The sequence below is a fragment of the Hypomesus transpacificus genome, chromosome 22 (assembly GCF_021917145.1).
Source record: "Hypomesus transpacificus isolate Combined female chromosome 22, fHypTra1, whole genome shotgun sequence".
NCBI lineage: Eukaryota > Metazoa > Chordata > Actinopteri > Osmeriformes > Osmeridae > Hypomesus > Hypomesus transpacificus.
The window spans coordinates 9960964-10242067 of NC_061081.1; the positions used below are offsets into that span (position 1 = coordinate 9960964).

Consider the following 281104-nt stretch of genomic DNA (forward strand, 5'->3'; position numbering starts at 1 on the left):
CAATTTATAATGCACTTTATTTTAGCTAAAATCTTAAAGTGCAACAGGTTAAAAACAAGAAAGGGCAAAAAAAATAATGTCGACCAAAAAAGGAAAAAAAAATACAATAAAAGAGTCAATCAACCAAAGGCTCTGTTAAAAAGGTGGGTTTTGAGGCCACATCTAAAGCATCCACAGTCGGTGGTGTCCTCAGGTGATCAGGGAGAGCATTCCACAGACTGGGAGCGGCTGAGCAGTAAGTCCGAACTCCCATGATACGCAGCTTAGTCCTTGGTGGTTTCAGGAGATGTTTTTCAGCAGATGACAGATGATGTTAGTAACAGACAATGCTGAATGCACAAGCACATTCTCTCACGTTTAGTATGCACATATGGAGTGAACACATACCCGTTCAGAGCCTATTTTAGATGGTGATGTACAAATGTAATGATTGTGGCTGCAAGAGTCAAGACCTTCCAATTGGTTTTGAGAAATCTATACCAATTCTAACTGTGGAGACATTGGTACAGCCGGCTCCTTGGAAGACATTGATACAGAGACACATATTTGTGTATCTGGACCCTGAATCCATAAATAAAAGATGTGTTTGATGGCCTTCTTCAAAACAGAAAATTACACAAAATAGAGGGCAAACCAACGTCATTAAAACACAAAAAGGCACAATATAAGAAAGGGCCAAAGTGGCATGCTTGAAAATTCTCTATCTAGAAAGGTGCGTATAGGTTTCTGAAATGTTAGTAGTAGAATCATTATTATCATTATTATTTTTGTTGCTGTACAGCTTAATTCTTATGAATATGTTTGTAAATAGCTTCATGGTGACTGGTGCTTTCTTAGGTAACCATTTGTTATCTTGATCAAAGAGTTGCCACATTCATGGCATTGACTCATTGACATGGCTATCAGTCAATCAGGAAATAACGTTTTCCAATTGTGTTTTTCAAAATGTTGTCTAGTGAGTTTTCGTTCAGGGTTGGGCATAATAAAATGTTTCCTTTTCATAAATGCCCTTAAATGATTGTTGCCACTGCAGTTCTCTTCTCTAGAACAATTCTGTATGTTGCTGTCTATAGGTACAGGTCTGTGCAAGTAGAATAAGCTACACTGTGAACCTATTACACTTTGAAGCTTGATTAAGAGGTGAGTGGATCTGCTTTTCTATATGAGATTAGTTTAAACCTTTTAATAACTGGACTATTTGTTAATTTGCAAAAGTGATGTCAAAGGGACACGTTGCAACTGTCGAAATTGGAAATATATATACAGTACTGTGCATAAGTCTTGGGCACCCAAGATTTTTTACACAAATAATGTCTTATACTGTATTTCTTCAATGAAATGCTACAACTTTTCTTGAATTACATGTTTCAATGAGGGTGGTGTGTACACGAAGGCAGCTTTTATTATTAATATTTCATTTGTAAATTAAGAACAATACAGGAATTGCGCAAAGCAGTTTATTAATTAGTAGGCGACATCTCTGGTGTCTCGTCGGTGAAGAGGCAGATGAGGATACTTATAGTGATGCAGAAAGTTTTGTACCGTACCTATTTGTAGTAAAAATACATTAGAATTATAGTAAGTCTAAATGTATTGTTGCTACATCTTTTCGTTTAAGTGTATCAGATTTGAATGCAACATTTAATCAAAGAAATATATGTAATATATTTTTTTTATTTGTGCAGCAGTATAAAAGTGCTAAACCTTTTGTTAAGTTTTTTATTTCTTAAAGCATTTTTCTTTAACTTTATTTTAATTTTATTGTGCCTAAGACTTTTGCACAGTACTGTACATATATGTATTCAAAAGTTATAAGACATGTAATATGGCACTTTTTGACAAGATTTCAGTCTGCTGATAATTGATTCATGAATGAATTATTCTATTTATGACAATCAGAACAAGACAATAAAGGGTGCCAACATCAAAAAAAGGGATGCTGTACAATTTTATAGCCTACTTTTTATATCAATGTGAGAGCTCCATTTATAAGTGAATTTATCTCATTGTATTTGAACCCCGAATTTACAGAATAAAAACCTTCAGGGGTGTCCATAAACAGGACCATGCATTTGAAGATTTTGATGGTGGTCTTGTGCTTTTTTGCTGGTGAGTTTTTCCAGCCTCTTACTGCTCTTCTGACACAGTTTGTCTTAAAATAGCATGATGCAAAAATATTAATATGCCAATTTATTTGTGATTTATTGAAGTGCCAATATAGCCTGTTAAAACTTTTCCTGATTTTCAAACATCAAAACTTCACTAAGATTCCATGTGACTAAATATGTCAATAATGTTACTTTAAACAAGTTCTGCATGTAGGCTAAAGTAGCGTTCCCCAACCACTGGTCTGGTACTGGTCCGAGGGTCATTTGGTAGGTACCGGGCATTAAAGACATTTTAGCAAAACCGTGTTGTCCACTTTCTATCAAAAGTAATTAGGTGGTAAGAAAGAAAGTGTCTTCTGTAAGTTGTGAGAAGTTGTGCACTAAGAAATTTCAAATTATATGTAATGGCAAATTAAAAGTTTGAAATCAAGCCAGGGAGTAATACCAATGCCTTTGATGATATTTGTGATCTACAATATGGTATCCTGATATGTGTATGGTAATGTCTTTGATATACTTGTCAGTCTATTTCTATGTCTTTGAAATATACTGTTTCAAAAAGGTTGTGTGTTTATTTGTTAAAATGTTTTCAATAATTTAATATTTTTCAGTGATAACAACATCGATAACTGAGGCAACAATAACCACAGATGCACTTACAACAACAGCTGCTCCCACTACAACCACAACTGAACCTACAACTACCACGGAGGCTCCAACAACCACCACAGTTGCCCCTATAACTACCACGGAGGCTCCAACAACAACAACAGCTGCACCTACAACTACAACAGTTGCTCCCACTACAACCACAGCTGAACCTACAACTACCACAGAGGCTCCAACAACAACCACAGCTTCTCCCACTACAACCACAGCTGCTCCCATTACAACCACAGCTCCCCCAAAAACTCCCACAGAGGCTCCAACAACAACCACAGCTGAACCTACAACTACAACAGCTTCTCCATTAACAACCACAGCTGCTCCCACTATAACCACAGCTGCACCTACAACTACAACAGAGGCTCCAACAACAACCACAGCTGCTCCCACTACAACCACAGCTGAACCTACAACTACCACAGAGGCTCCAACAACAACCACAGCTGCTCCCACTACAACCAAAGCTGAACCTACAACTACCACAGAGGCTCCAACAACAATCACAGCATCTCCCATTACAACCACAGCTGAACCTACAACTACCACAGCTGCTCCCACTACAACCACAGCCGCCCCAACAACTGCCACAGAGGCTCCAACAACAACCACAGCTCCACCTACAACTACAACAGCTGCGCCTACAACTGCAACAGCTGCTCCCACTATAACCACAGCTGCTCCCACTACAACCACAGCTGAACCTACAACTACCACAGAGGCTCAAACAACAACCACAGCTGCTCCCACTGCAACCACAGCTGAACCTACAACTACCACAGAGGCTCAAATGACGACCACAGCTAACCCAACAACAACCACAGCTACAACTACAACAGAGGCTCCAACAACAACCACAGCTGCTCCTACTATAACCACAGCTGCTCCAACTACAACCACAGCTGAACCTACAACTACCACAGAGGCTCAAACAACAACAACAGCTGCTCCCACTACAGCCACAACTGAACCTACAACTACCACGGAGGCTCCAACAACAACCACAGTTGCCCCTATAACTACCACGGAGGCTCCAACAACAACAACAGCTGCACCTACAACTACAACAGTTGCTCCCACTACAACCACAGCTGAACCTACAACTACCACAGAGGCTCCAACAACAACCACAGTTTCTCCCACTACAACCACAGCTGCTCCCATTACAACCACAGCTGCCCCAACAACTCCCACAGAGGCTCCAACAACAACCACAGCTGCACCTACAACTACAACAGAGGCTCCAACAACAACCACAGCTGCTCCCACTATAACCACAGCTGCACCTACAACTACAACAGAGGCTCCAACAACAACCACAGCTGCTCCCACTACAACCACAGCTGAACCTACAACTACCACAGAGGCTCCAACAACAACCACAGCTGCTCCCACTACAACCAAAGCTGAACCTACATCTACCACAGAGGCTCCAACAACAATCACAGCGTCTCCCATTACAACCACAGCTGAACCTACAACTACCACAGCTGCTCCCACTACAACCACAGCCGCCCCAACAACTGCCACAGAGGCTCCAACAACAACCACAGCTGCTCCCACTACAACCAAAGCTGAACCTACATCTACCACAGAGGCTCCAACAACAATCACAGCGTCTCCCATTACAACCACAGCTGAACCTACAACTACAACAGCTGCTCCCACTACAACCACAGCTGCTCCCACTACAACCACAGCTGAACCTACAACTACCACAGAGGCTCAAACAACAACCACAGCTGCTCCCACTACAACAACAGCTGAACCTACAACTACCACAGAGGCTCAAACGACGACCCCAGCTAACCCAACAACAACCACAGCTGAACCTGCAACTACAACAGAGGCTCCAACAACAACCGGAGCTGCTCCCACTACAACAACAGCTGCCCCAACAACTACTACAACTTCTCCCACAACAACCACAGCTGCACCTACAACTACAACAGCTGCGCCTACAACTGCAACAGCTGCTCCCACTATAACCACAGCTGCTCCCACTACAACCACAGCTGAACCTACAACTACCACAGAGGCTCAAACAACAACCACAGCTGCTCCCACTGCAACCACAGCTGAACCTACAACTACCACAGAGGCTCAAACAACGACCACAGCTAACCCAACAACAACCACAGCTACAACTACAACAGAGGCTCCAACAACAACCACAGCTGCTCTTACTATAACCACAGCTGCTCCCACTACAACCACAGCTGAACCTACAACTACCACAGAGGCTCAAACAACAACAACAGCTGCTCCCACTACAGCCACAACTGAACCTACAACTACCACGGAGGCTCCAACAACAACCACAATTGCCCCTATAACTACCACGGAGGCTCCCACTACAACAACAGCTGCACCTACAACTACAAAAGGCGCTCCCACTACAACCACAGCTGAACCTACAACTACCACAGAGGCTCCAACAACAACCACAGCTGCTCCCACTACAACCACAGCTGAACCTACAACTACAACAGAGGCTCCAACAACAACCACAGCTGCTCCCACTACAACCACAGCTGAACCTACAACTACCACAGAGGCTGAAACGATGACCACAGCTTCTCCCACTACAACAACAGCTGAACCTACAACTACCACAGAGGCTCAAACGACGACCACAGCTAACCCAACAACAACCACAGCTGAACCTGCAACTACAACAGAGGCTCCAACAACAACCGGAGCTGCTCCCACTACAACAACAGCTGCCCCAACAACTACTACAACTTCTCCCACTACAACCACAGCTGCACCTACAACCACAACAGAGGCTCCAACAACAACAACGGCTGCTCCCAGTACAACCACATCTGCCCTTACGACTACCACAGAGGCTCCAACAACAACCACTGCTTCTCCTACTACAACCACAGCTTCCCTTACAACGACCACAGATGCTCCAACAGTAGCTCCAACAGCAGCCCCTACTGCTCCTCCAACCACAACCACAGCCGACCATAACCACAACTCTTCCAACAACAACCACACCACCACCAGTTGTGTTGATTCTCATATTTACCTCACCAGAACCCTTTACTGCTGCCCTGGAAAATAATTCCTCCCCTCAGTTTAAGCAACTAGAAACTAAGACCAAAGAAACGGTAAGAAAAAAAAAAAAGGGAAAAAGACGGAATCACCAGGCAGATGTGTTAGAGGTAGCAGATAAAAATAACAGCAGGTTTATTAACGTGTCTTATTTAGATGTGTTGGAACAAAAATACGTGTCTGCACAGTGTTAACAGTGCAGGACATTTTTTACGAATATGTACTTTGTTATTTCCTTCTTCCAAAGTTCCAAAGAAATAATGATTTTCAAATTGTGATTCCTGCTGTCCCATGATACATTATTGATCCTTTTTGTTTTTTCAGCTCGAGCCCATTTATAAAAAAAGATTCCCAAACTTCCTTCAACTGAAAGTTCTTGGTTTCAGGTAATTTAAATGAGTATGAATTATCTAGCCTATTGTTTGATGGACCAATGTTCTGTGGTTCATTAACATAATTGTATATGTTTAATTGTAGATCAAGAACAAACGGTTCTGGCATGTAATCAGTGTTTTACATAAATGTGTCATATTTTTCAAGAAGTGGCTTAATTTTTTGTTTAAGTCTTGTGATGCCGTTTATCCAGCTATCTCACTGTCTATGCAATACTTGTTTTGCAGGAGAGGTTCCACCATAACAGATACAGAACTTCAGTTCAACGTGACACTAAATGTAACTGCACCTGCTGTTGAGACTATAGCTTCAACTCTCAAGACTGCCATTGAAAACGGGACTGTGTCACTCAACATTTCTGTTAGCTCCATCAATGTTACAGGTGCGTCTTTTCATCACATTCATGACATACTTTGTAGAAAGAGGTCCACAGCTACAGTGTAATATTATAAATTGAAAGTACATGAGATGTCTATTCAAGAGAGTGTTGAAGATGAGACTCCATGTAAAGAAAAACAGGATTGCAGCCATGTGTCTAATTTAGTGTGTGTTTTGTTTTGTAATGTGACAATGCCTTTGTTTTTCAGTACAAGAATTCACGACCACTGTCTCCCCATCCACAATAACCACCTCTACTAGTACAACCACCACAGCTTCTCCAATGACAACAACAGCTTCTCCAACAACTGCCACAGCTACAGCTCCTACAGCTGCTCCTACAGCTGCTCCTACAGCTGCCCCAACAGCTGATCCTACAGCATCCCCAACAGCATCCCCAACAGCTGCTCCTACAGCATCCCCAACAGCTTCCCCAACAGCAGCTCCAACAGCAGCTCCTACAGCATCCCCAACAGCATCCCCAACAGCTGCTCCAACAGCATCCCGAACAGTATCCCCAACAACAGCTCCAACAGCATCCCCAACAGCATCCCCAACAGCATCCCCAACAGCTGCTCCTACAGCATCCCCAACAGCATCCCCAACAGCTGCTCCAACAGCATCCCCAACAGCATCCCCAACAGCAGCTCCAACAGCATCCCCAACAGCATCCCCGACAGCTGCTCCTACAGCATTCCCAACAGCATCCCCAACAGCATCCCCAACAGCTGCTCCTACAGCATCCCCAACAGCTGCTCCAACAGCATCCCCAACAGCTGCTCCTACAGCATCCCCAACAGCATTCCCAACAGCATCCCCAACAGCATCCCCAACAGCTGCTCCAACAGCATCCCCAACAGCTGCTTCTACAGCATCCCCAACAGCATCCCCAACAGCATCCCCAACAGCTGCTCCTACAGCATCTCCAACAGCAACTCCAACAGCAGCTCCAACAGCTGCTCCAACAGCCACTCCAACAGCAGCCCCAACTGCACCTCCGACAACTGCTTCAACCAACCCACCATCGTCAAGTGAGGGCAGTCTGGGTCTAACATTCAGTCTGAACCAGAATTTCAATGCAGATCTGTCTAATTCATCATCTGCAGCATTCCAGAAACTTGCTACCACTGTGATAACTGAGGTACAACTCAACCTTATTACACAAATCAATATACATATAAAATACATGACACATGTTAAGATCAACCACTGTAACAGCTAAGGTACAAATTTAATGTAACATTTATTTTTTTCTGAAATAATGAAAATTAGCAACTTTAAGACCACTTGCAGTCTGAAATACTGTAAATTAAATGTTACATTTGTATTCACTGTGTTAACCATATGTGTCTGTATGCAGATAAACAACATTTACAAGAAGAAATTTGCAAGGTTTCTCCGTGCCATCATCAACAGATTCAGGTAAGCAATCATTTCCATCATTTATCATGTGTTACTGTAATGTGTGAAGTTCAAGGAACCTCTGAGATTAATCCAGTCAATTTTCTTGTCCAATATAGGAGTGGATCCGTTGTTGTTGATATGACACTCGTGTTCCAGAATGAGTTGTCAGTTCCCTCTGCAAATGAAGCAGAATCAACTCTGAATACAGCTCTCACCGCTAACTCCACTTCCCTAAACATTATTCCAGACAGTGTCAGTGCTCGTAAGTATTAACAAGGCATAGGTATCACCCGATAATGGACGATGCGGAGGCGTGAACCGTCCGACGCGCAGCGGAGTTATCCCGCTTATACCATGGCCACTTGCCAACATTTTTTTTTTTTACAAACATTACTTTATGTTTTCAGGTGTTTTGCAATCTATTATAGAAATCTAACGTTTTTTTTATTTTTTTACTTTAGCCAACTATGATATTTCTAGCTAGTCCACTCAGCTCATAGAACCAACACCGGCTTTCCTTTGGCTGAGCTAGTAGCCCGAAAGCTAACGTTATGCTAGCAAGATTCAAAGGCAATAACATTGTGTACGGTTGACAAACAGTAAATATAATTTTACAGTGTGTTGACAAGAATATTTGCTAGCTAACCAGCCATGTCACTGTCCCAAAATCAATATCAAGATTTTCACGAACAAAGTAGCTAACTAGGCTTCAGAATGACCGCAGCCTGTATAGCGAATTGAATAGACCATTTTTCACCCTACGTCACACAATTGTCAAGTAGGCTCAACTGAGCATGTTGGTTGCAAAAGACGAACTTCTCCCCGGTCTATTACACTTTGAGTGTCGATCAGGTCATCATATATCTGGCTACTGGATTGCAGGGCTGGATATTAACTTTTTGAGGCTCTTTGCCTTTGGACAAATACATTTACGTTTCACTTATCTATGCACAAAAGTCACTTGACCCCGATACCCTTAAATAGCCTGACAAAGTGATCGGGCAAAACTAGCCTGGTTAACGGAGGTCGCTTTCTCAGTCAATTGACGAATGAAACAGGCTTGGTTAAAGAAATCCGAGATGCTGGCTCGTATCTACATTAGGCAGTCCTCCCTGACGTTTCTGGTGTAGAATGGAATGAAATACAACATTGTGCACACTGCCAGTGAGCGAGTCTGACTGAGGCTAACGTCAAAACAGTGTAACGGGGACGCAGTCTCACTCAGATTGCCAGTTTTAAACAAATCACAAAAATTATCGGACCAGCTGTCTAAAAGCAGAATTCCCATATCTCTTAAGCTGCCCTGCTCGACTTTTTAGATGTAGAATTGACTGTAAAACTGTAAAATTATGAACTTTGTGACATGACGTGAAGACATGGCTGCCGCCCGACTATGCGGTCTACCGGGCGACATTCTCACTCAAATGTCAAGACCTTCGTGACCCAAATCAAAATTCTGATGCGACAAATCAATAGGTAATCGCTTTCTCTCTTAAAGGCTGTCCTCCTCAAGCTTTTTGTTTTTTTAAATCTAACTATTTGTATTATCCGTGTGGTCCTTTTGCCATTTAAAATGCTATCCCTTCCCGTTTTTCTGCAACCAAATTGCGTGCGCATCCTGAATGTTTACAAACAAATAATTGGTCTAAAGCAAATGGATGTGAGATGACCGCATCAAAGTTGACATATTCTCCAAACAGTAATTATAATTTGACAGTATGTTTAACCACAAGACTAGCCAGCTATCGAGCCATGTCATTGTCCCCAAATAAAATCAAGATTTTTAAGAAGAAAATAATCGGCGGGTACTGTGTGTTGGCCGCAGCCTGTCTGAAGTACTAGATTGACTAGTGAGGTGAATAGTGAATAGCCTAGTTTGTGAGATGCACGATTACTTGACAATGACACAGTAATTCAGAAAAGTAAGGTTTTTCAAATAAGTTGAAAGAGATATTGAAAGTCATTCATTGTTGTAATGACATGTTAGCTTGTTACAGTCTTTAAAAATTGTAAATGGAGGCTTGTAAATGGAGGACTGCGTCCCTGTTGTTATGGTTACTTATTTCAGACACTTTGTAGCCAGTGCAATAATTTAGAACGGTGAAAGGACAGTTTTGCTGCAATTACTTAGTAGGTGTCCGTATATCACCTGATAATGGACACCCCTGCAGCCAATCAGAATCGAGTATTCACCCAGACCAAGGTATAAATTAACAGAAATGATTACATATTTATTTATAATTGTTCTTTTCCTACAGGAGGCACAACTACAACAGCAGCTCCAACCGCAGCCCCAACAGCATCCCCAACAGCATCCCCAACAGCTGCTTCAACAGCAGCTCCAACAGCATCCCCAACAGCTGCTCCTACAGCATCCCTAACAGTATCCCCAACAGTATCCCCAACAGCATCCCCAACAGCAGCTCCAACAGCATCCCCAACAGCAGCTCCAACAGCATCCCCAACAGCATCCCCAACAGCAGCTCCAACAGCATCCCCAACAGCATCCCCAACAGCAGCTCCAACAGCATCCCCAACAGCATCCCCAACAGCAGCCCCAACTGCACCTCCGACAACTGCTTCAACCAACCCACCATCGTCAAGTGAGGGCAGTCTGGGTCTAACATTCAGTCTGAACCAGAATTTCAATGCAGATCTGTCTAATTCATCATCTGCAGCATTCCAGAAACTTGCTACCACTGTGATAACTGAGGTACAACTCAACCTTATTACACAAATCAATATACATATAAAATACATGACACATGTTAAGATCAACCACTGTAACAGCTAAGGTACAAATTTAATGTAACATCAATTTTTTTCTGAAATAATGAAAATTAGCAACTTTAAGACCACTTGCAGTCTGAAATACTGTAAATTAAATGTTACATTTGTATTCACTGTGTTAACCATATGTGTCTGTATGCAGATAAACAACATTTACAAGAAGAAATTTGCAAGGTTTCTCCGTGCCATCATCAACAGATTCAGGTAAGCAATCATTTCCATCATTTATCATGTGTTACTGTAATGTGTGAAGTTCAAGGAACCTCTGAGATTAATCCAGTCAATGTTCTTGTCCAATATAGGAGTGGATCCGTTGTTGTTGATATGACACTCGTGTTCCAGAATGAGTCGTCAGTTCCCTCTGCAAATGAAGCAGAATCAACTCTGAATACAACCATCACCGCTAACTCCACTTCCCTAAACATTATTCCTGGCAGTGTCAGTGCTCGTAAGTATTAACAAGGCGTAGGTATCACCTGATAATGGACGATGCGGAGGCGTGAACCGTCCGACGCGCAGCAGAGTTATCCCGCTTATACCATGGTCACTTGCCAACGATTTGTTTTTACAAACACTACTTTATGTTTTCAGGTGTTTTGCAATCTATTATAGAAATCTAACGTTTTTTTTATTTTTTTACTTTAGCCAACTATGATATTTCTAGCTAGTCCACTCAGCTCATAGAACCAACACCGGCTTTCCTTTGGCTGAGCTAGTAGCCCGAAAGCTAACGTTATGCTAGCAAGATTCAAAGGCAATAACATTGTGTACGGTTGACAAACAGTAAATATAATTTTACAGTGTGTTGACAAGAATATTTGCTAGCTAACCAGCCATGTCACTGTCCCAAAATCAATATCAAGATTTTCACGAACAAAGTAGCTAACTAGGCTTCAGAATGACCGCAGCCTGTATAGCGAATTGAATAGACCATTTTTCACCCTACGTCACACAATTGTCAAGTAGGCTCAACTGAGCATGTTGGTTGCAAAAGACGAACTTCTCCCCGGTCTATTACACTTTGAGTGTCGATCAGGTCATCATATATCTGGCTACTGGATTGCAGGGCTGGATATTAACTTTTTGAGGCTCTTTGCCTTTGGACAAATACATTTACGTTTCACTTATCTATGCACAAAAGTCACTTGACCCCGATACCCTTAAATAGCCTGACAAAGTGATCGGGCAAAACTAGCCTGGTTAACGGAGGTCGCTTTCTCAGTCAATTGACGAATGAAACAGGCTTGGTTAAAGAAATCCGAGATGCTGGCTCGTATCTACATTAGGCAGTCCTCCCTGACGTTTCTGGTGTAGAATGGAATGAAATACAACATTGTGCACACTGCCAGTGAGCGAGTCTGACTGAGGCTAACGTCAAAACAGTGTAACGGGGACGCAGTCTCACTCAGATTGCCAGTTTTAAACAAATCACAAAAATTATCGGACCAGCTGTCTAAAAGCAGAATTCCCATATCTCTTAAGCTGCCCTGCTCGACTTTTTAGATGTAGAATTGACTGTAAAACTGTAAAATTATGAACTTTGTGACATGACGTGAAGACATGGCTGCCGCCCGACTATGCGGTCTACCGGGCGACATTCTCACTCAAATGTCAAGACCTTCGTGACCCAAATCAAAATTCTGATGCGACAAATCAATAGGTAATCGCTTTCTCTCTTAAAGGCTGTCCTCCTCAAGCTTTTTGTTTTTTTAAATCTAACTATTTGTATTATCCGTGTGGTCCTTTTGCCATTTAAAATGCTATCCCTTCCCGTTTTTCTGCAACCAAATTGCGTGCGCATCCTGAATGTTTACAAACAAATAATTGGTCTAAAGCAAATGGATGTGAGATGACCGCATCAAAGTTGACATATTCTCCAAACAGTAATTATAATTTGACAGTATGTTTAACCACAAGACTAGCCAGCTATCGAGCCATGTCATTGTCCCCAAATAAAATCAAGATTTTTAAGAAGAAAATAATCGGCGGCTACTGTGTGTTGGCCGCAGCCTGTCTGAAGTACTAGATTGACTAGTGAGGTGAATAGTGAATAGCCTAGTTTGTGAGATGCACGATTACTTGACAATGACACAGTAATTCAGAAAAGTAAGGTTTTTCAAATAAGTTGAAAGAGATATTGAAAGTCATTCATTGTTGTAATGACATGTTAGCTTGTTACAGTCTTTAAAAATTGTAAATGGAGGCTTGTAAATGGAGGACTGCGTCCCTGTTGTTATGGTTACTTATTTCAGACACTTTGTAGCCAGTGCAATAATTTAGAACGGTGAAAGGACAGTTTTGCTGCAATTACTTAGTAGGTGTCCGTATATCACCTGATAATGGACACCCCTGCAGCCAATCAGAATCGAGTATTCACCCAGACCAAGGTATAAATTAACAGAAATGATTACATATTTATTTATAATTGTTCTTTTCCTACAGGAGGCACAACTACAACAGCAGCTCCAACCGCAGCCCCAACAGCATCCCCAACAGCATCCCCAACAGCTGCTTCAACAGCAGCTCCAACAGCATCCCCAACAGCTGCTCCTACAGCATCCCTAACAGTATCCCCAACAGTATCCCCAACAGCATCCCCAACAGCAGCTCCAACAGCATCCCCAACAGCAGCTCCAACAGCATCCCCAACAGCATCCCCAACAGCAGCTCCAACAGCATCCCCAACAGCATCCCCAACAGCAGCTCCAACAGCATCCCCAACAGCATCCCCAACAGCAGCCCCAACTGCACCTCCGACAACTGCTTCAACCAACCCACCATCGTCAAGTGAGGGCAGTCTGGGTCTAACATTCAGTCTGAACCAGAATTTCAATGCAGATCTGTCTAATTCATCATCTGCAGCATTCCAGAAACTTGCTACCACTGTGATAACTGAGGTACAACTCAACCTTATTACACAAATCAATATACATATAAAATACATGACACATGTTAAGATCAACCACTGTAACAGCTAAGGTACAAATTTAATGTAACATCAATTTTTTTCTGAAATAATGAAAATTAGCAACTTTAAGACCACTTGCAGTCTGAAATACTGTAAATTAAATGTTACATTTGTATTCACTGTGTTAACCATATGTGTCTGTATGCAGATAAACAACATTTACAAGAAGAAATTTGCAAGGTTTCTCCGTGCCATCATCAACAGATTCAGGTAAGCAATCATTTCCATCATTTATCATGTGTTACTGTAATGTGTGAAGTTCAAGGAACCTCTGAGATTAATCCAGTCAATGTTCTTGTCCAATATAGGAGTGGATCCGTTGTTGTTGATATGACACTCGTGTTCCAGAATGAGTCGTCAGTTCCCTCTGCAAATGAAGCAGAATCAACTCTGAATACAACCATCACCGCTAACTCCACTTCCCTAAACATTATTCCTGGCAGTGTCAGTGCTCGTAAGTATTAACAAGGCGTAGGTATCACCTGATAATGGACGATGCGGAGGCGTGAACCGTCCGACGCGCAGCAGAGTTATCCCGCTTATACCATGGTCACTTGCCAACGATTTGTTTTTACAAACACTACTTTATGTTTTCAGGTTTTTTACAATATATTATCGAAATCTAACGTTTTTTTATTTTTTTTTATTTAGCCAACTCTAATATTTCTAGCTAGTCCGCTCAGCTCATAGAACCATCACCGGCTTTCCTTTGGCTGAGCTAGTGGCCCGAAAGCTAACGTTATGCTAGCAAGATTCAAAGGCAATAACATTGTATACGGTTGACAAACAGTAAATATAATTTTACAGTGTGTTTGACAAGAATATTTGCTAGCTAACTAGCCATGTCACTGTCCCAAAATCAATATCAAGATTTTCATGAACAAAGTAGCAAAGTAGGCTACAGAATGGCCGCAATCTGTATAGCGAGTTGAATAGACCAATTTCCACCCTACGTCACACAATTGTCAAGTAGGCTCAACTGCGCATGTCGGTTGCAAAAGACGAACTTCTCCCCGGTCTATTACACTTTGAGTGTCGATCAGGTCATCATATATCTGGCCACTGGATTGCAGGGCTGGATATTAACTTTTTGAGGCTCTTGGCCTTTGGACAAATACATTTACGTTTCACTTGTCTATGCACAAAAGTCACTTGACCCCGATACCCTTAAACAGCCTGACAAAGTGATCGGGCAAAACTAGCCTGGTTAACGGAGGTCGCTTTCTCAGTCAATTGACGAATGAAACAGGCTCGGTTAAAGAAATCCGAGATGCTGGCTCGTATCTACATTAGGCAGTCCTCCCTGACGTTTCTGGTGTAGAATGGAATGAAATACAACATTGTGCACACTGCCAGTGAGCGAGTCTGACTGAGGCTAACGTCAAAACAGTGTAACGGGGACGCAGTCTCACTCAGATTGCCAGTTCTAAACAAATCACAAAAATTATCGGACAAGCTGTCTAAAAGCAGAATTCCCATATCTCTTAAGCTGCCCTGCTCGACTTTTTAGATGTAGAATTGACTGTAAATATGTAAAATTATGAACTTTGTGACATGACGTGAAGACATGGCTGCCGCCCGACTATGCGGTCTACCGGGCGACATTCTCACTCAAATGTCAAGACCTTCGTGACCCAAATCAAAATTCTGATGCGACAAATCAATGGGTAATCGCTTTCTCTCTTAAAGGCTGTCCTCCTCGAGCTTTTTGGTCTTTTTAAATCTAACTATTTGTATTATCCGTGTGGTCCTTTTGCCATTTAAAATGCTATCCTTTCCCGTTTTTTTGCAACCAAATTGCGCGCTCATCCTGAATGTTAACAAACAAATAATTGGTCTATAGCAAATGGATGTGAGATGACCGCATCAAAGTTGACATATTCTCCAAACAGTAATTATAATTTGACAGTATGTTTAACCACAAGACTAGCCAGCTATCGAGCCATGACATTGTCCCCAAATAAAATCAAGATTTTTAGAAGGAAATAATCGGCGGCTACTGTGTGTTGGCCGCAGCCTGTCTGAAGTACTAGATTGACTAGCGAGGTGAATAGTGAATAGCCTAGTTTGTGAGATGCACGATTACTTGACAATGACACAGTAAATTCAGAAAAGTAACGTTTTTCAAATAAGTTGAAAGAAATATTGAAAGTCATTCATTGTTGTAATAACATGTTAGCTTGTTACAGTCTTTCAAAATTGTAAATGGAGGCTTGTAAATGGAGGACTGCGTCCCTGTTGTTATGGTTACTTATTTCAGACACTTTGTAGCCAGTGCAATAATTTAGAACGGTGAAAGGACAGTTTTGCTGCAATTACTTAGTAGGTGTTCGTATATCACCTGATAATGGACAACCCTGCAGCCAATCAGAATCGAGTATTCACCCAGACCATGGTATAAATTAACAATAATGATTACATATTTATTTAAAATTGTTCTTTTCCTACAGGAGGCACAACTACAACAGCAGCTCCAACAGCAGCCCCAACAGCATCCCCAACAGCATCCCCAACAGCTGCTCCAACAGCAGCTCCAACAGCATCCCCAACAGCATCCCCAACAGCTGCTCCAACAGCAGCTCCAACAGCATCCCCAACAGCTCCAACTGCAGCTCGTAAGTATTAACAAAGTGGTGGTGTCAATATTGATAGGATGGATCGTCTGGAGAAGGCAGGCCGGAAGGAATCACGACAAAGGAAAGGAGTTGACTTGGTTTATTAGTCGAGCTGCCCGGATCAAACAATCATTTCAAGACAAACTGATGGCATGAGTGAAAACTCTCTCTCTCAGCCATGCTTAAATACATGAGTTGGACAGTACAGATATAAAATGCACAGAATTGCTTCCTTAACGGGTCTTCAGTGGTCAGTGCACTGATACACTAGAACGTTCAGCAGGTGAAGTGGTCGTTAACCACATAAGCCCTATTTGGACATGATTTTCCCCACTGTCTCCCCACTGTCTGGAATGCGTGCGTGCCATGTCTATATTCTGCTCAGTGGGGGGCCTCACTGCATGACCTCTTGACCTTACAGAGTCTCAGGCTGCACATGTACACAGAAAATCAGCCTTACACATATACATGTCCCACCCACTTTAATGACAAGTTTAGATAGTGGTTCCAATGATTTTGTTGAAAAAGTGGGTGGGATGTCACACACACACTTTTTACTAAGAACATTATATTAAATGGCTGAATCCACATATTTTTTTGTTTTTAAGCTGTCCCCACCCACATTTGACAGCAAATCTAAATGTCTGACCAGGACCATATTCCAACTTATGTCGTCTCATTATTGAAAGATAGACACATTCAAGGTTGCATTTGCAATAGGTTTTTTTCATTTTCACTTAATTCTATGTTTATTTCCCTTGTCAATACAGAAACAACCACAACCCCTACTTCAGGAGGTCCTCCCAGACACACAACCTTCTCCATGGCTGCCATGACGCTGATTCTGCTGCAAGTGGTACAGATGTTGGCTGGCTTATAGTCTGCACCACTGCTGCCTTTTAAGAAAGTGGAGCCATATCTGCCACTCACCAAGTAGAACAAGGCTGAACTAATGAACTATTCACACACCTTAAGTGGTAGTAAAATATTTTAAAATTTGTATTACTGAAGGAAACATGAATGCTGTATTTTGTACATTATGTCCTTTACACATCATGAATTTTGCCAATGTTATGTGGTAAAGTGGAAGTGTATTTTAAAATTATAAAAAATATTACTTTTATGTCAAATACATCTTTAACTAATTTAATACCCATATTTGTTTTCTCACAAAAGTTATGACTTATGTACAATCCAATAGGCAAATAAAGTTTAATGTGATTTATTAATCCTTTTTCTTTAGTCTTTTAACACCATGTGAAAGCATGACAGAAACAGTCAGGGTTGTTTTGAGGCATGTATGTTTTTCAGTGTTTGAGAAAAGATTTAGAGAGGGGACAGACAATATGACAGAAAAGAGTGGATGAGAGAGTGAAAACAGAAAGAAGACAGAAAATGACATCTTTCCAACTTGCTCGAAAGAACGTCGGAGCCCCCCCAATCGCGAATCTTGAATATTTAGGATCAGAAATCCTAATGTGGGGGGGAACCCCAAGGACAAACACCACACACTATACGAGCAAAACAGTTAGGCTAAATCTAGAATTTTTTTTGTCTTTGTGTCTGTGGTCTCTCAAATTTTGAAAATCATATAAGAATGAAAACACATTTTAGTGTGTAGGCTACTTAGCATATGTCTTCAATTTGGTTGTAAGGGCAGAAAGCATATTCAGTCAACATGCTACTCCCTATTCGAGTGAATGGACCTCCATTCTAAGATCACATAAAAGTGCGCAAATAGGCTATATAGGCACATTAACAACATTGATTAAATTAATGACATAGAATAAATACTGGCCTATCGTGCGGCATGCGGGTGCTCATATATAAACTTGTTGAAAAAAGCAAATATTCTAATAAATAAAGATGGCTAATATTTGAGGGCTAAAAACAAGGGCAGCTATGCAGAATTACAATTAGAAAAGCACCTAACTCTTTGCAAATTCCTGCAGATATACAAAAATGCAGGTCTTCATATCATACATTTTACATGGTGCCACAGTCTTTTGCGTTTCTACTACATTTGAGAGCTCATTCTCCACTCGCATTCACAAGAGGCCTTATCGCTCATGACAACAATAATACAAGTGATAAAAGTAATAGATCTAAAACATATAACAAACCAGACTAGCCGCACTCTATCTGCGGTCTCTCGAATCCGTCTTAGATCCGAGCTGCACTTGCAGTTTCTACACATATAACAACCCAGACGAGTGTAAAACAGTGTATAACTAAATATATTTCTTTAATAATGTGCATATATCATCATATTTCAAAAGCTGGAAATACAGCCGTTAAGCTCCGCGCAATAGGCCTACACTCAACCTTGTTAGGTATCACTGGCACAGTTGATGGCAGCAGCAAGTGCTGCCACTCACACTGTTTTTTTATTGGTGATCCACCGGCCACCAAATAATGTGGTTTTCGGGCCTCCACCTCGCCTTCAAGTGACGGTGTCTGAGATGATAATTTCGGGTGTGCACCAAAAAGTTTCTCGTACACACCATAATCTTTTTTTCTTCCCATGTCCCTTTAGGGTCTCGGTAGACCAGCACCTGTTGTATTTAAATATAAGTTGGAGAAGTTTGAGTAGAGGCGTATAATTTAGGGCCGTTCCCTAGTGAAACGTAATTACATATAGCCATGTCAAAAAACTGTATTTGCGCTCAATTAATTTGAGAAAAAAGGCTGCACGCTCTCATGAATGGATGTCCCTTGCAAAGCATAAATCACACCTACGCCCTTTGGGTGGAGTTTAAATTCAAGTTTAATATAAAAGCAAAGACATTTGTCAAATAACACCAGACCTTGCTGTGCGATGCTGTGCAATTATTTTGCTATTGTTAACATTTATCATAGAAACATTAGCTTGTGACAGTTTATGTGAAGCGATGTGAAACTTTCCAGTTTTTCTCATTACATAAAACAAACTAATGTCATATTTTGGGGAAATTACTAGTTGTGTGCAGAATGTATTTAAGTATAATCTAATATGAGTCAATACATGTTCAGCTGCAACAAGATGTATATCTTTTATTTGAACCAACAAAGCAATAAAATCATGTCTTAATGATAATACAGCTGGAACATGAATTCTGGTTTGGTTCTAAGGATACTAATCCAGACAGGATTCATTGGGCTCCTTGCCTTGTTGGCTCAAATAATGAATAAGTTGAATGAATACTATGAATAAATTTACATTTACATTTACATTTATTCATTTAGCAGACGCTTTTGTCCAAAGCGACTTCCAAGAGAGAGCTTCACAAAGTGCATAGGTCACTGATAATAACAACAAGATAGCCCCACAGCATTGCGGGTAGTCAAAAACAAGAAGTACATATTGTGGACAACCAAAAAATAGTGCTAAAGGGAAGAAACCATAAGAGCATGTAGTTAAACAAGTTAAAATTACACAACATTGATCTCTAAGTGCAGGTGTACCTGTAGGAAAGCAATACAAATAGGATTAACTAAAAAAAAGAAGAATACAACAGTTTAAATCAGCTACCACTAACCAACAAGAGCAACAGTCTAAGCAAGAGTCATTGTGAACCTTGAGGAAACTAGCGTTGGATTCAGCAAACCATTCCTAAGTACCATTGTACTCCCGGAACAAGTGCGTCTTGAGCCTTCTCTTGAAGGTGGAGAGACAGTCCGTGTCTCTGATGGAGGTGGGGAGTTGATTCCACCATTGGGGTGCCAGGCAGGAGAAGAGCTTGTGCTGGGACCGGGCGGTCATGAGAGGTGGGACCACCAGGCGGTTGTCTGAAGAAGACCGTAGGTGGCGGGTGGGGGTGTAAGGCTGCAGGAGAGACTTGATGTAGTCGGGCGCAGTTCCATTCACTGCTCGGAAGGTCAGTACCAGGGTCTTGAATCTGATGCGGGCCGTTATGGGTAGCCAGTGGAGGGAGATGAGGAGCGGGGTAACGTGGGAGCGTCTGGGTAGATTGTAGACCAGACGGGCCGCTGCGTTCTGAATTCTCTGAAGAGGGCGGGTTGCGCATGATGGGAGACCGGCGAGCAGCGAGTTGCAGTAGTCCAACTTGGAGAGGACAAGTGCTTGGACAAGCAGCTGGGTGGAGTGCTCAGACAGGTATCTCCTGATCTTCCGGATGTTGTAGAGGGTGAATCTACACGACCGGGAGACCGCAGCAATGTGGGCCGTGAGGGAGAGCTCGTTGTCCATGGTCACCCCAAGGTTCCTGGCAGAGGATGAGGGGGTCACCGTCGCAGATCCCAGGGTGATTGAGAAGTCATGGGAGATGGAGGGTTTGGCCGGGATGATGAGAAGTTCTGTTTTGGCAAGGTTCAGCTGGAGATGGTGCTCAGTCATCCAGGCGGAGATGTCTGCGAGGCAGGCCTCAATCCTAGCTGAGATCCCCGGATCGGTCGGAGGGAATGACAGGTACAGCTGCGTGTCGTCAGCGTAGCAGTGGTAGGAGAAGCCATGGGAGGTGATGATTGGTCCAAGTGAGGTGGTGTACAGAGAGAAGAGGAGGGGACCAAGGACGGAGCCCTGTGGGACACCAGTGGAGAGCTGGCGTGGGCCTGACAGTTTGCCTCCCCAGGAGACCTGGTAGGATCTTCCCGACAGGTAGGATGAGATCCACTGGAGTGCAGTGCCAGTGATGCCCATCTCAGAAAGTCTGGAGAGCAGGATCTGGTGGTTAACCGTATCAAACGCCGCAGAAAGGTCCAGCAGAATGATGACGGATGACCTGGAAGCCGCTCTGGCAGACTGGAGGGCAGTGGTGACTGAACTGGAGGGCAGTGGTGACTGAAAAATGAATAGGACTAGCCCCACATGATACATTAAGAAAATAATATAGCAACTTTTGTTGATATAGTAAACCCTTAAAAAACATCTGAAGGACAATGGATATACATTATAGTTGCCCGTGACTAAATATGTGTGACCCTCTGTGCCAGAACATGACATACTTAAATTTAGTTTTTTACGGTTTACATTACAGTCTGGTATAGTTTGACATGATGACAAATATAAACGTTTTTTTGGGGCTGAGCTTGATTGCATGCTTAAGTGGTACTGCCAAATTATTGAATGCATGTCTCCTGCCTGAACCAGCTTCGCCTATTTGTTTCTAACACGGCCAATTGGCTTCTGCAAATGTCTAAAAAGCATGTGTTTGTTAACTTAGACTAAACAAAATACACACAGGCTAGTCATACTTATTTATATAGACTTTCAATAAGTCATACAGGCCTTGTCGCTTTCAAAGTGTTATACGTAGGTCAGATAGTTTCCCTCGTGCTGTTGATTTTTCCACCTTCTGGAAGGCTAGGAAATGCCATTTTCTATCTCTCTTTTCTGTTTTCTTTCTGTTTTCACTCTCTCATCCACTCTTTTCTGTCATAATGTCTGTCCCCTCTCTAAATCTTGTCTCAAACAACTAAAAAAACGAACATGCATGCCTCAAAACAACCCTGACTGTTTCTGTCATGCTTTCACGTGTTTCACAGGTGTAAAAAAGACTAAAGAAAAAGGATTAATAAATCACATAAAACTTTATTTGGCTTATTGAATTGTACTTAAGTTATAACGTAAAACATAAATATGAGTGATAAATTAGTTAAAGATGTAATTGACATAAAAGTAAAGATAAGCTTAATAATTTTAAAATACACTTCCACTTTACCACATAACATTGGCAAAATTCATCATGTAAGATGTGTAAAGGACATAATGTAGATTACAAAATACAGTGTTCTTGTTTCATTCAGTAATATACATTTTTTAATATTGTACCACCACTTAAGGGCTGTGGACAGTTCATTAGTTCAGCCTTGTTCTACTTGGTGAGTGGCAGATATGGCTCCACTATCTAAAAAGGCAGCAGTGGTGCAGACTATAAGCCAGCCAACATCTGTACCACTTGCAGCAGAATCAGTGTCATGGCAGCAATGGAGAAGGTTGTGTGTCTGGGAGGACCTCCTGAAGTAGGGGTTGTGGTTGTGGTTGTGGTTGTTTCTGTATTGACAAGTGAGATAAACAGAATGCAGGGAAAATGAAGAAAACCTATTACAAATGCAACCTTGAATGTGTCTATCTTTCAATAATGAGAAGACAAAATTGGAATATGGTCCTAGTCAGACATTAAGATTTGTTTTCAAATGTGGGTGGGGACAGCTTTTTTTTAAATAACTGTGGATTCAGCCGTTTCATATAATGTTCTTAGTAAAAAGTGTGTGTCTTGACGTCCCCACCCACCTTTTCAACAAAATCAATGGAACCACTATCTTAACCGGTCATTAAAGTGGGTGGGACATGTACAGTGAAACTTTTGCCTTGTTGATACTTACGAGCACTGACACTGCCTGAAATAATGTTTAGGGAGGTGGAGCTGGTGGTGAGAGCTGTATTCAGAGTTGATTCCGTTTCTTTTGCAGAGGGAACTGAAGACTTATTCTGGAACACGAGTGTCATATCAACGACTACGGATCCACTCCTATATTGGACAAGAAAATGGACTGGATTAATCTTAGAGATTCCTTGAGCTTCAAACCTTACAGTAACACATGATGAATGATGGAAATGATTGCTTACCTGAATTTGTTGATGATGGCACGGAGAAACCTTGCAAATTTCTTCTTGTAAATTTTGTTTATCTGCATACAGACACATATGGTTAACACAGTGAATACAAATGTAACATTTCATTTACACTATTTCAGATTGCAAATGGTCTTAAAGTTGCAACTTTTCATTATTTCAGAAATAATGGATGTTACATAGAAGTTGTACATTAGCTAATACAGTGTACACCTTAAATTGTCTCATGATTCTTATATGTATATTGATATGTGTAATAATGTTTAGTTGTACCTCAGAGATCACAGTGGCAGCAAGATTCTGGAATGCTGCAGAGGATGAATCAGACAGATCTGCATTGAAAGTCTGGTTCAGACTGAATGTTAGACCCAGACTGCCCTCACTTGACGATGGTGGGTTGGTTGAAGCAGTTGTCGGAGCTCCCGTTGGGGCAGCTGTAGGAGCTGCTGTTGGAGCAGCTGTTGGGGCTGCTGTTGGAGCAGCTGTTGGGGCCGCTGTTGGAGCTGCTGTTGGAGCAGCTGTTGGGGCTGCTGTTGGAGCAGCTGTTGGAGCAGCTGTTGGGGCTGCTGTTGGAGCAGCTGTAGGGGCTGCTGTTGGAGCTGCTGTAGGGGCTGCTGTTGGAGCTCCCGTTGGAGCTGCTGTTGGAGCAGCTGTTGGAGCAGCTGTTGGAGCTGCTGTTGGAGCAGCTGTTGGAGCTTCTGTTGGAGCAGCTGTTGGAGCTTTTGTTGGAGCAGCTGTTGGAGCTGCTGTTGGAGCGGCTGTTGGAGCAGCTGTAGGGGCTGCTGTTGGAGCTGCTGTAGGGGCTGCTGTTGGAGCAGCTGTTGGAGCTGCTGTTGGAGCAGCTGTTGGAGCAGCTGTTGGAGCTGCTGTTGGAGCAGCTGTTGGAGCTTCTGTTGGAGCAGCTGTTGGAGCTTTTGTTGGAGCAGCTGTTGGAGCTGCTGTTGGAGCGGCTGTTGGAGCTGCTGTAGGGGCTGCTGTTGGAGCGGCTGTTGGAGCTGCTGTTGGAGCGGCTGTTGGAGCTGCTGTTGGAGCGGCTGTTGGAGCATCTGTTGGAGCTGCTGTAGGGGCTGCTGTTGGAGTTGCTGTTGGGGATGCTGTTGGGGATGCTGTTGGGGATGCTGTTGGAGCAGCTGTTGGAGCTGCTGTTGGAGCGGCTGTTGGAGCTGCTGTTGGAGCAGCTGTTGGAGCAGCTGTTGGAGCAGCTGTTGGGGCTACTGTAGGAGCAGCTGTTGTAGTTGTTGTTGTGGCTGCTGTAGGGAAAGAACAATTATAAATAATTACGTAAGCATTATTGTGAATATAATGACCATATTCATTAGATGTTTTCTCATATACAATATACTATACTCAGTACTGAACAACATTTATGGAGTCAACAGTGAAGGCTGAAGTATTGGGCCGTTTTGCTCAATGGCCCACATGCACATTTGGAATTAGCCCGTTCAAAAGCAATACCAAATCAATTTTGATATCTTTGCATTGCGATGAACAACAACATCATCAACCAGTCATTAAAGTGGGTGGGACATGTATATTGAAACCTACGCCTTGTTAATACTTACGAGCACTGACAGTGCCTGGAATAATGTTTAGGGAGGTGGAGCTGGTGGTGAGAGCTGTATTCAGAGTTGATTCCGTTTCGTTTGCAGAGGGAACTGAAGACTCGTTCTGGAACACGAGTGTCATATCAACAACTATGGATCCACTCCTATATTGGACAAGAAAATGGACTGGATTAATATGAGAGGTTTCTTAAACTCCACACATTACAGTAACAAATGATGAATGATGGAAATGATTGCTTACCTGAATTTGTTGATGATGGCCCGGAGAAACCTTGCAAATTTCTTCTTGTATATTTTGTTTATCTGCATACAGACACATATGGTAAGATGTAACATTTCATTTACAGTATTTCAGACTGCAAGTGGTCTTAAAGTTGCTACTTTTCATACTTTCAGAAAACATGGATGTTACATTAAATGTGTACCTTAGCTGTTACAGTGGCTGATCTTAACATGTCTCATGTATTTTATATGTATATTGATATGTGTAATAATGTTGAGTTGTACCTCAGTTATCACAGTGGTAGCAAGTTTCTGGAATGCTGCAGATGATGAATTAGACAGATCTGCATTGAAATTCTGGTTCAGACTGAATGTTAGACCCAGACTGCCCTCACTTGACAATGGTGGGTTGGTTGAAGCAGTTGTCGGAGGTGCAGTTGGGGCTGCTGTTGGGGCTGCTGTTGGAGTTGCTGTTGGAGCTGCTGTTGGAGTTGCTGTTGGGGATGCTGTTGGGGATGCTGTTGGAGCTGCTGTTGGGGATGCTGTTGGAGCTGCTGTTGGGGATGCTGTTGGAGCAGCTGTTGGGGATGCTGTTGGGGATGCTGTTAGAGCAGCTGTTGGGGACTGGCTTGAAGGTTCAGTGACAGGGGACGAAGTTACATTGAGCAAAGGTAATGTGGTAGATGCATTCATTGGAGGTGATGTCTTATTCAAAGATGGTGATGTAGCTGAGATGTTGGCTGGAGGTGAGTTTGTATTGAGTGAAGGTGATGTGGCAGATACATTTGATGGAGGCGACATTGTGTTCGAAGATAGTGATGTTTCTGAGATGTTGGCTATAGGTGAGGTTATATTGAGTGAAGGTGATGTGGCAGATACATTTGATGGAGGTGACGTTGTATTAAAAAATGGTGAAGTAGCTGAGATGTTGGCCGGAAGTGAGGTTGTAATGAATGACGGTGATGTGGCAGATACATTTGATGGAGGTGACATTGTATTCAAAGATGGTGATGTAGCTGAGATGTTGGCCGGAAATGAGGTTGTAATGAGTGAAGGTGATGTGGCAGATACATTTGATGGAGGTGACTTTGTATTCAAAGATGGTGAAGTAGCTGAAATGTTGGCCGGAAGTGAGGTTGTAATGAGTGAAGGTGATGTGGCAGATACATTTGATGGAGGTGACATTGTATTCAAAGATGGTGAAGTAGCTGAGATGTTGGCCGGAAGTGAGGTTATATTGAGGGAAGGTGATGTGGCAGATACATTTGATGGAGGCGACATTGTATGCAAAGATGGTAATGTAACTGAGATGTTGGCCGGAGTTGAGGTTATATTGAGTGAAGGTGATGTGGCAAATACATTTGATGGAGGTGACATTGTATTCAAAGATGGTGAAGTAGCTGAGATGTTGGCCGGAAGTGAGGTTATATTGAGGGAAGGTGATGTGGCAGATACATTTGATGGAGGCGACATTGTATGCAAAGATGGTAATGTAACTGAGATGTTGGCCGGAGTTGAGGTTATATTGAGTGAAGGTGATGTGGCAAATACATTTGATGGAGGTGACATTGTATTCAAAGATGGTGAAGTAGCTGAGATATTTGGCGCAGATGAGGTTATATTGAGTGAAGCAGATATGGCAGATACATTTGATGGAGGCGGCATTGTATATAAAGATGGTGATGTAGCTGAGATGTTGGCCGGAAGTGAGGTTGTAATGAGTGAAGGTGATGTGGCAGATACATTTGATGGAGGTGACTTTGTATTCAAAGATGGTGAAGTAGCTGAGATGTTGGCCGGAAGTGAGGTTGTAATGAGTGAAGGTGATGTGGCAGATACATTTGATGGAGGTGACATTGTATTCAAAGATGGTGAAGTAGCTGAGATGTTGGCCGGAAGTGAGGTTATATTGAATAAAGCTGTCATGGCAGATACATTTGATGGAGGTGATGTTGTATTCAAAGGTGGTGATGTAGCTGACCCGTTGAATTGAGGTGAGGTAGCAGTGGCAGATGATGTAACAGAGCCAGTGGTCAGCCCCACAGTTACAGTTGTTAAATCTTGTGTAGTAGAGAAAAGCCCTGTCAGAAATGTTTTACACTCAATTAATGACATTATCACATTGTTTTGTCATAGATTAATTAAGAAATATAAGTTCTTATTTCAACATTGAGAGATGAACTCATTACTTACATCTCTATGACGTTGTTATATAATTGCAAAATGTATATGATAGTTAACTGAAATATACATATATATTTTTTAATCACAATCTTACTTGTCACCACAATTGAGGATGTGTTCACTGGGAGAGAGAAGTTGGAGCTGTTGCTGGACACGGCCTCCAGCATAGTGGTAGCCACATCAGTTGGCTCAGGGACTGAACTGATGTTGTTAAACACCAGCACAGTATTTACCACAACTGATCCTTTTCTGTAAAATAATGATATATGACAAGGAATTAAGTATTGAATAGGCCTATCTCGGTTTCCAGAAATGTAAATATAAGTGTATATTCTTGAAGAATCACTGAATTCATAGTATTTTCATTTTTTTTACAAAGAGAACATTTACAAACCTGAAGCCTTTAATCTCAGTGCGATTAAATTTGGATCCATATTTGTTTTTGTAGACATTATTAAGCTGTGTAAGATAATAACATATCACATGAAGATATTACTTTACGTCTTTCCAAACTCTTAAAAGAGTAAAGTTTAAGATATACATTGACAACATTTTGCCTACATACACAAAATATTATTTTTACCCTTCTCCAGAAAGACAAAATTCCTACAAAACTGCTACAACTGATATTCCCGTTTACATGTGATTGTGCAGACTGCAATCAACGTACAGCACCCCCGTGACATACATCCAATGGCAATGCCCTTTAAATGACATTTTTGCCAAAAACGTGTTGGTTAAAAAACATATTTGTATTTAAAAGTAGATGTGTTTTTCCTTCTGACTAGAAATGTGAGATTTTCTTTTGGGCATGTACAGTATCTCTATCCCAGCTTTGCAAACTGTTGGCTAATTGTTTTGTGTACAACACAAAGAGCTGACCGCACGCAGGCAAGAGGCTGTGTGACGCAAACTGTGGTAAAAAACAAGCAGAACTGGTTCATGCAGGGGACGCGAGACCTAGTGCGTTACTACCAACTCGTAATATCACGCAGTTGGGGCACACTTTCTTAGTAGGGCGGGCTATTTGGTCAGGATATCGTTGCACTCCGCATTGCTTAGTTTGACACAGAATGCTCTGTTTAATCTGCTGCCTCCGCCTCCCCGGCCTCCACCCTTGGTTCTGTGTTCCTTTCGTAGGTGGGAATGCGTCGCTGCTCTCTGCTCGGATGTTGAGACGGTGTCTCCGTTGGGTGTAGCAGGGAGCCACGGCGAGCAGAACCATTATGCCAAATTCAAGTATTACAATCACGTATTGTACCGTGTGAAATACAGCATCAAGTAAATACTATACTGAGTCCTCCTGCCTGAACCCCAACTAAGATTAATAGTCCGACGCAGTAATCACTGTATGTCCAAGGAATACTCCTTAAACCTGGATAATATTGGCATATCTCAAATCTAAATTGGGAAATGCTACATTTTAAAATACTGCCTTATTTGGAATATCCAAATATAATTTTCTCTTCGCATGTCTGGAATATCGTGGTATTCTGAATAATAGTGGAATATAAGTGTGTATGTAAGCATATTTCCTGTAACAATAGCACCCTGATAAACCAGACTGAACAATGACTAAGTTTACATACAAAAAATATTTTGGCTTTTACTCTTATTTCCCAAAAAACAATATTCCTTCTCTGTTTGCATGACTAAGGAAAATTATATTACACTAATTTTCCCATTTGTATGCAGCCGTACATACTCTGATTAAGCAGTGGGTTTATGTACCATGCACTAAGCTGACGGCTAGCACTTTCTGAATGCATGGTATACATATCCGAAGAATGCTCCTAAAACCTGCAAGATATCTGCAAATCCCACATCTTTATCAGAAAGAGCTACTTTCAGAATGTCCAAATTCTGAATATGCGGTTTATATGATCTTATCGAACTTGAAATGTTGTCATATTTGGAATGACAGTGGAATATCAGTGTGCATGTTAATATACTCTCAGATCCATGTCCAATTTAACAATAAACCTAATTAAAACATTAACTCACCACAGTGGTCACTTGATTTGCCAACAATTGGAACTGTGAAGAGGACGTATTCAACAGGTCCTCTGAGAATAGTTGCTCCAGTTTGAACTCTAACTTGACTTCTGGAACTGCTGGGGCTGCTGTTGTGGTTGTGGTTGGTGCAGCGGTGGCTGCTGGAGTGAATGTCATGGGGCTTGAAGGTGCAGTGACAGGAGAGGAGGTTACACTGAGCAGCGGTGATATGGAAGAAAGATTTGTTGTTGAGATGTTGGCCGGAGGTGAGGTTGCATTGAGTGGAGGTGAAGTGGCAAATGCATTCGACGGGGATGATGTTATATTCAAAGATGGTGATGTAGCTGAGATATTGGCCGGAGGTGAGGTTATATTGAGTGGAGGTGATGTGGCAGATGCATTCGTTGGAGGTGATGTTGAATTCAAAGATGGTGATGTAGCTGAGATGTTGGCCGGAGGTGAGGTTGTATTGAGTGAAGGTGATGTGGCAGATACATTTGATGGAGACAACATTGTATTCAAAGATGGTGATGAAGCTGAGATGTTGGCCAGAGTTGAGATTGTATTGCGTGAAGGTGATGTGGCAGATACATTAGATGGAGGTGAAGTTGTATTCAAAGACGGTGAAGTAGCTGACATGTTGAATTGAGGCGAGACGGTGTGAAGAAGGGATGATGTGGCAGATAAATTAGGTGGAGAAGATGTTGCATTCAAAGCAGTGACAGATGATGATGTCACCGAACCAGTGATAGGTGCAACAGTTAATGTTGTTGTCGGGGCTGGTGTTGTCGAGACAACCCCTGTTAGGAAAACAAAATGTTTTAGACACAATAAATTACAGTCTCACATTGTCACGTCATAAAAAAGAATGCAGAAATATAAATACTCATTGGAGCATTTTGACATAAATTCTTTACCTTCAGCACTTCTCTACGTTGTTAATCTACAAAAGCAAATGTACTATGTTTACTGGAAATAAAAATTTTATCCAATCTTACTTGTCACCGTAATTGAAGATGTGTTCACTGGGAGGGAGAAGTTGGAGCTGTTGCTGGACACGGCCTCCACCATAGTGGTAGCCACATCAGTTGGCTCAGGGACTGAACTGATGTTGTTAAACACCAGCACAGTATCTACCACAACTGACCCTTGTCTGTGAAAACATAACATATGACAATTAACATAGTACCATTATCCGAAATTGTCTAATTGTCTAATACAACAGTTTGTTGAATGTAAATTATTATTATTTTAAGAAAATGCACATTTACACACCTGAAGCCTTTAATTTCAGTGCGATTGAAGCTGGATCCATATTTGTTTTTGTAGACATTGTTGAGCTGTGTGACATAAAAGAAAAAAATCACATTGAGATCTTACCAGGCAACTTATAAAACTCTTCAAGCGGAAACAGTTTTAAACATATTGCAATGATAGCGTCCCAATCAAAAAAACATTACACTGAGTCCATGCCCAATTTTATGATTAAACTAAATATAACGTTAACTCACTGCAGTGGTTACTTGATTTGCCAACAATTGGAACTTTGGAGAGGATGTATTCTTCAGGTCCTCTGAAAATTGTTGCTCCAGTTTGAACTCTAATTTGACTTCTGGAACTGGTGGGGCTGCTGTTGTGGTTGTGGTTGGTGCAGCGGTGGATGCTGAAGTGAATGTCATGGGGCTTGAAGGCGCAAAGACAGGAGAGGAAGTTACACTCGGCAGAGGTGATGTGGGAGAAATATTTGTTGTTGAGATATTGGCCGGAGGTGAGGTTATATTGAGGAAAGGTGATGTGACAGATACTTTTGATGGAGGTGACGCTGTATTCAAAGGTGGTGATACAGCTGAGATGTTGGCCGGAGGTGACGTTATATTGAGTGAAGGTGATGTGGCAGATACATTTGATGGTGGTGACGCTGTATTCAAAGGTGGTGATGTAGCTGAGATGTTGGCCGGAGTCGAGGTTGTATTGAGGGAAGGTGATGTGGCAGATACATTTGATGGAGGCGACATTGTGTTCAAAGATGGTGATATAGCTGAGATGTTGGCCGGAGGTGAAGTTATATTGAGGGAAAGTGATGTGGCAGATACATTTGATGGAGGCAACATTGTATGCAAAGATGGTGATGTAACTGAGATGTTGGCTGGAGGTGAGGTTATATTGAGTAAAGGGGATGTGACAGATACATTTGATGGAGGTGACGCTGTATTCAAAGGTGGTGATACAGCTGAGATGTTGGCCGGAGGTGACGTTATATTGAGTGAAGGTGATATGGCAGATACATTGGATGGAGGCGATGCTGTATTCAAAGGTGGAGATGTAGCTGAGATGTTGGCTGAAGGTGAGGTTATATTGAGCGAAGTTGATATGACAGATACATTTGATGGAGGTGACGCTGTATTCAAAGGTGGTGATACAGCTGAGATGCTGGCCGGAGGTGAAGTTATATTGAGGGAAGGTGATGTGGCAGATACATTTGATAGAGGCAACATTGTATGCAAAGATGGTGATGTAACTGAGATGTTGGCTGGAGGTGAGGTTATATTGAGTGAAGGTGATGTGACAGATACTTTTGATGGAGGTGACGCTGTATTCAAAGGTGCTGATACAGCTGAGATGTTGGCCGGAGGTGACGTTATATTGAGTGAAGGTGATGTGGCAGATACATTTGATGGTGGTGACGCTGTATTCAAAGGTGGTGATGTAGCTGAGGTGTTGGCCGGAGTTGAGGTTATATTGAGGGAAGGTGATGTGGCAGATACATTTGATGGAGGCGACATTGTGTTCAAAGATGGTGATATAGCTGAGATGTTGGCCGGAGGTGAAGTTATATTGAGGGAAAGTGATGTGGCAGATACATTTGATGGAGGCAACATTGTATGCAAAGATGGTGATGTAACTGAGATGTTGGCTGGAGGTGAGGTTATATTGAGTGAAGGTGATGTGACAGATACTTTTGATGGAGGTGACGCTGTATTCAAAGGTGGTGATGTAGCTGAGATGTTGGCCGGAGTCGAGGTTATATCGAGGGAAGGTGATGTGGCAGATACATTTGATGGAGGCGACATTGTGTTCAAAGATGGTGATATAGCTGAGATGTTGGCCGGAGGTGAAGTTATATTGAGGGAAAGTGATGTGGAAGATACATTTGATGGAGGCAACATTGTATGCAAAGATGGTGATGTAACTGAGATGTTGGCTGGAGGTGAGGTTATATTGAGTGAAGGTGATGTGACAGATACTTTTGATGGAGGTGACGCTGTATTCAAAGGTGGTGATACAGCTGAGATGTTGGCCGGAGGTGACGTTATATTGATTGAAGGTGATGTGGCAGATACATTTGATTGTGGCGAGGCTGTATTCAAAAGTGGTGATGTAGCTGAGATGTTGGCCGGAGTCGAGGTTATATTGAGGGAAGGTGATGTGGCAGATACATTTGATGGAGGAAACATTGTGTTCAAAGATGGTGATATAGCTGAGATGTTGGCCGGAGGTGAAGTTATATTGAGGGAAAGTGATGTGGCAGATACATTTGATGGAGGCAACATTGTATGCAAAGATGGTGATGTAACTGAGATGTTGGCTGGAGGTGAGGTTATATTGAGTGAAGGTGATGTGACAGATACTTTTGATGGAGGTGACGCTGTATTCAAAGGTGGTGATACAGCTGAGATGTTGGCCGGAGGTGACGTTATATTGAGTGAAGGTGATGTGGCAGATACATTTGATGGTGGTGACGCTGTATTCAAAGGTGGTGATGTAGCTGAGATGTTGGCCGGAGTCGAGGTTGTATTGAGGGAAGGTGATGTGGCAGATACATTTGATGGAGGCGACATTGTGTTCAAAGATGGTGATATAGCTGAGATGTTGGCCGGAGGTGAAGTTATATTGAGGGAAAGTGATGTGGCAGATACATTTGATGGAGGCAACATTGTATGCAAAGATGGTGATGTAACTGAGATGTTGGCTAGAGGTGAGGTTATATTGAGTAAAGGGGATGTGACAGATACATTTGATGGAGGTGACGCTGTATTCAAAGGTGGTGATACAGCTGAGATGTTGGCCGGAGGTGACGTTATATTGAGTGAAGGTGATATGGCAGATACATTGGATGGAGGCGATGCTGTATTCAAAGGTGGAGATGTAGCTGAGATGTTGGCTGAAGGTGAGGTTATATTGAGCGAAGTTGATATGACAGATACATTTGATGGAGGCAACGCTGTATTCAAAGATGGTGATATAGCTGAGATGTTGGCCGGAGGCGAAGTTATATTGAGTGAAGGTGTTGTGACAGATATATCTGATGGAGGTGACGTCGCATTCAAAGATGGTGAAGTAGCTGACCCGTTGAACGGAGGTGAAGTAGCAGTGACAGATGATGTCACATTTCCAGTGGTCAGCACCATAGTTGCAGTTCTTGAATCTTGTGTTGTGGAGACAACCCCTGTCAGAAAACAAATGTTTTACACTCAATTAATGACATCCTCAAATTGATCTGTATTCAGACTTGGATTTTGGTTGCAGTGTTGTTGTAGTCATATTTAAAGTGGGAAGGCATCCTCCCTTGATTGCATTAAAATCTGTTTATGTTGATCTATTGAATTTTACTATTGAGCATAACAGAGTTTTCTAACCCTTTGTTTTCAAGTATTTGATGTTATTGATGTTCCTGGTGCCTGTGCTATCTTTGCAGCATTAAAAGTTGTACTAAACTCTGAATGCCTTGTTATCATGTTTGATGAAACAGAGGTTGCATTTAATTCTGGTTGTTGTGTTGAAGATGAGATTGTGGTGAAATTGTGGTGGAGTTAGGCAATCGGGCTATTAATCAGAAGGTTGCCGGTTCAATTCCCAGCTGTGCCAAATTATGTTGTTTCCTTGGGCAAGGCTTTTCACCTTACTTGCCTCGGTGGGGAATGTCCTTGTACTTACTGTAAGTCACTCTGGATAAGAGCGTCTGCTAAATGACTAAATGTAAATGTATTTGAAGCAAAGGCTGTGTGGAAATCTGGTTGTATTGTGTTTTATGAAGAGATTGTGTTAATATCCAGCTGCTGATAAGAAATCATATTATATTGACATGTCTGATGTTATATTTCCAGTTTAATGTGTTACATTGATTGTTATTTGTTCATATGGTTTTGCAGCAGCGGTCAGAATTGTAGTAGTATTCTGATCAGATGAAGTAACAAGAGTCTTATTTGTTTTGGGATGTTGCTATGTTAAAATGGTGGCTACAATATGGGTGTAGAGATTGATTCATCTAATGCCGTTTAAGCTGGCGATTAAGCTTGTTATTTAGTTTTGTAGTAACATTTTAAGAAACCATCGATAAGAGATCCACGATACACAGATGAGAGAACTTTGCCTAAAGAAGCTTGCCTGTAAATCTATACACAACTTGTAATACTGTATGAGTTTATTTTGTCACAAAAACTATTACCTAGGCGTACTGCCATACCATGTATTATATACACTTGGGACATTTATTTGATCTACTAGATAGACGTACATACATATGTCATACATACACATGAAAAAATATATCTGGATGTCAATGATGAAATTGTGTTATGTTGGGGAATTCATACACCAATTACCTGTTGTTGTGGGATTTGGTGCTGACGTTCTTGCTAGCGCTTTAAAGAGAGAAGTCAAGATTTAGGGCATTTTAAATACAGCCACAATGTATGCTTTATATCTTGATACCTTGATTAGTGCTTTGATTGCAAAAAAGTGCATTACAAATGTAATGTGCATTAAAAATGTAAAACTATTATTATTATTATTACTACAGATACAAACACAAATACATACCAAAATACATGCTTAGACACAACCACTCACAAATACACAAACAGACAGACCTGTTAGCAGGACAAGGATAATGAGTGGTTCCATCCTTTCCGCCAAGTTCACTCTGGTCTCTGTTGACAAACATCATCAGCCCAATTCATGTTTTAAAAATCAACACCTTGGTTAACCTGGATTTCAAACCACAGTGATAGTTTTAGGTTTGTATTTGTGACACCTTAACCTGACTGATCTATACCCCTTTAGTATCACTCCCCCGGTATGGATGGCAAAGGACAGTCAAACAAGATGCAAGTGGTTTTAATTTCCCACAAACAGAAATGCAACTATTATAGGACAGTATTTGTCTCTCGTTCTCAAAGCTGGCCAAACTGGAAGCAGCACCTCTGAAGCCTAAACCAGAATGACGCACATTTAATTCCTTTTCAGTTTTTACCCTCATCATCAGATATGTGTTTTACACTTCCATACCTTTCAACACATATTACTCCTTATTCTTCTTCCAAGTGCTCTTCATCCTTCTTTCTTGGATTTGCCCAATTAGGGTGACGCTATGCTCCACCAACCAAACTATAAAACTTTGCTAATACACCTTTTTTTTTTACATAACCAACGGCAGAAACATTGGAAATACAACTGGTGGGGAGATATTTATATTGTACGTTTTTTTGTTGTGGTTTTACTTTTGTTGTTCTTGTTGTTGGTCCATTTTGAGCTAGATAAAGCCAGACTTTGGGATTCGTGTGATTTTAGCCAGGTGGTCAGAGGTTGTATTGGGAGGTGACTTTGGGCAATGTCACAGTATCTATTGCTCTATCTTTTCTTTCTTCACACTGGCCCGTACTAAGAATCATTCATAAAATTAATACAGTTAACACAGGAAAAATGTGCCCATCCATTAAACCATAATATTTGGTTTAATGAGATGAGTCGTAGGTTGCTCTTTTGTGCCAAATCCTTCATTCAATCTAATGCTACCATATATGATAGCCCAAAATAAAATAATACTTGAGATGGAGACAGATTCTCAACAATAGATATATGCTACTGTCTCTTTGTCCGCCAAATGTGAATTTCAATTAGAAACTATGCTGCATTGAAACCCACACATCTGTCATTACAGAGAGATATCACCATGGTCTATGGTACCTTTTCTGCATCGTCATGCATTTTACATTGAGCATTATCAATTAGACATATTCCTTCCACTGGTGTCTCTTTCACTTAAGATTTATCTGTTCCAGTCAAGTCTCATAAGCAATGCATTCATACAGAGCTCATCTTTAGAGATGTGTACATTGTGTACCTTTCTATTTAACCGGCTCTGATTCTGCAGACATCACACAGAAAATACATAAAAACCAGTTGAGGTTGAAGTACTTGTATGGCATGTACTCTGAGCTCACCAAACCTGCTTTGAAACTGATAAGTCACTACAATGATGACTTTTTGTAATGGATAACACCAGTTAATTCTAACAATGCCCTAAGAAACTTGATTGTGGCTTTTTTTCACATTCTAACCTACAAACTAAACATTTCTGATGGGTAAATATGTTCAGCAAGGCATTGATATTGAATTTGACAACAAAATTATACAATGTAATTGTATTTTTCCCCCAAATATTTGCTTTTATACGTAAGATGTCGATTTGCTCAATAAAAGTTGTTTGCATTGAAATCATTTCTAACTTTGAAGCTTAATTCAATTCCCAGCATACTGTATGTTATAGTATAAAGCTAAAATGTGATATAGTCTTAAATAAAAAAGAAGTTCGGAGCTGATTGCAATTCTTAATATAACACTATTAAATAATGGTTGCTATGTCAAATTGTGAGAAAATAAATGGTAGAAAAGCAAAAAGAAATGGCAGGAGAGCTTTATGTCATTGCACACTCAATGTAACCTATAAACCAACACACCTGATTCTTGGCACATTCTCTAAATCATTTCACAATTGAAATACCTCATTCTTTAATCTGTTTGATCTGCAAATTGTTGAGTTAGCATTTATCAATTTAGATAAATCCATTAATTCATGTCAAGGTGGGTTATTCTCACATCCACCAATATTTGATTAAACCACCCCTTCAGTTAATTTTTCTTTCTGCAATCACAGATATGTGTCAAAAATGGTTATTCCTAGATAATAATTATTATTATCCAGTTATAACACACATACTGGTACAAACTGGAAAGTCCTGTTTAGCACAATGTGGAAAGGCTAAATGATTTTCCGAATTTTCAAATGAAAATGTTAAAATAAACATTTTTTTATATTGTACAGGTTTCAACAAATTGTAATCTAATTGAAATTCCTTATAATATTGTTTCTTACCTGAGAATAAAGTCTGTGTATATGTTTTTAGTATCAGCATCCAGTGACAAAATTGATGCACAATAAAAGTGTTCTGAGGTCTACTCTTCAGTCTCAGATAATCTGAAGTAAGAGAAATGTTCTGGGCCAGGAGCTTTTGAATGGCATGAAAGAATAGCATGTTTGGTTTCATCCAGGTAGGGTCATTTTCCTAACCCGTTAAACTTGTTCCTTTGAACATTACTAGAACATTCATGTGTCTCTTTGTTGTAATACTCCAGCAATCACATGTGCAAGGGAGCAGAGGAGGAGGAGGGGGTGACAAAGGTGTGTTCAGAATCAGAATTAGAAAGGGTTTTATTTGCCACGAAAGTTCGCACAGACACAGAATTTACTTTGGGAGGAAAGTGCATACATTCAACATAAATAGGAATCTTAAATCTTAAATAAGTGGTGTACAAGTCTAACTATACCCAAGGTACAAAGTCCAACTAATACTTAAGGATGTAAATGTTTTTGAATAAAATAAAATATTACATAGCTATAATATACCATATAAAAATACAAAAATACAAATAGGGTAACATAGGTTTGAAGGATGTGATGGATACAGTTATAGGAGAGTGGCATGATCACAGAGCAGACACAAGGAGAAAGTATCCTAGCAATCTCAGACTTGGATCATGGTTGGTTTTAGTTGATCTCAGACCCAGTTTTTGTCAGTTAAACTAAACCCATGCAGTCCTGCTTCTGTAGAAAGAATCACTTAATATTTTCGTACTGTCCTTGAGAGGGCAGAATGCATGCAGACTGCATGCAAAAAGCCTCAAGACGCACTTGTTCCGGGAGTGCAGCGGCACTTAGAAATGCTTGATTGGACTTGATGTTAGTTTCCTCCAGGATCACAATGACTCTTAATGAGAGACTTGTTGCTCTTGTAGGTTAGTTATAACGAAGTTAACTCTTGTACTCTTATACTCGCTGTGAAATATTTTACTGTTGATTGTTCTTCTACAGGTACAGTCTTGCACTTTTTGGGGTTCATGTTGTTTTAATTTGTAACTTGTATGACTGCATGCTCTTATGGGTCTTCCCTTTTGGCACTTGTTTAGTTTTTCACAATGTATGCTTCATGTTTTGGCTGCTTGCAATGTTTGGGACTACCTCGTTTTTATGATCAGTGACCTATGCTCTTTTGTAAAGCTCTCTCTTGGAAGTCGCTTTGGATAAAAGCGTCTGCTAAATGCATAAATGTAAATTTAGTCACTTTCATCAGCTGTCTAGCATCAACTACTTGGTGCATTGTGTCACAGTGTACTAAATAAACTGAATTTAAAAAGCAATAATTATTTATAAATAATGTGGCACATTGTTAGTAAGGAAGTAAGGAAGGAATAGTAGTAAGGAATGCAAACCAACAGTCTCCCATTGTCTCACATTCTCACCAGCCCTTTCCATTTATCAATAGAAGACATGGTAAAGAATGTTCTTTTGACAAACGTCTTAAAGCCTAGGTTTTCACAGTAGGCTTTAGCTTCAAATAACACAACTGATCCCTGAGATAAATTAAGTGTAGCTATAAAAAACACAATGTTGTTTTGACACAGTGTGGGCTGGATGATTTCCTAGCAGCAAACGTCGGGGCACGAGAAACAAAGATGAAACATTTCTTTGTAATTGTACAAAGTGTGAAACTATTTAGGAATGACAGTGAGACACATCTATGACGACACCCCTGGGTAAAGCTATTTCAGCCTGGGGACTTTGTTTCAAGTCACATCATCAGCTTACAAAAGACAACGCAATCAACTGCAGATGCAATTGAACCTCATTGGGTTTTCCCTATAGGCAACTGCATGCATTCACAGGCCAGTATACACATCCTAACACATCATGAGATGCCTTCATACTGTGCCACTTTTCACCATCCCCAGGTCCTCCATACAATTTTTCTGTATTCTTCCCACAGGACAGGGGTGTAGGTGTATTTTCAAATGTGGGCAGGGCAGCTTATTTTTATAATTGAGGATGCGGTCTTTAAATGGGATTTTTATTAATAAAAAGTGGGTGGGACATAACCCACGCATTTATAATGAAATTTACGCCCCTGCCATAGGATGACACAAACTTTGTGTGTGACTTGCGAGCTGTGTTTGAAATTCTGAGAAACAATGCGCAATAAAATTGTTAAATGTTTTTAAAAGACGTATTTATTAACAGGAGGAACAATTGACCACAGACACAACCATCCTTGACACACAAATACACACGTAATAATCTGCAGGTCAGAACAAACATGGAGAGCATCTAAAGTCAACGCCTGTCTCCCATATTTGACACTATAGACAATAACACAAAATCATCTGGCCATGTATCAGATGAAGAGTCTGCGTGTCCCGAATAGCAGTAGCTCAACGGCTTCTGAAGACCAACCCCACTTCACTGACAATGTTTATGTGAAAGCTAATATTGGATTTGCTTTACCAACCATCTCTGAAAGGGAGGGTATTCCTAGATGAATTGATCAATGTTCCTTACATTTTTTTCTTCAATCTGAGTTGAACTGTACACCTACAGTTGAACCTACAACTAGATGTTTTAACTGTCTGCATGTGGGGTAAATGGTGGAACAATTCCTGGACCCAGAAAAACATTTCTCAACTATTCTGTGCATGTAGTCAAAGTATTCTGACACGTTCACTTTCAGCACAACAATGACCCTAAACATACAGCCAAGACACCACAGACAACTCAAATCTTAAGAAATTGTTTTATACCCTTGCCCTGATGGTTCAGAGGTTGCATTACAATTTCTTGTTGTCCATCATTTTGACATGCAGCATCTTACAAATGTTGACATAATCTATTATTCCGGTCATTTAAAATGTATTATGATAAGACATAGGCATAGGCTACTACCGTAAATAGCATTATATTTTTATTCATTCATTTTCATTAATCAAACAAATAATTATTTTGCAGAACAAGCTCATGGAGTGTGCAAAAGATGAATAGGGACATCGACAATGCTGTCACTTTTCAACACCACACAAAGCAGATTAAATAAACTTAAATGCAATGGCAGAGACCACTAAAAACACTGTGGCCATTGTGCGATAACAGGTCATTATGAACGATACAATTTTAGAAAATGTGATCATTACAATTAAAATATAAATAAACTATTTGCAAGAAATTAACAGCATTTTACTCAACTGACTCAATTCCTAAAGTGTTTTCTTTAAGAATGAAATTCTGGCTAGCTAACAGAAGGACATAAATTAATGTGTTTACTAATGCAAAAACTCAAAATAACTAACCGCCATTTTAATGATCAGTTGCATCATGGGCATGGGGTCTGCACTACCTATAATTTCAGGCAACTCTGTGTGTGTGTATCTGCCACTGATTCAAGTTAGAGACATTTTAATCACTGGCTTCATCACAGTTACATGATCTGTAACATGAGGATTCAGGCCTGGTTCTTGGTCGGTTGTGGGTGTCGAAACAAACCGCATCAGGTATAGTAGGACAAGAACACTATTCCTACACTTTAGCCTCCTCAGAAGATGGCTAACAGCCAGCCTATAGGGTAGCCAACATCTGTACCACTAGTAGTAGACTCAGCATTATGGCAGCCATTGATACATTTTTGTGTCTGGGAGGACTTGCTGAAAAAGCGGTGTCAGTTGTATTTGTTTCTGAAATGTCAAACAAGATACAAGATATTTCAGTGTGAGTTTTCTCAATTCAAGTAACAGTTGTCACAATTTAAGATATTTTTCTAGCCTTTTAGAAACATAATTTAAAAAGCCACTAACTCTTAAATTGTTTTAAAGATTTAGTGGCTCCTTAAGATGGATTTCAGTAAATCTGACGTTTGGGATGTCCTTTTTTGTATATAATTTAAGAACATACGCATAAACCTACTCAATCTCAGAAATTCTGTAACAGGTTAAGTTATGCTAATTTGGATACTTCATTCAACATTGAAAACGAGATTAAGAATTTAAATGTTACGTAAATCCTAATGCGATTCAGAAGATAGACAACTATTTGGGACATTTTGCTAACTTCTTTAAATGAATTAATCCAATGGGAATTGTAATGTGCCAATCACAAAATTAATTACAAAGCAGTTCAGGTTTACCCATGTTGTTTTGTTTAATACTTACGAGCACTGATACTCCCACCAACAATGTTTAGGGAAGTTGAATTGTCAGCATGCGCTGCACTCAGAGTCAATTCCACGTTGTTTGCAGTGGGAACTGAAGACTTGTTCTTGAACACGAGAGTCATATCAACAACTACAGATCCACTCCTGTATTCGAAAAGAAAGGGGACTGGATGAATATCACAGATTCACAGTTTTCAGTTAGTGAGTAATGAAAGGCTTTGCTTACGTGAATTTCTGGACGATGGCACGGAGAAAAGAAGCAAATTTCTTCCTGCATATTTTGTTTATCTGCATGGAGACATGATGGAGATAAACACGGTGGATACAATGTAACAATTTAAGGGTCATGTAATGTGTTTTGAAAAATAATTGTGAGCCTAACACTGGAAATTAATGTTTGGAACAATACATGCTGATGATAAAATAAGAGGCATACCTCAGATGTCACAGTGGCAGCAAGATTCTTGTATGCTGCCGACGATGAGTTGGATAAATCTAAATTAAACATCTGATTCAGACTGAATTTAAGACCCAAACTGCCCTCACTTGATGATGGTGGGTTTATTGAAGCAGTGGTACTAATTGATCCTGTGGTAGCAGAAGTTGTTACCACAGTAGGAACGGTTGGAGATGCTGTTGGAACTATTGATGGAGTAGCTGTTGATCCTACTGTTGGTGCAACCGTTGGAGCAGCTGTTGGAGCTGCTGTTGGTGCAGCTGTTGGAGCAGCTGTTGGTGTTGCTGTTGGAGCAGCTGTAGGTGTTGCTGTTGGAGCAGCTGTTGGTGTTGCTGTTGGTGCGGCTGTTTGAGGAGCTGTTGGTGCTGCTGTTGGTCCTACTGTTGCTGCAGCTGTTGGTGTTACTGTTGGTGCAGCTGTTGGTGTTGCTGTTTGTGCAGCTATTGGTGTTGCTGTTGATGTAGCTGTTGGAGGAGCGGTTGGTGCTGCTGTTGGAGTAACAGCTGGTCCTACTGTTGGGGATGCTGTTTGAACTACTGATGGAGTTGTAGTTGGAGCTGCTGTTGGATCTATTGTTGAAGCGGCTACTGTAGCAGCTGTTGCAGCACTGGGTGGTGGTAGTGTTGGCGGAGCTGGTGGAGTAGTGGTTGGCACAGCAGTTGTTGCTACTGTTTCTGCAACCACAGAAAAATACAAACAGAATTGTGTTTAATTATGTCTTGGAATTAATTCAACAACTTATTTTCACAAACTCAAACTAATTATTCACACATGACTGGTATTAAGTGGAAAAGAATAAGTCTTTTATCAAGGTGGTCTTACTTATCGGGAATTATTTGTTACTATGTAGAACTATTTCATTAATATGATTGACCTTCTCCTTAACCAAAGCTAAATTCATGAGAAAGCTCATTAAAAAATAAATGTTTCAAAAATAATTTTATGTCTACAATGGTTGTTGGCGTATGTGAAAAGTTTCCTTTGTTTTCTGATTATTTTGTAACTCTTCCTAATGGTAAAGTCCTCAGATATGAGAAATGTACGGTGGCCCTGAAGTGCAAATGACACCCCCTAATATGAGTACTTCCCCCAAATGAAAATACTCCCCCCCAATATGAGTCAACTCCCCCCAAATCGAATGACTTGTTCACCTCCCCCCAATACAAAAACGCGCTCCCCCAAATGGAAAACGACATTACATTAACTCAAAAACACATTACATTAACTCTGAACGGAAAGGGTAGGTACTACACTTTAGCGCTGATTGGATGCAGTAGGCTAACTGACAAGAAATAAGAAATTGATTTCTTATTACATACTTGTCACCACAATTGAAGATGTGTTCACTGGAAGGGAGAAGTTGGAGCTGTTGCTGGACACGGCCTCCACCATAGTGGTAGCCACATCAGTGGACTCAGGGACTGAACTGATGTTGTTAAACACCAGCACAGAATCTACCACAACTGATCCTTTCCTGGAAAAATTCACATACAACAATAAAACAATTAAAAACAATACAATTAGATGATCTTAACAATCTATTAATGAATGGTTTGGATTGAAAACACTTTAGTTTCAAACCTGAAGCTTTTAACCTTGGTGCGTTTGAACCTGGATCCATACGTTTTTTGAAAAATATAGTCGAGCTGTAAGAAGTCCAAATACATCCCCTTATTATATTGAATTGATAACTATTCAAACTCTTCAAGATGACATATAGTTTGAGACACAAAAAGCAATGGTAATCTCATCCACCAGCTTAAACCTTGAGCCAATTTATAATAAGTGATTTAAGATGAAATAGTGTCTCATTGATCCATTCTTTTCTTTTCTATCGTGATTTAAGATTTTTTGATAAATGTATATTCAATTCATGTCTTTCATGCAACCGTTGATACATTAACAATTGGTAAAACACCATGTTAGTTAAAAAAATATTAAATAAATTAAGTACAACTTACCCCTGAAGTTACTTCATTTTCCAGAAATAGGAATTGTGGGGAGGATGTATTCATCAAGTCTTCTGTGAATATTTTGTCAAGTTTGAACTCCAATTTCACTTCTGGCATAACTTCTGTTGTGGCAGTGGTTAGTGCAGCAGTGGTTGAAGCTGTTGTGGTTGGTGGTGCTGTTGGTAGAGTGGTTAGTAATGCTGTTGATGGTGCTGTTGGAGTAGTGGATGCGTCAGTGTTTGGTGTAGCAGTTGTTCTTGCAATTGTTGGAGCAGTGGATGGGTCATTGGTTGGTGTAGAAGTTTTTGGTGCATCTGTTGTTGCAGTGGTTGGTGGTGCCGTTAGTGCGGTGGTCTGTTGACCTGTTGGTGGAGCTGTTAGTGCAGTGTTTGGTGCAGCAACTGGAATAGTGGATGGGTCAGCAGTTGGTGTAGCGGTTGTTGGTGAACCTGTCGCTGCAGTGGTTGGTGGTGCTGTTGGTAGAGTGGACGGTGGTGCTGTTAGTGCAGTTGTTGGTACACTTATTGGAGCAGTGGTTGGTGGTGCTGTTGGTGGTGCTGTTGGAGTAGTGGATGGGTCAGTGTTTGGAGTATCTGTTGTTGCAGTGGGTTTTTGAGCTGTTGGTGCAGTGGTTTGTTGAGCTGTTGGTGGTGCTGTCGGTGCAGTGGTTTGTTGAGCTGTTAGTGGTGCTGTTGGTGCAGTGGTTGGTGCAGCAACTGGATTAGTGGATGGGTCAGCGGTTGGTGCGGCTGTTGGTGCAGTGGTTGGTTGAGCTGTTGGTGATGCTGTTGGTGCAGTGGTTGGTTGAGCTGTTGGTGGTGCTGTTGGTGCAGTGGTTGGTGCAGCTACTGGAGTAGATGGGTCATTAGTTGGTGTAGTAGTGGTTGGTGCTGCTGTTGTTACAGCAAAACCTGGAGTAGTGGATTGGTCAGTGTTTGGAGTATCTGTTGTTGCAGTGGTTTGTTGAGCTGTTGGTGGGGCTGTCGGTGCAGTGGTTGGTGCAGCGACTGGAGTAGTGGATGGGTCAGCGGTTGGTGCGGCTGTTGGTGCAGTGGTTGGTTGAGCTGTTGGTGGGGCTGTTGGTGCAGTGGTTGGTGCAGTGGTTGGTTGAGCTGTTGGTGGTGCTGTTGATGCAGTGGTTGGTGCAGCTGTTGGTGCATTGGTTGGTTGAGCTGTTGGTGGCGCTGTAGGTGCAGTGGTTGGTGCAGCTACTGGAGTAGATGGGTCATTGGTTGGTGTAGCAGTGGTTGGTGCTGCTGTTGCTACAGCAAAACCTGGAAGATTAGCATTTTTATGTTATAGACTTAATTGACTACACGTAAGAAATCAACAGATTCTGAGATTATGCATGGTACTGTATTGGAAAAGCATGGTTAAATCTAGGATGTGATCCAAAACAATGTTGAAAGCATCTTATGTTGAATAAATTAACATTCTCTGGCAGCAGCTCTGGAGGACATTCCTGCAGTCCACATACCCATGTAACACTCTCCTTTAAAACTAGTTGTGAACACATTTTTGAGTGGCCTTTTATTGTCTAACAGAAGGTGCACTTATGTAATGATAGCCCACACCTTACCTTGGCAATGCAACATGCTCAGAAACAGAAATGTCAACAAATTTGACAACATAATAATTACCCATAGTTATGTTAGATGGTAATTCTGTGGTATTTGTTGCTGATGTTCCTGCAAGTCCTAAAAAACGAAATATGTGAAGGTTTAGGGCATTTTAAGTATATCTATAATCTTTACACCAATATAACACCATGCTTCAAACACACACAAAACACATACACAAATAGTGTGTGTGTATTTCTTACATGCGTACACACACAGCCACACACATAGAAACAGACCTGCTAACAGGAAAAGGATGAAGACTGGTTCCATCCTGTCCACTCTGGTCTCTGTGTAGATATCATTAGCACAATACATTTTCTTAAAAGCATCAACTTGCACACAGTTGAATTATGCCTGGGCTTTAAGACTGGGCTTTTGTGTAAACATACAATTATTTTTACAAATATATTATAGAGATGTTATATAAGCTCCTTAAGTAGTATAATTCAGCGTTTATACTATTGGTTATAAATGTAATCAACACAACATGGGTAAACAGGAGGATGGTTCCTAACGCAGTGCGTGTCGTTTATTTTTGTAGCTGGAAAAGCCAAAGCAAAAGTATCAAAGGGCAAGGAAAAATAAATCAGTCAATCAGGCTGAATAAGGCTGATTATTACGGCCGATATGTACCAAGAGCAAAGGTACAGGCAAAAAAACTCTTGAACCATATTATGATTGTTTAATCATCCCAGGATGAGTAACAAATTGAAAAGAGTTCAAACTAGAGTAAAACTATCTAGTCTTGTCAACTGCTATCAGTTATCAAATTTATTTAAAAAGAGCTTGACTGTTGATGCTACATTCAAATAAAAAAACTGCTTTTGACTGAAGGTTAGCTGTCTCCTTTAAACACTTGTATTACTTACCAGAGAATGTAGCCCTCAGATGATTTGAAGTATCTGCCTCCAATGATGAGTGGGTGCTCACTAACCACATGTAGTCTACTTCTTGAGTTCTGAGGTGAAATGAATTAAAAGCTGCTTTTTATGACAGAGATGTAAAAGAATGACAGCTTTGGAACTGGTCTGCCGTCTTTTATCTCGCAAAACTGGTTACCCAAAGGTACCCTTTTTAAATAAATTACAATTCATGCCATGCAGTCCTAATTTAAAGGACAATTGGGTGAGATGGCAGGGGGCAGTGGTTCGGGGGTGATTCAGGAGTGTTGGGCTAGGTATCTGCAGGCTAGGTGTTGTAATTCAGATCATGGGAATACGACACACAAGCTTCCATTGACTCCAATCTGTCCATCTTTGACGCAGTGTCTCAACACTTAATTGAAACCGACACCATCTTGCCATAAAATGCATAGTGGAGACCACTTTTTTGTTTGGTTTGACACAATTTACTTGTGATGAGGCTGAGGGGGTAAAATGCCAAACTCTACGCAAGGGAATGTCATATATGTATGTGTAAACAGGGGTCTACCTATCTCCCAATCTGAGAGGATCTCGCAGAGCATGTCAATGTGTTGGCTATAGGTAGAACAGCTCCTCCTCTGACCACACTGTATAACCCTGTGCTTCCTCCCAGGGATTCCGAGGCCCAGTCTCTCCCGGGCGTTACGAGTGCAACTCCGACCCCGAGAACGACAATATCAAAAAGGTACGATGGATGCCTTTCTGCCTACTCTAATGAGTAGATCGGATCCAGAGCCTGAGTTTACCTTTACTCAGAGACTGAGCATTCACACCTTGATATGCATGTCTTGCACACACGTTTTCCAATCTCCAGGCTACTAATGACCTCTGTCTCTCTCTCTCTCTCTCTCTCTCTCTCTCTCTCTCTCTCTCTCTCTCGCTCTCTCTTTCTCACACACACACCTTATAGACCGCTCATGTGATGTCTCTTCAGTATTACAGTGGTTTGTTCTGTATATGTCTTATAAGATACAATCTTAACCTTAACCCTAACCTGTCTTACAGCAATTAGATTACACTGACAACACACACCAGTACTTTTAACTGATCCAAACCACTGCTCGACAGTAAAACATAGGTGGAGCTGTGATTGTATGTTATTCAGCATCTGTTAATTCTGGTCTAGTGAAATGAACAGTGCTGGCAACGTTTCAATGACTTACTGTTAAAGGAACTCCAACCTGTTCTCTCTCTGGGACACCACGCCTCTATGTCTCTCTTTCCTCATCGTTTTATCTTTATCTCCATTGTTCCTGCTCGCCACCACCTTCTGAATCTGTGGGCCATATCACAGGTGGAGGAGAGAGAAGAGCGCGCTCTACTGGGCCTTAAACAATACTTGCAATGGGATGCTGCTGAACCAGGTCAGATCTGATGATTGATAGGCTCAGCCCGCAATCTGGGCTATGGAGGGAATGTGACTCGTAAGGCAGGGGGTTTCATACAATGAGTCAGACAGTCAGGTGCTCTGAATTTCCCATGGACTTCAGGCATGTTACAGGGCTACTACACCCATTCCACAATGTACTCCTTACTCTTATACATGCAGTGGTTGGAAGGTAGGATGTCAATATTTTGCAAAGTGTTTTGCTTGCTAAAATACAAAACCACAGACATGACAGGAAGTTGTTATGTTATCCCTTGTTGAACCATACCAACTCAAATCAAATGTATTTGTATAGCCATTTTTACAAGCAATACCACAGGAACTCGCTGTTCGACATTCAAATCAATACATAATTAGACCACATAATATTCTGTATGTAATATTCAGTAATTCAGATATGTTAAAAGCAGTTCCTTTTCAATGTCAGTTTGTCAACCAAATTCATAACTACCAAGTGAAGAACCATTCAGTTTAAATGACCTGAAAGGTATTTCTGCTGTACAACCAGTAACGTGTTTTATAAAGTCTCTTACGTCTCAATGTAAAATTAATCGTTTTTTTGTGCATTAGGGTTGTATTAGGGTTAGGGTAAGGGTTAGGGTTAGGCGCTTCTAAAAACATTAGGTGTGTTCAACTTCATGCAACACCGGCGTCGCCTGCAACTGCCTGCAGCCGGGCTGACTTGAAGCAGCCAATGGCATTCTCAGCTTCAAGAGAGCCGGCGCTGCATTTAGCATTTAGTCTAAACTGCCCAAAGGCATGTGCTTCTACCAGTTCTAAACACCCCGTGACTGTTGTGCTGAAGGGCATCCTGTTAATCCACTTCGCAAGCAGGAAGGGGAGGTTCAACCACGGAAATTCACATCATTCCTTTAACTGTACAACCCCACCACTCTAACCCGTAGGCTTCTACCTGTGAGCATTCAGAAGGAGCGTGATCAGACAGCATCAGCCAATCGCAAATCCCAATGCACATGAACTGCATGCGTAAAAGGTCAACATTCTTTGACAACAAAAGAGGCTAAAAAAAGGAGACAAAAAAAAAAATTCTCACTGATGTAGGCTCTACCTATAAAAATAGGTTGTTTGATTTGATAACGTGTTGTGCTTATGGTATAGTTTGTTTGAGGGGAAAAACATCAAGTTTATTTGACTTCCTTTTTTCAGTATGCAGATACCACATACATACAAGATAAAAGACTGTGAAGAACACAAACTTCTTATTGTTTTAATTTATTTAGTTCAGTCTTCTGAATACTACACCATTATTGTTCAGCACAAGCAGGACAATAAGTCTTGCAACAGTGTAGATGTCTTTACTCAGAAAATCCCAGTATTATATAACAAGCGATTACATGTGAGGCTAATTGAAGCATTAAGAAGACAGATAATACAGGATTAAATGATTAAATGTCTAGACCTTTCTATCTGGACAATGCAAAAGTCTCACCCAGCTCTAAAGGCACACCTCCACATGCACTTGCCATTGTCCTGGATCGTCACTGTGAACCAACCACATCCATTTAAATAAAGAATTACTGAATGACGTCATGGAGCACAGATATAATTAGTGTTTTGAGATCAGTGATGTTGATGAACATCTTTTGTGCCAAATTTAGACTAGATATGACTCATGTACTTTTTACACAATGAGTTATTACGCATGTCTGAATTGTTGTTTTTTCAGTCAGGTCTATGATCTTTCGACCAAATCAGGACTTGAGAATAGAAGTACACCTTGAGAACACATGTTACATTAACTTCCAATCTAGTGGTGCATCAAGGGCATTCAGCGATGAATTTAGAAGGTCAGTGACCTTAAGTCATGGCTAGACTAAGCACACAACCCAAGCACACAACACAGCCCAGGACAAGGCAATGAAGAAAAGTTTGTTTCAGTGAGGAGTTGTGGGTGGTTGGAGAACGAGGCCAATGCAGGCATATAGGGCATGGCAGGCAGGATGAAGAGGCAGAATTGGGTGGTAGGGCAGCAAAAGTGGGCGGGGAAGGTAGGTTGTGTGGGCATGTTAAAGACATTGCTTTGATTACTTAAATAGTTTGGTATAATCTGATTCCGCAAAGGTTATGAGTTTTCTGAACTTATGGGGTTACAGTGTACCATTTTCCAATGATAGATGTTGCCTCATCTCATTAGCTAAGAGTATGAACTTTTATTATATTTAAAAAATATAATTAAAGATGTGTCTGTCTACAAAAACACTACAGGGCAGACAGATACTCATTGGCTTTGGCTCATTTTCTGTGAAGAACATTCTAAATATCTAATTTGTGTGTGCAGGTGTACAGCCGTGGCCAACAGTATTGGGAGCGACATACATTTCGTGTTTGCAAAGCTTGCAGGGCCTTGGCATAAAATGACTGCTAACATAATTTCAGTAAGTCATATCAGCACAAGGGATAGTGTGAACTAGTTTGAGCCAGGTGAAATCACTCTATCATTCTGATTAGATTTTAGGAGCAGATTGACTGCTGTAAAAGAGGGGACTATTTGTATATATTTAAAGTTTTCGCCCCCCCAAAAAATATGAAATGTGCCTTATTGTATTCCAGTATTTTATAAAACATGTGAAAAAATGTTCTCAAATACTGAACCAGCAAACTTTGCAAAACATAACATATGTCATTGCCAAAACGTATGGCCACGACTGTACACAAGTAAAACAAAATAGTTGTCTGGCTCCCTTCACTGTTTTTCTTTTTTATACCTGATGTTTCAACACACACCAAAACAAACGTTATTTCCTGCTTGTCTGTTTTTTCATTCTCCTTATCCTTTATAGAATGTGAATCTACAAAATGACTTGTGGGAACCTGCTGTTATTGCAAGGTATTATTTTGATATATTCTTTCGAAAATTAACTATTTTCCCACACCCCACCCCATCCAAGTGCAAATTGGGTGTTTGTTTACAGTTTGTTATGGCCAAGTGTTTTAAAATCCCAATAATGTTGTGGGCCCATCAGACCCACAAAATTGGTCCAGTAACAAAAATCTGAACACCCCGCAAGGGTTAAAAGGCAAACAAACAAAATGCTGCACTAATGAGATGGGACTCGTTGACAGGCAACATCTAACCCAGGATGTTGATACGAGGTTGGTTGTGTCAGGTGTGTCATTTTGGTTATGTCCTGCAGAGGTGTCCAACGATGGTGAACATTTCCAACCAGTGGCAAAGTTTTGCAGCAGATTCATGACTATGTTGGAATGTTTCAAATGAAAGAAAACTAGGGTTCATCAAAGTTCTTGATTTATTGACAAATTTGGCAGCTTGCAAAACCGTTCAACATGTAGCTTAGTAAGCTAATAAAAGAGTACAGTACAACTCCCAGGCCAGAAGACTATTCATTGCTGCACTCTGGTGTTCAGGAGTAGCAACAGCTCCTATCACTACATCACCTTTTCTTTAGACGTAAGCTACAGTAGTGTCCATACGTTTTGGCAGTGACAAATGTTATGTTTTGCAAAGTTTGCTGGTTCAGTATTTGAGGAAATTGTTTTCACATGTTTCTATAGAATACTGGAATACAATAAGGCACATTTCATATTTTTGGGGCGAAAATGTTCAATATATGCAAATAGTCCCCTCTTTTACAGCAGTCAATCTGCTCTTAAAATCCAATCAGAATGATAAAGTGATTTAACTTGGCTAAAACTATTTCACACTTTCCCCTGTGCTGATATGACTTACTGAAATTATGTTATCAGTCATTTTATGCCAAGGCCCTGCAAGCTTTGCAAACACAAAATGTATGTCGCTCACAATACTTTTGGCCACGGCTGTACACAAACCATTTTCCTACTTTATCAACTTTAAACAGCAATACAGCATTCTTGTCCAACACAAACAACCTGATTTTTCTTATTTTGTTAACAGTATAAGCAAACATGTTCCTTTTGCAAAAGAAAAACGTATATATTCCATTTCAACGCAAGTGTTCACCTTTAATTGGAAATCCACTGCTTTAAAGGTTTGTTCAGCCTGTGTGGATTGCCTTAGCACAGGTAGGCCCTACATGCATCTGCTAAGATTTCTCCTCATTCCTTTTACAAATTGGTCAAAGCAGCTTTGTGAATATGTTTTATGGGGACAACTCTTAGCTAAGAACTTTAATTGATATTTAGTATAACTCGTTTTTTGCCTTTGGAGTATTAACAGCTCCTATCACTACATCTGACTACATTGGGGTAGAAAAAAAAGTTCTCTAACTTCAAGTCAATGCTGCCTTCTAGCGGTGAAAGTGAGTAAAGCAATAGCATAACGTCAGGCTCTGATAACGTTCAGAATTATAAACAGGCGTATGAACAAAGCTCATGCGCAGTTTAGCTGATATCTAAGTATTTGGGATGGACCTATACGTGTTCAGTAAGGTCAAGAAATAGACCATCAGATAAAATGGACTCCATGTATGTGAGCAATTTTGAGCAGTATGTTGCTCATGATCACAACCCCACGTTCATTTTAGTTTAAAGGAGACGCAACAAAGCACTCAAAATGGTAGCGGCGATGCTCGTACTAAGAAGTGGATTTGCTGCAGCTTTAAGAACGTATATTTTGTGTCTGGTTCTCTAAGATATATTGGTTTCATGTGAAGCATTTCAATAACTAAGTAAATATATTTAATGTCGAGACGAATATGAGAATAAATATGAGACGAAGATAGCGCATTGCTATGGCACAGTGTGGGATTACGGCTTCATGTAGGGAACAAATTCTTACGAAAAATTCCAAAATAAACAGGTTTTCTTCTTAATTGTGTGTAAAGTGGTAAAGTCGTTCCAGGACAAAACTATTCACAAAGGCACTCACGGCCATGGAGCCGGAAAGTGACTCAGCCGGCTGCAGAGTTAAAGGTGAAGAGCCGGAGGATGGAAAGGCCACGAAGCAATCCCCGGTCAAGAGTGGAATTGTCCCTGCACGCAGGATACGAGAGCGTGGAGTTGGTCGCAAAAGGACGGGTGCTTCAGCTTCGCCAGACACCAACGGGGATTCTGCTGTCAGTCAGAGTCAAATCTCAGGAAGAGTGCTACGAGACCGGTCCACGAGGACAATCCCTGCTTGGTTGCGAAGCGACCAGAGTGATGACGGAGAGGATGTCATCCCAGACGTGTCTGCAAACCGGCGGAGGAAAGTTCCACGAAAAAAGAACTCCTCAACAGAAATTGTCTGGGATGGCAGTGGTCAGCCTCAACAGTAAGTTGCCAATGTGAAACAATGATCGTGTTTAGATTTAGATCTAAAGTTAAATTTGTCCAGCTACCCACTATCATATCTCTCTCTCCTCCATGGACCTGTCTAGCTCTAGCTGCAGTGAGCCGAAGGAAGTAACGGATGATCCCGGTAAATAGCCTCATACATCTCGCCATGAACCTCATGCTTGAACCACCATACCTTTTCTACTGCACAACTGTAGTCGTACATAATGTGTGTATTTTCACCCGATATGGCCCATTACCAGTTCAATGTAACGGTCGGTCCTCATGTAATAAAATATTTAAATGTTTTGACAGCCCCACTCTCCCGCCGTTCCCAAGCACGGACTAAAGTCCCACTTGCCTGCTCAGTCAGGAGCTCTAGAGGGTTGTTTAAGAGTGAGCCAGGTGAAGACCATGCTGATGGTATGTAAATTGATAAATTACTCTTTCATAAACTATTCATACAATTACACCAGAAGTGCCCAAGTGACATGTTTCTATTTCCTTCATGTTTTATAGTTGAAGAGGAAGCCATGGTTACTGCAGAGAGAGGTTCTGGAAAGTGAGTATGCTCATGTGTGCTTCACGTTCCAGGGTGTTTTTACATGTTTCACGCTCCTGTCTCTCGGCTTCTCCCGACAGGGAGAAAAAAGAGGAGGCCAGTGAGGATGAAAGTAATCTCTTAGAGGATCCTTCTTTCCAAGATGACCTCAGTGATCTGAACTATCAGCCTCAGTCTCAAAGGTATCCCAGATTACATACTGTATGTGGGGGGGGGGGGGGGGGAGTCACCACCGTAATTGCCAGAAATTGGTGGAAATTGAACAAATGTATTTTACAGACATGCAGAGAATCAAGAGTTCAGCAGTGATGAAGATGTCCCTTTTGCCGACGACCTGAATGACCAGAGCTATAACCCTAGGTCTGACAGGTAACCTGTGCTGTCAAACTGTGCATATGTCTGTGTATGTTTATCTGTGCATGCAATTGTGTGTGACTTACTTAGGGTTACTCTCATAGGGAAGCACCTAAACTGAGGGGCAGACCTCCAGCCAGGAAAAGGGAGAAGAAAGAGAAAGAGCAGGAAAAAGAAAAGGAGCTGGACATAAAGAAAGAGGGTGGAGAGAGCGTTCAGGACGTGAAGTCAGAGAGTGAGCTTGGAGAGGTGACGCAGGAGCCTAGGAAGTGAGTACAACATGGAAAGAGTAAATCAAAGGCTTTGGAACATCATTAAATACCTGTTCAGTTTGTTGACCCAAACAATAGTCATATTTTTTGATGTAAATTTGCATTAAATATATTCTTTACATTCTATTGATATTTATATAAAGGTATTCTGTATATTCTATTGATATTTATATATTTTCAATGTCCTTGAGGAGGGGCAGACGAAGGAAAGACGACAAAACACCTCGTCTCCCTAAAAGAAGGTGATGATGACAATTTTATAAAACTTTCAACACACCCTTTCATAGAGTACCATCATAATAAGCATTTGATTGACAGTCCTCTCCCATCCCCCCATACAGGAAGAAGCCACCAGTGCAGTATGTGCGCTGTGAAATGGAGGGCTGTGGCACTGTCCTAGCACACCCCCGCTACCTACAGGTCTGCTATAGCCACCATGGTCACTTTGACAACAACAGAATGCAACGGCCAATGGTATTCCTAATTTAATAACTGTCCTACTCTCTTTCATTCCACACTATATGGTCATCCAGCACCATATAAAATACCAGCACCTGCTGAAGAAGAAGTATGTGTGTCCGCACCCCACTTGTGGAAGGCTTTTCAGACTGCAGAAGCAGCTTCTTCGTCATGCCAAGCACCACACAGGTGCACAGTACAAACACACAGGTGCACAGCACCAACACACAGGTGCACAGCACAAACACACAGATACACAGCACAAACACACAGACACACACACAGGTAACTTATGGAAGCATCTTTTATTTTCTTTTGGGTTAATAGTGTAATGAATTTAACTGAAAAGCAATTAGAAGACTTTCATTTCAGAGTTTCATTATGCCGGTTTTGTAACATGGATGACATCTGCTGGACTGTTGAAGTTACTGTAGCCCCACAGTTAAACCTCAAGTGCATATATGATACATAACTGTTTCTAGCAAAATTTTATTGTTACCCAATCATACACCGACCAACATGTCTGTAAGGAATTTGTTGATGTATTACAGACCAGAGAGACTACATCTGTGAGTTCTGTGCCCGCGCCTTCAAGAGTTCTCACAACCTGGCTGTACACAGAATGATCCACACAGGAGAGAAGCCCCTTCAGTAAGTCCCTCTTCTTGTCATTTCGTCCTCTATCCTATCATTCACCTACATATCAGTGTTACCTATTCGTTTAACCCTTTCTCATCCTCAGTTTATATTTCATGCATTAATCAATTCTAATGAGATGAAGCACTAGGTTTAGATTCTTTTTTTTAAATTATCATTGAGTACAGAGCCAATGAAATGCAGTTAGCATATAATAGATAATTAGATATTACTATATGAAGTGCATATAGTTATCTCATAATTTCATATTTATGAATCTCATAAAGTGAGATGTAAAGTGTGAAGTGGAATTTCACTCCATTCATGCATACATTCTGGAATTTGTTCCTCAAATTCGTGTATCCAAAGTTCTCCTTTCCCCTCTCCTCCTCTTCCTACTTTGTTTCTCCTCCTGGGTTCCATTAGGTGCGAGATTTGCGGTTTCACCTGCCGCCAGAAGGCATCCCTCAACTGGCACATGAAGAAGCATGATGCTGACTCCTCTTACCAGTTCTCCTGTTCCATCTGCAGCAAGAAGTTTGAGAAGAAGGACAGCGTGGTGGCTCACAAGGCCAAAAGCCATCCGGAGGTCCTGATCGCTGAGGCCTTGGCGGCCAACGCTGGCGCTCTCATTACCACACCCACCTCCCTGCTGGAGGCCCAGGGAAACCCCGTACAAAGTAAGCAAGTACAGGTGGTGCAGGTTGCTCAGTTGAGTATGTTGGAGACAGTCAACCAGCAGAGTGGGGAGGCAGGGCCAGTTAACCAGCTGGTTGGGGAGGAGGGACCAGCCTATGAGCAGGTGGGGCAGATGAGCCACCAGGTTGTAGTGTTAGGACAAGATCAGAACCTCCACACAATGCAGGTGCCGGTGACTCTAGCCCTGTCTGCCGCTGGCCCCCCTTCACCCACGGCCAACCCCCAAAAAACCCAACTGCAGTTCCAGATGCCCCTTCAGTTCGTGCAGACGGCCACAGCTCAACGGTTGCAACAGCAACCGCAAATCCAACAACTGACCCTACATCCCAGCTCCGTGGTCACCCAGCACCAGGCCCAGGTCCAGCACCTGCCGCTTCAATCCTATCAGCAGCAGCCGCAGGAGGGTCAAACCCCAATTCTCCACATGACTTTTGAACCTATATCCCAGTTGCAGACCCACATCCAACAGAGCCCTTGTCTAGTGTCCCCTCAGCATCTCCACACCCTTCCAACTGTTCCCCAGACCTCTGCCTCTAGCCCCACACTTCTGCCCCAAGACCCAGATTCTACCAATGGAGAAAGCTACATCCTGGACGGCCCCACACTCTCCTCTTCCTCTACTTTTTCCGTAAACACCCTTCATCCAGTGAACACAATGGGTGAGATAGGCAAGGCCTGGGAACAGAACGGAGAAGGGCTGGTCTTGGCTAATTGCACAGAAAAACAAATGGGACATACACTTATTTAGTATAGCCGTGGTTACAAAGGGGAAAGATAGCTTTTTCCCCTAACCTAGCTGTGACCCTTTAAACGTGTGATGCATTTACAATAATCACAAATAGGCCTACAGGAATTGTTATGTACTCTTCGTTTTTGTAGCATTTTAGGGTGATATATAAAGTATATCAGGGAAAATGTGTATAAGTTATGAGTTGCCTTTGTACATAAAGTGATGGAGTTTGCCAATCTATATCCATTGACCCTTTGTGTGTGCACATGTGATGTTACTACAATAACTGTATATTTTCTGGCTGTAAAACACACACTGGAAACATTAGAGGCATTTATTTACCATTTATAAATGATTACATTACATATCAACCAGTCTTTTTATAAAGGATCCACACTGAGAATTTCCTTAGACATCAAACAGCGAAAGGTATGTAAACAGGTATGAAAGTTGTATATTTAACAGTGGTCAATATTATCCATTAAAGGAAGAGTTCAACCCAAAATCTAAATGTTATATTTTTCTTCTTGCCTACAGTTCTATTTATAATTCTAGATTGTTCATAAATCTAGATGGTTTTAGTGTGAGTTACAGAGTTTTGGAGATACCAGCCAGTGCTGCCACAGAGGTGTCTGCCTTCTCTCAGTATAAATGAAATAGATTGGACTTGTCTTGTGGTGCTCAAAGCACCAAAATAAAAATACCTTTGAAAAACTCAACAGCAATGTTTCTTTCTATAAATTGTGACTCAGTAACTTCATAACAAGGTCTGGGGATTATCTTGAGTCACTGAGTTATGATTTCTAGAAAGAGAAAACAAGCCCAATCTAGTTCCATATTATTTGGAGGAAGGCATACAGCTTTAACCCTGTAAGACCCAACCCTACAATTTCAACATCACCTTTAGCTCTCCAAAAAATACATTTGCAAATGGAACGTCTACATTTACATAACCAATGGGTCCTATTGTCTTGCCTTGCAATGCTATTGGATACATTTAGTCTTTCAAAAAAGAAATGAGCATTTAAAGAGCTAAAGTTGATGTAATTTTACAACAAATGGTCTTACAGGGCTAAGGCTGATATCTCCAAAATCTAAATGGATGGATAGCACTTTAGGTAAGAGGGAAAATATGCATATTTGATTCAGAGGTAAACTCTAATTTGAACTAATTTAACAAACGGTATCAGTGGTTATAGATGTATCTGTCACAATGTGGAATGGCACTGGTGAGTGGTAACTTATTTTTTACAAACACACAAATAACATAAAACTGTATTGCTGACAATAATCCTGAGTTGTCTTGAGTTAATCCTGCCCCTCAGGACAAATTGACCCGTTCTCTTTCCTTCTGCATAGCGTAATTTTTCATAGCTCGTTTTGGAGGGACCAGGGTGTTACTCAGTCCTACCCTTCTTTTCCTCCCCTGCTGCCCCTCAGTCTCCTTGTCTCCCCCCTGGTTGTGGAGAGGCTGTTGCCCTGCTCTGTTTGAGTCAGGCTCTGCATCATCCACACTGGGTGGGTCATAGTCGCCGGGAATGATGGAGCTCTGAAGGTCGCTGTCATGAGCAAACTTGCATTTGATCCCAAACCTACACCTGCCGTCTTTCCTGTAGGCCACGCACATCTTCTTACCAGCAATCTGGGAGGGCCTGGCCTGCAGGGTGAGGGGCACATGCTTTTGCAGTGCGTGGAGCTTCTGGTCAGCCTGCGCCTTGAAGGGGTTGGCGAACACACTGCTCCGCGTCGAGGCGCCGAGAGGAGGAGGGGGCAGTTTAGGAGCAAGGAAGCTGGGGGAGGGGATTGGGACATGGGAGGAGATAGGTGGCTGTGTAACCAGGGAGGACACACTTGGCGGCTCAGGACGTAGCTCTTCCTCTGGGTGTAACTCATCGTCTGACTCGCTGGAGGCTGACCCTGTCTCCAGGAGGAAGTTGCGATGCTTTTGGACACCTTCTTTGAGTTCATCAGTGGGCCTACTCGAGGGTGGAAGAGTTTGAACATGCAGGTTAGGGATATACTACCGTTTTCAGTATATGAATGCATGAGGACAGGAGGTCACTGGCTAGGTCTACTTCATGTTATTATTTAAATACGATCTGCCACAGTGGGGAAGTAGGGCCTATGGTTTGCATGCACCTATTCGGATAGCCTTCTACTATTACTTTAGTTGAATTGGGTTAATTAAACAATAAATAACGTAGATAGTTTATTCTAGCTACCTACCTGGTAAATTTGTGTTCATCGTCCCCTGAATCTCCATCGCTCTCGGAGTTTGAGGACACTCCGTAGCCGACAAGTGAATTCATGTCCACTGCTGGCCAACACCGTTGTTGTGTCAGTTCCTCTCTATGTTCAGTCAGACAGACGCAGAATTATTATGTTTGACAATGGTCGTGACTCTGCATAGATATATTTTAAGAATCAATAATTAATAACTAGTGGCTAATGTATAACCTGCTACACCTGCTAGCTGTAAACACTAGCTACCAAAAACCAGGCTGATTGGCTGGCCAGGCTTCTGGGATTGTTTTTCTGAAAGATGCAGTGCCCTCTACTGTGCCGGCGGTATATTTCACGTGGAGCATAATGTGTTCAGAATCAAACAAATAGGTTTCCTACGAGCTCAAGAACGTCTGACATTTTAATGTATTGAATCAATTTGAATTAAATAGGTTTTGCATGTGTCTTTAAGATGGATTTGGGACCACACTTTACAGCTGTTTTACATGTTTACATGTAAGCCGGTAACTTAGTCGGTCAGTCTTTACGCACTTGTCATATATTTGTAAAGAAACCCCTTTTAAAGCTTTCGTTGTTTTTAACTGATAGCAGGCGTCGGAAGCCTGCTGTCTATCTAGCCTGACAATGTAAATCCGATCCGGACATTGCTTTAGTTTGATAAAAACGTTAAGGACGTGCTCCCTTAGGCAACTATATTAAGCGTTTACAAAATGTTATTGTCACGTCCCCTTTCGAGGCCATTCTAGCAGGATAACACGGGATATCCACACATACGGCTAATTAACTTAATCCTACTCCCATTGTGGATGTGAGTGTCATTGCCAGTAGGCCTAATTCGCAAACCCATGAATGAATAATCCACCTTCTGGTTTACCTCCCCTCCTCTCCCCGCCCGCTGTCCCGATAAATTCCACAAGCCTGGCATCAGTTTCCAGGAGGAAGAGGAGGAGTGACTAACTGTAAGTAACGTTAGATCTGAAAGTTTAGACGTTTAAGTCTAGGAGGTAGGCTGATGTCTAATGAATGGACTGGTTTAGCGAGAGGACGGAAGTACACGATTCTTTGCTGAATATGAGACCAAATTTAAAGTAAACTGGGTCAGGACCAATTTGCATCTTGTTTGAGCCTGTTGATGTGAAATTCCTTTAATCGGTGTCGATGGCTGGGATGCGAACGAGAAGCGGTAGGACATTTTCGGGACCGTCCCGGACAACGTTAGCGAGGGTCGACGCTATTGCCCTGGAATTGCACCATGAATGCACCCTTTTACTTGGACTCTATGTAAGTATATATCTGTCTGTCAATATGGACTCGTAGTTTGTGCAGGCTTAGGTCATAAATAATGCTGTCGCTTGTGTTGAACAAGGAAGTGGAAATACTTATTTTCTAATTAAGATAATTAGAATTTTATTATTATTAAACTTTATTACAGGCTCTAGGCCCAATAGCAAGACATACACCATAAAAAATAAAAAAACTGAACAAATACATAAACACATACAAACACATACAAATAGATGAGAGACACACACACACAGAGAGAGAGAGAGAGAGAGAGAGAGGGGGGAGGAAGGGAGGGGGAGAGAGGGATGGAAGGAGGGGGGGAGAAAGAGAGAGAGAGAAAGAAAGAAACTTGGAAACACATTTAAATGTTGTTCTACATGCGCTGACTTTGTTTGTGTGTGCAAATGTGTTTTAACAATCTGTGTGGAAATGTATGCAGGAGTGCATATGCAGTGAACTCAAAAGGAATGACTGAGGTGGGCGGTGTTCTGACGCAGTCTTTGGTGTTCGGGCATGTCCTTTTCTATTTCATGTGCCTCTCATTGCGTTCGAGAGCACAAGTTTCTTTCATAAGCTATGATAGTTAACACCACCCAGTTCCCAACATACACATACACAATGTCCTTGAACGTCCATCCGCCTGCTATTAATTGCTTGAAGCTATGGAACAGTTGTTGCATGGATTGGTCTAACTGAGAAAAGGACACACACATGTCAATGGAGTGCTAAGTAGGCCGACTGTTCAATTCTTATTCTAGTATTTTATTGTGGCATAGTCTAATAAAATTTCCTAAAAAAGCAGTTCTGGAGACAGTCTGCATTGTGCTGGTTTCCAGCACAATAACTTTTGTCATGCAACAAAAAAATGCACAGTTCATCGTAGCTTTAGTGTACACATGTTTCCACTGCTCTGTGTTATACTGTAATAGTTCTTCCACACCGGTTCCAAATAATTTACACAGAGGTCAGAACATTGGCACGTTGGTATAAAATCATCATAGTGGAGAGTTGCGGTCACGCTTGAGTCTCATTCCACCCCTGTTAGTACTCGTGGTCATTCCAAAATGGAAACATTTTGTGTTGGCCTCACTCCAAATGACAAGCTAAAATCCTAGTTAAAACCTAAGTTAACTAAGAAATGATCAAATATATTTTTAATAAACAAACAATTCTAAACACACGAGGCAGATGAATTATCCTATTCCCATCTCACCTTTCCCTATAGAGGAAAAAGGAGAGCTTCTCACCAGAGCTTACAGTGGGCAATGGCCGCCCAATGTTGTCCATGCCACCGCCCTCGTCCCAGCTCTCAACCAGAGACCAGCTGTGGTGCCTCTACTCTGCCCTCCTACAGTGCCGAGGACTCCTGGTGCGTGCCGTTACCCAGGAGGAGGAGGAGTTTGGCGGTGGGGAGGGGGGCGAGTATGAGAGCCAGAGGAAGACAGTGAGAGACCGCCTGGGTCACCTGTTAGACAGCATGCGCCATCTTCTGGAGGAGTTGGAGGGCGCGCCAGCCATAACCTCCAACACTGAGATCATCGAGGTAGACTCACCATTTTGTGTTTTTATTTGCGTGAGGAAGTGCTTATGAATGTAGTGACGTTCCTTGTTGGTGGATGCAAAATGCAGATATTTTCAGGTGGGTCAGAAATGATATAATTGTTTTTAGTCAGGTGGGCTGAAGGAGGATACAATGTCAATGCTTCTCGCTGTCTCTCCCTCCCACCCTTTTCCCTCAATCTTGCCGTTTCTCTCTCTCTATCTATCTCTATCTCTCTCTCTCTCTCTGTCCTTCACTTTTTCTTGTCTAGTTTCTTTTTTAAACTCGACATCTCTGGCTCTCTCAGCAGATCGACGGGCCGGCTAGCGGTGGTACGTTTGAGCTAAAACTCTGGATCTACCGCATCTTCAGCGAGGTGGAGCACTGGAGCAGAATGACCACAGCCACCTTACGCACCATCCCCTTGGTCATGTCTACGGCAGGAGGGAGAAGAGCTGGGAAAAGAATGAGGCGGGGAAAACCAAAATGAGACAGAGGGAAAAGTGGGGTGAAGAAGCACGTCAAAGAGGTTAGAGAGGGTCGTAGGATGGGAGGGAGGAGTTATGAGAGAGGGAAGAAGGTGGAGGACATATGAAAAGTTAGATATAGAGAACAAGAGAGTGGAAAGTGATCAATGCAGGAGATGGATAGGATAGGATATGGTAAGTAATCAGTCATAAGCTGTACTAATTACAGCAAGTGTGAAAATGTGCTCTTACATAGATTTTGTTTAAATACATTTGTCTTGAGTACCCAGGATACAAACATTATCACAACATGTATTTTAAAGGCTGTGGAAATCATTTTAAATGGTTTGAAACCTGAGTGGAGATTTTATTTCTAGACAGTTATTCTGATAGAGATGTTTAAACCCTGAATATCAGGGGTGCTTCTCATTTCAATTATTAACTTGAGTTAACTCCCTTCCACATTCTGGGTGTTTGTTTTATTGTACAAAAAGTATGGAATATTGCCCTCTAGTGGCTGTCTAGCATGTTGTGTTCACGTCGATCAATAAAAAGGAAATACAGAGAAGAAAGGAAAGGAATTGTCGGACTACATAAAATGCATACAAGACAGCATCATAAACAATATTGAGTTATTTGGGTATATTATGAGTGTACCTCAGTAAAGAGCATCTTTCATATTTCTAAAGAACAAAACAATGTTATTAGTTGGTTTAACTTTGGGGCACCATCATTTACATGCTTAATCATTGATCTCTTGATTGAACTTTTCATTATTGTTCAAGCTTACCACTAATTATGCCTGCACGTCATGCACTGTTAACAGAAGAATTACAAAGTAAAATGGCCGTATAATGGATTTATTTATTTGTTTGATTGCTGGATTTATTGGTTGTCACATTTTTTTTTTTTACTTAAAAACATTGAAATGCACTGTACAGTGGCTTTCTCCATCATGTGAATGTTTGAATGAATGTATTTTATGTCCAAATAGATGTGCACATCACATACAGTGGGGACATGAAAACAGAGTCACACAGGAAACCTAGGATGTGTAACATACCTAGATATTATCTCAAAATGATTGCGGACCTAGAAGCATTCTTCCTATCCCAATGCCAGGGACTTTACATATTACCTTTCAACTTGCAAGAAAAAGATCACAGTGCTTTTATTTGAAAGAGCAGCTATGCCTAAGATCCATTAGGATCCAACTCCACACCAACATGTTTGCCCTTCTCTCCTTGTACTGTCATACTGTACACAGTCTTCAGATTTCCTAAGATTACAATTTATTTAACACAAGGGGACTGACTATAAATCCCTAATGTCATATATTTCTTACTCATAGACTGCGCTCAGCACATTCCCAATTGTCTTTCACAGGATATTTCCTCACTGAATATCTCTCCTTCCTTTTTCTTGATGACATTATTTTAAAAAGCTGGTTTTGATGATTTAGTCTATGTGTTGATACAACATGTTGATACTGCATGAAGAATTGTCAATAAAATAGCTCAGCGGGCTAATGCAGTCTAGCTGTTTGGTTTTCAGTCATCAGTGGCAAAAATACATTTTTGATGAACATGATATATTTCCCCTCACGATACACTCCTTAGTTTTCTTGTGTGTACATGTAATCAGGATCCATAATGAGTAGAAAAAAAAGTGTCCTCAGTTTGACTGAAGAATCAAACCCAGAATGTGACATTGAATAGATCAAGCAATGTCAGTTAGACCCTGGCTTTGTTAAAATGCTTCCAAACTAATGTATCTACGTATATTTTGCTGAAACTATGATATGGTTTGAGAAAACATTTATTAGTGTATTTATCGTGGATGTATGTATTTTAGGACAGAGGATAAAATAAATGTATATAGGTTGGTCTCTTGGATTTTGTGTGGTTGCTAAGGGATTGGGTCATCTGAGATGGATGTGATAAGTTATGTGTTGTGGTGTTTTGTTTCCATAAAATACTTTTGGAGCACGAATGAAAGATTCAGAGTTATAGTTTGATTGTGTGAGTGTGTGTGCTTATGTTTAACTGTAAAGGAAAGACAGGATGTGTGTTTGAATGAAAGGGGTGGGGTGTGTGTTTTAGGGGTGTATGGTTGTGTGTGTGTGTGTGTGCAGTGCAAGTGTGTGTCTTTACAACTGTGTGATGTGTGTCTTTGAGTATGTGTGTGCGTGAGTGTGTGTGTATCTAGATGTGAGTGTCTCTTAGTGTATATGTGTTTGTGTGTGTGTGTGTGTGTGTGGTTGTTAGAAAAGGAGTGGCAGCCAGGATGCCTGTGGAAGAGGGGGAGGGGTGTGTGTGAGTGTGTGTGTGTGAGAAAGAGAGAGAGAGAGTGCAAACGAGCAAGAGAGAAAATGTGTGTATGTGTGTGAGAGAGTTGTGTGTATGTGGGTCTGTGTGTGCGTGAGGAAGAGAAAGAGGGAGAGAAAAAGCAAGCAGGAAAATGTGCGTGTGTGTGCATGCGCATGAGTGAGAGAGAAAAAGAGGAGCGAGCAGCAGAGAATGTGTGTACGTGTGTCTGCTGTGTGTGTGTGTGTGTGTGTGTATGAGGGAGGGAGGGAGGGAGAGAGGGAGGGAGAGAAAGAGAGAGAGAGGGAAGAAGAGAGTGAGAGCAAGCAAGAGAGAATGTGTGTGTGTGAGTGAGTGAGAGGACATGTGTGTGAGAAAGAGAGGGGGAGGGGTGTGTGAGAGAGCTGTGTGTGTGAAAGGCGAGAGGGGAATGTGTGTGTGTATGTGTGCGTGCTTGCGTAGGAGGGAGAGTGTGTGAGTGTGTGTGTGTGTCTGACAGAGATAGAGGGGGAGGGGTGTGTGTGTGTGTGTGAGAGAGAGAGAGAGAGAGAGAGAGAGAGAGAGAGAGAGAGAGAGAGAGAGAGAGAGAGAAGCTAGGAGCAAGCTCTGCAAATGGTGTGTGTGTGCTTTTGTGTGCGTGTGCCTGTAAGTGCATGTCTGTGAGCTTGTGGAAGTGTGTATTTGAGTGTGTGTGTTTGTGTGTGACTGACTGTGTGTGTGTGTGTTTGTGTGCGCAATCCCGCTTGTTTTTTTTTAATTCTATGTGTTACTGTACAGCACAGCACAGTACAGTTTAACAGATTACTGTGAGTATTTGCCAAATCATGCACATGTGTGTATGTTAACAGGAGGTGATGCAGGAAGCCTGAGGGGTCTAGCACAGGACAAGAGTGATCCTTCACTTTTTGTCCTAAAACACCTTGAGCTTGCACACTGAATTGTATTCCATTTGTTGCACATGATAACCTATGCAGCTAGTTTATTTGGTTATTTGGTGTACGATAAATATATTTTCGAAAAATCACATTCACTTTTTTTTGTGTGGTAATTGCAAGTGTAGTGCATGGCTGGTGGAATGAGCTACTGTTAATGTAAATAACAGTACATTTGATAGGGGGCAGTATTGAGTAGGTCTGCACCTCAATCAACCCAAAATTCTGAATTACACAATTATTTTTAAACTATCACCACCGAGAATAAATTTAATAAGACCTGGAAGTCTTACGTGTTTCTATTACGAACATTTAGAGTTAACCTTTTTCTATGTTGCCAAGCAAACTCTAAACTCTTAGAAATGAGCAGCAACATTTTTTTCCCTTGTAAATGGTGGATGCATCCATTTTTTACCTGGGGGTGAATCTTTCTAAAGGCACGACCTAAAAATGTAATTTCCTTAATGTTGAAGGCCACATAACACAAAAATATAACAAAAACTACATTTTTTATGTTCATGTTATTAGAATATAAAACAATTGTGATAAATATCGTTTGTACCAGGTACGATCTAAAACAACTGTCACCCCCAGCCTGCAATGTAATGGTATTGGCTAGAATAACCTTCGCTTGAGCTAGTTGTGAGAGTAGAGAGCGAGAGAGAGAAAGGTACGGAGAAGATCATCAGTTGCTAGCGTTAACATGGCGGAGACCGTACGCTCGCTCTTCGACTACCGGGAGCCACCGACCCTAGACAGCGACGGAGAGGGCAGCAAACCAGCGCCACCGCAACGGGGGTGAGGGAGTTAGTCAGCCATATCTTCTATACTGACGAAATATAAACATTAAGATCTTTCTCTTGAAGTCAGACAGTCACTGACAGCAAGTGAGCGAGAGGGTGTGTGTGCGCGCGCCAGTGTGTGAGGATGTTTTTACTGAAAGCAGCTGAAGTTAAACTGTGCAATATCATAAGTTTGATATTGACTAAAAGTCGTTCATGTGGAATGATATCAATGAGAAAGTAGTACAATTCTCAAAATTTAGCAAAATTGTTACTCCCCTCACTAAAATCAGGTTGAAAAAGGTGTGTGTGCGCGCGTGCGTGCCGTTGGTGGTTGTCTGTGTATGTGCGCGCGCCTGTGTGTCCGCTACTATAGGAGCTAACATTAACAAACTGATGTGCTTGAGAACGATTCGAGTTAATTTGTCTAACTATCTAACGCTAACTAGTATACTAGGCTGAAACCGACGTTACTTTTATGTAGCTATAAGCGAGTTACCTGCTAGTTAGGTAGCCAGCGATCTACCTAAGCTGGGCGTTAATTAGGCTACAGATGGTTAAACACACCCTCTGTTTAGCATATACTGTCGGTATATGTATTTTCCAATTAATTCAAATTTTCAATAAGATGATCTGTTCAGCTGATTACATACTACCAGAGACTCTCTCCTTGTGTGTGCGCGCACGTGCACGTGTGAGCGAGCGTGCGCGTGTTTGGTTGTGTGCGAGTGAGAGAGAGGCTGACACACACAGGGAGGGGAGAGAGCGTGAGAGAGAAAGGAACAACCAGAGTGTGTGTGTGTGTAGGGGGAGGGAGGAGAGTGTATGTGAGAGAGGGAGGGGGAGGAGTGTGTGTGTGTGTGAGAGAGAGAGAGAGAGAGAGAGAGAGAGAGAGAGAGAGAGAGAGAGAGAGAGAGAGAGAGAGAGAGCGAGTGGGGGAAGGAGAGGGATTGTGTGTGTGTGTGTGTGTGAAATGGTAAGGGAGGGGGAGAGTGTGTGCGTGACAGAGACAGACACAGTATGTGTGTGTATGAGAGTGTGAGGGAGGGGGTGTGTGTGGTGTGGAGACTGTGTGACAAAGAGAGCAGGAGTAAGTGTGTGTACGTGTGCATGTGTGTTTGCGAAAGAGAAGGTGTGTATGTGTAATGGGAGGAGTTGTGTGAGTGTGACTGTGTGTGTGTGTGTGTAATTTAGAGAGGGTGTGTATTCGAGTGTGAGCTGTGTGTCAGAGGGAGAGAGAAGGGAATAAAGGTGTGCTTTTCAGAGATGGTGTGTGTGTGCACATGTTAATGTGTGTGTGTGTGACAGTTTTTAGAAGTGTGTCAGAGTGTGTATATGTGTGTGTTTGTGTGCAAGTTGTATGTATGGTTGATAGAGAGAATAGGGAATAAATGTGTTTTTCAGTGTATGAGATACAGAGAAAGAGCTGTTGGAGACTGTGAAGGACATGTGTGTACGTGAGAGTGAACATATTTGTGTAATAAAGGGGGAGGTGTGCGTGTGTGCGACTACGCCTGAGTGAGTGAGTGAGTGTGTGTGTGAGAGAGTGAGTGTGTATGTGTACGCCTGAATTAGTGTGTGTGTGTGTATGCATGAATGTGTGTGTGTGCATGCCTGAGTGTGTTTGTGAGAGTGTGTGAGATAGAGATAGAGGGGAAGTGTGTTTGAGAGGCTCAGAGAAGGGGAGGGGAGGGGAGAGTGTGTTTGTGCATACGTGTGTGTTGCTGAGTGGGGGAAGGAGTGTGTTTGTTTGTGTGTGTGTGTGTGAGGGAGGGAGGGGAGAGGGAGGGAGGGAGGGAGGGAGGGAGGGAGGGAGGGAGGGAGGGAGGGAGGTGAGTGAGTGAGTGAGTGAGTGAGTGAGGAGGAGAGCTGTGTGTGTGTCTGTGAATGTGTGAGAAAGAGAGAGAGTAGTGTATTTATGTATAACCAAAAGCTGTGTGGGTTTGTGTGTGTAGAAAGAATAAAGAATGTATTTTTTGTGTGTTGAAGAGAAAGACAATGTTTTGTAAATCATATTTTGTTAGTGTTGTCTCAAAAGTAGTACGATGAGTGTAGGCCCTGGATGGTAACTACCCATTTTGGGGTTTCAGTTTGTGTATGTCAAAAAGAGATTATTGAGTTTTACTGTGATTTAGAAGAACACAGGATTTGAAACCAAGTGTGTGCGTCTGTCTTTAAGAAATGGAAGGATAGAGTGTGTTTCTGACGAAGAGAAGGAGAGGGTGTGTGTAGTACAGACACAGAGAGTGTGTGTGTATGTTTAAGAGGGAGAGAGCAAAAGAAGAGGGAGGGTGTGTGTGTGTGTGTGAGAGAGTGTATGAGGGAAAGAGAAGGGGAGGGTGTCGTGCCGGAGAAAGGGTGAGGAAGTGTGTGTGAGTGCGTGCGTGCGTGCAAGCAAGCTTTTGAAACAGAGAAGGGAGAGTAAATGAGTGTGTGTCTTGGAAACAGAAAAAGAAGGCTTGGTAGTGCATATGCTGTGTGTGTGTGTGTGTGTGTTTGTTCTGGAGGCAGAGGGAGAAGGGGAGGGTGTGTGTGTTCTGCAGGCAGAAAAAGGGAGGGGTGTGTGTTGAGGGGGAGACAGACACAAGGTTTGTGTGTGTGTGCATGAATGTGTGTGTATGTGACAGACAAGGGCAGTGTGTTTGCGTGTGTGTGTCAGAGACAGAGGAAAGGAGAGTGTTTATGCATCTACTTTGTTTATGAAAGAGGAAAGGACAGTGTGTGTGTGTGTTTGTGTGTTTGTTTGTGCGTGCGTGTGTGTGGGTGGGTATGTTATATGTGAGAGGGGGAGGGGGGAAGACTGTGTGTCTGTTTTATTATTGAGATTGTGTGTGTGTGTGTGTGTGTGTGTCTGTGTGAGGGAGAGAGAGAATGTTCTGCATGAAGGAGGGAGTGTATGAGAGGCAGATTGCGTGCATGCATCATGTGTGCCTTATGGAGATGTGTAAGAGAGGTTATATGTATATTATTCAAACGTAGGACCGTGTATGAGAGAGGGATGGTATATATGCTATGGAGAGTGAGTGAGTGTGTATGTGTGTCTTTGTGTGCGTGTGTGTGAGAGAGAGAAAGAGAGAGAGAGGGAGTGGTATTGAAGGAGAACATCAGTCTGGGAGAGAGTATAGTGCAGATTGTGTGTGTGTGTGTGAGTGTGTGAGAGAGAGAGAGAGAGAGAGAGAGAGAGAGAGAGAGAGAGGAGAGAGAGAGAGAGAGAGAGAGGAGGGAGGGAGAGAGAGAGATAGAAAGAGAGAGAGAGAGGAGGAGAGAGAGAGGTATTGAAGGAGAAGAGCGATCTGGAAGAGAGAATAGTGCAGATTGTGTGTGTGTGGAGAGAGAGAGAAGGGAAGAGAAGGAACATGAGACTGTGGGTTTGGTTATTTGAGAGAGAAGGGTAGAGCACAGTAGAGGGAGAGAGAGAGAGAGAGAGAGAGAGTGTGTGTGTGCTTGAGCAGGCTTGTATGTGTGTGTGTGTGTGTGTGTGTGTGTGTGTGTGCGCGCATGTGAGCTTTAGCAAGAGGGGGAGGGGTGTGTGTGTGTGTGTGCGTGCATGTGAGCTTGGCTGAAGAGAGGATATTTGTGTGTAGTGTGTGTCTGTCTGTTTGCGTGCCTGCCTGTGTGTGTGTGTGCGCCTGACTGTGTGCGTGCTTTTGAGAAGAAGGAGGGGTGTGTTAATGTGTGCCTGTGTGTGTGTCTGTCTGTGTGTGTACGCATGTATGGTGTGTGTAAGTGTGTGTGAGCACATTTGGGCCAGGTTGGGGGAGGGTTGTGTGTGTGTGTGTATGCACGCGCACACACACGTGAGCTTTCAGAACACGGGTGTGTGTACAGTACATGTGGGTCTTGAGTGAGGACTTGTTTGTGTATTTCTGTGTGTATGTGGGTTTGAGTGGGGAATGGAAAGGGGGCTGTGTGTGTGTGTGTGTGTGTGTGTGTGTGTGCTTGTTGGAGACAGAGGGGTGATGAGAATACATTGAAGAAGGGAATTAAGTTGAATATGAAAATGTCCTACATTTTGAGATGTAGTAGGCTAATATGAAAGTCCTTTAAACTACACACACACACATACAAATGTGCCTGTTATTATAGACTATCACTTTACCTGTTGTCACAAACAGAACATTTCATCAAATGTGTTTAACAGGTGTAAATGTTTGGAACATCTTTAGGCATTGAACTGTCAAACTAAAAAAAAAAAAACTTAATTAGTCTACAACTTAATTAGTCTACAGTAATACCAACATGTTTCATAATAAAAGAAACTACTTCGGTTGGAACAATTCTGTTTAGATAATGAAGTATTCAGAACACATATGTATACATACACAAACACATGGATAAAGAGTTGGATCAATACAAAGACTGTCAGTCTGGCTGATATCTCTTATTTCTCCTTCTCGCTTCTTTTGCACACACACACACCATATCATGAACACTTTACAAATCAAAATCTTCCTAATGGCCTAGGCCTACTTCTTTTTTAATATATATTTGTTGCCTTTTTTCAGCTTTATTGGACAGCGACGGTTAGTGATAAACAGGAAATTTAGCGGAGAGAGAGAGAAGGAAAGACATGCAGAAATGGCCTGATCTTGAATTGAACTCAGGCTGTTGTGCTTGGGCCTCTGCTAGTATGCAACGCACCCTACCCAGTGACCCACCAGTTGAGCCAACTGTCCTTAACCATTGGTCCGGCTGCAATTCTGCCATTCGTTACAGAAGGGTTTGAGGCTAAGAAAGATTATCTCAGATCAGCTTCTGAGGTAGTCCTTTGCCTCTACAAGTGCCTTTTGGAAAAAAACAGAACCTAAGTACAGATTTGGGATCAGCGAGAGCAGCTGATCTTAGAACAGAGTCTGAGGAGCAAAGAGGAGGACGTTCCCGGAAACTCCTAGAATAGAATCAGTAGTAGAATAGAATCAATAGATGGATGATTGTCGTGGGTGGGGGGGGCAGGGGGGGAGGAGAAAACTATGCCAGGACTCTATTGATTCTATCTATCGCTCAACAGCTTATTGATCACAGCCACTTGATTGATGTGGAGTTCAGTAGATTGATTTGATAATAATGTGTGTGTGTATTCTAAATAAGTGGTGTTTTCATGTAAAACATTGAGACAGAATGTGTCCTTGATACCGTGCGTGTGTAACACAGACGCGGCTGTGGAAGAAAAAGAAAAGGGACACCTGTTAAAGTCTTCGTCACTGACAATGTGGAGGAGAACGTGCCTGAACACAGCTATGGCCCAGGTGTGTATATGTGTGCACGTGTTTGTGTGTGTGGCACCAATGTTACATTTATTTAATGCTTGTGACTGTGTAACCGTGTGTGTGTGCCAGTTGGTGGGTGGTGGGAGTGTCTGTGTATGAGGAGGGAGGAGGGGGGGTACGTGTGTGTGTGTGTACATGTGAGTGTAAGCATGTCACTGTAGTATGATGTTCACCAGTGTGTGTGTTGGGAGGGGGGTGATGACCTTGGTGTGTGCGTGCATACTTGTGTGTGTAATCCTTTCCTACCTCACTTCCTCTCAGGTGATCGTAAGGAAGCAGCAGAGAACAAGCGACCTACCCTGGATGGACCATTCTACACCACTGACCCTGCACACAACTGGTAAGTGTGTGTGTGTGTGTGTGTGTGTGTATGTAAATACTTTTTGTATTGATTATCTGTGCAGTGTGTAGTGTTGGCAGTGTGTGTACGCAGAGTGTAGTGTGTATTGTTCTGTGTGTGTGTGTGTGTTTGTTTTCTCAGTGCATTGTGTGTGTGTGTTTGTGTGTGCTCAGTGCAGTGTGCAATGTTGGGAGTGTGTGTTTGTTCAGTGTGTATGTGTGTGCTCAAGGCTGTGTGTGTGTGTGTGTGTGCTCAGGGCTGTGTGTAAAGGTGGGAGTGTTCTGGATTAGGATGATCAGGAATCACCTTCAGGAGTGTGCATGCCCTCATTTTGTGTGTGTCTGCTTGTGTGTTTTTGCACTGTGTAGAAGGTTTCTTATTTCTTTCTTCCTCTCCCAGTGGTTCGTCAGAGCAGGGCGAGGAGGGTGGAGCTGGGGTGGCAAGGGGAGGGGCTGGGGGGTCGGTGTACCCCCCCCCCCCTAACTGCCGTATCCGAGAGGTGCACTGTGGCAGCCAGGTGCGTCTGGTGGTCATCGCCATCAGAGACATCACTAAGGGAGAGGAGATCACCGTGGACTACAGCCTGACTGAGTGGGGAGACAACACCATGGTAAGCACACACACACACACATGCAATCACAAACAAGCACATGCACACACCACACACAGTCAGCCCCTCCCCCCTTACACACACACGGCACAGCTCATCTAATCAGAATGTAAGTAATTACCAAGTTACCATGGTAATGGCTGAGATCCTATTATCATGCAGTAGATCAGAGGTAGCTCTAACCAGGACCGTTCTGGAAACCTTCTAGACTAACACCAACAAGCTGAACTTCTCAGACAATCTACAAGATCGCTGACGATCACTGATGGTCCATGTTTCACTTTCAAATCACGTTCAACATATGTTCTTAAAACTTTTGGGCCAAATATGTTTGTATGTATTTATTTTATACCAATGAGTGAGAGTCACAGCGGACCACACTGTATAACCCTGTGCTTCCTCTCTCCCAGGGATTCCGTGGCCCAGTCTCTCCCGGGCGTTACGAGTGCAACTCCGACCCCGAGAACGACAATATCAAAAAGGTACGATGGATGCCTTTCTGCCTACTCTAATGAGTAGATCGGATCCAGAGCCTGAGGTTACCTTTACTCAGAGACTGAGCATTCACACCTTTATATGCACGTCTTGCACACACGTTCTCCAATCTCCAGGCTCCTAATCACTCTCTCTCTCTCTCTCTCTCTCTCTCTCTCTCTCTCTCTCCTCTCTCTCTCTCTCTCTCTCTCTCTCTCTCTCTCTCTCTCTCTCTCTCTCTCTCTCTCTCTCTCTCTCTCTCTCTCTCTCTCTCTCTCTCTCTCTCTCTCTCTCTCTCTCTCTCTCTCTCTCTCTCTCTCTCTCTCTCTCTCTCTCTCTCTCTCTCTCTCTCTCTCAGGAGGAGGAGTCTATCTCTCCCTCCACCCAGCAGGACTACCTCACCCCCTCCTGGTCCCTCTCTCCCTCCTCCTCCCCCGTCTCCCACTCTGATGCCAGCGACTCAGACCCTGAGAACGAAGCCGGTGAGGAAGGAGCGCCCCGGGGCCCGCGCCATCCGGCGCTGCAAGAAACCCCACACTCCCTCCAAGAGAAAGACACCACACCGGACGCACCCGGGAGCAGGGCGTGGACCCCTGCTGGTTCACCAGCCCCTGCCCTCCTCCCCCCTTCCACACTCCCCCCTCCTCCTCCAGCACCAGACCTCTCTTCAAGGCCCCGGCTCCGCTAGCAACCAGCACCATGGCCAACATCGGCCTGGGTCTGGCTCAGGGCGTGGCCGGGAGCGCTGGTGGCCCAGCCCGGCAGAGCTGCGACTACTGTGGGCGCCACTTCCGCTCTCTGGGGCGCCATCTCGACAAGCACCACGCCCACCAGCCCGACGTGTGCGCCGCACTGGTCGAGCGCCACAGGCACATGCCCCACCTGACTCGCGGCCCTCAGTCTGGGCCCGTCCCGTCTTCATCCACTGTGACGCAGAACACTCGCCCGGTGCACGGAGGCGTCCAGGATCTCGCCCCCGTCGCCCCCCGCGCCCACCACAGCCGCCGCCGCCCAATCTCCCGCCTCCGTCGGCAAGAACGGCTCCGCCCCTCCGGTGTTGAGCCCGACCCGCGGGAGAAGCGCCGTTCCGGTGTCCGTGTTGAAGAGGAGCCCTCCACCGGTGGCCATGACCCCGGCCAGAAAGGGAGGACTGCGGTCTAAGAGGGAGCGAGAGGAGGGGGACGAGGAGGAACAAGAGGAGGGCGAAGTGGAGGTGGTGAAGGTGACCCGGCCTAAAGAGGAAGGGGACGTGCAGTTGGCGTGTCCTCATTCCCAAAGCGAGGCCAACAAAGGGATGGAGACGCTGCCAAAGGAGGGAGGACGAGGAAGAAGAGGAGGAAGAGGAACAGAACGGAGTGATGGAAATAGAAGACGACAGTGGAACCGAGGACAAGGAAAAGGACCTTCTGAGGTAAGTCGAGTCCAGCAGAGTGTCCTCGGCCGATAAATAATCCTTTTCGATTGTCTGACGGTACCTTAAAATGAACATAAGATGACTTATCTTTCCCCTCCACTCCCTCACTCTCTCTCTCCCCTTCCTTCCTTCCCTCCAGCAGCTCAGGCCGCCTCCACATGCTGCCTCTCCTCTCCTCCCTCTCCTCCCTTGTTCTCTACCTCCGCCGGCTTCAGCACTCTGCCTTCCTGTCGCTGTCCCGCCAGCTGCAGTCCGCTGAGGCCTGGCGCCTACTGTGCCACTCCAGCCTGGCTCTGCTCATCCTCTACAACCGCCGGCGTGAGTGTGAGGTCTCCAAGCTCGCCATCGCCGAGTACCGCGTCCGCGTCACCCCCCAGTGTCCCGTGCCGGTCCCCCCCGGTGCCCCGCCCGCCCTCACCCCCCTGGAGGCCTCCCTGTCCCCCTTCGAACGCCTTGTCCTTCCCCATCTCCCCCGTGTGGGGGTGCAGGGCAAGCGTGGCCGCGTTCAGCCCCTCATCTTGCCCCCGCATTGCGAGCCCTGCCTGGAGCTCCTCCTGCAGACGCGCCACGACGTGGGCGTGGACCCGCAAAACCCTTACGTCTTTGCCCGCCCCTACCACTCCCCGGCCACGCCCCTCCGCGGCACCGACCTGCTGAGGAGCCTGGCCCGCTCCAGCGGCACGCGCAACCCCCGGGCGCTGACCCAGACCCGGGTTCGACGGCAAGTGGCAATCCTGACGCAGCTACTGCTACTGGGGGAGGGGGAGGAGCCAGGCCAGCCAGGCGGGAGCGCAGTGGAGCGGCTGGAGCACTTCCTGGAGAGGGAGTATCACGTGACGCAGAGCTGCGGCGGGATTGGCCAGGATCCGGGGCTGATGGGGAGAGTGGGGAGGGTCGTGCTGTGTGGAGAGAGGGATGGAGTGCTCTTCAGAGGGATGAGTCTACACCACATCTGTCTGGAGCTGGACGGTGAGGCAGGGGGGAGGAAAGGGGGACAGAATTTTTAAAAGAGATGGCAAGTAAACAAAATGAGCTATAAAGCTGTCATGGAATGATCTAAATGATCTTGTTTCAAAGAATGATCTACAGGTGTATTATTCTATTACAAAATCACCATAAGGAAGTATGGTAGAGGTGTAAGGGTTAATATGTAGTGACTGGTGATAATACAAATACATTAAACAAATATGAAGTTGGAAAAATGCTGTTGGATCTATGTTGTTGCAAAAAATTACATGTGTGCCCCTTCTTTTCTTGTCCGCTCGCTATCTTCTCCTCTCCATGGTGTCCTCGGTCCAGTAATGTCTGGAAACTCTGCAGACTCATACTCAGAGGGCGAGTCTGAAGGCGACCCGGGCAAGGAAAAGGGCGAGGTGACCCCGGCCACCCAGACACCCGCCCCAACGCCCACGCTCCTGTATGTCCGGAGGGGAAAAGCCAACAGCAGGACACCGCGGCCCAAGAAGATGAAAGGCACACCCCCGTCCGCCTCGCCTCTATCCCCGTCGCTCGCCGGTCGCAGAAGAGGCTCCGGTCAGCCGCGCTCAGGTTTGTGTCTGCTTGTCGGAGTCGTGTCAACTAAACCATGTGTGTGCTGGTACGCTCAGTGTCATCTCGCAGATCCTGTTGTATCCTCCAGTCCCACGGGTTGTGACAAGTTCGCCTTCGTCGCTCTTCCCACAGGTAAGCGCGGCGTCCTCAAGCGCCCGTGGTCGGAGGCGGAGCGCGCCGCCGTGGAGGAGCACCTGACGCGGAACATCGCCGAGCTGCGTGTGCCGGCCAAGGCGGACTGCGAGCGCTGCCTGCAGTCCTGCCCCCTGCTGGTGACCAACCGCCGTGACTGGCGCGCCATCAAGTTCTACTGCCACAACCGCATCCAGCTGCTGAAGAAGAACCAACGTCGCGATAGCGACCCACCTCCACTCATTGTCTGCTGAGAAGGGAGGCTGAAGGACGTCTGACGTAGCACACTACTACTCGCGGTCCAGATGACCGCCGATCCTTGTAGTCACACACATTTTGGACAGTCCTCTGTCTGCAGAAGGGGAACCTGTCTATTCTGTAGTGCATTATCTGAAGGAGATTTCAAAGGAGCTCCGATGACACACTATGTTTCACTGTTTTGAGGTCTTAAATTCTACCATTTCTTTTAGGATGGAGTGTGGTGAGTGCACTACAGAACAGGCGCACTAAATTTGTGTAGGGTGTCATTTGCGATTCACATTGAGACGAGAGATTGGCAGGGTTTGGCTACGCTTTAGTTTGTACAGGCCTGTACTAGTTTCACCTCTAACAGAATGACCCTGTTGCAACTGTGCCATTCAGATTTTTGGAGTTGTCTTTACCTAGAACTTATTGGGTAGTCTGCAATTGCTCAGTTAGTCTGTAGCCTTTACTCTGAGAAGATTCCCTTTTCCTTACCAAAATGGCACTAGATGTGACCCACCTAGATACCAATAACGGGGTTGTTTGAATTTAACCATATTAACTTCCGTATTTCTACGTTGGAAGTTGCAACACTTGTCAGTGAAGTAAAGTTTGATTCCTCAAAGCCATGATTAGTCCTAAAACATGTGAAGATTAGACTAAATCATGTTGCATATTTGGTTACTATACCTTCCCCTTCTCCTCTAAACAGGTACATCAGAGAAGCTGAGAGGGCATTAACCCAAAGAACTAGCATTTTGTTTTTGGCATCGGTCCACTTATTTTCCCTGTGCATTTATGCACGTTTTATTTTTCTTCAAGCTGTTAAAAAAAAAAAAAAGGTGCTTAAGTTATCAAGCTATTATCTCAATTTGAGGGCGATACATTTCCCTGACTTCCCTCGGTTGGGTTGTCTTTTGAGGCATTATTTGGAAGTAAACTGAATGACTCGGCCGGAAAGTTGTTTATTTTATTTGTATTATACCCCTCTCCCATGCAGTGTTTTTGTGTTGTTCGTGTTAATTGTTCGTCTTTTCAAAGACTAGTTTTGTCCGGTTCCTGTCCAGTTCCTGTCCGGCCTTTATGCGTGTCAATAGTTTTGCAGTAGGCCTAATGCTAGATTCTGGATGCTTTTGTCACTCAATTACAAGTGCCCAGAAATCTTTGTCAACTACTGAACTACAAAAAAACTACAAAACACCATGTCGAACAGATACTTGAAGTTATTTAAACCGTTCACATCATCCATTGTTAGTTGATGCTCCAATTCCAGCCAGTTACGTTGTACAGAAAAAAAAGTTATATATAATTTTGTTAATTGGCTTGTTTGTCCTACTTGTAACTTTTTCCCCATTTGAGTGTATATTGTACATAGGCCTGTGGTTTGTAAATATTCACAGTAACACAAAGAAAAAAGCTACACACAGTGTATGATATTCCTTGGTTTTCGTGTCATGTTTTTTTTTTTTAATAAGTCTTATAAAAAGTTGCAGCTGTTTAGTCTTTTGTGATTATTTCTAGCATTGATATTAAACTTAAGACACAAAATCTATTACCACGGCGTGGCGCTCCACAGTTCCCCACTTTGACAAGGAGATGACGCAGTTACATGTGCAACAGGTGTGTCGCAGGCTCGCAGCTTAAAAAACAGGTACACTAAAAACAATGCTAACAAAGTGCTATAGCAGATTCTATAGAAGACCGGTGCTACGACTATATGCACATTTCATATACATTTCAAATAGATGTGAGGGAGTGTAGTTCATATAGATAATATACAATTTCCGACAACAACAACAACAGCCTATTAAATTGTGCGGTAAACCACCTCAAATGTAACAATGTGCGCAGTATTGCACATTCAAGCAAATACTCGTTGTACATGAAGTTTCGTTTCATGTCCTTTGCCTACGTGTTACGTGGCACCTATGTCTTATTGTGCCAATTCACGTATGGATGTATGATCGCGTTATTCTGTACGGTCAGACCTTTGGCAGATCAGAAACAGGACATTACGTAAATCAGTAAAAAGGTGTGTTCATGTCACGCTGCTGTATATCTATTCATCTACTTGTCCAGGAGATGGCACCAAAAATGACTTGTGGCGTCGGTTCAAAGCTATAACACTTCAACCTAGCCTACCTGCTTAAAAAACAAGCATGTGTAACATTCATCATCCGATGAAGTTAAAAAGAAGTTATTTGATTTGCTAATGCATAGTAAAGGCAACACGGCAAAACGAAATTCGACCTTAGGGTACTGTTTATAAAGTTCCACTAGAGGGCAGCAAGACCCTTCATACCCAAAGTTGAGCAAGACCCCATAAAGTCCCGAAAGTAGTTTTGTGCGCATAAGTAAATAACTTGTTTCCAAAAGAAAAATTATTTGAGAGCACAAGATACAAAATCAAATGTAGAGACTTTAGGGGCCAGGTGACATGGACATTCTGGGGTGAAAACTATTTGATAAGGTGAGTTTGCTCCATTTTATGGTGACCGTGCATCTGATGCCAAAGACGCATGATTTTATAGTAGCCTAGGCGTGCATTTTCTTTTGCGCACAAGATAACTTGTGCATACGAAGAAAAATGAAACTTTCTAGACCCTTAATACCCCAAGGGACAAGGTTGTTTTTCTCATCTTAAAAGATGATTCCATGTAATATATAAACACTGCATATGCATGCAAGACAGCAAATTAGTAAATGCCCTGATATGATACCAAAAAATAATTGCAATTTCAATTTGCAGTTTACTTCATCAAACCATTTCTTTGAGTTTCTCATTCAGAGTATCAAATACTATACACAGGTAATCTGACAGAACTAAAATGATACCACCAAGACCTGCATTAGAGAGCTGAAATGAGGATTGGGGCTGGACATGAATGGATTGTTTGGACATGAAACGAGCAGTAATAGAGAAATAATATGGATTCATGAAACGAGAGGATAGGGTTGTGTTTGTTTTACAGTAGCCTATGTGGCTGCTCAAAGAAGCGGCCACTCAGCTCCCATGACAACCAATACAGTTGGATTATGAACTTCATCTGCAAAACCTGTTGGCGTCTGTATGAGTTCTTCTGTTCTACGTGTATCCAGTAGGGAGAGTAAAGCCTTGCCACTGCTCCAGGGGGTTGCTGTGAATCACGTCACCACTTTATGATGCAGGCTAATGATATTTTAGATTGAGGAGAAAATGCTTTTGAAAGTCTTCAGATAAGTGGGATGTACACTCTAAACTACACTTGCATTGCCATTGTAGATATTTACCATGGAATGGGAACCAATGTTTTTGTTGATATTGTTCTAGTGTGGTTTATTCTGAGTCACATTGAGATTAATTTGCAATAAGACATGTACACATTCAAAATGTCCACGGAAGCAAGCAAGGGTAAGAGGTAGGGGAGTTCAGCGCGGAGGCAACACGCCAATAGAGTCTTCCACCATCTCAAACAGGAAGTGATGCGGTCCGCTCCGCCTGGCAACCTCGCTCGCCGTCTCTCCTCCGCTGCTGACAATCCACGGCTGCAGATGGCGCTGCGAGAGCAGGAGCTCAAGCGTGTGGGCGGAGTCTGCAGGTGATCGGCTGGTGTGGGAGGCGGCCAGGTGCAGTGGTGTGAGCCCGCCATTGGTCTGGCTGTTAAGCTCTGCCCCTCTATGCAAAAGAAGGGTTGCCACGGCTACGCGAGCCCAGCGACAAGCACTATGGAGTGCCGTCCATCCATCGACCGTGCGGAGGTCAATGTCCGCTCCCGCCACCAGTAGTGTGGGCACCATGGCAACATGACCTCCATACGACGCACGGTGTAACGGGGTGTACCCATCTGTGTCTCTGCAGTGCACCAGTAAAGGGTCCTCTGACAGCAACCTCTGGACCGTCGTCAGCTGACAGACAGAGAAAGAGAGAGGAGCAGGAGTAAGAAGGACAATTGTTTCATTTTGTTTTAGTTCAATAGCAGGATTTCACCTTGTTGAATAGAACTGATAAAAGGATGTAATGAGAAGAGCATCTCACTACATCACAGATTAACTTCAGTAAAGCACTGTAAGGTTTAGAGTAATAACAAGAACTGATCATTCTCAGTGTTTCCCCTAGGATTTTTTTTAGCAGTGGGGGCAGGTCAGGTCTAACACCCCCCCCCCGGCCTAAAATTAGACGGCCTAAAATTTTGTACAGCTCTAATTCTGATACCGTGGCGGCAGAAATTTAACCGTGGCGGGCCGCGGTTTGAGGAAATATATCCTAATAAAAGGGTTACATTATTATCATGGTAAGACTTAAAACATAAATATGTATATTACAAAATAATATATAATAATCTGTGGCAAAAGTGCCTACGGTAAGTCCACACTTACAAAACAATAACTCAAGACCCATTATTAACAGTTATCTGAATTGAATTTCCTTCAGGATTCATAGAGAATAGAATCATAAAAAACCTGATATGTCTTGAATAATCTCCCATCTGACTGTGTGTTAAACTAGACTGAAGCAGATTTGTGGTCTAATTGACTAGATGAATCGATTTCTAGCACTTAAGGCGTCTGTGTGTGTTTATATGCAAACAATCATGACCAGTGGGCTGTGAACAGGTGTCTTTTGTGCGTGTGAACTACTGAACTCACACGGTCATTTTCCGCCGCCCATAGTATGAAATCCTGTGGTCTCCCCTTCAGCCTCTCCTCTCTCTGGGTGTACCACTCCTCATTGTGCTCCCCCTCTTCTTCCTCCTCCTCATCTTCCTCCTCCCCCTCCTTTCCTGGCCACAGGCTATGGCCTCCACGGGGAATTAGGTGCCCATGCGTCTTCAAAAGCTCCAGCTGGTTGAAACCATCTGGGAACTCCATTGTCCTGCAAGTTGACTAATTGTCCATTTTCATAATGGCAGAATGAGTGAGTGTTGATACATCAAAACTTCACCTGCCTGTGAAGATGGCTTTTCCTTCAGCTAGTACCCCATTGGTGTTTCTATGACACATTAAGGACTCATTTAAGAAGCCTTACCATGTGTTAAGAGTCCTTAATGTGGTCATGTATACACCATTGGGGTATTAGCTGAAATAAAAGTAATCTTTACAAGAAGAAACTGAAGAAACTGTCCTGAGTACGTTAATTATTGTATTTGCTTATTCATACTCGCCACAAAAGCTTAATAATTATTTTGAGTGAGATCAGTAATGCAGCTTCATCGCAACAGTATGATCAACAAGACCCATGTGAGTACAAAATAGCCCGATATGAACTCAGAAAAACCATCAAGCCGGCAAAGAGACAGTACAGAGAGAAAGTGGAGTATTAGTTATTACACAGGATCCACCACCAGAGACATGTGGAAGACCATCACAGATTATAAAGGAAAGAGCCATCAAGCAGAGGTCTCTGTTTCTCTTGCAGAAGAGCTGAACACCTTTTATGCTTGATTTGAGTCTCACACCAGGTCAGAGGTACTGCTGGAGCAAGACAGCTGCCCTCTCCAGGTATCTGTGACTGATGTGTGCAAGTCATTCAGGAGAGTGAATGTGCTTAAAGCTCCGGGACCTGACAACATCCCTGGCCGTGTTCTCAAGGCCTGTGCTCCTGAACTGGCAGAGGTGTTCACTGACATCTTTAACCTCTCCCTGTCCCAGTCTGTCGTCCCCAATAGCTTCAAGAGGGCCACCATCATCCCAGTCCCTAAGAAACCATCAGTGAGCTGTCTCAATGATTACGGCCCCGTCGCAATGATTACGGCCCTGTCAAACTCACTGCTGTTGTGATGAAATGCTTCGAGAGGTTAGTCAAAGACCACATTACATCCTGCCTGTCACATGCATTGGACCCACTCCAGTTGTGCATACAGGCCTACAGATGATGCTGTAGCTTTGGCACTGCTCTCTGTCACCTGGATCAGAACAACACGTACGTGCGGATGCTCTTCATCGGCTTCAGCTCCGCCTTCGACACCATAGTACCAATCAGCCTCATCATGAAACTACAGAACCTGAACATCAGTCCCTCCATGTGCAGCTGGATATTGAACTTCCTGACAGACAGACCACAGGCAGTACGGCTGGGTAACATCACCTCAACCAGTCTAACACTCAGCACTGGTGCCCCACAGGGTTGTGTGTTAAGCCCACTGTTGTACTCCCTGTTCACCTATGATTGTGCAGCCACTAACAGCTCCAACACCATCATTAAGTTGGCTGATGACACCACCATTATCGGTTGCATCAAGAATGGTGATGAGTCTGCCTACAGAGCAGAGGTGGCAACAATGACATCTTGGTGTCAGGATAACAGCCTGCTGCTTAATGTAGCAAAACCCAGGGAGTTGATAGTGGACTACAGGCGGATGCAGGGAGAACATGCACCCATTCACATCAGGGGCACAGCAGTGGAGAGTCAAAAGTTTCAGATTTCTTGGTATCAACATTAACGAAGATCTGAGCTGGACACACCATATTGGTGTGGTTACAAGGACAGCGAAACAGAGGCTCTTTTTTCTGCGGCAACTGCAGACATGTGGCATGAACTGCACTGTACTGACCAATTTCAAACACACCGCTGCACCATAGAGAGCATACTGACTGGTGGCATTACAACATGGTTTGGCAACAGCACTGCCCAGGACAGGAAGACGCTACAAAGAATGGTCAAACCTGCACAGCGTATTACAAGGACTGCATTACCATCCATTCAGGACCTTTACAGCCAGCGCTGCAGGAGGAAGGCCAAGCGGATCATTTCTGACCCTTGTCATCCCTGCCACAGTCTTTTCTCCCTCCTGCCTTCTGGAAGGCGATACAAGAGCATAAGGTCCTGTCCTAGCAGACACAGGGTTAGTTTTTACCCAAACGCCATCAGGATGCTGAACTGTCCTTGAAATATATTTTTGCACTACAATTGTTCTTATTTTTTCTACCCTTTTCTCCATTCTCCAGTATTATTTGTTTTTATTCTCTAAATTGAACAGACATTGAGCACAAATAATTTCATTACTGATAAATGCGGTTTATGACTATATGATAATAAACTTGAACAGGCTTAACAAGCTAAACAATACATAGCCCAGAGTAGCTAGTCCAGCTAACTAACACATTATTTTATAAAAAAAATAAAAAAAAATCAATACATGTGATTTGTTGTTTAGGACTGGTATTATGTCCCTACAGTACTGGTTTTCAAACAGCAGCAGTTGTTAAGTAACGCTAGCATTTAAAAATCACCAGTAAAATGTTTGTGATTGTGTGAAAGAGGTGGGCACCAACTCCTGCTGCTGTTAGGTAAACACAATATACAGAAACCAGTTTGTTTGAAAACCAGTCGTGACATAACACCGGCTCGCTGGTGGACGATTTTAAATTGACTGTACAAGCACTGACATTTTAAGTTAAGCAGCAAGCAACCTCAACACAACAGTCTGCAAAATAAGTGGGGCATCAAAATCTTACCTGGCTAGCTAGCTCTAGTTACAGTAGTTGCCTCGTGTGGTTTGGTATCTATTACTGTAGTACTGTATAAAGCTGGATAGCAGTCAAATACATGGTTATTCCACAGTTATCTACACATCTACAATACGTTGATGGTACATATATTTTTCAGAAACACGAGACGCGAACTGCCAAGAACAAGCTTCTTCTTCTTTAGTTGTTGAGGGAGATTGCAACCAATATTTAAGAGGTGCATCATCGCCACCTACTGTTCGAGAGTGTGACGAGGTTATTCGTTTTAGTGGTGGTTAAATAAGTGCATATTTATTATTTATACATATGCTGGTCTACAACATACACTTGTTGCTGCTCACTTACAAAATACTAAAGTGAAAGTGTCGATTGAGATGGTTCTCTTCTTATTTTCATTGGTGCAAGAAGGTGTATGGTGTTGTGGTTAACATGTTGGTCTTTGTGGCCTTGCTGAGAGCAAACACACCTAATAAACAATAATATGTCTTCAGTAACCATGACAACCTCGCTGGGATGTACCTAGTAGTCATGACAACTCCTTTTTAAGTGGCATGTGAGTCGTGACACTGAAAATATATATATTTTAAAATAGTTCTAGAGCATGGCTCACAGCACTTTGAAATGATTGTAACGCAAGTAGGTCATGCCCGGAACATCTTGCTACAACAACGGACAAAAACTAAATTGAATTTGAACTTGGAAGAGAATCTAGGCCTATGCATGCTTCTCCAAATTCCTTCAGGGTGTAAACCTGTGTCATTTTCATGGTGACACCAATGGGGTCAAAGTCCACTGAGCAGCCAAGTCATGAAAAGCTGTATTGTTGGAGAAAATGTCAAATATGTTATGGTTCCTTGGTGTTCCAATGTTACGCCTGGGCCCATTCTTAACCTGTCAGCTCAGTGAGTTTTATTGATCTCTAGAAAGCTCCCAATTGTCTTTTTGTGACACTTTCATTTGAGGTGTTTAAGGGGTGGATTGTCTTAATAACTATACTGTATCATTTATATTTGTCAGTTCTTTATTTCAACAATGTAAGTCAGTCATATTCCATTGTCTTTCAAAAACTCCAGATGCATTTACATTTACATTTACATTTATTCATTTAGCAGACGCTTTTATCCAAAGCGACTTCCAAGAGAGAGCTTCACAAAGTGCATAGGTCACTGATAATAACAACAAGATAGCCCCACAGCATTGCGGGTAGTCAAAAACAAGAAGTACATATTGTGAACAACCAAAAAATAGTGCTAAGGGAAGAAACCATAAGAGCATGTAGTTAAACAAGTTAAAATTACACAACATTAATCTCTAAGTGCAGGTGTACCTGTAGGAAAGCAATCAAAATAGGATTAACTAAAAAAAAAAGAATACAACAGTTTAAATCAGCTACCACTAACCAACAAGAGCAACAGTCTAAGCAAGAGTCATTGTGAACCTTGAGGAAACTAGCGTTGGATTCAGCAAACCATTCCTAAGTACCATTGTACTCCCGGAACAAAGATGCAACAAAACAACAACACTGTAGGCTATAGACTACATGACATTCATCACACGGCACAAAAGATAGGACCAAAAATGTCAACTCTATCTTGGTTGTGACAGGCACCTCAATAATGGCAACCAACAAATAAAAACCTGAACATTTCTTTGTCTATATTGTTGTGTTAAGCACTACAACGCAGCAATGGCATTTGTTGAAAAGGTTCACTTTTAAAATATCTACTCTGCTTCCAATTACATTTGACATTTTTATTTTCAGTTTCATAGGTAGGCAATATTGAATATGCTCTTCTGATCAACTTGCTGCTACCAAAGCGGTTAATAATAATGATAATTATGAATGTTCTATATAGTCAAGGTCTTTATGGTCAAGGCAATCTCAGGGCTACAGGTTTAAAAAAAAAAAAAATCAAGCCCTATAACTAGTGATAAATAATCTGTCAGTCTCTGGCATTCTCTGGGTCTTTCTTAAGTGGATCAAAACAAATGTACCCACAGAGAAAATGGCAAGTGACTCATCTTACCTCAACCTTCTCAGCAAACATTCAAGAAAAGCACACCGACCCACATGAACACACATAAACACACACACAAATTTGATTAAAATGTTCTGTGATACATAATGTGACCTTTTATATGGTGTTTCATTGGTGATTAAGGATCCTTCATTTACATCTCAAAACAACAAGTCACATTCCATGCAGGTGTCTGCACCCAATCAAGGTTTTTGAAACCCATATAATTATAAATCATATGGGGAACATAAAGAGCTGCTCATGTCAAAATACTTGTGTATATGAATAAACATGTAATCTTTATTATTCTGTGTAGGATACTTGCGTAGTGTTTAATTGTGGGTGGTGCAAGGTTGAATGTCTGCTATATGTACGGTAGACACATGTCGCCTCTATTTCTGGTTTGCAGATATTTCTTGTTCCTTACACTTATTGTAACGAAAGTACAATTAATATAAATTTAGATTTATTCAGTTTCAACTTCTACACAATGACGATTATTATTCAAATTCGAACTGCTTATGTTCCGCCGAAACATGAGGTTTGTTGTTTTTTTAAAGGGCTTATAGCTCAATTATTTTTCCAGTTTCAGAAGGGTCCCCGGAGTGGCTCCCTGATCTACTACGCTAAAGGACTGGACTTTTAAGTTTATTAAAGGGTAGGCAATATTGTTGAGCACTTTTTACCATATTAGATTTTGTTTTGTTCACATCCTGATAGCAACCAAAGGTTAATGAAATAAATCCGATATCTGTGGGCGTTGCAGGACTGTAGTAAACACCAACACCATCATTAAGGTTGGACCGACACTAATGATTGGATGGCATTCAGACCGAAGTAGTGATTAAACTACTTCTTTGTCTGTCTACTAGGCAAAGAATGTAAGCGCAGATTTCAATGACGCACCGTGTTTGACAGAGTGCCTTCTGTCCAGTGTTGCCGAAGGGGTGTTGGGGTGCAAGTTAACATGATTTGCGGCTGTCATCAGCACTGGAGAAGTGACTAAAGTGACGTCAAGTGGCAAGAGAACGCCATTTGCTAAGAAATTGAAGATTGAACCCATATGCAACTATAAATAATAATTCAGAGAGATAAAGAAGCATACGTTTCCTCCCCCCCCCCTGTTGTATTGTTCACGCATTCCATGTAAAAAGTCCGGCTAGCATAATAAAAAAATGTAGGCTACTAGGCTATGGCAACTCGAGCTTCACTGTGTCCGTAGAACGTTCTTGTTGTTTGTTGATCTCGCGAATCTCGCAGCGCTCCTCTTCTGAAATGCTGTGGAGGACAGAACAAAACCTAATCGGAGCCCGCGCCGCAGATGCGCCCGGTGTAATATGTGTATTATGTGGCGTCAAACATCAGCGCCAGGTGTAATAGTGTATTTTGTGGCGTCAGACATCAGATAGGACGCGCAGGGTGGAGGGGAGTGCATAGTCGTTTAAAACACAGACCGGATTGCTTTTTTTTCCCTTCGCCTAGCATTGTTGCAGATGCGTACAAGGAGGTATCCGTTCAGACGTCCCATGTTTATCATCACAATTTCTCCTACCACCGCTGACATGAGAAGTTTGTGCCTTTGGCTATCCCTCGCCTATTTGGCTGCCACATGCCTTAACGGGGCAGGGGCGCACGAGCTCAACAACTCCGCACTTAACAGGGGTATTTCATCGGACACCGAACTGCTAAACATATCAGGTCAGAAGGTGCTTAACCGTTCCAGTTTTTTTACGCTATACTTAGATGACGGGACCCTCGCAGACTGGCGCTCCATGGCTGGAAAGAAGCGCTACGGAGGAGAGTCGCAGAACGGGAAAGTGAAAGCTTTGCTGGTTTTCGCTTACTCTTTTATAATTGTCATTTCACTTTTCGGGAATACTCTTGTATGCCATGTGGTTTTCAAGAACAAACGCATGCACTCCGCTACTAGCCTATTCATTGTTAACCTGGCAGTTGCAGACATTCTCATCACGCTTCTCAACACACCGTTTACCCTGGTAAGAACAGAAGACCTGTTTCTCAAAACACATATGCCTACACCAAAAATGTGTAGAATTTGTATTCCAGATCTCGTACTCTCGTACGCATTATGTCGGTTAAAGTTAGTCTTCTTAAAAATGGTTTGGCAGCACTCTATCCACAAGTTTGTACACATTCACACGCTACACACAGCAGCAATTTAGTAGGATAGTAGTGCTTATAATTTCTTGTTGCTCTTTTCCGCAGGTTCGGTTCGTTAACAGCAGTTGGGTGTTTGGAAAAGGCATGTGCCACATCAGCCGCTTCGTGCAATATTGCTCCCTGCACGTGTCCACGCTGACTCTCACCGCTATTGCGCTTGACAGGAGACAGGTAAATGTACGGGTTGGTTCAGTTAAAGCTGTAAATGTAAACCTCATGGTTTAATATAAAATTGTCTTTAATACTGGCTGAAAATACAGAAATGAAAGGAAAAAAAACGCAAGATGAAAGATGAAATTAATTTTAAAAATGTATGTTTGACACAAAAGACGGTGTGGAAGCTGAACTGCATCATCTAACAAAGCTAAGTGCTTAAATACAATGCGGTAGAATACGTTTGAACGTTGTGAAGCAATCGAAGAAATAGTTGAATTTCAAGAGGCAGTGTGGAAACTGAACTGCATCAACAAACCTAAGAGCTTAAATAGCCTACAATGCGGGAGAAGCTGAAAGCTGAACTGTTAAACAGAAAAAGAAGTAGGTTAGCTAGTCGTAACAAGAATATTAGGCTATAGGCCTATAGTTCAGCTGAAATTATAGTTGGGATAGTAATATCAGTAGCATATGTAGGCCTAGCCTATCATTGAGTGCTTTTAGTTGCCAGTTAATGATAAAGTTGAATAAAGATGAAGCAGCATTCCAAAAATAATATATACGTGAGAGAACAAAGGTTGTGCCCTTTTCCGAAGCACACCCAAATATTTATTCTAAAACTGGTTGTTCCCATCCTTGATTGTGATTGGCTTTATCGCGTTCCATGCCGTTGTAAAATTCAGCATACAGGTTGTCCTCATAACATTCTTTAAAATTCCATATTACTGCGCATCGACATTTATCCCACCGTGAAGAACGGCAAAGGTGTCCATCTGGCTGTTGCGTGGCAACGATTTATGCAGGAACTATTTTGTTTCTAATTTTTTTAATTTATGAAACCATATCAAATATTTGTAGTAACAGTTTTAGAAAAGCAATAAGCCCCTAACAACTCCCTTACCTGTTCTAAAATCAGCGCAAAACACGGCCTCTTGGGGCTTATTGCTTAAATAATATTATATATCTGTCTTAAAATGTAGGCAGGGGCGCCGGCAGGAATTTTGGGCCCCATGGAATAAATAAATAATAAATTGGGATCATTTCTATTAGTTTTTCAATTTTTGGGGGGCCCCTGGCCCTTGGAATTGTCCTAACTTTCCCCCCCTATACGGTGCCCCTGAATGTAGGCCTACGCATACGTAAGGTACAATACCAACAGAAATCGTGGGTCTGTTAAAAATTGTAAAGGGAATAAGCCCGTTGAAATTGACCATCTTAGAATATTTCTTTTCCCTTATGATTAGTAACAGTATAGACTGTAAGTACGGTTCATGGAACACTTGCAATTGTGGAGAATGTAGGCTAAACAATGAAAGCTTGTCAATACAAACGTGGTCACACATTTAGCCTAATTTGAATAGTCTTAAACCCCCACTGGTCAAAGCTGACGTAGTGATGTGTATTTTTCTAGGTGATCCTGCACCCTCTCAGGCCCCGCATGTCTCCAGCTCATGGGGGCGTTTGTGTGGCTCTCATCTGGATTTTGGCCGTCTGCTTCTCCATGCCTCACGCCATCTACCAGAAACTCCTGACCTTTGTGTATAGGTACACACAGCTCACCTTTCTACACACCCTACAGTACCTCTCCCCCTCAGTTACACTCTTTCTCTCTCTCTCTCTCTCTATCTCACTCACACGATCAATCATTCTGTTTTAAATTCCTTTTTTGTCAATCCTTCACACTCCAGAACCTCTGTTTTTTAAAAATTGTCTTTCTTTGGCTCCCTGTATGTTTCACTGTTACACTCTTTATCTAGAGCCTGCACTCTTACTGAAAATTCAGCTTTTTGAGTTGAGTTGGGTGATTCTTTTAATGGTGTCTAAGGTTGGTAGGTGGCCCATTTTGTTGCCACCACCTACTGTTGTTGTTGTGATTGTTGCTTACCTCCCTTTGCCCTCAAAGCACCACTTACCTTGTTGTTTATAAGATACCAAATTGTATTCACTCTCACACCTTGCTACCTACTTTTCCTTCTCCCAATCATACCCCTGACAATGGCCACTGCCCCCTGCTTGCCTCCTACATTTCTTGTTTCCATTACATCCCACTGCTTAGCAAGGAGAAAGAACAGAGCCTGTGTGTGCCAGACTTCCCAGAGCCCTCAGATGTCTACTGGCAGTGTATCGACCTGCTTACCTTCATCCTCCTCTACGTCCTCCCCCTTTTAATCATCACTGCCGCCTACTCCACCGTGGCCCGCCGCCTGTGGCGCCGCAATGCCATTGGGGACACCACCACATCCCAGTATGCCGCCCAGAGACGAAAACGCCGCCGCACACTGGCCATGCTGTTGGTGGTGGTGGGCGTGTTTGCCATCTGCTGGTTCCCCCTCAACTGTTACGTTGTGCTCCTGTCCAGCCAGGCCATTCGCTCATCCAACGCCTTGTACTTTTGCTTTCATTGGTTGGCTATGAGCTCCACGTGTTACAATCCATTCATTTACTGCTGCCTGAACCCAGCCTTCCGCAAGGAACTGAGGCTGTTACTGGGCATGTGCAGGTGGAGACTGAGGGTCAGAGAGGTGGGAGTGGGACCAGAGCTGGGGGCTCTGCCTTCCTGCACGCCATGTCATAGGGCCGCGTGGCCGGAGAGCCATGCATCTTTACAACCCAACCAAGCCTCGTCCCAGAGAAGCCATACATCCCAACAGAACCACATCCCTTCCCGACAGAGCCATGCGTCCGCTAATAAACCAAATGCCCTCAAAGATAGGTACCTCCTTTTCTGCAAAAGCCATGTACAAACAGGTAAAACAGACATTCATTCAGTGGAACCAATAGTGGCTGTCAGCTAATGGCACAACAAATCACAAAAGTCATGGTTTGGAAACATACCATATACAGTAGTTCTGAGTCACGGATGGGATAATATTTTGGTTAGCAAGAAAAGATTTGATATACAGTATATAGTTTTGTTTTCAATTCAAGGATGCGGGAGGCTTTTCAAGTTCTTCCCCTCCTACACGGTAATGGCTGTCATTATGCTTGTTTCTTCTTAGCTTTTTGTTATGCAAGCATCCCAGATTGAGTTTCAGCGTGCCTCGTTCACGTAAATCCATAAAAAGCAACTGGTTGCACACTGATCGCAACTATTGCAAATTCGAACTTGTCAATCAAATCAATCCAGGTGGCCATACCCATCTGCCAGAGCAAATAAAACATGAGCTGGAAGATTTGTCTGGTTATAGATTTGTCAGGCTATATTGATTGTAGAATTGAACCAGGAACCTCTTTGACTCTAATATTAATGGGGATCCACATACCAGGTGGCGATCAAGCTCATTTTGTGAAATCCTCATCTTTTCTTTTAAAGGGAGCTGCTGCAGGTGCTTCTTTGAGAAGGCTCTGGGTGCCTTCATATGAAGGCTGAAGCTGTTAGGCCTCGGGATGAGCGGATTGGTAACAGATACTCATTATGTGAGGATGAGGGTGGATGTAGGGAGCTTTTAAGTAGTGTCAGTCTGGATAGTTTCAAAGAACGTAATATAAATGGGGAGATAATGAGACATCTACCACTAGAAGAGAGGCATGTCGAAGCACATATGCTAGTTGTGAATCAACTCCTGAGTGCCAGTAATAATGATAGAGAGAGAAGGCCTTCAAATGGGAGCATCTATTAGTGCTGATTTAAATCAGGCACAGTGGAAACATTGTTTTTCAGAGTCGGTTAGAAGGTGTTACTCTTCGGTTGCATCAATCAACTTTATATTCCAGGATCTTTTTATATATGTGGTCTTTTGGATGTTTGAGTGATAATGACAGATAATGTGTTGCTGGTGGTACAGTATATGTTGCATATTGGTTTTCCTTTCAAAATGTGTAATGAAGCGAAGAGTTGTTCTTCATATATGTTGAGGTAGATCTAATTCCAAAAGTTGTTTTTGTCTGTTTCTGCTACTTAAATGCATGGGAGAGGGTAGTACATAAGTGTTTTTTAAAGATTTTTTGTGATTTGTGATTGTGAGGTGATTATACATGATGTTAGTTACAGGGCTCTTTTATTACTGTGAAGTGGATTGGATTTGGATATTACCAACAGCTATCAGAACTGAACTTTCGACGCCAGTGTCAAGAACCTTGTTTATTAATTAGTGAGGAGTCAGATGGCAGAGCGGTTAGGGAACCGGGCTAGTAATCTGAAGGTTGCTAGATCGATTTCCAGCTGTGCCAAATGAAGTTGTGTCCTTGGGCAAGGCACTTCACCCTACTTGCCTCGGGGGGAATGTCCCTGTACTTACGTAAGTCGCTCTGGATAAGAGCGTCTGCTAAAAGAGTCAATGTAAATGTCATTGTTATCAAAATTGTTGACAAAATTGTGCCAATTGTGCTTGTGGTTGAGATGACATCTGAGACTGGTTTTCTGGTTCAGTTTATTTTATCCTGCTGAACCTTACAGCAGGTTGGCTTAGATTGTGCAGCCACCTGTGAAATAGGGCTATTGCAGTGTCATGGATTAGAGAAATAAGATCAGAACGGGAACTCTCACTCACTTTCTGCTGTGCCTGGAGATCATTGCCTTAACTCATGCACTTTCCATTGAATACACTTCTACATTCTGAAATGTAATGTTGTAAATGGTTTGCACAGTATGTGTTAGGTAATGTGTTGACTACTGTTTTGTTTTGGTTGGTACGTGAGCACAGTCCACATTTGTCCATTAAGTGTATTCATTTTAGGTCAAGTTCCTATTCAGATGTGGTTGTTTCAGAATTCTTATTTATTTTGGCTAATTGTTAATGGGTTCTTTCATGGCTATTGAACACACCAATGGTCATGAGTTATGGATCATGTGTGTTCATAGGCAATTTTACTGCAGGTGCATTTGGATCCCCTACTATTGGGATGAAAACATACATTTTCAAATTAATGTAAAAACCTGATGAAATGTTTTTAAAACATTTTTAAGTGATGTCAAAGTGGTATTTTCTATCATGGCTTGTTGTACTATAATGATTCATTTTACATTTTCAGATCTAGTATTAATTTTGAGCATGTTGTTGTAAGCAAAAAAAACAACCAGTACCCTTTGCACCCAGTTTTAAAACCTAGAATCGCCTACGTGTATGTTTGTGCTCAAATGCTAATACCTGTGCTGTTTATTTGTGAGCTTGTATTGTGGCAGCTGTTTGCAAAATTAAGAATTTTCAGAAGGCATTTCAGATGTTGTTGCTTTCCAACTCCAATCAAGAGAGTTAAGAAAACGACACAGTGGTGCTTCCCACACCTACAGTCCGGTGTCCCGTGTATTCTGTTTTGTGGTTGTCAAGGGCATGATATATTGTACTACAGTAGCGATGACTGAATTTAAACTATTTTTGGTGAACAAGAGAAAATGCATTCTTGTTTTTTGAGTCGTTTTATATTCCATGTGACAGACTTGAAACACTCAGTCACTTGATGAATATTAATTAAACATTAAGAAATAACATTTAGAATGATTTTCTTTTGTGTGGTTACATTTTTAACTGTCACTTACCCATTGTATTATGCCTTTCAGCAATTGATTTCAAGAGAGACAGAGAAAGAGAAAGGCTCTTTCTCTGTGAGAGTAATTGGAGTATTGAGCTCCAAAGCGGGAATCACATCAAAAATCAAAAACATTTTCCACAGGAGAAGCTGTGCCATAGAAGTGCTTTCACACCTATACTCCAGGGGAATGGCTTCTCTGGCACCCAGAGAGGTTGACCTCCTAGATCTGACAGTTGACCATTGCAACAGCCCCCAACCCCATAGTATAATAGGAAGTTGCTGTGCTTGAAATTCAAAATACATAAATTGTATTTATTAATTTAGCAGACAGTTTTATCCAATGTGATGCACAAATAGGGGACATTGTAAGTGCAGTAGATAATCAAGGACTAGAAGGGTATAGTTCTAAATGGAAAACACACACACACTCCAACATGCACCTTCCACCAATCCCACCTCTTTCTTCACCACCCCTCTCTCCTGCACTGTCATTACCATGGTTACACTCACAAACACATAGACACACGGTCTTCAGGGTCGCTATCCTTTGCTACCTTCTCCCTACTTGTGCATTCCAATCCAAAGTTGTTTTCTTTCTTTTTTCGCTTGCTTTATCTTGTCTGATATCCACGCTGCATATTCATTCATCATTATTACATATTCATCGAAACAATGACCACTTTTTAGATGAGTCAGAGAACATTGCACACTTTTCAGCACATTATTCAGCGTATAATTTTTTTAAATCTAATGTTTTCAAAGAGCAATTGCCTGCGCCGTGTCATTTATAAATGTATTCATGAGCGTCTTTGTCTCTGCCAGCATACACCTGAAACCGTAAGCAAATAGTTGCTTGTACGTTTAGTGATTTTAATTTCAGATTATTTGCATTTCAGATTTCAAAAGCCGCACAGAAGGCACTAATGGCACTATTTGGCACTATTTGGCACTATTTGGCACTATTTGGCACTATTTGGTACTATTTGCTTTGATCTTATTCCCAAAAATATTAATATGTACTTACTAAATACCCAGGCACAAAAAGGCTACAGTGAACATTCATGCTCAACCTTTACTGTAATTCCTCCGTGGTTGGAGCTGGATCTGTACACGTGCAGGTACAGAGCCATACATTATGAATGACACATGATAGAGGAATGTAAGAGTGAGAGCCTGTATGTAGCAGAACAGTGAGAACAAGAAAGGGAGCCTGATCGAGGAAACTAGCATCTGAAATAGATTATATACTCTCCATGTTAAGGACAGAGCAAGCCAGATGCTGTACCTGACAATAGGAGAAGAGTAGTACTATATCCTATCATTCATCATCCCTATGAAACTCAGCATAATGCCTCATCACCTAAACCTGAGCTGGCATCTAGCTAAACATAGCTGACATTGCTAACATTGTTTGGCCCTTGGCTACAACTTCACACTGCATTTTTTTGCATTATTCTGTGGGTATGCTTTCCAGAGAATTCATGAATGTGAATTTTAACTGCATCTCAGAGGGTTTTGTGACAATTATGTGTTCCACACAAGAAAAACCCTTCCACCTTCGGTATGCACTTCACAACAACTGCTGTTCAGCACTATTGTCAAACAATACAACAACCTTATTGTTCACATTTAACAGGACACACAAGGATATTAATAAAAACGATGGTACATTTGTCAAAACACTGAATTTTTGTGAACGCGTTTCCTATATAAATACAATGATTACTGAATAGGTTACAGTGTAAAAGTAAGGGAACTGACACTGTGGGAGTACTTCTTATAGAATAACCTCATCATATCAGAATATAAATCATACATTAATGACCCAGCACTGCCAGGTGAAGAGCAGTTTGTTTCAGCAACAATCTTTTCACACACACATAGACCAGTTTGATCCTCAGTCCTTTGATTCCTCATTACAACCTATGGAGCTGTCTGTAGTACAACAGAAGCTAAAATAGCTTGCTAGAGAACAGTTACTAATGCTGGAAAGTTAGTGGCATCGGCACGTATTTTGTAATAAAACAACGTTTGAGCTTCATTTTCCACTATCTCTCCCTACTAGAAATTGGAAGACTGATATTTACTGAAGGACCAAGGACGGGATATAAAGCCATGGATGAAAAGTCACCAAAAGTGTGAAAATCAGATTTTTCAACTACATTATAGAAGGATAGTGTGTTTGTTACAATTGAGGATTAGTCATCTGTAGTACTAACAGAGACTGTTGCTTTAGGATGAGTATTGACCTGGAAACCATTCCCTTTGCAATAAGAGAGAAGCCAGAAGCCATTTCGAGGTGTTAGATAAAAATAATAAATTAACTAGTTCAGTGTGTAAAACCTCCTGAGACCTGTTAACATTATATCCTAGTCGTGTTACCTTTCACATCAATATCTGTTTGGGTAGGTTCTGCTGCTGGCTGCATAGTCTTTGCAGTGAATGTAGGGACTGAGACCAATAATATTGGATAGACTTAAGCCGTAGATAAGGCTGGTATATATTTACATTTAGTCATTTGATTTAATATGATATATACAGTGTATTGGATTCAACCCTGTACACCAATGTTTATTGCTTTCACCATACTTCCCTATATATGTTACTAAAAAACCCTGCCATACCCTAAAGATTTCAGTCACCCAAAACCCATCCAAATAACAGTATTTGTAGAACCAAACAGCTACACAAAGTTACTGTACATTGGAGCTTGAAGCACATAGGCTGTCTCAGCTCAAATGTTTCAGTAATATGTGGATACATGTCTCATATACTTGATCGCAAATGATGAAAACCTTATAAATATAGTCTGAATGAATGTATTTTAAATGTTCAGTCTAAATGTTTGTTACTGCATGTTCCGTCTCTTAACCAATGACAATTAGTGAAATGACGCTAGAATGAATATTCATCAAAAGTGCCACGCCTCTTAATCTAACACGCAGGCGTAGTACATGAGTGGGAGCTTTTCGTCCTGAAAAGGATTTCAAATCTTTCCGTAGCAAGGTGAGATTAATTAAAACACTGTTTCTGACTTTCTTTGCTCTTTTTGTAAATAAGGACGTGATGTTAAGATGGGTAGAACGTATATTGAGACTCGGGTTGCTGTTTAGTCATGCTTTGTGCTGTCTATTGTAGCTTATTTGCTAGCTAATTTTAACGATAGCTAGCTACTGTATACAGTCTAGTTTTACTAGCCAGCTAGAGCTAGCTTGCTAACAGTGTGAACAAGCTAGCCAGTTTTTTTTGCTAGTGCTATAGTAATGCGATGATGTATATCAATAAGTTGCCACAAAGCCAGTCGTTGTTTTTGGATGGTTCTAGTCATTAACTCTGGCCACTTTTCTCTAAGAATGTTGTTGGTCGACGTATGTCGACCTAGTTAGCTTAAACATGGTGGACCAGGTGAGAAGATCCTGTCAGAATCAGATCATGTCTTGTCGGGGTCAGATCCCACACGTGCACATCCTATTACCGCCGCGGCATACAGATCCAAATCGGACAAACAAATATAAGACGGTAGCTACATATCCTAATTACATCACTGGCCGCTGACTAGGCGTCTTAACTGTCGGTTTCTAAAGTTGAAGCCGACTTGGCCATTTGTCTTTAACGTCGTGAGACTGAGCTTGATTCCTGTCTGAATCATAGCCTGCATGAGAAGTTATACGTAACATGGGCCACAAAAGTGCATTGCCTAGTTTCATCTTAACATCTTGTGCTTTTTCAGAGCATAGACTGCAGTGCTTTCCAGTCAACAGGCTTTTTTGTGTGTGATTTCTAGTCTACCATATTGGTGGCAGGCTCACTGCTAAGACCATGTAGGCTTGTTTGTGCTAAACTCTTCTCTGTGTGACTTTGTGTTGTAGCTCTCAGGAGCTCGAGCCCTTCAGTAAAGCTGTATAAACACCGGGTCGACGGGACGGACGGCAGCGGAGCGACGTACGGGGAGCTGCGCAGTGACATCACAATGAGCTACAAACCGATCGCCCCCGCTCCGTCTGGCTCCAACCACACCCCACCGGGTCAGTCGTCTGCAAGGCATCCTGCAGCCTCTGTGTTGTGAATTGATGGAGACCCATGTCGGATCCTTGGCTTGTGATGTGCAGATAAACCTCTGGGCTTATACAGTACCCTGCCTAACCATGACTGCCCAGCTCTCTACAGTCTAGACACACCAAGTGGCTACCAGCCACCGTTTCAACCTTTGACCTTAACCAAAGTACTACCACGCTCCCGAAGGGCTGGAAGATGTTGGTGAGGATGGTAATTTGACCTAGTAGTGCATCTGTCTTTTCCCTCCACAGGCTCCAGTGTGCCCTCCCCGTCCCTACCCTCCTCATCTAACTTCCGGCCGGCCTTCAGTGATTTTGGACCACCTTCCATGGGCTTTGTTCAGGTGCACCCTCTTAAGAGATCTTGTACATTGTCGATTGAGAGAATCTTTACTTTGTTGCTTCTCATGCTACGGTATCGGCGCACTTTCAAAATCTTTTTAAACTCTTATAACTTCACTGCCCTTTGCTTTCTATCACTGTAATGTCTGTAAAGGCTAAAACAGCCAACCTCCACACTATGTTTGACCCTCCTTTGTGGACACACAGCCTGTGAAGGTGTCCCAGGGCTCTACATACAGTGAGCTGCTGTCCGTCATTGAGGAGATGAGCCGTGAAATCCGACCCACCTATGCTGGGAGTAAGAGCGCCATGGAGAGGCTAAAGAGAGGTACTGTGCCATGATGAATCAATACAAAACGCAACAACTCCAAATTTTCCTCCAAAGTGAATAGATGTTGATTTTACAAATGATTTCAAGTTAGGCAAATCTGATATCTTTTTTCCCCCCACACTTTTGCTGCAGCCTATTGTAGGTATCTCTTGTTCTTGTCTTCCCTCCAGGAATTATCCATGCTCGTGCGCTGGTGAGAGACTGTCTGGCAGAGACAGAGAGAAGTGCACGTACATAACCCCTTCACTGGATCCCACTATCCCTCTTTCTATTGACCTCATTATGAGCCTCCTGTTCCTGTGACCCAAAGTCTTTGTTGCATAACCTGAAGCGTTAATCCTCCATTCCCTTATGTTCTCTCTCTAGGATTCCTTCTTAATGTTCTGGAAAAAAAGGAATTGAGGACAGGGACTCATCTCTGTCAAATTTACAACAATCTACTGTACCCTTAATTTCTCTTATTTTACTCTCCTTACCCCCCCACACAAGGTTGTTTTGATAAAGATTTTAATCTGTACTTCATAATCACTAATTCCAGTGCATTTAAGGGGTTTCATAAGGAGTTGGGATTTCTATATACAAGCTGGTAACAGGCGCAGACGGGTAATGTTTTATGTGAAAACGAGAGAAACTACGAAACATCATTTGCTGGTTATGTCTTTTCATTATGGCATGGTAGCCATAGATTTGTGAAATTATTTTTTTCTAAGCTGCTATACTGACACCACTGTACAACCAAAGTCCAATTCAATGCCGCTATCTGTTGAGCTCTAAAGCAAAACATATTGACAATACCCCAGATTCATTACCCTACTGTTTCCACCCAGGGGACACTTTACCTCCCTGTACCTCGTCAGTTTCTTAGTATGGCAAATTTTGTAAACCCGATTTTTGCAGTTTATTGAATCTTCATTACAATAATATAAAAAACAAGTTTTTAAATGAAACCTGTTTGTGTCGTCTTCGTTATCAGTAATTATTGCATTTCTAATGGGGAAAGTGGCCCACAGCATAGGGGAGGATCGGCTGTTAACTGATCTTTGCCTTACCGTCCCCTATAGGTAAAGGATTTGTACCCATGCAACAAGCCTTACCCCACCTGAAAGTTCATGCAATAGCTAGCATCTATCCAACTCAATTGTGTTCGTATTTAACATGAGAAGAACTACATACTGTATATGTGTAGGTGGATTCAAACCCATGATGCAGGTGTACTTACCACATGTACAGTCATAACTGGAGACAAAGAAATGTACCGACAGGAGAATATCTTTATTTGGCTGCTCAGTCACAATACACCAGCAAGAGAGAAAGAAAATACATGGAAAAAATGAAACCCTGCTGTTGTCCTTACATAAAACGTATGAAGACATTATACCTATAGTAGACCTATAAGACAATGAGCTCAGGTTAACATGTAAAATATATTGGTTTGTCAGTCATAGGATGTGTAAATATAGGGTGCTACCAGAAACTTAACTGTTCACCTGGAACTTTGGAGTTCAATCAACGTTCATTCTCAAGTCTTTATCCCTAACATCTGCAAGGCCTGGCTGATTGCTACAATCTCTACTATAACTTAACTGATCTAATCCTCTAGAGTCTAGTATGTAGCTTTCAGCTATCCAAACCTTTCAGTTGTGTCAAGACAAAGAGGCTTTTGCATCCAACCTGGAACTGGTTATTTTCATGTCCTCTATGACAGCTAATCATCTGTTTGTTTGCAAACAGATGGTCTGTGCCCCTTTAATATTATTAGGTTGGCGAAAATCATTTCAGTATGGTATTTAGCCATACCGTATAAAACTCCCAAGGACATTTTATTGGTGTGAGAGTTAGGGCTTGTTTCTGGATCTGGCACAGGACCATCTGACTATGCACACACTGCTTCAATATCCCCCTGGTTCAAGTGACATTCAACACCTATCAGGGCTTTGATTTCACAAAGTGCAGTCTTTAACCACAAAGCAAGCTGCTGGTGGAAGAGGCCAAAATATAGAGCAGAAATAATATGGTATATACTAATATAGACAATATATCAAACAAACATGGATTGGAAATGAAATGTCAGACAGTTATAATGTCAAGATAATACGGATAAAAATAGAAATTAGAGTAACATTTAGATAACTATATGTAGCACGAGGAGGGTTTAAAAAAAAAAAAGTGTGTGTGTGTGGGGGGGGGGGGGGGATGGAGATTACAAAGGTGTCCATACATATCTATGATGTTAAATGATTGTCTCTGACGATATGTTATTTCCCAGTCTCACAAGCTGGATTGAACAACCCTTTGTTTTTTACCGTGCTTAAGACGAGCGTGCATGTGACATGTAGGATGCAACGTTGAGAATAAGATGGGTTCTGATTTTTGATAATCAGTGATGTGTGTACATGTGTTTTGTGGGGGTCTACGTATGTGAGCTAGTGTGTGTTTGTGTGTCTGACACCTGGACAAAACTGTTTCAAGGAAAGTGGCTTTGGTGTGTGCATTCAACTAAACCAGAGTCAGTAATTTGTCCACGATTGCGCCCCCCCCATTTAATTTCACAGTCAGAAATGTTGTCCCGTTCAACCCTGACAAATAAAGAACAAAAGATTATTTTCAAAACCCTGCATTCACACAGGAAATACAAATGCAATCCAGACATATGCCTTTAACACAAATAATGAATGCATGGGACGTACTATATTCCCAGCTATATTCTCCAGCTGGCCTTATAGCATAGGATAGGACACTAACTTCAACAAGAAAACAGGCTTTAGAACTCAGTTTCCTTTCATTTCTGTGTATGGTTTTTCAGATCATGCTTCTTCACTGGAGCATAATAGCTAATGAAGTCTGAACCGACTCCTTTGAGCATACTAGCTAATTACTGAGGCGTCTGTGCCTCTGTACAGTTTGACACATACCGTGGTGGCGGTGACTGGCTGTTGTTCTCTGGCGGCGTCGCTGAACAAGCTCTTGTAACGACCCTTCTCCTCCTTCTCCTTGGTGCGGATGCGCTCGTCCATGGCCCGCAGCTCTTTGGCCACCGAAGGCCCAAGCGACGGGTCCAGCTGCAAAACTTTGGCAAAGTCAGCGCGAGCCTCTGCCTCATTCCACACGGCAGCGTGGGCTTTGGCACGCTTGAAGTAGGCTTTCACATTGTCTAGCAGAGGGGAGGGGGTCATAAAACACTGAACTGTTACATTTGACACATTTTCTCTACAAAGTGGAGTGAGTGAGTTTCAGAAATGTTGCCAACTGAACCACCTTAGGAAGAACAGAACACTGAATACACGGGATATTCTGATTTGACAAAATATGACAAAAAATACCGCCATGTAAATACTAACAAAAACATGCTATGGGGCCGTCAGGATGAACCTTGTTGTGTTCGGCCCATGACTCACTCTCGTATTTGAAGAGCAGAGAGGAGCAGTGATCCAGGACCTCGTAGTACTGGCCCTGCTGGAGCTTGCACTGACAGTAGTTCAGCAGCAAAGGCGTGATCATCTGATCCAACTTGATCCACGTCTCGTCCCCTGGACGTTCCTGATTGGACGAAAGGGAAGGGATAGGTTACTACAGGTGATGTAATCAAATGTAGAATACCAGTGAATCAACAGGTGGTACTGATTAGTGTTAGTACACAATATAACAGTAAACATATGCATAACATAATGCCTGTACATATATGAATACATGCATTTTGTAAAAATTGTTACTATAAAAGATGACGCTTAGAACGGAATGAACCCAGCAAAATATGTACAAATCGGCACAGGAGGACACCTTCATCTGTAGATTCTTAAGGCAGGCGATGGCGTTGTGGTACTTCTCTGCGGCAGCCTTCACATCACCGTTCTTGAAGAGGGCATTGCCCTCCTCGTGGATCTTCGGCACCACTGCCAACTTCTCCTCGTCGCTCATCGCCCAAGTGTCAAGGCGGAACGAGCCTGGGGGCAGCACCTGGAGGACCGGTGGGTGGATGGGGGGTTAAGAGTTTCAAGGGTTTTTTACCAAGTCAACTGGAGTTCTTAGTCCTTTCTTTTTACTCATTTAGCAGACGCTCTTATCCAGAGCGACTTACAGTAAGTACAGGGACATTCCCCCGAGGCAAGTAGGGTGAAGTGCCTTGCCCAAGGACACAATGTCATTTGGCTCAGCCGGGAATCGAACGGGCGACCTTCAGATTACTAGCCCGATTCCCTCACCGCTCAGCCACCTGACTTTCCCTCTCTTAGTTTTGAATCACCTATGAGGTGGTTCTATGTGGGGTTAGAGTTCCAATCACTTTGACATGAAACCTGTGTAGTTATCCAGCATGGGCAAGATTTAACCAAGGTCTGATTCCCGGCCGTGCCAAAATGACGTTGTGTCCTTGGGCAAGGCACTTCACCTTACTGGCCTCGGGGGAATGTACTTACTGTAAGTCGCTCTGGATAAAAGTGTCTGCTAAATAACTAAATGTCAATGTAACCAGGCTATTACAAGAGATTAGGATGAGCATTTCCCTGGGATTCAAACTCTTAACACAACAATGTCCCCTTTGCCTGCATTAATCAGTCAATGTTATGAGTCATGATGGTAATATGTGGAATAAGCTATTCATAAAGCTTAATAATACAAACATATTAAATCCTCTGAGGGTCCTTTATGCCAAACTGGATGTGACCCAGTTTTCGACCTCCATACCCAGACGGACATCCTCACCTCTAAGAGTTCCAGGGTAAAGACCAGGGGCTGGGGGTGGGCCTGCAGCTGGTCCAGATCCTGGTGGCCAAGAGAGTGGTGAGAGTGGATCTGGGCAATGCCACAGCAGTGCCTCTGGCCCTCAAGGGGGTCCTTTCCAGCACTGATGTTCCTCAGGGACTGGGACACCAATGGGTACAGGGCTGTGTGCTGAGGGACGGACGGAGGAATGGTGAGAGAAACGGAGGGGACGAACGGAGGTAGAGAGAAAATAGAGAGGGAGGTAGAAATACAGAGAGGGAAGAAAGGAGGTGAGGAGAAAGACGTAGGAGGTAAAAAGATGGGAAAAAAGAAAGGCCGACTGTGAAAACATTGTCATGAGTTGAAGGAATAATTATATTGTGCCATTTTATAGACAAATTAACCAGTTCTATGACATGCTCAGGTTGATTGTAATTTTGCTAACTGCAATAACCAATGCAGCGCTGACCACACCCACCTTGGTTTCGCAGGTGAACTCAGCGACCTCACCCTCTCTCATGGTGGCAACTATTTTCTCCCACACGGCCAGCTTGAACTTCTTGCCTAGGATGAGCTCCATGGGCTTGCTTCGTCCACCCATGTTTCTAGAATCATCCAGAACCGTGCCATCACACAGGCTGCTACGGTAGTGGAATAAGACCTGGTCAAACAAACAAGTCTGTTAAATGTATTTTGATTCATTGTGCGTCATACGGATGGAGCAGAGTATTTGTGTCCTCGTCCTCCTGCAAAATTATGCGACCACTCATCCCACAATTTAGTGTGCTTGTGGTTTATAATCACAATTATAAAAAGCAATGGGTGTACATGTGAGGAGTGTTGAAGTAGAGAAATAAGTTCCTTCGTTTTCTTTGCAGTCCTGTTGTGATAATCCAACAACAAAAATGTGTTTAAATATCTGTGATTTTGGGATGGGATAAAGGCCATCACTGTAACATTAGCTGAGGATGATTTTTAAACAGCACCTTCAATATCAGGTTATATCCAATTGCAAAGCCCGAAAACAGAAGCGCAAGGATAGACAGACCAATCGTTTCTCTTAAAAACACGAGCATCCGGTCCCGCCTACTCCTTGGTAAAGAATCAACTAAACTAAAGAAATAATTTGGCTGCATACATATTAGCCTAACGAACAAACGCTTTTACTTGCAAAAGGCCATAAAATTCGCTCCTAACGACCAAGTTTCATTTTACATAGTAGTGAAAATTAAAATGGTACGGACAATCTTGTAAGTCACAGCTCGATAGCTAGTGTGCTAGCTATGTCAGCTAGACTATGCTAGCTAGCGCGTTAATTACGAGCTTCGCCTTAAAATTGTATCTCGCATAGCTGGAAATATAATTCAGCAACAGTTGATCTTGAAAAAAACTTGCCTTTGTTCCATCGGTGAATGTTGATAGCTCCCCTTTCCCGGGACTGGTCACTTTTTTCTGAATCCCCTCTGCGATTAGATTTAGTGCCAGTTCCTCCATCCTTGCTACACCAGTGTTAAAAAAAAAAATTGCGAGCTAGGGCAATGCAAACCGAATGCCTTCGCTTCGGGAAAGATCGAGAGAAATCGGACCTCTGACAGACGTCATTGGTGACGACCTTGAGCAAAGAGCCATGTGATGTTGTTTATTGCCCTCTGCATATCAGCAAAGTTCATAGAAATCCTCAGTTTTTTATGAAACTCCTATATAAGTTAAAGTAAGAATAGCCCCAGAATTTTTTTTTTTTTTAAAAAGCAAACAAGATTTATTGTGTTTCACAGTCATAATTCAGTCACAAAACATTTACACAGGCAAGACAAAATCGCTCTCCTTCTCCCACACAATATGGGTATGTGCTGGAAGCATTTCATTGAGGCACAAAGTGGTTTGACGGTTAGTAGTGGTCAGTGAAAAAATTACATTAAAAATACATCCATGGGAAAAATTATTTTCTATTACATAAATGACTGAAGTAAAATTGCAATATTGGTAGCAAAACACAAAAACAATGTAGTGAGAAGGTTCATTTTTCAAAGTATGGCAGATAGAACAACTTGAAGCCTCTTCGTCCCCGAACTGCACATGTTATATAAATCACATGGTACACTAGAAAAGGTAGAAAACACTAGGATTACTTTTTTGTCCATTCCAAGTATAGTAAGGATGCAGGTGCATCATGTTTGTGCACACTGAAAAATAACTCAAACCTGAAACTGCTGTCTGAAAGGTTTAGGACAGAGAAAGACATAAGTGATTAATCAATAGCAAATTCAGTTAGATAACAAACAGATACACCTACCGCCAGGAATGAAGAGAAGGAAGCCAGGGACGAAAAAAATAGCACTTGAGACCCCTGAGAAAGCAAGTCAAAGGTTACTGAGTTAGACCCCAAAATAATGAAGCACACAGGGTGGTGTCAGCCAAGACCTGTTTGCAGATCTGAAAACTTTAAATAGAAATAAGTTTGATGACAACAATTCATCATTGCATTTCTTAAGGCATAATACAAAAGTATGTGACGTTGCTAATGCTTATACATATTGTTTCCAGTTTCCAGTGTGCCAGACAAGACAAACACATGTCAACCTTACCTGCATGTGGATTTAACTGTATTACAACACCTGTGAAAATGAGAGCTGGAAGAGAAAAACAACGCACAAAACAAGCCAGTGAAGTTATTTTCTGTGTATCTCCGGATGAAACTGATAAATTATAACAATATTACAGCAGCAGACAATGCAAAAGCAAAGGCTACTGCGATGAGAGCAATAAATTGCTCTGGATAAGTGAACCACAGAGTAGGGCATAATGGTAGTCTTAAAAGAAAACCTCAATTTTTAACCAAATGCGTACAAATGTCTACACTTTGTCGTTTTTTTTGTACAGGACTACTGAAAGTGTCTGTCGTACCAACTCCAGTGATGAGGAGGAGGAATGAGGCGAGGACCACTCTCCTGTTCTTCTTCACCAGCGGGTGAGATGTCCACCTGAAGTGTCAAACCAAAACTCATCATTAATTCAGTCATGTGGAGCGGTGTGTGTAATCAGCTAGTCCTTGTGTTCACTGTCCAATTAGTTCATGTAGGACCGGAACTGTGTGTATTCACCCGCAGCAGTGGGCAGAGAGATGAGTGACAGAACTCAAAGTGCTGAAGGACCACTGTGAGCTGCAGTAAGACAACGTTGCAGGATCGCTGGAGAAGAGAACAATTGTTTAGCGTTGTCAGTACTGATTATTATGATAATGCTCTCATATCCGATAAACAATACTCTCAGTTTTAATGTTCGAAGACCTACCTTATTTTAAAAAAGTTATTGAAGGAGGAATTGATATTACTGCCCAAGCCATCTTCATTTTCCAGATTCTGGAGAAAATTGTAAGGAGACTCTAGTTAGTGTTAGTCTGCCCAAATCAAGTTCAGAGTACCCATGATTCAGGTATGTTCTCACACAAAATGATCTAAATGGTGGATCTGTCACTGTCAACTGCATTATGAATGTGTAAGAAAAACACAAGTTTACCTGGTACTTCAGATTGCTGTGGTCAGGAGAACCAGTTGCAACTGGGGAGGGGTGACTCTGGGACTTGACAAAGGATAGTGTGCCAAATTTCATATCTCCATCCTTTTCCTTCTCTGACCCCTTCCATCCCTCTGCCTCACCTTCCGATACCACTCCATCCTCCTCTCCTTCCAGTACAAAAGCGTCATCGATGCTAAACTGCGCTGTCATACCGATTGTCTCTCTCAAATCTTGGGTGCTGTCTGGTTGGAACACACTGGGGAGATGAAGGTGATTGACCACATCGAGGCAAAACTGACGGTCAAACAACGGTTGAACAAACAATTCCTAGAAAAGTGGAACAAACACAATAAATTTAGTCACGATAACAATACGCTTTACTATAGTTAATAGCTGTCCCCTTTTAAGATAAGTTACCGAATCGCGATCAAACGTACAGTCAACAGTGACGTTGCTTAGTTGAGCCCATGATTAAATCCTGAAGTAAACATTGAATGCTACTTTATTTAGTCTAGCTATTTCTTGGTTTGGATTTCACAATTTTGTGGACAAACTAAAACAAACTTATTTGGTCAGATGGCATGCTATAGCTATCACTGTTATTGTTAGAGTAGCCATCCCAACGGGCATTGTTTTCCTTCTTTTCAGTCAGAGAATTACTAGCATAGACCTAGCCCTAGCACGCTATAGTAGCGCGTTAGCATTAACGAAATTGTGTAGTAGTATCATTTTTTATCAGATTTTAACTTACTTTCTTTGATGGGAATGTTCTTGTCAGATGGATTCAGCTCCACGTTGACATGTGTGTATTCATATTTTATTAACAGGTTTCAGTTCAAATAAGCTTAACAAATCTCTGCATACCGACTGCAAAAACTTTTCTTTCACTTCTGATCCTCCCTCACATCCGGTGCTCGACTGCTCATGACTGATCACTCCCAGCGGATACTTTCATCCAATCAATGTCCTAGTATCGTAACAGCGATAGTCCAAAACAGATCAGCATATCCATAGAGATTGCTTGGGTCCGAACCATTTTGAATGGTCCATACTGTTAGGGCCAGGGTACATGCAGTTTTTTTTCTCTCGGTAGCATACAGTTACATGCAGAAACCAGACACAGGTCATTATTTAGTTTTTATTAAAAACGAAAACTACAGTAACATTTTGCTCATTGTCTTGTTTTCCGTTCTTCCTGACAAAACAAATGTAGCCGAGCCTACCACTCAATCTTTCGTTTTCTTTAGTTTGTGGGCCTTCTCAGCCCGGGTGCTTCTGAATGCCTACTGTGCCTTAGGGTTTTCCCGGAGTCATTAGGTGTGTCTACAGTAGACTATATAAAGATGGAAGACACGTCTCCACTTCCTCCCCACATCCCGGATACGGATGCTGCCATCTTGCGCCATTAGGCCTACATCATTTGGAGCCAGAGTAGGCCTATATGCGCAGTAGTGATCGGGTGGTGGAGCCGGCATCAAAGTCCCGCCTATATACACCTGCCCGACCAAATCACAAGCACATGCCCCCTGAACTTTTAGCATAGCCTGCCCCAATACTAATAGGATAAAATCAAATGCTTCTGTACTCTTTGTTAATAATCTGACACAGTGTTTCTGAACCCTGGTCCTGGGGACCCACTGCCCTGGATGTTTCAGATGTTTCCCTACTCCAATACACCTGATTCAAAGAATGGGTCTTTATCAGGCTTCTGCAGCAGTATTGCAAAACAACAATCTCACCAGAAGTCGGTATTGGCTCTCTGAAATGTCGCTAAATGTCGCTAGATTACGTGTTGACATCATATATTACGTCAACCTTTAGATCTGTAGATGTAAATTTACAGATTTAATAGCCTACTTCTGTAAACATTGGGAACATTAAGAAAGGCAAACGTGACATCATTCACAAATCTGTAAATTTTTTGTTTGCAGCTGCTCAACAACAAAAACAGATAGTGTAGTCAAAGTAGTGGTAAATCTCTAGTTGCTAGATAAGATTTTTTTTACATATTGTTTTGTTAGGTTTTTCTCAGTTCAGGTCATTCTTCGTTGTTTTGTGAATGATTCAGTATTATTCAATTTTTAAACTCTAACTTAATTATACATATATGGTTGACAAGTATAGTAACTCATATGCTGTGTAGGCTACGACTAACAGTATTCTAGGTTAAGATGATTTATTAATCTTTGAAGCGTAGGCTACAGTGCCAACACAATACTAGCCAATCAGAAGCAAGGAGGCTCTGGAGGACCGCCCAACCATTGAAAATTAAATGAGTGGTGGTGAAAATTAAATGAGTGGTGGTAAATATGTTTTGTCAGTAAGAACGGCAAACCAGAAATCAAGTTACATTTGTTTTAGTTTATAGGCCAAAATAAATAAATAAAATAAAAAAAATACGGTTCTGTTTTCTGCCAGTGACAATTGTAGCCTACCAAAAAACAATCGGATTCACGTACCCTTACCAATAACTTCCCCATAATTCAATTTTATTAATTTCTGGGTCTTAAATGAGAGAAAGAAAAAGAATAAGGGGCCATAACGAACTTATTGCCAATTGTCCAACCATGACGTGATTTTCAGTAAATCAGCCTGCCTACTCAGAGCAAATACACACATCTCTAAACCAACAATCTGAGATTAATCATTGTTGTGATGAAAGTCCAAAAACAAACAGAAACGTTGAAGCAGACAGATGGACTGATGCAAGCTCAAGCCCTTGGACACAATACGGGTTACTACAGAGAAAAACAGTCCCTCCTGTTGCTTTTGGATGAGTTTCTAGGGTGAGTAGACTTGTATTCATGATCAAACTTTAACTTCAGTAGACTTGAGACATAGTGGTGCCAGATAAAAGCATTAAAGTGATATGTTATAGTTGAATGCATTGGTTTGTTTATAGTGTAATGTTGTCTCTCTCTCTCTCTCTCTCTCTCTCTCTCTCTCTCTCTCTCTCTCTCTCTCTCTCTCTCTCTCTCTCTCTCTCTCTCTCTCTCTCTCTCTCTCTCTCTCTCTCTCTCTCTCTATAGATGAGGTATTCAGCCCTAATACTGTGCTTCCCTCTCTTGCTTGTGTTAAAGGTAATGTTTTAATGTTAAATACTGTACATATCTCTATGCGTTTTGAGTTTACCATAAGTGCACATTTTACAATTGCCATTTCTTGTCAGGGCCTGTCTACCCCTTCTCACATAATTTTCTTGTTTGCTTGTTGCTTTATTCAGGCCTCCGCTTCTTCTTTGCGAGTTGTGCCAGGGTCAACCCTTACTCTCCCCTGTCTCCCTTTCCAAAGTAGCTCCAATGAAGCTACAATCACCTGGAAGTTCAACGGCATTCAGGTACAGGATCCTTTAGTTGTCATTGGCAGCAGGCTGAAGATCGACCCTGTCCGCGCTTCTAGCCAGGGAGAATACGAATGTGTGCTGTTTCGGAATAACACAGAGCAGACGCGCAAATACACAATCAGTGTCGACGGTAAGAGCTTTTCTGTACTGCTCTGCTGTTTGTGACACACTGCATGAATGTACACAAGCCTCCCCCAAACCAAACAACCAAGTAAACAAAGGGACAAGCCACGGGAGCTTGTCGTGCTCAAGCTCTGTCTGAGCTGTTGTCTTTGTGTCCCTCCAGCCTTCAGCAGCTATGCCCTCAAGCATAAGGAGGGGTCCATCATCGTACTGCCTTGTGAACGGCCACAGGGTGCTCAGCCCGAGAACTACGTACTTTGGTTCAAAGAAACATCTGAGGGCCAGAGGAGGAAACTGAGCCCTGCGGAGAGTGCGGACCAGGAGCAACTGAAACTGAGCGGACGACTGGAGTGGCTTTATGCAGATCCCCAGGACGAAGATCAAAGCATCCAGGTTCACCAGGTCACCATAGAAGACTCTGGAACGTACCATTGCGAGTCGGAGGAGGGAGAGAAGTTCAGCTCCATTGAACTGGTTGTGGAAGGTGATATTGGTTCTTTTTTTTCTTTCCTTAACATCCCCATGTTCTGTGTGAGTTTTTCTAAAATGTTCTCTGCTCCCCCTTGGAGGAAGCAATAATCTGACTTAACTTTGTTAAAAGTGGAAAGCTTGATTTAATGTATTTTCTCTGTATTTGAACATGACCCCAGTCTGCTCTGTTTCTCCAAACTAATGTAGCTGCACCCATAGTAGAGCCATACTCCTGCAGCGGCTTCACAACACCATGGGAACCGTGCCTGGATGAGGACAACCGGTCATGGGCGGCCATTTTGGAAGAGTCCCTGACTGAGTTCTCCATGAAAATTTATAGCCATCTCAGACACTCTCAGCCCTCTGAAAACATGCTGTTCTCACCAATTAGTATCAGTGCAGTGCTCAGCCACCTACTGTTAGGTAAGAGACCATGGGGTGTTCCTCAGGGCTACCTTAAACATTCTACAGACTGCATAAATGCTTGGAATACCGGTGTCAAACACACAAGCACAGTTCCACAATCCAGCTCTGTCTGTATCCCTTTCCTTGGCCTCTTCCTTTTTTTTCCCTCCCTCCCTCCCTCCCTCCCTCCCTCCCTCCCTCCCTCCCTCCCTCCCTCCCTCCCTCCCTCCCTCCCTCCCTCCCTCCCTCCCTCCCTCCCTCCCTCCCTCCCTCCCTCCCTCTCTTTCTGCCTGCCTCCTTCCCTCTCTTTCTGCCTGCCTGCCTGCCCTACTCTCTGTACTTCTACCAGGAGCCCGGAAAGAGACACGTGAACTCCTAGAGGCGGCCCTGAGCCTGCCCCACAACTTCACTTGTGTCCACTCTCAGATGAAAAAGTTAAAGCAGAGACTTCAGGACAACATGAAAATGGCATCACAGATCTACTACCACACTAGTACGACCACCATCGTCTTACACAAAGGGCCATGAATGCAATGTGTTGCATAGCTTCTGAATCACTGAGTAACAGTAACTCATATTTTGTCTTCTCCATGCCTCTATCTTATCAACAGACATTCCACTGAGTGAGTCCTTTGCCAACCAATCACTACAGTACTACGATGCCGAGGCTGTCAAACTGACCAATAGCAGTAAGGAGAACGTGGAGACGATCAACCATTGGGTGGCAGAGCAAACAAATAATAAAATAAACCATCTAGTTGACTCGGTTCCAGAGGACTCTCAATTGGTGCTGCTCAACGCAGTATATTTCAATGGTCAGAAACCTCTACTTATGTGTATATTTGTGTCTGTCTGTTTGTCAGACTGTCCAAAGACATTTCTCAATGTTTCAGGTCGGTGGAAGGTAAAGTTTGACAGTGAAAAGTCCAGAGCACCATTTGAAAAACTAGATAATGAAATTGTCATGGTGCCTGTCCTCTACAGCTCTAAATACCCCCTCGCTATGGAATATGTCTCAGTAGTGAAATCACAGGTAACCACACCTGGCATACGCACACACACATGCATGTACCGCACACACACACCCACACACCCACAATCAATAGCGTTTGTTCAGGATGCACATCAGTGTTACTAAAACTGTAAATACATTTCAGAGGAAATTTCAGAGGACCAAGATAATGACACACTTTAAACATGAAGTACTATAGACAAGACAAGACAACTGACTGTAATGCTGCTGCATAAAGACAGAAATACACGCATGTCTTCCTTACCAGGTGGCAGTGTTCCCTCTATCGGGTCAGACCAGTCTCTTCATCCTGCTCCCTCCCTCTGGTACCCTCTCAGACCTCCAATTGGTGGAGGGGAAGATGACTGTCATGGCTTTGCGTAAAATGGTGGAACAGATGAAGTCGTCGTCTCCCCAGCCAACAGAGGTCACCCTTCCTAAACTCAACCTGGACGTCCTCACACAAATTAATCCATTATTAGGGAAACTGGGTAAAATATCTAGATCTAACTGTTGCATTGACTTTATGTCCACAAAATGACCTTTGTTTTTATCTACACCACTGTCCCTGCGTGACAACCACCTCCTTCCCTAACTCCTGTCCTCCTTCAGGACTGTCAACTCTCTTCGAGGGCGCTCACCTGTGCGGCATTTACCCGGACCAGCCTCTAGTGCTGACGGATGCCCGCCACCGGGCCTTCCTGGCCTTGACGGAGGCCGGTGTGGAGGCGGGCGCAGCCACCTCGCTCTCCTTTTCTCGCTCCTTCTCTACCTTCTCTGCCCTGCGGCCCTTCCTGCTGGTGCTCTGGAGCGAGCGGGCAAACCAGCCGCTCTTCCTGGGCCGTGTCACCCAGCCGTGAGGGGGGCGGGGAGTGAGAGGGAGGTGGGAAAGAGAGAGAGGGAGAAAGAGGTGGAGAATAGAAGGAAGGAAGGGACACGTGAGAGAGAGGGAGCATCGAGGCGGGAAAGAGTGAAGGGGGAGGTGGGAAAGCGAATGACAGAGAGAGAGAGAAACAGAGAGAAAGAGAGAGAGAGAGAGAAAGAGAGAGAGAGGGAGATGTGAGGAAGAGGGGAGGGAAGGAAGCTAAGTGAAGCAAAATTAGCCAGAAGAGTCAAACGACAGGGAGAGAGGAATGTGATACAGGTGGGGAAGAGAGATGGAACAACACAGAGAGAAAAACAAGTGAACACAAATCAAATAAAGAACCATCACGGTACCTATCCAGTCTAGTGTGTGTATGTGCGCTTTCAAATGCACAAGACAAGGCCTTTTTTATTCAAACGGAACTGTATCCCATGAAACAAAACACAAAGCGCCACTGAAATAATGTCAGTTTAATTAGTGAAGTAGTTACACAAACCCACCACACGATGGCTGCAACGCCACATGTTTCCATATAGACAGTTCAGTTAAGTACATAAGGATGCCACAGTAGTGAATCCACCACCTCATCCACTCAGTTTAATCTACCCACCCTTCGTTTCTCAGTCTTCCATACCAACAGGCTTAAAAGGAAGACAAATGTCAATAAGTGTGACAATAAAGGTTTTAAAGCGATGGCTGAATGAGTAAAGCACACCAATTTGACAAAAACATCCTGAACTATCCCAAACAAACAATACAGAGCAGTAGCATCAGCAACAAAGGCAATGATTGTTGTCGATATCTTTAACATGCAGGTCTTATGCAGATTGTAAAAGGTACGCCTATTATCCATTAGTTTCAGTCCCAAATTATCACATCCAAATCATGTCAGTGGAGTTTCTGTCATGAAATCGCTCTTCCTAGGCTTCTGCTAAGATAACTGTGTAAATAAGGTTTGCTGGAACAACTGAGAAAAGAGACAAAAATTGAGCGAATCTGGTTGTAAACAAGCCCAGAGATCACCAGGCCTGGAAAGAAAGAAAGAGCAATCAGTGTTCGTCATTAAAAAATCATTACAGCAGACACAAGCAGTACAATCTCAGGGTGCCGTTCCAAAGGTAGGCAGAGAGGAAGAATGTCTACAGTATTACAAAACCCATGGATGCATCTTTGTAACATGAACAATGTGTGTATGTCAGTGTCCTGTCCAAGATGATCCCTTTGTCCTCTCTGTTGGGGTAGAGAAAGGGGGTCTTTCTGCGCAGATGTGCATAGAGAAATGCAGAGCACCCCCTGCCATGCCACCCCCACCTTCACAACAGTCACTGACAGCACCGGGGGAAACATGATTACTCTTGCAGGTAAGAGTTCAGACTGCAAGTGGCTGACGTCAATAACTGATTGTTTTGTCTTGTTCTGTTTTAATCTTTTTTTCTGAGACTGAATCTGACAAATATCTTCTCTGAGAGCAAAAGTCTCTGAATTGAATTAAAATACTGTTTTTTTTCTGTCCATTGTGGCACATTCACACTGTTGTCCAAGTAGTAAAATGGACAGATAAGTCAAAGACAGGAAACAGGAAAAACATCTGGAGGCCATTGACTGACTGGAAGTGTGCTTTTGTGGACCAGAATTAAGCTTAAAAGGCCTAAACTGAAGCCAGGGCCCAGGGTCAGAATAAAATGGGGCAATAGGTCAATGAGAGCTGGGTTGCTGACCCTGGGCTCATGGGTACTACCTTACATCTATGGTCATCCTCTTTCGAAGGCTTGCTAGGATTAACATGACCATATTAGGGGTGTCCGTTTAGAGACTTATTGACATGCACACAAATGCCCATATATTTCTTTACACACCCACAGACACAAACTATGTATCCATACTATGTATCAATACATTGGTATGATTCTGCCTTCTGTTCAGTCTGTGATTCTCCACCAAACCACTGGGAACGCCCCAGGATGGGCCGAGTTTCTGACCATAATCCATTATGACAGAGTTCCCTTTCCCCACAGGGAGAAATCCATACCAGAGAAGGGGGTTTCTGCTGTCAAATCTCTACATGTCTGGCAACCCTGGTATTAAACTCTGTGGGCCGTCCTTCATCTCAGAGAAACAGATAGTCCCTGTGGTCTCATGCTCACTGCATCCAAAACACTTTCTCCGTTCAGTGGACCTTAACATCTCAGATAGATGGAAGTATGTTGTCTTACTCCAAGTGAAGCTAGGTAGAGTTTCCGCCATTTTTGTTACACCTAGTCAGCCTTCATAGATTAGCTAGGGGTTTTAAATGTATAAGGACCTGTCATGACTTGCAGGACCACAGTGTGTGCAGATTTCTGTTTGATACTAGACCAAATACATCCAATGAAACATGATCATCATTAGAGCCTCTTGATTAGTTGACTCCTTGAATCACAGGATGGAAAAGAAAAAAGTGTTTCTTTGTCTCCTCTTAAACTGTAATACTGTAATTTGCTGTTGCACATGGAGAAGGTAGGCTTGGTTTGTGACTGGTCTTGAGTTTGCGTCTGAAGCTGTCAGTCAGGAAGAAGTTGGAGTCAGAAGATGGAGATCAGAGGTCGGGTGTGTGACAGTCACCACTGGACATGGGAAGTGTCACTGTGTGGAACATTCATGTGAGTCTCTCTTTTTCATCCTTAGTCTTTCATGTTGGGGTGTTTGTCCTCATGATGGAGTGGTGGATGTTGGACACATTGGGAGAGTGGACATGACACTGATATCCAGAGACACACACACACTCTCTCTCGCTCTCAATCTCACCCTCGCACACATACACAATAATACACACTTCCGAAAATGTATAGGTGCACAAATATTTGCACACACACACTACAAACTCAAATATTATCTTTGACACCAAGCCACTCACTGTCAATTACAGATTTGGGACAGTTACTTACAGACAGTTAAGGTAGACACCATCAAATGGACCCTTTTGTGCTTCACCGTATATTGTGTAGGATTGCATCAGATAAACATGAAAACTAGATTTCTTTTTACAACTTGATCACCCGAGTCATCCTCAGTAGTCAGTGTTTGTTTTGACCTTTCTACTGTAACCTTCTAACATTACAGTTGCTTATAAACATACTCTGGTACAGGTGAGGCTTCTACGCTGTTCATGAGTAACAACGGATGACAGAATGCAGGTAATGGGGTTAAAGCACAATTTGTGAGCACTTTCACAATCAACACTTTTAATGAGGGATATTGTTTTTCACAAACTGTTTTACCTTTAAGAAAAACGGTGTTGTGACATTATTATAATAATGTTATTATTATGATCATTTTTGTTATTATTATTCATATAATAATTATTATGCATAACTTGGTCATTGTCATAATCTCCTACCATTGATTATTGATAATTATGATATTATAATTACTGTCTTAATTATTGCATGTTTTAGATCACATCCTTTTATTACTGCATTAGTTGATTATTACTCATTCATTAATAAAGGTATAAGTGTGTGTGTTAGTCACTACTGGGGGCTCCTTGCTGTGTGAGCGTGTGCCAGTACTCCACTTTCTTTCCTGCGTGTTTGAGGCACTCAAACCAGTGCCGAAGTTTCTCTCCTTTGGCATTGATGCCCAATTCAACTCCACCTAAGAGAGAAAGACAGACAGAAAGAAAGAAAGATCCACAATACAAGCCTTCATTCACTGCTGAGTCATCAAGATGAATTCTCCTTCAAAATACCAACCATGACAATGGACTCTCATTCCGGAAGAAAGGGACAGAGAAATGAAAAACACAAAAAATAGAAGAAAAAGAAGCAAAATGGACGAAATTAAATGACAAAAAATAAAATATAATGAAAAGAGAGAGAGGAAAATATACTGTTTTCACAGTACGGTAAACAGATAGCAGTTCTCTTGTTTGTAGTGGTACAAGCATCACAGCGTGAAACCATAAACTGTATTTTACAGACAAAAGCGTTTTCCCTAGCGTGCTTGTGAGCCTCTGTGAGGAATGTTTTAGTTTGTCGGTGGACGTTTTCTTCTGTTTGTGGATCATGGGCTCCTTTGTCAAGCTCTCATGCACACGTAAATACAAACGTTATCTTTTGGAATCTAAATTACAGACTGACACATAATTGAATGCGTACCATTATATTAACATGGTTTATGGTAACGGACGTTAATTATGCCAAGCACACACAGATGCATTTGCAGTTTGTTTGCCAAGCTCACCTTCCTCTTCCCACACACACAGAAATCAATAGCATGTTTCGTGTGCCCAGGAGTGCGATCCGTGACAAACGGGTGGTAAGTGTGCAAACCATCGGACAAGAGAGAAAGACAGACAAAGGAGGTGAGGCAAACTGATGGATAGGTTGACACGGATGACGCAAGGCATGATGCGCTCACACACACACTCTTTGTGGTAAATACAGCCACCCACACAAACACATCATCCATACACACAGCACACACACAAACCTTTAACAGGCTATGCTGACCACCCCCCCCCCCACACCTCCTCTCTGTCCTCCCTCTCTTCCCCCCTCCTTCCTCTTCCTCCTGTTTGTTCTAAATGAGAGACCTTGTCCAGTCATCAATATCACTCCCACAGATTAGTGGTGACGACTGCAGTCTGTCTCTGTCCTCTCGGTATCTCTCAAATCCTCCCTCTTTTTGTTTTCTTGTCGTACGTCGCTCTCTTCCGTGTCTCTGCACCTCCCACCTTGGACACATCATCCCCTCTACAGTACATCTGACCCTTTAGGCTATCAGCCCTTTCTCTCTTATCCCCTCATCCCTTATCTCTCTATTCCTTCACATGTTCTCCTCTTTTCTATTTGTTTTCCTCCGTCTCCCTTCTCACTCCGTCTCTCTCTCTCTCTCTCTCTCTCTCTCTCTCTCTCTCTCTCTCTCTCTCTCGCTTCTTTTATTTTCACAACTGTCTCTCTTCCATTCCATTGTCCCTGTCACTTGTCATCATTGACAAGTGTGCCTCTCTCACGCTCTCCGTCATCCACTCTGCCTTTCCCCCCCTCTACTTTTCTCCACACCCAACTCTCTCTCCATCACTCTCTCTCTCTTCTCCATATCGTTAGTTTCTCAGCTGTAACATAACTAGGTCGTGTTCTTTTTGCCCCATAAGGATAGTGGTCATGAAAGAGAAGTTAGTCTGGGCTGTGTATTGGACCAATAGCTCTCCTTCTTCTCTGCAGTGGGCAATAACTCATTCTTGAGCATTATTTCAATGTTGGACCAACACACACACGTACACGCACACGCACACACACACACACACACACACACACAGAAATAAAACACTCTGATCTCAAGGCCTTGGAGCTCTCAAGATGGTGATCCATTCTCTCTATCAGTTCTGTCTCCCTCCCTTGTGCTCCACCGTTCTGTGTGTGTGTGTGTATGAGAGCCTGCCACAGCAGTTTATCTGTGGTAAAAAGCTGCATCTATCTAGAGTGTCAACAGGATGACGGATGGCGATGGAAAAAAAAACTGCTACCCTTTTCCCTTTTAAAGGCACTCTGCTTCTCCCTCCCACACGTTCCCTCTCTCACTTCTTCACCTACTTCCGCCCAACACTAATTCTCCCTCTCCTTCCACGCACTCCTCTCTGGCTCCTCTCATCTTTTCATGCATGCTCCCGCTCTCGCTCCCCCTCTCGCTCCCCCTCTCGCTCCCCCTCTCGCTCCCCTCGCTCCCCGTCTCGCTCCCCCTCACGCTCCCCCTCTCGCTCCCCCTCTCGCTCCCCCTCTCGCTCCCGCTCTCGCTCCCCCTCTCGCTCCCCCTCTCGCTCCCCCTCTCGCTCCTCTTGAATCACCCTCTATTCTCTGCCTCTCAGTACTCCTCCTCTCCTCCTTTCACTCGCTCCCTCACCTATGAAGTCGTTGCTCATTCCCAGGTCGTAGTCCCACACAGAAATCTCCAGTGTTTTCTTTGCCAGCTGGTCATGTGGAACTTCATATGCAAACTCCTGAAAAGGTGGAGAGAGAGACAAGAGAGGTATGCATTCAAGCTGACTCAGCTATATGGCTGAAAGAAAAAATATTCATGTGTATGCACACACGTGAAGACTTGAGCTTGTGAATGCATCCAAACACACGGAGACAGGAGTTGTTGAAAGTAAAGGAAAGGTTTTTGAATTGAATACATTTGTGTTTATAACATTCAACACAGTATTTCTAACTCTCTAATGATTGCAGTTACGTAAAATGACAAGTAGGATGTAATTAGGGGCTATGGATTTAGCTATTGAGCGGGTTGCCAGGTTAGTTGATTAAGAGGCTCTTCCAGATGTAGGCACGGGGGAGAGAAGTACCTCATTGAATTCAGGATTCAGAGTCTTCTTCTTGACTGTGGTTTTGTACTTGGACTTCTTCCCCATATCAGGCTGTAGTACACTGAGAGAGAGAAACAGAAAGAGAGAGAAGACGATATAAAGAGAGAAAGAGGAAAAGAGAAATTGAGGCCGAAGGGGTCAGAAGGAAAAAGTAGAAATGTAGAAAGGGTGAGTTGGAAGGAGGAGAAGAGAGGTGGAGCAAGACAGACAGGGATGTTATAACAAGACAGATGACACAGCATGGCTGTTCCAGTATGTTCTCCCTCCGACTGAATGACAACTTTCACAACCAAAGCGAAAAATCGGGCCCTCTGTCATTCACCAGGACATGAATCTGAAAATCGTGCAATGGGGGGGATGAGGGGGGCAACGACGACACACAACAGGACTGGTTAGCTCAATTCTACCCTTATTGTGAAACAAAGAATAACAGAGGCTATGGGAAGAGTCACATAAAATGCTGTTTTGAAAGTGGTGATGCGGGGGGGCGCACAGATATTTGAAAACGCGCACGTCCCAGCCAACAGCCGACAGAAGGCATCCCCCGAGGGCTGTGAGGGAGCTCATCACCATCAGCATAAATTCAAGTCAAGATGTTTTCCATCGTTGAGAGATTTCTCTGCAACCTAGGCCGCCCACCCCTGACTACGTAACTCATCGACACATGAGTAAAGAGTTTATGCCAAGGTTATGCATGCAACGAGGTTAGTGTCCAACAACACAGTATGGTGGTGGATGGGGAGAGATAGTGAGAGAGGTGGAGAGAGAGAGACAGAAAGAAAGAAACTCACACTGATCTGAAAGGAAATGATACGACATGAGATGACTATCCCATGACGAAAAAACGAGTAATGAGGTCATGGATTTATGAAAATGGGTGAATGGGAGAGAAAGCTAGGGTGAAGCTAGAGAGAAACAGAGAACAAAAGAGGGATGACGGGAAAGAGAAACAGTTACAGCCGAAAAGAAGCGAAGAGAAATAGACCTAAAAACAAACCACGTTGTGTATGTTTGTGAATTCACAAAAGTACACAAACTCTCTCTCTCTCTCTCTCTCTCTCTCTCTCTCTCTCTCTCTCTCTCTCTCTCTCTCTCTAACACACACACACACACACACACACAAACACACACGCACATAAAGATGACAGCCTGCTTAGTCAGCGGTGAAAAACAGACACTCCAGTTCTCACAAAGCTCTCTCTTGGATGTTTCTCTCCAGCCTGTAGTCCAAGAGCATTTTCATGCCTCAATATCGCAGTCCGTCTGTCTGCTACAGAGGGGGAGCTAGTCATCCATGGAGAATTAAACAAATGGGGTCTAAACGGTGATGAAAAAGCGAATTGATGTCAGCAAACCGCAACGAGGAGGAGGTGGCAGATCATTTTTGACCTATTGTGGAGTGTTTTTTTCTCAAGGCCAAATGTAATGGCACGGACATCATCTCATTATCCCCACAGTAACAGGACAGTGTGGGCCTTTGTAAAATAAGAGTGTAAGTGCCTATTTGCACACTAGAGGTCTGTTTGAATAGCATGAAATGCTTCAAACATATATATTTTTACTCATTTCAATTGGTCATTCAATACACCAGCAAAGCTGAAGTGAGTTGTCAGAGCCTGAGGAATGCGGATTCAGTTCATATGCAGACCTGCGTTATGCTACAAATGTAACTGGCTCTGGGCAGATCGCTCCACTTGGTTATTCAGTCCTCTGGTGAAATAGCTCCGGTCAGACATGGGTCGTATCTCACGTCAGACATGTGAGCGTATGTGCTTGGTGTTCTAAGAAGAATCTCTGCAGTATCTCATCAAACTGCAGACAGGTATCTGGCCTCCAGTCCACACAGTGAAATATAACATAATCTTCAGCTATCAGAATAAACTACACACACACACACTCTTGCCTTGTAGTGGTGGCCTGTTTCTTCAGTGAAACCCAGGTGCGCAAGTATGCTGCAGTGTACAAGTAAGAAACAAAGCTTGCCATCACTAACTAGGGGGGGTGCGACCAGAAAATTGCACTCAGGCATCCATAACCTTTTAGTCTAAAAAAGTTTTAAAAAACGCTCGCGCAAACACAAACAAAAACACACACACCACGTGAAAGTGAGTGTGGGCATCCAGAAGTAACATTTGTTACACTACCCACACAGTGTGAAACAGCGTGACAGGTGGGAATAGGTGCTCGATCGGATGAGAAAATGATTGCTAGCAAGTACTAGGCACTGTATTGATCCTGCGGGCTCAGTTCAGCAAACCTGGCTTCCTGTTCTGGAAAATTCCATGGACCCTTACCGGTCTTTGTCACACAAGTTTGAACTACCTGCCATGTTGATAATGAAATGTGAGTTTGGTTGGTTATCTCTAACACCTAGGTAAGACTGCCACACATGACATAGATGGAGGCTCCATAGAAACAGATGACTTTATCCAGTGTAGTTTTACAGGGAACTTTACTGAATATTATTCTAAATGTACTGGAATTATTCTGGTCATTTGGTTCAAATCTTCTTTGGATTCTAGATGGGGTTTTAGAATCTCAAGTGGAAAACTGTCTGATTCTTTGGACTGACATGTCAAGTCTAGTCGGTTGCATAGCTCTCTTTGTGGAAGTGGGAAATCAAACAAACGGCAGACACAAACACCTACTCCCAGCAGCCACAACATTGCGCCTCTGACACACCTCAGAGTGTTAAAAGAGGCAGGCAGAGAGAGAGAGATAGAGAAATGCAGATGAAATTCAAGCTTAAAAAGAAAAGAAAAAAAGCTTCTAGTACGTCACCCGGTCACACTCATCATCCAGTGCTTGTCACAAGGAAAGGCAAAAAGAAACAGAGACAAAAAGAGATAGACTCCATAGAAAAGAGGGATACAAAAAGAAAAAAAAACAGACAACCTCTTAGGTGCACAACTAGCATGCCATAAGCTCTATCTCACCATACATCAAAATGGGCTGATAAGGGGCTCAGAGCTAGGTTTAAATAACAGCTACAAATCAATACTTTGGAGAAAAGGAGAGAGAGATGGAGAGATTAAAAGGTAAGAAAAGAGAAACAGTGAAAGAAAAACACCTCCAAGGTCTGCCAGGAAAGTCTGGTCTCTTCATTTGCGTCCCGACAACAGGAAGTCAATACATTTAAGTCACATCACCTCCTGTGCTGTCACAGTGTGTCTCCTGGTCTCGTTACAGTATGTTCTCTCACAGTTTTTCATGCCCTCAGGAGGTGAACTGCCACCCAAAAAACTGGCTCAGGTGCACCCATGCCTTTACTCACATTTTGACAAAGGGGTCAGAGTAGCCGTTGGAGTCCATGGCGGCAAGGTGGGCGCAGCGCACGATGCCCACAAGCAGGCTGTTTTTCTCTGTGCTGTAGCACAGTGACACCAGAATACGGCCACGCTGGGGGGTGAGGGGATGGGGGAATTGGCAAGATGAAGTGGGTGGGATTGGAAAGGATGGGTGGGTGGGTGGGGAGGTGGTGCAAAATGATGGACACACATAATTAACCCTAACCCAACTTTATTGCACAAATAATTTGTACCATGCCTTGGATGTCATTACTTTAACAACCTACAGTAGATGTATGTATGGAAGCTAATTGCAAGGCCATCATTAAAGCAAAGTCCAGAGTTCAGAAGGCCTTATCGACTCAACACCATCCATATGACTGTCGACTGTGGGCAAACAAAGTGTTGATATGAATACTACAGTCTCAAGGCTCACCTCCTCTTCTGCTACAGGGGCTCCCTGCTCTACGGCTTGGTTGTTACTCTCCTTGTTCTGAGAGAGAGAGATAAAGAGATTGATACACCGAGGGACAGAGAGAGGAACGATATTGACAGAGCAAAAGACACAGTGAGAGAGAGAGGAGAGAGAAGGGTAGAGTGAGAGAGAGGATGGTTTACATCAATATACACACAATCTGACCGCATGTATCTAGCATGTATCTAGCCAATGGCTATAACATTTACACACAATATGATACAGAAAATGAAATTAATCTAGGCCACAAGCAATTACTCGCTCATGCATTATGAGATCCATGCCATATTGTTGGTACACCAACACAAACACCCACTTGCACTCGGGCACACACAAACACACACACACACACATACACACAAACACACACACACACACAGAAACACTGACACACACACACCACCTACCTGTGCAATTCTCTCCAAGCCCATGTTATACCTCTTGCTTTCTCCCTCCTTCAATTTCTTCAGAGGCACTCGCACCTCACCGATAAACTCGTTGCGGCCGAGACGGTCCATGTCACACACGCAGAGCCTGAGCACACACACACACACACACACACACAGGGGGGAGAGGCACCGTGAAGTCAGCTTTGGTTAAGCCTTGGGTCTATAAATTCTCTGCCAGCCAAGTGTGTGTGTGTCTGTTTGGGTCAGAAAACTTTCCATGTCATGGCTCTGTGAGATATCTGAGTGTGTGTAAGTCCATATTTCCTCAGGGGTTCTAATCACCGTCCACCATCTGCAGCAGCGTGCCATCGTCCCAAATTCAAGAAGTAAACACTGTCACTCATAAAACACATCTATGTACCCTGAGCTGTGAATACCTGTATACTGCAGCGTCAGTAAAGCACATTTCAAAGTTACCCCCATGATCTTGTGATAAGGTGGTTTCCAGAACAAACTCTCTCCATATAAAAATAAATGAACAGTAGGAGGACCTCCGTAGTATCTGGTCTCTCATGAGCTCCTTGGCTCGGACTTTGAATAGCTTTCCCCTGTGGGACTGTGTGGGGGTGGAGGTGACACTCTGTCACAACACACTCTCTCTTTTTTCTCTCCTTCTCTCTTCCTCTGCTGTCTTCCTTTTCACAAACACACCAGCTCCAGACAGTTAGTCATACCGTCTGTGTGTGTGTTAGTCAGAGAGAGAAAGACTGTGTATGTGTGTGAAAGAGATAGCTAATATGTGCCTGTGTTTGAGTCTTTGTGTGTGCACTGTGCACTGTTCCCAGAATGCCGTGTGTCAAACTGACATGTGCACGGGTGATGAAGAAGAATATCACACCTTGCACTGTCAATCTCACCCCCCCACTCACCCACATGTGCTATCCATATGGCACACACCCTCCACCTTAACCCAATTAGTTAAATCTATCTTAGTCACATGCACTGCACTGACAGACCAATTCTTGTGTATTTGGGTGAAAGCTAGCTGAATTACCATCAGTGTATTCCATACCCATCCATCCAAGGTGACTCAGATAACATAGGGAGTTTAAAATAAACACACTGTAATATATTAATTAAGATTTATGTGATCATTTTTCCCCATCAATATTAACATCTAAATTATAACACATCTAAATATAGCTTGGCTCTTAAATCTCTTGGATTACTTATCACTGAGGAAAGTCCATTAAAGAATTTGATGGAGAGATAGAGGGAGGGATGTAAGACAGGAAGGAAAAGAGGAGGTAAAGAGTACAGAGAACTACCACGGGACGTGGTGGCGATGGCGGCTGCTGATTTTGTCGAAAACGTCTCGTCCGGCTTGTTTCTCAGCCAGATAGGGTAGACCACTTTCTCTGATTGACAGTGTGAAAGTAACACCAGTGATAGAGTCTGGATAGTTCTTTTTGCACGAAACGATCCACAATAAGGCCACAATATGTTCTCAGACATCCTGAAGTATATCTTCTTTGAGGTATTTCCATCTGTGAGACATTTCCCTTGGGCAGGGTTCTATATATAATTCTCAATGCACTATGCTTGCAAGTATAGTGGAAGGACCTTCTCTCTACAAAAATGGACTCAGTCCCTATGAGATATACCTCAGATGGCAGCAATATTCTGAAAACAATCACAGTTTTTTCACAGATCACAAAATAAGATGTTTGTTTTAATCTGCTTTCTGACTGAAAGGATTGGGATTCAAAGCTTTCAAAAGAAAAAAGACCCCAGAGCAGTGGGGCGGACCCATCGTGAATGTGTAATAGTCTGAAGTGTCACATTCATACACAAAAACACAAATAAACTGGTAGTGGATAGTGGCGATTATTTTTACAGCATGTTGAGGCTGCAACTTTATGCCAAATTTCCATCAAATTTGCCCCCAACTGAGACACATCTGTGTGGGTGTATAAATGTGTGAATATTTCAAACAGCCTACTGCAACTGTACAACCACCAGTACTGGTCAAATTATTCTGATTACTGATGAAAGACGGCAAAAAAAGAGGCTTTACTGAAGGTTGTTCAAGTCTTACCTTCTAATCAAAAACGGATAACCTGGCCATCCTTCAGACAACATATTTGAAACTCCCACTACCTTATACTCTCTAATTAAGTATCAATGTTGACCAGCATCCATGGGATCGGAGCCCACCATATGGTTCACAAATTCAGTTTGCAGCATATTCGATCATGTTCCACACACATGCACACACACACACACACACACGCACGCACACACACACACGCACACAAATTCTCTGCTTATCTGCCTCACTGCACTACTCATTTTCCCCAGAGTGTAAAACCTGCTGTTTAACCACCGTCCAATTCTTCAGCTCCAGAGGCTCAAGGCTGCTCCTTGGAGAGAGGCTGAATCTGAGCAACACCTGCCCACTTGGAGGTGGGCTTTTTGAGGGCCAGACCCCCCCCCCCCCCCCCCTCCATCCCCATTCCTCAGGTCATGTGTGGTGGATATTTTAGGTTAAATGTGTTTTAATAGTGTTAAAATGTTAAAGCTCCTTTGTTCATTGATAAAGGACAGCCAGTGACTAGCTTTATCTTGTAGTAAATGAAGTCTGATTGTCTTAAGGTATTTATGAACTGAGGGGAAGTTCTGGAAAGGGTTGATTGATGAAGCTGCTTTGAACTCTTGGCCATAGAGATTCTTCCTGTGTCACTGTTTGTATTTAATTCATTATTGTTTGAAGATGACCACACAAAGGACAGTTGACTATTTGACTGGCCAACTCATGTAGCTTTACTATCTCTTGATCTAGAGAGAAATGGAACATCAAAGAACTTTGGGAAACCAGGTCTTGAGGCTCTATTGTTTCAACTGTCACTGAATAGTGTTAGCCAATCACAGAGACAGCTACATTGATTGATTGACCGTATAGCATGACCATATGTATGAGTTTATATAAGGCAGTGAGTATGTGATGTTCTTCACCACTCTCTCGAACGACTCTATTATAGGTGTTCTTCGTTACGACTGGTCATAGAGTACTCTGTTTGCGAATGTACTGTACGGAATAAATCAATTGTATTACGCCGGCATCTTGACTATTCAAACTACACAGTACCGTCAGAAATTTCCTTCACACATGTCCCACTGGTGTGATGAAGCTAGGCACAGAAGGGGCCTGGCTGGGGGGCTAAGCATTACCACAGGGTGCCCTTCCAGTGTCCGTTTCCCCACACTATCCACTTGTCTCTGTCCCTCTCCCCTTCTCTCCTGTCTCCCTCTTTCCTTCTCCTTTCTCTTTCCCCCTCTCCTCTCTCCCCCCTTCTCTCTCTCTCTCTCTCTCTCTCTCTCTTTCTCTCTCTCTCACACACACATTTCTCACTCACTTCATCCCCATCTCTGTGATTCCAAGCTTTTATATTTAATCGCGTAGAATACCCGGTACATTCTTTTTTCTCCCTCCTTCCCTTTCCATCCACCATATCCCTCCCTCCTGTCCACTACATTTTGGCAACTGTTGTTCTGTTACTCCCTCCTACTTGTCACTCTGTATCATTCACTCTTTCCTCCTCCTGTGTCTCTTTTTCTCAATCTCTCCATCTGAAGCTCTCTTCCAGAGCCCCCATGCGGGCGTGTAATGAGGGTGTGTGTGTGTGTGTGTCTGTTGACGTGTTTGGGTTGGAAGGATGTGGGCGGGTGCGTGCGTGTTTGTGAGCAGGTGGTGCTGGTGTGTATGGAGGGGGGAGGTGGGGGACACACATGGCTTTGCTGTCCAGCAGCTGACCTTGACAAGAAAGCTCGAGGACACACACCTGTCTGTCTGTCTTTGTGCCTCCAGCATGGGTTGTGTGATAACTTTGTGACCAGGGATGTGTGTGTATGTACGTGTGTTCCTGCATTTATTCTAATCCTGTCCACATGTGCCCTACTGTACTATCTTCTGCAAAACATACACACACATACACAAACTCTCCCACATGCTCAAACCAAGGTTAAGACTGCAGCCGAGTTTTGGCCACAGTGAGCCATGCTTGACCTCAATCACTTCAGTACCCATATTTAGAGCTCTTTGTGAATGAGCGGGTGGAGACTCTCAAACAAAGCCAAAACCTGAGCAGTTAATGCATCAAACGCTAATGGAACACTTGGCCATTGTTCCTGGCCTGAATAATGAATAGGCCAAGAGGGCCTTCTGGGAATTGTAGGCAGCTGTTTCAGCAAGGGCCCTTGGGGACTTTAAATCGGATCCCTTGGATAACAAGCAGGCAAATAATTATTTTTGGGAATTGTAGGCAGTTTGGCCGTGCGTGTGGGAGTTGTAGTTTTTTACCTGAGTGTTTTAGTGGTCATGTCGGCAGCTGTGATGCCATGGTACATGAGGGTCTCGCTCCACACAGGGTTCAGGGTGTTCTTCAAGGTCTTTGTCCTCAGCTTATTGGCCTAGAGGAGACAAGCAACGGGGGACAATGTGAGGAATGAGAGAAAGTGATGGAGGGAAAGCACCAGAACAGAGAGAGAAAGAGACAGTGTAACAGTGTATAGAGGAGAGCCGATGAGAATGAGGAAAGAAGGAAAGCTGTAGATCAGGTAGAGAATTGAATGAGAAAAAGAGTTGGAGAGAGGGGACACAGGGGGGAGTGTAAGAAAGAGAGTGTGAACAGATTGGGGGGGGGAAAGAGAGAGAGAAGTAGAGAGGAGAAACTTCATTTATCTCTTCCCTCAGGAAATGCAGGCATCTGCTCACCGACTTTGTAGAGGAGGATGAGAGGACAAGAGGCTTCCCCCGACTCACCTGCCCGTCTGTCTCAAACAACCTGTCGCCAGCGTGCCCAAAACAAGCCCCACTACGCTAGCGCAGCACATCGGTCAATTAGCCTGCGCTAACAGAATTAGCATGAGAAATCAAAGCATTCCAAAACAGAAATGCCTGACACTCGCTTCCCTACAGTGTGTCATCTTCTCCTCAATGAATGACTGAGGAGGAGTTAGCACTCACTCGCTGACTTGCTCCCACAGAGCTACCTATCAGGATGTCAATCCTGTAGCTTTTAGTTTTAGTTTTTGCATAGAGCTTTTATTTTCTCCCTCATTCAACTAGCATATTTTTTCTCTTTGAAGCTGAAAACCAGGCATGCATTCACAGTTTTTATCCCCAATACACACACACAGAAACACACGCACACACACACACAGCTGAGCGAGCAGGAGTGTATACTCTCAGGGCTCTGTGTAGCACAAGCCGAAATTCAGAGTCCGCGGGCATTTGTCAACACCCTGGTGCTCCGTAGCTAATTACCTCTCTCTCTCTCTCACTCCCTCCGTCTCTCTCTCTCTCTCTCTCTCTCTCTCTCTCTCTCTCTTGTCCCTGGCCCACTCTCACTCCCTCTTCTTCGCCTTACCTCACATATACACCCTTCCTTTCTCGCTTTTTCTCTGCCCTCCTGTCCGTCTACCCTCTGTTCTCAAACCTAAATCATTGCCGACATTCAAACATCCATACTCTCTCTTTCTTTCCCGCTCTCTCTTTATTCTCCAATAATTACATATCCTCCGCCCCCTAATATTTTATCAGTAGCCCTCTCTCTCCCTTTATCCTCCTCTTCCACCTCCCCTCCCCCCCACCCTCCCCCCCACCCTCCCGTACATGGCTTTTCTCGAATGGACCTCTCTCTCTTTCACACTTTCTCTCTCCCAGGATCCCAGTGCTGGTAAGGAATGCGTGTATGTGAGTCAGAAATCTCATTCTCCATGCACTATGCATTAGGATGAGTGACGGCATAGACAGCGAACAGATGAGAACACCAAGTCAAAATACCAGAACACTGAGACACCGGCAGACGCTTGCTGATTGGCTGTGCTCTGTGTGTGTGAGCGAGCGAGCATGTGGGGAGGATGGTACGTGTGTGTACATGCGTAACTGTGAGTGAACCATGTGTGCATCTGTAATTACCAATGAGTCTGCCGCTGTGTGTCTGTGAGTTATTGTGGGCAAACGTGCGTTCATAAGAGGCTTTGTGACAACGGTGTATGCGTACGCCACACGGTGAGTGAGAAGACGTGTCTAAGAGCAGGTGTGGGTCTGTCCTTGCTAGTCACGCTCTCGCTGCAGTGCTTGAGTGTGTTTTACGTCACATTCATGCATTTTGTGGACTATTATATAAATACCTGTGTGTGTGTGTGTGCCTCGTGCCTCCCAGTCACATGCTCCCACTCCTGGGTACACCGGACCCGTGTGGTCGATATTTGCCAAACAGACGTTTGTGGCTACTTGTGTGCAAGCTGACGTTATATCCCCCCACCCCTCTCTTTCTCCCCCCCAACCCCTCGTCTCCCCCCCCCCCCCCCCCATCCACACTCGTCTGTTGACGTGAGCCGTGTAACAATCCTTGCTGTTTCCATGACAACCACCTGCTGCTGTCCTCCCCTCATCTCCCCCCCATCCCTCTGCTCCCTTTCGACACTGTGTTGGTATCCCAAGGTCATATTGGGTCACACGAATAAAGAGAGATAGTGACAGAGATAGGAGCGTAAGGCAATAGAAAAAAAGAGCGAGAGGTAACAAAAGAAGGCAACAGAAAGGGGGATGTGGGGAGTGGAGTGGGGGAGTAAATGGGTGGTGGGATAGGGAGAAGGGGTGGTGTGGTGGTCAAAATGTTTCTATAGTGTTTTTCAGCGCTGGGCCCACAGCCTAATTTTTCCCATGTTGATGTGTCCTGTCTGAATCTGTTCCTGCATCATTTCGCATCATCTTCGGTTGAAAATGGCTGACAAAATGTCTCCCACCTGAGGAGAAAATAAGTAAATGTGCATATTCTTCCTGCCAAGTTCTAAAACTCCTTAGTGTCTGTCTGAAATAGCTTACCATCAAGCTGCATGGAACGACTCGCTACCATGCAGAGCCCCTATAGCACATTGGCCAATTTCAATTCCAAAAATCGAGTACAACATCAGAAAATCACAGGGAAGATGTGGTCAACGGGATACACTTGAGGCAATACAGTCATGTGTCTTGCTTCTTTCACTTTGTGCTGTTTGGGAGATGGGTTTTAAGAAAATAAATGGGCAGTTGGAAGTGGAAATGGAAGCTTTGGCCGGGGCGTGGAACCCTCGGGGCCCTACAGTGAGTGTGTAGCGTTGACGGATGTTGGGATGGGGTTGCCATAGTGACCTTGCTAGCCCCCGGCAGGAGATGTAGCTTGACGTATGGATCTGCCAGTCCGTTGGAGTCCATGGCCTTCAGTCCCTGTGGAGACACAAACAAACAAGACCAGGTTAAAAGTTGAGCGTTCATAATTCATCATAGTACATACATGACACAGAGAACATCATGTTCTTTATCTAACAAAACATGTCCAATGTTTCTTTCGATAGCACAGGAGAACACTCACACCCAACCTTAGCGTCACTCAAAAGCCTATTGCACACTGGTGCAGCTGAACACTCACTGGTTGTGTTTACCATGCGCCACATTCTAAAATTAGCTTGCTAGCTAGCTCATGTTGCGTTAATACTTTACACGTTATATCGCCAAGGGGATAGAGTGAGTGTCGCTGCAATGTGAGAGGTTCAAGCGGTTTCCTCTTTGCCCCTCTTTTGTTTTCGAGGCTTGGCTCTGAGTTTTGGGTTCTACTTAAGCCTGCCTCCGTGGGTAAGACAGGGCGGAGGGCATTCAACGTGAGCCAAAGGCTGGCTGAGTGGATGAGGCTTAAGCTTGCACTTTGATTCCTCTCTCTCTCTGCGTTGGGGGATATGTTTGTAGCTCAGTCTGGTATTGTACTGAATGGGCGAAATGTCAAGCTTCAGATTAGCTCGTTTTAGCATCGATGGAAAAAAATTGACTATTTTAAACACATGTTTTTTTTATAGTCTGTGCGTTACATTGTGAGGCCCAAACTAAGGAGCGAAACAAGTTTTAAACAGTCTTAAAAGATTAACTTAAAAATGTAGTTTAAAAATCTAATAGCATGATATCCATAAACTGGCCTTCTCAAGACTAATTCATACCAAGGGTAACAAGAGTGGTGCTTACCTTTGCTTTGTGGATGGTGCAGTGTAGACAGTTGTTTTCTTGATCAAAAAGCAAGTTAAATTCCAGTGTGCCCAAGTAAGCTGAAAACACAACGATCGATTTCTGTCAATATGGCTCTGAGCACACAAACCTGATTTCACTAAAGCCAACACACGCATGAATGAACACAAGTACAGGGATTTCCAAATCCGCACCAACGCACACAAACACACCCACACACATGTGGTATCAGCCTTAAGTTGCATACAGGGCTACGTGTCTTTTAGACACTCACTTCAAAAACATTCCATTTATGAATTGATCTGTCGTGTTTCATCATTCGGGGAAAATGAACAGAAACTTATAGGCTGAATTACATGATTCTAGGACACTCACATAAATCACAAGGGCGCTGTTTCAGAGACTGAGGTTGTGACTAAAGCACTGGAAAGACGCTCGACTCAGTATGACAAGGCAAATGCAGGCAGCATGGAGGAGAGATGTACACAGAAACTCGCACTGACACAAACAAGAAAAACAACCTCTGAACTCTCAAATCGGGAGGGGGAGTTTTAAATTGGGCCAAATTGCTCAATGACTTGTCCTTCACATCAGGGTTTAAATTACAGGGGGGTTTGGGGGGTTTGACCCCCTTAATTAAGACTTGGACCCCCCCAAAAGAGGTGAAAACCACAGGTCGGGGGGGTCGATACAGTTATATATCGTTCTTACCTGTAATCGTAACCCCGCCGATTGTCATTGTATAATTCGCACTCTGCTTCACATGCTCTATGCATACTACATGTTACTACAAACTCTAATGTTCGTGGAACACAAAATTACACAAAACCGCCACAAAGATGGCACACTCATGTACGCTACCCCTCTCCCTTGACTCACTGTCTTCATCGTCCGAGTCTTGCCTCTCGCCCTCATCCTCTTCCCTCTTCTCCCTGTCCCTGTCTCCTCCAACTCCTCCAAACTCAACCATCCCATTGTTGTCCTCCTTCAAGATCTTCTTCTCGCGTGGCGGGGGCGGCGTGCAAGGGTAGTCGTGGAAACGGGGGAAGAAATCCGAGATCTGGGGTATGGGCATGATGGGCCCTGGGCACACGTTGATGGCAAAGTGCTCCTGCATAGAGATCTTGACGGGCGAGGGAGGGGGCGGGTTGGCATGGTGAGGGGCGGGGGGGGAGGAGGAGGAGGAAGAAGGGGGCACTACCAGGTGAGAAGAGGAGGAGGCAGGGGGCTGGTGGTTGTTGTTGTTGATGGGGGGGTGAGTGGGGGGGGCAAAGTGCGAGTGCGGTGGCGGGGCCTTGGAGACGCTCATATGGACCGCTGGGTGGAACTAGGGATGGAAGGAAGGAGAAAAAACAGAGTGAGAGACAAAGGAGGGGGATGGATTGATGGGAAAAAAGAAGAACAGAGGGGTGAGATCATAAGCCAAACGACAGACCCTTCCAAACACTTCCATTTTTATTAAAGTCAAGTAACATGTGTTGGATTGTTTTGACCTAAAATCATCCGTAGCGGGAGATGTGGACAAATTCCAATTACATGATTCAAAAAACCTGAATGGAACCATGAAGATATACTTTTCTCAATAGTTCAAATGGAATTTGAGAGTTTTATCAGTCTAGCTCATCCTTTGGGATGCAATGGAAGTCAACTCATTGTTCGTTATGGTTCATTTTGACGTGGTTTGGAACCGAAGCCTCCTGTCTCCAAGCCCCCCACGTTAAGCTTCAACAAAGAAATAGACCCACGACATCAAAGCACTTAATGAATATTCATTATCAGCAGAATATTGTTTCAAAGTATTAACCCTATATCCCTTTTTACTATACACACTCCTCCACTAATCCTCCTTTTATCACTCTCTCTGCCCCCCCCATCTCTCATCTTCAAAACCCTTGAGCAATATTTACATAACGCCACTCAAAATCCTATACCACACTTCCTAGTAATGGGTACAGATACTGCAGACAGTCATACTGTAAGAGTTTGCAAATGATAATTTTTTCAAACATCTTTATATAATGACTTGTAACAGAAACTGTCTAGTACATCACACAAATTGGTTGGCAAATATTATAAATCACACGTACACACTAACACACACCAGCACACAAACATCTGAGACACTTCTGAGGAGTTTCAAAGCAAGACAACGTCTACCCTCAATCAGCAGCCCAATGTGCTTTAGTACCAGTCATCAATGCAGAGCAATGATTCAATAGTAAAGACAGTCATTTACTCAGAGCCACTCTCTCTCTCTCTCTCTCTCTCTCTCTCTCTCTCTCTCTCTCTCTCTCTCTCTCTCTCTCTCTCTTTCTCTCTCTCTGTCTCTCTCTCTGTCTCTCTCTCCATATATATATATATATATATATATATATATATGTACATCCTTGTCTCTGGTCTGTTTCCTTCGACACACACACACGCATGCTCTAGTGTGATTCCATACACTCAGACACTCTCACTCGCCAGATGGACACAAAGATACAAACCATCTTACATCCAGGATCTTCTTAGAACACACACACAGACACATATGTACACACACACACACATGGACAAGCAAACACAATCTCATTGATTGAAAAACATTGTCCGCACAAACTCACTGGCTTGTCTGCACGTGCGCACTTACACATACAGCCCACAGGTACGTCGCAGACGGTCTCACTCACAGCACTTTGTGAACACACACACATATGTACGTACACGTACCCAGTGACAGTCTTCATCTGTTCCAGCGCTCCATCGTGTCTGTTCTTTCGTTCTCTGTCTTTTACACACTGTGGAGAGAGCAGAGCTGCTCCAAGTCAATATATCCTCCCCTCTTCTCTCTCTCCCTCCCTCCCTCCCTCTCTCTCTGTGGCTCCCTCACTCTGCTCCTCAGACCCTCCCTCCCTCTCTGTTAGTTGTGACGCTTCTGCTTAAATTCTCCCCTCCTCTCTCTTTCTGTCTCTCTTTCTCCCTCGCGCACTCTCTCTTTCTCTTTCTCTCGCTCTCTCTCTCTCTCTCCCTTGCGCTCTCTCTTCGTCGCTTGTTTCACGCACAGAGCTTATAGTTCTGTCACTCACTTTCTCTGCAGTGAGGACGTTCATCCACAGAGTAAAGCGGGTGAGAGAGAAAGAGAGAGAAATCAAAACCACTACGTAAGAGTGAGAGAAAGACGAAGCAAAAAAAAACTTGCGACAGGGAGAGGGAGAAGGAGAGAAATAGTGAGAGAGAAAGGAAGAAGAGAGAGAGTGAGAAGGGGAGATACACAGAACGAAACAGAGAACTGGTCTTTGCTGGTACAATTTGGCCTACTAAATCCAACCCAATCAGACAGCCGGATGAGCAAAACGTAGAGAAATATGACAGAAGCTTCGAAACCAAGCTAGAGAGACCCTGATAGAAAGAGAGACAGAAGAACAGAAAGACTGCATGGGGAATGCTCTGTGGGAAATTTGAAGAAAGAAAGGGAATAAGAAATGGCAGAGGAATTAGAGAGAAACGTAAAGTCACACATGGAATAAACTTCAAACGCTTTAAGGTAAAAAGAAGAAATGCTCAAAAAAGGAAAAAGAGAAGCATATGGGAAACTAAAGAGTACACATTCCGTGTAAAAGCTGAAGGCAAAATCTTTTGATTTCCATGAGTAGACATGGAAGACTATGACAGTTTACTGTAATGAAGAATTGCTCTGTTACATAACAACCTTTACACCTTTTGTACAGTACCTCTCTATAATTGGCTCCTTTTTGACAGTTAAAATGCATATAATTCAAATCTCGAAAAATGAAAGCATGGCCACTTGATCAGAGAAAATAAGCCTTTGTGATCTTGCTTAAGCCAAATCTACCAAGATGCTAACAGCCTCTCACAAAAAGAGAAAAGGACAGGGGGAAATAGGGAGGAAAATTAATGAATACAGAGAGACAGCAAAAAATACTGGTTTCATTACATCTACTGCGTCAGTAATGTTCATGTGTGACAGTAGCTGGACGAGAAGCAGCTCTCAGCCTCTGGCCATGGTTCTGTCACAGAGTGGGTCAGCTGGCCATCATACAGAGACGGTCCTGACCAACCACAGCGCTACCAGATACAGCCCCAGCCAGTCAGTCATGTGAAAGCAAACCCGTGAGACGAACGCCGCAAGCTCATTTGTCCTTTGGCAGTCTCCACATGTCACTGTCAGGGGTGAATGGCCAGAGGATGTGACGATCTCATTATGTTGTTGTTTTTCTAGAACGCTCTTTCAATCACTGTTGGAGGCAATTAATGATCTATTCATTGGTCTGTTCATGTATGAGATTAAATGTACTTCTCTCCATCAATCTTCATACTATAGATGCATAAAAGGTGTTTTCTAATTGGTTTGGATGGAAACAATTATTTCATTTTTGTCTATCAGAGAGCGAGATGGTGTTGCTTCTATCCAAAAGTGTCAGACTTGTATGAATGTCAGCAGAGATTGGGTTGCTGTTTTGACATAGTCCTTTGTCATCTTCACGGCTGATTACTAGGGCCTTCAAAACAGGATAAGAGCGACAGCTAGCCTCCACTGCATGCATGACTTCCAATAGGTCACACTGCCATATTCTCCTCCAACAATTCAATCCAACAGTTTCAAGAAAATGTTTCAAGACGGACAAAGATGCCCTTTCTCCAGCAAAAAAAATCCCAAATGTTAGTTTCTGAGCTTTGAGGAGATTTTTTGGGTCAAAACAACCTAACGCTTTCCCACTGATACATAAGTGGAAATGGAACAGACAGAACAGAATGACACCAGCATCAGTTTCACAGTGACCCTGGATGCACAAGGATTACTTGGAATCTCACCACTGAATCCATCCCAAACTGAAATGTAATCAATTTAGCCTGAAGAATGAAGTGTGGACAATAGAGCCAGGGCTATTGATCACTGTGTGGGTACCAGGGTGAGTTGGCAGATTGATATCTGGGACAGTGATTTGTGTTGGTGGTTGGCATCCCTTAGCTGACTAACAGATGATGAACAGGAGTTGGAAGCAGAGGGCAATGGAGAATTGGGGTATCTTTACGTTGCAGAGCAAATCCTGGAAGGAGGGAACAAGAGAGAAAGAGAGAGAGAGAGAGAGAGAGAGAGAGGGAGAGAGAGAGAGAGAGAGAGAGAGAGAGAGAAAGAAAGAAAGAAAGAAAGAAAGAAAGAAAGAAAGAAAGAAAGAAAGAAAGAAAGAAAGAAAGAAAGAAAGAAAGAAAGAAAGAAAAAAAAGAGGGAGTGGGGGCTGACAGAAGAGAAGTGGTATGTGTAAGATACAGACAAACAAAAAGAGAGAGAGAGAGTATTTGAGAGAGAAAGAGAGAAATATGCTATTTGGGAGAAAAAAAGAGAGATAGTTTTGAGTAAGGTAATTTTTACACTTCCTCACGCTGCATGTTGAGATGATCTCCTCTCTCTTATTACAAGAGCACAAAGCTTCAGTGGTCCTCTATTAAGAATTCAGTCAGAGTCTTCTCGAGATAAACTTTACCCATTAACACAGCATAGCCCATAACACCCAGAACACATCAACTGCACGTGTTTGTGTGGAATGTGCGAGAGAGATTGAATCAACGTTCATTTTTAGATGGACCTAGTGAATTTGAGTGTCCTAGTCGCGCCCTTGCAAATGCACTGCGTCTTATCTTGTGCAAGTGTAAGCTTCTCTGCGACACGCACGGCCGGATCTGTGTGTCGGCGCTTTCAGGCTGGAAGTGAAATGTCATGGTGTACTCAAGGTGGCATTCTCTGGGCCTTGAGGCACAACTGTGAATGTTGTTTATTTTATTAACTTGCAGCTTTCTTTTAAAATGTCTAAAGTTGTGATTGGGCTTCCTGTGGTCAATAGGAGTTGGTCTAGGAAAATGTATTCAACATAAAGTATCTCTCTCCATTTACCTCAAAAATAACTTGAATCTGTTTTTACACACTACAGAGTGGGCCTTCGCACAATAACTGTCTGACCATCGTCCGTCCACATAACATTTAGGGGGGCATTGTAGTAAAAAGGTAGTCATGTTTACATAATTGCACAGATTGCTCAAATAAGATGTCTTTGACATTCGGCCCCATGTTTACATGGGCCACTGTTGAGTAGTAATTAGATGGAAATGTTCCGAGTAGCTTCATTTGCATAATCTTGGATATTTATAAACTATTTCTGGTGACAGCCAACTTCATATCATACACTCTGACATGATACTTATCAGTTTCAACAAGGTAATCAGGTCATTGAGTTGTTCTGGAAAATATTCAACAAAAACTTGCCTTCCTTTTAGCTCAAAAGTACCGTAACTGTAATTTGTTTTTATACACTACAGTAGAGTAGTAGATTTAGTTAATATGACGGCGCTAAATTAATTTCCCACTGGCCCAAAATTCCAATCGACTTCATTTTAAATCTATCTATTTAAAATTAAGACTGGCTGATTGATCACATTTTGTGGAAATGTAATGATACCTTTGCACACTACCTGTGAACAGAATCTCATTGGACATCACTGGACAATAACATGTAGGCCTAAAGACCAATGTTTACAGATTACTTTTTGGGGTAAAAATACAGGCCTTAGCCACTTTTGATAATCCAGACCATCAATTGTCTTATGTTTTTGGCATCATAACATGTTTCTCCCGGCCAATGAGTAGCCGTTAGGTGGAATTGTGGTCATATGAAATGGTTTAATTTGAACACTCGCAACCATATACGCATCAACGAATCTCAAAGGCCAAAATATGAAAGCCTATTGACAAAATATTCAACTACAATGTTTTTACTCTATCATCTATCTTGATTTAGGGGTCTGATTGTGTTATGGCTAGATATCTGTCAAGATTTTATGTAATTATATTATGGGCAAATGTACTATTTTATGTAAGTGGGGTATGTGTATTAAGTCTTTAAATGTGAGCGAGCGCACGCAATTAATAATGATATTCAATATTTCTTATAATTGTGCTTGGAACATTCAATCTGTCATGCACTTTAATTATATTTTATATTTATATTATTTGTATGTTCAATAGAAGCCCACTTATTCAAATACATAGGTAATATACTGTATACATAGGCTATACATCCCTCTATATATTTCTCTTGTCTTCTGTCCTTCCTCAATTCAACATTTGTCTTCTTTTTTCATTCCTATTCACTGTTCATCTTTTTTTCCTCCTCTCTCCGACACATGGCCTGACAGACAGATTCTATTACCCTACCACCATCTCGTTCTGAAGTCTGACAGGCAGAGAAACAAGTGCCACTGTGCCCCACCCTCTCTTTCTGTCATGGTGTGAGTTCTAGTTCTGTGTTCCATTTCTTGACAGCAACAAAAGTCAACGGTACACAAAAAACTAAAACAAACACTACAGGTAAAATCAAATACTGCAATACAGAACGACAGAGCCATCCCCTGTGGCTAATTTGAAATATATATTTTTGCTATAGTGTTGTTTTTTTTTGCTTCTACGACTGTTTTGATGTTTATGAAAACGGTGTTGTCCTGAAACCATTCCCTGCGGCACATCATGACAGCTTCACCAAAGTTCTACATTCATGCGTGTTCATGACATTCAGTGAGATGAAACATCTGAATGATGAAGTGCCCCCATAACAAGTTAGGTTAGGGGATCCCTGAGATTGTGAAGAGAACCGGGGGAGGCCCATCCCCTGTTCTTAGTCCTCCCCCATCCTCACCTCATCTCTCCTGGGATAAAGAGTCCCGGGTGGGGGGTGGGGATTTGAACACTCGCTTGTGCTGCCGACCTCACAGCCAACTCAGCTCAGCATCAACGGTGCTCTGATATTTGCAACTGACCCATTTATGCTCTCCCTCTCCCTTTCTACCCCACCTTTATTTTTGCAGTGCCTTTGATAAATGATTGCATTGCTTTTCAGGACAAATGACAGGCCAATGATTAATAGTGTGCACTCTTTCACTCTCCCTCCATAGCATCTTCTGCCCCCTCCTACTCTCCCCCCCTTTCTGGGTCTCGGAGCTATTCTAGCCACACCTATGTTAGCCCCATCAGCATATTCCCATAAATAAACGAAAGAATGTGGGGAGAGTGAGGTGGAGGAGTGGAGGGGAAGTGTGGCCCAAAGGCAGGGCAGTGGACATGTGCAGGATGGAGGGAGAGGAGCCAACTGCTCCAGAACAGGAGTGTGAAGGTGACTGCGGGGATGGAGATAGAAATAGAGGGGGTTAGAAGGGGGAGAAGAGAGATGTGGGGAAAAGATATGATGAGGCGAGTGGAACTGAGAGACAGCGCGGAAGAGACACACCAAGATAGGAACAGAGAATACTCTAGAGACAGAAACAAAGGTGGACTGACCAACAACAACAAAACTAGTAAGATTACTGGAATACAAGAATGAAAAATAAGCACAAGAGACGATCTTCAGGGTATGAATTCAAGATGGTATAAATTATCACAGAAATAAAGAATAAAAAACAGCAACAACAAAATAAATGGAAACATGGGTCTGGCAGTAAGAAATGAAAGCAGGCCTTTGGGGATAGAGGGATGGGACAAAGAAGAAGGAGGGGTATGAGATAAAGAAAGAAGCAGATGTGATGACACGGGATGTGGTGATGTGTCAGGTCACTGCCCCATGGCAGACTGGTATGCTGCAGTTAATGAGGCAACAATGCCAGGTAATGACTTCCCCAGTATGGCTCCATCAGTCAACAATAAGCCCACGCATCATTACCCATAAGACCCCTCAACTCTGGTGAGGCGTGCACACGTCACACTGCAAATCAATAACAAGATCTAGATTTGAGGCGTCTTCATACACATACACACACACACACACACAAAACTACTCAACACAATCTTCACTTTCTCATCCATCTAATTATCAATATTGGGGGTAAGTATCAATACATAAACATGTACACCATTCTTAGGCTAATATGTTACTCCCACACAAACCTAAAATCCATAATAACACAACCAAGCCTTTTACAATCTTATAAACAAATTAACTTATCCACTCCTCTCTCCTAAACCAAAGCCTCTGGGCAGAGGGTAGGAGCTAGAACTGCTCCTACCCTGATTTCCACTAGAGTCAACTTTTTCACTGCAGCAGAACGTAATCCCGTGGGGAGCTGACTGGTGTGCAAGGCATGACAACATTATAGCTCGCCTGTTTCTTTATTTTTTGTATTTTTCTGAAAGGGAACTTACTTCCTACTTTGTTTCAAACAGTGAATCGCTGGATCAGGCCTTAAATGGGACACACTAAGCATATTGGAGCGTGGCGAAACTTTGATGGAAACAGGGAAAATCTACCTGTGGAGTCTATCTCTCTAAATCACACACATATATATATAGAGAGAGAGTAAGGAGTTATTCCATACAAATTACATCCAATGCATTAACCCAAAACAGGCAATTATCTAATTAATTAGGGGTTTGTGGGCTTGCATGTACTTCACAACAACAGGGTATCTAAATAGCTATACATACCCCAGGTGTGCTGCAGAATAAGGAAGGCTATGGGGACATCTCTATAATCTCATAAAATATACCAGAGTAACCCAGGTCTGGGGAGTGACATTTGAATGAACTTGATGGAATATCACCAGGAGTAGCCAACATTCTTGAAGCAATGAAGCATTGAAGACACAGAGATGGCAGATTCTGACTGGCTTCCACTTAATTGAGAACGACTTCAACAAAGACTTGTCTGAAGGCCAGTTTATACCAGAGCAGTGTAGTATGAACTAGCCTTCATTCAGTACAAGCAAGCAAGAAAGGTAAAAATTCGAACAGTGACCTGCTGGTGAACTCTAAAACCACATAAAGGAGCTGAATTGTGTCTGGTGACATTTAAATGGTTTCCATGTTGACATTTAAGAGGACTCTACATAGATAGAACAAAACTGTAGCTGCAAAGAAAAAGCATGTGACTTTCAAGAGAAGCAAGAGAAAATTAGAAGAAGGACGATTCAAGGTCGCAAGGTCAAATGACCACTCCTGACTTCGACAGGACCAACATAGCGTCCCTGCACACCTTGTTCACCAAGACGCTATCGCTGACTCAGTCACACACACCATACTGTAATCCAGCCATGCTTAATAAGATTATCATCCCAGTTATAGTATAATCCCAATGTGTGCTGTGTTAAGGACGGCTATAATTCATATCTACCAACACACACACACTGACGGAAGAGGAGCAAAGTCTGGATTTTACCCCAAGAAGGGAATTACATTATCCTTTCTTTCATTGTCTTCTCGTTTCCTTTTGACATAACAAAGGTAGGTTGTGGGTGGGAAGGCATTCTTCTGAAATATTTTCTAGAAACTTCCAGGCTCTGGGTTGACGTAACATTACATTTAAGAACATAGTCAAATACAGCTCCTATGAACAAAGGAAGAAATAAACAAGTATTAGTAATCATCCCTGTGCCATGCATGTAAAGTACTACCAGAGGTCTGGATTGATTGACGGTCTGTGTTAGTAGAGATTAGAATTGATTAATGACTAAGTCAGTCAATAAGAGTTAATACCCCTGAATGTAGCCCACCTAGATAGATGGAGTGTCAGAACTGAACAAGTCAGTAAGCAGGCACACCAAAATGTAATTATTGTGTAAGAGTGTGTGTGGGGGAGGGGTTTGAAACCTTTGCCTGCCAAACTCAGCGCGGCATCGTAAAATACTGTCCTAAAACATTTGACCTTGAAGCCAGCAGTGTTAACTGTAGCCAGCCATCTTTTCCTCACAGTAAACCTCACATGACATCTTAAGACACTGCCTAGTCTAGCAACAAGAGGAAACCACTGCATAAGAATGCAGCATTTCCCATTCTCTATTACCGTCATTCATTGCTTCCTCACTTCCACCAACGATTCGTCTAGAACAAAAACACGAACAGCTTCCCTGAAATTTAGAAATAGATAACTCTACTTGAAGTTTTTGAACCTTTACTTTGAGAGCCAGATGGGCTGTGTTTACCCATGATGCAATCATTTAGTCATCAATCATTTATCATGCTTTTGAGATCATTTACAATCAACAACGACATACACACACACGCACCCTATTTCAGACAGAAAACTGAACAGGGACACTGAATGAGATTCACAATACAATATTGATTGTGTGTAAATTACACAACAGGGGACAAGCCAGGGAAGGATGTCAAACAGCCAAGAGAAAGCTGCGAAGATGACCAAGCAGAGAAAACAAGACATGCGTGGACGCAGTCACACACCCACACGCTGATAATTGAGGGGACAAGCTCATCTCAGGGGTGTGACACAAAATCGCTAGAGGGTGATCAGTCGATGGGGATGTGTATGCGAGGAAGAAGGTGCAGGGGTGGAGTTGTGTCACACAGTGGATCTCAGATCAGACATGCAGGGTTGGGGAGACCCTGTGGAGTGGACGAGGGACTGCTGGTTCAAAGAGGAATGACAATGAAAGGAGGAGCAGTCCAAGACGTTTGGACAGGCAGCGTGACAGAGCCTCAGACTACATCCTCCCATTCTTTGGGAAGTGTAGTGTGGTGTGTTTGTGCATGACATGGTGTGTGTGTTGGGAGTCAGGTGGCTGAGCGGTTGGGGAATCGGGCTAGTAATCAGAAGGTCGCTGGTTCGATTCCTGGCCGTGTCAAATGACGTTGTGTCCTTGGTCAAGGCACTCCACCCTACTGGCCTCTGTACTTTCTGTAAGTCGCTCTGGATAAGAGTGTCTGTTAAATGTGTGTGTGTCTACATATTTGTGTCGCTGAGTATAAAAGGTGAGGATTGTGGGTGGGGCTGAAGGAGAAAGAGAATGTTGAAGTGTGATTCAAAGATAAGGCCACATACAGGTTTGGTTCCCCTTTTGGCGCTTCAAAATCGTTTGCTGAAAATGTTCCAAGAAGTCTTTTTATGGCATCCCCCGCCAGATCCATCATCATCGTCATCATCAACATCATCACAGTTAGCTTTGTTTGTTTTAGTCCTCTTCTGGACCCTAGTTCCATTCCTTCAATTAGCGTGATTAGGAACTGAAATTGCTCGTGTCTGCGTGGTGATTGACAGCAATTGGCCACTTAGGGAGCTGTGTTGGAGAACCATGCTGTCTCTTAATGGCTCACGTCGAAGAACGTGTGTGTGTGTGTGTGTGGCTTGTTTGTTTACCCTGATGGGAACTCTGTTTATTGAAGAGGAAAGTAATTCTTGAAGCAAACTATAGCTTGTGTTATCTGTGAGAGTACCATTATAAAAAATCATAAATTAGCAGTTTGTGTGTGTGTGTTGTTATTGTATTCCACTTCAAAAGTGTGTGTTAATAATTAAGTTCAGCCTGAACATAAATATAAGAACCGCTAATTATTTGTGACAGAGAACTATTGTTACCTGAAGCCCAATATGTCCTTGCGGTACTCAATCTCATTCAAGCAGACAACTAAAACACCTCCCAAACACCCACTTTATGTCCTCCATCAGTGAATGTGTGCTAGAAGAGGAAGGAGAAAGAAAGATGAGCGAAGCCCTTTGTACCTTCGTATCGTCCTTGCCCAGCAATCAGAACACATCACATGCAAGGCGGCTGTCAGACGGCCTTGCCCGTGCAATCTCTCTTTTGTGCCGGGCCTTTTTTCACGAGCCCGGACACGTCGATGGGGGTAGGGAGGGGGTGGGCGGGAGGGTAAGCGAGGAGAAATTGTCTCATTTGTTGAGAAGCTTTGGATTGTTGATTGTAATTTATAGGCGATCTGGTCTTCTTGTCTGATCCGATTACCCTGCTGAGGCATGTAGTGTACTCCACCCCCCCCACCCACCCTACGGCGCACATCGCCCCGTGTTTGTAAATGCCACACTACAAACATGGTGCTTGAGCGGAGGTCTCTCCATTGTAGTGCGGATGACGGGGGACGGATGGAGGGGGTGGTGGTGGGGGGTTCTAGTTTGTCGTGCGTGTGCGGGGGGGGGGGGGGGGGTCTGTCTATGGCCACGGCTGTCTGTTTTCCTGCTCTGCGATTGTCCTCAACGCCATGACAGGTCATTAAACTGCCTCTCTAACTCCATAAGCTCCATAAGTCGAGCTCCTCCACATCTATCTCTGGTATCATCCTTTCCCCGCCTTCTCCCTCCCTCTCCTTCTCTCTCTCTCTCCCTCCCTTCATCTTTTTGATGGTCTTCTTGGATACTTATTATCTGTCTTGTTCTCTTGCTTTCCCCTCTCAATCATTGTCTTGTCGATGCTCTACATGAATACTTGTCATCTTCTTCTCATCCCTGGCCCCCACACCCTCATACCCCTGCTTTCTCTCCCTTGCAGCAGCATGTCTCAGAAAGGGACGAAGGGAGGACAAGACAACAGGCCGCCCTCTGCTGGAGGGTGAGTGCAGCTCGCTGTCAGAAGTGATTGGGACCAAACCAGTGCTATCAATTTCTGTGACCACAAGCTTCTAACCTGTCCAATTGATATGATGTTGGCTGTAATGTGGAATCACAGCGCAAGCCCATCTGAAGCAACATCTGCTTTCTCTGCATTTCTCCAATTTGTCTCTCTGGCTTACTCTAGATACTAACCCTGATCCTAGCCAGTCTTCCCAGACCATAGATCTAATAGAACTTACAATCCTGTCTCATTCAATCAGATCTCCACCAGGTTTCTTGGGATAGATCTATTAAGAATTTCATGGAAATTGTCTCTGTAATTTAAGTTGGGTTTTCGGACCTTAGGGAAATCATATGTACACAATGCCAATTATGGACTTTGATAAACAATTAACTTCAAACTCCTGTGGGGTCCATTAGTTCAAAATTCCAGACAGTTTGTTGGGCTCGTAAGAGTTTCCAGGAGAAATAACCCCTGGTCCTGCAGTTATGTTGCTGATGATTCCTCACAGCTCGTGATTTAGATAGTGATGTTGGTACACAGAAAGGATGACCGAAGCATTAAACCTTTCAACACCCCTCTCCAATACACACACACGCACACACCACAATTGACCACTCACACCCCCTCTCTTTTCATACACACACACACACACCACCCCTCCACAGCACACCCTCCCAGCCCTCCTCGGCTCACGGTACCCCGCTCCGCTCGTCGATGCGGAGGTCCCATGGGGAGTCCCAGAAGGGAGGAGTCATGCTGGGAGCGGACGACCCTCAGTCGCACAGGAAGAGTCGGACCAGCAGCCAAAGCTCCGTGTCAGCCGCCTACGTGCTCTACCTCAACAAGCTGTTTGGACAGGTGGGTCATGTCATCATTCAGAGTCAGCAACCGTCAAGTTAAAGCAAGTGTCTTTCTGTCCCATGGTGACCCGGTGTTTGTTTTTGACAACCACAGTCAGGAATGTTCAACAGACATACACTCTGGGAATCGATATACTGAAAATCATTATTGCCGATGTTAATGAGAGAGGGTCGGACCACACTGAGCATATCCAATAATGTTCACACATTAGCCTTGTCTACCGTACCTGCTTTGCTCAGAGTCCAGTTCGCCATTGGTTGTTTGGGGGGAAACTTTGGGAACGATTGTTGGCACCTAGCCTCATGTGGTGTGCACTGGGTGGCCCCTGCTGAAAAGAAAGTGCAGGGGAAGTGACCCACCACAAGTGCTCCTTTATCTGCATTAAGCGGACTAGTGACACGTAGCCTATCGCATCTGTGGCTCTTTGTCCACAATGTCAGTGTCCACTGTAATCCTGATTAACACGGTCATGGTTTCTACAATGCTTAATTATGTTTAGTACAAGAAACCAGCTACTAAGCCTAAATGAACCGAGGATGGTTATTCAGCATGTTTCTTCTGTAAAAGCCGTATAACGTGGGATCGATCGCTTCACGGAATACGTAGCTTCATATTGACTTAGAAATGCTCACAACGGTAAACAATTATGAATTCACCCAGTAAATGTACTGATGTGCCAATGAACTGTAGAATCTCTAAAAGGAATGAGAGTGAATCTTGGACCATACATATCTGCTTTTACATACATACATAATTTACATACATACCTAATGCATACTGAATTTCCTTTGCAAAACAAAGTATCTGTAGAACTTATCAGAAAATGCACATTCACACACTGACAGTAGTCAGATGGCACCCTGACAACGTGACAAAGCTCAAGCTTTGTCGGCAGTATAACACGTGCTGCCCATCACTGGACTCAAACTTGGCACCACCGACTCCGCAAGTGCAACCACTACGAGCTACACCAGTGAAAAGACTGGGGAGACTGGGGTTAGTCTGAATTAGTTCAGCCTGTCTTGGAGCACAGACAGAGAGGGAAGGTTACCACCCTACGCATTCGTACTTCATACACAAGTATTAATAACCCTGTTAGCAAAGCCCGCTGTCACCCCTTATTAGAGCTCGTGGAGATAGAGAGACAGACAAGAGCAGAGGAGGGTAGAGGAGTGGACGGAGGAATGGATGGATGTCTTGAGGGGATTTGATTGGAGTGTGTGCGTGCGTGTGTGTATAGAGAAATAATAAACAACACATTTTGGGCACTGTGTGTGCGCTTGTTGCATCCATAAAGCGTTTGTATGGAATATTGATGCATATTTCTCATGTATTTATATGTGTCATGGTCATAAAACCATTTGCCCACTCACCCATGCGAAAACAGTAAGAATTAAATTAACTGTTAATTGGCTTTTGTATTGACTGATTATTTGAGTCTGGGACTTGGCATACCATCTAATCCTTTCTAAATGAATACATCAAATTAATGTGCTGTCCTTGGTTTCCAAACGTGTCTTTATGTACGTGTGCATTAACATGCAGCCTACATTGGAATTGGCTGCACTGAACTTTGCTAGAAACAGCCATTGTGTATTGGTTCAGTTTTTCTATGGTAGGCCTGCAAGTTCCATTGTAAGACCAATCATGCACAACATTAACAGAAGATCGTTGTAAAGGTCAAAGTCATAATGAGGTTAGCATTTGTGCTAATGTATTCTTTTGATGTGTTTAAGTGTGCACCAAACACACGTCATGCCTTCACAAGCACTAGTGGGCTCTCGGGTGACCTTGGGTTGAAAAAAGGACAACCTCGAAGCTCTGAATATATTTTCTCGACATGCAATACACAAAACATCACATATACCAGTATTCATTTCATTAGTGTTTCTGAAACATTTTATTTCTCAGTGTTGAAGGTATCTATGTTGGCATATATGGTAGAACGGTATACAGACTGAGGCTAGCATACATAGCATGTTAGCATGTTTAATACTCTAGTCCAGTAGTCTGCAAGATTCTGCTATCTGCAAGGCTCTAGTTAGGAACCCGTGGTGTTGCATGTTCCCTGTCCATCATACAGGGCTGTAGCCAGAAGCAGTTAGCTTTCTGTGTATATGCAAACTAAGATACGGCAGATACTGTTGTGGCAGAATAACAATCTCATTTGAATTGCCACTGTTACTATGGGCAATTCTGAGGGAATTTGAGTCTTATCTGACATCTGGCATTTCTTTATTAAGCAGTCTCTGTTAGATGGTAAATGGACTGCATGTATGTATAACAGATTTAAAGCGCTTTGCAGTGGTCTCTCATTCACCCATTCACACACACCGAAAGCAACACAAACGCCATGCCCATCGAGATCATCTTGGGGTTCAGAGTCTTGCTCAAGGACACTTTGCCTAGCCTGGAGGAGTCGGGGATCAAACCACCAACCTTGCGATTAGTGGACGACCTCTCTACCCCCTGAGTCACGACTGCCTGACTTTTTATCCAAAAATGAGCCAAGACCAAATCTAAGTGAGGCTGCTCTTTGAACATCATGATCATGTTATCAGAGCAGCAGAAGACCCAGTTGAACTTACGTTGCTCTTATAGTAGCATAATATCAATATTATTGACTATCAGGCTGCATACTAACATTTTGGAAAAGCAAATACTGGTCTAATGTCGGCCATGAATTGTACTTTAACACAAATGTTTTTTCTTTCCATCTATCAGAGAATATTTTCTACAGCCTGTGTGTAGTAGAAAGTAATACTATAACCAGGATTTTGTACATGGTCAGTAGATGCCAAGGGGGCTCATTAGTGGGAACCAGACTCTGGTTCTGTATTCCAATGGGTAGTGACATTCTCCAACAAGGGCCAGTGTGGTGAGCATGCAGGCTCCAATGTGTGCTGTGTGGTAGCTGGTTAGCTTGGGGATGTGGTGGTTAGCCTTTAGCATTTGGTGACCTCCCTCTCTCTCTCTGTATGTCTGAGGGTGCAATAACATGTAGCATCACCACCTACCAAAGTCACCCTGAACTTGTGTGTCAGCCTGGCTGTGGGGGAGGGGTGTGTGTTGTGTCATAGGCTGTCCTAGAAAGAGCAGATTGCATATGTAGTTGTGTGAATCGTTATTCTCGAATATGATTCTGTGAGAGTGTGGTATGTGTGAACACTGTGCATGTGACTTGTCATCAGATGTTGTGTGTGCGGGTGTGTGTGCATGTCGGTGCATGTGTGTGTCATTGCAGAAGGATTAGAAAGGCATGTCGCAGAAGAAATCCCATTAGGTTTTCCTGTCAGCGCGCTGCAGTGTTGATATGATATGGATGTTATTCTAATACACTGGTTTGAAAAAAAACAGATTATCTGGGGAGTTTTGCTCAGGAGAGTACTTTGCTTTAATGGAGCGCTCATTTACACGGCATCTTCAGATGCTCTCTCTCTTAATCTGTCTCACTATCTCCCTCCTGTTTCTGACTCTGTTCCCTCTATAGGACAGGGAGCTGATGCCAGAGGAACTGGATGGTAAGCCTTTGTCTGTGAAATTAGCAATGCCGCAGCAAAAACAAAAATGACAGTTGCGCACAGTAGCGTATCACCCCCAACAATGTAAATCCCTCCTAAACGTTCTTATCCTGATGACGCACATAGGCTGAAGTCTACCATGTTAGCTTCTGATGACTTCCTTCAGAGTTTGTTTCCAGTGTACTTTTCTGGTATTAATTGACAGCCTGCGGCAGTTTTACAACGCTGACTGCTGTAAATGAATGATAATGGTACTGCTCACTCACAGCTACTCTAGGTTCTGTTCAACTTGGCCTGCCAGGTGGCTGCCTTTGGCATAGTTGGGACTGTGCCATCAGTTCCATTAAAATAAGTATGCCAAATAAAGCGTCTCTAAAATAATTAGACAGAAGCGAAAACGTTATCAACAGACCACTTGATGTGGAATTAGCACCTACGGATTCTCTCTGTGTCTGTGTGTGTCTGTGTGTGTCACAGAGCTGCATGTGGCCTTTAAAGAGTTTGACTACGACGGGGACGGCTACCTGCACTACAAAGACGTGGCAGACTGCATGAGGACCATGGGGTACATGCCTACAGAGATGGAGCTCATCGAGATCGTCCAGCAAATCAAGATGAAATGTTAGTGTGTGTTCGAGACCAGAGGACAAGAGCGTGTGCGCGTGTGTGTTTGACTCACGGTTCCTTCGGCAGTCTGTTCTAGTGTGTCTAAGGCTGTTCGAGTCCTACTGGTCTTTAGACAGTAGTGTGTGTATGTGTATATACAGGCTAAGGTCTTTATTCTTGCCCATTTCTCCTACATCCCAAAACGGATTGTTCACTTACAATCTAATCAACCCATGATGACATGTGCCCTTGTTTGGAGATGATCAATGTTATACGTGTTACCTGTGAGAGGTCTTAATGTTTTGGCTCCATGCAAATACAGTATATGTGTGTGTGTATGGCTCACTTCTCTCCCTGTGGTCAGTTCCTGCATGTGTGATTGATGGCCCATTAGGAAATGTGTGTGTGTGTGTGTGTGTGGGGGGGGGTGTTGGGGTGAATGTGTGTATGTGCATGCCAATGTTCGTGCGTGACTGAGAGAGACTAATGTCTCCCTTTGAAGTTTGGGCGTCAAAGTTCATATGTTATGATTAATGTCCCTCAGGTGGAGGGGCGTGTGCGCGTGTGTGTGTGGATGTGCAAATGACTACAGGCATGACTGAACAGCCTTTCTGAAAATGTAGGTGACCAACGCCTATCTGTTATCGGATGACCTTCATTCAGTGGTGGCAGACGTTTATGTGTGTGTGTGCTTGCCTGTGTGTGCCCTTCTCTCTGCATGCGTGTGTGCCTCCCTGCGTGTGTGTATGCCTGTGTGTGTGTATTTGCCTACTGTGTGTATGTCTGTAATACCTGTGTTTGTGGTCTCTTGCCTCTGTGTAGGGGGGGGTCATGTGGACTTTGATGATTTCTGTGAGCTCATGGGTCCCAGGATGCTGGCAGAGACGGCTCACATGGTTGGCCTCAGAGAGCTGCGCTGCGCCTTCAAACAGGTGAAGCCCCCACCAGAGCGAGCGTGCAGTGAACTTACACCTCATGAATAGTATAGTCAGCACTTAGTATGCTTGGAAGTACCCTTTATAGTATGCACATGGAAGTGAGGTTGTGAGTACTTGCCGCTTTTATGTGTTATTGCGAAAGTGGCCTTTGATGTTATCAGCACCGTGAGCTCTCTGTTCTCTTTCCCCCCTGCCACGCACACACACACACCTCGCCTTGTCTTTTTGACCAGTTTGACTTTGATGGTGACGGGCGCATCACCCTGGAGGAGCTGAAGGAGGCCATGAAGGCCCTGTTGGGAGAGAAGCTGAAGAAGGGAGAGCTGGAGGAGATCCTGGAAGACATCGACCTCAACAAGGATGGAACCATTGACTTTGATGGTGAGGGCTGGGCAGTGTGTGTTTGTGCGCGTGTGTCTGTGTGGGGGTGGTGTGTTGGTTGGATGACGGTGGATTGGGGGTGACGGTGTTTGGTGATGGACGGGGGGGATGGCTAGGTGATGGTCTGTGTACGTGGGGAGGGGATGTGTGTGGGTGGGGTGAGACATGAGTAACAGAAGGTAGGAGTGGAAAGGTGTATGTGACTGGGAGAGGGGGCTTGGGAGTGAGTACCTCTATGGAGAAGAGAGGGGTGTGTGGAAGTAGAGAGGGGGGCGTAATAGATGAGATTAGGACAGTCAAGGTGGCTGGGGGCCCCCAATCCAATCCAATCCTATCAGTAGTGCATTAAGACAATCGATACACACACGTTGTCTCGTCACACCGCACGCACACACACACACACGTTTGCAAAGCTCAAGGACTTTGTAGTACACACACGTAAGTACACAGAAGCAAACCTGCCACGCATGTGGGGTCACATGCTCAAGGACCTTTCCCTCTCTCACACACAAGGACACGTGTGCACACAGGTGGATTTACAACCCTGCGTGCGTCAAAACTAATGTGGGCAGTGTCCCATGATGACCTGTCCCGTGTCAGTGGGTAAACCTATGGCAGGGGTCTCCAAGCCTGCTCCTAGAGAGCTACCTGCCTGTAGGTTTTCGCTCCACTAATCTAGCACACCTGAATCTGATAAATGGCAGGTTGATCAGGTAATGCTGGGTGCACACCACAAGATAATAGTGCTGATTTTGGGCTGATTTCCCCCTTCCGACAATCCTAGGTAATGTCCCGACAATCCTAATTATGTGCCGATTATCTACAGATTATCTTATCAGATTTTCCCTTGGTGTGAGGTGTTAAGAGTGACCGAACTCGAGCTGCCCCGATTGCGAATCGTAAATATTCAACACGTATGGAGCTACCAATACTGTGACAACCACACACCCGAAAGGGCCAAATGTATCAAACTATGTGTAAATGAATCCATAAAAGAATGTGTATGGAGAAAGTGAGAAACTACGGTACCTAAAGTAAAGTTGCTGTACATGTTTTTTTTTTTTATGAACACCGTGTACCTGAACGATCTGCACGTTTGTCTTTGCAGATATTTACTTACATCATTTTACCTTACACGTGTCAAGGCCCCAACCATGCCTCCAGTGTTTCCCTTGTCTCATGTTTCCTGTTTTCCCTTGTCAGTCTGTGTCGAGGTCAGGGGTATCCAACCCTTAGCTCCAACACTAATCTAGCACACCTGATTCTAATAATTAGCTGGTTGATCGGGTAACAATCAGGTCAAATGAGTGGTTGGAGAAAAAAACCAACAGGCAGGTAGCTCTCTAGGAACAGGGTTGGAGACCCCTGGTCTAGGTGTTGGACATGGTTCCTGGTTCTGGTGTTCCAGTCCTTGTCTTGTCTCTCTCCCCTCGTTCCCTCCACACGTCTCTTTGTAATCACTCAGTTATATGTCTATTGTCTTTCTTCCTCTTGTGTATTTATGGTTGCCTCCGTCGCCAGTCTTTGTCAGTTTATTCTCTATGGTGTTTGTGCCTTTATGTGTTCCTGTTTTATTTTTAGCAGTTATTTTCTTTTTTTCAAGAAGTCAAGAGGAACTATAATTTAAATGTATTCATTAATGGCAGACACTTAACCCTAAAAGATACTACTGCTAATAATCCATAAACCTTTGAATGCAAGTACAAAATAGATACCATCCATCCCCTTCACAAACTACCAAATTAAATTGTACCCCCTCACTGTAAATGGCATAATCTAGACTTCCACCAATCAAGTCCTGTCTTTTATTATTACCTTGATTTTAACACGAGTAAAAATATCACACTGGGCTCTCTGTGGGTATGCATTTTTTTATGAGAACTCAATATTAATGCTGTAATTCACAAAGTTTCCCTGTGTGATATGTAGTGGATCCCCTGTCCACCATACATCCACAAGCACTGACAAGCGTGGTGATGTGCCTGTCTTTGTCTCCCTCTGCAGAGTTTGTCATGATGCTGTCAGCACGATGAACTGAAAACGTCCAACACTCACAGGAAGCAGAATGGCTGATCTTCAGAAATGGGCATACATGTCTGGTCAACATCCTGCTCTATTGTGCATAACTGTTGTATAGAACAATGAATGTTGCATATTTTAATCTCAATCTCTTTAAATAGCAAGATTTTTTTTTCACACAAGAAAATGGTTAAGTAATATTAGAGGGCGAAAGGTGAGTTATGAAACCAGTGTTAGGTATTATTGATGAATCAGTATCGCCCCCATGTGGTAGAACAGCTACTTTACAGCTCTGAGCTCAGGAGTGGCTTGATGAAATAAGACCTTTAGTTTCCAATAGGTTTATTGATATATATATGATCCCGACACAATAAACACCTGAGCCACAATGAAAAAGAAGTGCATTTATTATTGAAAATTGATAACTTAGACAATCGAGCAAAAAAAGCAGTCAAAAAACAACAACCTTGTTTTGTATTTTTACAAATAAAGAAATGACAAATTTACATAAACAGAGCCATGACTTGATATACATTTTACATATGAAATTATTTGAGCCATTGTGCAACTGAAGGAAAAATTAGAACTATAACAAAGTAATAACTGTGTGGCGACAGGAATGGTAACCAAGCCGACGCATAATGCCGTTAAAGCAAAATGCTTAAATGGTATATAAGGCAAAATTAGTCTGCAAATTCAAGCAGGCAGGATCCTTCAACAGTCATTCTTCCTCTCCACAAAGAAAGACAGCTTCTTTCAAGGAGGAAAAATAAAGGAGGATCTATAAACTTTTCTATGATGGATGCAGATCAAAGTACTATATGGATGCAGTTATGTCATTTACCATTTGTCAAAATATTGCAAATTCCCGTTTGTTTGATTTACACATACATACACAAGTCAAAAATATATAGATATATCAGTCCTTACAAATGACAGTGAACATTGGTTGAAGTGGGAAGCTGGAAATTTGGGCTGAGAAGACAAGTTGGACTCTTGAAACTGGAAACTAAACCCAGCAAAACATATAACAGGGTCTAAGCTATCAATATTCTTCACTTCTGGAACAACAACAACAACAAAAATACTGTTACAAGTTTTGGAAGTTTTGAGTTTATGCAGTTTAAACAGCAGGAAAATAATTTGAGTGCATGTTGCCAGACTATTGTTACAATTAAGTGATAAAGTCAAACAAAACAGCAGACAGGCTGCACTTTCTTGGAAGAAACAGTTGACAATTTTAACAACCTAAATGATGTTAATACGGGCTGATTTCTATTAATTAAACAGTGGTGTCCTCCACCAAACTACACTTCAGTAGTGGTTAGAAGCTTGTGCGTGCGAGACAACGATAGACAGAGAAAAGAGGCTCGGCAGAGGAGGACAAACACTTTCAGTGTTGTTGGAAGCCAAGACCATTTGTCATTGCACTTGGTTTATACACATATCACAAAACCTTGGCTCACAGGCCCCATTCTGCATCCCAGTCACAGCCAGTCCCCACAACCTCCACTAAACCTCTTATCTGTTTGAAATAGTTTCAGCATTTTGGATTTGTTCTCCACGGAAGCATACACGATACGAGCTGGTGTGTGGGCGATACTGTTATCTTCTTGCTGGTGTCCCTGCCGTGATCATGGAGATGGTCGTGACATTGTCACGCTAACAACCTGTTGGTGAGATATCATGGGGACATGTCCAGAGCAGCTGGATGCCAGGGTGGGAGTTTAAGGGCAGGTAGAGTATAGACGAGAGAACATTTTGTCTGGGTAGAATCCAGAGGTCTGCGGGAAGGTTGACGGGCAGGTTGAGGCGGGAGAGTCAGAGGTCAGCCAGAAGCTCTACTCGTTGGGGATGCTCTGCAGGTAGGTGAGGATGTGCTGGATCTTGACCAGGCGGTCTCTCAGCGTGGTCATGGAGAGAACAGAGAGCTGGTAGCGAGGGTCAATAGGCAGCACGGCCAGGAGCCACCAACAGCAGGCAGGGCCGTTTGGTGTCGCCTGCGAGGAGGATGAGAAGAAAGGAGGGAAGGTTGGCCTCATGTCATCTAGACTTCACACAGCACACTCAGGCCAGGCCGAAACCGCACCAGCTTGAACGCAGTAATGAGGAGGGGTAAAAGGCAAGATAGAAGGTTGGCTTAATAATGAGAACACAGTTGCTGTTTGTCAGGAGCAGAAGAGCAGTACAGTCCTGACTCAGTTCATTCAGTACTTGAGGCACGTAACAGTATTACTTCCTGTGAGATAAATCTCTCTAAGCATAGCCAATTAGGTCAGACAGCTCACCAATAGCTTAAAAGCTATTTGTCTATTTTTATTAAACACTGCAATTATTATTATATATATTATTAATAATAATAATCAATATTAACTATTAGCATTACTTTAATTGAGAGTTGTTGTGTGACAGAACTTTATTGTTAGGTAAATAATTCCAATGTTGATGACACAAGCCCTTAATTCAGTCAATTATACAACACACCCTATGTTAAATGTCTAAGAAAAGATACTTTGAGACAGAACTGGTATTGTGCTGTACTAGTGTGCGAGTGTGTGTGTGTGTAATCACCTCATTGCACACTTGTGACGCAACACCCTCTGAAGGATTATATAAGCGTCACCCACAATGCTCTCTGCCCTACATTGCCCCTCTCAGCTACACTGTTCTAGAGCAATGGAACTAAGATTTAATCCCCCACACCTGATTAACACTTCCTGTATTGAGGGGTTGGGAGATGCACGTCAGTAAATGCATGCAGTGGAAACTACAACCAGCCCAGAAACTATACCTAGCACTACAATCCAGGAACTACACCTAGCCCCCTGGCACCAAGACCCACGAAAACCCCTCTCATCCACATAGAGAGGGAATACTCTGAGAAAGGGGAGTGGGCCAGCGTGCAACAGGGGATTCAGATGACCCACCTGGATGTCAGGTTCTCTCTCTGGCATGGGCCCAAAGTGCTGCAGGATCTGGTTCCGGAAGCGGTTCTTGAGGTTCTGGAACCAGGAGCGGGCCTGTTCATACACAGAGTCATGCAGCTCCTGCAGCTTGGACAGCTCCTCAGCATCGTCCACCTGATTGGTCAGAGCAATCCATCCATCAACCGACAAGCTAGATAACTTTCTGTTTACTATAAAGTCATCATATTTTTGTATATATTTCTTCAATTAATGAACACACACTATCGTACTTCTGTGTTCAAATAACACAGTAACTTCCAATTGATGCCACTAGGAAGAGTAAATACTAAGACACTTTTATAAGGTCACATTCATACAGATCTTACCTTGGTGTCCTCGAGGTACTGAATGTCAGCGATGCTGTAGCCATCCTTCAGGCTCCGGGACAAAACCCGGAACCGCTTGCCACCAATGGTATCCACTACCGAGCGCCCATCAGGCAGGAAGTGCACGCTACGGATGATCAGCATGCAGCCGTAGTCCACAAACCTGAAATTATGAGATTTTTGTCACTACTTGTTTTTCTGTTCAGGATATCCATTCCTACACCCCAAAACGAGTGTTTTTAACGTTCCTTATTGGTTGGTTAGATTGTGATATTTTTTGGTGGGTGATATTTGTATCAATTTTTGCATGCTTTAGCTGTAACTGGCTACAGACAAAATGTGCTTTCCCCCAATTTATGTAGACACATTAATGTATTTATTTAGCCATTTAGTTCCATGAGGCCCAAGCTACAAGAGACTGCACGGTTATGTCCTCATAATAAAAGTCATTTGGGAACAGAGCAAATACAAGCTCTTACATCCCAAGGGGCTATTACTGTGCATAACTGTTCCAATCTTTGCTCAACTCTGATTTCTTCCAGTTTATTCAGCTTGTTAGAAAAGTTGCGGCTTTTGAGTCTGAAATCCTGTTAGCATAGCATGTTCATCCTCCCAATGTCGTCTCTCAGTCTCTTATCTCTGTTCAGCAGAGACCAGCTTTTTAATGATTTTTCCAGGGTGAAGATACAACAAGAGAGTGAGAGTATGTGTGTGTGTGTATGAGTATGCGGAGGGAGTCAGGAGTTGATTCCCTGCCGTGCCACATGATCTTGTGTCCTTAGGCAAGGCACTTAAACCTACTTGCCTCAAGGGGAATGTCCCTGTACTTACTGTAAGTCGCTCTGGATAAGACCGTCTGCTAAATGACTAAATGTGTGTGTGTGTGTGTCTTATATCTACCCTTTCTGGGCGTCATTGATGCACATCCCAAACTGGCGTGTGCCTGTGTCCATGCAGCGACGAATCATGAGTCGATAGCGTGGCTCAAAGACGTGCAGAGGGCAAGGCACAGTGGGGTAGGCCATGGTACACACAAAGACGGGGACATTCTTAGTCAGACTGGACAGAAGGGGGAGAAAGAGAGGAGAGTGAGAAAGGTTTCACAGGTCCAGACTAGCGATTCTTTGATCCTGTACAGTTCTGAGTAAACTTAAACCTGAGAGGGAGAAAGAGAGACAGTGAGAGAAAGAGAGAAAGAAGAGATGGAGAGAGAAAAGAGATAGAGACAGGAGATAGAGGCAGCCAGACGGAGGAGAGAAAGAGAGGGAGAAAGAGAAGAGACTGACTCAGAGAGCTCCCGGGTCTCCTCCAGGTGGATTTTCTGTCTCTCGGAGTGCTCCTCCCTCAGGTACTGCTGGATCAGCTCATCCAGAACACTGGTCACATTGTACTTCCTGGTTGCCAGGTACTGGAGGTAGAGACAAAGTGGGAAAGAAGGAGTGGGTGGAGATGGAGGTGGAGGTATAAGAAAAGCAGGAGTGGGAGGAGTGGTTGGGGGAAGGAGGAGAGGTCACACCAGCTACGTCAATAAGACAGGTCTTCCCCCAAATTAAGGGGCTTAGAGCTAACCTTGCAATACAGCTCCACCAGCACAAGTAAGCTACGCCTTCTTTGTTGAGGGGGGGGGGGGGCCTACCTCTTTCAGGCTCTCTTTGCAGAGGGGGCACTGGGGTGTGTGGTCCAGGCAGCGCTCCAGACAGTTCTTACAGAAGGTGTGTCCGCAGGGTGTGGTGACAGGCTCATAGAACAGCCTGGCCAGGAAACAAATGACTTGTGAGAAAAAAGGTCCCTCAAAATAAATCCAGCTCTGGTTGATCTATCAGGACCCTGTGACCTGACGCGGATGTGCCTCTGTACCTCATGCAGAGGGAACACTCCAAGTCGTTGGTGTCCAGTAAGTCTCGGGGGAGGGTCCTCGGGCTGCGGGGGGTGGCAGCAGCAATGGGGTGCCCTGTGACTACGCCCGGCACTGTGCAGCAAAAGGGGGAGGAGTCAGGAAGAGGAGGAAAATCTTCATACACTAAGGCTCAACACACATACAATTAGCAAAGTACCAGTGCTAGCTAAGATCGCATTCTTCAGATACTAGTGCCGCTACTGAAGCTGGTAAAAGACTACTGTTAAAATGACTTTCTTGTTACTTAGTATTGCAATTTCAACAATGGAATAGCATGAGACACAACAGACTAGAATAGACCAGACTGAATATTCCGGATGGTGACCGACCTTGTTTTTTGTGCTTGCTGCGTCCGTGGGACATCACCCAGGGGGTTGAGTCTGAGGTGGACAGCTTTCTCTTCAGCAGCAGCGCCCCCTTCTCCTGGTCCCCCAGCTGGGGGGCGGAGCACACCCGCTTCAGCCCCTCCCCGCCACCCGGCCCGTGGCCTCGCAGCGAGTGGGCGCGGCTTAGTCCTGGGCGCTCCAGGCTCTCGGAGCGACCCGGCTTCTGAACAAGACGTAGGAACAAGGACGGAGAGAAGCACGGGGGGCGGGAGAGAGAGAGGTCAAGGGAATAAAGAGTGTTTCAAACTGGAGGACATTCGACAAGACATCTTTGTTACATCAATGAACTTTGCTGTGTGGCCACACCATCTGAGCACATTGGTTATGGACCATCTTCAGGTGCCTTACCTCCTGTGCATCACAGTCGGAGTGGGCCGAGGTGGCCCGGCCCTGGTGGGGGTGGTGCTGGTGTTGACCTGGGGGCTGGTGTTGATGTTGGGACTGTGCATCGGCCACCGGTGTTTTACTGCGCAAGTGAGGCGAGGTGTTGGAGGCAGTCTCCCTCAGGCCCACCTTGACGTTCTCCCCACCCGGAGACAGCAGGCCCAACAGTATCTGCGGAAAGCACCAGGTTAACCATCCAGCACTGAAAGTGGACGCAGAGGCTCCCCAAAACGGCACACTCAGGAGTCGTTCAGAGCCACGATGGCAGTCAGGAGCATGTACAAACAAAACCTGTGCTAAACCCTCTTACAAAACACCCAAACAGTAAATCAAATAGCACAAGAACACACATGCAAATCTCTGAGAATAAGGGACTTTCTGGGAATTCAAAAAGTGACTTAACTCTGCAAAGGTTAAAAGTGAGTTGTGTCAGCGTGCTATAGACGGTAGCCTGACAAAGGCAAATATAGGCTTGGACTGTCATTGTGGATGCAGTTGGGGAAGACAGTCTACTGACCAATTGCCAGTCAACTAGATGTCCTCACTTCACCTCAGAGAGAAGAAACTGGAAAGCCTTCTGCAGAAACAACAGCCCGTTCCAAGTTTTTAAATGCTTCTGCTCTGGTGGAGTCACTTGGCCCTTTGGTAATTGCGGTATCTTTATCCCTATTTAGCAGTGTATTTCTCTAGGGCTCACATTTTGCCTACACCCCCTTTCTGTATTCTCTCTCCCTCTCCTCCCCCCCCCCCCCTCTCTCTCTCTCTCTCTCTCTGTGTCTTTCTCTATTCATGTCTGCCTCTCTCCTTTTCTCTCACTCTCTCCAATGGTGCTAAACATCCAGTTATATTATAACCCGGAGAACCCCGGTCAATGAGAGACAGGCCGTTCTCCATTTGCAGAGCTTGGACCCACCCAGGGCAACAGAAAGAAGAGGAACGTGGATGGGAGAAGCGGAGCTGAACCAGACCTTCAGAATTAGTTATGTTGTTATACAAGAACAGGGTTGGCAAGGAGAACATAGGCCACAAATTAGAGTCATGTGGAAACGCTGTCACAAACATACCATTATACATACTAACTGAACCCGTCAAATATGCACGCACACACACACACACTATCGAAGTGTCTGCTGTCTAAAGACCACAATCCTATCGTACAAGAGTAAAAACACCCCACAACAACTAACACAACACAGGAGCTGTCATATTGTCTCAGACAGTCCACCATTGTCATTGATAGGACAGTTGTAGGCCTGCACAAGGCCATCCTGGACTTCAGATTGAGTCTAATGTCATTTTTTTGAGCACAGTCACACAGGGTAACCCACAGGAAGACACTTATGTTATATGCTTACGGATAGTGTGAAATGTTTAATGTGTTTTCAGAGCTCCAATGTCTCTCAGTCTACAGGTGTAATGAAAAAAATCCACTTTAAACATACCAGGAAATGAATTTGACTTGGTGTGACATGGGATCCCAAATCAATAATTGGATTACAGCAAGTTGGGCATCATTCCATTTCTACCATGCACACATAAGGGGCTTGATTCCATTAAGGTGCTGCTTGGGTCTAGAACCAGCAGAGCATAACAACTGTGGAATGCAGACATGATGTTCCCTTCAAGGACTTTGAGCATGTGCCGAGGCGAGGCACGATGTGGAATCAGAACACAGAGAACCTCAGAGGCCTGAAGGCTTGATACAAACTACTGGGTCTACTCATGGGGGATACAAATATGTCACAGTGCTACTTTTAACTATAGTATAATAACTAATTACATGTCCAGTACACTCGAAGCCACACATTTGAGACCAAATAAAAAATGACCTTGTGAGCTAGTATCTCTTACCAGTTCCACCTCCCTCTTGGCCCTGGGGAATCCCTCATCCAGGGCCAGGCAGTGGAGGAAGACCTGGAGGGACTCATCCACCTGGTCCATCTGCTGGAGCACCTTGGCCTTCTGATAATAGCCCTGGAGAAGGGACGGATGGAGAGAGATGGAAACAGGAAGCGGTAAAGAGAGAGAGATAAACACACATGGAGAACATTATACAAAATCGCAAGAGAGAGGAACAGAGAGATAGGTGAAGGTACACCAACCCAGTCCTGAACAACATGCATCCTTACAGATCCGACCAACATAGTCTACCACACCTGGGTTGACCATGACGATTGTCAAACAAAAGGGAACACGTTCTCAGTTTGCATCAACTCATGATGATTTGAAATGTTTTTGACATCATTCAATTTGGTTGTGGAATAATACATTTATGTTCTGTTGCGGTCTTCTTAACTGAATAAATGAGAAGATGAGTGAGCTATGTGGGGAGGGACTCCATTGTTTTGGACCCCATCCCACACCTACTACACTTACAACTTCAACTTGTGAACTCCTCCCCCTCTCCTACCTTAATGCCAGCCATGGCCTTAATCACTCGGCCGAGGTGGCGAGTAACACCCTCCTACGCTGGTGCACCATGCTACTTTCAAACTCGCTTAGCTGACCTCTTTATGACCTCAGACTAAAATAGAAGAATGGCTCTGAAAGTTTCAATAATAACAGAATCAGTGACTGAGCCTGGCCTGAGTTCAGTTTAATACTTCAGTCGTGTTTCATTTTGAGTTTATCGTTTGTGATTTTCATCATAGGTTTCAAGCATATTGTTATTGTGAGGGCGCACTTTGTGAGTATACCAATGGTTGCTGATTTATATTTGATTTGTATCTGTGGATATGGGTTTCACCTGGCCATGATGAGTGAAGTTTGTTGAGCATCATTTATTTTGTATTTTTTAAACAAAGTAACGGGGTTTCACTAAATCACTGTTCCACAATGCGCACATGCACACACTCAAGGTCCATGGAAAAGTCTAGTGTACTGGTGGTTGAGCCTACCTGTGCAGAGTTGGCGGTGTCAAGACAAAGGTCAGTGTCCTCCAGAGCCTGGTGGTACTGTTTCAACCCTGAGTAGGCCTCAGCCCGCAACCACCTCGCCACCACATCCCCCGGGTCTGGGAAAACCGAGGCAGAGGAGGGAGAGAGGGAGCAAGAGAGAGGGGGAAGAGAGAGAGAGGGTGAGAAAGAGAAACTAGATTAGACAATTCAACTAACTGTCAGTTAAGTCTTTGTACCACTCCCCTCCACATCAACAAGGCCCTACTGACACTAATACACTCCTTTTTATCACCTGTTTTCATTCTTCTATTGTTAACTTGGCACTTTTGAATGTTTGCTTATTAACGTATGCTTATTGTTACAAGGAAAATTCCTTGCAGGTGTAAACTTGCAAATTTGTGTAAGGTGTAAGTTTGTTTCTGATTTTGATACACAGACAACCTTAAAGATAGGTCAAATTCCTTTTTCTGTGTTCCTGTACAGTTAGGAATACTTTTTACTATAATACTAATTTTACTGTAGTGAATTATTGGACTGTTTATTGAGTGTTAGCCACAGCTAGCCTACTGAGCTGGCTCGCATGCTACAAGTTAGACTTGAATGTGCTTTTATTATCCGGAGACATTTTACAAATTGTTCTATTTGTTTTTCCTTTTAACAGGAAACAAATTTACAAAACGTTAGTGTCATGACCTGCCTTATGCAACTTCATTTCTGTGCGCATGCCCCAGTTTCGAGATTTCGTAATGTGGTCGCACGTTGGTTATGTGACAGAGGATAGGCGGGGTTTATGTCAGACACCTGATTATCAAATACCAAAAATGTTGGTCAGTAGAACTCCATCCCCCCTTCCCCCGTCCTCCCCGTTTATACTTAACACATCGGAAACGAATGCAACTTGCACGAATGCAAGTTTATTAAATCATCGTTTTTTTGTCAAGTTCGCAAACAACCATTGTAGACAGTCAAGGATGCGCAAACGCGCATGAATCCTCCCCCCCCCCCCAACTTACCATCTTGTATCACAGTCGTAGCAAGTGACACTGCCTTCTCGAAGTCTTTTCTTCTACAAAAGTCTTCAATTTCATTTATAGCTTTAGATCTTTTCAGGTCGTTGGGGAACCACTTATCCAATAGTCCGGATAGAATCACATTTATCTTGACGTTACCAGGCCTGCCTCTGACGGTCTCGCTACAAAGCTTGCATTTAGACAGAAGGTCGTGTTGTAAACATCTTTTGCAATATGAATGTCCACAGCCTATTGTCACAGGTTCACCTAAAAAACTGTGACAACTTGGACAATCAAATATCCCCCGGGTGTAGTCGGGCCCGTCTTTCCTCCGTTCCGAAATAGTTTCATTCTCCTCTATCTTTTTCTTGAAGTTGCGCAGGATACAATCCACTAAAGTATCTAACTGTCCCGGACGTACAGCACCACACCTCAAGGCCATTGAGAACACATCAATGGCTTCTTTAAGACGATTTTCCGATGCCAGAGTATCGGCTTTCTGTAAAATAAGTGTGTAATGAACATTGTCCTCCTTGTTCCAGTCGTGTTCTTGATCAGGTTCTATAAAGAATCGTCCTTTATCTTCAAGAGCATCCTCTGGAGCAGGCTGTTGTAACGACATTATCGCTAGGTATATTCAACAAATGCCTGCTATTTCAATTTAGTTCTAAGAATTGGTTTACACATCACTACACATGCCGAGTATCCGGCTACTGGCATGACAAATTATACGTAGAACACCCATTTGTTATATAAAAACGGTATCACGTGATCATCAGTAGCGTGTGGTGATTGGTTAGAATCCCTGGGTTACGAAACGTGTGTTGTAAGTTTCATAACAAGTCTATGAAGAGCATATACAAATTTGTGTCGTTAGATGGAAAGGTAAAGCACTTTTCATAACCGTTATGGTCAGCCATGACACCATATTCGAGGACAAATGGGTTTATCTGTTGACACATTTTGTTTTAAAACATTTCGGAGTCGAAGTGGCCCATGTTCGGTGTTACAAAAGGGTGGCAAAACCAGTTACATAATTTTCGATTGGAAAGATTACTAAGGCAAGGTTCTTTGGATTTGGTACCCATGAAGATTTTATAGATTATAAACAAGTCTGGAAAACATCCATGAAGCATCATACCGCACTCACAACACTTGTAGTATGTGACTTAGGCCAAATAGGACTGTTTAACCTCTATAGGGCAATGGTTCCCACCCTGGTCCTCAGGGGGGGGCATGCCTGTCCTGCATGTTATAGATGTTTCCCTGCTTGAAACATCTAAAACATGCAGGACAGGGGTGCCCTGAGGACCAGGGTTGGGAACCACTTCTCTAGGGAACAGTCGAGGAAACAGTACCAATATCCAATGTGACAAAACGGCAAATAGCAGACGCACACAAGTTAGCATGGGGACTGACAAGTTCCATTCAACATTCAGTTTTCGCTAACCCCTAACCCAAACCATTATTTAACTCTAACCCTAACACAAACTCTAACCAAAACCCTACAAATAAATAAACATGATTGGAAATAGATTTGAACTTTTGGGAACAAAGATCATCTTCCTTGTTTTACTCTTGGGGACTTCCGATCCCCCACAATTTAAACGGCCACGGACACATACACACATGCAAACCTTGATAACTTACTGTACAGGGTATGACAGGGTATTATCTTGTGTATACAGTTGTATAAGACTTAAGACCTAGCACTGAGTCATGTAATGCACCTTAACGACTTATTTTCTCTCAACCCTCTTGAAGTTTTTGGCAATCTCAACCAGAAGCACAAGTAGGCTACTGTATATAACCTCAAACAAAAACGATGCACTACGTCACCTTACACTACTTTTCATTACTAAATTAGTGGTTAATTAGGCTAACAGCTCAGCTAGACAGAACATTTCTCTGTACAGAGAAAAAAGCATAATTAGATGCATGAGTCTGCTTATTTCAGACTGTATGGGGTATGGGTGGATTGGTACACCATAAGAGGATGTTGACAGGAAGAGATTGGAACAACATAAAAACATGCCAATTACAGAAATCCAGCCCATGTGGACTTTGGAGTCATTGACAAGCCGTACTGACTGTACATACAGCATATATTCTTCACCAACATTTTTTGACAAAACCTCTTGCCGCCTTTAAGAAACTGCATGACAGATTTGTAGAACAGTGTAGTCTACTGGAGTTGAGGAGTTGCGATCAATCCTGAATCCACTATTCTACGATTTCGGAAACAAGTTTGGATCACACTCTCATAACGAGTCTGTAAAATATTTATCCAGCTTTTAAACATTGCATGACATTTTTTTACTCTTGAAGTGAAGAATTCTCTTTGTGATATATCATGGCTATGGCATGACATATTTCACCATAATCAACAACTTTGTGACATGCTTTCGCTGCATTGAAACTGTGTGAAGTGTCTGTTTCTAGAGAAGGCAGCAGGGGGTCAGGGCTTGGTGTTAGTGCCTAGGTAATAAGCACACTGCCCTTGGACTGGTAGGATGCATGGCCAGACCTCTCGGTATGGAAGGTTTTGTTGGCTACAGAGATTGTCCCTGTTTGACTCTACCCTTATCTTATTTGGATGGCCTTTTCACAAAAACAAATATTTCAGGATACAGAGAGGGCTAGTGTGTGTCTGTGTGTGTTTGTGCGTGTGTGTCTGTGTGTCTATGTGTGTGTATATCTGTGTGTCTGCGTGCGTGTGTGAGGGGGAGGCAAATATACAATCCACAGATTAATTGGTAAACAGAGTAAACAGATTAACTTGTTTACCATCTTAAATGGCTCTTTATGCCTGTGACAACTGTATCAAATCCACACAGCATGATTTCTTTGCATGTTTTTATGATGTGAATGGTCTGGGAGGGTTGCATAGAATGAACAGACCAACAAGACTTCTTCTGCTCTGACCTACAGTAACCCTGGCAGAGAGTCCAGCCAACAGTGACATCTGGGTCCCAGCAACAGTAAAGCAGCACGTACTAACCTTCACCTCGCCTCTGAAAACAAATGACCCTACACAGCAGTGAGATCTTCACAGAAGAACAACTCCGCCATCTGCTGGACATAAAGAATGCATACAACCCTGGAGATTCTTCAACACGCCCTCTGCTGGCCAAAAAAAGGAACATAACAAACATCACTTGGAACAATGAGCCACATTAGAGGCTGCATTGAAAATCCCAAAGAAATATCAGAACCCAAATCTAAATTTGAAACAGAATTCTGTGAATATGTTTTTTTAAACATCAAAGAGTATATCCCTTTGATTTCAGAACTATTTAAAACCAATTGTGAAAATGTGTTTAGACCCTTTCCAAGTGTTCACATGATAAACAGTAGTAACTGGAGAGGCTATTTAGGACTTTTGAAGCCAGATTCACAATGTCGATAACCTTTTCTTAACCCCTACCCAGAAGTGTCTCTGTATGTGTCTCCCATAACTCCAACTATAGCAGCAAAAGGGAACCTTCCATCTAATCATAATGTATAAATGCTTCCATCTGCTGTCGTATTGAGTAAGTACAGTGTAGGAGAGACAAAATCACACAGGGGGCATTTAAGGAAAGGTATGAAAATACCACTTCTTGTGGCGATTTGGGGTGAAGGCCCGACCTCTAGTGGTGGTTTGGTGTGTACACACAGTGTGAATTAGAACACACACACACTGTCTCTGAACATTTTGTTCGTTTATCAATGTGGGAACCCTCCTCCTCTCCATTCTCAAAGGGTTCTGGTGGAATGCGGCCCTGATGTGGACTTTAGGTCAGCCTTATCTGGTACTGGAGGTGTTTAGGTTCCCAGAAGGAACACAAATGCGGGAACACACAAACACACATTCCAAAACACAAATTCATATTCAGGCCCATGCGTATTGCTCCCCCCCCCCCCCCCCAATCCCTGCACACGAATGTGCAAAAATAAATACAATGTGTGGAGTGCGGCTTGTCTGGGTTGTTATATGTGTGGAAACTGCACGAGGCAGCTCGGATCCAAGACGGATTCGAGAGACCGCAGATAGTCTGGGCTGCGGCTAGTCTGGTTTGTTATATGTTTGAGATCTATTACTTTTATCACTTGTATTATTGTTTTTGTTGATTTTATGTAAAGCACCTTGAGCTGCAATTCCTGTATGAAATGTACTATATAAATAAAGTCTTACTTACTTACCCTTTATTTCAGTTCTGCGCTGCGATTATCTCATATGGAAATTGTTTGTTTAAAGACAGTGGTAGTAAAACCTACGTACAAATACCTGAGTTTGAGTGTTATGTGTATTAAAGCCTGTGTGTGTGTTTGTGCTATGCATTAGAATCAGAATGGAATCAGAATCATAAATCCCATACTGATTCTATTTCTGATTATGTGTTTCAAAGCCTGTGTGTGTGTGTGTGTTTGTGCTATGCAACAGAGCTTACAGTAAATGTGCAGCCAGTTAGGGTGGGACATAGAATGCAGTGTGAGGACCCATTTCTGTGTGCCTGCATGTGTGTCTGTGCGTGTACTGTGGGAACGATTCCCTTGACCCCCAGGTGGCCCCTGCTGGCCCTCAACCCCTCCCCGCTCTGTTTCTCTCAGGGGGCTGGGGGTCCTCCAGTCCTCCTTCTGCCCCCCATGAACCTGCTACCCCCCCCCCCCCCCAGCTCCCCATCGCTCTCGCAAGCCAGCTGTGGCACAATGAGCTCCTTTGTCTGCTGCTGAGCACGGCCCTTATGTAAGAGGACCATGAGATCATCATCTACCCAGCCTCTCAGTGCCCACCTCTATCCCTCTCGTTCTGGAGAGAGAAAGAGAGAGAGGGGGGGGGGTGAGAGTGAGAGAGAGAGAAAAAAATAGAGATAGTAAAAAGAGCCCACAATTTTCATTTTTAAATTAGCTCAACATTTTCAATATTACCATGTTAAAAATGATCAACATAGTGTGTAGTTTTAATACATTTAATAGTGCACTTGAATGTGATTTGAATATGTACAGGAATAATATTAATAATAAAAAAGATAAAACATTTGTTCTTTTTTGTAACTTAGGTGTAACATATCCAATAAAATCACAACATGGTACAAAACAAAACTTACTGGAGGTATAAATACTGTTTATCGGGTTTAAATTAAAACATCATTGTCATGCGTTGTTTGGCATCATATCATAAATGGACACACCCAAAGTGTGACCTCATGGCTTAGCAAATTAGTCATTCACAATTAGCAGAAGAATAATGTTCCATTATTTGGAAGGAATATGTGAGCAAAGATCACGATTAAGTATCTCAACTTCATTTAAGGCAACACTGACAGACATACACACAGAGAAAGAAGTTTACACAAAAGATTAACTTTCCTTCTTCCAAGTGACACATACCTTCTCTTTTCCCTCACTGTGTCCTCTTTACAGTAAAACCTGTAAAATCGCCCCCTTTATAAAAGGACACTCTTCTCTTTCTTATTTATTCTCTACTCCCTCCCCCCCCCCCCACCTCATTAGTGTGGTAGACAACACAAGCTGTCATATTATCCTCAGATTAATGTTTGAGTGATTTGTGATTCAGGTGTTCACGTGGTGGCCATGTGTTTTCTACATATATCCACCTCCTCCAACACCTTTTTTATCTTAAAAGCTAAACCTATGGTCAATCAAATCAAATCTTGGTCACCATTTCAGTTAAACGTTACTATTATAATGGCTTTTCCCTTGACATGGTGTTCCCGACACCACCAACCATATCTGCCCCCCCACCCACACTCTCCTATCCATCTCTAACATCTCTCTCAATCCACCAACTAGCAAGTCTGGTCTCACTGTCACCTCTCGCTCACGTATTGCAAAAATACATTCTCACAATTATTTATTGATTAGGCAGTTCTTTCATGAACTGTCTTTCTGTTTATCAAAATATTTTATTCATCCCTCCGCATAACTGTAACAGAAAAACACACATGCACGTACACATGCAAGCACACACACAAAACTCAAGACGCACAGACACAACAGAATTTTCTATGTACACAGTATATTGCAACTGGAAGCCAGTGCATGGAGTATGTCTAATTAATCAATCATTCATGGACATGTGGACCGTGGACACACACACACACAAATACACACGCAAATACACACGCACACAAAGTAATATTCTCGCTTCTCAGAAGCAGTAGCACCCCTTGCAAATTGTTCTATTCATCCCAGTGGCATCATTTCCTTTGACTGTGATGTCACATTGTCCTTCCCCAGTTACCAAAAAAGGCAACTGGCACAGGAACAATGGGATGGCTCCAAATAAGGTCTCGTTAGTGAAGGAAAGTCTGTTCAGAAGTCGATTTGTCCAAGGTTTAGGCTTGTCGATCATTGTGTATATAGAAAATCAATATTTTTTATTTATTTAATCTATAAGGGAGTTTGGCTCCCCACCCTCAAATCCGTCTAGTCAGTGTTGGACGGAGTCTGTTCTAAAGAGAAGTCTGGGTGGAGACCACAGAGTCTCTGAGTGTCCACCTGGGCTGGATTCAGATCTCGACTTTGTGTCCTTGGACGCTTGTTCTCGTCTTATTTCTCAATCTGGTTGGTGAAGGACTCTCGAATCCTCACAACCTCTGCAGCACACAGGTGTCCATATAGCTTATTATACCATTCTGGGAAACGGCCCCTGAAAACAGAAACCGAAGAGCATGTCTTAGCGCCATTTTATTACCCTCGTATAATGTGTAAGTATGTAAGTTAGATGGAAATCATCTGTGTTTATGTAAATATCCCACCAAGACAAATCTGTGTCGGACTACACTCTTTTAAATACTGAATTCAAGATTTATTCTTCTCCTTTCATCGCTTTCAGAGTTTTATTGTTGTTGTGAACTATCCCTTTATCTATATGAAATCTTCAACAAAAGCTTGTTGTGCATCTGTCTAGGATGCTGGTTAGTGTACCTGAAGTCGGTCCTGGAGATGTGGGTGAGGCGGGACTTGTTGGTACCGCAAGGCTCGATATAGTAGCGTGAGCTAAGCACGTTGGTTCGCACACCCAGCAGCGCTGCTCCCTGGTGTTCGACAGATGTACACAGCAACGCACACGCGCCCTTCGGTAGGTCTGTCACCCATGACCTGATGGACAGGAGAGGAGAGTTGGATGAGGATGAAGAGCCGGTAGAAACCTCATCATGAACCAACTAAGCAACATCCCAACACACACTCTTCCCCCCCCCACCCAATTTCTCTCTTTCTCTCTCAAATACTCTCTCTCTCTGTTTTTGTTTGTCTGTATCTTACACATACCACTTCTCTTCTGTCAGCCCCCACTCCCTCTTCTTTCTTTCTTTCTTTCTTTCTTTCTTTCTTTCTTTCTTTCTTTCTTTCTTTCTTTCTTTCTTTCTTTCTTTCTTTCTTTCTTTCTTTCTCTCTCTCTCTCTCTCTCTCTCTCTCTCTCTCTCTCTCTCTCTCTCTCTCTCTCTCTCTCTCTCTCTCTCTCTCTCTCACTCTCTCTAATTCCAATCTTTCCTCCTTTTTCTCGTCCCTCTCTCCTTCTCTTACCTGAGCACCAGGTGGTCTCGGGGCAGATGAGGGGCCATGCTGTTCCTGACGTACTGGTAGATCTCAGTCCGGTGGTCCAGAGTCTCGACCACCCTGCTCTCCAGCAGGTCCTCGTCCCAGCGGGCCTGCTCCCTCAGGACCCGTGTCAGCACTTCCTCAGGCCCCGCAGGCACCTCCACGGACACCTTCCACAGACGCAGCGGTGAGCCGTCATGGACCTGGAGAGAGGGGAGCACAGAGAGCTGGAGTGTATTTGGAAACTAAGGGGAGAGAGTTGTCAGGAGGACAGTTATCTTGACTGTGGCTGTCAGATACAGAATAACAATTTTTCAAGTCAAGTATGTGTGTTATTCTGTTTGGGCAACATAATACAACATCTAGTGTTGTCATATCCCAGAGGCCTGGCCTCTCCTTATCGGCCCCATCAGTCAGCTGTTTGCTGATCGCAGGCCTTGTGACTGGGATGGGAGGCTGAGGAAGAGATAACCTCTACCTGGGCCTCACACCTGAGAGAATGCATAGATAGAGCCGTGTTGGTGTGTGTGTGTTGGTAAAGACTGTGTCTATTCGTTGAGAAAGAGCTGATTGTGTGTGCGTGTTTCAAAATACTGCGTTTTTGTGTATTGGGAAAGATCTGCTTGTGTGTGTGTGTGTTCATGTCAAGATGATGTCATTCTGGGCCGGGGTCCAGTGCAGGGGGGAGAGGGAGACTAAGGGCCAGGCTACTTTCACACGGATGTGTTTCTACACAGGAAACACCCACTTGTGCTTTTCCATAAGTGTAAGAAGAAAAAAGAGGGAAATGGAAAATAGAGTAGTTTTTTTTCTAACTCGAGAGTCTTTTTTAAACCTTTCTTTAAACAGTGCATGCTTAACACCCAAGTAAATAAAATGTGTAATTTTCTTGTCTGAAGCAGCAACACTCCTTTAGAAACCATCAGAAGGCCAAGGCACCACGAACACAACACCACCACAAGACAACACTAGAACGCTCTGTCTTACCTTCCTATAGGCCAGCTCAGCGTGCTCAGAGGTGGAGCAGCTGTCGTAACCTTTGAACTTGTCCTTGGCCTCTTTCAGCATGGCGTCCAGGCTGTCCCTGAGGTAGGTCTGGTATCCAGGGGCTCCGCCCATGGGTCCTTCCACTGCACCCCCTGCCCCACCCCCTAACTCCTCCAGCTTGAGGGGCACCAGGGCCTGCTCCATGTACGAGTTCCTGCAACGGTTCATCTCCTCCGGGATCTGTGGGAGAGAAGGAGGGAGGCTCGGGTTAGGGTTAGCGTGAGGATTATCAACGCTAGCGCTATCTATGGTTAGCATGAGGTAGATGGGTTAGTATTAACATGAGGAACATTGACATACTCTGTTTTTAATGGTTATTATCAGGCCTATGAGGTTAGCGTTATATATGTATGTGCAATATTATTTAACTATAGCCCCATATCCTAAGCAAAAGCTTCAATTTAACTTTGGTCTGTCAAGGTTAGTCGATTTCGGGTGACCTTTCCCTTAGAAACCCAAAAAATCTAGTTCAGATAACAAAGAAGATAACATGCTACCAGAAATAACCAGGTGCAGTATCTTATCTATGTGGCCTCAGCTATCCTGATAGGAACCCAGCCTCTGCAGATTATAGATTTAAAAACTCAGCAGTTTGACATCAGGCTCAGACAGACAGAAAGTAATATGGAAGCTTTTAGCATCTCTGTTCTCTTCTCTTTTCCCGTCAAGAGTCTTCGCAATCAGTATATAAAGCTCTCATCTTATTAGGCCATCATCACCATCATCATCATCACCCTAATCATCATTATCATAATCCCTCTCATCTTCATCCACATGATCTTCCATGATCTTCGTCATTATCATCATCTTCATCATCATCGCCCATCCCCAACCACTCAAAGTCCAGAATAAACACAATCATCGGAGGCCATCAGGAGAGGATAATGTTATTTCCATGTTCCAGGCCTACATCTGAAAGAGCTTGATAATTGAATAAGGCATGTGGCTCGCTAGCTCAACTTGCAAGCTCAATGTCCCATGTGACATAATGAAACACGCACAGTGCAGTTCGTTTTCTATGGCTCCACAAAAACAGTTGCTCTAACTTATCTGTAGCCAACTGGCACCAATCATTCTGCTATCCACCCTACATCCTCACTTTGCTATTCTACAATCACAAACCTCCTCGCTGGACCTTGGGACTTTGACTGGCTCACCGACCCCCAGAGTGGGCTCCAAAGCATTGTGGGTATTGCAGTGCAACACAGGGGCTTTACTGTGTTTTACCTTCCCAGAAGGCCACTTGCATAACTACTGCTCACAGATTCCACAGGACGCAGGGTAAACAGAAATATGGAGTAATACCAGGTCAGGTCAAATAGAGAGGCGTATGAAAAGTGTATGCGCTCATGTGTGTTATGTAACCGTAACATTGTTTCAAAAACACTCAAGGTTGAAAAAAACAAACAGGTCATGGATTAAGCTGTTTCGTAACCAAGTTAAAACACGTCTCACAGGACAAACACACCACAGTGTGACATTGCTGCAGGACTTAGAGCCAGCTGAAGTCAAGACTGTTGGGTCCTCCAAACACCTGACCTGCTCTGACCAATTCATGAAACAGTCTGGCGTAAAATCAACAAGCAACGGGTACGGAACAAGCCTGTTTCCAGTAAAGCGTTGTCTTCACAATCACAAAGTAGGCCATAGAGAGGTCAAACAGGAAAAAATTGGTGGGTCGGAAACTAGGACCCTGCACTGACCCGGAAAAGCTTCCTGCACTCCTGGATCATGTGGGCCAAACCGTGGGTGGCGGCCAGGTTCTCGTTCAGGTCCCTCTGATCAGGCTTCCCCAGGGTCTGCTTCCTGTTCATCACCCTACACACACACACTTTTGTTACACACAACCACACAAATCCACACCACCCGAGCACACACACACAGACGCACACACCTACCCCACCTACCAACACACACCGACACACCCACCACACACACAAATGGCAACCCTCAAACCCCCAGTACCACTGCTCACCTGGGGGAGGAGCTCTCCTTGCGGCGCAGTGTGTTGAGGTGGAAGAGTGAGGGCGCCAGGCACACGGCCAGGTTGGTGGGCGTCATCTGGTTCTCGGCCACGGCTGCTGTGACGTCGCTGAGCAGACACAGGAGGGTGTGCAGCGCCTCGCGACTCTCGTCCGGGAGGAGCAGCACGGCCGACCTCGCCGCCTGCAAACGCAGCTCCTTGGGCATGTCTGTGTGGAGGGGGGGGGGGTAGAAAGAATGAAAACAATTTGATTAGCTTTTCGATAGATGGACTAGATTATGCACGGCTAAACAGATGATTATCATGGCTTGGTGAACATGGGAGACATGTCCAACCATTCAGCTTGTTTGTAAGACCACTTACATACACTGCACCTTTATCTATGTCCATCGGTTAAGCCTCAGGTCATTTTACACATTTCGATGTGGTTTGAAGAGATTGCACGCTAAAAAGTTAGTTATGTAAGTGTGTTTGTGTGCGTGTGTGTCCATGAATGTTCGAAAACAAAGGTACAACACAGCCAAGGACAAACTGTCAGTTGGAGCTAAAGACAGTGAGTCATATACAAAGTCCCTGACAATACTATGCCTGTTTGTGTTCTTGTGTGTGTGTGTGTGTGTGTGTATATATGATATATTCCACACACTACATCATTCACCAACTATTTCCTGCTCTCTTTTTGTTTGTTGTTCTTACACATTTCCCAATCTCTCCCTCTGAGGTATTGGTGGTGAACATGCATCTACACATCCACAGGTGTGTGCTTATGGGTGTTCCTCTATCTCCACCTTTTATTGGTAAGTGTATAATGCATGTTGATGGATGTGCAAGGAAATGGGCTGGTGTGTGTGTTTGTGTGTATGTGCCTACTGGTGTGTGAGTGTGTGTGCACACTTACATTGGTAGATCTGGAGGAAGGTCTCAGACAGTTTGCTGGTCAGCAGAGGTTCCGGAAGGTCCCGGAAGTACTGCTTCAACATGTCCGCCACATCGTATGCCGATTGTCCCTCATAGTTGACACCGCCCCCATCGGCGCCACACGCCTCGTTCATCTGACGAAGTGCCTGGATACGAGATTTGACCCCTGATTTCCTGAACAGACCCACCTGAGAGAGAGAGAGATAGAATAGGGGGAGAAAGAAACAGAAGAGAGAGGAAAAAGAGTGATAAAGAGTGAGAGAGAGAGGGAAAGGGAGTAAGAAAGGGAGAGAAGGAGAGAAACAGAGATGGAAAGAGAGGCAAAGAGAGAGAGAGAGAGAGAGAGAGAGCGGGGGGAGAGGCCATGAGAGTGTGTACACCAGTTTCATAAGTCTTAAACACACACCCATGGGGCTAGGACAGTGATGTAATGCAGATGGTGTCTGCTAGCCTGTCAGATGCTTCAGGTTTTTACAAGACTCATGTAAACAAAAGATAAGATAAAACGTCATTATCCATTTCTGAAAATGTATCTTTGGCTTCACCAGGTTCCATGAGCAATAAATTAAAAGACATCAAAGAACATATCAAAATGCATAACACAACTATCAGGCACACAAAGACTAATGGAAAATGAATTGAAAACACACCGAAGCAAGATGAACACATCTTAGAGTAATGGCGTTTACAATACTCCCGCAAAAAACAAGCGAGCACTTTTTCTGTCAGCGTGGTTACATCACAAGAGATCCTATTCTCTGCATTATTTCCAAGAGGACCCCGTGATGCCCTGAAGAATGCCTGAGGAGAAATACTGGCCTGTGCTTATCAATGGCCTTTTATGGGGATGTTTCAAAATGGCATCCTTGGGAAAGCGAACGGAGATGAGGGGAGGGGAGGGAGAGGCCTGACCGAAGAGAAAAGCCTTCCCATCAGCCTTTTAATCACTACTGGACAGAGATGTGTTGTCCAGTAGAGGAGCCAACGTCATCCCTCATTCCCTTCCTTCCCTTCATTTCTATCGCCGTCTTTCTCGTCCTTTCCTCTTCTCTTTTTTCAGCTTTATTGAGACAGTTGGAGAGACAGTTGGAGCTTTATTGAGACAGTTGTTGAGACAGTTGGAGAGAGAGACAGTGGAAGGCGTACTAACCCGGGGTGGCCTCCTTTGACATTTCTACTTATCTTTCTTCCTCTCCCTATAGTCAGGTGGCTGAGCGGTTAAGGAATCGGACTAGTAATCAGAAGGTTGCCGGACCGATTCCCAGCCTTCCCAAATGACGTTATGTCCTTGGGCAAGGCACTTCACCCTACTTGCCTCGGGGGAATGTCCCCGTACTTACTGTAAGTCGCTCTGGATAAGAGTGTCTACTAAATGTAAACGTAATATACCACACCTTGCCACCTCCCTTGTCTCTCTCATTTTGGAGAACCTTGACCTGTCTGAACACCTAAACACAGGATGTGTGTCCTCTTCAGTTGTGATGTGTGTGTATGAATATGTGTGTGTGTCTAGGCAGCTGAGGGTGGAACCCACACTACTCAGCCTTACATACTAGCACAAGAGGAAAAAAAACATGCAGGAATATTCTGAGCCCAGCCCTAAGCTGAGTGTGTGTGTGTTCTGTTACACAGTGCCAGGTGTTTGTGCGTGTGTGTTTGTGCATGTGTGGGCGTGTGTATGTATTTGTACAGTAGATATGTGTGTGTATACGTGTGTGTAAGTGTGCGTCTGTATATGTGTGTGTGTGTGTGTGTGAGGGGTACCTGGTCCAGACACTGGTTGCGCAGGTAACGCATGGCTTGCTGGATGCTCTGAGGTAAAGGCTGGCCCGTGCGTTGGACGTTGATGAGCAGCGGCACACCGAACACATTCCTGTCTTTGTAGTCGCGCACTTTGATACGCTTCATAAACTTGGGCACAACCCTGTAACATACACACACACACACACCGACATGCAGGAGCAAGTTAGCACGTAGACACACATGCGAACACTTAATGCCTCTCTTGGATAGCTCATCAAGTTAAAAACAGTCCAATCAAACACAAGGAGTGTAGCCCACTTACTAGAATAAACACGTCTAGACTTCATACGCAATTTACTACCAATACCTTCCATTTGCATACCCACACACACACACACACACGCACACAAACACAAACTTGTGTGTGTGAGATCCCCAGCAGGCTGTTTTGCAATAAAGAGCTAAGGAGGTGTATTGGACTATGACCTGCTCACTGTCACCATGGCAACAGAGCTGTCGCGACAATGTAAACGCACACTTAAGTAAACAGGGACAGAACAGACAATGCACCAGCCACTCTACAGGACAAACATCCTGGGCCTGACACAACTAACAACAGCAGCACTCTCCTTGGGTGGCAAAAAAAGAAGCATTTTTGACGTAGGCTACAAGCATTTCCGGTAATCATGAGTTAAAAATCTTTACATTTTCTGTAAAGAAAATATTAAAATAGGTTCAAAAAGATTGACTAGGTTTTCATGGGTGTTGATTCATAATCAAACACCAGAAATATAACATATTTTAAACATGTTATTTTCTGGTCGTTACTAGATATTTTATCAGTCAATCTAGACTTGCGAAGACTTTTCCGGTTATGTGTCAATGGCACTGTAAATATGATCTAGCTAACACCTCTTGCTGTAGATTGTGGCACCTCGCTAGATAAAGTGTTGAAACCTGTGGCTTTGGCCCCTCGCCCACTCCAATATAATTTGTCAAGACTCAGTTACAGCTGAATGTGGCACTATGAAAGGTAAACTGACCAAAACGAAGAAGAAAAGTCAAAGAGGCCTGTCTCCAGGTTAAGGACCGAAGGATAAACAAGATTAGAGACAATAGAAGTGAGGGGGGAGGGAGGCATGCAAGGGTGTGTGTGTCTGCGTGTGTGTGTCGTAATGCAGTACACATCCGCTCTTTGTATTTGCGTCTGTCCCCCTCACCAACCAATGTCACTCTGTGTGCCAGAGACACACACACACACATCCAGGGGTCATATAATGGCTTTACAAATGCGCCCAGTGTTTTATGTGAGTGTGTGCATTTATCTCAGAGCCAAATGCAGGCAGCGTCCCAATCTCAACCAGGTAATTGTCCGAGGTGCGGCCCGAGTCCCAAGTCTTCGTCCTGACACCCATGTGCGTGAAAAACTACTGATTGTGCTGTTGAGGGAGGAGCGCACACACTTGTTCCTGGCAATTAGCAGCGTGGGAAAAGAATGTGAAACCCTAGCCGATCTTAAAACATAAAATAGTGGAACGGCCTGGAGATAGACAGAGGAGGACCGAGAGACAGAGGAGGGATTGAGAGAAGAATGAGGGGATGGAGGGGTTACTGGGTGGAAAAAAAAGTAAGAGATAAGACAGCTGTAGGCCTGCTGGTCCCTTTATGTCTGCCCCAATACAGAAGTAGAATGATGGGAGTCTGAGTTGCGTGTGTCTGCCCTATCTGTCAGTCCAGCCACCTCAATTTCACCACAATTTCACACAAGTCTGTTTGCTCGTCCACACAAACACAAACACACACACACACTCTGCTTTGTCTGTCCATCAGTCCGTCCACTCACCAGCTGAAGCCGTGCTTGTTGGTTGGGGTGTGCTTCTCTAGCAGGGCGGTAAGTTGCAGCAGAGACAGCTTCTGGAGCAGGTTCATCTGCAGCACTGACTGGCTGCCTACCTGGAGCTGGGCCGTGGCCGGGCCAGGCCGGTGGGAGTTCTGGAAGCTGGGCCAGCGGAGCTTCTGGGGCCTGGAGGAGAGGTGGGGTGGTGATGGTGGTGGCAAGGGAGCAGAGAAGAGGTTGGGGGGTGGAGAGGTATTGAATATGGATAAGTAAACGTAAATGAGGAAATGTAAATGTATGTTGAACATAGAAATGTGTTAGGGTTCAACTTTTACTGACCTGTTGGAGCGAGAAAGGGAAGCCCCCACTCCAGAGTCCCTCCTCTCCCTCATCCCTTCCTCCCCCTCCACCTCCCCCAGGGGGTTCCCTGTACTGTCCTGGTCGCTCCCGTTCTCTGCCTCCTCCAACCGGTTCTGAAGGGGTGAGGACGGACATGGCGAGGCAGAGTCCAACGCCGAATCGGAATCTCCCTCCTCCTCGTCCTCCTCCTCTTCCTCCTCCTCCTCGCCGGCCATGCCCTCAGACCAGGCATTGACGAACCGCTGCAGCCCGCTGACGCGCTCCAGCACCTCCTCCAGTTTGGGCTCTTCCTCCTCTTCCTCCTCCCCTTCCTCATGCTCGTTGTAGGGAACGTTGTCATAGAAACTGAGGCGGCTGTCGACAGAGCAGGCGGAGACGCGGCGGGGCGGGCGGCGGAGGCTCTGGCGCTCCCCGGCGACGGGCAAAGCACCATTCTCTGGCCCGTTGGCGTTCTCGTCACGGGAAGTTCCGTTACGGAGAGCTTTAGGGAAAGTTCCGGGTTTGTGACCCTCGGGGAGGTAGAAGAAAATCACTTCCTCCGCCTCTTCTTCCTCCTCTCGCCGCTTTGCGCCTGTGTTCCGGTGGTTTTGCTCAGCGACTGCTCCGTTGCTAGCCTGACTCAACAGTTGCTGTTGGGGAATTTTAGAGTCCGGGGGCACCATTGGCTGCTTTTTGGACTGCTGTGATTGGACGCTGAAGGGGTCAAAGCCCTCCAGGTACATCCCACCCCTTTTGGTGGATCCCGCCGCCGTGCTGTGGCTCCGGGCGCGGGTCACTGGGCTCGGCGTGCTCACGGCGCTCCCGCTGCTGGCTTCCGATTGGCTGCTGCCGCTGCTTCCTGTGCTGCCGTTGCTGGTCTGGGTGGAGTAGGACACGGAGTGGTTGCGGTTCAGCGTTTGCGTGTTCAGGTTGTGGTTGAGGTTGAGGCTGCCGATGTCCACGCAGTTGAGGCGGCGGAGCTTGTCGTCGTCCAAACCCTCCTTGATCACCGGGCCACTGATTTCCAGTTTCCCGCCGAGCCCCACCCTCTTCTTCCTCTTGGACGAGGTGGCCACGCTCCGCAGACGCAGGCTCTCCATCCTTTTCAGGAAGCTTTTGGCCCGCGAGCGGGTGCTTTTCCCCCCTTCGCCTCCTTCTCCTATTTCAACACCTCTGCCCTCTCCCCCCGTCCCGGGGTTGGTCTCGAAGGTGAACTGCCCCGTCGTGTCCAGCGGCGAGGGCGGGGTCCCGTCGGACAGAGAGTCCTCGTTGGCTCCCCCAGACCCCCCTGTGCCTGATGACGAGCACACGCTGACCACGGAGCTGGCACGGGTGGCGCCGGCCGGCTCAGAGAGGCGTGTGGAGGCTCCGCCCTCGCTCCTCCCTTCCCGCCCTCCGCTACCATTGCTGTGGAGAGAGGCCACCTCTGGCTGCTCGCTCAGGTCGGTCAGGACGCTCTCGGAGCTGTGGCCGGCACGGAGCGAGCCCGCTGAGGGCCTCTGGTCCTGGGGGACCGGGGCCTGGGCCCCTCCTCCTGTCTGGGGCAATGTGGAGGTGAAGACCTCCAGCTCCTCCAGACGAGACCAGCGCTTGCTGTCCCTCTGGAAGGTCCAGCGGCCGCTGATGGCGCACGGCTCGTCCTCATCAGAGTCTTCGCTCTAAGGGGGGGGGGGGGGGGGGGGGGCGGAGGATAAGATGAGGGAAACAGCAAGAAAGAGGGAAGAAACTGTTGGTCAGGAGAGGTGGAAACGACAATCACAAACATGAATTATTACACGAAAAGCTCCAGCTCAATTTCAGATTCAGGTTTTGGTTCTGTTAGATTCATTTCCTCAGTTCCACAAGGTACATTAATAACATTGCCCCTCAGAATGACTGATCACAGCAGTGGATCACAGACCGGATCTAGTGGCTGGGAAGTCTTGAGAAAGAGCAAAGGTTACTGGAGATGGAATCCAGTCTGCTGACTCCCTCATGACCACAAGGATATTAATATTGATGAGGAGCAGACACAGACACGAAGGGCAGCTGCTAGTACTGTGGAAATGGTCCATGACAAAATAATCCCACACACAAAATCACTGTTGCACACAAAGAGAATATCTCTCTCTTACACGCAAACACACACACTCTCCACCTCTCCCCTGTTCCCACTGTAGTTTATTTGCCTCGAGGGGGCTCCAGAAAATTCCATCCTGACCCTCAGAGTTCACACTCTGTCCGTGTCAGGCCACGACACACACACACACACAACACAGCAATAAACTGTTTTACATCAGATAAATACTTTAGACTTTCTCCTTTGAAGAGGAGTAGTCTAGACTTTATAATCCCTGAAAGTGATTCTCACACACACACACACACACACACACGTTCCAAGTAGGGGCGCGGGAGACCGGACACTTGAGAGGTGGCTCCTTCACGGTGGATAATAGCTGTGGCGACGAGAGTCCATAAAACAGAAACACCGGATCGTTTAACGACAGCCCCTCTCCTCACTGGGGCTTTGATCAGCAGAACCAAGAAGTGACCATGCCCCGCTGAACTCTGTCCTAGCCAGCGTCAGTGCAGAATGAGTTGGTGTTAAGGACTGGATGCGCGTGTACTGATATGGTGCTACTGGAGTGACAGAACATGGCTTGACAGGAAAAAAATTAAGAATGACCGAGACAGAAAGAATGAGAGCAAGAGAGGAAGAATGAGAAAGAGAGAGTGATAGAGAGAGAGTGACAGAGAGAGGGAGAGACAGAGGGGGGGGTAGAAAGAGAGAGAGAGAGGGGGGAGAAGGAGAGAGAGAGAGAGAGAGAGAGAGAGAGAGAGAGAGAGAGAGAGAGAGAGAGAGAGAGAGAGGGGGGGGGGGGGGGGAGAAAGAGAAAGAGAGAGGGGGGAGAGGGAGAGGGAAAGAGAGAGAGAGAGAAAGAGAGAGAGAGAGAGAGAGAGAGAGAGAGAGAGAGAGAGAGAGAGACGTGGCCTGAGACGTGAGGAGATCAATGCATTCTTAAGAAGTCTGGTTTGGGGGGGATGTTGGCTTAAAGTGCATAACTGCTCTCTCTCTTGGTCTCCTTCTCTCTCCCTTTCCTCCCTTGTTGACTCCTTCAATAAAGGGTGACACACCAAGGGTCGAGGGTCAAGCCTATGTGCAGTAGCACACAAGGGAGCAAGAATGGATCTGTTGAGTGTTTGGGGATATTACAGCGTTGGGGGTTAATGCTAGCAGAATATGGACCAGACACAAACAGCTACTTCGGAGTGTGTTAGTGTGTGGTGTCTAGAGGTGTGTTGAAGCTTGTCATTCATCAAAGATGACCAAAGTCATTTTGGTTTATTTTGTTCCAAGGAGCATATGCAAGTGTGTGTGTGAAGGAGACCTGCATAGACATGCACAGTTTTTCTTTCTTTCCTACACACTATGACCACCAACCTCCTTACAAACACACACATACACCTGTACCCCACACACAGCCCAGAGGAGTATGGTTTGGTTGAAGGCAACACAGACCTGGACTCAACATACTATTCCCTTTTATGGCATGCACCAAGTATGAGGAAGTCTCAGCTAGAACACAAGAACGAGGGAGAGCGGGGGAGCAGAGGGAGGGAAATTGTTTACCCCTTCATTTAGACATAAAAGCCATCTTCCCTCACCCCCAGGTCACATACAAGGGACTTGGAGGAGAAAAAATGACAGGTGCCTTCTCATTAAGAAGAGATGAGAGGAGATCTTATTTCACCCTATGGCTAAATATGAACCAAAGTTGGCACGTTAAGAGGAAAAGTCAATTGGGGTAGATGAGCTGAAGAGGGGGATTTTTCACTGTGTCGTGCGATTGGTGGAAAGGAAAAGAATCCTGGAGAGGAGAGTGTGCGGGTGGGGGGGAACAACTTACTCTTTTTCTCTGCGGTGAAATCTCCAGCCTCATCAGAGCACACTTGTTAAGAGTGTTGAGTCTCCTGTAAACATGCAGACACACACACGCAGAGAGCGACAGACGCATTAGAAAAGGTGACTTTAGATCCAGGTGCTTGTAATAAGTGTTAGTTAATGGATAATATGGATTTAGTAAGTTAGGAAGTCTTATTAGCATTTATGTAAATAAACATATTTTAGGGGCCTTATTACGCTAATCTCACGATAACTCTAACCCTAGCACCCAAATTTAATAACACTTACATAGTAACAGGTAATAAACATTTTATAAGGACTTTTATCTATGAAGCAGGTATCTTTAATAAGGTCTCTTATTACAAGCACCTGGATACAAATTTTTACAGAAAAGATTATTTCCAAATATTCTACACACAAAGTTCTCCCCACTTTGACCCAGCCGAGCCACAAAGAGGAGGAGGAGGAGAAAAAGGGGGAGAAAGAGGGGGGAAGAAGACAGAGGAGAGAAAGGAAGAGAAGAGGGAAGAGAGAAAAGCAGCATGGCTTGCTAATGAGCTGCTGATGGATAAGCCCCAGATAACAGGGGGAAAAGAGAGAAAGAGAGAGAGGAGGAGAAAGATGGGGGGGCAGTAAATCTGCTAGAGTGTCAACAAAACTTCAACAAAAATGGGGGGGCAGAAAGCTTATCCCCTAAGCCACCTGGCGGGGGGGGGGGGGGGGGGACATCCCTCCAGAGGGTTCTTAAAAAGATCATGTGACAGTCCAGAAATGGAGGGAGGATGAAGGAGGGTCAGGAAAAAGAGAAGGAGAAAGAGAGGGGGGTGGATCTGTTCCAGATGTGTGTGTGTGTGTGTGTGGGACGACCTGATGGTCAGGTTGAAGTACAGTGGCTGAACACATCTGTATCTGCCAGGTGTGTAGGCCTCCTGCTTAAAGGAGTTGCTAACCGGGGCCAACAAAAATATAACACTGCATGTGTATCACAAGAGCTTTCCTCCTGGCAATACATGAGACTACCTCTTTCTCTCTTCATCTCTTCCCACCTCTCTGGAAGCTTCTAGATCATTTGGTTCAAAACCCTCTGGGCTGACACGCCACCCAGGTGCGGGCAAAGATGGAATGTTCTAGATGGCCTCCCAAAGAAAAGAGAGGACAAGAAAAAAGTACAGGAACATAGTGTGACTAAGGAGCGGACAGTGGGGAATGTAAGGAAGAGATAAGATGGATGTCTGACGGAGGGATACAAAAGGTAAACAGGGGGGGGGGAGCATGTATCTCAGTACACCGCCTGGAGCGGGAGGTGTCAGAAAGGTGAGTGAGAGAGAGACAGAAAGAGAGAGAACGGGAGAGAAAGACAGAGAGTTGAAAAAGAAGAAAGTGAGGAGAAGGTGACCCAGTGAAACCCACCGCCTTCTAGCTCTTATCGCTTTTATTTTCATGTCATCTGTTGTTTCAGAACGCTTTAGAAGGTTACACGCACACAGTTCTATATCTCTGCATTGGTTGGTAGTAAATGAGGGGAAACGGTGGAAGACGACCGCACCTGCACAAGGCCTCGATGGCGTCTCTGTCCAGGAAGTCATGGTCGCGCATGACAGAGGTGATGTCAATGGGGAACTGGCCATCTGGGAGATAGAGACAGAGTGACAGAGATGGAAACCGAGAGTTAGAATGGACAATAGCTGCAGATGAGAGAAGATTGGGAACTAGGTTTTAGGAGGATAAAAAATCCCTTCTCTCTTTGGGGGACCTGTTCAGATATAAGGAGTCCCTCCAACCTTCACTCAGAAAACCCACTCCCTTCTTTCATCACCCACACAAACACACACACACACACACACACACACACAGTGAAAAGCACTGGCGAGGAAGTAAGGTCTTAACCGACCAAATAAACACAGCTGCAGCTTTTAGACCTAGGCAGCAGGGGTGTGTGTGTGTATGTGAATGTGTGTGTGTGTAGTGGCCGAAAAGTGGGGGGTATCATCCATAGAAGAATGACAATAGGTACTCCATTCCAAAAGAGTTCCTGCTTGCATGCCTGCCTGCCGGTCCACTTTGCCATCAATAAAGAGAGTCTTTAGGACAGAAATTACATGACAGAATAAAGCTAAAGGAATTCCACAACTGTCGGCGATTGCAGACAGGGGCGAAATAATGACCTAAATACCAAGGAGGAATGCCAACCCAGGGCCCAGCCCTTACGAGAGATAGCTTGAGCACAGCCCCTTAGGGGCGAAAGGTGATAAGAAAAACATTCTATTCAGGAGGTAACCACTTCTATCTTACTGTACTCAAGCAGGAGGCTATCTGTCGGTTTATCTTTAGAGAGGGCAATAGACCTGACAGCAGAGACAATAGAGATTTTGATGAGATTAAAAGGGAGGGAGAGAGGGAGAATAGCGAGCCTTACGTCAACAGAAATTCCATACCGGACAAGGCGGGAATGAATCAGCAAGTAAGCTGTTCAGTAAAAAAGGTGTTGCAGGAAGCCATGATTGATAATGGCGTGGTGGTGCGTGTTGTGTCACAGTGTGTGTAACAAAGGTGTGTTGTTCTCCTATTCTGTCAGAGGGTGTTCCTTTGTGTGTTTCGTAGGCTTGTGAGACTGTGTGTGTGGCCACACTAGAATGTGCCCTGCATATGGCTTGGTCACACTCATCCTTTCTCAGTTTACCCTGCCATTTTGCCTGCTGGATGTCCCATTCTGTCCACAGAGAGCACACCCTGGTCAGGCTTGGTCTGGTGACAAGAGATGAAATTCCCAAAAAGTTGATCTTATCAGGCTTCTAGTTGTGACGGTCAGATAAAGGACTGCGGTATGTCTGTGATTATATGACAAGCCTGGTTGTTTACCTTCTTTTGATTAATATCTTTTTGTGTTTTTTTCTCAGTTGACGGATGGATAAGACGTTTAGGATTGAAAAGATTTTCTTATGGAGGTCAAAAGATGAGCAAATTGTTGTGACTCTGTGATACTTGTGCCTTATAACACTGTTTGAATTAGTGTACTTTAGAAGGGCTCCTTGGTTTGAAGAGAGCGCTGTACCTTTGCATTCGTAAATAAAAGAAGCCAATGACACCAAGTGAAAACACACCCCTCGCAAATCAGGAATGCCCCATGTGTGTGTGTATGTGTGTGTGTGACTGGATGGGGGTAGGGATCTACAGCAAAAGCAAAGCTATTGAGGTACATGGGTTGGAGAATGACATTAGCACGTTAAATGACAGAACTGACCATTCAAGTGAAAGGAAAGACAGAAGAAAGAAAACAGGTCTTGTGTCTTGTTTGATTATCTCCTTGCCTATAGAGAGTGGTCCTGGATTTAGCCAGAGGAAGATAAAACTATCCCACTTACTGAGTTGACAACAAATGACCCATCAACATTAACGTTGACATTAGCATAGCAAACTAATTTGCTCTAAATGGGATCTCATGAGTCGTAAAGAATTTACGACACTGGCTTCTGCAATTTGACAACGTTTTTAGAAATAAGAAGCGTGCATAATAAATGTACCAGTAGTCTGGTGTTTTTTGAGAAAACAACCTTTAAAAAAATTCAAAGGTAGCCTAACCTAGAATGGCAAACTGATTACATCAGTAAAAAAGTGAACTGATGTGCCTTTCTCACAAAAAAAGGAACTGTGAGAAAAGGATTATGTTAGAGTTTTGCTAAATTGCTATGGCAATTCATCTGTCAGCATTGGTGTGTAGCAGAATGGATCAGGCACAGCTGAGTAAGGTCCCAGGGGTCCTTACCTTCATAAAGCTGGGCGTACTGTGGGAACCCTGCCGCCCGCAGCCAGGTGCACGCCTCTTTGGCTTCAATCTCTGGAGGAAGGGAGAGAGAGAGAGAGAGAGAGAGAGAGAGAGAGAGAGAGAGCGAGAGAGAGAGAGAGAGAGAGAGAGAGAGAGGGAGACACAGAGAGAGAGAGAGAGAGAGAGAGAGAGAGAGAGAGAGAGAGAGAGAGAGAGAGAGAGAGAGAGAGAGAGAGAGACACAGAGAGAGAGAGAGAGAGAGAGAGAGAGAGAGAGAGAGAGAGAGAGAGAGAGAGAGAGAGAGAGAGAGAGAGAGAGAGAGAGAGAGAGAGAGAGAGAGAGAGAGAGAGAGATGGGAAGAGACAATGTATCACAGACATAAAGGAGGAACAACCCTGAAAAACCTACATTTAAAAACAACAAATATCTTAATTTAGATGTCGAACAAGGACACACAGCAACATTTTGATGCAGTCAGAATATGGCTCGGGCACCTCCAAAAAGCCATTATGTGAACCCCCTGACCCTATCAGCCAGCCCACATCCCTCACTCCTCTCTCACATGCTTCTAAATCCCTGTCACTAGCATGGTATACAATACCCATGTTAGCCTCCTTTACACGCTACGTTGAGTGTGTGACATTGAAAACACTGGCCACACATTCTTTTCCCTCACACATGCATTCTTTCCTTGTTCACACATAACTTCCAAAGGAAGGTCTCCAGAAGGGTGCTAAACAACACCCTCTCCTCCACTTACTGGGGCCCCAAAGCCTTCCTCCACGCCGTCAGAACAGCGTCTCACAAAATCCCCCCATCTGTGTTCATGGTCATTTTAGACATTGACTGCGACATTTGGGACTAGTTTGTTAAGTGGCATTAATGGTCATTGGGGCGCCACTGTACTTCTGGGGAGACATGGGGACGAGTCTCAATTAGCTGTGAAAACTCTTTCAGACGGTACATGCCAAATGGGCCGTAACTCAAACCTGCCTTCCCCGGACTTTGAGTCAAATAGGTTTCAAGTGATATCATCTGAAATAATATAAGCACTTAAATTATATTAGCTTGAAACATTCACGGTTTTTATGTATTATGTGTGCACTGGCTCTGATTTATTTTCAGTTAAGTAAGAACATTAAATCAAGTAAAGCAATCAGACTTCACAAAAAGCGCCGGTCATGCCCTCTATATCTCCTCCAGTCTAATGGGGCTACTTCGTTCTCTCTGACTCTTTCTCGGGTAATTGTGGCCCTCCCTGAACAGTGTAAGGGTGGTACGCTTCATCTTTAGAACCAAATGGGTACCCAGTTCCAGCTCACTGGAAGCCAAAATTACAGCAACGACCTGGTGTTCCAACTCTAGCACGAGGGGGGAACAACACTTGAAAAGAAGAGAGGGAGAGATGCAAGCATGTGTAAGAGGCTCTCGTCTCCTACCAAGGGGTTGAGCGGGTGCAAGGACAAGAGAGACAGATACTGCATGTGAAATACAACAGGAGTGGGGGACCTGAAAGATAATAAACAGAAAGAGAGAAAGCCTATAAAAAGCCAAACCAGGAGACGCTTCATAGGACAGAGAAAAAGAGCCCAAAAGCTGCTTGAATGGGAGAAACAATTCCTCCATTTCAATTTCAAACTTACAGAATATGCAGTGCAGTGATCTGACCATTTCAAAGTAATTTTCAGTGCTTGTCCTGCGCCATCGACAAAAAGGGCCACATGTTGACGGACAGAGACAAAAAGAGACAGATAAGGAGAAAAGATAGAGGTTTCTGGAACACCCTAGAGCCGGGACTAAGAGCCATGGGCTTGAGGTCTTCCACCTTATACCTGTATTTACATACCAACAGCAAGCCTAGACGGCAGACAGACCCTCGGCAGCAAGGCATGACACGGCCCAGACACACAGGGTCTCCCCACGCCTTCCCAGGGGTCAGGGGGTCCCACGGTAAGCCTGGTGACACCCGCACGCAACCAGGTGTCAAATTACACATTAATGTTTTGGACAACTCTTTCATATGCCAAGGGAGCCTTCTTTTCTCTTCTAAGAATTGGAATTGCATTCCAGCCTGGCTGCGGTGCTGTGTTTGGAGGTTGGTATTTATAGAAGGTTGTGAACCCAAAGGAACGTACAAACCAAGGAGTAATTATACCAACATTCTTGAATTTCTGGCACACATTGAGTTAAGGCTTCCTGTATGTGTGTAAGTGTGTGTGTTTGCAAGGCCTGAGCTACTTAAAAGACAGAATACTAATTGAAATGTAGATAACACATACAAATAGACTGTCCCCACCCATCTATCTCCATGAGCTTACAATGCATTGGATGTCGTCTCCTCTGCCCCCACCCCCTGCAATCTCAGTCTACAATAGCTCAGACATGTCGGGTGTGTTCTGTCTCGCGTCCTCCTCACCACCAACCCTCTTCCTACTACGTCACTTCCTGACAGCCGGCTTCCTTGCAGGAAGTTAGCAGAACTGAGCAGTGCTGGAGTGACCGTAGGCCACCCTGCAACAAGGCCACACCTCCGTTTGTTCCTGCCTGAATAATAAGGGGCATGGCGGCCAACACAAACACACGCTCCATTGGTTGTAAGGGCTAGTTTGCCACTGCAAGCACCTTGTGGTTAAATACAGACCATGACCTCTACTGTGGCGCTGTGGCACAGAGTAACACTTGGAATGTTTACATTTTTGTTTAGGTAGCTATGAGCTTTAAGGTACAATTGATAAGATTTTTTTAAGAAAAAAAAAAAGCTTTGTTACATATACATGTGAGCTAATGAGGCCCTCTGAGAGTTGCTTAGCCAAACGGTTTAGGTACTAGTGGAATGTCAATTTCAAATCTTTGGAGTGGCCTGTCACTTTTCAGCCAATTATGTTCCAGCCAATCGCCTTCAGCAAGACAGGCACTCCTCCTTGACTCATTTTGTGAACCATTGTCCATCAAAGTCAAGCTGGAGGAAAGCGCAGAAGTTCAGACACGAATGGACACAGTTTTAGCAAGCAGACATATCTCAATTTTTAACCTGAATGACTTCCTGACTTCTGTCAGCAAAATCTGGAAGCCAGCTTTCCTCTGGCATCTCTCTTCCTGCCAAGCAGACAAGGAATACACTACCCTCTGCCTGCCAGGGAACAGCCACCCCTATCTTCCTCTCCACATTCAAATGTCCAACACCCTTTCATCTACAACCTAGCTGCATCTCACCTGTTGGCACACACACAGATACACACCACCAGTTTGGAATCTTATTTTAGATACTTAATTAAAGGAGTAATGGTATTGCATCTTCCAATGTCTGTCAACAAAAACAATTTGCTGTGATGTACTTGTATACTGTTTTATTGTATGAAAAGAAGAGAGAAGGGATGCTAATCGAGATTACATGTTGATCACAATAGGGCTTTCCTGCAGGAACTGTGCCAAAGTTGAAACTATTAAAGGGCCAGACAGGCCTCAGCGCTCTCCCTCTCTTCCCCTTCTAAAATTACCCAGTGGCACCCAACTGTTTTTCCCTCCACTTTTCCTTCGTCACTCCACCTTCGCTCATCTCCTGGCCTGTTTCTCTCTCTTTTTCTTTGCTCTGTCCCATTTCCTTGTTCCCCCCCATTTTCCTGTGACAGGAAGTTCTCACAATCACCGACCCCTACTTCCCCTGCCCAATGCAGGAGGTAGAGAGAGTATGTCTTGGCTGATTTATGCTGTGTGCCATAGCATTCCCCCTGAATTGCAATGGCTCTGCAGTTTAGATACCTTTGTAAACAATTTAAAGGTGGGTTGTTTGAGAGTGTGCAGACAGATATCATAGCTGGGAGATTAAAGGGAATAATGGGGTGTAAAGAACCATAAATTACTTTAGATTTGACGTGTACTGAATGAATTATTGATGATTGTTGAAGTCCGCTACCAAGTTGGATTGCAAACTAAATAAATTGGCAAAAAGGTTTTCTTAAATTGGGGGGTTAATCTTAAGGACCTAAAAAGTACATCTAGACAGAAGACTATGATAATAAAGGAACAAAACACAGTCAGCATTCTGAAGTGAGACATTCCTCAGGTCTCTCTGTTATCCCCCCCCGGAGACAGGTAGAGAGGAGGGATGAGATGTGTTCTCTCTGCCACAGAGAGAACACAATCCTAGCTCAGGTATTCCCTTAGAACCTGATGAAATGCTAAATATACAGTGTATTACAGAGTATTGAATGACTTCCAAACAGTGAGCTTGGGAACATTGAAACAGAATATGAAGTCCATTCCCTCACACACTTCAATGTTTGACACATTATTATCTCTAATGGTCGATCAGATCCAAACCAGATGTTCATTGAGAATGTAAACAAGTTTCAATCCAACGTTTGCTAACAAGCCGTTTTGGATAGATTCAGATTCTCTAGAGATTCAGACTATTACAGAAATAAATATGGAAAAATAAAAACAGTCATTTTGGAGAAGAGGGTATCAGGTTCTTTCATTCCAGACCAGAGTCAGGACATCTGGTGTTCCCTGAGAGGAACCAGCCTGGAGGTAAGTACCACCATCTGCCTGGTGCCATAGGATGCCTCTCTACTCCACACATGGGCACGCGTTCACACACACACCCCAACACACACACACAGACACGCACACACACATGAGACTGATGTTAAGCAACCCCTTGGTTGGTTACGCTCATCCAGGGCCAGTTGGCGCAAACACACAGAGACACACAGAGACACGCACACATCACACACACACACAGCTGGCCCAGATATATCAACACAATACGAACCCCCCAAGGTCTCTCCATACACTCTGGTGACAGATTTATATTTGCACAGGGCCTTGGACCCAGATCAGGTGGCCAGATCCCCATACTCCCACATCCAGACTCAGAGATAAGCCTTCAACAGACCCACAGTCAGATGGCTCTGTGTGTGTGTGTGTGTGTGTGTGTGTGTGCGTGTTTAAAAACACCACCAAGGCCAAAAGAAGGATGGGGCTTAGAGCAAACATGGCTGTTTCTGTACTGCTTCAAAACCAATGAATGGTGGTCAATCCCTCAGAAAGGCCAGGGCCATGTTTCCTTCCTGACTCACAAAGACTTCAGATGAAGCGTGCTTCCTCATTCGCACCCCTCCCTGCTAAACCACCGTTCACAACTACACTCCCTAAGACTGCCCAGTAGAGAAATAGAGACAGGCAAAAGGGAGAGAGAGAAGGGAAATAAAATAGAGAGCAGAGAGGTACTGTTAGTACACATATACTAATAAATAAAAGACCCACCTACCTAAGAAATAGAGTGTTGATATTTTACTGTATAAAATTCAGAGAATTGCTCATCACATGCCAGGAAAGCTGAATGAGTTGAATAGGGAGGGAGGGTGGGGGCAACACACACACAGACAGCAGACTAGACAGGGTGGCACTAGGAACATCCCTGGCCTGTCTCTCTCCCTTCTTTCGTCTCTTTCCCTGCCCCCTATATGCTCCAAAGTGGCCCCACAAGGGAGTGTCTGCTGGCTCCATGATACTCCGGAGAGCACTGACAAAGGCTGTCACATCCCTGTTTACTCCACACCATGACCTGTGTGTGTGTGTGTGTGTGTGTGTCTGTGTGTGTCTGTGCGTGCACACTCACCTTGTTCCAAATGGAATGACAAACTGTTACTTTGCACTCAAACACTCAAATCAACCACCAGCCTCTCTCTTTTTGGAGCCTAGCTGTAGCTTGAAATAACAGAGAAGCCACCATACACACCTAACAGTTAACAAGCACAGTTTAGTTCCGAGCCGAAATCCCACATAACACAAATACACAGACGCAGCCCAGAATAGCGTCTGGGAACGGCACCGCACAGAAGGCGCTTCTCTCAAGCTCCGCAGCAAAAGGCCACCAGTAAAGCAAAAGGTGGTGAGCTTATTGTGCTCATAGATAGGCTACCAACCGGTGACTGAATGGACGTTAAGTCATACAAGACGCACATAATGGGTGTACTGTGCGTAATGGCATAAATTGAGTCTAAACAAAGTTCCACCATAATGTACAGACAATCGTTCAATGACCCTAGACTAAACTTCTTAAAGAACGCATGTTCCGGTTAACGAATCCATTCTTATCTTGAAATTCTGAGCTACGTGTAGGAGCGATGGAGACTAGGGAGCGATTGCAAGGCTGGGGGAGATTGCTTATCTGACAGCCAGTAAAGCACCCCTTAGAGACCAAAAAAATGCTGAGAAGCTTTCTCAAAACATATACTTGAAATACAGCTAAAATAATAATAAATCCTTGTAGCCTGTAGGTAATTCAAACTAATTCAAAATGCGCTCTTCAGATGCCGGAGAAGATCAATTAAAGGCTTCACTAAAATATTTAGGTATTTCCACTAATATGATTCATTATAAAAGACTATCAACATTATAAAACACATCTAAAATATACATTCTTTTTTTTCCAGAGGTATGAGTTACCTAGACTACTTACGAGTCAAAATCATAGTGCTGTCTCGGGGGCACCGGAGACTCAACATAAACCCACTAGTCAACTCCAGCAGCTCCCTGGTTCAAGTTTTCACAGCTTTACTTCCAGACTTTGATCGCAGCTCGCATGATAAATCCAATGAGTCGAACCTCACAACAACAACAAATTATACACTCTAAATCAAAATACGTGTAATTCCAAAAGTCTTCTGGCCAATGCGTAATATGGTAAATCCATATTTACTGTTTTGAATTAAAGGCGACGTAAAAGTCCTCGCTTTTTAGATAGCCTACAAGGTTCTCCACGCACTCCCGTAGGGCGGTCTCAAGCGCGAATGTGAATGAAGGAGGGTGATTCAGGCTTTAGGAATGGACAAATTCAGCCGCTGCTGGCTCCACCTCTACGTAGCCTCCTCTACCACACATAGCCCACCTGGAAACCTCACAAGACCGGAGGACTGACTTTCTCCCCACTCAACCGTATTTCATATAGAAACCATCGGGGCTAGATGGTAAACGTCTACCTAATTAAATAATCAGTCAAGAAGCGTCTTGTGCGCAAAACCCACTAGTGGCATCGTGTCCGCATTATAGCATAAACGAGAAAAAAAGCGAAAATGTAGGCCCTCGATTTAGGCAAATATTTAACTTCAGTGCTTGCTTGCCCCAAACGTGTTACAATTCGTCCCTGCGACTTCGGTAGTTCGACAACCCAAGCTATTCACTCGGCAACCATTTAACATACACTTATACATTAAATGTAGGGATGGTTGTGAGTCGGTCTATTGTCACAGGCCATGATTGAATGAAACGCCATTCGCTGACTGAAAAGACGGGTATCATGGTGATGACAGTCACCGTGAGCCTACAAAGGGGCAGGCAGCACATTTACCACACATTAACCTACAGATTGAGACAGCAACAACACATAGTGGCCAGTGGGCACCAGTTAAAGAATGCTGGAACTGTTTGGACCAGCAAGAACAAAATATAACAAATCTAATTCAACCATGGTATTTCCCCCAAAAAATTTAAGACTGAAAATATCTCTTACCTTGTTGTTCAGTCATCTGTTTACATTTTACAGAAGGAACACTTTTAATAGATCTGGTCAATAGAACTGTTTAACGTGTGGCTCTCCTCTCTGTACATCAACTGATAGATTCATCATTTGGAATGTGGGATTGCTGACATCACACTGAAGTTTTCCAAACTTGAATGGCTTTTTGAGAAAGAAAGTACAAATTACTCATGTCTGTCTCTCTCTTTCTCTCTTTTCCCCTCAATCTAAACTAGGATCCCTAAATCACGTCATCACTTGTCTTTGGCCTATGCTGAGTCGCTGAGGTGGCATGAGGTTGGAACTCTGTTCTAGGCAACGGTGTGTGGCAAGGAAAATCCTTGCTCACCTAATGAGTTTGTTTCCATGTCTGTCCCTGTTGAAAGCAGTCATGGCTCATGATGTTCTCCAGGCAACTGTTAAGCGAAGCCACACACCATAACCTCCCACGCTCTTTAGGAAAATAATACACTGTTCAGTGCCCAACCGTGCACTGAATACGAAAGGTTTCACAAGGGAAAAAGACTATTCCATAGTTAAAGGGACAACCCTGTGAAAAGATTCACTTTGTGTATTCACACCATGACCTGGCATGTTTTAAATCATTCTGACAAGTGACAGGCACAGTCTAACTGTTCTTTATCGGTTGGTCTCTGAAAGTATCTGTTAGGAAGGATGATTGTATTGGTGTTTGACCTCCTTCTTCTGTGTATCATTGGCCCCTCAGACCAGAGATGGGTTTTTGGGGCTCTCTGTGTATGTGTCTTACAGATGGATATTTCCGTCCAAGGCCAGCACCCAGTGCAATGAGGCCTAACGTGGCCCTCCACTCATATGGGTCAGTGCTTCTGTGTATGTGTGTGTTTATGCACGTGTGTGTATGTCATGTCAGATGGTTTTCAATGTGCTCCATTTAACAGGCGGATAAGGAAAAGAGAGACGGGCATGAATGGGTTGTCTAACAGTTGAGCAAAGACAGATGACAAGCAGTCACCATCTCTAGTGACCAGGACCAGACCCTCTACCCCCGAGAAGACACTCTTCCTCAGGGGTTCAATGGTATCAGTTGGCGGACAGAATTATATGGGACAGATTGATGCTGAAGGGAAGCTAACTATAATAATAATAATAACAATAATAATAATTCATACATTTTAGATAATGCAGCGTGACAACATCCATGTAAAATGCCCCCCCCACATTGTATATTTCATCATGTGGGGTCAACATTTAAATAGGCCAGCATCGTCTGTTATTTACCCGACACCAGTGCCTCCTCCTGGGCTTGCCTTGGGAGGAGACACCCCCTACCTCAAACAGAGAAGTAGGCCAGGTGACAGTTCATTGGCCGTATGGGTCTAACCACTAACCACCCTAGGCCATATCAACAGATACACAGAGAGAGATAACCAAGCTCCTGGGGTCAGCTCAGCCCCCCTGATCCGATTGTGTGTGTGTGCCTGCCTCTGGTTAGCTGGTCAAAATGAACAAGGCCATAAAGCTGCTTCCACCTGATGATGGGACTTGAGTCGTGCATGCGAACACACTCAAACACACAAACACATAAACACACACAGATAAATACACATTAAAAAAGTCTGAATGGCTCCAAATAATTATTTTGATCGTTGGGGGACATAACTCCACAGATCCTGACCATGACCCTATTGTCTGTGTGTTTATTCATGGGGAGTCAGATGGCTGAGCGGTGAGGGAGTCGGGTACTCAGAAGGTTACCGGATCGATTCCCCGCTGTGTCAAATGATGTTGTGTCCTTGGGCAAGGCACTTCACCCTACTTGTCTCGGGGGGAATGTCCCTGTACTTACTGTAAGTCGCTCTGGATAAGAGCGTCTGCTAAATGACTAAATGTAAATGTAATTTGTGTGTTTGTTTGTGGTTGCCGAAACACTGATAGATGCAAACATTTTGTTTGTTTGTATATATCTCTGTCCATGAGTGTTGTCAGCCCTGACTGATGTTCTTTGAGATGATGTGTGTGTGTGTGTGTGTGGGAGTACTGATAGATGTGTGGGTGTATCTGAATGGAGAGGATGTAGACTGAGCTGAAACGGGCTCCAAACAGGATCCTCTAGAAATAGACCTTTGGGCTGGTGGGGGGGGGGGGGGGCTATCACTGAGATTATGGAGCGTATACACACACACACACACGGACGCATAACACAATGACAAGGAAGAAGAGAGGAAGGGATAGGGAGACAGTGTCTCACGCACACAGAGGAAACCTGAGGGAGACAGAGCGCCTGACGCCTGTGCTGAGCCCCCCTCAAAGCTTTGATGACGATCATCTTCACAATGGAGACACACACAAACACACACTCAAGCGTGTGCACACACACACATGCCTAAAGGCATAAATTGCAGATAATGCTTCAGCTACAGGCTGTTTTGCTCTGTAAAAGGGTCATCATTCCAAAGTGTTTTACATTTTGTGTGATTTTTGTGTTGTTGTGTTCTTTAGCAGCAGAGGTGGGAGAATGGACAGCCATTCTTCCACCTGCTTACCCAACTGACTGACCTCAGCTATTAAACTCACGGGACAAACACACAACAAGCTATAAAGATCATCTGAAATGTCAGGTATCTCGGGAGCGCAGTATGGAAGATTAATTTGAAGTATTCAGTGTGCTTTTGATAGGTGGTGGTTGTGTGTGTGTGTGTGTGTGTGAGAGAGACATCCCTTTTGTTATTGGGGTGAAGTTAGAACTGCTGTTGTAGGGGTTGTGGGTTAATGCCTGGAGATCATGTGACATGAGGGAGAAAGTGAATACACAGAGAGTGCTTGCAGAAAATCCATGACAAAGTCCAGCAATGAACCTCTCGTACACACACACGCTCAATAGAACGAAGGCACACACTTCAAATGGGGTGTCTGTGTGTGTCATGATGCTGGCCCTGATTGATGCTTCTCTTCATATCCTCAGGCTGTCGTGTTCATGTCTGCTTTTCCCTTGTTGTGCTGTTACCATAACACACACACAAACACAAACACACACGCATGTCAAACTTGATAAGATCGCTTAGGTCTACAGAGGTATGCGAGAGATTGAAATATGATGGGGATTTCAGAAATAGGTTGAAGATCTGTTTTCCGATATTAATTTAACAGGTACTTGTGTCTGTGTGTGTTCATGAATGCATTATTCAGTCTGAAAGTTGATGCCCCCCTCCCTCCCTCCCTCCCCGCCACACACACACACACACATTGTTAATTGAGAATCTTTGATGGCAGGCTCAGATATATTACCACGAGGGGCATGGTTTTGGGCTGTGAGATAAATGAAGAGAAATGATTTACGACATTAATATATATCATAATTATAGCCCTGCACCCCCTCAATTCTCAGCTCCAAACCAGATTTTGCCATCCAGAGAGATTACCTAGTAACAACACATTGTTCTACTTTCAACAATCTGTCACAACACTGCCATTTGGACACTGATAAACTATACTTGAGAGACTATTCAAGGCTTCTTATCCATTCAGATGGCTGTAAATTACACTGTCTGGGGTCTATTGAGGAGAAAAGAATCGTGTTTTTCCTCCTGCCAAAGCGTTGCCATATGTGGCCTCCACATGACCATGTCATGCAATGGAGTTCAACGGTATTCGGAGACAACACGAATGTGTCAAGTCGCCATGAACACACTCTTAATAGCATCTAATAAAGGGTATTAACTTCCAACAATCAACTCTTGCTACAATAATGTCTCTTTCTGGCACCCTCTCTCTCTCCCTCTACCCCTCTGTCTCTCCTTTTCTCTCTGTCCCTTCCTTTTTTTGGACCTACCATGATGGATGGGCAACAGGGAAGTATGGGTAATATGAGGAACGGCATTATGTGTCAGAAAACATTGAGGACATTAGCTATGAAAACAGTGTAAGGCCAGCATGGATCTGACCATATTATTGTGTTTCCAGGTTGTTCAATTCTCCACTTAAGTTTTGTGGCCTTTACATCTTGAAAACATTGTCTTTTGCAGAGAGTCTGATGCCAATCTAACAGCAGTTCACTGGTCTCACAAAAACAACTTATCAGGTACAAGTGAACTTCAAACAGTGATAGAATACACACACAGACACACACACAAACACACACACGCATATACACACAGACACACACACGCATATACACACAGACACATACACACAAATGAACACAAACACACACACACTCACACACACACACACACACACACACACACACACACACACACACACACACACACACACACACACACACACACACACACACACACACACACACACAGTGCCTTCAGATCATCTCTCATATTTTTCTAATTAGTCATGCACAGAGAGGATTAGTGACGGTGTATTTTAGACATGGACAGAGGGGGATGGTGAGTTAAAGAAGAAGTCAGGGACTGGGTGAAGAGGCAGAGGATGGACAGAAAGAAAGAGAGAAGGGGAACCTTTTCTAGGAAAAGGTACAGGAATAAGTCAAATGTAAAGCATTTGAAGAACTGATTTCTCATTTACTCCAAAACAAACAGTGGCTGACAGTATCCATCCAATAAAACGTTGGGATGAAGAAAGATCCCTCGCAGCGCATACAATCTATCACTCCTATTGGGTGGAGCAGACAAGAGGTGCACAGGGTATTTTAGTACAGTATGGATCCATCTGACACAATGATTACTGTAACAGCTTTGACTAAAGGTGGCGCTGGCATCAGAAAGCCTTGTCTGTAAAGGTTGGCATAGGTGCCAAACAAGTGGCAAGCTCCTTTCATTGCCCAATAAATCACTCCCAGTGAGCCCCCAGGCACGGGGGCTGGGTGCCAGCTGAGCTGCAGAGCAGGCTCATTATGGGATGGCTAAGTGGGCACGAATAAGGCCCGGGAGAGGAGAACATGAGAGGGAGGCACGGTGCATGCCAAGGCCATGAGAGGAGATGATAGTGGAATGGAAGAATGTCTGTGTATGTATATGTGCGTATGTGTGTGTTACAAGTGTGTTTGCCTCGATTGCCTTTGCGGTGGGGTACCGGAACTCCACAGAAATACTCCATCAACTGGTGTCCAACACAAGCAGAGAAGGCCAGATTCCTCACCGACATATGTTCATTGTCTCCCTGGTTGAACACAGCCAGTGGGCAACACAGGAAGTTTACACATGACCCATGGTCCCCCCCCCCCCCACATGACCTTTGATCCAGTGTAAACTTCGACGCCCCCCGCCCCCCCCCCCCCCAGCAAGCCACATGACGACCCTTCCAGACATCTTAACTGTCCCCCCAAATGCACACCAGGTTGGACTTGGGAGATTAGCTGTGATTCCAAGCTGCTTCTCCACTCAGCCACACTCGAAGAAAACAGAGACGACCCAGAGGCTTGTGTGGGTCTTCAGTTGGGAGATGAAAGGAGAGGAGATAACCAGACACAATCGAGGGGAGGAGAAATGCAGCCTGCATTTTCAACCAAATAAATCCATCAACAAACTTTCTATGAAAGCGTCCTCAACACTCACGCCGGTCTTTTCCTTCTCTTTGGCTTTGCTTCCCCTTCCCCTTGTTCTTTAGTACAAAGGTTCATTTACTGCCCTTCAAACTCCAAACTGATGAATGACATGAGGGAGGTCCTTCTATACACCTCCTCCAAAGTGGCCTGAATTTGCTCATTAGTTTAGAATCATCAACCTTGACCTGCTGAATGACACCAGGAGAGGTGAAGGCGTGTTGGACAAACACAACACGCACAAGTATGTGTATGGTGCTTTATTTATGAAGCTGCACATATGTTTATGTATATTTTAGCATCCCTGTAAATCAATGCTGAATGATCCTCAAAACAGAGTTGGGGCATACAAACATTTGTCTTGCAAAACAGCTGACCAGGATCCACCATCAAGAAATCCCAAGAATTGGCAGACGAAACACAGATCCACCAAGGATGAAGAGAATGCATCAGATAAGTTTTGAATGTGACTTGAGATGTCCAGGTGTGAGCCAACACAGAGCAGATTGGCACCCTAAGGCTTTCCTCTGCCTTAAAAGGGCTCCTGTGAGGTAGGGGTCTTTAGGTCAGAGGTCAAAACTCCTCTAGCTAGGTCAGCTTTCTGCCCAAACTAAATTATTAAGGTTTGAACTTAGGCTTCAGGAGTCAGTTACTTATTAAAGCTTAAAAGTGGGAACAGAATTCCAAATATTCGGAATGACACCTCTGCTCTCTCTTCCTTTCAGGGTACGCAAACACAGACACACACAGAGATGATTTGTCTTGGGGTAGGATGATAAACAGGAGTTGCAGTAAGACCTGTAATTCCCCAATCCCCTGGCCCTTGCCCCCCACCCCATGACAGAGGCTGTGATTGGACGGGGCTCTAATACCATCCAGATGGGGCTGGAAGCTGTGACAACACTTCCATATGCCCAGCAGTTATGGCTTCGCTCACCTCTTTATCTCCCTCCCTCCCCTTTTTCCCAGGTTTTCAGCCAGCAGCCTCCTCCATATGCTAATATGACCCTGACCACTGATGTCCCCGAAAAGAGAGAGAGAGCACAAGGCTGTCCAATAGAAAATGGAAGGGAGGGAATGAGAGAAAGACTAAAAGCAACGTTAGGAAGAGAGAAAGCGCCAGGGACCATTCGTTTCATGGTCTGTGACAATAAGATGGGCCCTGAGTCCTAAAATATGACATAGAAGCAATGTAAACCAACCTAAAACAACAGTGACTGTTGAAGTGAATGGAAGAAGGTCAAACTGTGATACAGCAAATAGGTAGTTTATGTCTTCAAATGTAAAAGGAAAACCTAATTTCCCCTCCAGCTGAACTGTAAGCATTTCATTCAGATGGTTCTCACATGATGCTGCCATCAGAAAGCACACAACAGATTTGTTGTTGGCAGACAATGCCGCTAGTATCCCCAGGACACAACAGGGTTCTTTTACAGTGGCTGACACAAGGATTGGGACAGTATAAACCAGAAGGCAGAAAAAGAATCATTGTCTGTAGAAAACAAGAAAAAAAACAAAAAATGAAAATAAATTCAGACTCGAAACCATAAACCAAGACAAAACAAATGAAGTTTCTCCTCTCCTTGGGCTAGGATTAGTGTCGGGTACTTTGAGGCAGTAACCGAACAGAACACGGGTAAGCAAATAAATGAGGGGACAGAAAGACTAAGTGCTGAGGGACACTTATTTTCTCTTGTCCAATGCCCTCAGGATTTGAAGTCTATCCACAAACTGTCATGTTGACAGAGCTTGAGAGAGACAGGGCTTTTCAAGCTCCCATTTCAGCGCCTATGTATTTCCAAAAGCTTGTGAAGTGGTTCACATGACAGGAACATTGACCCCGGAGAAAGAGAGCAGCAAGAAGAAAAGACTGGACATGTTTACTATTCATTACATTTCAAATGGAAGTGCTTGTGTGGGAGATGCGAAGAAGACACTCTCAAGACTCTCAAACGAGCAAAAAGGTTGAGTGATAACAACCTGGTCACCTCAGGCAAATTCAAAACCCAAACCCTGAAACAGTCCATAACATTCCCCAAATACCTAACCAAGACCATTCAACACCTGCCATTTTGTTCTTTGACCCTCCTGTCACCATCAAATGAATAACATTGTGTCTAAGGGAAGGAAAAATGACTTTTTGACCCGTCGTGGCATTCAGCGAGGGCCAACACTGTCGTACAAACACTAGCTCTATTGACCCTGACCTCACACGTGGAGAATGAATGGACAAAACATTGTCAAAGTGTCAGTTGACCACTACGCTAACACCACCCGCTAACACCACCCGCTCCAGCGCCTGCATTAGCCTCAGCACCAGCTGTAAGGAGTTAAAGAAGAGTTCACAGGCATGGGGTGAGGGTGACACGGAGGGTGACAACCCTCAGCCGGCAGCCCCCTGTCCAGCCTTTTGGGGTGACAGAGAGGTCACAATCCCTGAGTGACTCTGGGGTGAAAGGTCAGGGGTCACACCTCCCTATCGAAAGAGAGAAATGCTAAGTGGGTACTTTAGCTGGGGTGAGATTAGTTGTTAAACTTGTAGAAGTCTCTTTCAGAAACAAAATGATAGACCCTAGGACAAGCCTGGCGATTGAATTTGGGCCCCATCTTGATGGAGTGGACCTACAAGCAGGCTCATCTCCAGTGTCATCTAAACTCTCCAGTTTAGGAAAATGTGGAGCCAAAATCACCTTCTTGGAACATCCCTGATGACCACAACATAGTCATCGTTCAATGAAATTGAAACAGTCACAAGTGCCTCACTACTATTCCGCTAAGTAACACCTTTAATTGATCCCTTAAACCAGACATTCAGAGGTTGGCCCACTGTCTGATTTGACTGCTGCAAGTGGTAAAACATGACGTCCTCAAACAAAGGCTTTTCCTTGTGAGGTCAGAGACACATGGACACCTTCATTGATCTCTGCGGTCTGTCATATGGGCTTGATGAGTGAAGTCACATGGCTGGCTACGTATGTCAAATCCCTGCGCCAATGACAAACACAACGAAAAGAAGAAGAAATGAAGAGAAGACAGAGTGTTGCCTGGGGAAGCACAGAGGCTGGGAGCCTGGTCACCCTCATAAATATACAGCCTTAGGAACTCTGAATCTAGGTCACTGCTTTGGAAAGCGGAGCGACCTTGCCTTGAGACCAATATGTTTGCTCCACAGACTTCAAACCTGCTTATCAATTAGAGGCAGGGGCGCCGCCAGGAATTTTGGGCCGCCGCCAGGAATTTTGGGCCGCATGAAAAAGAACATATACGTACATTTATATTATTTGATCATTTCTATTAGTTTTTCTATTTTTTGGGGCCCCTGTCAGTCAGGGGCCCTTAGAATCATCCTACCTTTTCCCCCCTATACGGCGCCCCTGATTAGAGGGGTATATGACAACAGTTAAGGAAGAAGAATTCCTGAACCATGGGCAACTATGCACACCAAGACATTCATTTCTCCACATCAGCTTTGATAATTGAAAATGGGTCTCTAATGTATCTAATGATAGATGACATCCACTGGCTTTGACCTTTTTTAGGTAATATATTTGAATACAGGTGCATTTTACAATCCTGGTATTGAGTTTGCGCAGGGGGTGATATGGCAATTTAGGTAATGGGATTAGACACAAATTTCCCAAGGCAGCAGCTGAGCAAATTCAAGATGGCCGCCCAGTAGTGGAGAACATTGAAAAGAAAATGGGACAGGACAGGAAATTAAGGCCCAACAGGAAAATGAACTAACAACATACCGGTGGGATTAAGCACCCTGAGAGGTCGTAAAGACGCAAGACATGGGAACGCGTTTCTGACGGGGGACTAAAACCTTCCATCTGGAGCTGATTCTGCCGGAATGTGGCTGTTGCAAAAGTCGTCATCAATGCCGGGTCTATTAGTCATGATTTCAGTCATTTTCGCTGTCTACATTGTTTTGGGTAACCGTTACCGAAAGGAGGATTAGGACATTTTCATTGACAGAGATAGTCCTGAAACAATTCAGGCTGGGATTAGTACCAGCTGTCAATCAGGATTACAACATGGCTGGATTCAAACCCTACAAGATGGTACTTCTCCAGGAACTGGGTCGGACAACCCTGATGTAAAACCTGAGTTTTTCCTGGGCAAGTCTTCCAGTAAGAGTTGAGGATGGAAGGCTATCCTTTTTAATTTGTGTTGATCTCATTCACCAAAGCCAACATGAATGGCCACAGAATTTTCAGTATTGGATCGACATTTAGGTTAACAATATCTTCTCCACCCAAAAAGTATTTTCCTCTGACACTGCAGTGTCTTTGTCAGACCCATTCCAGTGGTATGTCTGCTTAAACAAGCGTATCAAAGACTTGAAAGGGGACGAATGGCACTGTGTCCTGCTGTTATCAGACAAAGATGGCCTTACTCTAGTCTGGTCCCCCCTAAACACAGGTGCACACACACACACACACACACACACACACACACACACACACACACACACACACTCTATATGAATGTGTATGTGTCTGGCTGTGCTGGTAATATCCCTGTGACGTGGCCAGTCTGCCCTGCAGAGTTCTACTTCCTGTTTTTAGTTAGCCAGACTAGATGTGGAGCTAATCCCTTTACAGTCTGAATGTTCTGTTTCCGACCCCCAGACTGGATGACAAACCCTCACAACATGCCGCCTCATAGATAGGCACACACACACACACACACACACACACACACACACACACACACACACACACACACACACACACACACACACACACACACACACACAGAAGCGCAGAAACACAGACAGACATATGGACAAATGCACACACACACATACACACACAGACAGACAGATACAGGACACAGACTGACACACACACACCATCTCTGGAGGGTCTGACAGCAGTCAGTCCTGGGCTCTATCCTTGTTACTGTTATCTCCTTAGGTCAACAAACTACCAGGCATGCAGGACCTCTGTGAGATTAGCTCCCCCTCCTCCTCCCCCACTCTCTCTCAAGGAGAACACGGTTGTGCTCCTGGCATCAGTGCTCTCTCTCTCTCTCTCTCTCTCTCTCTCTCTCTCTCTCTCTCTCTCTCTCTCTCTCTCTCTCCCTCTCCTCTCTCTTTCTGTCAGTTTTCTCTCCTGCCTCACTGTGTGTGTACCTCCTCTTTCTCTGGCTCTACACCCCCTCTCTAACCCTCCTCTGTCTCCACCTTCCTCCCTCTCCTCTCATTCTTAGCCTATCTATCATCCGCTTGTCCATCCCTCCATCCCTCCTTTCCTCCCAACTTACCGCTCCTTGACAGGACATTGCTAACATAACACAGCAACGTTTACACTTAGCTACTCTAGGAAAGTGATGCTCACAAAGAAAGACAGATTTGGCCGTGTCAGCATTGTACAGCTGAGATAGGACAGTACCACCAGCAGTGTTAGTGCTGACTCAAACATTACTGTAAAGTGGACCAAGGGTCCGGTGTTTGTATGTGTGTGTTTTTACGTAATGTATTTGTGTGTGTGTGTATGTGTACACATGCATACATTACGTAACAGGAACTGAGAATTTTTGATTTATACCAAACCCACAGAACTTTCCCCAAATGTTTGCACATACTGTTTCAGGTATCCCATACCGTGCCAAAACAAAGGTTTTTAAAGTGTCGGTTTTTAAGTGTCTGGACTTAAAACAGGGCTGGAGGACACTTGAATCCTTGTTGTTCCAACCCAGTCATGTCTGGCTATCTGCGATGAAGTGTTTTCCTGGTGCTCTTTAAGAACAATGACATCACCTCTTCATAGACCATGTGAGGGTGGCCCGGGCAGGGAAGAGGGCTGACTGTTGAAAAGTTAAGGGCTCGAACATTGAAAGGTTCATGAGGGATGTTATTGTATTAAACACTCCTAGGCCCTTGCAGAGAGGAGAGAGAGTACAGGAGGAGAGAGAGAGAGTGAGAGCAAGAGAGAGAGAGAGAGAGAGAGAGAGAGAGAGAGAGAGAGAGAGAGGAGAGAAAGAGAGAGGAGAGAGAGAGAGAGAGAGAGAGAGAGAGAGAGAGAGAGAGAGAGAGAGAGAGAGAGAGAGAGAGGCAGAGGGGGCACAGATCGAGGAAAGTAAACAAGTTTGGCATGAGTTGGGCAGAGTCACTGGGTTTAAGAAAACATTCCTGAGCCATCAGAAACAAGCCTCCTTGTGAGGGTGTGAGAGCAGCATCCAAGAAGCTGCAAGCCACTGAAAAGGAACATTGTTGCGCGCCTTTAATTCAATCATAAATACCTTCAGACAGCTCTGCCCTCAAACCCAAAGATGTCAACGTTAGTTTTGAAACACCAAGGTATGCTGAAGTGACTTGGTCAATTCTAAAGGCAATCCTATCCAAGGTTTCAGTTGAAGCAGTGATGTGAGGTCCACACATGCACACATATTCCCAGGGTACCAGTAGGACAGTTGGTCTGCACTCAACACTCTGACCAGTTAAGCTGAGGAACAGGAAGGCATGTTTAAACCCAAGGGCCTGATAAGAGATAACTAATGTCAACACAAGCTTGTACACACTCAAGGAAACACTCGCCGGCAAACACACTCACGTTCAGCCACACACAAAAAGGGGCACACTCGCGCGCACTTTGAATTCTCCTAATTAACATTTCTGGGACATCTCACTAGAAGCCACACACCATAGATGCCACCGGAATTTTCCTCTGATTAAAATCGCCTTAGGCCAAATAAAACTTATGATGTATGGGTGTCTGTGTGCATATGTGTGTCATGTCAATCTCTCCTCTTCATAAAGGCAAAACCACAGCTTTATAACAGAGGAGTACAGACTGTGTTTATGAAACATAGCGGGATGGAAGGAGGAAGGGAGAGGTTAGGACATATGTCCTTGGCTCTGATTCAATATTCAAGTCTAATCGCCCTAAGCCATAAGGGAGGTTGTTGTTGGTAATCTTAAAGGGCACACAACACACACTCACTCACACACACTCACACACACACACACTCACACACACACACACACACACACACACACACACACACACACACACACACACACACACACACACACACAAACATTGCTGAATCACACAGGTGTAAACACACATGCTGAAACACACGTATGAGCACATAGCTCTTATGTTCTTTCTAGAGCACTGGCAGTCTAGAGTTGGGGGCAGGGTTTATCAATGAGATACACACAGGCTTTCATTAAGACTTAGAGGAGGACGAAGAAGGGAACAAGATAGATGGCCTGCTTTTACTCATCTACACGTCTCCTAGGGAATGTATCAGAGCAACACGAGTTGACATGAAACATACAATGTGCTTATGGTCTTTTTTTAGTCGTTTGAATATTCTTATTGGACAGTTGCTGTGGGCCAAACCATAAAGAACCAACTGACATGATCCATGAAGAATCTGTGCATCTTGGTAGTTCATCTGAAACAGAGATGAGACAGAGACTAACAACAAACGCTTTCAAATTAGGATACAGAGACCACCACATGACACGAAGAGCAGTTCATTCTTTGATACAAAAGACCCCCAGAGCAAAAAGTTGATAGAGTGGGATTGTCAACTTGGCTTGGGGCGTTGAGGATTCAAACTCGACCAGATGCAGATCTTCCAGTTTGAACATAATGTACTGATGCTTGGAAGTCAAGAGGAACCCTTAAATGCTACAATCTGCTTTCAACCACAAACCCCTACCAAAGATGTAGACACTGGGAAAAGGAATAAGACAAAGTGCAAACATCATGGTGGTCCTGGGTGAAGGTGGTTTAGGATGTGGGCAGGATACCAATGGGAAGAAGTCCCAGCTGGAGGGGTGGATGAATCTGATGTCTTGGCAAAGCTTGTAATGCATATTAACAAAAGAGAACACATCACACCTGTTTTAGCATCACTTCACTGGTTACCAGTCCAGTATAGACTTCAATTTAAAATCTGGGTCCTTACCTTTAGAGCCCTGCGTGGTCAAGTTTCTCCCTACATCTCGGATTTGATACAGCTTCATACCCCCACTCGTAATCTGAGGTCATTAGGGCAGAAGCTACTAGTGGTTCCCTGTAATCATTTTAAAACCAGAGGGGATCGATCATTCCGAGCAGTGGCTCCTAGGCTGTGGAATGTCTTGCCTCCCTTTCTACGGTGTGCGACTTCTGTCAAAGCTTTTAAAAAGCTATTGAAAACTCTGCTATTCAAGCAGGCTTTTAGTTAGTCGATGGATTTTTATGGTTGTTTGTCATGTTTTCTATTTTAAATGTTGCATCTTAATTTGGAGTGTTGTTTTGCATTTTGTTGTGAAGCACTTTGTGATTTTTACCTAAGAGGTGCTATACAAATACATTTAACTTACTCACTTACTTTGGTAAAGACAACTGAGATCCATCCAAAATAAGTGTGTTGAGATAGGCCACTTAACCGACACCATGGACATGAAAGGGACTTGTACCAGAGCATTTGCACCCATCCTTGAGTGTGTGTAGCCCACATCTTCAAATAGGGACACGTGTGCTTGGTGATGTCAGTGCTACACCATCACCAACCCCTCCACCTTGGACCACAGTTGAAGGAACCATCTGGAAACATCTGGCCTTTGGCTGGATATAAGTGGCAGAGAACACGGTGAAAGAAGTTTGTTGAAGCTAATTGCTACATTCTTGCCTGTTACCCTTTTATTCGAGGAAGTCTATGTTGATGTCACAATGTGACACGTCCTTTGACTTCCTCCATTGGCGGCCCTGGGGTGTGAAATGGTCCTGCTGGGCCCCTGTAAGGTTTTGGAGGGCCACAATGGATAAGGGGCATCTGTGTGGTTTGGTTTGAAGAGTGGGGAACCGGCCAGCTAGGCCAGCACAAGAGTATGCACCTCCTACGGAAGAGGCTTTCAGTCCAGTATAAAGGATCGGTGGGGTTCAACACATACACACACAAAACCATGAACTTTGATTTTTTTTTGTAAATTGAAATTTAAAATATATTTAAAATGACAAATCAGACCGTGTAAGCTATGTAATGACAACAGGAAAGAGAGACAGAGAAATGTAAGTGTTCTGAAGATGTCAGACTGCACTACAACAGAGAAAGATACTGCAATACGACATCCCACTACAGCTACGGTATGTACCAGTCATTCTCTCTCTAATTCCTGTCAGAAGTGTCAGGTATAAAAGTAGATCTCCATGGCAACGGCTCATGCTCTCGTCTTTTCCCTGCTCTTCAGAGATTTCCGATCACGACTTTGTCGTTCTCAAGTGTACTGTTGCATACTGAAGGACATCATCCTTGAATGGAATCTTGGAAGGCACGGTTAAAGCCAAACCGATTCTTGAAATGTTCACTGCACATCCACCGACCCACCCACACACACTAACCACACACCCCACACTGTGCCCCCGGCAGGCTTCCTGTTGTCCTTTGACCTTCCTGACCCCTGCCCTCCTCCATCAGTTCTAAAGGAGCAAAGGACATGCCTCTCATTCCAACCCCAGCCGTGCTCCTACCAAACGGCCACCTAAATGGATCAGGCTGACAGAAAGTGTGCCCTTTCTTAAGATAAACACGTGAGAGACAGATATACAGTGAATGCACTCATGAACAATGGAAATAGGTGTCAATACTTTTTTTTTTATTATTCAAGCTATGCCAGCATAAGATTGTTTTCTGATGTCACTCTAAATCAAGGAACAAACTGGGGAGCAATCATAGAGACACCAGTTTCCTTCAAGGTCTTCAATGTTAACCAAAGAGAGTGAGAGAGTGGGACCAATACAGATAAAGATAGAGAGAGACAGAAAAAGAGGCGGGGAGAAAGTGGGACAGAGAGAGAGAATGAGAGACAGAGAAAGAGCTGGAAAGAAGGAGAGAGGAGAAATGGTAGAGGAATGGGGGAGGAGAGAGACTCTGGGGGAAAGAGGTGCTTGCTTTCTGTGGAGGGAGACAGAGCCCAGTGAACACCCTGAGGGTGGCCAGCCATTCACACCCTCATGGGCCCTGACACCAGTCTGCTGGAAGACCCGAGCATGAGAGGGCTCAAGAGCACAAAGGACTGATGAGGACCAGATCCTTCAGAAGACTATGAGGAGATTATAGCCTGTCATGTACAATGCCAGTAGCTGTCCCCTCCACATGCATGTGGCGTGACAACATTTAGGTTTAGGGAGAGTGGGAAATATGGGGCTGGGAGGAGGGGAAGGGGGGTCTTTCAATGACAGTACACGTCCTCGTAAGACGTTACTAAAGAGGGTTTGGGTATATTTATACATGTATTTTTGCCCGTACCCAGGCTACTACAAACCGGCACACGCACGCATGCACTGAGTACTGTACACTGTGTGCCCCTCCTTCTGATAGTATGCAGGAATTTCCACTCATTAGGTTTAATTAGATACAAACTCTTTGGCTCAGCCACAGAGTTCTCACTACCACTCGTAAAAGAGAGAGAGAGAGAGAGAGAGAGGGAGAGAGAGAGGGAGAAGTGGAGAGAGATAGGGAGAGGGAGCGAAAGGCAGAGTGACAGAAAGAGAGAGCGAGAAAGAGAGAGAGAGCAAGAGCATGGAGAGACGGAGCATATTGCCTACAGAAGCATCATCCATCAACTCAACCCTTCCATGCCCTGACCCACTTACTCAACTGTTCTCTCTTTCATGTACTATGGCACGAGCATGCGGCAACATACGCCGTGAAGGAGATGGGGTTGGGCTCCATCCTGGAGACGTTCACCACAAGGCAGACGTACATCACCTGGCACGCTTGGCTTTAGCGCAGCTGCGAGGGTAGGGGGCCGGTGACCTGAAGTCATGGGACATTTGGTTTTGGTTGGGGAAAAAATTGCATCCCCAAATGGGAGGAGGAGGGGGTGATGGGGGGTGGGGAGTGGGGGGGTTTGGGGTGAGGGGTGGGCGATCACCTGGGTTCATTTGTAAGGTGTATGGGTTGTAAACATGATGGAACCCAGCAGCAGAGTGGAGGCCTTGCCAAGTATGGTTGCCACATGTTCCAGTGAGAAGCATGTACACACACACACACACACACACACACACACACACATACACACACATATACATACACACCTAGAAATACAGACACACACACACACAAATGAACATTCGCAATATTACTGCCTTACCGCACTATTTCCTAGAAAGTAGAGTGACAGTCTTTCTTATGTTCCTGTTATGGCTTTTATAATTTAGAGCAAGCTACAAGTCTGTCCTAATGGATATCCTCCATCATGTTCCATTTCATAACTAATGAATGAGCTAGCTTAGCACCTGGGATAAGTGCACTCTAGCTAAGGTGGTAGAGCAGAAAGACACCAAATGCCAAGACTAAAAAACAAGCATAAATCTATTTTAGCACACAAATGTATTTTGACTCAAGATTGATATGAGACAGTCTCATTGTCAACTATTTTAGCAGCTGAATACAAAAAAACACACACACACCCACACACACTCCTTTTAGAGATGAGCATCTGGGATGACACAGCAGTTTTGCCCCTAACAGCTAGTGTCCATGTGGGTGTGTAACACATTAGGCATGCCTCGAAGGCATGTTGGCATAGAATATATTGTCTTACAATGCTGTCATCCCCCACACCCATACATGCATGAGCATGCATTCACATGACCTCACACACACACAAACACACACTCACCTGCCAGACGTCTCTCACCGGCTGTCTTGCTGAGCATATCGAGAGCTTTGGAGGTAGAGTATCTGATGTGATCACTGAAGGATCTCTGGAGGAGAAGAAGCCTCATAGAACGAGACATCCTGGACTAGATCTGGACTAGACTCGATCTGTTCAGCTGTGCTTTAAACCTGGTCGTTCGAGCTGGACCCGCCCTGGTTCAGTTCCAATCTGCTCTCGGGACCTGATCCACTTTCTGTCTATCACACGGTCGATCCCGTGTGGGCTGTGTCTATCCGTCTGCGTTCTAGACCCATTTGGTTCTGCGGGGTGTGATGGTGGTTCTGAGCTGGGTCAGGCCGTCCTCCGCTGGTTCCTGCTCAGCTCTCTCCCCTGTGCTGCAGTGAGCATCAGTGCGGTGGTGGATGGGACACAGCGAGCCACAGCTGCATGGCTCATATTCCATGCAGCCGGTGTGTGTCTGGGTATGTGGGTGTGTGTGTGAGTGTTTGTGTGTGAGCATGAGTAAGTGCTCCGCTCTCCTACAAAGGCTCATGTGAATAGTTCAGTGGGCGGAAGTCACGATGACTTTTCTCTTTCCTCTCCTCACCTCATTCTCTCTCTCCTTTCTACCTTTTTGGTCTCTTGTCTCTCATCCGCTCTCCACTCCGACCTGTTTCTGTCCTTTCCCTCCATCCCTACTTCCTCCTCTCCTCTGTTCTCCTTGTGCTGATCTTGTCGCTGATGTTATCCTTTGTTTTCTGTTCTTCCATGAACCTTGGCTGCAAAACTATTTCTCCCTAATTGGACAATACCCAAAATAACAAAAAATAGTTTGCTGAAAGGAGAGAGAGAGAAATAGAGAGAAAGAAAAACAGAGACAGCAACAGCAACAGAGAGTGACAGAGAGAGAGAGAGAGAGAGAGCACTGATGCCAGGAGCACAACTGTGTTCTCCTTGGCCAAACTTGCCAAAATCTTTGGTGTCCACAACATGATACTAGAAGGCAGCAAAAATATAGCAATACGGGATTCATCACTTGGAAGTACCTGTCCCAGTGGATTGAAACAACTGTGTATGTTGTGATCCTAACATCTATGTTTCTATCATTCAGGTATAACTGAGTGCTGCTGACACTCCCACTCCTAATCAGCTATTCAGATGGAAGCAACCCGAGTAAGCACATAGGGGTTACTCTATTGAGTACAGACACACACTCACACAAAGACCCACACACACACACATGTGAATTTAAGTGCAAGCACAAACACTTATAGTCACACACTACAAAAGTCACATTGATGCCAGTAATCGAATGGGAAGCCATTACACTAAGCTGGGAGATGAAGCTTTAATAAACCCTAATGGTCAAGCTGAGTAAGGCATCCAAACAACACAAGCGATTCATATATGTATTGCAGAGTTCTACAACAATACACCAAATCAAATCAAAATGTATTTGTTTAGACCTTTTTACAAGCAATGTCACAGAGGGCTTCACATACGCCCATAGAACTGCCCCTCAACTAACCTAAACCCTCAAGGAAGACAAGGAAAAACTCACTAGCCAACTAGCAAATGGTCACTCCAGATAATCGAGATTCACAAGCTTTTCCTTTGCTAGAATACTAATCTGGGGACTGTCAAGTACCGAGTTGACAATGCCTTTGTATCCACTTCTCTGAGCAAACAATAGGTTAGTTTCCATGATGGGGTAAAGGATGCAATAGACTTCCGTCAGGCATAATCAATTGATGTGGGCAGTGAAATGAGTTTGCTCACACTGTGAAGATCCAGACCCGTGACGAGGAGTTAAAAAAGGAAGACATGTTTCTATAATAATTAGAGCATGGGAATGTGGAGAGCACCTTAAAGGAGGGAGGGAAGGGGGTGGGGCATTCAGGGCCCACAAAACAGGAGGGGACGGAGTTTCCTTCATTGATCAGGAAGTAAAGGCCCACAACACCCTCCACCCCCGAACCCCCCATAGTACACCTGGAAAAGGGGGTCACCTGGGAACAGCCACTGACCCAGATAATATATGAGTGAGTGAAAGGGAAAGCAAGAAGAGTGAGAGAGAATGAGAAAGAGATAGAGAAAGAATTGGAGAAAGAGAAAGAGAGGGAGGGAGAGAGAAAGGGAACGAGCCTCTAAGTGTGAGACTCTTTGATGTCACCATCTGCTTGAGCTCTTGCTCTCATATCAAAGACTCAGCTACTCTCTCCCACTCCCACCATCTTGCCCTCTTTCATAAATCCCCCTTTAGTAGTTACTGGATACACACGCACACACACGCACACACACAGGATAGAGAAATGTGAGGGAGATCCTGACCTCCGCCATGACTGCAAATATGTGGGGTATGTTGTGTCTGTCAATGTGGCGGTACCAATGCCAGGGGGGGGAGTCAGATGGGTGAGCGGTGAGGGAGTCGGGCTAGTAATCAGAAGGTTGCCGGATCGATTCCCCGCCGTGCCACATGATGTTGTGTCCTTGGGCAAGGCACTTCACCCTACTTGCCTCGGGGGGAATGTCCCTGTACTTACTGTAAGTCGCTCTGGATAAGAGCGTCTGCTAAATGACTAAATGTAAATGTAAATGTAAATGCAATGCAATTTCCCCCTGTGTATAAGGAACACACTGCTGCACTGCTCTGTTTGAATCTAATTGAATCTAGTCTACATGTACAAGTGTGGATGGAAAACAGGAAGATACAGGAAATACAACAACACCAAGCACTCATCACTGCACACCTACCAAGTGCTGTCATCCTCGGCCCCCTGCTTTCCAGGCATGGGATATAAAACAACTGGGGTCTGACATGGGACATCATTCATGGGCCAGTAAGGATGTACCCCACCGTGAATCACTGAGATTTACCACCTCCTGACTGGCTGCATGCTAGTTAGGATGGGGTCAGTGGTTATATGGGGCCTAAGCTGGATCCTCCACAAGTTCATTAAGGAAATGAGATGCAAACAAAGGGAGAGGAAGAGGAACACTTTGATAAAGAGTGTGACCTCATGAACTGAACCTTGCAAACTGTGTCCATCAATTATGTCAATTTTAGATTTCTCAACACGTAAGGCTGTGTCCGATAATGATGTACGACTTCAGTACCCATCTCACTTGAAATCTGCAGTTTATTTTAGGCTACATTTCAGTGACCTGAGGTGAGCCAGCAACTATCGGGTCAAACGTTGGGCCAATATTTTTGTGAAGTGGAGACACACCCTTTCTTGATGAGCACATTCTTGTGTATGTGAGATGATGATGTTATTGAAACTGTGGGAGTGAGGCAAGCTCACTTCCTCTCATAACTTCCCTTTGGTTACAGTTTCCTGTTTGGGACTACATACCAATCTCAAAAACACCTTTCCCCAAAAATACCCTTATTTGACCTTAAAATGTGGGGAGATGTTATGATGTTATGTTGGTTCAATGCACATTATTAGCACAAGACACACAACCTGGTAGAACATCACAGACAATAACTACTGTCCAATGACATTTACAATACAAGAAGACAGACAATGGCTTGTATTCATCCTACTCCAGTTGGGAGTTGACCTTGGCCCAGTATCTTTATTCAGCTATGAGGCGGAAGTACAAAAACAGAAATGGAGAGAACTGTGTGTGCAGGACAGTACTGTAGACTCCACAGAGGAAGTCTGGGAGAAAGTGTGTCAAATGGGAGCAGAGGGGTGGGGTGAAGGGGAGGCAGGGGGAGTGAGGTCAGTGGGCAGGGTAAGGTGTAGGTGGGGGCGCTGGGACAGGCTCAGACTGACGGGGAGGCCAAGAATGCTTCCTTGCACAAACACAATGACTCCTCCCTATCCACTGTACTGGGGGATAGAAGGCGAGGAGGTGTATATAAGGTCCTTTGGTATAAGGATAGAGGAAGATAAGTGAGAGACAGAAGATCATTTCTAAGAAATGAAGCGCCCTCTGGCCGTAAGCGTCTCAGATCAGGTCAATTAACATGGACATTTGTCACCACCATCAGGAAGAATAGTTGTCTTGATCAAGCTGAGAACTGTCTTTCAATACATGCGAGTCACACGTTCTTTGGTGGTGAAGAACTTAATTGGGCAAAATTTTCATGTGGATGAGCTTTTCACCCCTCTAAACAGGTCAAGCAGAGAGTTGTCACGATACGACAGATGAACATCTTTACACATGCAGCACAGTGGCCTTGTAAAATACTAAGAAACATTTCAACTAAACATGGGGTTCCACCGGGCTTGTTTCTGGGGCCAGTTGTAATTTGATGAATCAGAGACCCCAAAAGGTCTGCAGGCAGGGTCAGGTTAAATATATGTTAAACACCAGCAACACAGCAGAGTGATGAATCAGAGACCCCAAAAGGTCTGCAGGCAGGGGCAGGTTAAATATATGTTAAACACCAGCAACACAGCAGAGTGCTCCCAGTCTTCCAGGAAGAGAGGAGTGGACAGAAACAGAGGAAATGAAAAGATAGCAGAGGAGGGGAACACAACAGTGTAGAAGGGAGTGTCAGACAATTGACGACAGCGTTCCACAAGATGGGTCAGTCGCAAGAACTGCGAGATTGGGCGACATCAGGGCCTGAAAGAATGCCTGTCTGAAGCACTCCCCATTTCACAGCCCCATGGAGGGCGCTAAACAACTTCCTCTTTTCCGTTTTACGACAGGCTGCATGTTTTGCAGGCTGGCTACCAGCCCCAGGATGAGGGGAAAGGTCGCACCCGAGCCTTCTCGCTGGAAGTTTGTCAAATCAGTATGAGCTGTTTGGATATTCCCCGGGCTATATTTAGACTGCAGTGTTCATGACACATGGGATATGCACTTTGTTGCAATCAAGGACAATTTGGCGTGCATTCTTGGAAACAGGAGATGAAGACAGGAAAAGTGTGTGACCAGATCTCAGCCCTATGTCATCAGGGAGATAGGGACCGCATGACTCTAAACCCACCCAGCCTCTATTAGTTAAGTGGCAAAGATGGAGCATGTTGTTTCCCCTGACATAGATAATCAGCATCATGTATTGAGTAGAAGCATTCTAACTTCACGCCAGGGACAATTGTTCTCTATTCTCAAAGAAAAATAAAGAACCACGAAAAAAGGGAAAGGCATTTGACGAAGGATTAAAAAAAAGAAGTCACAACATAAAGAAAATGTTTGAGGAAGCCAGCGTATATATGCGAGACAGAAACAGTTATATCTTTGATGGGCTGGGTATTGGGGTGGAGGTAGTGAGGGGAGACTGGCATGTTTGCCAGGTCAGGGCCTTGACACTGCGTAATGCTCCACTGAGAGCGGATGCTTTCATCCCTTCAAAGCAAGGTCTCAGGAGCAGCCACCCTCCAGTACCCAGCCCGGAGTCAGGGGCTCCCCTGTCAGGTGCAGGTGAGGGAAGGGGACGGGGGGATGAGCGGGCTGGAAGTGAGAACCAAAGGCCCCATTGTCCAGAGTTATGGGATGGGAGGTGGGGAGATGGTGAGAGGAATGCTTCTCTGGAAGGGGGTAATCACACATGAAAGGGAAATTGGGGTTGGGGTTGTGGTTAGGGGTGGGGTGTGGAGTGGTTGAGCATCGTCACATAGGTTTTGTGTTAGTTGCCAAGACCCCTAGGGATCAGAAACTGAGGTGAATCTCATGAACTGAACAGTAACCAATTTCACCTCACAATGTGGTGCCTTGAATGCTCTTTATCAAATTTCCCTCCTCCTTTCCTCTCAGTGTCTTCCTCTGTCATTCCTTGTTCTCCTACTTGTCATGCATGTCTGGCTTCCTGTCTGAGACATGCAACTTCCTGCAGAGGAGGATGTAAAGTCATTGAGCCATGGAAGCTGCATATCCTAGGGAACATTTAGATCTTCAGGAAGTATTTGGATAGGAGATTGTGCATCAGACACAAGAATAAATCTACTGAGCCAATCAAAAAATTCCAATCTCTGAGCTGGCATCTGATCTGTCTAGTCATGGTCAAAAATGACCTCCACCCATGTCTGTTTGCCTTTGTCTTCTCATATGATACCGGGAAACTATTAGGTAAGCTTGGAGGAAACCTTGGGGTATTTCTGTGAAGAGAAAAGAGATAGTGACTACAAATACAGGATTTGGAGCATCTAATCCCAGTGTTAGTGTTTGACCCTTTGTTCTGTGTTTGCTCCAAACTCACGTTGTGATACCAAGCCTGAAGCTGGGACTCATGGCTGTGTATCAAAGCTCTGTCGACTCAAATTGATCCCGCCATCTCAGTCCCTCATTAAATTGACAATGTTCTTGATTATTAACAGCCTATTTAAGACTGAGGTCAATCATTCACTTTTTCTATAGTGAACAACTTTTGTCTATAATTCCAGAGCAGCTCAGTTGAGTTGCTCTGAGGATTTGTTCATTTGTCAGTAATTGCCAACATAAGGCCCTTCAATTTAAAGACAGAGCTGTGGAAATTGATTTATTGGGAATTGGTCTATTTACCTGACCTCAACCCTGACTGAAACAGCCACAGTCTCATATTGAGGATACATGCTGGGTCAGGGGTAAGGTAAAACCGAATCTTCACCTGGAGCCACTTCGTGAGACATTCCTGGACTAAGACTTCCTTTTACTGGCGTTTGATGTGGCTAAGTCTTCCTAAAACCCTGTGGAGTCTATGTTGGAGCCCGCAATTTAAGAATCCTCTAAATTAACTACGGCTTGTTTCTTAGTTGGGACTCTGTTTTCTCTCTGACCAAAATGGCCGTGACACTAGTTTCAAACATCCGGATCTCAAGACAGGGACATGAAAAGTATTTTTTTTTATAGAATTGTTGATGTTCCGGCCATTTCCGTTGCCAAGACAAGATTCAAATAAAAAAACTATGAATGAGTCTTGGTCTATCACAAGAAAGCCTTAGGGTACATGGTGTGTGATGTAATACTGTCACAAATGTGTCATTCCCAGAGGCTTAGATGGAGGAGCTACAGAGGGGGCTTTGATGTCACAATGAACGCTGGTCTTTGTGTTGGATTAAGCCCCCCCCTCCGCCCCCCCAAAACCCCGGCCCCCTCCAAACTCCCCTAAATGTTCTGGGTTCCATCACAACACAACCATAGTTGAGGAGTAGGGGGCCAGGGTTACATAACTTGCCAACAGGAAGTTGGACAGGTTTAAAAGAGGGAAAATGACCTGGAATTTTTTACGAGCTTTGAAGCTGCAGGGCACTTTGTAAGCTTTGGACCACTATAAAAAGGTCGGAAGAGTGTATAAAAATATAAAAGTTTTATCTTTCTCACACACAAATACACACAAAAATGTTCTTTTTGTCGAATACAGACACGAAACATTTACTGTATAAAAAATGATGAACAAGACATGACAATTAGAGAGTGTGGTGACTCCCTAAAACAGGTTTCCTTGCTCTCCTCCCCTGTGTTGTCGACCAGTAGACAGGGGACACAGGAGGGGGTATTTCATACACATGGAGACCCCTGTAGCTCGTCTGACAGTCAGTCTGTCCATCCAGAATATCCTGATGACCCCCAGTATTAAAACCAGACATGCCGAGCTTGAAGTCGGAGCCAGACAGGAGGAAAGGGGGACATTAAAATATGGAGGGGGCTGATCAGGTTGAGAGCGGCCCAGTGTGCAGAAGGGTGGCTAACTGCTAATTGCATTCCACCAAACTCAGGGAGAAGTCAGCCTTAAGGCACTGTGGATAATAGCAAACAGCTAATGGCTAACCGTTAATGGCTGACCGCTAACGGCAGCGAACAATCCGCAACAATCTCCACATGTGCCAAGTCTGGAGGTATAATTTACACCAGGATATGTCCCAAAGGATGACAGAAGATAGGAGAGATGGAAGACATGGGAGAACGAGTCAAGGAAAGTTTTTGTCAGCTGGAAAAACAAGTCTGGTCTTTATCTAGCACAGGCAACAGGTTTGGTGACCAGCAGACTGATCTGGGCATCATGTGTCAGTGTGTCTGGGAGATACCAGAACCTTTGTCCTCTTCTTTCTGACTGCTTCTCTCTTTCTCCATCTCCTATTTTGCCCAGCTTCCCACCCTTTCCTCCCCTCCATCCATGGCAATATCAAATTGAAATGCTGTTCTTTGACCTTTACTGTTCAACCAAGTATGCCCCATACATATTTTTGCACTCAGACACAGAAACACACATACACACATAAAGGATAATCACTCCAAATACCCAACAAATGGGAAATCATAAAAAATTAAATAAACAGTTTTTACAAACAATAACAAAACACAAATGTACCTGCTGTGTTGCTTTCATCCATGGCAGAGGCAGTCTGTAAAAACAGAAATAATGGAGAATTAGTCAGTTTTAACTCAACATCTTTGTCACATTTACTTTAATAGTTTTCTGGTCAACAAACTAATAATTTGATTGATTTATGCTTAACAGGATCTACAAATAAGGCAGTAGCCCAAAAAACATCAGTGAGCGTGTATGCCTGTGTGTGTGTGTCCAAAGTACAGCTGCTCTGAGAATGTCAAGTCAAGAATCTGTAGGCTGTTTGAAATTTTTTGTTAGGAAGTTATACTAAATATTTTCAGAAAATCTTTTATTCTTTTGAGATTGATTGAAACACACGTTGCCACACTACACACACACCACACACACAGAGGGAGGCCTCAGACAAACGTCTTAATACCACAGCAGATAAGTAACCCACCAGAGGCCTCAGAGTAAATATTGCATTCATAAAACATTTAACTAAACAAGCCGTTAAACCAATGTTGACATAGAGTTTATCAATATAATCTGAAGTCAGTCATAAAATAATAACAACCATATTAATAATCTCAATACACAACCATATTTGATCATTCAGTGCTGGCAGAGAAAACATGTAATCTTTGGTTAGGTCATGGATTAGAGAACACAGCTAGTTGTGCTTCATTACATGACTACTTCAATTCTGGAGTAGAAAAATGTGGTGGTCAGTTAGGAATGCAGGGATCATCATTCTTGCCCTGACCTCAGGTTCCAAGTTGACCTCTGAACCCAAGACCCTGTTTTAATCTAAAGGTCCTTGGAAAAGAGCAAGGCCCAACAATGTGTCTGATTAACAGTGGGACGCAGTGACGCAAAGGGGCACACCAAAAAATACCCTGGACAAGGACGGAAACTGTGTAAACTAAACCACATGAATTTCATGTGTTCACAGGTCATAAATATGTTGTGACAAGTGATTCACGTGTAATCAAGTGATTAAACCGCAGGAATTTCATACGTGCATGTCCGTCAATGTCAAACCGTTTTGCTGTCTCCCATCCCATCCCCTCCCTCCGTCCTCCATCTCTCCTTCACCCCCTCTTCTGTCTCAGACATCGTGAGCCTGCCTCAGCCGGAGGCCCTGCAGTGCAGACTGGCGGCCAGGCAGCTCCTGCCCAGACTGCACCTCAGAGCTGATTGGCTGCTTTACTGACATGTGCTCATGATTGAGGGGAATCTGATTCTGGATCTGTTCTGGTTTATTAAAAAAAGAGGATAATGTAAAAAATGATTAGTGATAGCTTATTTACTTATATACTTATAACCAGAATGAAATGTGCATTTTGGATAATAATATTGTGATGATTATTTTATCTAACATTGGGTCAAACTGTCAAAGATTATGTTTCATGTCTTAGAGGAAAATCCCCAATGAAATTCCTGGAAAATATAGGTCAGTTTCACTCCCTGGAGCCAGCATCCCCCAAATGAAGGTTTGAACCCACACCACAAAAAGTTGGACTTTTATTCTGGCTCATCATTTTCAAAATAACTAATAGTGTCACTGCCTGGCAAGATCAAGTAACACTTCAAAGTATGTCTGTGGTGGAGTCAGTCTGTTCTGGACAGTGACGTAGAAAAATGAATGTAGTTGGACTAAATGCCCCCTGGTGAAACACAAAGCCTGGTCTCATTCAATGTGTTTGTTGTTGCTGATGAGTCTGGCGATGGAGCCTGGATATCAGGTTTGTCTCTAGTTCCCATCTGTCTGTCTCTGCTTATGTACGAACCAGTGGCAGAGCTGGCCAGGCGTGCATGCAGGCGCACATACGCACACATGTTCATACCCCAGCTTGCCTCTTATCTTAAGCCCACACAACCTTCATTCCCTCCATGTGTGATTGTGTGTGTGTGTGTGTTTGGTAAGAGATGGTGTGCGTGTGTGGATGTGTGTGGGGGGGGAGGAGAGTCAAAGTTAAACAAACTACAGCAACACTACATCACCACATTGCCCAATAATGACCCCCAAATAAGCTCTTGGGGGGGCGACCACAAACCCCCCCCCACACACACACACACACCCCTCCACCCCCACCCCCGCACACACACACACACCCTAGACCTGGGACATGACATCAGCTTGACACAGAGAAACCCCCCAGGGGAGTCTCAGGAGCTAGGATGAGCCGTGGAGGCTGTTTCAGCTGGTGGACTGAGGGAACACAAGAGCCTGGCTGTTTGTCTAGTGCACTTCACTGAACTCTTCTGTGAGAAGTATGCGTCTGTTTGGGTTGACACTGGACGCGGGTGTGTGAGTGTGAGGGTGATTGTGTGTGTGTGTGTGTGTGTGTGTGTGTGTGTGTGTGTGAGTGTGTGTGGGTGTGTGTGTGTGAGTGTGTTTGTGATTTCCAGTTTTCTTAATCCTTCAAGGTTACAGTCAGGGGGTGTTGATGTATTGTTTTAACATGTTCTTCTTACACATGTACACATCGGACATACGACATATAAGAATATAGTAAACACTCCAGATAGGATTCTCTAGAAAACTATTTGTAACTGTATTGTAACTTGTAAAAAAGATTTGTATCAAACTAGTTGAATGTCTGTTGATGGGACAGAATTATACACACATTCTATGAGATGAAAATTGCAAAATACTTAAGAACCCTGTCTTGCTCATTTGTTCTTTCTCATTTGTTCAACTTGAAATGTACACGACTCATTTGTGATGGTAGTAGTTTCTACTAAATGCCATCCCTCCTTCACCCTCCCCATCTCTCCAAGAACCATGCTACTTGACCCAGGCAGAGCCTCACTATTGTATAAACACATCTCTGCGGCTTCAACTCACTGAGCCACTAAGTAGAACACTGTGTAAATCTCGCCTTCCCACAATGCCCTGTTTTGCCCCATAATGGCAATTACAGTTGTGAAATCTACTGCGTGATTGCAGAGCATTAATGAATAGGTGCCTGTGTTTTCACAGCACAGGGGGTCACATATTTCTCCCTTTTCCCAGCTCTCCTGTAGTCCCTTCTCCCTCAGTGCCCCCTTCCTCCAACTCCCAGGCCCCCACCTTTACACCCACCAACACCACCCTAACTCCCTCGGATCAGGTTGTCACAGTTTGAGCTCGTCCAGGTCGTGTCAGGTGGTCGCTTGGAGAATTGTGGCTACTGCACACACACACACACACACACATGCATGCCGACCCACCCACCAACACCAGCACACACACACACGCGCACACTCACACACACACATGCACACTCACACACTCACACGCACACTTACACACCCACACTCACAGGTGTCAACTGCCTCATTCACCACAGTTAATTAACTGGAAGGGAGAGAGTGTTTGACAGCGTGCGTGAGTGTGTGTGTGTGTGTGCTTGCATGCGTGTTTCAAAGTAGGTATGTATCAACTTCTGCATGCGTTTTTATCAAATGTAGAGGCAAGTGTGAAAGTGTAGTATGAAAGTGGGTGAGGATGAGTGTTTATGATAAGGAGGGGACATACAAGGCATTGGCATGTGGCCCTGTTGCACAATGTAAACTGAGCAGAACTGTGTGTCCCTAAACACACAACCCCCCCCCCACACACACACACACACACACACACACACACAGGTCCCCCTGCCCCCTTGACTGCAGCTGTGATGATTGTGTGGCCACCCATGGTCTGAGCAGGTCGGGGATTAGGCGGCTCAGGAAAACCCAAACTTTTCCCCCCACCACTTAGTGCAAATGGCCAAATTGGTGCAGATGGCTTATGGTCAGGTAAGCCAGTGACTCCAACACTGAATCATGGGATGAAGGGGGTCAGTTTCCTTGTGTGTGTTGGCGTGTGTTTGAGTCATTTGATTGCCAATGTGTCTGTCTGTCTGAAAGAGAAAGGGGAGTGGGGGTGTCTGTAAGGCTGCAGGAGATACTATCTGGGCCTTCTCTCTGGCGTTTGACTCGAGTGTTAAGGAACGTGTTCTGTCTGCCCCTGCACTTATAAAGGAATTCTTTCGCCATGCTCTGTCGACCTCTCTGGGCACGTGCAACAGGATACGTGGGAAACATTCTCTCACAGCACCCTTTTCCTTACCAAACACCATTCTCTCTCTCTCTCTTTCTCTCTCTCTCTCTCTCTCTCTCTCTCTCTCTCTCTCTCTCTCTCTCTCTCTCTCTCTCTCTCTCTCTCTCTCTCTCTCTCTGTCTCTCTGTCTCTCTCTGTCTCTCTCTGTCTCTCTCTCTCTCTCTCTCTCTCTCTCTCTCTCTCTCTCTCTCTCTCTCTCTCTCTCCCCTCTCTCTGTGTCTCTCTCTCTCCCCTTTCCTCCATCACTACTTCCCTACCCACAATTCTTCCACCATTTCATAGAACAGTTTCCATGTGTCACACGTTAAGTGTGTAAACAGGAAGTGAAGTCATTAGTTCTGGCAATGTTACGGTGGGACACTTCCTGTCTGGCTTGGTGCTCATGATTCAGTGGGATTCCTGTCCAAAACACACTTAAAAATAAACCAAGTCTGACAGCTTTCAGCATGACAAACCATCTCACACTGAGTACTCAAGGAATATAAACATTCATAACTTAGGACTTACAATACATAGGACAACAGCATACTGTATATTTGTGTGTGTGTTAATGTGTTTTAAGAAGGAACCCACACAGGCTGCCAGCAGAGACCAAGTCCTCTGTCAACATTGGGAGACATGAAATACATGGTCTATGTTGGGTGATGTTGATGGAAAAAGAGAAGGGGGTGGATATAAACACACACTAAGGTTCTATCCCCATACATACACAGACATCTGGTCTCTCTCTCTCTCTCACACACACACACACACACACACACACACACACACACACACACACACACGCACACACACTTTGTTTACGGGACTGAGCCAAAGCAACAGGCTTCTGGTTTCAGACGTGTCCAGTGGGATTTTGTGTTGGGCCCTCTGAGTGTAAACTCCTGGCTGGGCAATGGAAACCATCTATCGTCTGCACACAAGCACACACACACATACGCACATGCCTCCCTCGTTTTACTACAGCCCTGGGCCTCCCCAAAGATGAACTCTTGTGATGCTGTCCTCCCCCTGTCTCCTTGTAGCAGACAATATCCTTCTTTCTCAACACGTTCAGGCTGAAGTTAGCATGTAGAATGCCCAGGTTTTAAGACATGGTTTCAACACACACTCACACACACAGAAAACCATTAGGTCTGACACTAGAATTCAGGTGTCCATCACTGATCTAACATCTAACAATGTAACAACCACAGGCTTCAGAGCAGTTTTGTGTGGACTAATCAACGCATCCAGGAGCCAGGCCCAACCAGGCCTCACCAGCTCTAAACCACCAGTTCACCCTGCCCTCTACCCTGCCCTGTCTCTCTGTCTGGGAAACAGGAAACACTGCCTTAGAACACAGTCATTCAAACTACTTCAATCTCATCTGGCTGGACCACTTGGCCCTTAATACACCAGTGAAAAGCCAGAGTCTGTCTCATCTTTACTTCCCCTCAGGTTGACTCCAAGCTTAGCAGCCAGAGTCAATAGGGATAAGCTCTGTTATCCCGACTCCAGTAACAATGCTAGCACCAGGATTAGTCTCTGGTGCGGAACAGGAAAGTGGGCTAACTAGCCCAGCAGGCTTAGCGTGGGCAGTATGGGGGTCCAACAGGGACCCGACGACTTTGTATTGGACACACCGAGGTTTTTGGGTTAAAACTAAGGCACACACACACACACATCCTTACTGACTTGCAACACACACACACATACCATGCCCTTGGTTCTGACATCTGTTTAATCTCTCCATTCACTGCACAGCTGTCTCTTCAGATTTCAGCATAACAATGGCACCAGACCTACTTCAGCATTCCAACACCGCAACACATGCTAAGGTATAAGCACCTGAACACAATCTTCGACAGTAACAAGACACAGACTCTTAATGAGATTCAGACATCTCTATCGAGTGTGCCAGTCTTGAATGAAAGACGTCACTCCGGGACATAGCTTGACCACGGTGACTAAGTGTGGGTTGTCTGTTTGGAATGACGTGATGTCATTTTCAGATGCAAACACATTCACAACAGTGTTCCTTCTGAGTGTGTACTTAGACACACACACACACATAAACACACCTCCATTCCCCGTCTAAATACACACCTCAGACTAGCAAGTGACAACTGAATCACACATGGTTGAATGATGCATGCCTGTGTTTGCATGTATGTGTGTTTATAGGTGTGTGTGTGTGCATCTGTATGTATGTGTGTGTGTTAGTTGTGTGATTTATAGGCATTCATTATCAACAGGCTGTAGGGGTGTTTCCAGATGCCTATGTTTACCAGTTATCATGAGGATTTACTGTCCATGCCTAACATCATCTGACAGCTATGCACTGTGGCTGTTCAGAGTCTCATCTCCACTCAGTGCTTCTACGTTGATCTGCGCAGACTTCAGACAGAACTCCAATAAGCAAACACATCCATAAGGGGACAATTATAGAATATTTTATTTTATGTTATGTGGGTCTCTTGTTGTTTGACTCACACATCATAGCCAGATGGCTCTGTGTGTTGTATGAAACATGTATTTATCTCCAAGCCTAGAGCCATGGAGAGTAAACAAGCTCTGTTTAGGTCATTTGGCTCTCCTTAAATGTGTCACAAGTCATGAATTTGATAATTGATTTGATTATGGGCTATTTTTCAAAATTACACATCTCTGTTCATCTTAGTGTTTAATGCAACTCTATAAAATACCATGGCCTCAATTTCAGACTAGTCATAGAGAAATACCTCGAGAGTTTGTCATTGATTGAGGTAATGTATAATTACCCTCAAACATCAACATACACACACACACACACCACACATAACAAACACTTTGTGTGACTTCCTGCATGTGCACAATTGTACATAACTACAAGGTGAAAGCAGATATGCCGGATATCTGCAGTTTCACAAGAGTGTCAGAGTGTTTCTCTAATTCAATTAAATCCCCTTTTTTCCGCTTCGTCCATTTTTTCTCAAAGCCTCCAAAATACTAAAACTCCAGCTCTGTCCAGTTCTTGGAATGCCTGATGCAATCCCAGAAACCTGGAATCGACAGGAAAGAAGAGATTTCCGCGTGGAGGTTGAGAAGTTCATTTCTTCACATCCTGCTCCATAAAAACAAACACTTTTCCCTGCCTTTCTTCCATTCTTTTTCTCTGTTTCTTTCTTTCAATCCCTCCTTTTTTTCCGACCATGACCAGGAGGCTAAGGCCGGTCACTGATTGTGTCTGCAGCTGTGCTCAGCAGCAGCAGATTGATTCAGGGGACAAAAACACCACAGATGCTAGTGGCTGACTGGCCCAAGACAGGAAGCCGAACCCCAAATGGAAACTATTACGCAACCAGGAGGACACTGGTGGTCCCACTGCTGGCTGACACATACAGCATGGTTACTGGTGAAGCTGACAACATCTGCGCACCAGGAACCCGTCAGGCTGTGAAGGATTTGATTGCGATTCACGAAAGGGTGGGTGGCGCTGAACAAGAGAACAGAGCTAGAAAGCAACTGAGGAGGTAGAGATGGAGAGACAGAAGAACAGCAACATAGTCACAGCAAGCTATTTGGAGAGGTGTGGTTAGGACAAGGGATGTTTGGGGACTCGCTTGCCAAGCAGGAACAAAGACAGAGAGGAAGCACAAAGACCAGGACGGCCTTGCAACCTTATCATGCAAACAACTGCACAACTAAGGTCCTCCCCCCAGACACCATTGATCAAATATGTAGCAAACAACCAATCAGAAAACTGTCGTACTGTCTCTTCTATCTAAGGTTGTATTCTGTTCAAAACTTCATTGGGTGTGATAGTTAAAGTGTTCATTGTAAACCGATGACAAAACCAAGAGAGAGATGACAGATGGTTTGTTTTGACCTCCGTTGCCTGGGAGATGGAACACAGATGCAAACACCGGGGTCAAAGATCGGGTCCAGTTATGGAATTTCCACAGAGACCAAAGATATAGAACAGTTTGTACAGCTTGAAGTCTGTCTCTCTGAATGTAACAAGCTGGCTTGTGAGTGTTGTATTTAACAGGCTGAGACGAAAGGTGTGTTTGTGTGGCGTTTAACAGCAGAGGCCTTTCGAGGATTTTGTCTTGCTGGTGGGAAATCTCTCCCCTTAAGGGAGTGATTGATCTGTTGTTTCCGACTGTAACATTGAAGCACAGCATAGGTGAGGGGGGCGGAGGGTGGGGGGGGGGGGGTTGAGGGTCAATGTCGGTCAGGACCCCCCCGACCATCTCACTGACATGGGACATCCTTTGCGGTAAAACTCCTCTAAAAATAGCGGCACAGTCATTTGCACCACCTGACACACTGGCAACGGCGATTCATCGTCATGTAGTGAAGGTTAGGTTGTGACAAATCCCACCGCAAAGACAAGACGCTGTTTTATAATCAAAAAGATATGAGGTCTTCATAAACGCCAGCATTTTGACTAAATGTTACATTTTCCCTGACAAAACCATTTCCAGGCCATGGCTGTCCGTTCCACCATGTGAAACAAAACAATAAGTGACACTTGCCACTGCACAACTTGGAGCAAGTGGCACAAACCTGCCAACAACAACACACAAAAGGAAAGAATTCCGCCTCGGTCGAAAAAACACCTGCTGTGTCACGACGTCTGCTTGAAACCAACCCCACACGCTCACAACACCACAACAACAGCCACCTGTTAGGACGGGAATACAAATAGCACTCGACTACAATAGAGCGGGCCAAGAATACTCCTCGCTTCAACCTGACACCTGCTATGGCCTAGCGAGCCACCACCAGCACAGTGTGTCACATACCACAGTGTGTACAGTTGAAACAGCACAACACAGCCACATGCCTTGGCTTAGCACTTATCAGTGTTATGTAAAATGATTGTCCCAGAGGATAAAGAACACTTGAGTGTTTGGGTGTACTGTGCATGAGCGTCCAGTAAACACACAATGACAGTCCTGTACTGTTTGTGCTGTACCATTGTTGTTACTGAAGCATATCAAACCGCAATGCAGGTATGATGACAATGCAGGTGAAATGTTACGATTTATTAGAACAGATGTAGAAAGAGTGTACCAATGCTGGCGCACTAGGAATCCATGTTGTTGCATCCAATAGTTGCATGAGCATTATTTATCACAAGGATTCAATCTGTTTCATTTAGCTGGTACCCTTACGTAATCAACTAAGGAATGGAAGGACAGAAGCACAGAAGATCATTGACAGAGGTCCAGTACATGTGCACGCACACTTCCTGACTATAATTCGATTGGTTTACTAATGAAAAAATATGATCAGTTCTTGTTATCTATGAAGATCTTTCATCACCCAAATACGTGCCTAATCAGGCTATCCTTTATGGCCGGCAAATAAAACAAGTTTATTGTGTACCTAGCATGTATGTTACCATGCAAATAAAGGGTAACTTGTTAAGTAGCATATAAGTTTGCATGCCAGTCCATCTTCAGGAATGAGGTCAGTCTCATGTTTGTGGTAAATGAGCTGACCAAAAGTGCTTGTCCAGGGTTTCCAGTTGTATTTATCTGTTTCTGCAGAAGTCATTTAATTACCAGCCAGACCCCCTTCTCCATCTCAGTTTTTCCTACTTTACTCTCATTCTATAAGGTCTTTATAGCTATCTGTTGACTGCTTATTTCTCTCTCCTCACTTTCTCCCTTTCCCTTTTCCAGCTCCAGTGCTACAGAAAGCAGACTAGATTGAAGGAGAGGATTTGGAGGCTGATAGAATGTATCTTTTCGTATTAAAAGGAAATCTCACATCTCCTGTGTGGGAACCCAAGACAAAGTCTTGCCTGTGGGAATGGGCTGAGTGTGGGAATCACTAGTGGGTAATCACATTTTCACCCCCTGAATCGATTGGTTTGGAACTTTCCACTTAGGTTTGCCTATAAGATTACCAGTGCATCTGGAGGGCACCAATTTTCAAACAGGGGGTGGATACGACTCAACAAAGTTTCTTAGAATTGTTAAATGTTTCCATTGCTACTGTAACCACACACTAAAGCTAAATACTACCGTAAAAAATAATATATATATCTTTGCGTGTCCTTTATTTAGTGGACATCTCAACACCTCAGTGTCTGAACAGACTGGATGGAATCTTACAGCTATAAACCCCTCACAGTCCTCTTGAGAAAGTCATCATCAACTCAGCTTAAGCCCAAAGCCTACATGGGGTCTCCACTGTAACCGCCCCCACAGCCCTCCAGTCTTGTTAGTGTACTGTCCATTAATTAGGCAAGGCAAAGGCTTTGTTTAGTTTAGTTTAGTGTGCTGGCTTACCTCATCTCATAGGACATTTAAATACCAAATGACCTTATTGAAAACTGTTTCAACATTACAACATGAAAGTTTTGGAGATATCAGCTTAATATAAAGTACACCATGCTTGATACTACAGTTTCACCATTTAAGGTACAAGAAGATTTGGCATCCATTTTAACAAGTAAAATGCTAACCTCAGGTTATGGCATGTAAAGGGGCCAAACTATGTGGAGGAAGAATTGAAACAGATAACTCTGAAATGCAGGTTTGTCTGTTCTGAGAAAATGTCTAATCTCTAATCAGGTGGGCAAATGTGTGTTGTTGTCAAGATAACGTGCAGGCTATGTAGCAGAAACATCCTGTCTGACATTTTCTTTATCGGGACGATACTTTATCACCATTTTTGCCTGAAGAACACAACGACGAGTTAAGTGACGCACTAACCTCCTCATCCTGCCTCAGAGAAATTCTGAAGGAAACACGAGCAACAGAATTCTTTTTGAAATTTTCCAACAGCGATTCCGCTTGGTCAGACAAGTCCAGGAAGTTAGTGGCTCATGGACTTCATAGACATAAATCTGTCTTGAACAATCCAACGCCCCCCAAATTCCCCCTTTGCCCACCCCCCAGATGACCCCACCCTTGCCCTTCCACCCCTCTGACCCCACTGTTGACCCCTTTGTTGGAGCGAGATCCCTGGAACCAGCTAATTACAGGTTTCAGCGTCTGCCAAGCAGTAGTCCTCAAAAGCCCCCGTCGACATTCCTACGCGTTGCTGAGTCACTTTGTGTATGGATGTATTGTTCAGCTATATAACAGTGTGCCTTACGCTTAAGTGGATTTATTCACGACTGCTTGCTGTGATGCCCTGCAAGTGTCGCCTGATGTGTTTGTGTGTGAGTCTGTACGTGTGTGTGTATGTTTGTATTGAATATTTCTCTGCCTAGTCTCTGGGTAGAGGCAGACATGTCTAAGTGTGTGTGAGATCGGGCATGAATGCTTTTTAGCTGTGCACAAGGCCACTTTGCCTCTCACTTAGCCTTAGCACGGTGCAAACACTCCTGATGGCCCCTAACCTGCAGAGCAAACACACAGAGTAGAGGGAATCTGGAGCCTTGGCCCCAACAGAGCCCAATCACACAGTTGGGTTGGCATGAAAGGACTTCGCTCGTTGAGGGTTCACCGGCTCGTTTCAAGCTCGCCCAAGCCAGAGACGTTCGCGTCACAGTCAGGGGTTAAGCTGATGCATTAAGTGTGTGTGTGTCTTGCACGCTTTCTTCTTTTCATTTGATACATCCATATTTTTCTTTTCTTTTCAACTTTGTAAACTGTGATGTAAGTCCAGTGAGAGCTCCTCTCAGACTTACCCCAGCCTTGGGCTTGGTTCCTGATGTCGACACTAAGGATGAGGCTGAGGTTGAGGCTGAGGCTGCATGGCTCAGTGCAGTAGATGTTTGTTGTGGATGGAGGATGTTGACAGACTGACATGAGCTGGAGAGGGAGCAAGCTCCTTTCACTGAACATAGATCCATATCCTAGAAACAGAGAACCAGGATTAGCATTGACATTGGAGGCTATCCTTTTTGTAACTTTTAAAATATATTTTCACAACAACTAAGTCTCCACGGAAAGAAAAGCCACTTCTAATGAAAGCCCAAAGCAATTAAGCAAAACAACAAATATGTGTTGAATTTTTGCCATTCTGCTCAAATCTACAGACTACAAGGTACAGTGTGTGGTAGGGTACAGTGCGCACGATACAGTGTGTGGTCTGCACACAACAGACTAATGCACATTGCGTGGTGGTGACATACGGACCGACTGTTCCCTGCGCCGCAGCGTGGGGGTGTTGGCCATGGAGGAGGCAGTGCTGCTTAGGGCGTTCTCTATCTCCTGGTCCAGCTGGTCCAGTTTCATTAGCAGCAGAACCATGGAGTCCAGACGAGACCGCTCCTCCCTAGAACTCTGCACGCACAGCCAGAAGGACAGATCGATGAAGAGACAGACAAAAAGACAGACAGACAGGGTACTCGTATTTAATCCGCACGCGAGTAGTGTACAAACAGTAGCAATATCTCTCTAGCCCCGTGTTAGTCAAAAATTAAGTAAACTGATTCATGCCATTCATGTCATCATCTCAATATCTTTGCCAGCTTCTCCCTGGCCTTGTTCGGTCCTATCCTCCTTTGAAGAGAATGTACCTAGCAGTCCTGCATTTGACCAATTACCATCCCAAATACAGACAGAACAAAAGGAACAGTGTTGTCATTGTCATGTAACTTTGCTTTATATTGTGCATTTGGTAGAAATATCATGCTTTTTCACCCTCGGATTCTGTAATTGCACCAGTCACAAGCGGTCAACCTGGCACTAAGTAAGGACATTAATCTGTCAGCTGCTGCCAGTCTGCCCTGGCAGGGTCCGGCTGTGCCGTCCACATGGGCATAACAAGGCGCCCTCTGAAAGGAACAAATTGAACTACAGAGGTTACAATTTCTGAGGAAATTGTGAGGTGTGCTTGCATCCATTGCAGATGGCTCCGTTATTATTTGTTAAAAAGCAATATCTCAACTGGAAACCATATTCCAACATTACCATCTGCAAACTGAAAATATGCCCCTAAAAACGTAAATAAGCTTAAAATATTTTTTGGGAAAACTGGCTAACATAACAAATTTACTGGAGGCAATACTTGACAGTAACAACATCCCTGGTCTGAAGACTCGGTGCTCATGTGATCGGCTATCCGTGCTGTAAGTAGGGAAAAGTGCATTTAACTTTGTCAGCCTCTCTCAATCCTGGTCATTGATCCTGATCATTAGGCCTACTGTAGCCCTGCATGTTTGTATATGTTTATTTGGTCCAAATGACTGGGTTGGCAAAACAAAAGTTGGAAGCAAGATACCAATAATAAGTGTGTCCTTTTTCACCTCCCCCATCACCTGGAATTGTTTTTTTTTCTATATGTATATTTGAGACCTCACATTAGTAGATGTAGGCCGTTGTTCAACTATATGGAAATGGATTATGAGGTTGATCGGATTAAATGAGAAAAGATTTGGCACAATTGTCCCTCATCTGTCCATATATTTTTTTGTGCAGACGGGAGAGAAATACCCATTGCAAGCTAACTAGCTAGATAGAGCGAAGGGCAGTTTGTAACTCTCAGAATGTACAGTAGCTCTACTAAAACAGGGGAACTCGTCGAACAGCTGTCTTGACATTTTAGGGTAGTTAGCGAGCTGCTAAACTAATGTTCTACTATAGATAACTCATCACCAGGCCTGGTAATCACGCTTTCGCTTAAAACTTAAATTAAGCCTAGACAGTGCAACGGAACACAAGCAACGCAATCGTGACCAAGGCGAACATTTTGAAACCAACATTGTCAATGTAGTGTTAAAATTAAGGGACAAGCTAGGATGGGAAAATATTTTTTTTTAAATATGTGAGATAACATAGTATGTGCCTTGCTGATGCAAACACACCCAATGAGGGGTTTAATCAAACCTCAAGCGAGGAACCTCAGCCACATGTATTTTGCGGGGCATGACATCCTTGTCAATTCACCTAATGGTGAGTCTGTTTCAAAAGTTACAACAGGCACAACACGTCCCTGTATCAAAAAGTGAGTGAATTTTAGTTATTTTTATGCACATCTCAGTTTTGAGCCTTCTTGTGACCCTTGTGATTGACTGAGGTGCAGTGTAGCAGATGGTCTAAAAGCATTCCAGAGATTGCTATCAGCTAAGGCTTTGATTCAATATAGACCGCAAGAAGGAATTGGCCTGAAATCAATGAACTCAGTCTCAGTTTGAACTGCCACGAACCACAAAACCTCCCCAACCCATTCAGTCCTATCCTTTCTTCCCATCCTGTCCTCTTCTCCTCCTCTGGCTGTCTACTTCCCTCCCTTGTTATGCTTTTCCTCCTCTGCCCTCTTCTTCGTCTGTGTTTTTCCCATCTTCCACTCTGTCCAGTCTTGCATTGACCTCAGGTGGTGAGTTGCTGGTAAGACATGTTCCCCTCATTTCCACCTTCTACTTGTCATCTTTTTAATTAGTTTCTGCGTTTCAACTTTTCCACGTAAAAAAAAAAGAAATTGTCTAATCCCTTATTTCCCTACTTTCCTACTTTCATTCCATCACTATTGACAATCCCAATTTCCTGTCTATTTGTGCCCTGCTTTACTCCAGTCCAGAGGTCTATGTTAAATGTCTCCTTAAAGTTTTTAATTTTCCTCATGTTCCTTCTCTTTTTACATCTCTTTTTCACTTTCCAAGTTCCTCTCTTTTGTTCATTTTATCTTTTTCCTACTCTCTCATTTGCCCAGTTTCTCTCTCTCTCTCTCTCTCTCTCTCTCTCTCTCTCTCTCTCTCTCTCTCTCTCTCTCTCTCTCTCTCTATCTCTCTCTCTCTCTCTCTCACTCTCTCTCTCACTCTCTCTCACTCTCTCTCTCTCTCTCTCTCTCTCTCTCTCTCTCTCTCTCTCTCTATCTCTCTCTCTCTCTCTCTCACTCTCTCTCTCACTCTCTCTCACTCTCTCTCACTCTCTCTCTCTCTCTCTCTCTCTCTCTCTCTCCAGCTTTCCTTGGTTAGAGAAGAGTAGATTACATCATCAGTGCTGGCTCATTAGTCTCAAACAAAGCCTTTTACAATCAGCACAGACAGACCCTGTGTAACAGCTTTACAAGGGTGAGCTCACCCTGTTTGTGTGTGCGTGTGTGTGTCGGAAGAGGTTGAGTTATAAGTTTGAAGCGAGAATATAGGCAGTAAGTGATGGAATACATTTATGCTTACTGTAATAAGACTCAATATCCTTTGGGTTTTGAACTTGTTTGTCTGCAGATATGTGAGTGTGTGTTTTTGAGTGTGTGAGTGTGTGTGTGTGTGTGTTTGAGTGAGTGTGTGTGTGTGTGTTTGAGTGTGTTTGAGTGTGTTTGAGTGTGTGAGTGTATGATGAGAAGAGCATCATTCAACTAACTATGATTTTGGTTCCCTCATGGTTGTTATTCAAACCACGAGGGTGTGTGAGAGATACAGCTATGGGTCAGGAGAAAAGCAGATGGGCTGACGTATATTTGTCAAGGGACACAGAACTGCTGTGAAAATATGGCAAGAACAAATCTGTGCCTGACTTCCCAACTCACGTCTTATGACTTGTCTTACACTTATTTTCAAGTTAACGTTGAATTAGCAGGAGAGGTTTCTGCTGGGTGTGCTAGTGCTGATGCCCAGGAATGGTAACTGTGTATATTATGGAACTGTTAGGAGCGGGGATGCCTTGACTTCTCTCTGATGCTAATGCACTAACACTAAGTGTATTCTGGCAACTCAGGCAATCCCGATGCCATGCTGTTATGTGACAAATAACTTCTTAATAAGGTTTGGTTGAGTAAACAAAAGAAGCTGGGCCCTAATGACAACAACCAAAACAACAACAACATGTATTCTCTTAGCCAAGGAGCATCATCGTTTGGGGTGGGGTAAAAGTGGAGTCGGGCATTCCAGTGGTTTGGAGGCTCCTCTCAAGTAGTTTTTGGTCTTTATAGTCTTGTTGTTTTTTTTTTTTTGCATTTCACCACCACTTCCTGTTGTTTGGGATGGGAGAGTTCCCACACTGAATGACCTCCCAAAAGCCCCCCTTTCCCCCTCTCTCATCTCTCTCTCTCTCTCTCTCTCTCTCTCTCTCTCTCTCTCTCTCTCTTCATCCCTTCAGCCCACTTCTCCAGACTTCATGGAAGACAGCTTGCTAGTCATGCAAAAATATTTTTAAGATAGAGAGCTAGTCATTGTTTACAATATAACCACTGTATATTATGTATATATTTACTGCTTCTCATCTCAACATACAGATAACTTTGACATCAAGTCAGAATCTCACCTGCCAGTGTTTGGGTGTACTGTAGCCTACTCAGTCATTTGATATACTTAGTTGGCCTTTTTGAGTTTATATCAACATCAAATGTAGTTGTTCCTTACGTGGCGTGGGATTGCAAAAAATCTTACTTTAAACTCCATGCCGACCTTCCCAAAAAGTATATTTGCAAAGTAAACTAGCAGATTCAAGACACCAAAGCCTTGCTATCACAGTCCCTGGAGAGGGTTCAAAGTGCTCCCGTATGGTAGATGAATTGCTTTGGCGCCCTCCACTGTCACGGATGGACTCTTTTTAGGTCAGTCAAGCCAACATGTTAAGCCAAGTTTTTTTTTTGGTGCAATAAAAACGCCATGGGTTTTTCATGTTTTGGAATGTGTGTGTGTGTGTGATCTCACAGGGTCTCTCATCTTTGGCATTCAGTGGCATGACGTCTGTCATGGACGGAAAGAGCTCCACCACGGCTACGTAAAGCCCAGATTCAAACCAAAGCATCAACACTACGCAACATCCAGAGGGATTGCGGAATCTTGCAGCATTTTGAGAAACTGCCTACAGATTTCAATGGAGAACATCCCCTCTCTCTCCATGAGGTCATACAGTAGAAAAGTGGCAGACCGCATATGTTACTCTTTAAACTAAAGCAATCAACCCCCAGTCTTTCCAACAGCACACTCAATTTCCAGTCTGAGATATTGGCAGTATTAGAAATAATATTTGGTAAGAATTTAAATATAAGTCCCTTTAACAGCTCTGCGTTTACTTAAAGTGCTATGTAAACAAACGTAAAGGTAAAAGCCTATGGAATATCAGAGGAATTAACTCTTGCTAAATATTGTTGAGTGAGTTTTGTGCTTGGAAAAGGACATCTCCAAACAGCATGCCTACTAACAGTAATGGGCCTTGGCTTATATAAATAATCGCTTTATTGTTGTTTACCCAATGGGATAGATTTTCAGCTAATTCTCACACATATTTAGGTATTTTGGCTGGTCACAGTTGTGAGATTTAAACAACACAACTAAATGAACTGTGTCGGGCTTTAGAGCTGCATCGGTAACTAAGTGTGTAAACAGCAATGGATGTTTGGCTGACAGGGAGCTTGTTCAGAGGCTTTTACCTCAGGGATGTCTTGGCAGGTACAAGCAAGTGTCACCACACTGATTTCAACCCCCTCACACACCCACCCACCCACACACACACACACACACACACACACACACACACACACACACACACACACACACACACACACACACACACACACACACACACACACACACACACACACACACACAGCACTCACACAGAAACACACACAGTCTTCATGCCCTTATAGGACCTTGTTTTGCAAGCCGAGCTAGGCTGAGGGTAGAACATTTTACAGATCCCCTGGTCACAGTTCTGAAAGCATGTGAAAGTGAAGTCATTGTTTTCCGAGAGGATGGCCAGAATGCAGGACCAAAAAGTTTTGTGGATTTGCTTCGTAACATTCAGCACCCAAGAAATGTGTGTTGATTGTATGTTGATATAACAGAGGAACAACTTTCGAAGACTCTGCTCCCTTTAGTAAAACGTCTTCATGTGCAAATATCAAATCCACAGTCTTCAACAAACATCTTACGTTGTTTTTTCAAATTTTCTTGAAATGAAAGTGTAACTCCATACAGCTAATACGCTAACTGAAGCGCTTTCAGTTACCATATACCAACAGTACCAACCCAAAAACAATTGTAAACTTTTTCACATACCTTTCTCATGCGCACCTTCACTGGGTTATCCTCCATCTTTCTCTCTGAGTCCCTTCTCCCCTCTGGAGTTTCAGAAACCAGATGAGGGCTGTGAGGGTTGCCAAGCTGCACTAGTATCTCCATCTCCTCCATTTTAGAAAGTTTAGCCGCAGGCTTCTCCCGTTCTCTGTGACCATCTGCCACCTCTAATGCGGGTGACTCACCTGACGCCCTGCCTGGGGCCTGGTTGCCATAGCAATGCCCTGGTGAGGCCTTGTCATTGGTCACCTCAGGACATGCAGTCTGGTTTAGAACATTCTGCTCAAAGATTACATCGACTTGCATCTTATTCGGATGCTGGCTCACCAAATGGGTGGAATATTCCAAGGCCATTTCTGATGGGTTCTCCAGGAGTGCAGGACCTTCGTCTACCTCATGGTGGATGACCTCATGGATGGTGTCCAGCTTTGAACTGACGTCATTAGGAAGGCCTTGAGCTTGAGGCGCTACTATGTTTTCAGAGTCTGGTATTGGTGTTACTAAAGAAGAACGGTCTTTGGAAGCAGTGGAACCCCTTGTGTTCTCCAGTCGGGGGTCATTAGGGCTTCTCTTTGTCAAATCACAATGAGTTTCTTCTGTGGTTAATACCGCTTCCTGGATATGGTCCAGTTTTGGTTTAATTTCAACACGGTTATCAGCAGATAAGGTTGCTCCATTGCTGTCTGTGATTTTCTGGTGGGCTTGTTCTCTATGGCTGTGCTCCACTTGGGCTGGGTCCATTTCTGCCATTTCATCGTCTTCTTTTTCTAGCACTGTCTGGTCTACAAAGGTTTCACAACCTTGTACCTTATCAGTCAAAGTCATGTCCCAATGATGATCTTGGTCTGCTTGACCACCCTCTAATTCCCTTTGTAACCCACAAACCTCAGCTGTCCTATGTTTGCATTCTGCCTGGTCACCATTCCCTATCTCTACTGAATGAAAAGCTTCTAAAGTCATATCAGCATTAACTTCTCTGCCAGACACAACATCTCTTCCACACATCTTGTATTTTATTGAGCGGTTCAGCAACCCACCAAAGTCCACCTCATGATCCATGACAGGAATCCTAGTTCCCTCCAGTGTTGGATGATCCGTTTGCGGTTCCAGCTCAGAAAAAGCTGCGGTGGGTTGTGGAGAAACTGAGGGCTGAAGAGGTCTTGCTTGACAGTTGGTATTGCCCTCCCTCGTCTCCTGCGATTCTGGTGGTCCACCAGCTGAATCAGTCAGTGACAGTCTATTGTCCGGACAAACAGAGACGCATTGTTCCTCTCCAACTAATGCGGACTGAGGCGTCAAGAGTTTGTCATCGTGTCCAAAGTCGTGATTCTTGAACATGTCTGTACCATCCTCACATTTGCTGTCTAGAATGCTTACCTCATCATGGCTACTATGGATTATACAGATTAGAGAGATGCTTTGATCCATACAGGGGTTGGAGAGAGATGAGCACATTGTAATATCCTCCATGTGTGCTTGTTTTAGATGTCCTTCTCCCGACTCATGTAACAATTGGGTGACATCGTCATCATCCACCACATCTGTTGAGCCCTCAGTGGACTCCTGTGAGCCCTCATGAAAAACAGGAGCCACAGTGGTACCACTGTCACCCACCACTTCCATACACCCTAATTCTGTCTTCGCATTCAAAAAACTGGGGGTTATGACCTCTGACCCTTGAACCGTCTCATCAGGGAGTGACTTATGACAGCACTCCGGCATGGACGCACATCTCGCCCGCCGCCCCTGCTTGAACCCTTCCGTACCAACCAGAGGTCCTTCACTGCCAACGTCATGGCAACAGACCAGGTCCAGGTCATCGTAGCTGTACTGTAATCCCGAGCGGTGAGTCACATGATCTTCCCAACTCTTTTTCCTTATAGCTACAGGCATGGTGGAAGTCCACAGCTATCCCATAAAGAGTTCTGTTCAAGGCGTAGACAAATCCAAACGATGGAACAGCTCTGTTAAACTTCCTGTGAGAGAAGAAAAAAGGGGGTTGGTAACAGTTACTTCAAGTGCTTAAATTCTGTATGGACCAAACAGACTTTGCTGAGGGTAATGTGGAGAATAATGTTACAGTTTGAAAGTAAATAGCTGAGTGAGTTGGGATGAAGTTAAATAAGGGCGTGCACAATCATGTTCCCTCTTGTGTTCACTACGAATATGTAAACTCAGCTGTGTCTGTGTAAGCTGACATGATTCCCAGTAGTATAGAGACACACATGGAAAAGTCATGACTTTCGTGCACAGTTTTTCCAGCCTGCTCATTGGAAATTAATTATCTGGAATCAGTGAAATGGGCAGGAAGAGATCAAATGTATCCACTGATTCTTTTTGTCATATTATGAAGATATGGACAATGGAAAGAAGACATTCTGTATTTTGACATTTTCTAATAATAACAATAATAATTTTAATAGTAATAATATATATACTTTTTAACTGTCTGGACAAAGAAGAAGTGTGACAGGTTTAGGCCCCAAACATTTACCGCACATAAAAACTTAACAGTCCGAATCAAGACCAAATGTACACAAGGAGAACTGGCAAGCTAGGCACAAACCCTGGCTCCCACATAAACGGTTCAAGCTCATGATCCTGAGGAGGAATTTACAAAAGGGATTGACAGTCCAAATGTACCAAGGGGCCTGGGCAATTTGTCTGTACATTGACGTGAGCAAGAAAACATATTGGCTTCGCATGACTATCTTGCGCGTCATAAACATGGTTGTTGGAATCATTGCCTGGTTCTGTGCTGGCTTTAGTCACTGGCTGAGAATGTCTCTTTAGCTTTGGAAGGAGTACTGAGAAGTTCTGTGATGAAGGAGACAGGCATGCAGATGATGCAGCAAAAAGAACCTCCTATATATTCCTGTTTCACAGCACTAAAGTAAGCAGTATATAGTTCTTAGAAAACCTATAGTCATGTTTACGAATAACACTAAAATAATATTTAGGCTACATGTAATAAATATACAAATAAACAACGCTAACCCCGGAATATGTTGGTCATATAATTTAAACGATAATTGAAATCTTGATAGATACGGGGCTGTAGACAAATTGCTTCGGTTGTGTGATTTTGTAAGAGTCTGACAGCTCTATAACGACTGTGTTTTTTTGCGACGGGAAGATCGTATATATCCTGGGACAGCTGCTCGGAGCGTAAAGTATTCCCTCATACATATGTTCAGCAGTCTAGAAAACATGAAATTAGCGTCTTCATTATGTGCCCTTTCCACAGCCCGTTTATCACAAGTTTGTAAGCTAACGGCACACCAACCAACACTTTCAAGAGGAAACGAGTTGTTTGTGTGTAATATGACATTTCTGTGGACATGTATTACAACTTTGATAAATCGGCTTTAGCCAACACATTTTGCCATTATGAGTCAGAGGAGAGTGTGTGGGGAGATTTTCGCTTGTGTGGCATGTGTGTCATCTGTTTTGTGGAAATACATGTCACTTTCTCTTGAGGAAATGGTCTTGAGAAGATTTGTGACAAATGTTTCCAACTTAATTGTAAATCCAGTGTTTTCAGGACCTCTGCAAGAATGATTTGATGACACAAATTGGAAAATGGGATAAAAAAAATAATATGTCAATGCCAGGAGGAATTCTGCAGAAACTAAAGTGTATCAAATGTTCTCACCACAGCAAAAAGATGTACACATATCCTCAAATATTTGTAATGGTAATATTTACTCTTTATATAGTCATACATTGTAGTCCATAGTCAGTACTTGACCATAGTCACAGAAGATTCGATTGCAGTCCATGATATGAGCAGCATGACTGTAGTTTGAAAATAATCCATTAACTTCTCAGCACAGTTCCATTTCCATAGCTCCAAAAAACAATATTATAGGGTAAGAGAGAGTGGCAGTACTTTAGTAATTGAGTTAGTATTCCAATTTGTCCTATTCACACAATCTGAACTGAGACGTCCTTCACTTAAGTGACACTTGAATCCAATCCACAAAGCCTCTTCAGAAATAAAACTCCTTCATCTTCCACCTATGATATCAATCCCAACTCTGGGTCCTTAAGGGTTGGCAGGTCCAAATCAGTCACTGTCGGTACCTTTACCAAGGAAAAGGAGCGCTGGGTTATGTGGCAGGCGCAATTCTGGAACGCAATTCTGGAACCATGGTAAAAAATCGCTAGACAGCTTCCATCTTGATCACATTAGGGTTTTTGCTGACGACGAGCGCCTGGAGTAGGGGTTGTGTTGGAGAGAGAGGGGGGTGGCCGGTGCTTTTCCTCCCCTTTTCTCCTCCATCCTCCACTCCCTCCTCGTGGCTCCTGACAGGGAGTCTGAGTCACATCCACATCCTGGCTGATCCCAGGATATCTAGGCAGGCTTCACTTGTTTAGGCATCTTCCTCTTTTTCAGTCTTCATGTTTCTTTTCACTGTTGTAGAGATTGTCATCTCAAATCCTTCTCTTTCAGTCACTCAATTCTATCCTCCTTTCTTACTTGCCTGGCGTCTTTCTCTCTCTCTATCTCTCTCTCTCTCCGCCCCCTCCCCAACCCCCCCACCCCACTCTATCTCTCTTTCTCTCCAAGCTGGGAGAGGCTTTCTCCAGTTGCTTTTGATTAGTAACAGACAGGCAGCTTGGTAAAAAAACTGGATGTTGGCCAAGTGAGATTGCAGTCATGTTTTGGCAGTCATTTCTGAGGCATGTGTTTTTTTCGTTACACAGTGTGTCGCCTTGTAACTGCACAGGCATCCTTGCACAAACACTTTGGCGCTGTAGAAAGATACAGACTGCCACATGTTTACAGACATTCCTGAAGAGTATGACGCTCTTGCAAAAATACAAACTAAGTGGTTAAAGACGTATGTCTTATTTTCAAAGACGCATCTGGATGAAAACGTGTAACGCCCACATTTTATTTCAAGCAAGTCTTTAAAGAAAAATAATGGTTTCATAGTGTATGTTTGCAGCTCTGATTATACATGACCTAATATAGACTTTTCGTCATACACAAACATCACAGGAGACGGTATCACTGAGGACTATTTGAACAAAAGTGGTCTAGTTCTATATTCTCACTAGGGTCTGAATGTTACCAATGGCCATACCTCTGGATGAGATCTGCAAGCATATGATGGGGAGGATGTAGGGGTTGGGGGGCTCTTGAGGGCCATAAAAAGCAGTAAAGTGCTCCATACACAGACCTCCATCTGGTCCTGACTGGGTTTCAGAAGTCCAATATCGACTGATAGAAAGACCAGGAGATTTGCCCTGTGTTTTCCAATCTGCTGACCGAACGTGTATTTCTATCTGTCTTCTTTTACTCTCTCTGTTTAACTTTGTAGCAGACTCCAACTTTGAAGCAATACAAAGTTGTTATTCCTCAAGTGTTCAACCAGACCAATGTCGTACTGTGCATTTGTTTGTTGTCACTTCTGTTTCTGACACTAATGTCTTGATCCTGTTCTACTTCCCTCCCAAAAGCCTCCACCGTTTTCCACTTCGCTTCTGTCAGTTTCTCACTGTCCGCTTCTCTGTGAGTATGTGTGTGCAACAGAGCTTATGATATCCTACATACAGTATGTTTATGTCTGTGTTTGTGTCCTTGTGATAAATGTGAATAATTTTTTTTGCCTTACTTTGCCTTCGCTGATTGTACAGCAGGCTAACACTGGTTGTGTTTAAATGTGCTATATGGTAAGACATTTAACTCGATGTTTTGTCTGTCAATGGGTTGTTCTTTTGATGCCTTGGGTTTGTCTTCTGGGCCTAGGCCTGCAGGATGTTTAAACTTTCTCTAAAACGAGATGAATTCGAATGAATCCACAACAACTTTTCCCTCCAGGCCTCTGACCTTTCTGCTCCAGATCATCCAGCTGGAGGGTTTCCTAGGGACCGCTGTGGGAACCTTGGTCCCATCCTATTTCAGGTCGGCCATGTTGGTTCACCAAGACCAGATGTTTTGGCTGGTCCAGACTCTTCTGAAGCATGACACATGAGTGACTGCGGTCACGGCAACAGCAGTGTTAAGTTACGAAGGGACTTGCAAGTTACGACTGTCACGGTAACTGGTAACTGAAGCAGAGGTTTAGACTACCAAAATGACAGAACTTATCTATTCATTACCCTCCTGTGAACAAGAAAACTGGGTCTGTAATTTGGAGACAGATTTGGCTTTCCTGCTTTCGTGTGGTCACACAATGATGAACATATTCGCTTAGATGTTAGTTCAATGTAGGGTAGGGCAATGTGAAAACGAATCAATGAGCCCCCTGTAAAATTCCCATTCGCCATTTTGCATACACATACTCGCTTCTTCAGTTTACTGTTTGTGTTCATTTAACTCGCTCTGTCTTTTCCATGATAACCGTTTAAACTTAACATGTCAGTCTCTCTGCTCGAACATTGTAAAAATAATCTAGGAAACTGTTGCATGTGTCCAAGTGCGTGGGGTTGGGTAAAAATGATTAAATGCAAATTTAAGTGTGTGTGAGCATATTTGTCTAAGATGAGTCACAATAACAGGCCAGCTTTGCTCTGGTTGTGGAGACCATATGTGAGTGCATGTGTGCGTGTGTGTGTGAAGCATGGCAGCTACATGACCACAGACATCCCATGGCCTTCAGGAGCTGAAGAAAGCCCCATTCATGATGCTCCCATAATCCACTACTGTTCTTCTCTCCACCTCTTAAGTGGAGCATAGAGAGCCCAAAGGAAACAGTTTCAAATTCCTTGCTGTTATAGTTTATTATTGGAAAAAATCCAGTGTAAATCATGGGCACTAAAGGGTACCAGCTCAATGCCTCTGCAGGAAAATGCGGGTGATGGTGCAAAAAAAAAAAAAAAAATTTTTTTTAAAAATGTGGTCCCGCCCAATTTTTGGGAGTTCTGACGCGTACAAAGCATGCTTTGAGTACATTGTGGTTAGGATCTTTTTAGGCTACCTCAAACCGACTGTGCTCTAAAAACAGTCCTGGGATTGATTTACAGTTGAGTAAATATAATTTTAAAATCCATTTAGTGATCTAAAAATAACATCAACCATCCAGTCCATGATCATTCCATTCACTCTCTCTCCCAAACCATATGCAGTGCTATCTTCCTTTTAACCAGGATCATGTTGGGTTTTTTCCCAGTCATTGAGACGTGGAGATGGAAACCACCTTTTGTGATTGAGGTCAACAGGTTCAGGCAAATCAAAACTGCATTGAAAGTCACAGAACAAATCAAGAGAAATCAAGAAAATGAAGCTCTGAGTGTGTTTGGGGTGGCGGTAGGGGGTAAGTGGGTTTGGGGTGGGGGGGGGGGGAGAATTGCGCTTTTGGTCATGGGTTATAGTACGTCTGTTACCGTGGGAACAGGAAGTCCGGGTTATTGTGGATACAGGCCATAACACTCTCCAGGCTAAAGTAATCAATCTAATCTTCTCTTGAGGGGTTGAGGGGGTCTGTGTGTGCTTGGGCCTGGCGGGAGGTTCTGTGTGTGCGTGTGTGTGTGTGTGTACTGTATATGTCTGTGAGTATGTGAGAGAGGGAGAAAGAGACTAAAAGAGAGTGTGGTCAGGAGAGGGTTCTCTGAGACTTCTCAACATTGGGCCTCTCAGTATCTTTGCTCTTGTTCATCCATAACCAGAGGTGGCACCACAGGTCCAAAAGTGGTGGGGCAAAATCAGAGACATATCGGGTGCCTTTCTTCGGGAACAGTCTATATTTTAATGAACAAGTCAACTTCTGTGTCCTATTTGTATTCTTTGTTGATTGACAATGGATAATTGTAAACATTCACCTACATTTGTGTAACTTAATAGACACTTACACAAAAGATATGTAAAAATTATAGTTACAGCGCATGAATGTACAGTACATGCGTCATGTGATTCAAAAACCTATTCAAAGTACCACAAACCTTTGTCATAATTCTAAATAATCACAGCCAAAAATAGCAACAGCAACAACAAAAAAACGCTGTAGTTAAAAAAAACGAATAGTTAACTAGAAAAACCGCACCACTGATATGTTACAGTAATACTAATTTTAGCTCTGTTTTCGGTAACAATCTGCACTGACTCGTTTTTTAATACAGCCTATGCTCTATAGCGTTAGCAGCAATGCATGCTCGCCATACGTATGCTGGCGGCTCTGTCCATAACAAACGGTGTTTAGGTAGTTCATGTATGTTATTACAACATGGTTCTACATGGTTCTCAGTGCTTTATGATTGGATGATGATGCTTTCTTAAAAGAAAAAAAGTAAAACTCCTTTCATGTCACATTATCACTTTGCCCTTTTAGCATTTTGGACCCAATTTGCCCCCCCCTCTGAGTGTATAAAGTATTTATTGTTGTTAGACTCTGGTCTGGTTTGGGTTATATTAAGGGTTATTTGTCTGTCCCAGTTTGTGTCCCTCACTACTGCTCAGTCCAAGAAGCCCCTGTCAGCTTGGAAAATGGAGCTCACCTCCTGGCCAAAGTCTGGGCAACAGCTGGACCCCATTTGGAGCCTTTGACTCTAAAAGCACAGACCACCGAACACACACACCTGGGATAGAATACTGACACATATACACAAATACACACACACACAAAGATAATATGAGGACATCTACACTCTATGTGCAATTTTACTTTTTGGTAAACTACCACGTTAATTGTTTCTATTGTTTTGGGAATGTGGGTATGTCTCCAAAACAATGAATGAAACTCAAAACAAAGTTTTATAATCTTCAGTCTTGTGTGTGTGTGACTGAAGTCTTTTGATTTTAAACTTTTGGACTGTTGCTTTTCTAGTGAATGAGTCCAGTGCTACCTGAGTAATCAGTTGGGTATTCGAAAAAAAGTTTGATTTAGTTGGCGTAAATCCTTCATTTTCATCTCTAGAGACTTGAGGAACACATTGTTTATTTTTATAAAGGTCAAACGATTTGCAAAGAGCACAGTGTGTGTTTCCATGCCAGAATGTAGAACAGAGTTTGTCAGAATAAGAACATTTTAGACAGGCCCATTGAATTGGGAACACACTGTATGGTTCATAGGCCATGCTTTCAAAGTGCAAAGAAAATGAATAAAAAACGTGTTTGCAAACAAAAGGGTTTCAGAACAAAAAGGAAAGTGTCTGCAACATATTCCATACAGTAGGTCTTACTAAAAATCATTTTCAGGCTGTCATGACAGTACGAAAAAGAGAGAAAGAGAAAACTGCATAGGTTTTTGTTTCAATGGTATTTTTAGTGTACTTTTGAAATTTGCTGCCTCACCCCCCAAGCACGTTTGGCAATATTATACACATGGTTGAATGTGCCTCCATGGCAAAACGTGGATAAGACGAGCTTAGGTAAATATTTATCTTGCCTTGAGGTCTCATGTGCAAGGCAGAGGGTTCGTTTACAGAACAGTATGAAGAAGAAGGAGCAGAGAAGCAAAACACCTAGTTTTCCGGAAACTGTTTAACATTCCAACCCACACAGGAAGTGCACAGGTCAGATGAGCAGTGGCGTAGGTGTGGCTCGGCAGGGGTTCAAACCCCATATTCCCATGCTTCTAACATTAGAAGGTTGATATCCTTAAGCTTTGAAAGACACAATTTGGCTTTGCAGTTACCACATAAAGCATAATGAAAATAAAACACCTGATGGCGGTAAAGGATTTATACCCTGGGTCATACAGAAAAGTATTCCCAGGCATCCATTGGTAGGTTGAACTCCATGAGAAAACAACGACACAGTCTGGTGAAGCTAGTGGATATACAAACAGGTGAGCAGTCACTGAAAGGCAGTGGACAACATTTGGACCAACTCCACCCTCATTCTGTCATCTATAATACCATAAAATATATGACAGAAAAATGCTATAGGCCAAAGTCAATGAAGAAGGCTACAGGAGTGGGTTTTAGAATGTTGAGGGTTTGAACGGCATTCTTCTAAAAATATTGGATGCACTGTTTGAAAACATGGTTTCCTAGATTGAAGTTGTCATTACAAAATTATAGACCATGTATATTGGAAGTAATTATATCACTAAAAGTTTTGTCAAGGATTTGGGAAGGATTTGGACACAAGCCCTCACAGTCTAAACTATGTCTGTCACTTAGTCTGTCGGTGTCTGCCTCTGTTTCCTGCATCAATTGACCTTGTTTATAGGGTGAGTTGTAGAAGAACGTTTTCAAAGAAATCACATGACATGTATCTTTTGATTAGACTCCATAAAACGAAAGCAAACTTAAGGCAGGAATCTAGGGACTTCCCTAGACCTTGGATTTCCCTTGCGATAAGAGTACATATAGGCACCACATTAAACCAAAATAACAGAAAGATCATTTGGACACTGAAAGGAGTAGGATATACTCAGCAAGCAGAAATCAGAATGGCAACATCATGCATTCCAGTGGTAAAGAGTTTTGAGTTTTTCTTCAGTACTGTAAAAAGCTTTTCAAGCATTTCATAACATAAGCATTATCATGCTTACGTTTTGATTCTGGATTTCTGTGTTTCACCATTGATTCTCACTTTTCTATCTCTATCTTTTCTATTCAGCCCATAGTCTTTACCTCTTTGTGCGACCGACTGTTTCAGTGAGCGGATCCCTCACTGAATTGCTCCTCCTAAGTTTCTTCAGTTTTTAATTGTCTCCTTAGAAGGTTTGGGCTGGTTTAGGTGCAGTTCTATGGGTGTGTGTGATGCTTTCTGTGACATTAGTTGGAATAAGAGCTAGACAAACAAAACTTTGATAGGTACACTGATATTGTCGCGGGTGTGATTTTCAGAGGTCTGAAAACATATGTTTTTCAAATATGACTTGCAAATATGACCTGCTTTCTGTTTGACTGAAGAGAAAATGAAAGTAATGAATCACATAAGTGAGTCATTCTTCTGACAATGCAGGTGTTTTCTCTATTCCTGCTTAGTCATCCTAAACTTGGTAGTATTTCATATAAAACGGGATATGAATAGGAATAATAATGTGTAACTTCTCTGCTCTCTCTTTCCTTTCTTTTTTACTATCTCTGTCTCTGTCTGCTTGCTCTATTTTATTCTCTTCTACTCAATTGTTTTCTCAGGGCAAACCAGAAATATTCCAAAATTGTCCAAAAGGAGACCCAGCACTTCCTATTCCATATGATTTAAGGTTTTGTAACACAAATCATGCCTCTCTGCATGTTGTCAGCAAACCCTCTCACATCACTCGTCTCCCAGTCCAGATTGTAACGGGCTCAAATGGAAAAAGCACCTCATTGATTCTCAAGAGTACTGACACCATCGGCAAACTCAAGCAGAAGTACTTCAAGAAGAGACAACCCACCGAAGGATGCTTGAACCTTGTCTTCAATGGCAAGCCCGTTAAGGATGACCAACGCCTGGGGGAACTGGGGGTGAAGGCTGGAGCCACTTTCATCATCTTTCAGAAATGCCTTGGAGGCTAGACGCTGATTGCATATTTACTCAGAGGGCATCTGTTTTCTGTTTGCAATGTTTTGCTGGTATTTCAGAATTAAATGTATCCAGAAAAAAAATCCTCTAATCTATTATATCTTCAAAAATGGCTTTCTCTGCTTTGTGTAGTGAGACAACCAGTAAAAACAAGTTTAAATAATAATACAGTGAGTTTGAAATAATGGTGATAAGGTTTTCTAGACTACTCTCTAGTAGTAACATTTTCTCTGATCTATGGAATTATCACAAACCATGCAACTAGTCAATACAGCCACTAGATGTCATTCTTTATATTATTAATGTCAGACAATTCTTCATCCTACCAAACTGACAACAAATTAATCCTGGAAACAAAAATGTAGCCTACCCTGATTTTATTATGACATATGAGAACAGGGTGGGATTCACTTCTCAGGTTTCAGAATGTTAACCAGAGAGATGATCATTTGAAAGGCCTCTTTCTTACTGTCTGGGTATTAATCTGAAAATCATTCTACAGCCCATTTCATTACACAGGGTATATAAATCAAACACATGTTGCAAATGTTTCATATACATTATATTATACAGAATACTGACCAAATAAATGCTAAATGCACTATCAACCTTACTTCAAAATGTTCTGGTTCTTGTTTTGTCCTTCCTTCTGCTGTTGTTTAGGGGCAGGTGCATTTTTATACCATTAATAAATGCCAACAATTAATTTGTTCAGTATACAACAAGGCAATATAAAAAATACCGTGTAGTCATAATCAAACTAGCCTGCAGCTGTGTTATTTGATCCAGTGAGAGTTTTTGTTTTGTTTTTTTGTTGTTGTTTTTGGTAGCTTAGCACGACAAGTTATCTTTATGAGCTACAGATTGTGTAGATGCCGACTGGGGCGGGATTCATTTTCAAAAATACTTTTCGTGGTTCACCTTGCGGCCTAAGTGCACTAGCAATTGGCACATGGCGCGCACAAGAGATCAAGTCATATACTGACACAAAACATAGTTTAAGTCCAAGTTTGGACCAATACATCCAACATCTTGAAATACTCCTGATTGTAACACCAACAAAAACTATCGTTACACGTAGGGTGAAATGGGTATGGGACATTTTTTGCATGCATTTTCTCATCGGAGCTTTATTGACTGTCCTACTAGGGCTGACTTCCTGTGACACCACACCAATCACGTTTTCTGACTTCAGTCACATAACATCCATGCTAAACCTAAGGTACAAGTTCTGTGTACTAAACATTGTCATGGCAAGGAAGAAAACGCTCTGGTGTGTAGGTGCTGCACATTAGGCTACCCAATGTCTCAGATTACCCGAATTCACCCTATACCAAAACAAATGGTAATTGTCATTAAAACCAACCAGCCAAATCAGAAGTTTATGCACTTATTCAAGCATAAGTTCTACCACAAGAACCATTCCATTCTGCCACATCTGCAAGGTACCGGGTGTGACTACAACGTTTGGTAGTAGCCATTGTTTTGTTGAAAGAGTGTGAGGTGGTATCCAACGTTAGACGATATTCTTTTTGGCTACTTCATGCCCACCAGCCAGAGTTTACGTGTCCTCTGCAATTTGGATCGTTGGGTCATCATCCAGAAGGTGGAGAGGAGGTTAGTAATTAGCTATTAGCTAGCTTCTCAAGGACTGCTTTGTGTCTTTTTTCTGGTTGTGAGGAACAGAATATCAACATGATCATATTGCAATAAAGCATTTGCAATATATTATGCAACATCATACAGATTATTTTTGTCTTGTGTAATATGAGATGTAATTTATATAGGCCTAGTGTTTCTCCAACCTGCTAAATGGAGGTTATAAGTAGGCCTGACTAAATCATAAAAGTAGCCTACACAGCACACACAAAATACAATTATGGTAAAAAGTTGGGCTTACACACAACCTATATATCAAGGTGTGTTGTATTACTCATGTGTATGCTTTTGCTAAGGGACATTGATGCACCAAACCGCAATTACCCACAAGTTGAATGTGAATATTGGGAGTGGTCCTGTTATTGACTGTCATTGGTATTTTTTGTGACCCACTTTTAGTTAGTCATACTTTACAGCTTGTCAATATTTCTGCATACTACTTGAGTAGTTTGTAATTGTCATGGGAAAAAAGCTTTACCCAAGCACTGAATGGTTAGTTTTGTTTCTTAACTGGTTCTACAACAGCCTCATCTTAAATTAGGTTAGTACTGGGTATAAAGAATCCAAGGTCTGGTTTTGAGCTTCCCAAAACGAAAATATATCTACACAAAGTAGTCGTCTAATTTGGGGCTGTAACTATTTGATAACTGATAAGTATTTGTATAGTGAGAACACAAATAACTTATGCAATTACAGGGCATACGTACTTAACTAGGATTAAAGATAAATAGGATTAGTAGGATTAAAGCTACACAGATTGTTAAAAGACTGAAGTATCTTAATTATCCTGATGAGGCAGCAACTGTGGTTGTCTTGACACCAGCAGTTGTTTTTGTGGAACCAGCAGTAGCTGTTTTTGTGGCACCAGCAACAGTTGTGTGTGTGGGACCAGCAGTTGTGGTTGACGTTTGAATAGATGTGCTTGCTGAAATACCAGCAGCTCTGGTTTTTGTGATTACATTTGTGATTGCTGTGGCACCCACGGCTGTGTTCCTTGTGGGACTTGTTGTAGAACCTGCTGCTACATTCAAACTCTGACACTAACTGTTTTAATTGAATGGCAAGGAATAAACCTGTTGATAATAATTCACTTCAACTTTGAATGTGTCTCAGAGGAATCACAAAAGCTGATGTTAATGTGAAATGAATAGTCATTGAGATAACCACAGAACGTTTCGGTCAGAGCCACACACAACGGTTGGGTGAAGTCAGACAACAAAGGCAATCTTTACCCTTTTAGAAACATCTTTATTAGTTAAATAATGTTTTCAGCAAATGTAGGAAAGAAAACAGTAACATAAACATTTTAGGATATCATCCGGGAGGACTTCACTGGACCACAGGGATAAGGCTGTAACACAGAGTAAGCGCTGGTTTATAACAGTTTGTCGCTGCTGGAGTCCGGCTCTCAACCTTACGCTTTCTGCACCACTTCAAAATCCCTTCTGTGCTATCTCCTGAGCTTTGAACTCATCCTCTCTCGATTAGCTGATGAGTGGCAGCGACGGCTCTACACAACTGACTCGAAGGTGGGAAGGAGAAAAATCACCCATCAATGAGAAGTCCCTTTTCCTACTGGTGCCGCTGTCCGCGGTGCTGATGGTCCTCACAATGCTCCTGGGTTGTAGCGCTAAATCAATCTAATTATCTCCACCTCGTCGGTGGCCAGGCTCTCTCTCCCCTGCCTGTCTCTGTCTGAGTGTTTATGTGTGTGGGTGGGACTTCAGGCTCCATTGCCATCCATACAACAACATCCACTCCACCTGCTCTGTGTACACACCTGTGAATCATCCTCCCATCACAATGCATTAGTTCTACCTCGGCCTCATTCCCAGATCGTTGTTTTGTACTTCAGCGTCACTTTTTCTCTCGGCCGCTTTAATTTGATTCTGAGATCTCTCTCCTGTTGTTTAGTTACCACTCCCCGTTTTCTATTTGCCTGCCTGCCTACCTGCCCTGCCTGTTACCCTGCCCTGCTATCCTAAACCCATACTCTTTCATTGAATCTGTATGAGTCTGGAGTCTGTGTCTTGTGCTTGGGTTTACTAGCTCTGACCATAGCACAGAGAGTGAAAGAAAGATGGAGGACCAATACATCTAAATGCAAAGTCACATTTTATTAAGTGAATTTTATTGTAAATTAAATTTCATTCAGTAAGAATAAAGAACACAGGAATACAAAATACTCCTAGTTAAGAAGACAGTGGCAGTGAAAAAAAAAACGAGATGACAATAGCACACACATTCATTTGGTTAAGAAGACACACAACTTTCTTTGGAAGACACACTAATCACTTTACTTGGGAAGCACATTAAGGCAAAGGAACTAGAAAAACCTGAAACCTTGTGAAACATCAACAGTAAAGCCAGTCTTGAATGCGCTGAGCAAGGTTTATGCTGTACCATATATGTAACATTGTGCTTTTTGGAAAGCATTATAATTGACAAATGCATTAAATAATTACTCAAAATAAATAATATAAAATACTATACAAGTACTATAAAACACATGCCACTTTTGGAGAAAATCATTCTAGAAAAGTGTTTGGATGATTAAAGCCACGCAGATTGTGAGAATACTAAACTGGTAGCTGATGCCAGTTGACGCTGAAACTGTAGTTGTCTTGACAACAGCAGTAGTTGTTTTTGTGGCACCAGCAACAGTTGTGTGTGTGGGACCAGCAGTTGTGGTTGACGTTTGAATAGATGTGCTTGCTGAAATACCAGCAGCTCTGGTTTTTGTGATTGCATTTGTGATTGCTGTGGCACCCACAGCTGTGTTCCTTGTGGGACTTGTTGTAGAACCTGCTGCTACTGGTGCTGTTGCTGTGCTGTCACCAGCAGCCGTTGCTGTGGCTTCTCTGACTGTTCTGGAAGCTGTAAAAAATGGATTTGCTGGCGCGGGTGGGCTATATGCATACCTGAGGATTGAGTTTAACCAATCTACATCGGCTACACTTTCCACTCCCCAGATCACATCTACCTGCATTACCTATCCTGCCTGTCATCTTTTCATGACATCCTAACACCCTTACTTCTTCATTGAATCTGTATGAGTCTGTGTCTTTTGCGTGGGTTTACTAGCTCTGACCATAGCACAGAGAGTGAAAGAAAGAGGGAGGACCAATACATCTAAATGCACAATAATATTTTATTTAATGAATAGTAAAATAACATGATAGGAATAAAGCACCAAATTATACAAAATCCTCATTCTAATTAAATGAATAGTAAAATAACATGATAGGAATAAAGCACCAAATAATACAAAACCCTCATTCTAATTAAGAAGGAAGTCACAATGAAATAAAACAAGATGCCTAGGGCACAGGAGTTTGAATAGTCAAGAAGACTTAAAAATGTATTTGGAAAACACATTAATCATTTAAGTTGTGAAGTGCATTAGGAGAAGTGCACATTGTGGTTTTTGACAGCATTATAATTGATATACATTTAATAAATACAATAAATAATATATCACAACATTTATACAGCATTAAACACATGCTATTTTAGGAGATGGTTTTCCATTGTCCTTGAAACTTCTTAATCCAAAGTGACTTTACATTCTAAACCGTAACAAGACGCTCATTCTAGATTAGTATTTGGATGATTAAAGCTACACAGATGGTCAGAAAACTGAACTTGTAGCTGATGCCAGTTGAGGCAGCAGCTGTGGTTGTCTTCACAACAGCAGTAGTTGTTTTTGTAGTACCAGCAGTAGTTGTGGTTTTAATAGATGTATTTACTGGCAAACTACCAGCTGTTGTCTTTGTCACAGCTGTTGTTTTTGTGACAGTGTTTGTGATTGTTGTTCCACCTGTGGCCATTGTTGTTGTGATACCGGCTGTTGTTTTTGTGGCACTGGTTGTTGTTTTTGAGACACCTTTTGTTGTGGGAACCATTGTGGTTGATGAAGAAGCAACTGTTGTTATTGTAGGGTGAGATGTACTTGTCGTAGGAAGAGCTGTAGTTGTAGTAGTACCAGTGGTTGATGTTGTGGCGTCTGTGGTTGTGGAAGTAACAGTGGTAGAAGGAGAATGTGTGGTTGTTGTGGCACCTGTTACTGCTGTTGTTCTGGATCCTGTGGATGTTGTTGTTGTCATAGAGGATGTTGATGTTTTAGATGCTGTTGTGGTTGTTGTAGGGACAGCTGTGGTAGTTTTAGGAGTAACCGTGGTTCCAGTGCCACCATCTGCCGTTCTTATAGTAGGAGCAGCTGTGGTTGTTGTAAGAACAGCAGTGGTTGTTGTAGGAATAGCTGTAGTTGTTGTAGGAGCAGCTGTGGTTGTTGTAGGAGCATGTGTTGATGTTAGTGCTGTTGTGGTTGTTGCTGGGACATTTGTTTTTGTTGTAGGAGCTGCTGTGGTTGTTGTACGAGCAGCTGTTGTTGCTGTTGCAGCAACTGTGGTTGTAGGAGCAGCTGTGGTTGTTGTAGAAGCACCTGTGGTTATTGTAAGCGCAGCTGTGGTTGTTATATGACCAGCTGTCATTGTAGTAGGTACAGCTGTGGTTGTAGTTGCAGCAGCTAAGGTTGTTGGAGAAGTAGCTGTGGTTGTTGTTGCAGCAGCTGTGGTTGTTGTAGAAGCACCTGTGGTTGTTTTAGGAGCCGCTGTGGTTGTTGGAGCAGCTGTGGTTGTAGTATGTACAGCTGTGGTAGTTGTTGCAGCAGCTGTGGTTGTTGTAGGAGCAGTTGTGGTTGTTGTAGGTACAGCTGTGGTTGTTGTAGGAACAGCAGTTGTTGTGGTAGGTACAGCTGTAGTTGTTGTAGAAAAAGCTGTGGTTGTTGTATCAGCAGCTTTAGTTGTTGTAAAAGCAACTGTGGTTGTTGTAGGAGCAGCTGTGGTTGTTGAAGGAGCAGCTGTTGTTGTAGTAGGTACAGCTGTGGTTGTTGTTACAGCAGCTGTGGTTGTTGTAGAAGCAGCTGTGGTTGGCATGGCAGCACCTAAGGCTGTTGTAGGAGCAGCAGTGGTTGTTGTAGCAACAGCTGTGGTTGTTGTAGGAACAGCTGTGGTTGTTGTAGGAACAGCTGTGGTTGTTGTAGGAGCAGCTGTGGTTGTTGTAGGAGCAGTAGTAGTACTAGGAAGTACAGCTGTGGTTGATGTAGAAGCAGCAGTGATTGGTGTGGCAACAGCTAAGGTTGTTGTAGGAGCAGGTGTGGTTGTTGTATCAGCAGTTGTGGTTGTTGTAGGAGCAGTTGTTGATGTAGGAGCAGCAGTGGTTGTCGTAGGAACAACTGTAGTTGTTGTAAAAGCACCTGTGGTTGTTGTAGGAGCAGCTGTGGTTGTTGAAGGAGCAACTGTTGTTGTAGTAGGTACAGCTGTGGTTGTTGTTGCAGCAGCAGTGGTTGTCGTAGGAACAACTGTAGTTGTTGTAAAAGCCCCTGTGGTTGTTGTAGGAACAGCAGTGGTTGTTGCAGCACCAGCTTTGCTTGTTGTAGGAACATCTGTGGTTGTTGTAGGAACAACTGTAGTTGTTATAAAAGCACCTGTGGTTATTGTAGGAGCAGCTGTGGTTGTTGAAGGAGCAGCTGTGGTTGTTGTAGAAGCAGCTGTGGTTGTTTTAGGAGCAGCTGTGGTTGTTGTAGAAGCACCTGTGGTTGTTTTAGCAGCAGCTGTGGTGGTTGAAGGAGCAGCTGTTGTTGTTGTAGGAGCAGTAGTAGTAGTAGAAGGTGCAGCTGTGGTTGTCGTATCAGCAGCTGTGGTCGTTGTAGGATTAGCTGTGGTTGTTGTAGGAGCAGCAGCTGTTGTTGTTTCTGGGACAGCCGTGGTTGTTGCGGCACTAGCTGTGGTTGTTGTAGGAGCAGCTGCTGATGTTGTAGGAGCAGCTGTGGATGTTGTAGGATTATCTGTTGATGTTACTGCTGCTGTGGTTGTTGCTGGGACATTTGTGGTTATTGTAGGAGCACTTGTGGTTGTTGTAGGAGCAGCTGCTGATGTTGTAGTTGCAGTTATTGTTTTAGGATCAGCAGTGTTTGTTGTAGGAATATCTGTTGATGTTGGAGCTGCTGTGGTTGTTTTAGAAGCAGCTGCTGATGTTGTAGTAGCACCTGTGGATGTTGTAGGAGCAGCTGTTGTTGTTTCTGTGACAGGTGTGGTTTTTGCGGCACTCTCTGTGGTTGTTGTAGGAGCCGCTGCTGATGTTGTAGGAGCAGCCGTGGTCGTTGTAGGATCAGCTATGGTTGTTGTAGGAGCCGCAGCTGTTGTTGTTTTAGGAGCATCTGTTGATGTTGGAGCTGCTTTGGTCGTCGTAGAAGCAGCTGTGTTTGTTGTAAGAGCAGCTTTGGTTGTTTCTGGGACAGCGGTGGTTGTTGCGGGACTATCTGTGATTGTTGTAGGAGCAGCAGTGGTTGTTGTAGGAGCCGCTGTGGTTGTTGTAGGAGCATCAGTTGATGTTAGTTCTGTTGTGGTTGTTGCAGGGACATTTGTGGTTATTGCTGGGACATTTGTGGTTGTTGTAGGAGAACCTGTGGTTGTTGTAGGAGCCGCTGTGGTTGAAGTTGGAGCATTTGTTGATGTTAATGCTGTTGTGGTTGTTGCTGGGACATTTGTGGTTGTTGAAGGAGCACCTTGGGTTGTTGTAGGAGCCGCTGTGGTTGTTGCAGGATAAGCTGTGGTTGTTGTAGGAGCAGCAGCTGTTGTTGTTATAGAAGCATCTGTTGATATTGGAGCTGCTGTGGTTGTCGTAGAAACAGCTGTGGTTGTAGGAGCAGCTGTTGATGTTGTATTAGCACCTGTGGATGTTGTAGGAGCAGCTGTTGTTGTTGTAGGAGCATCTGTTGATGTTGGAGCTGCTGTGGTTGTCGTAGAAGCAGCTTTGTTTGTTTTAAGAGCAGCTGTTGTTGTTTCTGGGACAGCGGTGGTTGTTGCGGGACTATCTGTGATTGTTGTAGGAGCAGCAGTGGTTGTTGTAGGAGTAGCTTTGGTTGTTGTAGGAGCCGCTGTGGTCGTTGTAGGATCAGCTGTGGTTGTTGTAGGAGCAGCAGGTGTTGTTGTTGTAGGAGCATCTGTTGATATTGGAGCTGCTGTGGTTGTCGTTGAAACGGCAGTGGTTGTTGTAGGAGCAGCTGTGGCTGTAGTGGGAGCATCTGTTGATATTAATGCTTTTGTTGTTGTTGCTGGGACATTTGTGGTTGTTGTAGGAGCGCCTGTGGTTGTTATAGGAGCAGCTGTGGTTGAAGTGGGAGCATTTGTTGATGTTAATGCTGTTGTGGTTTTTGCTGGGACATTTGTGGTTGTTGTAGGAGCGGCTGTAGTTGTTATAGGAGAAGCTGTGGTCGTTGTAGGATCAGCTGTGGTTGTTGTAGCAGCAGCAGCAATTGTTGTTATAGAAGCATCTGTTGATATTGGAGCGGCTGTGGTTGTCGTAGAACCAGCTGTGGTTGTTGTAGGAGCAGCTGTTGTTGTTTCTGGGACAGCGGTGGTTGTTGCGGGACTAGCTGTGGTTGTTGTAGGAGAGGCAGTGGTTGTTGTAGGAGCAGTTGTGGTTATGGTAGGGGCAGCTGTGGCTGTAGTGGGAGCATTTGTTGATATTAATGCTGTTGTGGTTGTTGCTGGGACATTTGTGGTTGTTGTAGGAGAACCTGTGGTTGTTGTAGGAGCAGCTGTGGTCGTTGCAGTATAAGCTGTGGTTGTTGTAGGAGCAGCAGCTGTTGCTGTTATAGAAGCATCTGTTGATATTGGAGCTGGTGTGGTTGTCGTAGAAACAGCTGTGGTTGTTGTAGGGGCAGCTGTTGATGTTTCTGGGACAGCTGTGGTTTTTGCAGCACTTGCTGTGGTTGTTGAAGAATCAGCTGTGGTTGTTGTAAGAGCAGTTGTGGTTGTAGTCGTAGCCGTTGTGGTTGTTGTAGGAACATCTGTTGATGTTGGCACTATTTTGGTTATTGATGGGACAGCTGTGGTTGTCTCGGCACTAGCTATGGTTTTTGTAGGATCAGCACTGGTTGTTGTAGGAGCATATGTTGATTTTGGCACTGTTGTGGTTGTTGCTGGAACAGCTGTGGCTGTGGTAGGAGCTGCAGGGGTTGTTGTCAGAGCAGCTGTGGTTGTTTCAGGAGTTATTGTTTGACAGCTTCCCAAACCTATTTAAATTTGATCAATGCTGATTATTGTCAAATGTTTGAAATTGAAAATATAAATGATTTACCTCAGTTCAATGCCATTAGAATACATTTAAAAATCACTTACTAATAATCAGAAGTAGCGGAAGCATTTTATTTCCAATCATTTTTCAAATTTTTCCTTCGATTCTGAAAATAAATAAATAGTACTTCATTGAATTAATGATACATTTTGCAGTTATATATTTGATTGTCAGTCACATAAGTCTAATGCTTCTTTGTATTTTCAGTATAAAAATATTAATTATTATCAACATTTTACAAGTATCATGTATTCCAGTCACAACATTGAAATTGCAGTAATTCAGAAGTCAGTTGAATATGTTCTTGCATGAAATGGTGATCATTTATTCAACCTTTAGCTCAACATCAATTTGTATTCATTACGCTTAAATACACTTTTCATAAATTATTAATACAGATGTTTTTAACATTAATACATTTTTTTATGATCAAAATTATAAAAACATTCTGATAACTATTCAGTTTAAAATATTTGAACACTTACCAATATTAACAGGAGTTTAAATATTCACTCAACAAATTCAGAAATCCTCTCTCGTCAACTTCTTCTCTCCCGCTGTGTTCTTCAAGTCTGTCTTGGTTTCTTCAGCATGAGCTTTTATTGAGGAGGTATCCACCTGTATGACATCAGAAGAGAGTTTTGTATGTAAGGGAGAAACAGGGTGGAATTGGGCAGAGACATACCATTCCTCTTCAGTGTTGTGACATCACATTATCAACATCAGTCCATCTTGACACACCAAGAAAATTCTTGGGCCAGTTGTCATTTACCAAAGTAATTGTTAAATGCTATATCTGTAAGATTCAAATGTTCCTGTTTCCATGTTGTACCAATAGGTTTTTGAAAAACTACTGTTAATCCTCCTGAATAATGTATTCTTTGAAACATGTTCACTTCGAAATGAATATGTGAAGTACGCAGTTCATGACACTACTTAATATTCACATGACAGAAATACGCTTTGAGGTCAATAAGCAAGACACATCATGTTCAAGTATTCAATTGGAGACACCCTTGTTTGTTTATCACACACCCATTTCTGATACAAAACAGTGCTTGCAACAGGCACCTGTGTCATATCTTGTCACTCTTCCTACGTATGTAACATCTATTAATACCAGACAATAATTCTATACCTTATAATTATCAATAATCACTTCCCCAAACCAAAAACACAAAGTAGAATCATTTCAAGATTTGTCAACCCAAATAATAACTTGCGTAATTGTTTACTTGCGGCTCTTCACATTAGGAGGGGCAAGTTCAGCAACAGATTTTGGATTCAGTGTTTCCCCTATGTTGATTTTACCGTGGCGGCCCGTCACGGTTAAATTTCTGCCGCCACGGTATCAGAATTAGCGCTGTACAACATTTTAGGCCGTCATAGACCTGACATGCCCCCAATGCAAAAAAAAATCCTAGGGGAAACAATCGGATTGGTTCTGTTTCTATCAAAACGCTCTTCACTGGTTTATTTGGATAATTTGATGGCAAGGAATGAACCTGTTGATAATAATTAACTTCAACTTTGAATGTGTCATTACTTTTTATCCATCATTACCATTATTAGTTTTATACTCAAGAGCTAAATAAACAATGATATCTGTCACTAGTCATTAAGTCCTTTACTGAGCCATCTTCCTTTATCCAGCTGTTGAACCGCAACTAAGACTTACAGGACTGAGAGTTTAATCGCAACAAAACTGCCCAACTGAGTATCTAGTGACTTTTTTGAGTTAGGCTTCTAACAGATGATGCATGTTGATACCCTTTCTTAATTACAAAGGCAAGCTTTACCCTTTTAGAAGCATATTTATTAGTAAAATAATGTTTTTAACAAATGTTAGAAAGAAAACAGTAGCATAAACATTTCAGGGTATGATCCGGGAGGAAATCACTGGACTGTCCACCGGGCTAAGACTGTAACCCAGAGTAAACGTTGGTTTACATTTAACAGTTTGACACTGCTGTATTCCGGCTCTCAACCTTACGCTCTCTGCTCCACGTCAAACTCTCTACTATGATATCTCCTGAGCTTTGAACTCATCCTCTCTCAATTAGCTGATGAGTGGCAGCAACGACTCTACACAACTGACTGGAAGGTGGGAAGGAGAAGAATCTCCCATCAATGAGAAGTCACTTTTCCTGCTGGTACCGCTGTCTGCGGTGCTGATGGCGGCTCGGTCCTCAGATGCTCCTGGGTTGTAGCGCTAAATCAATCTAATTATCTCCACCTCGTCGGTGGCCAGGCTCTCTCTCCCCTGCCTGTCTCTCTCTGAGTGTTTACATGTGGGGCTGGGACTTCAGGCTCTAGTGCCATTCATATAACAACATCCACTCCACCTGCTCTGTGTACACACCTGTGAATCATCTTCCCATCACAATGCAGTAGTTCTACCTCAGCCTGTGATTTACTCATTCCCAGATTTTTGTTTTGTACTTCAGCGTCACTTTTTCTCTCGGCCACTTTGATTTGATCTGATATGTCTCTCCTGTTGTTTAGTTACCACTCCCCGTTTTCCATCTGCCTGCCAAACTGCCCTGCTTATTACCTTGCCCTGCCATCCTAACACCTTTACTTCTTCATTGAATATGTATGAGTCTGGAGTCTGTGACTTGTGCTTGGGTTTACGAGCTCTGACCATAGCACAGAGAGTGAAAAAAAGATGGAGGACCAATACATGTATATGCAAAGTAACATTTTATTAAGTGAATAGTAAATTAACATTCATTTAATGGGACTAAAGAACAAATGAAAACAAAACACTACTAGTTAAGAAGAGAGTCGCAATGAAATAAAACTAGATGGCAATAGCAAAGGAATTAATTTGGTGAAGAAGACTCATGACTTTCTTTGGAAAACAGACTAATCATTTTAGTTGTGAAGCACATTAGGGCAAAGGAACTAGAAAAACCTGAAACCTTGTGAAACATCAACAGTAAAGCCAGTCTTGAATGTGCTGAGCAAGGTTTATGCTGTACCATATATGTAACATTGTGCTTTTTGGAAAGCATTATAATTGACAAATGCATTAAATAATTACTCAAAATTTATAATATAAAATACTATACAAGTACTATAAAACACATGCCACTTTTGGAGAAACTCATTCTAGAAAAGTGTTTGGATGATCAAAGCTACGCAGATTGTGAGAATACTAAACTGGTAGCTGATGGCAGTTGAGGCTGAAACTGTAGTTGTCTTGACAACAGCAGTAGTTGTTTTTGTGGTACCAGCAGTAGTTGTTTTTGTGGCACTGGTTGTTGTTTTTGAGGCACCTGTTGTTGTGGAAACTACTGTGGATGATGAAGAAGCAGCTGTTGCTGTTATAGGGTGAGATGTACTTGTCGTAGGAAGACCTTTAGTTGTAGTAGCAACTGGGGTCGATGTTGCAGCAACTGTGGTTTTGGAAATTACAGTGGCAGTAGAAGAAGTTGCGGTTATTGTGCCACCAGCTGTGGTTGAAGAAGAAGTTTTTGTTGTGGCACCTGCAGCATTTGTTGTGGCACCTCCGCCTATTGCTGTTGTGGAACCTCTAGCTGTTTCTGTTGTGGTAGATGCGGTTGATGTTACAGATGCAACTGTGGCTGTTGTAGGGAAAGTTTTGGTTGTGATAGGAAAAGCTGTGGTGGTTGTAATAGACGTTGTGGTTGCTGTGGCACCAGCTGTGATTGTTATTGTAGAAGCAGCTGTGGATGTGGAAGGAACTGCTGTGGTTGTGACAGGAGCAGCTGTAAGTGTTGTGGTACCAATTGTGGCTGTTGTAGGGACAGCTGTGGTTGCAGAATCAGATGCGGTTGTTGTAGTAGCAGTGGCTGGTGTAGGAGGAGCTGTGGTTGCTGTAGAAATGGCTTTGGTTGTTGTTGCACTAGCTGTGGTTGTTGGAGGAGCAGCAGAGGTTATTGTAGGAGCAGCTGTGGTTGCTGTTGAAATGGCTGTGGTTGTTGTTGCACTAGCTGTGGTCGTTGGAGGAGCGTCTGATGATGTTGGAACTGTTGTGGTTGATGCTGGGACACCTGTTGCTGTTGTAGAAGCAGCTGTGGTTGTTGTAGGAGCAGCCATAGTTGTTGTAAGAACAGGTGTGGTTGTTATAGCACCTGCTGTGTTTGTAGTAGCAGCAGCTGTAGTTGTTTTAGGAGCAGGTGTGGTTGTTGCATCACTTGCTGTGGTTGTTGTCGGAGCAGCTGTGGTTGTTGTAGAAGCCTCTGTGGTTGTTGTAGGAGCCACTGTGGTTGTTGAAGGAGCATCTGTTGATGTTGTAGCTGCTGTGGTTGTTTCTGGTGCCGCCGTGGTTGTTGTACGTGCAGCTGTGTTTATTGTATGAACAGCTGTGGTTGTTGTAGGAGCAGCTGTTGTTGTAGAAGCAGTTATGGTTGTAGCGGCACTTGCTGTGGTTGTTGACGGAGCAGCAGTGGTTGTTGTAGGAACAGTTGCGGTTGTTGCAGAAGGAGCTGTGGTTGTTGATGGAGCAGCTGTGGTTGTTGTAGGACCAGCTGTGGTTGTTGTAAGAGCAGCTGTAGTTGTTGTAGAAGCAGCTATGGTTGTAGCGGCACTTGCTGTGGTTGTTGAAGGAACAGCAGTGGTTGTTGTAGGAACAGCTGTGGTTGTTGTAGGAGGAGCTGTGGTTGTTGTTGGAGCAGCTGTGGTTGTTGTAGACGTAGCTGTAGTTGTTGCAGGAGCTGCTGTGGTTGTTGTAAGAGCAGCTGTGATTATTGTAGGATCAGCAGTAGTTGTTGTGGGAGCAGCTGTGGTTGTTGTAGGAACATCTGGTAATGTTGGAGCTGCTGTGGTTATTCCAGGGACAGCTAGAGTTGTGAAAGTTGAGCAATGCTGATTATTTTCTAAACGTTTGAAATTGAAAATATAAATGATTGGTTCTATAAGAAAGAATTAAAAAATCACTTACTAATAATCAGAAGTAGCAGGAGCATTTTCTGTCCAATCATTTTTCAAATGTTTCCTTTGATTCTGAAAATAAATACATAATTGTTTTGTACTTAACTTCATTGAATTAAAGAGACATTAGGCAGTTATGTATTTGATTGTCAGTCACATAAGCAGGGGCATTGATATACCTAAAACTACTGGGGGTCAGGCCCCTTTTCATATCACTTTTTTTTCTTCCAAGCTTGCTGCGCACAATGCACTACTTGGCAGAAACTCCCCTTGCTTAACCCAATATACAACAGTTCAGGGACACAAGTTTGATAGCAGCTTTGGCAGGGACATCAACAGTTAATGCCAGCACGCACATTTCTTCCGCATTCATTTGAGCGCAAATGCTGTTTTTTGAGCTTCATGTAATATTGTTTCTATGTTTTAGTCAAAATAAGAGGATCGGTAGGCCTATCATTTAGAAACTGCCTCAATACTGACTTGTGTGCAGAGTCTGACACCTGAACTTGCAGTGGCTATTTGGTAAGCTCAGAAGAGTGCCCTGACATGGAAATTCTGCGGGCATTGGCATGTGATTTTACAAGCGTTGATTGGGATACTGCGTTTATTTTTTCCGGGATTATCAACCTAAATTAATGCACTCACTAATAAAGTAAATTGCTAAAACTCAAACTTTGGATTTTACTGGGGCACAGCAGATTCCTACTGGTGTACGTGCCCCAGTCAAAAGGGTCTAACAACGCCACTGCACATAAGTCTAGTGTTTATATTAAACATTATCAACATTTTACAAGCATCATGTATTCCAGAAACAACATTGAAATTGCAGTCATTCAGATGTCAGTTTAAGATTGCATGGAATGGTGATCATTTATTCAACCTTTAGCTCAATATTAATTTGTATTCATTAATCTAAATACACTTTATAGATATTATTAATACAGATGTTTTCAACATGAATTAATGTCTTTATGATCGGATTTATAAAAATGTTTTGATAACTATTCAGTTTAAAAGATTTGAACACTTACCAATATAACAGGAGTTTAAATATTCACTCAACAAATTCAGAGATCCTCTCGTCAACTTCTTCTCTCCCGCTGAGTTCTTCAAGTCTGTCTTGGTCTCTTCAGCATGAGCTTTTATTGAGGAGGTATCCACCTGTATGACATCAGAAGACAGTTTTGTATGTAAGGGAGAAACAGGGTGGAATTGGGCAGAGACATACCATGCCTTTCCCTCTTCAGTGTTGTGACATCACATTATCATCATAAGTCCATCTTGACATACCAAGAAAATTCTTCAGCCAGTTGTCATTGTCTAAGTAATTGTTAAATGGTATATCTGTAACAATAAAATGTTCATGTTTCCAAGTTATACCAACAGGTTTTTGTACAACTACTGCTTATACTCCTGAATAATGTATTCTTTGAAACATTGTTCACTTTTACATGAATATGTGAAGTACGCAGTTCATGGCATTTCTTAATATTCACATGACAGAAATACGCTTTGAGGCAATAAGCAAGAAACTTCATGTTAAAGTATTCCATTGGACACACCCTTGTTTGTTCATCACACACCCATTTCTGGCACAGTACAGTGCTTAGTACCTGCACATGTGTCATATCTTGTCACTCTTCCTATGTAACATCTATGAATGTCAGATACATTAACATATGTTCAGAAGATAGCTCAAATGATAATTAAAAAATAATTAGTCCCAAGTGTCAGGAGGCCCTTTAATGATTTTCCTCATATACACCTATTGTCTTTTTACTGTACTGCTCTGTTTCCTATTGGAAGGCATTTCACCAGTTTACCAAGATCAATCCACATAACTTAATTATTTTTTGTACTTAGACGTCATTTCCAAGACTGAATATGCTATGACAATAGACACATTTCTATAAATAACTCCATCCTATATCTGACACTTTTGTACATCTTCATCTATAGTATACTTAAGCAATAAGCCCCAAGAAGCCGTGGTTTACGCTGATTTTAGAACAGGTAAGGGGAGTTGTTAGGCACGACGCGTAGGCTTATTGCTGTTCTAAAACTGTTACTACAAATATTTGATATGGTTTCATCAATAAAAAATATTGTATGATAATTGTTAATATGTACAAGCATATATGTATATATATATATACATAGATAGATAGATAGATGGATAGAGATATTAATTTGATGGCAAGGAATAATCATTTTGCTAATTCACTCCAACTTTTAAATGTTCATCCATCAGTGACTTAGAGTTTAACCACTTCAACAAAACTGCCTAACTGATGTTTGATTGAAATGTATGAGTCCGACTTCCAATTTAACAGATGATGCATGTTGGTGGCACTACTGAAATAATGACACAGTGGTGTCAAATTTTTCTATTTAACAAAAGCTTGTTTTACTGTTCAGTCAATAGCCACATAAATCATATTATCTCAACCCATTTTTACATCCATGTCCACTTAGCCTTAAGCCAGGGGCCCTCTCCCCAGTGTAAGTGTTGTAATGTGTTTGGTGTGTCTTCAGGCTCCAGCATCAGTCTGGTTAGTTACATTGACCTTACATTTACATTTAGTCATTTAGCAGACGCTCTTATCCAGAGCGACATACAGTAAGTACAGGGACATTCCCCTGAGCAAGTAGGGTAAAGTGCCTTGCCCAAGGACACAATGTCATTTGGCACGGCAGCGAATCGAACTCACAATCTTCAGATTACCAGCCCGTTTCCCTCACCGCTCAGCCATCTGACTTCCAGCCATCTGACTCCCAGCCATCTCTCCTAGTTCATTCAATCCACCTGCTCTGTCAAACCACCTTCAGATCATCTTCCAATCACCATGCAGTATTTCTACCTTGGCTTCCAATTTACTCATCACCAGATCCGTTTCGCTCTTGGCTGCCTTATTTTGTCATGAAAAAAATATCAAGCTTGAGAGTGTAGTCTAGTAACCACTCCCTGGTTCCAGTTGTGCCTGCTTAACTGCCTGCTAATTTGCCCGCCTGCCTACATGCCCTTACCTGCCTTGCCTGTTATCTTTTCCTGCCATCCTTACTCCTTCATTAAATCCTTGTGTCTGGTGTATTTGTCCACATTTGGGTTCTCTAGCTCTGACAGTAACATCGATTGTGATAACCAGTAGATGTGATAACCAGTAGAACCACTAGATAACCAGTACATATACGTCCAAAATAGTATTTTTAGTACTTGAAAAGTAAAATAATCCACATATAATAAGAACACAAATTAATAAAAAACACACCTTCTGATTATGAAGGCAGTTGTAGTTCAATAAAACTAGATGCAGAGAGCACTGGAGTTCATATAGTTGAGTACTTGTGACTTTCTTTGGAAAACACATCCTTTTTGTTGTGAAGTGCAGTACAGCACATTATTTTCTTCAACAAACACCATCATTGTAAGAACAAGTTTTTTACCAGAAAGTGTTTGCATGCAGTCTTTGTCTTGCCTTTATAAAAGCCAGAACATTTGGTGAAGCATCAAGTGAAAGCAATTTTAAATGCGCTTACGGTTTGGTGTGATACATGTAACATTGTGATTGTTAAAGCATTATTATTGATACTCAATACTCAATATAAAATAAGGTCAATAGGTGTCTTCGACTTCATGCAGCCGACAACCAGGCCGGGTGACTTGAAGCAGCCAATGGCAATCACTGTTTAAAGTCAGCCAACTGCAGCCGACTGTTGGTGCCGACTGTTGGCGCCGCCGGCGCTGCATGAAGTCAAACACACCTTGTCACAAATAGCACTTTCGATGGGGGCGTGGCCATTTTTGTCACACAGGCACAACTGTTGTGGTTGTTAGGCTAGCTAGTATAAGGTGCGTTCGACATCTGCTGCGGTTGCATGAAACGACCGACGCAGGGGCGGATCTAGAGATTTTCATTCTGGGTGGCAATGGGGTGGCAGAAAGTTGTTGGGTGGCCTCCTGGAGGCGAATCAAACCCAAAGTAGGGGGTACAGTACTCCCTATGGTAAATGATTAGGCGAGAACATTGTAGTTTAAATTAAACAGTCACTTTAATATTATTTATTGAAATGTTCTGTAATGTACAAATAATATTTTTCCATGGGAAGATTGAGGTTCATGTTGTTTAATTGTAACTTGTTTCACTACATGCTCTTATGGTTCTTCCCTTTGGGACTGTTTTTTCACATGTATGCTTCATGTTTTGGCTACCCGCAATGTTTGGGGTTATCTCGTTGTTATGATCAGACACCTATGCACTTTTGTAAAGCTCTCTCTTGGAAGTCACTTTGGATAAAAGCGTCTGCTAAATGCATAAAAAAATAAAATAATTGGGGTGGCAGTATTTTTTATTGGGGTGGCAGCTGCCACCCCTTAGATCCGCCACTGAGGCAGTGTGAATTTTGCACTATTTTGCTTGAATATAAAGTTGACAGTAAGCTATGGTAAGTCTGCATTATGGAAGATTTATGTTACCAAAATAACAATTAAGCTTTCTTAACCTGGCGAGAACAACGACGGAACTAGGTGTTCATGTTAACAGTTGATACAATGCGTTGGAAATCATATTCAGATCACAAAGAAGGAAAAAGCAACATATGTGATGAGTTCCATCTAGAATAGCCCTATAGTTAGCCCTATAGTCTATTTCTAAAAACCAAGTGAAAGGAATACTATACAGTGACAGCATACATTTCCTAAAGTTTGCATCATGTTTCTGATTCTTATCAGACTTGTACCCCATTCTGCCACTGCACTGCCTTAGCTCACACGCTATGCTCGCGACTGGCTGTCGCAAAGTATGACGTGTACAGCTAGTTGCAAGCATGAACGAGTCTAAGAACTACATTTAAATGTATGCATTTAGCAGACGCTTTTAGCCAAAGAGACTTCCAAGAGAGAGCTTTACAAAAGAGCATAGGTCACTGATCATAACAACGAGGTAGCCCCAAACATTGCAAGCAGCCGAAAAATGAAGCATACATTGTGAAACACCAAATGAGTGCCAAAGGGAAGAACCATAAGAGCATGCAGTTAAACAAGTTACAAATAAACAACATTAAACTCAAGAAGTGCAAGTACAATGAAACAACATGAACCCAAAAAGTGCAAGAGTGTACCTGTAGAAGAACAATCAACAGTAAAATATTTCACAGAGAAGTTATATATAATTAATCTTATTATTATGGCCAAGTATCATATTCATAGATTTAAATTCATGGGAAGAAAACCTTGCTTTATTGCCTTGAATGGAGAACTCAGACAGTATATTTTTTCAATAAAAAATTATCGTAAACAAAAGGCTATTAAAACAGTAACAATCTGTAGTAATTTAAATATTGTTATGTAAAGTTTTATATCCTCTAGCGTTAATTTTTGCTTTTTTAAATTGTATTGATACATGTTTACTCTGAATGTAAATGATGTTTTTTTACTTTATGTATCTTGTAAACTCAAATGCATTTGACATTGTTGAAATTGCTAATAAAGAATTTACATTTTAAAAAAGCATTGGAGCTAGGAAAAAAGCGAGCCACTGTTTAACCCTAGACCGGAAGAGTCGGAAGTGGAAAGATGGGGCGGTCCGGTTTCGCGCTCTCGCTGCGCCACTGAGCACTTTTCATCGAAATGAATGGGGACGCCATCTTGGAAGACAAAGGTTGCTTCCTCTATTAATATTAGGTGTGTTCGACTTCGTGCAGCGCCGGCATCGCCGTCAGCCGGCTTGAAACTGAGAATGCCGGGCTACAGGTGGCTGCAGGCGATGCCGGCGCTGCATGAAGTCGAACACACCTATTAACACTATGGTCTACTATAGCCTATATGACATAAGTCTATGGTCGGCTTGCCGGCGCTGCATGAAGTCGAATACACCTATTACAGCTGTGGTTGTTGCAGGATCAGATATGATTATTTAACATTTCCCAACATAGTCTATCCCTATTGAACAAAAACGGAATTATAGGCTAGATGTGTGTATCTAGGCTAAATATTAAAGTAGCTACAATGCTGTGACTTTACATTTTTTATTTGTATTGTAATTTTTTGTAAAATTCCTATGAAAGGACGAACTAGTGTAAGCTAAATGTAGATAACCTCGGATATGGGTCACTTTTAAAAGAAGATACAAGTTGGTCAATAGATTAAAGGAAAAGCAGATTTTTTAATGTTATATTACCTGAATAGTATAATAATCAACACATATAAATACAAAACACACCTTCTATTGATGAAGGCAGTCGCAGTAAAATACAATTAAGGCTTGTGAATCTTTCTATGTAAAACACACAAATTATTTTAGCTATTTTAAATAAGGGACAGTGCAATGTACAGACTCAAGATTTCTTCATCCAACATCCTTCATCCTACTGTAGGTTTGGTGTGATATGGTATCTAATATTATACTTTTTGGAAAGCATTATAATCAATATATATACATATATATGTATATATATATATATATATATATGTATATATATATAACATTCTCGATCTAAAGAATCTAGCCTACCCTGAACATTTCACAACATTTGAACCAAAGTTACATGCCATTTTGAAGCGGATTTTCTAATGCCTTGTTATATGAATACAAAGTGACATATCCATATTATATTATAAACCATACAAGAAAAAAACAAGACATTCATTTTAGAAAAGTATTTGGGTGATAAGAGCTACACAGATTGTGAGAATACTGATCTTGTAGCAGATGTCAGTTGAAGAAGCAACTGTAGTTGTGGTGGGAACTGTGGTTGTTGTAGGATCAACTGGCATTGGTTCAGGTGCAGGTGTGGTTGTTGTAGGAGCAATTGTGGTTGCTATTGGAGCAGCTGTGGATGTTGTGGTAGCATTTGTAGTTTCCACTTGACAGCTTCCCACATCTATTTCAGATCAAATAATTTATTTTAGTGTCATTTTGTAGAATTGAAAATATAAAATGTTGTTTTCAGTACAATGCATAAATCATAAACACATTTTCCATCAACTTACCAATAATCAAAAGAAGCACAAGCAGCTTTATTCCAACCATATTTGCAATGTTTCTCTAGAATCTGATTGAGAAATAACATTGTTCCATGTTAGTTTTAATATACTTTAGAATAACAAATTTGCAGTAAAGTATTTATAGCTTTTGCAGCAATTAACACAAATCTAAAGTTGTTATTAAATTATTAAACATTTGAATTGTTCATCAACCAGTGGTCTGTTTAAATGATAGAATTACACTTCTACAGTTATCAATACAACTTTAAACTAAATAAGAAACTTCACCAATCCCATAACCTCAAACAATCCATTACATATGTAAACACTTACCAATTTTAAAAGGGATTTATACATTTTCTCCACAAGTTCTGAGATGCTGTCTGTCACTGTGCATTCCACTTCTCATCCAAAACTATTGAATCAAGCTTTTATAGAGGAGTGATCAACCAGTTGTATGACGTGAAGTGTTTGTATGTAAGGGAAAAACAGGGTGTAATCTTCATAACATCTGATTAAGATTTTAGGTATGGGGACAAACTAGTAATCTTTCTTACGGAACACTGCAAGAACATTCTTTGGTTAATTGGCATCCAGCTAATTTTAGAAGTTTGACGTATACATCTGAAACATAAAAGTTGTCTTGTTTCATATGTTGCCACCAAGTTATTGTCAGCCCTCACACCAGTCATGTTCCTCCTGAATTATCTTCCCCCCTTCAGACGATACCCCACCCCATCCTTATCCCCTAACCCTCCCTGCTTTGGCTGGACCAGTTGCATTCCAGCACAAGCCACTTTTACAAGAGGGCTGGATAGGCTGTTAGAGATTGTCAAGAGGAGCAAGCTCAAATAATTCCAATGCACCTATGCCTGTCCTTGTTACGATTGGTTATACACTTGAAACGTGGTATTGAACAATACTGTTGGCTAATCATTAATTATTTTGTTCATATTGAAACACTAAATTCAGGCAGTGTGAAGTTCATGATTCCAAAATGTATTTTATTTGTATTCACATAGAAACATGGTATGAAACATTAGAAACCTGATAGTAATTCGATCAAATGGACAAGCCCTTGTTTCTGTGTATTCCACACACCTATTTCTGACACTGAACAGTGATGGATAGCTGCACGTGGGATATTTCATCACTTGTCTTTGTACGTCATGAAAATCATTGACAACTCGCAGCCCTTTACAATAGGCTAGTTGCACATGCAACATTAGTCTGCTATTGAAGTCTTACAAGTCCCACAAATTCAACCGATAACAATTAATAATAATCCCTTTGTCTAAATAGTAAGATAATTTCACTTTAATAAGATAACGTTTTCAGAGTTATAATAGTTTTTCATGCTTTTATTTGAATCAACTGAGCCTACTACCATAGCGGGTGAGATTTACACCCACTGTTGTCAAACAGGACTGTCCTACATGGTTGGTTACACCCAAATTGTCACTGTTGTCTTGCTTTATTTGGTTGTCTTGCCTCATACAGGCCTACATCGAGTCCTATAACAACCAAGTTGCAGTTGACGTCAAACACACATTCCAAGCGCTTGGAGACTCTTAGCCTAGACATTTTGATTTATGTATCAGAGATGGTGTTTGGAAACTATTAGATTTCCACATCATAGTCAGAAGAGCAGGTGCCGACCATATAGACCAGGGGTCCCCAAACAACGGCCCACGGGACGAATATGGCCCGCCCAAACATTTGGACCTCTGAACAATGCCAGAGACATGTTTTGAATTTAATTTTAAATAGGCCTATATGTTTTGATCATATCATATCTGTGTTTGATAATGAAGGTTGGCTTTCAAACTAAAAGTTCCTGTAGTTATTAACTATAATTATTAACGTAGACAAATCCCTTGATATGTACCATATGGATGTACGGTGCATAACAAAATAATAAACTAATCTAGCATAATAAATACATTTTAAATCATAATAAAATCTCCACAGAAATACTGGTAGTCACTCTGCCCATGTCATTTTCTGTTACAGTCCGACCCGGCCCCACATTAAAAAAAGGAAAAAGGATTTGGACCTCGCAGAAAAAAGTTTGGGAAGCCCTTATATAGACTGTCTATGGTGCCGACTCAAATAGTCTTAAAAAAAACCCTGTAGGTAGGTCATCGTTTTTTAACTAGTACATTTTCATTCGTAGTGAACGACCTTGAACCACCTGATGGCGCCAAACATCTCAATGACGTCTCGAGAATTGAGAACTACCACGATAGCTTTGTTGTCAAGTCTATCCAAAAGTCTTCCGCATTACCTGAAGACTTGTGCCCTGCCCCAAACAACCGAGTTGAACAAGCCTTTATACAGTTGTAAAAAAAAATAGGAATAAGCAGTGTTTTACAAGTTGGTAGACGGTTTGTTGTGTTTGAGGTATCTTATTTTAATACATGGAAGGTAAATAATCACGTTGCAAGCAAACTTTTCCCGAAAATATTTGGGGTCACGATAACGATTCAACATGGGATGCTGTGGTAGTTCAGAGGTAAGACACGCAATGTCTATTTATTAGCGATGTTTTGTTTGAAAGAGTTACTTTAGAGAGAGAGAGAGAGAGAGAGAACTTAATGTTACTCTTGCAGGGAAAACGTGACTGGAAACCATTAGAAGAAAGAAGTTGCACAGATATCCCATGGCTTGTTGTATTCACGTTGTTTTGCATCGGAATGGTGAGTTTTATATGAGTGTGGGACATAATAACTTACGTGGCAGCCATGTTGGGCTCACCTGTGTCAATGCCTAGTGAGTCGATCTGATTGGATTCACAGCCTGAAGCGCTTGCTAGAAATGTAAATGGTCTAGAGACGATTCATGAGGAAAGTGTAGTAATTTAAAATAGGCTACAAACACCAGGGAAGTACATAGGCCTACAATTTTTGTGGACTGTGTATTTGCTCAACCAGCCTAATTGCACACTGTCACAGCACAATCAACTCTCGTAATGCTCATATTAAACGAGAAGTTGTAACCCACAGGTCTGCATCTGTGGCTTCTCTATAGCTACAGGAGCGGCTTCCAGACTGGTCTCTGGGTATGACAGCTATGGCAACACCTGTGGCCAGAAGAACACTCAGATTGATGGGATTGAGCTCAGCGGTCGGGACCAAACTGACAAAAAGTATGTTTGCCTGAAGCATATTGTTGTCACTATCAGTTACATAAGTATAGGTATTATTACCACCATTTTAACTTCACAAATGTCTCTAATAGTTTTCTAGAAAATAGGTTGTACCTTGTCTATCAGTGGGAAAACACAGTAACAGTGTAAATTGAATTAGCACTATAGGTCAGGGAAATGCAATAAGCCATTTAACATTAGCAGCCCACACACAATGATTCAATCATTTGGATTATCTCCAGTGCCACAGATTTCCATGTTACCAAGGTAGTTACATCTTATGAGTTGGTGTCTGACTGATCTTAGTTGATGCAACGCAACTGTAAACAATACCGGCCTGATGCAAGTCTTGTGAAAGCTTACATTTCAACTTGTTTAGACATGTTAGTGACTTTATGGTTTGAAGGTTAGTGGGTCAGTGGGGATGAGCTTTTTAGAAAGATTATACAGCCGTCTGGTTGTCTACACTACTCATCTACATTCTATACAGGTTTGTCACTCAATATCAAAGTATCACTAATGAGCCAAAGTCATTTGGCTCTCATTTCTAAACATGCCCGCTGGTCCTCCAAAACAGTGCTGACCTGCCACGGCATAGTCTCTACAAGACCCCTGAAGCGTTTTTTTGGTATCCGGCACCAAAACATTAGCAGGATATCCTTCAACAGGGGTACTTGGAACATTTCATCATTTTCTTCAAACACTCCTATCTAAATGTGAACCAGGTGTGCAGTGCGGCAGGGGGCATTATCTTGCTGAAAAAGGCCTCTGCCGCCAGGGAACAACATTTTCAATGAAGGGGTGTACCTGGTCTGCAATGATGGTTGGGTCGGTAGCATGTGTCAAATAGACATCCACATGAATGGCCAGACCCAGGGTTAAGTCAGCAGAACATTGCCCAGAGCATCACACTCCCTCCACCGGCTTGTCGTCTTCCCACAGTGCATCTCGTCCTTCACATCTCCAGGGGAACAATGTACACGGCCATCCACGTGAAGGAAATGGGACGTACCGGGCAGCCTTCTTCCACTGCTCCAAGGTCATGTGCCCTTTATAAGCGCTTTCGACGGTGGACAAGGGTCATCATGGCAACTCTGGCCTGTGGCCGCGCAGCCCCACGTGCACCAGACTGTGATGCACTGTGATTTGTGATACATTCCTCCCTTCACAATAACATTTTGTGAGACTTGTGTCATAGTGGACCTTCGGTCAGTTCAGACCAGATGGGAGAGTCTTCATCGCCTTAACCCCTCAATGAGCCTAGGGGCGCTCAACACCCTGTCGCCTGTTTGTGGTTTGTCCCTCGTCAGACCCTGTAGCTCCTCACCACTGCAGACTGAGAGCACCCCACACACTGCAGACTGAGAGCACCCCCCACACACTGCAGACTGAGAGCACCCCACACACACTGCAGACTGAGAGCACCCCCCACACACTGCAGACTGAGAGCACCCCCCACACACTGCAGACTGAGAGCACCCCCCACACACTGCAGACTGAGAGCACCCCCCACACACTGCAGACTGAGAGCACCCCACACACTGCAGACTGAGAGCACCCCCCACACACTGCAGACTGAGAGCACCCCCCACACACTGCAGACTGAGAGCACCCCCCACACACTGCAGACTGAGAGCACCCCCCACACACTGCAGACTGAGAGCACCCCCCACACGCTGTAGACTGAGAGCACAATTTGGTCCTTATCAAAGTCGCTAAGGGCTTTACTCCTGCCCATTTCTCCTGCATCCAGGAACAGATTGTTTGTCCACAGTCTAATCTCCCCATCATGACGTGCCCTTGGTTGGTGTATGGAGGTGATCAACGTTACTCTCTCCACCTTTGAGTGGTCAAAACATGTTGGCTGATCACATGTTTGTGATAAGTATCTGTATCCAGACTCATGCTCATCAATGGATACAAAAAATATATATACAGTGCCCTCCAAAAGTATTGGAACAGTGAGGCGAATTCCTTTATTTTTGCTGTAGACTGAAAACATTTGGGCTTGACATCAAATAATGAACGTGAGACCAGAGATCAACGTTTCAGCTTTTATTTCCAGGTATTTACATCAGGATCTGATGCACAACTAAGAAAATATCACATTTTGTTTGAATCCACCCATTTGTCATGTGATCAAAAGTATTGGAACAGATATACTTAAAACATATTTAAGTGAATAAGACTTAATATTTAGTTGCAAATCCTTTGCTTTCAATAACTGCAGCAAGTCTGTGACCCATTGACGTCACCAAACTTTTGCATTCTTCCTTTTTGATGCTTTCCCAGGCTTTCACTGCAGCCTCTTTCAGTTGTTGTTTGTTTTGTGGGGTTCCTCCCTTCAGTCTCCTCTTAAGCAGGTAAAATGCATGCTCTATAGGGTTTAAGTCTAGAGATTGACTTGGCCAGTCTAATACCTTCCATTTCTTGCCCCTGATGAACTCCTTTGTTGTTTTGGCAGTGTGTTTTGGGTCGTTATCTTGCTGCATGATGAAGGCTCTGCCAATCAGTTTGGTTGCATCTTTCCTTAAATTGGCAGACAAAATGTTTCTGTAGACTTCCGAGTTCATTTTGCTGCTGCCATCATGTGTTACATCCTCAATGAAGATTAATGAGCCCGTCCCAGAAGAAGCCATGCAAGCCCAAGCCATGACATTACCTCCACCGTGTTTCACAGATGAGCTTGTGTGTTTGGGATCATGAGCAGTTCCTTTCTTTCTCCAAACTTTAGCCTTTCCATCACTTTGGTAAAAGTTAATCTTTGTCTCATCAGTCCATAAAACTTTGTCCCAGAATTTTTGAGGTTCATCTCTGTACTTTTTGGCAAATTCCAGCCTGGCCTTCCTATTCTTCTTGCTAATGAGTGGTTTGCATCTTCTGGTGTAGCCCTTGTACTTTTGTTCATGAAGTCTTCTGCGAACAGTAGATAGTGATACCTTCACTCCTGCCATCTGGAGGTTGTTGCTGATCTCACTAACAGTTGTTTTAGGGTCTTTCTTTACAGCTCTTACAATGTTTCTGTCATCAACTGCTGATGTTTTCCTTGGTCTACCTGTTCGACGTCTGTTACTTAGTACACCAGTATTTTTTGTTCTTCTTCAGGACATTCCAAATGGTTGTACTGGCTATGGCCAATGTTTCTGCAATGGCTCTGATTGATTTTCCATCTTCTCTAAGACTCACAATTGCTTGTTTTTCACCCAAAGACAGCGCTCTGGTTTTCATGTTGTTTTCACCTCTGAATACAGTCTGCATAGACAAAACCTATCTTACCCAATCTGAACCTGAGTGTAGACATTCAGTGGTATTTATTGATTGAATAATGTATGTAATAGGACACACCTGGGCAACAAAACACACCTGTCAGTCACATGTTCCAATACTTTTGCTCACGTGACAAATGGGTGGGTTCGAACAAAAAGGTGATATTTTCTAATTTGTGCATCAGATCCTGATGTAAATACCTGGAAATAAAAGCTGAAACGTTGATCTCTGGTTTCACATTCATCGTTTGATGTCAAGCCCAAATGTTTTCAGTCTACAGCAAAAATAAAGGAATTGGCCTCACTGTTCCAATACTTTTGGAGGGCACTGTATATATATATTTGCACGCAACAAAAAAAGGGAAATAAAAGGGAATAGGGAAATCAAAATCAGACAACTGTCTGACTTGTTTTTCAGTGACATTCCATAGCTCTGACAGCCTCTCGACTGGTTCACCGAAACAATGGGTCATGCAGCTGAAGATGGGCTGACTGCCCATACAGACTTACAGAGGCCAAGGCGTTTTGACGACAGAGAGAGAGAGCTGTTTGGCAGTTTTGTTGTTTGAAATGTTACTCCGTTTGTTTTATCCCAGAATTGTTGTCTTGACAAATAATAAACAGCACATGGTTATGCTTAGTTTCACAATATCATATATATATATACATACACTATATTGCCAAAAGTATTTGCTCGTCTGCCTTAATCTTATATTTATTTATTTTAAACTTTTTTTTTTACCAGGTAATCAGTTGGAGATGCCTATTGAAGCCCCTATTTCAATAAAGCTTCTGTGTTTGCTGTCTTCCCAGATTTGTCTTCTTCCTTGACCCCTGCAACATTGATCTCATCAACCGGAGGATCAAGTCCATTGCGCTGTGTGTGTCCAGGTGCCCGGACACAGAGCTCCAGACATACATAGATGTTAAAAAGTTTGCCCTGGCCAACGGTGAGCTTTTCCTCATGAAAGTTAATTAAGTGGCTCATATCTGGATTGTACATTGCAGCTAAATATATACATATAGTTAAATATCTATTTTTTTTTATTTTATATGAAGATTTCTTGAAATGTTGAAAATCCTGATGTATTGCTTGACAAACCAGGCAGGAGTGATTCATACAACTGCTTTTGTGTAGGTTCGGAGCTTTGCTCCTATGATATTTCTCCCACCAGGTATCCCAGCCACCCAGACAGATCCACTAAATGCCCCAAGCTTCCCGTTCCACCAAGGTAGATACTACACATCTCAAACAGCTAACAGAACTGTCAAGCGCCAACAACCTTTTTGTGCCCAATAACCTACACCCCTCCACCAAAATGTGTTGTTATTTTTGTTTTTAAACACGTGTAAAAGTATAATTTGGGGGGGAACAATTTGGATTTTATCTGTGTAATTAGCACCATGGTTAAATAGTACAAGGATGACCCTATACCCTCTCATCTCTCTCTTCCTCCTGTAGTAAATCCCTCCCTGTCTTCCACCGTTGCTTCCCCGTGGATGTGGCATGCTACGCTGAGTTTGCTAAGGCCTTCATCACCTTTGTCAGCGACAACAGTGTCCTGTACAGGGTCGTAGCCGGAGTGATGGCCAGTAAGGAGATCATCATGGGTCTCTGCCTACTGGCGCTAGGTAGGCCGGCACTTCCTGCCTGAACGTGAGCGCTAGTTATTCCTTCTGGGATGTGTGACAAAGTTTGTCATCACAGTAGTGTAGCTTATTATTAATTAGCTGTAATCCGGTTGTCAGATATAAAATCTCAACAGTTATCTTAACTTTTCAGGCGTTCTTCAAGCTGTGCTCCAGAATAGCATCCAGGATGTTATTTCAGTCAGGATTGGGGTCAGGAAGTGACAGGAAATTCCTGTGTAATCATAGCCATTGTCACCATGGCATCCGGTGCAGCGTGGCTCATAAACACAGATTCAGGAGCAGCTAATTTGTCCCTTAAATTCACTCAGGGCTTTACAAGGTTGTAGCTCAATACTGACTTTAGAGCAGTGTTGAGAGAAGAAGCTCCTGTGAGACATTCTAAGCAGTGTGTAGTCATCCCCTGGGACTTGGTGGATTCATCGACCCTACATCCTCTTCACTCCTCTCATCCACTGACGTTTACTAACTATACTATGTATGAATTACTTTTGATAATGGTTCAAATATTTTGGGAAATGGTTTGCTGATAGTAATGCAGGGACAGGGTCTATCTTCCCCAGATATATCAGTGACTCTCCTCTTCCTCTGCAGTTCTCTCCATGATCCTGATGGTGGTCATCAGGTACATCTCCATGGTGCTGGTGTGGATCCTCACTGTCCTTGTGGTCCTGGGCTCTGTAGGTGAGCAAGGCTTCACTCTAGACTGTAGAATAGAATAACTTTATTGTCTAAATGGAACAGGGTTGCGGGGACATAATTGGCTGGAAAGTAGCAGGCTGCTCCAAAATTGTGCTTTCCACTGGCACTTCTGTTATTTTATTTTTTAACTTTTTATTTATAAATATTAGTTGGAGGTGTTGGAGGGCTTTCTTTCTTTGCTCCTTTGTTCCTATCCAGTGTTGAGTGGTCTGCATGTTGATGTTCCTCCAGTACCAGTGTTGAGTGGTCTGCATGTTGATGTTCCTCCAGTACCAGTGTTGAGTGCTCTGCATGTTGATGTTCCTCCAGTACCAGTGTTGAGTGGTCTGCATGTTGATGTTCCTATCCAGTACCAGTGTTGAGTGGTCTGCATGTTGATGTTCCTCCAGTACCAGTGTTGAGTGCTCTGCATGTTGATGTTCCTCCAGTACCAGTGTTGAGTGCTCTGCATGTTGACGTTCCTCCAGTAGCTGGTCACTGAGTGTGCGTGTGTGTTGCAGGGGGGACAGGGGTGCTCTGGTGGCTGTATGTAGACCACAGGAAGGCCCTGCAGGACCAGACGGTTTCTGCCCTGGGAAAGGAGGTGGCTTCAGACAATGTCCAGGCCCTGATGGTGTATGCCATTGGGGCCACTATTTTCACGGTATATATATGTGTGTGTGGGTAGAGGGGTTAGAGCAGTGTGACCTGCACTAAGACACAGAGGCACTATCAAATGCTGAATGAAGGAACATGCCTGATGGAGGCATGTCCGTTGTGTTCTCACTCACACGCACACACACTCACTAGTTATCTATTCATGTGGTGTGGCAGGACATGGTGTCCTCCAGTTTCAGCCTGTGCCAAAGCTAAAGTAATTGGATGTAACAGTGACACAGTCATCCCAAACCAGCGAGAAAATCAATGTGTGCATGTTTGTGTTGTAGTTGTGTGTGTGTGTGTGTGTGTTTTTGTGTGTTAAGTGTATAGTTGTTTTATATGCGTGTGTGTGTGAGCGAGCGAGCGACGTGTGGTAAATTGCGTCTGTATTTGGACGCCTGTGTGTGTCGTTCGTGAAGTGTCTAGACTTAACATGCGTTTGGGATTTTGTATTGAGATAAAAATGTCAAAATAAACCTGACTCCTGAGCAGGAAGTATTTCAATGTAGTTAACAGACAAAATGCATCACAACACCGTTTGTGACCTCATCGTCCAGGTGATCCTGCTGCTGCTGATGTTCTTCATGAGGAAGCGCGTGGCCCTCACCATCGCCCTGTTCCACGTGGCGGGCAAGGTGTTCACCCACCTCCCCCTGCTGGCCCTGCAGCCCTTCTGGACCTTCCTCACCCTCATGCTCTTCTGGGTCTACTGGCTCGGCGTGCTCCTCTTCCTCGGCACCGCAGGTCTGGTCCGGGGGCCCCGCCGACTACAGTCCAACGTTTTATACTGCGTCCAAAAGGATATTTGCTCCACCGCGTGATATTAATGTATGGCTTTTGATTATGCTTTAGAAGTGTGAACGCCGAGTCATTTGGGAAAGGGTCCATTGTATTATGACAGGATAGATGATTTATAACAGCTGCATTTTCCTCAGAAGCGACTACAGCGGACAGGCCAGGTTGTTTACGACATGATTTGTTCTTCTCTTCCTGTCACATTATTGTTGGGGGGAGTGAGAGCACATGGCTTGAGTGGCGCCACTCTGCTCTGTTTCAGACAGCCGAGCCAGTCTGCTGCTTGTGGGCGCTGACAGATCCAAATCAAAGGACACGTTCTCTGTGAACTCGCCCACTCTTCTTCTGAAGGGGTTGGAGCTTCACTCCAAAATCAGAATGACCATGAATGACATCAGCAACAGATCAAGCTCAGATACAACAAGTTAAATTTGCGTAGCATTTTGTCAGTGCACTATTTTGGTGTGGATATGCACCACTTATAAATAGTTAAAGATAATTGGACCATTCACATGTCATCTCTTACCTTGTAAATTGGTGCTTTGTTTTTGTTGCTGTCTTTGACCACTTACTCCCCCTAGTGGCCATGCCAAGTCCTATTTACCCTAATACTTATCTAAACGTTTGACAAACCATTCTCCACCATCAGCCTCTCTACTCAACCATCTTCGTGGTCCATCAAGACCTTCTCTCACCATAGAAAAATTGTATTGAACTTATTCATACATTTTTGTATTTTTTATCCAAAGCGACATACAATTAGTGCATGAAGTAAGTACAGCAGATAATCAAGGTCTAGAAGTGCACCTCAGTGACTTGTTGATGAGGAGTGAAACCGTTGTGATCCCCGTCCCCCAGGGAGCCCAGTGAAGAATGAGCAGACTGGTCTGGTGGAGTACCATATGTCCGGCCCGCTCCAGTACATGGTGTGGTACCATGTCGTAGGCCTCATCTGGATCAGTGAGTTCATCCTGGCCTGCCAACAGATGACCATCGCTGGAGCAGTGGTCACCTACTACTTTACGAGGTTAGGCGGAGCTCAAAATGGAGAAATAAACAAGCTAAACATTCAATAAATCAAAAATATCAGCAGTTATATTAGCATTTCATGGTTGTATTGAGACCTGAGTTGTATTAAATGTGTTTCCCTCCTTGCTTTGTTGACTTTTTCCTAAACCCCCTCCCGGGATCTGGCCCACGCGCCGATGCTCAGGGACAAATCCCAGCTGCCGCTGACCCCCGTCCTGACCTCCGTGCTCCGTCTCATCCGCTATCACCTGGGCACGGTGGCCAAGGGCGCCTTCATCATCACCCTGGTGGAGAT

At 43.5% G+C, this 281104-nt stretch overlaps 23 protein-coding genes and 3 long non-coding RNA genes across 45 annotated transcripts in view; 14 read left to right on the forward strand and 12 right to left on the reverse strand.

The window, feature by feature from the left end:
* Positions 1 to 541: 541 nt before the first annotated feature.
* On the forward strand, positions 542 to 3097 carry LOC124483933. Its single transcript, XR_006957926.1, has 3 exons — positions 542 to 1140; positions 2032 to 2109; positions 2720 to 3097. It is a non-coding gene; the product is annotated as an uncharacterized LOC124483933 (long non-coding RNA).
* A 1784-nt stretch (positions 3098 to 4881) lies between these two features.
* Positions 4882 to 6603, forward strand: LOC124483926 (mucin-2-like; the record flags this gene model as incomplete). The annotated part of the gene is made up of 3 exons (XM_047044527.1): positions 4882 to 5890; positions 6159 to 6220; positions 6455 to 6603. A coding segment is annotated over one exon (963 nt), but the record flags the coding sequence as incomplete, so codon positions are not given.
* Positions 6604 to 6797: 194 nt separating this feature from the next.
* Positions 6798 to 10302, forward strand: LOC124484407 (endoglucanase-like; the record flags this gene model as incomplete). Its single annotated transcript, XM_047045310.1, has 5 exons — positions 6798 to 6865; positions 7446 to 7746; positions 7966 to 8027; positions 8126 to 8271; positions 10268 to 10302. Coding segments are annotated over exons 1-5 (612 nt in total), but the record flags the coding sequence as incomplete, so codon positions are not given.
* Positions 10303 to 10774: 472 nt separating this feature from the next.
* Positions 10775 to 17611, forward strand: LOC124484408 (endoglucanase-like). Its single transcript, XM_047045311.1, has 7 exons — positions 10775 to 10804; positions 10942 to 11003; positions 13276 to 13696; positions 13916 to 13977; positions 14076 to 14221; positions 16218 to 16382; positions 17153 to 17611. The coding sequence occupies exons 1-7, from the start codon at positions 10775 to 10777 to the stop codon at positions 17260 to 17262; spliced, it is 996 nt and encodes a 331-aa protein (XP_046901267.1). The 3' UTR covers positions 17263 to 17611.
* Positions 17612 to 29475: 11864 nt separating this feature from the next.
* LOC124484411 lies at positions 29476 to 37312 on the reverse strand. The gene is made up of 8 exons (XM_047045314.1): positions 37301 to 37312; positions 37078 to 37157; positions 34793 to 34852; positions 34526 to 34564; positions 30434 to 33369; positions 30198 to 30262; positions 29921 to 30075; positions 29476 to 29722 (listed from the first exon to the last, which is right to left on the reverse strand). Exons 1-6 carry the CDS (start codon positions 37310 to 37312, stop codon positions 30213 to 30215), a joined length of 3177 nt encoding a protein of 1058 aa, XP_046901270.1. The 3' UTR covers positions 29476 to 29722; positions 29921 to 30075; positions 30198 to 30212.
* Positions 37313 to 37894: 582 nt separating this feature from the next.
* Positions 37895 to 47568, forward strand: LOC124483937. Of its 2 annotated transcripts, none has more exons than XR_006957930.1 (3): positions 37895 to 37997; positions 46801 to 46872; positions 47482 to 47568. It is a non-coding gene; the product is annotated as an uncharacterized LOC124483937 (long non-coding RNA). The 2 variants fall into 2 exon arrangements; XR_006957931.1 differs by lacking the exon at positions 37895 to 37997 and adding an exon at positions 38031 to 38073.
* On the reverse strand, positions 39262 to 46222 carry LOC124483868 (mucin-5AC-like). Its single transcript, XM_047044450.1, has 10 exons — positions 46134 to 46222; positions 45501 to 45551; positions 45283 to 45339; positions 43652 to 44916; positions 43272 to 43336; positions 43010 to 43164; positions 41670 to 42364; positions 41460 to 41521; positions 41232 to 41377; positions 39262 to 40757 (listed from the first exon to the last, which is right to left on the reverse strand). The coding sequence occupies exons 1-10, from the start codon at positions 46201 to 46203 to the stop codon at positions 40642 to 40644; spliced, it is 2682 nt and encodes an 893-aa protein (XP_046900406.1). The 5' UTR covers positions 46204 to 46222; the 3' UTR covers positions 39262 to 40641.
* A 3740-nt stretch (positions 47569 to 51308) lies between the features above and the next one.
* zfp91 (ZFP91 zinc finger protein, atypical E3 ubiquitin ligase) lies at positions 51309 to 57005 on the forward strand. 3 transcript variants are annotated; one of them, XM_047044454.1, is made up of 12 exons: positions 51309 to 52786; positions 52893 to 52933; positions 53104 to 53211; positions 53308 to 53350; positions 53431 to 53532; positions 53630 to 53710; positions 53809 to 53973; positions 54168 to 54218; positions 54318 to 54396; positions 54510 to 54624; positions 54987 to 55086; positions 55498 to 57005. In XM_047044454.1, the coding sequence occupies exons 1-12, from the start codon at positions 52407 to 52409 to the stop codon at positions 56516 to 56518; spliced, it is 2286 nt and encodes a 761-aa protein (XP_046900410.1). In that variant the 5' UTR covers positions 51309 to 52406; the 3' UTR covers positions 56519 to 57005. The 3 variants fall into 3 exon arrangements, with proteins under 3 accessions (XP_046900410.1, XP_046900409.1, XP_046900411.1); XM_047044453.1 differs by having other exon boundaries at positions 51310 to 52786; positions 53630 to 53719; XM_047044455.1 differs by having other exon boundaries at positions 51310 to 52786; positions 53630 to 53719; positions 55603 to 57005.
* On the reverse strand, positions 56845 to 61369 carry si:ch211-113e8.11. 4 transcript variants are annotated; one of them, XM_047044510.1, is made up of 3 exons: positions 61276 to 61369; positions 58727 to 58849; positions 56845 to 58476 (listed from the first exon to the last, which is right to left on the reverse strand). In XM_047044510.1, the coding sequence occupies exons 2-3, from the start codon at positions 58807 to 58809 to the stop codon at positions 57822 to 57824; spliced, it is 738 nt and encodes a 245-aa protein (XP_046900466.1). In that variant the 5' UTR covers positions 58810 to 58849; positions 61276 to 61369; the 3' UTR covers positions 56845 to 57821. The 4 variants fall into 4 exon arrangements, with proteins under 4 accessions (XP_046900466.1, XP_046900465.1, XP_046900463.1 ...); XM_047044507.1 differs by having other exon boundaries at positions 57457 to 58479; positions 61276 to 61363; XM_047044508.1 differs by lacking the exon at positions 61276 to 61369 and adding an exon at positions 59607 to 59646 and having other exon boundaries at positions 57457 to 58479.
* Positions 59668 to 64027, forward strand: cntf (ciliary neurotrophic factor). Of its 4 annotated transcripts, none has more exons than XM_047044519.1 (3): positions 59668 to 60025; positions 61254 to 61571; positions 61879 to 64027. In XM_047044519.1, exons 1-3 carry the CDS (start codon positions 59903 to 59905, stop codon positions 62056 to 62058), a joined length of 621 nt encoding a protein of 206 aa, XP_046900475.1. In that variant the 5' UTR covers positions 59668 to 59902; the 3' UTR covers positions 62059 to 64027. The 4 variants fall into 4 exon arrangements, with proteins under 4 accessions (XP_046900475.1, XP_046900474.1, XP_046900477.1 ...); XM_047044518.1 differs by having other exon boundaries at positions 59671 to 60025; positions 61876 to 64027; XM_047044521.1 differs by having other exon boundaries at positions 59690 to 60025; positions 61383 to 61571.
* Positions 64028 to 65921: 1894 nt separating this feature from the next.
* On the forward strand, positions 65922 to 73436 carry LOC124483905. 2 transcript variants are annotated; one of them, XM_047044497.1, is made up of 6 exons: positions 65922 to 66071; positions 71207 to 71301; positions 71584 to 71662; positions 72062 to 72272; positions 72683 to 72754; positions 73105 to 73436. In XM_047044497.1, exons 1-6 carry the CDS (start codon positions 65977 to 65979, stop codon positions 73432 to 73434), a joined length of 882 nt encoding a protein of 293 aa, XP_046900453.1. In that variant the 5' UTR covers positions 65922 to 65976; the 3' UTR covers positions 73435 to 73436. The 2 variants fall into 2 exon arrangements, with proteins under 2 accessions (XP_046900453.1, XP_046900454.1); XM_047044498.1 differs by having other exon boundaries at positions 73138 to 73436.
* A 635-nt stretch (positions 73437 to 74071) lies between these two features.
* Positions 74072 to 77582, forward strand: LOC124483894. Of its 2 annotated transcripts, none has more exons than XM_047044483.1 (4): positions 74072 to 74157; positions 74300 to 75129; positions 75460 to 75708; positions 75844 to 77582. In XM_047044483.1, the coding sequence occupies exons 1-4, from the start codon at positions 74105 to 74107 to the stop codon at positions 76095 to 76097; spliced, it is 1386 nt and encodes a 461-aa protein (XP_046900439.1). In that variant the 5' UTR covers positions 74072 to 74104; the 3' UTR covers positions 76098 to 77582. The 2 variants fall into 2 exon arrangements, with proteins under 2 accessions (XP_046900439.1, XP_046900440.1); XM_047044484.1 differs by having other exon boundaries at positions 74303 to 75129.
* Positions 77583 to 79385: 1803 nt separating this feature from the next.
* On the reverse strand, positions 79386 to 83731 carry ankrd49 (ankyrin repeat domain 49). 2 transcript variants are annotated; one of them, XM_047044512.1, is made up of 3 exons: positions 83521 to 83731; positions 80713 to 80949; positions 79386 to 79971 (listed from the first exon to the last, which is right to left on the reverse strand). In XM_047044512.1, exons 2-3 carry the CDS (start codon positions 80932 to 80934, stop codon positions 79495 to 79497), a joined length of 699 nt encoding a protein of 232 aa, XP_046900468.1. In that variant the 5' UTR covers positions 80935 to 80949; positions 83521 to 83731; the 3' UTR covers positions 79386 to 79494. The 2 variants fall into 2 exon arrangements, with proteins under 2 accessions (XP_046900468.1, XP_046900469.1); XM_047044513.1 differs by lacking the exon at positions 83521 to 83731 and having other exon boundaries at positions 80713 to 83514.
* Positions 83732 to 86908: 3177 nt separating this feature from the next.
* Positions 86909 to 92012, forward strand: LOC124483892 (probable G-protein coupled receptor 83). The gene is made up of 4 exons (XM_047044481.1): positions 86909 to 87547; positions 87777 to 87902; positions 89296 to 89429; positions 89941 to 92012. The coding sequence occupies exons 1-4, from the start codon at positions 87044 to 87046 to the stop codon at positions 90677 to 90679; spliced, it is 1503 nt and encodes a 500-aa protein (XP_046900437.1). The 5' UTR covers positions 86909 to 87043; the 3' UTR covers positions 90680 to 92012.
* Positions 92013 to 96276: 4264 nt separating this feature from the next.
* On the forward strand, positions 96277 to 99028 carry cdk2ap2 (cyclin-dependent kinase 2 associated protein 2). Its single transcript, XM_047044528.1, has 5 exons — positions 96277 to 96359; positions 97223 to 97378; positions 97661 to 97752; positions 97958 to 98078; positions 98252 to 99028. The coding sequence occupies exons 2-5, from the start codon at positions 97324 to 97326 to the stop codon at positions 98317 to 98319; spliced, it is 336 nt and encodes a 111-aa protein (XP_046900484.1). The 5' UTR covers positions 96277 to 96359; positions 97223 to 97323; the 3' UTR covers positions 98320 to 99028.
* A 304-nt stretch (positions 99029 to 99332) lies between these two features.
* Positions 99333 to 104329, reverse strand: LOC124483903 (aryl hydrocarbon receptor interacting protein). The gene is made up of 7 exons (XM_047044495.1): positions 104175 to 104329; positions 103258 to 103440; positions 102780 to 102968; positions 101859 to 102035; positions 101477 to 101618; positions 100994 to 101232; positions 99333 to 100657 (listed from the first exon to the last, which is right to left on the reverse strand). The coding sequence occupies exons 1-7, from the start codon at positions 104271 to 104273 to the stop codon at positions 100652 to 100654; spliced, it is 1035 nt and encodes a 344-aa protein (XP_046900451.1). The 5' UTR covers positions 104274 to 104329; the 3' UTR covers positions 99333 to 100651.
* A 179-nt stretch (positions 104330 to 104508) lies between these two features.
* Positions 104509 to 107225, reverse strand: tmem134 (transmembrane protein 134). Of its 2 annotated transcripts, none has more exons than XM_047044516.1 (8): positions 107047 to 107225; positions 106296 to 106551; positions 106071 to 106138; positions 105881 to 105967; positions 105684 to 105760; positions 105365 to 105409; positions 105073 to 105126; positions 104509 to 104879 (listed from the first exon to the last, which is right to left on the reverse strand). In XM_047044516.1, the coding sequence occupies exons 2-8, from the start codon at positions 106503 to 106505 to the stop codon at positions 104797 to 104799; spliced, it is 624 nt and encodes a 207-aa protein (XP_046900472.1). In that variant the 5' UTR covers positions 106506 to 106551; positions 107047 to 107225; the 3' UTR covers positions 104509 to 104796. The 2 variants fall into 2 exon arrangements, with proteins under 2 accessions (XP_046900472.1, XP_046900473.1); XM_047044517.1 differs by having other exon boundaries at positions 106296 to 106622.
* A 1726-nt stretch (positions 107226 to 108951) lies between these two features.
* Positions 108952 to 112678, forward strand: serping1 (serpin peptidase inhibitor, clade G (C1 inhibitor), member 1). Its single transcript, XM_047044466.1, has 10 exons — positions 108952 to 109081; positions 109325 to 109375; positions 109519 to 109768; positions 109925 to 110245; positions 110440 to 110655; positions 110987 to 111130; positions 111249 to 111452; positions 111531 to 111670; positions 111918 to 112140; positions 112262 to 112678. The coding sequence occupies exons 2-10, from the start codon at positions 109325 to 109327 to the stop codon at positions 112507 to 112509; spliced, it is 1797 nt and encodes a 598-aa protein (XP_046900422.1). The 5' UTR covers positions 108952 to 109081; the 3' UTR covers positions 112510 to 112678.
* Positions 112679 to 112969: 291 nt separating this feature from the next.
* On the reverse strand, positions 112970 to 133917 carry doc2d (double C2-like domains, delta). Its single transcript, XM_047044485.1, has 11 exons — positions 133780 to 133917; positions 131947 to 132394; positions 131068 to 131147; positions 130207 to 130281; positions 127369 to 127478; positions 123027 to 123153; positions 122581 to 122637; positions 122132 to 122256; positions 118837 to 118918; positions 118395 to 118491; positions 112970 to 116147 (listed from the first exon to the last, which is right to left on the reverse strand). The coding sequence occupies exons 2-11, from the start codon at positions 132374 to 132376 to the stop codon at positions 116017 to 116019; spliced, it is 1314 nt and encodes a 437-aa protein (XP_046900441.1). The 5' UTR covers positions 132377 to 132394; positions 133780 to 133917; the 3' UTR covers positions 112970 to 116016.
* A 7336-nt stretch (positions 133918 to 141253) lies between these two features.
* cabp4 (calcium binding protein 4) lies at positions 141254 to 154117 on the forward strand. The gene is made up of 8 exons (XM_047044511.1): positions 141254 to 141328; positions 144343 to 144402; positions 145074 to 145266; positions 148760 to 148790; positions 149268 to 149411; positions 150219 to 150328; positions 150568 to 150715; positions 152720 to 154117. Exons 2-8 carry the CDS (start codon positions 144347 to 144349, stop codon positions 152746 to 152748), a joined length of 711 nt encoding a protein of 236 aa, XP_046900467.1. The 5' UTR covers positions 141254 to 141328; positions 144343 to 144346; the 3' UTR covers positions 152749 to 154117.
* A 234-nt stretch (positions 154118 to 154351) lies between these two features.
* lonrf1l (LON peptidase N-terminal domain and ring finger 1, like) lies at positions 154352 to 163337 on the reverse strand. Of its 2 annotated transcripts, none has more exons than XM_047044458.1 (12): positions 162604 to 163337; positions 161591 to 161706; positions 160545 to 160667; positions 158658 to 158864; positions 158253 to 158469; positions 157884 to 157995; positions 157663 to 157777; positions 157313 to 157434; positions 156927 to 157085; positions 156027 to 156189; positions 155662 to 155814; positions 154352 to 154734 (listed from the first exon to the last, which is right to left on the reverse strand). In XM_047044458.1, exons 1-12 carry the CDS (start codon positions 163220 to 163222, stop codon positions 154576 to 154578), a joined length of 2265 nt encoding a protein of 754 aa, XP_046900414.1. In that variant the 5' UTR covers positions 163223 to 163337; the 3' UTR covers positions 154352 to 154575. The 2 variants fall into 2 exon arrangements, with proteins under 2 accessions (XP_046900414.1, XP_046900413.1); XM_047044457.1 differs by having other exon boundaries at positions 158253 to 158472.
* Positions 163338 to 167538: 4201 nt separating this feature from the next.
* Positions 167539 to 240976, reverse strand: dlc1 (DLC1 Rho GTPase activating protein). 4 transcript variants are annotated; one of them, XM_047044446.1, is made up of 18 exons: positions 240217 to 240976; positions 236474 to 238467; positions 230664 to 230810; positions 230213 to 230380; positions 218544 to 218577; positions 185663 to 185734; positions 183446 to 183527; positions 181904 to 181967; positions 178017 to 179674; positions 177684 to 177863; positions 175862 to 176021; positions 174078 to 174285; positions 173171 to 173387; positions 172899 to 173013; positions 171136 to 171375; positions 170134 to 170351; positions 169534 to 169707; positions 167539 to 169255 (listed from the first exon to the last, which is right to left on the reverse strand). In XM_047044446.1, the coding sequence occupies exons 2-18, from the start codon at positions 238382 to 238384 to the stop codon at positions 169156 to 169158; spliced, it is 5748 nt and encodes a 1915-aa protein (XP_046900402.1). In that variant the 5' UTR covers positions 238385 to 238467; positions 240217 to 240976; the 3' UTR covers positions 167539 to 169155. The 4 variants fall into 4 exon arrangements, with proteins under 4 accessions (XP_046900402.1, XP_046900401.1, XP_046900400.1 ...); XM_047044445.1 differs by having other exon boundaries at positions 240200 to 240976; XM_047044444.1 differs by having other exon boundaries at positions 240147 to 240976.
* Positions 240977 to 253313: 12337 nt separating this feature from the next.
* LOC124484412 (mucin-2-like) lies at positions 253314 to 258589 on the reverse strand. The gene is made up of 5 exons (XM_047045315.1): positions 258472 to 258589; positions 258185 to 258317; positions 257744 to 257805; positions 253733 to 257637; positions 253314 to 253634 (listed from the first exon to the last, which is right to left on the reverse strand). Exons 3-5 carry the CDS (start codon positions 257781 to 257783, stop codon positions 253314 to 253316), a joined length of 4266 nt encoding a protein of 1421 aa, XP_046901271.1. The 5' UTR covers positions 257784 to 257805; positions 258185 to 258317; positions 258472 to 258589.
* A 1805-nt stretch (positions 258590 to 260394) lies between these two features.
* Positions 260395 to 263759, reverse strand: LOC124483884 (mucin-5AC-like). 2 transcript variants are annotated; one of them, XM_047044469.1, is made up of 3 exons: positions 263630 to 263759; positions 262609 to 262670; positions 260395 to 262507 (listed from the first exon to the last, which is right to left on the reverse strand). In XM_047044469.1, exons 2-3 carry the CDS (start codon positions 262646 to 262648, stop codon positions 260814 to 260816), a joined length of 1734 nt encoding a protein of 577 aa, XP_046900425.1. In that variant the 5' UTR covers positions 262649 to 262670; positions 263630 to 263759; the 3' UTR covers positions 260395 to 260813. The 2 variants fall into 2 exon arrangements, with proteins under 2 accessions (XP_046900425.1, XP_046900426.1); XM_047044470.1 differs by having other exon boundaries at positions 260395 to 262532.
* Positions 263760 to 268739: 4980 nt separating this feature from the next.
* On the reverse strand, positions 268740 to 270024 carry LOC124483932. The gene is made up of 3 exons (XR_006957925.1): positions 269914 to 270024; positions 269587 to 269648; positions 268740 to 269477 (listed from the first exon to the last, which is right to left on the reverse strand). It is a non-coding gene; the product is annotated as an uncharacterized LOC124483932 (long non-coding RNA).
* A 1814-nt stretch (positions 270025 to 271838) lies between these two features.
* slc44a1a (solute carrier family 44 member 1a) overlaps positions 271839 to 281104 on the forward strand; it is a 12826-nt gene continuing 3560 nt past the window's right edge. The window contains exons 1-11 of one of the 2 annotated variants that reach the window (XM_047044463.1): positions 271839 to 272095; positions 272193 to 272279; positions 272586 to 272728; positions 276808 to 276944; positions 277133 to 277226; positions 277457 to 277626; positions 278239 to 278328; positions 278847 to 278989; positions 279543 to 279729; positions 280639 to 280807; positions 280994 to 281104. The exon at positions 280994 to 281104 is cut by the window's right edge and continues 46 nt beyond it. In XM_047044463.1, the coding sequence (XP_046900419.1) occupies positions 272072 to 272095; positions 272193 to 272279; positions 272586 to 272728; positions 276808 to 276944; positions 277133 to 277226; positions 277457 to 277626; positions 278239 to 278328; positions 278847 to 278989; positions 279543 to 279729; positions 280639 to 280807; positions 280994 to 281104 (1355 nt within the window). In that variant the 5' untranslated portion in view covers positions 271839 to 272071. The remainder of the gene's footprint in view (positions 272096 to 272192; positions 272280 to 272585; positions 272729 to 276807; positions 276945 to 277132; positions 277227 to 277456; positions 277627 to 278238; positions 278329 to 278846; positions 278990 to 279542; positions 279730 to 280638; positions 280808 to 280993) is intronic. The other variant, XM_047044464.1, reaches the window with a different exon arrangement.

Coding starts and splice junctions, on each gene's coding strand:
- LOC124484408 (XM_047045311.1), top strand. CDS start 10,775: ATGTTAAGATCAACCACTGTAACAGCTAAG. Junction 10,805..10,941: donor CAACCACTGTAACAGCTAAG/GTACAAATTTAA, acceptor GTCTGTATGCAG/ATAAACAACATTTACAAGAA. Junction 14,222..16,217: donor TCCTGGCAGTGTCAGTGCTC/GTAAGTATTAAC, acceptor CTTTTCCTACAG/GAGGCACAACTACAACAGCA.
- LOC124484411 (XM_047045314.1), bottom strand. Junction 34,565..34,792: donor TATCCTTGTCCTGCTAACAG/GTCTGTCTGTTT, acceptor CTCTCTTTAAAG/CGCTAGCAAGAACGTCAGCA. Junction 30,263..30,433: donor CAAATCAAGTAACCACTGCA/GTGAGTTAACGT, acceptor TATGTCACACAG/CTCAACAATGTCTACAAAAA.
- LOC124483868 (XM_047044450.1), bottom strand. CDS start 46,203: ATGTGGTTAGTGAGCACCCACTCATCATTGGAGGCAGATACTTCAAAT. Junction 44,917..45,282: donor ACCATCTAACATAACTATGG/GTAATTATTATG, acceptor CTAATCTTCCAG/GTTTTGCTGTAGCAACAGCA. Junction 40,758..41,231: donor TGGTGGGAGTATCAGTGCTC/GTAAGTATTAAA, acceptor TTGACATTTCAG/AAACAAATACAACTGACACC.
- zfp91 (XM_047044453.1), top strand. CDS start 52,407: ATGGAGCCGGAAAGTGACTCAGCCGGCTGCAGAGTTAAAGGTGAAGAG. Junction 52,787..52,892: donor GGCAGTGGTCAGCCTCAACA/GTAAGTTGCCAA, acceptor GGACCTGTCTAG/CTCTAGCTGCAGTGAGCCGA. Junction 54,219..54,317: donor CCTCGTCTCCCTAAAAGAAG/GTGATGATGACA, acceptor CCCCCCATACAG/GAAGAAGCCACCAGTGCAGT.
- si:ch211-113e8.11 (XM_047044507.1), bottom strand. CDS start 58,809: ATGAATTCACTTGTCGGCTACGGAGTGTCCTCAAACTCCGAGAGCGAT. Junction 58,480..58,726: donor GATGAACACAAATTTACCAG/GTAGGTAGCTAG, acceptor TCCACCCTCGAG/TAGGCCCACTGATGAACTCA.
- cntf (XM_047044518.1), top strand. CDS start 59,903: ATGGCTGGGATGCGAACGAGAAGCGGTAGGACATTTTCGGGACCGTCC. Junction 60,026..61,253: donor CCCTTTTACTTGGACTCTAT/GTAAGTATATAT, acceptor CTTTCCCTATAG/AGGAAAAAGGAGAGCTTCTC. Junction 61,572..61,875: donor CCAACACTGAGATCATCGAG/GTAGACTCACCA, acceptor TGGCTCTCTCAG/CAGATCGACGGGCCGGCTAG.
- LOC124483905 (XM_047044497.1), top strand. CDS start 65,977: ATGGCGGAGACCGTACGCTCGCTCTTCGACTACCGGGAGCCACCGACC. Junction 71,302..71,583: donor TGAACACAGCTATGGCCCAG/GTGTGTATATGT, acceptor ACTTCCTCTCAG/GTGATCGTAAGGAAGCAGCA. Junction 72,273..72,682: donor AGTGGGGAGACAACACCATG/GTAAGCACACAC, acceptor CCTCTCTCCCAG/GGATTCCGTGGCCCAGTCTC.
- LOC124483894 (XM_047044483.1), top strand. CDS start 74,105: ATGGAAATAGAAGACGACAGTGGAACCGAGGACAAGGAAAAGGACCTT. Junction 75,130..75,459: donor CATCTGTCTGGAGCTGGACG/GTGAGGCAGGGG, acceptor TCCTCGGTCCAG/TAATGTCTGGAAACTCTGCA. Junction 75,709..75,843: donor CTCCGGTCAGCCGCGCTCAG/GTTTGTGTCTGC, acceptor CTCTTCCCACAG/GTAAGCGCGGCGTCCTCAAG.
- ankrd49 (XM_047044512.1), bottom strand. CDS start 80,934: ATGGAGTTCCCAGATGGTTTCAACCAGCTGGAGCTTTTGAAGACGCAT. Junction 79,972..80,712: donor GGGCGGCGGAAAATGACCGT/GTGAGTTCAGTA, acceptor TCTGTCTGTCAG/CTGACGACGGTCCAGAGGTT.
- LOC124483892 (XM_047044481.1), top strand. CDS start 87,044: ATGCGTACAAGGAGGTATCCGTTCAGACGTCCCATGTTTATCATCACA. Junction 87,548..87,776: donor TCAACACACCGTTTACCCTG/GTAAGAACAGAA, acceptor TCTTTTCCGCAG/GTTCGGTTCGTTAACAGCAG. Junction 87,903..89,295: donor TTGCGCTTGACAGGAGACAG/GTAAATGTACGG, acceptor GTATTTTTCTAG/GTGATCCTGCACCCTCTCAG.
- cdk2ap2 (XM_047044528.1), top strand. CDS start 97,324: ATGAGCTACAAACCGATCGCCCCCGCTCCGTCTGGCTCCAACCACACC. Junction 97,379..97,660: donor CTCCAACCACACCCCACCGG/GTCAGTCGTCTG, acceptor TTCCCTCCACAG/GCTCCAGTGTGCCCTCCCCG. Junction 97,753..97,957: donor CTTCCATGGGCTTTGTTCAG/GTGCACCCTCTT, acceptor GTGGACACACAG/CCTGTGAAGGTGTCCCAGGG.
- LOC124483903 (XM_047044495.1), bottom strand. CDS start 104,273: ATGGAGGAACTGGCACTAAATCTAATCGCAGAGGGGATTCAGAAAAAA. Junction 103,441..104,174: donor CATTCACCGATGGAACAAAG/GCAAGTTTTTTT, acceptor TTGTTTGACCAG/GTCTTATTCCACTACCGTAG. Junction 101,619..101,858: donor TTAAGAATCTACAGATGAAG/GTGTCCTCCTGT, acceptor TCGTCCAATCAG/GAACGTCCAGGGGACGAGAC.
- tmem134 (XM_047044516.1), bottom strand. CDS start 106,505: ATGACAGCGCAGTTTAGCATCGATGACGCTTTTGTACTGGAAGGAGAG. Junction 106,139..106,295: donor ACAGCAATCTGAAGTACCAG/GTAAACTTGTGT, acceptor AATTTTCTCCAG/AATCTGGAAAATGAAGATGG. Junction 104,880..105,072: donor CCTTCTCTTCATTCCTGGCG/GTAGGTGTATCT, acceptor TACCTTTTCTAG/TGTACCATGTGATTTATATA.
- serping1 (XM_047044466.1), top strand. CDS start 109,325: ATGAGGTATTCAGCCCTAATACTGTGCTTCCCTCTCTTGCTTGTGTTA. Junction 110,246..110,439: donor CATTGAACTGGTTGTGGAAG/GTGATATTGGTT, acceptor AAACTAATGTAG/CTGCACCCATAGTAGAGCCA. Junction 112,141..112,261: donor TCCATTATTAGGGAAACTGG/GTAAAATATCTA, acceptor GTCCTCCTTCAG/GACTGTCAACTCTCTTCGAG.
- doc2d (XM_047044485.1), bottom strand. CDS start 132,376: ATGAGCGTCTCCAAGGCCCCGCCACCGCACTCGCACTTTGCCCCCCCC. Junction 122,257..122,580: donor CCCCTGTAGCAGAAGAGGAG/GTGAGCCTTGAG, acceptor CTCACCCCCCAG/CGTGGCCGTATTCTGGTGTC. Junction 118,919..122,131: donor TCTGACCCCTTTGTCAAAAT/GTGAGTAAAGGC, acceptor TCTCTCTCTCAG/TGTACTACAGCCTGATATGG.
- cabp4 (XM_047044511.1), top strand. CDS start 144,347: ATGTCTCAGAAAGGGACGAAGGGAGGACAAGACAACAGGCCGCCCTCT. Junction 144,403..145,073: donor AGGCCGCCCTCTGCTGGAGG/GTGAGTGCAGCT, acceptor ACCCCTCCACAG/CACACCCTCCCAGCCCTCCT. Junction 149,412..150,218: donor CCAGCAAATCAAGATGAAAT/GTTAGTGTGTGT, acceptor GCCTCTGTGTAG/GGGGGGGTCATGTGGACTTT.
- lonrf1l (XM_047044457.1), bottom strand. CDS start 163,222: ATGTCGTTACAACAGCCTGCTCCAGAGGATGCTCTTGAAGATAAAGGA. Junction 158,865..160,544: donor CCAAGAGGGAGGTGGAACTG/GTAAGAGATACT, acceptor TGCTTTCCGCAG/ATACTGTTGGGCCTGCTGTC. Junction 157,086..157,312: donor GAGACCCGGGAGCTCTCTGA/GTCAGTCTCTTC, acceptor CCTTCTGTCCAG/TCTGACTAAGAATGTCCCCG.
- dlc1 (XM_047044446.1), bottom strand. CDS start 238,384: ATGCCTGTAGCTATAAGGAAAAAGAGTTGGGAAGATCATGTGACTCAC. Junction 181,968..183,445: donor GCCATCGAGGCCTTGTGCAG/GTGCGGTCGTCT, acceptor GCATGTTTACAG/GAGACTCAACACTCTTAACA. Junction 169,708..170,133: donor CGAGACCACCTGGTGCTCAG/GTAAGAGAAGGA, acceptor CCTGTCCATCAG/GTCATGGGTGACAGACCTAC.
- LOC124484412 (XM_047045315.1), bottom strand. CDS start 257,783: ATGATTGGAAATAAAATGCTTCCGCTACTTCTGATTATTA. Junction 257,638..257,743: donor TCCGCTACTTCTGATTATTA/GTAAGTGATTTT, acceptor AAATTTAAATAG/GTTTGGGAAGCTGTCAAACA. Junction 253,635..253,732: donor ATGGTGGCACTGGAACCACG/GTTACTCCTAAA, acceptor CACAGGATCCAG/AACAACAGCAGTAACAGGTG.
- LOC124483884 (XM_047044469.1), bottom strand. CDS start 262,648: ATGATTGGACAGAAAATGCTCCTGCTACTTCTGATTATTA. Junction 262,508..262,608: donor CCTGCTACTTCTGATTATTA/GTAAGTGATTTT, acceptor TCACAACTCTAG/CTGTCCCTGGAATAACCACA.